General features: G+C 38.2%; 19 protein-coding genes, 4 long non-coding RNA genes and 3 pseudogenes across 66 annotated transcripts; 10 read left to right on the forward strand and 16 right to left on the reverse strand.

Moving 5' to 3' along the window:
- The first annotated feature begins 3,353 nt into the window (after positions 1 to 3,353).
- LOC103434093 (E3 ubiquitin-protein ligase JMJ24) lies at positions 3,354 to 10,088 on the forward strand. Its single transcript, XM_070820026.1, is given in 14 exon segments — positions 3,354 to 3,658; positions 3,660 to 3,888; positions 4,253 to 4,395; positions 4,489 to 4,588; positions 4,669 to 4,955; positions 5,432 to 6,119; positions 6,290 to 6,584; positions 6,587 to 6,618; positions 7,216 to 7,644; positions 7,751 to 7,823; positions 8,467 to 8,537; positions 8,871 to 8,990; positions 9,150 to 9,220; positions 9,807 to 10,088. Coding segments are annotated over 14 exon segments (2,928 nt in total). The 5' UTR covers positions 3,354 to 3,368; the 3' UTR covers positions 9,907 to 10,088.
- Positions 10,089 to 12,024: 1,936 nt separating this feature from the next.
- LOC114824436 (zinc finger protein GAI-ASSOCIATED FACTOR 1) lies at positions 12,025 to 15,672 on the reverse strand. The gene is made up of 3 exons (XM_029101438.2): positions 15,089 to 15,672; positions 13,674 to 14,070; positions 12,025 to 13,125 (listed from the first exon to the last, which is right to left on the reverse strand). Exons 1-3 carry the CDS (start codon positions 15,318 to 15,320, stop codon positions 12,186 to 12,188), a joined length of 1,569 nt encoding a protein of 522 aa, XP_028957271.1. The 5' UTR covers positions 15,321 to 15,672; the 3' UTR covers positions 12,025 to 12,185.
- Positions 15,673 to 19,174: 3,502 nt separating this feature from the next.
- Positions 19,175 to 20,201, reverse strand: LOC114824584 (uncharacterized). Its single transcript, XR_003772868.2, has 3 exons — positions 19,998 to 20,201; positions 19,734 to 19,884; positions 19,175 to 19,595 (listed from the first exon to the last, which is right to left on the reverse strand). It is a non-coding gene; the product is annotated as an uncharacterized lncRNA (long non-coding RNA).
- A 4,695-nt stretch (positions 20,202 to 24,896) lies between these two features.
- On the reverse strand, positions 24,897 to 29,803 carry LOC139195368 (uncharacterized). Its single transcript, XM_070820808.1, has 4 exons — positions 29,622 to 29,803; positions 29,421 to 29,467; positions 27,919 to 28,755; positions 24,897 to 27,334 (listed from the first exon to the last, which is right to left on the reverse strand). The coding sequence occupies exons 2-4, from the start codon at positions 29,424 to 29,426 to the stop codon at positions 25,385 to 25,387; spliced, it is 2,793 nt and encodes a 930-aa protein (XP_070676909.1). The 5' UTR covers positions 29,427 to 29,467; positions 29,622 to 29,803; the 3' UTR covers positions 24,897 to 25,384.
- A 3,146-nt stretch (positions 29,804 to 32,949) lies between these two features.
- On the forward strand, positions 32,950 to 35,600 carry LOC139195369 (probable methyltransferase At1g29790). The gene is made up of 2 exons (XM_070820809.1): positions 32,950 to 33,280; positions 34,006 to 35,600. Exon 2 carries the CDS (start codon positions 34,084 to 34,086, stop codon positions 35,491 to 35,493), a length of 1,410 nt encoding a protein of 469 aa, XP_070676910.1. The 5' UTR covers positions 32,950 to 33,280; positions 34,006 to 34,083; the 3' UTR covers positions 35,494 to 35,600.
- A 6,326-nt stretch (positions 35,601 to 41,926) lies between these two features.
- LOC103433936 (nuclear transcription factor Y subunit B-4) lies at positions 41,927 to 42,546 on the forward strand. The gene is made up of 2 exons (XM_070820285.1): positions 41,927 to 42,332; positions 42,485 to 42,546. The coding sequence occupies exons 1-2, from the start codon at positions 41,927 to 41,929 to the stop codon at positions 42,544 to 42,546; spliced, it is 468 nt and encodes a 155-aa protein (XP_070676386.1).
- Positions 42,547 to 45,060: 2,514 nt separating this feature from the next.
- Positions 45,061 to 51,377, reverse strand: LOC103433937 (cyclin-H1-1-like). Of its 37 annotated transcripts, none has more exons than XM_070820823.1 (16): positions 51,090 to 51,244; positions 50,698 to 50,748; positions 50,246 to 50,332; positions 50,026 to 50,138; positions 49,836 to 49,909; positions 49,626 to 49,721; positions 49,467 to 49,535; positions 49,309 to 49,350; positions 49,078 to 49,145; positions 48,958 to 48,983; positions 48,724 to 48,808; positions 48,435 to 48,523; positions 48,282 to 48,350; positions 46,603 to 46,874; positions 46,335 to 46,398; positions 45,061 to 45,297 (listed from the first exon to the last, which is right to left on the reverse strand). In XM_070820823.1, exons 3-6 carry the CDS (start codon positions 50,295 to 50,297, stop codon positions 49,694 to 49,696), a joined length of 267 nt encoding a protein of 88 aa, XP_070676924.1. In that variant the 5' UTR covers positions 50,298 to 50,332; positions 50,698 to 50,748; positions 51,090 to 51,244; the 3' UTR covers positions 45,061 to 45,297; positions 46,335 to 46,398; positions 46,603 to 46,874; positions 48,282 to 48,350; positions 48,435 to 48,523; positions 48,724 to 48,808; positions 48,958 to 48,983; positions 49,078 to 49,145; positions 49,309 to 49,350; positions 49,467 to 49,535; positions 49,626 to 49,693. The 37 variants fall into 36 exon arrangements, with proteins under 37 accessions (XP_070676912.1, XP_070676930.1, XP_070676916.1 ...); XM_070820811.1 differs by having other exon boundaries at positions 50,698 to 50,764; positions 51,090 to 51,253; XM_070820829.1 differs by having other exon boundaries at positions 49,078 to 49,154; positions 50,698 to 50,764; positions 51,090 to 51,253.
- An 8,570-nt stretch (positions 51,378 to 59,947) lies between these two features.
- Positions 59,948 to 65,897, forward strand: LOC103433939 (sucrose nonfermenting 4-like protein). Of its 2 annotated transcripts, none has more exons than XM_029101445.2 (13): positions 59,948 to 60,850; positions 60,994 to 61,081; positions 62,087 to 62,263; positions 62,347 to 62,454; positions 62,565 to 62,624; positions 62,834 to 62,923; positions 63,670 to 63,804; positions 64,200 to 64,344; positions 64,411 to 64,584; positions 64,725 to 64,788; positions 64,891 to 64,960; positions 65,205 to 65,322; positions 65,423 to 65,897. In XM_029101445.2, exons 1-13 carry the CDS (start codon positions 60,720 to 60,722, stop codon positions 65,512 to 65,514), a joined length of 1,452 nt encoding a protein of 483 aa, XP_028957278.1. In that variant the 5' UTR covers positions 59,948 to 60,719; the 3' UTR covers positions 65,515 to 65,897. The 2 variants fall into 2 exon arrangements, with proteins under 2 accessions (XP_028957278.1, XP_028957279.1); XM_029101446.2 differs by having other exon boundaries at positions 62,087 to 62,260.
- A 978-nt stretch (positions 65,898 to 66,875) lies between these two features.
- Positions 66,876 to 84,732, reverse strand: LOC114824437 (protein ALWAYS EARLY 2). 6 transcript variants are annotated; one of them, XM_029101442.2, is made up of 20 exons: positions 84,327 to 84,732; positions 83,457 to 83,574; positions 83,269 to 83,367; positions 82,945 to 83,007; positions 82,761 to 82,838; positions 82,265 to 82,436; positions 81,368 to 81,627; positions 80,912 to 81,266; positions 80,151 to 80,225; positions 79,542 to 79,825; positions 79,364 to 79,420; positions 78,512 to 78,835; positions 78,251 to 78,429; positions 77,877 to 78,159; positions 69,140 to 69,346; positions 68,828 to 68,992; positions 68,335 to 68,445; positions 67,982 to 68,191; positions 67,480 to 67,767; positions 66,876 to 67,348 (listed from the first exon to the last, which is right to left on the reverse strand). In XM_029101442.2, the coding sequence occupies exons 2-20, from the start codon at positions 83,556 to 83,558 to the stop codon at positions 67,184 to 67,186; spliced, it is 3,477 nt and encodes a 1,158-aa protein (XP_028957275.2). In that variant the 5' UTR covers positions 83,559 to 83,574; positions 84,327 to 84,732; the 3' UTR covers positions 66,876 to 67,183. The 6 variants fall into 6 exon arrangements, with proteins under 6 accessions (XP_028957275.2, XP_028957273.2, XP_070676128.1 ...); XM_029101440.2 differs by having other exon boundaries at positions 68,302 to 68,445; positions 84,327 to 84,632; XM_070820027.1 differs by having other exon boundaries at positions 83,269 to 83,364; positions 84,327 to 84,554.
- Positions 84,733 to 85,748: 1,016 nt separating this feature from the next.
- Positions 85,749 to 90,208, reverse strand: LOC103419441 (uncharacterized; annotated as a pseudogene).
- A 9,656-nt stretch (positions 90,209 to 99,864) lies between these two features.
- LOC139195200 (uncharacterized) lies at positions 99,865 to 100,600 on the forward strand. Its single transcript, XR_011579839.1, has 2 exons — positions 99,865 to 100,356; positions 100,461 to 100,600. It is a non-coding gene; the product is annotated as an uncharacterized lncRNA (long non-coding RNA).
- A 6,969-nt stretch (positions 100,601 to 107,569) lies between these two features.
- LOC103433945 (probable linoleate 9S-lipoxygenase 5) lies at positions 107,570 to 111,059 on the reverse strand. Its single transcript, NM_001294093.1, has 8 exons — positions 110,846 to 111,059; positions 110,281 to 110,570; positions 109,877 to 110,123; positions 109,455 to 109,793; positions 109,280 to 109,365; positions 108,778 to 109,190; positions 108,415 to 108,678; positions 107,570 to 108,323 (listed from the first exon to the last, which is right to left on the reverse strand). Exons 1-8 carry the CDS (start codon positions 111,057 to 111,059, stop codon positions 107,570 to 107,572), a joined length of 2,607 nt encoding a protein of 868 aa, NP_001281022.1.
- Positions 111,060 to 115,502: 4,443 nt separating this feature from the next.
- LOC103433946 (probable linoleate 9S-lipoxygenase 5) lies at positions 115,503 to 119,569 on the reverse strand. Its single transcript, XM_070820846.1, has 8 exons — positions 119,051 to 119,569; positions 118,578 to 118,867; positions 118,141 to 118,381; positions 117,709 to 118,056; positions 117,510 to 117,595; positions 116,965 to 117,377; positions 116,610 to 116,873; positions 115,503 to 116,456 (listed from the first exon to the last, which is right to left on the reverse strand). The coding sequence occupies exons 1-8, from the start codon at positions 119,442 to 119,444 to the stop codon at positions 115,703 to 115,705; spliced, it is 2,790 nt and encodes a 929-aa protein (XP_070676947.1). The 5' UTR covers positions 119,445 to 119,569; the 3' UTR covers positions 115,503 to 115,702.
- A 2,814-nt stretch (positions 119,570 to 122,383) lies between these two features.
- LOC103433947 (probable linoleate 9S-lipoxygenase 5) lies at positions 122,384 to 126,338 on the reverse strand. The gene is given in 9 exon segments (NM_001294097.1): positions 122,384 to 123,137; positions 123,240 to 123,503; positions 123,592 to 123,896; positions 124,030 to 124,137; positions 124,255 to 124,340; positions 124,501 to 124,839; positions 124,921 to 125,170; positions 125,324 to 125,613; positions 125,933 to 126,338. Coding segments are annotated over 9 exon segments (2,802 nt in total).
- A 7,453-nt stretch (positions 126,339 to 133,791) lies between these two features.
- On the forward strand, positions 133,792 to 136,092 carry LOC139195201 (uncharacterized). Its single transcript, XM_070820348.1, has 4 exons — positions 133,792 to 133,929; positions 134,024 to 134,249; positions 135,005 to 135,363; positions 135,461 to 136,092. Exons 2-4 carry the CDS (start codon positions 134,147 to 134,149, stop codon positions 135,995 to 135,997), a joined length of 999 nt encoding a protein of 332 aa, XP_070676449.1. The 5' UTR covers positions 133,792 to 133,929; positions 134,024 to 134,146; the 3' UTR covers positions 135,998 to 136,092.
- A 5,099-nt stretch (positions 136,093 to 141,191) lies between these two features.
- LOC103433949 (probable linoleate 9S-lipoxygenase 5) lies at positions 141,192 to 146,438 on the reverse strand. Its single transcript, NM_001294101.1, has 8 exons — positions 146,237 to 146,438; positions 144,136 to 144,425; positions 143,772 to 144,012; positions 143,249 to 143,587; positions 143,052 to 143,137; positions 142,810 to 142,917; positions 142,118 to 142,686; positions 141,192 to 141,945 (listed from the first exon to the last, which is right to left on the reverse strand). Exons 1-8 carry the CDS (start codon positions 146,436 to 146,438, stop codon positions 141,192 to 141,194), a joined length of 2,589 nt encoding a protein of 862 aa, NP_001281030.1.
- Positions 146,439 to 175,853: 29,415 nt separating this feature from the next.
- On the reverse strand, positions 175,854 to 199,063 carry LOC103433950 (probable linoleate 9S-lipoxygenase 5). The gene is made up of 10 exons (XM_008372255.4): positions 198,692 to 199,063; positions 190,013 to 190,156; positions 181,987 to 182,179; positions 178,980 to 179,269; positions 178,609 to 178,849; positions 178,088 to 178,426; positions 177,893 to 177,978; positions 177,656 to 177,763; positions 176,965 to 177,533; positions 175,854 to 176,790 (listed from the first exon to the last, which is right to left on the reverse strand). The coding sequence occupies exons 1-10, from the start codon at positions 198,857 to 198,859 to the stop codon at positions 176,037 to 176,039; spliced, it is 2,892 nt and encodes a 963-aa protein (XP_008370477.2). The 5' UTR covers positions 198,860 to 199,063; the 3' UTR covers positions 175,854 to 176,036.
- On the reverse strand, positions 188,765 to 188,894 carry LOC139195690 (U4 spliceosomal RNA; annotated as a pseudogene).
- LOC108173166 (uncharacterized) lies at positions 190,655 to 198,933 on the forward strand. 2 transcript variants are annotated; one of them, XR_011580214.1, is made up of 4 exons: positions 190,655 to 190,883; positions 192,260 to 192,329; positions 198,082 to 198,151; positions 198,700 to 198,933. It is a non-coding gene; the product is annotated as an uncharacterized lncRNA (long non-coding RNA). The 2 variants fall into 2 exon arrangements; XR_001789797.3 differs by lacking the exons at positions 198,082 to 198,151; positions 198,700 to 198,933 and adding an exon at positions 195,147 to 195,538.
- A 3,207-nt stretch (positions 199,064 to 202,270) lies between the features above and the next one.
- On the forward strand, positions 202,271 to 206,092 carry LOC114824438 (vacuole membrane protein KMS1-like). The gene is made up of 8 exons (XM_029101448.2): positions 202,271 to 202,553; positions 202,996 to 203,195; positions 203,416 to 203,494; positions 203,729 to 204,028; positions 204,408 to 204,565; positions 204,730 to 204,846; positions 205,124 to 205,303; positions 205,546 to 206,092. Exons 1-8 carry the CDS (start codon positions 202,502 to 202,504, stop codon positions 205,747 to 205,749), a joined length of 1,290 nt encoding a protein of 429 aa, XP_028957281.1. The 5' UTR covers positions 202,271 to 202,501; the 3' UTR covers positions 205,750 to 206,092.
- A 35-nt stretch (positions 206,093 to 206,127) lies between these two features.
- On the reverse strand, positions 206,128 to 207,495 carry LOC114824439 (F-box protein At1g55000-like). The gene is made up of 2 exons (XM_029101449.2): positions 206,916 to 207,495; positions 206,128 to 206,696 (listed from the first exon to the last, which is right to left on the reverse strand). The coding sequence occupies exons 1-2, from the start codon at positions 207,366 to 207,368 to the stop codon at positions 206,313 to 206,315; spliced, it is 837 nt and encodes a 278-aa protein (XP_028957282.2). The 5' UTR covers positions 207,369 to 207,495; the 3' UTR covers positions 206,128 to 206,312.
- A 453-nt stretch (positions 207,496 to 207,948) lies between these two features.
- Positions 207,949 to 210,761, reverse strand: LOC103433952 (protein AUXIN RESPONSE 4). Its single transcript, XM_008372258.4, has 2 exons — positions 209,407 to 210,761; positions 207,949 to 208,515 (listed from the first exon to the last, which is right to left on the reverse strand). Exons 1-2 carry the CDS (start codon positions 210,616 to 210,618, stop codon positions 208,276 to 208,278), a joined length of 1,452 nt encoding a protein of 483 aa, XP_008370480.3. The 5' UTR covers positions 210,619 to 210,761; the 3' UTR covers positions 207,949 to 208,275.
- Positions 210,762 to 211,132: 371 nt separating this feature from the next.
- Positions 211,133 to 217,392, forward strand: LOC103433951 (aminopeptidase P2). Its single transcript, XM_029101450.2, has 13 exons — positions 211,133 to 211,613; positions 212,460 to 212,585; positions 212,779 to 212,898; positions 214,086 to 214,361; positions 214,530 to 214,702; positions 214,836 to 215,081; positions 215,179 to 215,330; positions 215,536 to 215,726; positions 216,002 to 216,110; positions 216,203 to 216,357; positions 216,504 to 216,596; positions 216,876 to 216,956; positions 217,132 to 217,392. The coding sequence occupies exons 1-13, from the start codon at positions 211,290 to 211,292 to the stop codon at positions 217,201 to 217,203; spliced, it is 2,118 nt and encodes a 705-aa protein (XP_028957283.2). The 5' UTR covers positions 211,133 to 211,289; the 3' UTR covers positions 217,204 to 217,392.
- Positions 217,393 to 218,130: 738 nt separating this feature from the next.
- On the reverse strand, positions 218,131 to 221,043 carry LOC114824585 (auxin efflux carrier component 5-like). The gene is made up of 5 exons (XM_029101749.2): positions 220,237 to 221,043; positions 220,013 to 220,098; positions 219,743 to 219,900; positions 218,709 to 218,785; positions 218,131 to 218,550 (listed from the first exon to the last, which is right to left on the reverse strand). Exons 1-5 carry the CDS (start codon positions 220,920 to 220,922, stop codon positions 218,478 to 218,480), a joined length of 1,080 nt encoding a protein of 359 aa, XP_028957582.2. The 5' UTR covers positions 220,923 to 221,043; the 3' UTR covers positions 218,131 to 218,477.
- A 1,671-nt stretch (positions 221,044 to 222,714) lies between these two features.
- LOC114824440 (uncharacterized) lies at positions 222,715 to 226,075 on the forward strand. The gene is made up of 6 exons (XR_011580215.1): positions 222,715 to 222,953; positions 223,143 to 223,196; positions 223,373 to 223,459; positions 223,625 to 224,021; positions 225,384 to 225,499; positions 225,625 to 226,075. It is a non-coding gene; the product is annotated as an uncharacterized lncRNA (long non-coding RNA).
- Positions 226,076 to 239,008: 12,933 nt separating this feature from the next.
- On the reverse strand, positions 239,009 to 241,797 carry LOC139195092 (dihydrolipoyllysine-residue acetyltransferase component 4 of pyruvate dehydrogenase complex, chloroplastic-like; annotated as a pseudogene).
- Positions 241,798 to 251,522: the final 9,725 nt, after the last annotated feature.

The raw sequence follows: 251,522 nt of genomic DNA on the forward strand, positions 1-251,522 counted from the left end.
GTCTAAACTTTGTTAGTGCTGTTTCTTTGCTATTCTTTTACCCTTCTTGGTCAGAGCGATGTAGTGGGAGCTGCAAGCTTCACGTGCTCAACTTTGGCAGAGAACTTTGGCAAAGTTATCTGTGGTACCCATGAGCTATTGTTGCGTGTGGGAAGTGGGTGATTGAACAGTAAGATTCATGTGTTTTCTACTTCCCCAGAAGTCTTCGACAGAATGCCCATAATTTCCGCAAAACTGAGTGTGCGTGTGACAGGTGCTGACAAGGCTGGAAAAGTAGGTGCCTCTTCGATTTCTGAGATCGGCCCTCGTGGTCTCTGGGGAGCCCATCTTTCGAGAAAGCGAGCGCCTCTTCGATTTCTGAGATCGGCCTTCGTGGTCTTTGAGCAGCCCAACTTTTGAGAAAGCAAACGCCTCTTCGATTTTTGAGATCAACCCTCGTGATCTCTAAGCAGCCCAGCTTTTGAGAAAGCAAACGCCTCTTCGATTTCTGAGAAGGCGCCTCTTCGATTTCTGAAGCTCCGTCGAGTGCAGATTTTTATAGGGGCTGGCATTAAGTTCCAAAGCACACTTGAATCTCCACCAGTAGAAGCTTCATTCTTGCACTTCTAAGATCTTGATTTGTCCGACCTCTTATCTCTTCAACACCTTTGAAAATGTCTGGCCCCTCCGACCGTCGTTTTGACTTGAACCTTGTTGAAGAGGCAGCCCCGCCTTCTCCAGACAACATATGGCGCCCATCCTTCGTCTCCCCTACTGGTCCTCTTACCGTTGGGGATTCCGTGATGAAGAATGATATGACCGCTGCGGTGGTGGCCAGGAACCTTCTCACTCCCAAAGATAACAGACTACTTTCCAAACGGTCTGATGAGTTAGCTGTTAAGGATTCGCTGGCTCTCAGTATTCAGTGTGCAGGTTCTGTGTCTAATATGGCCCAACGCCTATTTGCTCGAACCTGCCAAGTTGAATCATTGGCGGCTGAAGTGATGAGTCTCAAACAGGAGATTAGAGGGCTCAAGCATGAGAATAAACAGTTGCACCGGCTCGCACATGACTATGCTACAAACATGAAGAGGAAGCTTGACCAGATGAAGGAAACTGATGGTCAGGTTTTACTTGATCATCAGAGATTTGTGGGTTTGTTCCAAAGGCATTTATTGCCTTCGTCTTCTGGGGCTGTACCGCGTAATGAAGCTCCGAATGATCAACCTCTGATGCCTCCTCCTTCTAGGGTTCTGTCCAGTACTGAGGCTCCAAATGATCCCCCTCCGATGCCTTCTCTTTCTGGGGCTCTACCGACTGCTGAGACTTCTCCTAAGCAACCTTTGTGAAGGCTCCCTCTTGTGTGTTTATTTTGACTCATGTATATGTACATATTTGTAGCTTATCGGGGATATCAATAAATAAGCTTTCCTTCATTTCAACGTATTGTGTTAAATACACCAAAGCCTTCTTCGCTAAGTTCTTTGAATTTTCTTTTGTTGAAGCTTGTATGTTGAAGCTTTCTGAGTGGAGCATGTAGGTTGGGGTAGTGTTCCCTTAATTTCCCGAGTGGGGAAAACTTCTCGGTTGGAGACTTGGAAAATCCAAGTCATTGAGTGGGATCGGCTATATGAATCTTAGAACGCCATTGTGCTCGATCCTGAGTCATGTCCTTCGTTAGATCCAAGTACTCTAAGTCTTTTCTTAGAGTCTCTTCCAAAGTTTTCCTAGGTCTTCCTCTACCCCTTCGGCCCTGAACCTCTGTCCCATAGTCGCATCTTCTAATCGGAGCGTCAGTAGGCCTTCTTTGTACATGTCCAAACCACCGTAACCGATTTTCTCTCATCTTTCCTTCAATTTCGGCTACTCCTACTTTACCCCGGATATCCTCATTCCTAATCTTATCCTTTCTCGTGTGCCCACACATCCAACGAAGCATCCTCATCTCCGCTACACCCATTTTGTGTACGTGTTGATGTTTCACCGCCCAACATTCTGTGCCATACAGCATCGCCGGCCTTATTGCCGTCCTATAAAATTTTCCCTTGAGCTTCAGTGGCATACGGCGGTCACACAACACGCCGGATGCACTCTTCCACTTCATCCATCCAGCTTGTATTCTGTGGTTGAGATCTCCATCTAATTCTCCGTTCTTTTGCAAGATAGATCCTAGGTAACGAAAACGGTCGCTCTTTGGTATTTCTTGATCTCCGATCCTCACCCCTAACTCGTTTTGGCCTCCATTTGCACTGAACTTGCACTCCATATATTCTGTCTTTGATCGGCTTAGGCGAAGACCTTTAGATTCCAACACTTCTCTCCAAAGGTTAAGCTTTGCATTTACCCCTTCCTGAGTTTCATCTATCAACACTATATCGTCTGCGAAAAGCATACACCAAGGAATATCATCTTGAATATGTCCTGTTAACTCATCCATTACCAACGCAAAAAGGTAAGGACTTAAGGATGAGCCTTGATGTAATCCTACAGTTATGGGAAAGCTTTCGGTTTGTCCTTCATGAGTTCTTACGGCAGTCTTTGCTCCTTCATACATATCCTTTATAGCTTGGATATATGCTACTCGTACTCCTTTCTTCTCTAAAATCCTCCAAAGAATGTCTCTTGGGACCCTATCATACGCTTTTTCCAAATCTATAAAGACCATGTGTAAATCCTTTTTCCCATCTCTATATCTTTCCATCAATCTTCGTAAGAGATAGATTGCCTCCATGGTTGAGCGCCCTGGCATGAACCCGAATTGGTTGTCCGAAACCTGTGTCTCTTGCCTCAATCTATGCTCAATGAACAAAAAAAAAAAACCGTCCCAGCTGACACCTCAGGCGCCTAGGTGCGCCTCGACCAAGCCTAGGCGACTTTAAGCCCGCTCCCGCTGGGCAGAGACGTTTTCCTCACCGCCCTGCCTCGAAGGCTGCCTAGGTGCGCCTCAAGGCTCGTTTTTGAAAACATTGATCTGGGTCATTAACTTAGTGAGGGGAAGTGAGATACTGTTGTTTCACTTAATTTCTATGCCCTGGCATCAATGGTGACAATTTTATTGCCAGGCTTTATAACTCCGAACCGATGTACTAGATTGGACAAGACTGTATTAGAATTCACGCAACCTGTTATGCTTTTAGGAGCTTAGTAGAGTAGTTTGTTGCTTTAGAATTTATATAGGTGAAACTTTAATTTTGTCATAGGCACCGTGACTCCACTCGTGCGTTGCTAATATCTATGTGAGTTGACCAACATTGTTGCAAGCTAGCCTATGTCTAATTCTTTGAGACACTCTTTGATGGAATTACATTGATTAAGGGGATTTTTTGTTGGTAGGTCTTGCGAGCATAACACCATAAGTGGTGTAAAAGAACCGTGAAGAGTTCAATGTAATGGATCAATCACGTTTGGAGCTTGGGAATGGCGAGGACAATGTCAGAATTCCGGATGATTTGTGATGCAAGAGGTCAGATGGGAAACAGTGGAGGTGCACTGCCATGTCTATGCCAGATAAAACGGTATGTGAAAAACATTACATCCAGGCAAAGAAAAGGGCAGCTAATTCTGCAATGCGGGCAAATTTGAAAAAAGCCAAGAGGAGGTCGTTAGGTGAAAGTGATATTTTCTTGGAGAGCAAGAGTGATGATCTTGATGTACCACTTGCAAGCGTGAAGTCACAGGAGAGAGTACATGGAGAAGGTATCAAAAAATCATTTTCGTTATTCACTTGAGAGACCACCTGTGAAGGGTTCATCCGTGCGTAATCCTTCAAAATTGATGGAAGATATAGATTTGGAGGAGTATGAAGAAAATTGGAGGTCAAATAGTAACAAGTCACCGCTTGCTTCTGCTTTGGACTCATCCAGGAACAGACCACAGAGGAGTTTTGATGTTAATGCTATGACAGTTTCGGTATGTTCGTTTTACAATGTCTTAGCTGCATCTGTTAGTTTTATAAGTTGATCTTGCTATCTTTTGTTGCTAGTATGGTTTCCATACTGATGCATGACAAAGAGAGCCATACAGGGTAATAATGTTTTGTAAAACAAGTGTGCTTGAGTAGTCAGTTCTACTTGTGGGTACATTTTTATAAGTACATTTCAGTGTCGAGTAGATAGTTAGATTATAGTTCATCAACATATACATTCAAGAGTAAAGACTGAAATGTCCCATTTGCTAGTCTGCTTATCATTAGTGCAGCTGTATGTTTTGATTTGAAATTGGATAATCGCTGCTTTTACGTTTTATAATACTGAGGCAAACCTTTTTCTTGTAGGAAGACTCTGATGGAAGCTCTGAATCCTCTGAAGAAACTGGTGGCCAAACTTGCCATCAGTGTCGGAGGAATGACAGAGACACAGTCATTTGGTGCCTCAAATGTGATAGAAGAGGATACTGTGACAGCTGTATTTTGACATGGTGAGGTTGAGTGTCTTGAAAAGACACAATACACATATGCTTAAGTGATTCAGTTTCATGTCCATATTGTGTATTCATGCTTTAATTTTTTAGGTACTCGGACATCCCATTAGAAGACATTCAGAGGTCCTGTCCTGCATGTCGTGGCACTTGTAATTGCAAAGTGTGCCTACGTAGAGATAATTTGGTAAAGGTAATTCATATAAAGGAGTCTTCAACTAGCTACATGATCAGCTTAGGTGAATGAGTATTTCTGATGTTTCTGTTTTGCAGGTAAGGATAAGAGAGATCCCAGTGCTAGATAAGTTAAAATATCTCCACTGTCTGCTGTCTTCAGTGCTTCCTTTAGTTAAACAAATCCATCAAGTACAGTGCTTTGAAGTTGAACTGGAAAAAAAAGCTTCGTGGTAAGATGCTCTAATGTGTTCATGGCATTTTGAGTTCAGTATCTTTGGATGTCTTTTGTACATTGTTTGACCATTTTGTTTGCATATGTATTTTGCAGGAACAGATATAGATCTTGCCCGGACAAAATTGAATGCAGATGAGCAAATGTGCTGGTAATTCAATTCCTGTACCCCTTTATATTGTAGAATTAAGTTCTTAACAACAAAGTATGTATAATAAACAAGTAAACATTTTAAATTGTGGTAGGGCCCACTCACATGTGGTCCTACAGAGTTCAGCCATGTTTGTCATAAATAAACTGAGCCAAACTCCATATTCTCCTGAATTTGAAGGAACTATGTTTCTGTCATGTTTTTCAAAAAATAAACCGATCCAAAATCCAGATTCCCCTGAAACTGAAAGAGCTTGACGTTGTTGTCATATTTGTTGTAAGGGGATAATAAACTAACCCAAACACCAGTTTCTCCTCAAACTGAAGAAAACGTGATGTTTCTGTAGATAATTAGTTTTTGTTTTAATTAATTTTTGTGGCCGTGTCTGCAATTCTAGGTCTATTTATGGCAGCTGTACTGTCACAAATATTTCTTCCTGTTCTGAAGAACATTTCCTTTTGATTGGTTTTATGCAGCCATTTCTGTAGGATTCCCATCATTGATTATCATTGGCACTGTTCCCGCTGCACATATGATCTATGCCTTAACTGCTGTCAAGATCTTTGAGAAGCATCCATGCCTGGTGTTAAAGGAGAGGTGGTAGAGAATCAGATTGGCGAGGATAGTCGAGAAGAAGAAACCAAGTTGGAGCAGCCAAAATTGTCCAAAGTCAGACTAAATTTAGCAGACATATTTTCCAACTGGAAAGCCAACGGTGATGGAAGTATCCCTTGCCCTCCAAAGGAGTATGGTGGCTGTGGCCATTCATCGTTGAACTTAAGCCGTATCTTTAAGATGAACTGGGTTGCAAAACTAGTAAAAAATGCAGAGGAAATGGTTAGTGGCTGTAGAGTTAATGATGCTGTCAGTCTAGGGAAAACTGGGCTCAATGATCCAAGACTTAGCCAGTATGCTCATAGAGAGGATAGCGATAATTTCTTGTACTGCACTTCATCTGAAGATATCAAATCTGATGGGATTGACAATTTTAAAGGGCATTGGCTTAGGGGTGAGCCCATCGTTATTAAGAAGGTGTTTGATAGCTCTTCAATTTCAAACTGGGATCCAATGATTATATGGAGAGGGATTTGGGAGACAGCAGATGAGAAATTAAAGGATGAGAACAGAAGGGTGAAGGCCATAAATTGCTTTGACTGGTCTGAGGTTCGATCTAACAGCTATTTCTTGTATTTACCTCTATGGCCTTTCTTTCTTATATTATGTATCAGCTGTTTATAACCAACTCTTGTTGTAATGAAATAATCCATTAGTTGATTTGTAATATATAGTGTTATAAACCTAAACTAAACCTCTGTGCTTTGACATGATGGCAGGTTGATATTGAACTTAGTCAATTCATGAAAGGTTACTCCAAGGGAAGAATTAATGAAAATGGTATGCCAGAAATGTTGAAACTCATAGACTGGCCTTCCCCTAGTGCATCTGAAGAGTTCTTATTATATCAGAGACCTGAATTTATCAGCAAACTGCCTTTACTTGAGTATATTCACTCCAAGTTTGGTCTTTTAAATGTTGCTGCAAAACTGCCACACTATTCTTTGCAAAACGAGGTTGGACCTAAGATTTTTATTTCTTATGGGACCTGTGAGGAGCTTGGTAGACACAACTCTGTATCAATCTCCATTTCAACATGCGTGACATGGTTAGTTGTTTCTCCGTTCTTGTTGACTTATCACCATTGATGTTGATAGTTGAGAATCGCTTATTCTAATTTAGTTATTGTTTTTGCTCTGCAAACATGGCTATTAATTTTGTTATTCATTTGTTTGATGTAAGACAATATATATTTAAATAAAGGGCTGACAGTACCACCATGAGCTGTTGATGGAGTTGACCACAGAGTGAAGTAAATGTGATCAACTCTGTCAAGGGGAGAGTAATGCTTTTATGCTGTGCAAGTGAAACGTTCTCTACATGTGTGTGTACATTGTCATTTACACGCGCGCACATAAGACAGGGATAAATTTTCAATGATCATTCAGTGAAAAACATTTTTGGTGCAATGATGTATCCATGTCAGAACTTTTAGCTAATAGTAGGCAATTTTGTGCATAAGTTTTGGTGCAACATTATATTTTAGATATTAAACTTATGACTTTGTTTTTTTTTTTTTGTTTTTTCCAATCTTTGGAGTTGGAATGTTTTGATATGGATGAACATTTGATTTGCATGTTTCATGAACTAAATTTTTATCTGTTTCAAATAAACATATTTTCACCCATTAAGCTGCTAAGCTTAGGTATACCTGCTGGTGCATGCATGTGAGGTAAAGCTAAAAGGTTTGCAGAAGACAAAGATTGAGAAGACACAAAAATCCTTTGAGGAATCTGAGGTTAAAGAATCATCTGGGGATCTACAAATGGTTATGGGAGAGGATACGAGGCCTGATCTCTCACTTCTTGGTCAGAATGTGGAGAATGAGTATGGGGCAAGGTTGGCCTCAGATGAAGATGAGAGTACGGCAGATCATGGGCATGAAACTACTCCTATGATTGAAGAGGACACCGCCAACTGTGAACAGTCAGAGAGAGACGGGGTAGATGTCTCAGAAAAAACTCATCTGGGAGTTCTTTGGGATGTTTTCCGTCGACAGGATGTTCAAAAGCTGACTGAGTATTTGAGAATACATTGGCAAGAAATTGGGAAGCTCAATGAAACAAATATTTTTGTAAGTTTATCTGTGAAGTCTTTGTACCTTTACCTTTCCCCAAATTGATTCAACAGAGTTGGCTTGCATACCATGCTAGTAACAGATCGTACGTTTTGTATATCAGGTAACGTCGCCTTTTTATGATGGGACATTGTTCCTGAATGGGGATCATAAAAGAAAATTGAAGGAAGAATTTGGTAAGGATGACTTAACTATTTCCCTTTTATTTATTTTGTGTAGAGATAACACCCACCCACCCTCCCTCCCCTCGTTTTTTATTTTACATTTCCACCAAGATGATTTAGAGGAAATGTTCTGTTGATTGTTATGCTAGTAGTTTTCGTTTCCTTTCAAAAAAAAAAAAAAAAAAAAGAAGTTATGCTAGTAGCCATCCACTGTACCAATTTCTGGTGTACCATTTTTGGTTTAATTAGCAGAAATCCTGAAAATATCAGGCAAGCTGCAGCTGTCTACTCAGCTGCTGTTTTTTACTGGATATCCTGGCTACTTATCATGACTTCTGTTCAAATTGAAGAATTCACATGTTTTGTAAATGGACACCTGTGTTCTTTGAATTTGCTTTTACAGTTGTAGTCAAATTGACTCTGGCTTGAACTTCATTTGTAAATCCCGTGTTCTGCAAATTACTTTACAGTTTACACACCGCGACCTGCATTTCTAACTGGTTACTGGTCTATACTTTAGTGATAATGTACATCATTTTACTTTTTGTACTGCATGTGACTGTGATCTTGGATATTTGGTATTCTTTGAGATTTTCAGCATTCAGGTTTCAAAAATTCTGAACTTTATTCTTTGTTTTTCTTCCTGTTTTATCAGCAATTGAGCCATGGTCCTTTGAACAACATTTGGGGCAAGCTGTTTTTATCCCCGCTGGATGCCCTTTTCAAGTCAGGAATCTTCAGTTGGTTTTCTTTGTAACTAAATTAATATTTTTGAAGTACCAATTCCGGGTTATTTAATGAAAATATGAAGGGTATAGATTGACTTGACAAGTAATTTATGTAAAGCGTACAATTCTGCTTGCGTCTGTATTAATTTTATTTCTTGGTCTTTCGAGGATGTCACATAGCAAAATAATCCGGCTCTGTTGCTTGAGATTCCGTTTGCACTTTTAAGATTATTATTCCCTTCTCTAGACATTAGACATCCTAAATCTTTAGTGCATTTATTTCTAGCATATAATCTAATAAGTCATAATCTTTATGTTTTTTTTTTTTCAGTCAACTGTTCAGCTTGGTCTTGATTTCTTATCTCCTGAAAGCCTCGGTGAGGCTGTAAGACTAGCTGATGAAATTCGGTGTCTTCTAAATGACCATGAAGCAAAGCTACAAGTGATGGAGGTTGGACAAGGGAAATTTTCCTTAGAAGTATTCCGTGCCTTCTTTTACCTTTTTTGTTTTTTATCAGTTCTGGAAGTGTTGTGCCCAATCTTGTCCAGTGTATCCAGACTTGTTTCTTTTGTTGGTTTTCTCAATTTCCGTGATTGGGTTCTAATGCAGGTAGGAAAGATATCACTTTATACGGCGAGTTCAGCCATTAAAGAGATTCAGAAGTTGGTACTCGATCCAAAGTAAGCAAATCAAACATTATAGGGTGGTGCTATCCACACACCTCTTTTTACCTTCCACGCACTCATCATAATTTCCGGCTGTCGAATTGAAGGAATTGAAGAAGATCAAAGGACAAAAATAGAGGGGGTGTGTGGGAGATAGAAAGGGTGTGTGAATAGCACCACCCACAGTTATTGCTTTTGTTGCTGTTCGATCACTCGTTCTTATCTATTAGGAAACACAAAACCTATAAAAAGATGGCTGCTTGCATTGTGTTCCGCTGTCATCGGGCTGCCTCAAGTGTATGGATTGAGGGCAGTGTAGGGCAGGAGATAATATAACATCTGTAGATTCCAATTTGAACTAGAAAAAGGAATTGGATTTCTCTTCCTTTCCATATACGAACATATAAAGTAGGGGAGCCGAGCGTTGACAATGGGCTAGGCTGATGTTTACCTGGACACTTCCCTCCCTTTCCTTACTCCCTCAATTTATTGACTGCATTATCAACCGACCTTCCAAGCTTGGTTTGTCAATTCCTTTCGTAAACATGGCCTTTTTTCGAGACAAAATATGAAAGGATTTTACTTTATGCTTCTGCTGCAGACTTGGTGCAGAACTTGGATTTGAAGATCCAAATTTGACCGCAGCAGTTTCTGAAAATTTGGAGAAAATGACGAAACGAAGACAGGTAACTTGTGCTTGAATCCGTCTCCATGGTTTAGATGAAGAAAATCTCATTAGAGGGATGGCTAGACGCCTTGATGAGTTTTCGGTGTATAAATTTGCTTATATGCAATATTGTAACTTCTGCACTGATGGTTTTTTATGAACAACGATGTAGCACTTGTGCCATTAGTTAATGAAAAAAGTGATGGTAAATGCCAACACTCGTGCCATTTGTTCAAACTTTTCTTCTGTAACTATGTGATTGACGACCTGAGTACTGCTGGATCCGAACGAGAATGGCTGGTCTGACTTCACCTCCGGCCATGCTGATTCCGGTGCCTGAGCATTGCGTAAATAACCGACCAAAACGAAAGCAACATACAGCGATGTTTTGCTGGTGAAACAAAGGGCTCTCAACTCTGAATTCAAGCTCGTAGCACTTAACGTTACGCACGCTATCCTCTCGATTTTGATTCGATCAAAGTTCCCTTGATATCAGGGCGTTTGCGGGATCCTGTGACGGTCCTGACCACAGCTTCTCCTACCTCTTTTGGTCCTCCAACTGCTTCAATTCCGACCAAAAACAAAAGTCAACAATTAGCTGCATATCGAAATGCCAAGAAACTGCAGAAGCCATAACCTTCTTACACTTGCTTACTTGAAATCAAGAGCAACTGGCGACACAATGACGCTAACATTGAACTCTCCGGTGGTGGCGGGCGGGCCGAATGCGACAACGGGTTCACTGACATTTCGTGGCCATCCATCAGTCCTAGATTTGCATTAAAATTCACAGGAGGAGGATCAAGTGATCTTTCATAAAATAAAAAAATAAAAAATAATTTCTCAGCTGCTCGATACAAAAGTGTTTGATCTCCAACCCAACTTGCTGGGTATATAAATTTTGTCACGTCCAAATTCATTCAAATAAAATTATTTCATCAATTTATCTAAAACCAAAATTAAGGCGATGCCATCCAGACACACAATATTGACAAAATTATATCAAACGTGGTAGGATAAGAGAGAACTGACAATGCACCTACTGTAGCCTCCTATGGGATAACCCAAGAAAATCAGCTTGACTCCTACTACTTTCCGGCGACAACCCGAGAAAGAAACTTGTGACTCCAAGAAAATCAGCACCAAGAACAACCACAGAAGCTCTCCCTAAACCGACAGGAAGCTGCCGCCTAAACCCGGATTGTAGTGAAGCAAATTGGTCCGCAGGGGGCCTTTCTGCCCGGATTATTGTTACCTCTCGCAAACCCTATTTCCGGCAGCCGGAGGACAGTGTGATTATGCATATATCTGGTTGAGGCATATATGTTTGCATGCATGAAAGTAGTATGGCAATGCCGACAATTGTCCAAACGAGTTGTGGCGATGGAATAACTCGTCCGCCCTTCATATCTAACTCAACATCTTCACTGAGCTAACCCTAATTACTTACTCCTCAGTTGTACTTATTTTGTTGAAGGGGTATGGATTTTTGAACAAGCATATATGTTGCATAGTTTAAGTAAAGTTATTAAGTTAAACTGTCCATCGTCATGTTTTTTTTTTCCTTTAATCTTTATCTATTTGATTGACACATAGTATAACTTTAACTGCCACTTATTATTACGGTCTACTCTTAGGTTCGATTCTCGCCAAGGCGAATTTGAACCACATTATTACTAGCCCATTGTGAGCTTTAGCTCACTCTCCCATTCCCTTAGTATAGATAATATCGCTTGTTTAAAAAAAATAAAAAATAAAAAAACTTTAACTAGATGAAATATCACACTTCCATATAACTTATTTTTAAAGGAATAAATTTGAAAACCTAACTCCATAGCGTCATTAAGCTAAGTACTCAATGAGTCATTTCTAAAACGTCTTCTCATGGAAAATTTCTTGTACCACACTCCACACATATGCTACATAAAAAGTTAAATACAAAGAATTCCGAAACTAATAATTTTGGCTCCCTTACAAACGTTAATTACTTTGGCATTTGAAAAAACAGAACGAGACTGGGGAAAAAGAAAGAAGAAGGAAATATTATCAAATAATTGCCCTATTCCTATTTCTAATTCAATAACAAAAGATCTATAGTAACGTCGAAGAACCTTGAAATAAAGTCCTAAAATTAATAGGAGAAAAAAAAATCTTAAAGAAGATCGACCGAAACAGTTCATTTCTGTTTGCTGAAACTAAAAATTGTCACCGGAGATCATAACATGTGAAAACCTAGCTAATGCAGATAGTAAAACTAAAAAACTACACTTAATTAACCACGCTTATCATTCATCCATGACCAACTGATCATGATCATCCAAATCTTTGCATTCTTAGGTGATCATCATGATCATCAATTCCTCCGAACCCCAACTGATCTTGCTGGCCATGTTGTTGTTTCTGCAGATCATGAAAGTTTTCTGGTCTATTATTATTACCCGATCCTCCAAGCCCTAAAAAGTCAACGGTCAACGTATCACCGTTACTCACATTACTAGCACCCCTGAACCCTATTTTATTTGAAGTCCCATTATTTTCATGCTCCATGTTCTTCAACAAACCATTGTTCTGAGCATGATCGAATAACATCCCGCTAAACATCCCCATTTGCGCATAATTAGCGCCAAAAAACTGCGGCGAGGTCTCTAATTGCAGAATGTTATTAGGATCTCTCTGCTGCATGAAGGGGTTCATGTTGTACCCACCAGTAGCTGTACCATAGGTTGAGGGTGCCATGCTTGTTATGGTTGTACCACTAGGGTTAGGGTTGGGACCACCACTCATAGTTGCACCCATTTGAGCCGCTTTTTGTAGCAGTTGCGTGGCGGATAAATGGCCTGATGAGTTGGGGATGAGTGATTGACCGTGCCCGCCGTGGTTTAATCCGAACAGTAGTGACGATGGTGATGTTGATGATGAAGTGTTGTTGCTTAGGGTTCTCGGTAACATGTTTACGGGTTTTGTGGGCATTGGGAAGGGTTGTTGGGGTTCTAGGGTTAAAGGGGCATTTTTGGCATCAAAATTATGATGAAATTGATCAGATGTAGTAGTATCTGATCTTGCTGACGATGGGTTGTCGGTGATTTTGTTGTTCATGGGCGGTGATGCCGGGATGATGAGCTCACTGTTGGAAAGTTGGCCTTGGTTTGGTGCTCCCATAATATTGTTGGACATTGGTACTACTCCTTGGTTTCTGTTGTTCTCTTCAGCTATGGCATCACAAAAAGCTCTGTGGGTGATGAAGCTATCTCTTCTGCACAATGGATATCCAATAGTTCTCGTAAGCTAAACTGTATAAAGTTTATGAGACTCGAATTCAAAAGTATTAAACAAAGTGGAAACTGAGTGCCGTCACAGTAATTATTATTATTATTATAAACCAAAAAATCTTACTGGTTAAGGGGGAAAAAAAAAAAACTAAATATATAAGTCTCTTGATTAGTGGCCGGCGTGTATAGACAGACAAAGTTAAATAAGATTAATGTATTAAGCACCATATACATTTATTCTATTGCATAGAAGGTTTAATAACAAATGTTTGTTAAATAAGAATGATTAGGACTTTCGATAATAAATTTTGGAAAGATTAGTTTCAGTCAAGTTGTCAATATTAAATATATATATATATATGTGTGTGTGTGTGTGTGTATATTAATTTTAAATGTTCATGCATGGACAAGCAGCACAACATATCTATACAAAACATTTGTCAGCGTAGTTGTTCAAATTGTATAATTATATAGACAGTAGTATAAATTTTTTATAATAAACTCATATTTTCTAGAATATTAATTTAATTACCTGGAGAAGATGGTTCCACAGTCACATTTGTATTCTCTAGTACCACAGGTCTTTAGATGAGCTTTCCAGTCCGATTGCACCGCGTATTTCTTGGAGCACTTGTCACATTTCCAGGTTTTCTCGCCGTGCTTCCGGAAAAAGTGCTTTTTGATGCCCGTAAGATCCCCGAGTGCCCGCGATGGATCGTGGTGGACGCAGGAGGATTCGGGGCAGATATAGACTCGCTTAATGATCTCAGTGCTCGTTCTTTGCTTAAGCTTCCATGGCAAGTTGTGACCTCTTCTGTGGAGTTGGAGGTTTTGGTCCCTTTGGAACCCCTTCTTACAAATTTCACATACAAACCGGTTTGTGGCCATCAGGGTCTTTGGTGACAAGGCTATCACTTCAGCAGTTGGGTCTGCATTTACATGGATTTTTCAACAACTAGTACATATGTTTCAATATTAAATAAATTAGTATTTGGAAGTTTAAATTCATTAAGAAATTTGGAGCATTTTATTGTGGATAGTCATTAGAGGAAACGTAAAACTACTATCCAACAACACTTGTCTACTACAATTTGAAAATACTATCTCAAGAGGGTGAGAGAATATGTCGTTTTTTGGCCAGCTGTAAACACTCGATTACAAGACAGATTCTTATCTCGTGTGAGAGAAAGGGAAATAAGATGTTTCATGAACAATTGGAATGGATATATGAAGATCTTTTACTTGAAATAGTTGAGCACACAGAATAAGGAAACAAAGGAAGGAGACCATAGTCAAGGCAAGCCAATAGTATATAATTTACTCCAATAATTGTGAAACATCAAGCCAATAATTGAACCCCTTTTAAACTACTTAGAGATATCAATAATACATATGGTTCATGCTTTCTGACCCCAGCAATATTTTTTTTGTCTGGAAAACAAATAATCCACGGCTCTCCTTCAAGAACTGAATCAAATCTGTTTGAAGCTAGCTAGCTAGCTATCTAAGAACTAAAAATTTGAAACAATTAAATATATGCAAGCATGCATATTTTGACCAAAAGGACACATAGAAAGAAGTTAATTACTCATAGACTAATTCAAGGTAATAATTAGAAGATAAGAAAAACATGAATTGAAAGTTTTTAAATATCTATCAAGCTCAATTAAGCATATATATGTGCACAAAATTTCAATCAAATCTCTCCAACATCAATTTTTTTTTTTTAAATGTATTTCAAAGATAAAATGACTTCAAAATAATGACCATCTCTTTTTGAGGGAAAGAACTTTATAAAGAAAGATTAATTACAACCGAAAGAGAAAAAACTTGATTTGTGTTTATTAGACGAGCCAGACTACACATCAGGTCCGGTCTGCGGCTGACAAGCAGACTAAATTGGTGAACGTCAACAGAAAAGTAAGAAGTTTTGAACTAATGATCTACCTGGAGTTCCTGGTAGGTTTCTTTTCTTCTTAGCTGGTGGAGGTTGCTTTTGTACTTGAGTAGTGGAAATACCATTGCTATTGATATTAGGTGTTGTTGGAAGGAGGGAGTTGGAGCCATGAAAGTTTGCATGGTGATTTAATAGCTCTTGTTGTTGCTGTTGAACTTCTTCTCCACCTGTATTTCCTGAAGAGAAACTCCCAGTAGCAGCACTACCTGTGATAATTGACATTGAAGGAAGATAAAGATAAAAGGAAGATAGATTTTTTTTCTCACTCGTTTGTCTTACTTCCAGACTCTCCTTATTTGTTTCTTTCCCCACTTATCTTGTTCTTGGTGCTCTCTCACTCTCTCTCTCTATAGCTACTACTTCAAAAATTGATTAAATTAATGAGAAATTGAACAGAAAATAAGGGATCTGTTGTAAGTCTATAGGTAGACAAAACCCAGAAAATTCTCCTCCAATTGTGGTGAAGAGAGAGTTTTTGTTGGCATGATATGAACACAAGAACCAGGTCTTCTTTGGCCTTGTATTGTAGTAAATTTATAATATTATATTTTTGGTTCATGACACTGTTATCTTTGATGTAGATTATAGATATGCCCCTTACTTTGTAGGTTTTATTGATATTACCCTTCTATTTTAATATTTCAAGCTAATTATTTTAAGATATATCTTTAGTATATGTTGAAAATAAAACAAAAGTGGCATTTTGACAGAATCAATAGAGCGTTTCATTAATTACAAGACGTGTTAGATGGATATATTTCTTTAGTGATCAATTTTTTAATTTAGAGGTCATTTGCACAAAACACAAATGACTTTAAACTCTTATATAAAGCCCCACACATACCACTAGAACTAGTAAATCCAACACAGATTTATCACAAGAATGATATACGCAACAAACCTAGTAATGGAACCCTCACAAAAAGCTATCGCAAATAATGAGACCACATAAATCAACGTTGTGACACAAACGACATCTAGTGCTTAACCCGCTTTATGCGATATAAACAAAACATAAACTAAACTGAAAATAATAAAATTAGTGCCGATGATGTGTCCATGTAAGAAAGGCGGGTACAGAGTTGACAAATAGTGTGGCTAAGGGGATTCTCAGCCCGAACTACTATCATCGTCGTAGCGCCACCACAAACCCATAAGCCTACACAAGATTTGTTAGCACCAAGAGCCGTCAAAGTTTCCATCGTCCGGCGTGGGTTACAGTTTTAACACAAACAACAGCAACGACATGTGTGGCAAAGAGGTTGCCAGGCTAGAGCCATCGAAGACACTGTCGTAGCCCACCACCACCACTAGGAACCCAAAACTAAGGGTTGAACGACACTTTCCAAAGGCAAACCCTATGAAATTTACAAGACTAGAAAGTTTTTTTTTAATTTTTTTTAAGAAACAATATTTTGAGAGAGTCGAATTTGAGACCTGAGTTCAAGATTGAACGATCTAATCAATTGGAAGCCTCTTGCATAGAACATACTTTACACCGAGGAGCAATACATATCATTATATCTAGCTAATTCGCTAAATTAAATTACAGAATAGTAACTCGTCGTTTTTAAGGAAAGAACCCTAAATAGGCAATTTGGTTATTTTTGGGAAATCGAGGGGTCCCATTTATGTCTAATTATCGTAATAGTTTAACAATTTGGTCTATTTCCATACTATTCTGGCAGTGGCAGACAAGGGCTTCTCGCCAAGACTTTTGTCTGTTTGTGAGGAGATTTATTAACAAAAGAATCTTTTTGTTCCCAAAAAGTCACATTCAATGAGCCAAAACCACAGGATTGCCACTACACAATTAGCCGCCCTAATGAGCGAAATGACCACACTACCCTAACTATCACGGGTGGGCACACTGGCCGTGTTCTACTTGACAAGGACCCGACATGAACCAAAATTCTTATATTTACGGGCACATGGTGTGGATCACAACGAAGGGGTGTTTTTCATATTTCCAAAGCAATTGATGGTCATTTTGGTCATTGAACATGGCCTGCTTCAAAGGTGATAGGATTATGACGTGTCATCAACCTACCATTTCTGATTGGTAGTAAACAAAGTAGATTAGTAGATGCGAAAGCAATAGAATTGACCCGGTCGTAGCAGGAAGCGGAATGTCTGACTGTTGAATCTTTTCAATGGACTTTTAGTTGAGAAATGAGACTCTTGTAAAACCAAAAATAGTTTAACGTTAATTTTTATGTTTATATTATAAAATATTGTGTAAAAAATATGAAGTGATATATAATTTATGGAGAGTCTCGCTTTTGAGTGATGAGTCCCCTTCACATTTATCTTGTTAGTTTAAGATTCAATGATTATAATCACAGTGAATGTTATGGGCTGGTTCATACTAGACAAATTTCAATAAATGCATCGGATAAAACTTGTGTTGAGGCGTTTCACATCATCAGTAGAGAACCTCTCACAAAAAATAAAAAGATAAGACTTTCGGTATTTTCATTTCATATGATGCTGGTTCTCATTTGATATAAGAGTTGCCCGTAGCACAAAACCTCCTGAATATAATACTCTTCTCTCATATATATATAGGATTGCATGGAGATAGAGGTCCATTTCGAATTCAAGAATCATGTATATATACGTGGCTCGAGTTTAAGATTTCAAATATTCAAAATTTAAAAGGTATATTCTCTTACTTTTGATCTTTAAAAGTTTTTGTTTTATAAAAGTTCTTTAAAAAGGTTAAAGGTTACTCAATAGAGTAACCCAGGAGCGAGAAAAGTGTAACAAAACAGATATGAACGCCAAATCTCAACCGTACGTTCTGCAAGTGCTATTTAGCTAAGCTTGCTTTTTGGTCAATTTTCAGCTATGCTTGCGGATGATGGGACTTTTGCATGGGTACGTATTTAGTTAATTATATCTTTATTTGAATTTTCTCCGCATTTTTTTGTTTGTTTTCCTTTTATAAAGTTATACTTAAACTTTGAAATATGAAACTGCAGCCATGCATGCATGTGAGTCTCTTTTTTAATGTGCGTACGATCTGCTAAAGCCAACCCATCACATGATAAAGGACTGTATTTGGCTTGGCTTGTCCATGCGATGATGAGGACTTTCATGGCACGAGTATACTAACGTGCTGTTCAGTGCTAGTGTACGATGAGAAAACTGCATACAATAGACGTTCTTTTTCTGATCCTCGTAAAATGGAGAGACTCATTGGTATGAGACCACCCTTTGGTATTGCTATTCATGCTGATAGACCTCTCGTACCATAATAGTTGTTCTCGATTTATACATGTATATATGTTGTACGTTCCAACCTTTGAGTTTCTGTCTACGTTCAAATCCAATATCTACATGTCGACGTGGGTTGCAGTTAAACAGTTATATGTACGTAGCCAATTATATATGAATATCCATGTCCTACGCAAGAACTAGCCAGAAAAAATAATAATAAAAGAGGATTATACTATATATCTAATGGGGGCGGATCCATTATGTATTTTAACGATCTATGCCATTTATTTTATAGAATATTATTCATAAATATTTTTTTCAAAAAAAATTTGACAAATTCAAAACCATTAAGACATTTATTTGTAGTAAAGAAAATATACAAATGCGATTCTACAAAGAAACTTGAACTCCTCAATGCAAAGATTATATGGTTTCAGATTTGAGTGATTTTTAGTAGACGTGATTTTAGAGAGAAGACTTAAAAGATAAACAGTTTGAATTGTTAAAAACATTACGAAGTGAATTCCACAAAAACGTAGGTCAAAAGTTGTGTAAACTCTATATTCACTAGAAGAAAAAAGCTCATCTATCACGGTGAATGCTCGTGATAAATTGTAATCCACCACGGGCACTATGGCCGTTAGTAATCTGGATGTGATAAAAAATCTTAGTTTCTACCACAGGCTATGCCCGTTGTCAAACATAATGTAACCACGGATTGTGCCCGTGATAGATTGGAATTTAACATCACGTGTTACGACCGTTGTGAATTATTTATTGACCACGGTTAATGCCCGTTATAAAAAAATTTCCACAAATAAAAAAAATATCTATTTAAATATTTATATACTAAATAACCAACAAAATTTCATATTTATTACAATATAATAAATTACAGAATAACCAAAATTGAAAAAGAAATCAATATGATAATTAGGAAAATTTATACTATTTATTAACAGAAGGTTCTTTGTCAACCAAAATTGCAGAAAATTGTGGTAAGAATCACTTCACTTCAATTCAAATAGATTATGATTATGAATAAATATGTAAAACACAAAATAAAATAAATGAAATGTAAAAGGAGGGAAACCGCACGTCTCCCTTCTTCTCCCCCTTTTCTCTCTGCCTTTATCTCCAAATACATAACTGCTCCACGTTTTCCTCATCACAATAATGTCTCTTTCCCCGAACTCACGTATTTTGCAACCCAAACTGCTTCCATACTTTATAATGTTTAATTCCTTTTCGAACTCTACTGAAGTAAGAATTAATCTGCAAGTTTCAGTTTGTAAGACATAAAAAGTCCACCCATTGATGCACTCAAGTGGCTAACATTTCATGTAAAATTTAGATAACCCTATATTTGTTATTTGGTATAACTTATGATATGTTGGATCGATGCATGCATACCGCCATGGTGATCTCTGATTGCAGCACAAGGGAGACACATACCCAGCACAAAGGAGGAGGCAAGCATGCCGCCATGGCGACCTCTGATTGCAGGTCGGCTTCTCCAATCAACAGAGCCTTCCCATTTAGTGATGAGCTGCTGTTCTTGCCCCTACAGTAACCATTACCAAAACTCATGAGGTTTAGGAAAAACCAGGCATGAGAGGAAATAAAGTGTAAGGGATGAAAGAAAAAAAAAGGATAAAGAAAGAAAGAGGAACCCACCATTTTCTCTCTTGTGAGCCCTTTTTTTTTTCCCATTTGGCGATTCAATTTAATTTGGATCGGATCCCTGGTGCCATAGGATTTTGATTAGAAATAAAAAGGAGCGATTGGAGATTTAAAGAGTTTGTGAAATTTTCAAATCTCAAAGATGTTTGAAATTTCCCAAAAATTTGGTGTCCCGCATTTTCTAAATATTTTTCATTATGTGTATGATTATACCACACATTATGTATGTGGTTGATAACAAAAATGCGTTATAGAACTAACAATATTGACCATGAGTATTGTCCGTGGTGGCTTAGTATATTTACAACATGCAACTGTGCGCGTGGTCATTCACTGTTATTTTACAACGGGCTAAGATTTGTCTGTAATGAAAAATTAACTTTTATAACGTGCTTATTATGCCCGTGGTAAAATTTTATTTTTACAACAAGCTCATAAAGTCCGTGGTAAAATTGTCGTGATAGATGTGTTGTTTTCTTGTAGTGATTACTTGCTTAGGGGATATGCATGGCCCAAATTAACAATACTTATTGCCTTAAATCTAATAATCTGATTAATTAGATATCGGTTGGACGTAGCTACCGAACCAAATATTGTATTAGCTAGTACACGCGTGTGATTACAGCTATTTGGCCAAAATACATGTTTAGTGAGCTTTTGTCAATCAATCAACGCTGAAGTCAAATTACATGTTTGTAAACATATACTGAATAGGATTAATTAATTATATGGCTGTAATCTTTAAGTGCAATGTAAACTAGATATGTCCAAACGATCTCACACTAACCCACCTCCAACTGGACAGAATTTTTTAACTGGTATTTTTAATCCGTGCGTTATATACAAGGGGATGAGATAGTTAATATAGTTGATATTTCATTAACATAATATATAATGCAGTTAATGAATATGTTACAACACGAATGAATGATAAAACTACATGCCGGTAGTGTTGTATGGTGATACAGAAAAACCCAAATGAACGCGAAGAAAAGATCTAACCAATAAGAAATAGCAATACAACAACGACAGAAGCGACGATAGACAGACATCGCTGAGGTATAAAATATTGTTCCAGAATTAAATTAATATATTGCAAATACTATACGTATGTCATGCATTTTGTAGTCTTATTGCTGAACAACCTCTACTCTTATATATTTAAACATTGCCGTAAATTATTTGCTCCTGAGGATTCAAAAAGTGATTGGACACCGCCAATTATTATTCGTGACGCAAACCAATCACATAAATAATTAGACTTCTACATATATATATATACACACACATACACACACATATACACTAAAACGAGGGCGAGCACAACGGAAATGTTGCTCCTTATTTACTGAAAGATCACGGATTCGAGTCGTGGAAACAGACTCCTTGCAAAGTAAAAATAAAGCTGCATACAATAGATATTCCCCTCAACTCTTACAAAGCAGTGTTGAATTGAGGTCACCTTTAGATATATGATAAATTAAAATGATTGAAAGTTCTTTTAGAAAAAATATTTTTGAGTTCTAAAAGCATTTGAGTGCTTCTGGCAATAAGCACTAATTATGTGCTTCTTTCAGGAAGTACTTCACATACTTTTTCATAATTTACTTATATTTTTATTAAAAATTAATTTCAAAAATATTTTCATCAAAACTTTTTTAGTCATTTTAAATGTCAAACAAACCTATATATGCATTCACCTCCGTTAAACTTTCCAACGCCCATGTCAATACTGATCCGCAATCATTACGGCAAAAGGTCGATCGATCCATCGAATTGTTAATCATGATTAATTCATGGTTATTGTAGCTAGTAAAAGTAAAAATAATTGAGTAGATTTGTAGCTCTTAGATTTACAATGATTAACGTTCGTACCACTTAGATAAAGTGATTAATTAATCATATTAGTTGTTCACTTAGAAAATCATTTGAAATTGTCACCGCCATTTTAATTTGAATAATTTCCCGATCCCATAAATAATATAAAAGGGCCCAATGTATTAAAAGCTATATTATTATTATTATTATTATTATCATATCTATAAATTGCGTGCTTTGTCAACAATATAATTTAAGCACGTTAATTAATATTTAAATAAGAATTCAATCATCAACAATTCCTCATGTGTTTTACAAAATATAATTTAAATAAATAATTTCTCTAACATTATCCTTTTATTTTCAAAAGCTTCATCAACAAAAAAAACACATTCTTGACATCGTGATGGGATTTTCTTAATTAGGAGCTTCTAATCTAGCTAGTGAATGAAGTTAGCTAGTTGAAAATCGAAGTACGCATAACAAAAGAACAATTATTACGAGACTATGAATATTATTTATAATGAAGAATGGCGAGATGACTACAAATTGAGAACATCTTGATTGACTTACTACTCAAACTAAAGTACAATTATAATTATAGTGACATAAACTTAAGAAACCTAATGCATAAATACCAAAATATACCAATACAAATCAAAATCAAATCTCTAATTAATTTTCTAAATAAACTAATAAATTCCAACACTAAGTAGGAAAAGTTGAAGATTATGAACTGGTTTAAGTAGAGATTGAACCATACACATTTGCTATTTTACAGAAAAATGATTTTTCCACATTTTTGTTTGTTTCTGTATTCGACTCTCTTTTGCCTATCTAAATGTCAAAATATATAGAAGTATGCATAAAGCAAAAAATATTGTCTGGGCAAATTATTTCTCTTTTACATATCTTAATTGCTTATATATTTGACAAAAAAAAAAAATTGCTTACATAGTTTCATGTAAATTGGCCATTGAAAATCCATGAGGTCTTGGAATAACCCTTTCAAAAGCAAAAATAAAATAAAACAATTAATCTAACTTTGTGGCTTTTTTGTTATTGGGATCGAGATAATAGTTGGAAAGCTACTTTCAAAACAGAACCCAAGATTTTGTTGTCTCATAACGCGATGGATTAGAAAGTGGGGTGTCATCATCAAATCATCAAATCATCAAATTATGAATCAAAGGGCCAAAAGGTTTTCATCTACAATGGTAGGTCGAACCGTAGAACTAGAGACTGCTTTGCCCCATGATACTTTACGACGATGATTTAGTCTGGTGGTATTTCGTATTTGTTTTGTTGGTTTAATTGTAGCAATGGTCTTTGAGACTTAAACAACTAACAATCACATATTGAACTACGAAAAAAAAAATCCTATATATTCAATTTTCTTACACAAAAAAAATAATCTAGCTTTTTTTAGGTTTTTTTTCCTTTCTCATTTCTGAAATTAATTTCATAAGTGATGTGGGATGAAATTCTTATTATACCTCTAAATTTAACAGAAAAATAAACGGCCTTAGTGAAAAAGATCAATGGTATAACACATTGTTAAGTTCGAAGACAAAAGAAACTAATATAAGAGTTCATGAGCTAAAATTAAACTAGGGTAAAATTTTGGAACCATTCCTACAATTAAATCTATTTTGTTAGAAGATATTCTAAGTTCAAATTTATAGACGAAAATGATTGAATAAACTAAAAAAATACAAAATTTTCTTGGTGAGCTAGGATATATAAGAAACAAGATACAAGTATATTAGGTGGTGGATAGTGATGTGAAAACTTGGATGACTAACATTGACATATTTGACAAAACAAATATATATATTAACATTAATACGCGTTGTTATCATTTTACAGTAGTAAGGAACATGCATGGGCCCTAAGTACTCAAGTTACTTACGACCATAGTCGACCGACTCGATCCGAGTCTTTCTCTCTTTTCGTCTCCTCCTTGAATTTTTGACGAAATGTCGATATTTAGTTCTTACTTAGAGAGAACGTCAAATTTTTCTTAATTTTAACGTCTCGGAAAAATACTGAATCAAAATTATCGATTTTGATTTAAAAAATTCTCTCTGTGAATTAAGTTGATTATATTTTCTTGATTTCTTGGCGCCAAAGATGTCCATTAGCGCCAAAAGGTGTGGCCAATGATGAAAGATGCATCATTTTTCCTTTTCAAAACCCAACCTTTTAAGAAAAGAAGAAAAACATGTAACATGATAACAGTAAAGTTCCCAGGCAAAAAGGCACGGTCCAACTAAACAAACCAATCTGCAAAATTGCAAATTGGAATTGGGCAGTTGGTTCGAACTAAATATTTTTTTTACGAACGATATTCTATTTTAAACTAAATTGCGAGAAGAGAGCTTTGAACTCGATCAGATGCATAGGAAGAGCATATTCACTTTAGTTAATGTATTATGTAACTATACCCACGTATGGAGAAACCAAATATATTTTTCTGTTCTTTGGTAAGAGTAGGAAAAGGTATAAATTTTGCCGATTAACATGACAAAATTGTGTTTAGCCAAACAGCATATGGTCCAATATCCTAATGGATCGATTGTTGGAAATCTACTCATGCATTCGGATTTGAAACTTCCACTCACTTAAATTAATGTAATAGTTTCAAACATTTCTCCTGTCGTAAATTAATGTATTTAGGATGGTCAATGAAATTACGGTAATGGTCAAATGGGTCAACTAAGAAGTGCATTTCAACCTAAGCAGGCCCATGTTTGGAAGCCCATCTCATATTTGAAGCCCTAACATACAAAAGCCTATTTGTAGCCCTAGACATTTAAGGCCCAAAGACTAACCAATGACAAGTCATAGGTTTTGAAAGCAAATGCATACCCCTACTTTCAATTGATCACGCGAGGCCTACGACACATTAACGGCTGAATCCACCGTCTTGTGCGTGAATGATTGACCTTAGCATTTCATCAGGTGTGCTGGGCAATAGAAACCATAGGGCACAAAATAACAATGAGGTTATGAGATATTCTTTATAGGATATAGAACTAACTTTCTATCAACAAAAAAGAGAGCCTACAAAGCTTTAAAACCCTGCTGAAAATACCATCAAAAAAGTCATCGAAACCAGCCTCGGATCTTTATCCGAATACACGTTTAACTTACAAAGATGATAAGTTCATAAAAGATAACAAGAAAGTAAAATTCTGTTCATCATGTCAGACTATATTATCTATGCAAACCCAACCAACTAAACAGTTTTGGAAGAAACTTGAACGGCAAGTGACCTCTTGAAACAGTCATCCATAGCTCAGGCGAGAACTTTCCTAGTTACCCCGTTACAAAAACCATGAGTAGCCATCAAAAGTGCTGTCAAATTCCCCTAGTTTAATCTCCTATCATTGAACTTTCGACAATTTTTGACAATTTTCTTGTCCATCTGGAAGACTTCACAGTTACAGCTTGGTGCAGTTTTGAAACCACTTTACAAATCAAAAGAGAGATTAGCACCTTACCAGGATTAATTCTCCCAAATATCACAACTTCAAGATGACACGAGTCTTTAAACACTCCTAGCAGCCAGTTGGCCACTTTTCTCCAGTTTGATCAAGAGGTTTGCTATCTGTATCTTTGCTAACATTCAAAGCTTCATTCACCTTGTTTTCTTCTGAAGCCCCAACTTCACTAACAGTATCAGCATGACTTGATGTTACCTTGACTCTCCTCCGGGCCTTACTGGAGGATTTTGAGACTCGCTTTACCCCAGGGACATCTTCTGAGTGCTTTTTTCTCTTTTTAAAGCCTAATAACCCGTCTGCAAGAGCTTCCAATGCTTTAGCTGTTAGCGGTCGGTTTCTTGTGCTTTGCCTCCTAGAGATCATGTTAGAGGCACTCAAGGTGTCTACAACATGTGTTTCACTTAATGGGAGACACGGACTGTCTACATTTATTTCCAGGTTGACCACAACAACGTTTTCACTGTCCATCGAATCACGTAGGTTGAGCCTGGATGATTCCTGGTCTTGATGATTCTCATTCTTCTCATGCGACATGCGCTCACCTGAACAATTCCCACCACGAGTTTCAGAAGTAGTCTCCTTTACTGGACCACCTTCAGCAAGAGAAGCAATTGATGGCTCCCTTTCAAGAGGACCCGCTAGAGAAACAACAAGCTCGCCTACATTTAGAGAACTCAAGGTGCCATGAGGGCCCACTTCTTCTGACTCCAAACCTTGAGAGCAAGTGTTGACGAGGCAACCTGTTTCTCCCTTAGCACAAGCAGCTAATCTTCGCCGTTTGGGGAGAGGACATACAGAATTTGAATGTTTATATTTTTCTTTCCGACTAAATTTATGTAATGTAGTACTCTTCAGCTTCTTGTTATCGGACATGCCAATTTTTTTATCCGGGTGGCCCTCTATTTTTTCTTCAGAATCTTCCTTATTTGGTACTTCCATTTGGTTTGTACCACCAATATCCGATGTATCCCTATGGCAGTTGTCACTGAAGTTATTCACTTCACCATCCAATGAAATATCAGCAGCATCAGGCTTATGCTTGCCCAATAAATCCGCAAAAGAAGTTTCTTCAATTTCTCGTAAAAGACCAGTTGACTTAGAAACACTTTCAAATACAGTTGGTGAGCATCTCAGTTCTGTAACTTTTGATGATTTTCCTCTATGAACTAGACTGGTGTCGACAATCGTGAACCTCTTACGCTTCAGGTGCTTGGCCATATTGGGTTTACTGTTCAACTGCATTTCAGCAGTATCATTCTCATGTTCATTTAATTTATTCTCACGAGAGTCCCCTTCATTTTCTCTTGAACAATTGTTTTTTTCCGGATTACTTTGGATTTCAACTGGTGAGTATCTCAGTTCCACTATGCCTTGTGATTTTCCCCCATGGACCAAACTGGTGTCAACAACAGTGAACTGCATCCGGTTTGGTTTGCTAGTAGCGACCCTAGGTTTGAGGTAGCAATGGCGTTGATGATTAGATAGATCATCTTGGTCTGATGTCGCCTCTGGAACAAATTCTTCTTCACCTTGAAGCTGAATAAGTTCTGGTTCAGATGCCACTTTGTTCAGAACATCACTAACAGAATCAAAATACTGCTGTCCCCTTGTCAATTTTCTTCTTTTGAACTTCTTTATGCCAGGCGTAAGAAAAACCAGAGAATGTGTAGGTTGCTCAGAATGCCATCCATTTTCTAGCAAACGCGGCCAAACAGCCTCCCAAAAGATATCGTTAGACCGCCCTTTGCTCAACCGAACCCCTCCGGTCAAATATTTAATTATTTCACTGAATGTAAGAGAACTAAATGCTTTGCCAGCGGGTAATTTTGGACAAGCTAGAAGCTCTTGGTTGTTCTTTCCAGGTTCCAGGGCAAAGCCTGTGAGATCTTCTTTCCCTTTCCCGATTCCTATAGCTTCCACAAGGACACGAATGCCAACAATGGACTTTAAGAATGAGACATATTCTTCTAGAGACGTTGTCCCCTCTGCAAATAATTTGTAACCCTGCTAACAACAGATCACATGAGAAACGGGGAGTGAGAATCATAACATTTACCTCTCAAATAGATAAAAGTAATTCAAGCTTCAACAGCATGCAGAGAAGCGTTTGTAATCCATTTCTAAATCTGAGCTATATGTTATACAAGAATCAACCTATTCTGAATCATGAAATATTATGCATCTGACTTGTAACAACAGACGTCAACATTATCACACTTATTATTGTCACTATTAACTGAGGAAAACAAACTTCCACCAATAAAATTCAGCAATGCGTGCGTCAAACTCTCGATTCTGAATGAATGATAAAAAAGAAGGGAGAATGGAGTGATGAAGCCATGGGAGTACAAAATGGTATTGACATGCATTAAGTGCGCTGTCAAACAAAATATACTTATTCTGGAATCTATAGCATCATAACAAGGTTTCCTTTTCGACTTCATTGCAAGATGGAAAAATAAATGGTGGTATAATTTCAGTGAGATACAACAAGTGTGTGCACTATTTTAATTACTGATCCTATTAATTTATATTCAAGGACAGAAATATTTCTTACATATATACTTAAACAGTGAATTATGAAGTACCTCTGATAAAGATTTTTGAGATTCTTCTGAGACATGAGGAATTATACGAGATAACAGCTCCCGTTGCCTCCACCCTGTGAAAATTTTCTCCCCAATGATACATTTCTTTCTTCTACTTTTCCGGTACTCTGACCATATGCGGTGTGCATCAGACCTATAAAACTTCCCATAATAAAATGACAGTATTTCTCCCATGGTTTTGTGCTCCATGAATCTCTTCACCTGGTAAAAGCTCTTCCCGAAAATGTATAAGCCCAGAAGAAAACCATCCACTTCAGCATCACTCCATGTGCTTCTTGATGAACCAGGAACTGGATAACAGGACTTGCTTCTAAGTGATCGATTTGCATTCTCTTCCACCAAAATCGGCTCAATATTTTCTGCTTTTGATCCTTCTCCCTCGTCTAACCCAAATAACATGGGTTCAACTTTAAGTTTTGAACTTTTCTTCCTCAGTCTAGTAGGATCCTTTTTTCTCTTTCTAGCTTCCTTAGAACTCTTTCCATTAACCACATTATCAGGGTTAGTTGGAGATTCCAGCCTGTGATCTTCAATGTTATTCCCTTCGTCAGAATATACAATTGGTACAGGCAAACCAACTAGAAAGTAATGGGAACCACTAACAACTTTTGAATGAACGGGATTAGTCAAAAGCTTATACTGCTCAGCGTCCATAGTCATGGAAGGGATTTCCACTTGGTATGCATCACCAATTCGGGGAGCCACCTGCTGCTCTCCGAACATATTGCTTATATCAGGACTACCGGGATCAAATAAATGCTGAACAGATGTCTCTTCGATGCAATTACCAACATCATCTGGCTGATCTGATTCCACCTGCCAAAGTTTATAGAAACATAACAATAAACACTTAGGAACGGAAAAAGGCTTTAAACCTTCACCACGAAACCTTCAGCATACTGCATTGGATATCATTTGTCATATATTATCATCACTCCTCAATCCAACACGGTATATCAATTATAAACTCCGGAGTGCAGATGATAACGAAAAATGAAACCCAGATAAAGATAACTAGAACAAGGAAAAATCGACCCGAATGAAAAAAAAAACACATAAAAACAGATAATTTCAAGATCACAAAACCAAATTCTGATAACCAACCTAGATCTATATCGATATAAGACACAACAAAAATGCTATCAAGCATGTCAGAACAATCGACACAACGCAGCGTCACGAAAACAAAAGCCAAATAAATAACTAAAATCAAACGTGTACAGCACTCTCCGAGACAAAAACACAGAAACTTATGCAATTACAACCAAAATATTACAAATTTACTGCCAAAAGTAAAAGCATTCAAACTAAACTTCCATAGCCAAACCCCGATTCGGATTCTCGTATTAACCCATAAAATTTAGCTCATATAAAACTCCAGAAAATGCAAACAATAACAACAATGCAAAGAGTTGTCTCACAAGCGTTAAAAACAGTATGCAAAAGAGCATTTAGAGAGAGAAAATTCAGTAGTGGCTAACCTCCATGGAAGAGCTTGAATGTCAAGAACCCACGTGAAAAACAAGACCTGCGCAAATGGGTTTTCGAGTTAACTTTTGATTCACATCTATTTTCAACCTTTACTATAATATCAAACACATCGAAAAGAAGTACAGCAAATAAATAACAACCAAACACAGCCTTAAGAGAGAGAAAAAAGAGAGGAGAGAGAGAGAGAGTACCTGGTTCAAAAGAGATGAACTTTCATATGGGTTCAGAGGGATGAATTCACGGGCTCTGAAGGAAAGGACAGAGGAGAGAAGTGAGAACCAGAAAAATCAAAGTGGTGTTTGGTGTTTGCATACAGAGGAAGGAAGGCTTTATAGGCTAGAAGGAAGAGAGAATATGTTTGTCTCGTGTCAACAAAGAGTTTAATACGAGAGAAAAATGGCATCACATAAGAAACTTTTCAAGAAAAAAAATGAAAAAATAAATAAATAAAGACTCCAAAAACACAATTGACAAATCAAAACACTTCACTTTAAGTTGTCGCCAATGAATGTTCAGCATCGTGACGTCAATATTTTTATTGTCGGTTAAAAGGAGATATGAGTATGAATCTCGTGAAAACTTTAAGTTGTCGCCAATGACTGTCTCATTCAGTGGCGTTGATATTTTCATTGCGTAAAATCGGAGATCTGAGTTTAATATTTGTCGTATTAACCTGAAAAAGGAAAAAACCGGATAAGATTTGAGCAAACTAGTGCAAACGAGAAATTACGAAGCTATTCATTTGTGATCTGACCGAAATATTCAAATTGTGAAGCTTTCCTTATAAGATAAAGGAAATTAGGACTTTTTTCGTGTCCTCATAAATATTCAAATCTCGTTAGATATGTTTTATTTGTTATTAGTGAAGAGTGGAGATTTAAATTTGTGTCCTCTTACAAAGTTAAGAAGAAAGACGCCGTTAAAGTAAGGACTAGTTGAACAACCTTAACTCAATCCTCAAATGCTCATTTAACATGTGAAAGAGAGAAATTATAACCAAAATGATATTTGATTCAAATCTCGTAAATTTGTTAAGTTTAAACAAAGAATTTGTTATTAGTGAAGAGTGGAGATTTAAACTTGTGACCTCTTACAAAGTTAAGAAGAAAGACGCTGTTAAAGTAAGGACTAGTTGAACAACCTTAACTTAATCCTCAAATGCTCATTTAACATGTGAAAGAAAGAAATTAGAACCAAAATGATATTTGGATTCAAATCTCGTAAATTTGTTAAGTTTAAACAAACAAAAAAAACATGGATAAACTTCGAACAAACTTGTGTAAATGGGAACTAAGAAATTACGTCATTGTCCATTTGTAATGAATTGAAATACTCAAATTATGACGCTTTCTTTGGAATAAAACAAACTAGAACTTATTCATGTCCTCATATATATTCGACTCTCATAAGAACATGTTTGGTATAAGCATAGTATAAATTATTTTAAACCACCTCAAGTCGATCTTATGGAAATACCCATTTAGCAAGCGGAAGTGAAAAATGGGTGATGGTAGAGAGATTAAAATTTTAAACTATATCCTGCAAACCATATGATGTTAAATTAGAAGTCTAGCCATTAATCGTCACATCATGTAGTCTACAAAAAATAATCTAAAAATTTAGTCTTCTTCGCATTTTTTTGTAGAAAACTAAGACCAAAAGTAATAGAGGTGCTAGAAAAATATCAACAATGTTGGCGAAATAGAAAATATTGTCGTTTATTAATGTTGAAAATTTTGTCATAACCATGAATTTATCGATATTTTGTTATTACGTGAGGGTTTCAAACTTTCTGTTCACTCTTCACTCATTGCCTCACACTTCTCCTCACCACTAAACTAACCCTTCAAGCCATCTTTGTCACTATAATTTTGTATCATTGGAAGTGTTTAAGAAATATTTTTTTTACAATTATTATTATCAAGGGGAGATGGAGAGTTCAAAACTATTACAACAGTAAGGGATAAGAGAGTTTTGAATCCGATATGCATGAGTAGAAACCCAACATTTTATTCATTATGATATTGGACCACATGCGCTTAAAATACATGCTTAAAGGTTGGTGTATAAATAGAGAACTGTTACATGCAAAATGTGTATCATGAAGTGGAAGCATATGATGTGTTGGCAATTACATGATACTTTTTTATGCTGAAGAGTTGACACGTTTGTTTGCCAAGTATGAAGCATGACTACAAACCTATATCATCTGTATGTGATTATGCAAAACCTAAAACCTACCTCATAAATCAATCATGTTCCTTCACTTCAAAACGACATGAAGAATAAGACATGGAGAAGCTTATCGATATGAATAGTTTGGAGATTGGTCATTGAGACTTCAAGTTTTGTCAAATATTTACGTCATGAGTAATATTTGAGAGACGAAATTTATAAATAATTTTATAAATTAAATGACATAAAAGTTGATGATTGAATTATTACATAAGCGTTGATAACGTTCTCATTTCTTACTAGTGACCATCATTTAGTTTGTAAAAAAAATTTGTACAAATTTAGTCTTTCTAACATTACGTTTATGTACCTGAAACACGGAATGATATGCCCTAGGTTATTACACAAGCGGAGTGAAAAAAATTTCTAAATGTCCTTCTACGTGTATAATAGCATATGAAATATGTGTTTGTATTACGAGTACTAAGAAAATCTCTCTAAGTATATAGTCTTTAGCATCACAATTTTCACAATGGATAAACCCTAAATGAAAACATAAATAAATTCAAATTCGAAAAGATCATCCCTAACACGATAACTTCGTTAACCGTTTTACCGTTAGGTCACACGACAGCTACAGTAATATCCCGACCTCAGCAAACGGCAGTGCATGTGACTAAACGACGTCACGTTACTCTCCTCTCGCGCCTTTTTAGGGTTCTTGCCTTCTCCATTTCCATGGAAATTAAACCGGCCCTAATCGGGTTGACCCGGCCCACCGCTATCATCTGGTCAACGCTGTTCTCTGAGCTCCAGATCAGCACATTTGCAAAGTCAGCTCCTTTAGTTTAAGATAATCCTAAGCATATTAATTTTTTATGGTAGTGTTCTTGTTAATTTTTGTCTATTGGTTTTTTTTTTAACTTATTCATTCAATTCGACTTGATAACCAAATTTACATAATGCTCACGTTATCAACGTTTAAGTAATAATTCAATCATCAATAACCATATTTCATTGTTTGTCAATTTTAGTCCAAATAATTGGTTACTGTTTTAATATATTTAAGAGTAATGTTAGGAAAACAAAATTTGTAGACTAAATTTTGTAAACTAAATGATATAGAAGTTGATGATTGAATTATTACTTAAATGTTAATAATCGTGCTCATTTACTATTGATGACACATCATTTAGTTTGCAAATTTAATTTATAAATTTAGTCTTTGCTCTATATTTAAACAACAAGGGGTGCAAAAGATTTAGTATTTAATTATATAAATTTGTTTTCTGTCTGAAATTAATATATTAAACAAATAAGTGTGCAAAAGATATAGTATTTAATGATATAAATTTGTTTATGATCAGCATTTTTCCTCTGGAGATTCGTGCTTCAAAGCCTGTTGAGTAAGAAAAATGCAGCTAAATTAATTAAATAATTCAAAAGAGAATAAAATGTGGGGAATTTTGTGGATTTCGTGAGTTTGGTAAGCTTGAAAAATAAGTAATTTACAGCTCTTACTGCTCAATTGGGAAATGTATTATTTGGAGTAATTTTGAAGTATTACTGCAAGATCCAATCTTTTTATCTTTCAGATTTTGGGTTTATAAGATATGTCAAGTTTGTGCAGAGGAAGATTGATTTGGCTTCAGTTTGGTGGAGATTCTTTATCTGGGTAAGTTTAAATTTGGAATGTTTGTTTAATTTATGGTTAAGTGGGTTGCTTTCAGATTCATTTTCTATGTTTCTCTTGTTAGATGTTGTTTGGATGCTGGGAAAATCTGAGGGAAAAGAAAGGAACTTTTTAAGTCTTTTTAACTTGTGTTTGATGTTTTGGCTTTAGTTTTGATGCATGCTTCTGGAGATTCTGGTGCTGGCTATGTTTAAATTTGGGTTATATATTTCAGTTATGGTTTACGTAGCTTGTTTTCAGCTTCGACTATATCTTTCCTTTGTAAGATGTTGTTTGGATGCTGAGAAAATCTGAGGAAATGAAAGGAATTCTGAGTCTTTTAACATGTGTTTATGTTTTGGTTTTTGAGAATGAAATGGTATATTTAGAACTAATTCACACGGTGGTAACGGCAATTGGCTCCTCTGTGAAGTTTGGGAGAAATTTCATATGTTTATGGTATGCTTCTGTTGATCGCAAGAGAAAATTATCCATTGCTGTAAAATCTGACTCATGTTGCGAGATATACACACAACCGAATCTTGGATTTTCTCCTTGAGCATGATAAATTTGATATGGAGGCTTAGTATTAGTAATCCATTCTCTGTTCCTACATTTTCTTGGTAAAATGATACGTTGTTTTAGATGTGGAAGTTCGATTGTGGCTTGTGCAGAACATTTTACATTCAGATCATTTCGTAATCATTGTGATTTGGTTTTTTGACTAGGTTGGAAATCCGAGACAAGGAAGTACAGAATTAGTGGTTGGTTAGAAGGAAAGTTGGAAGTTTCGTGCTTAATTCAGGATGGCGAGGTTGTGTCATCCGAAATGTAGGCTTGGTAATAAATCAATGGGTTGGCTTCAGTTTCTACTGGGAGGCCTTGTTATAATTTTCAGCATATGCGGTCTCGTCAAGTTCTACTCTGCTGGGTTTTTCTTCCACAATGAAGATATATGCCGACAATTTACTGGCGTCAAGGATGCATACGAAGGGTTTGACATAAAAGCTTTGTCTGATCGAGTAGGGGAAGTTCTAAATAAATTGGAAAGCTTACAAGAAAAGCTCGAGTCAGCTGTCCAGCAAATGGACAAGGACAAAGAGACTTTACGTACAGCTAACATTACAAAATTCGAGTACAAGAAGTATCTGGAGGAGGAAGTAATCAGGCCTCTTTATGCCGCTCACATTTCTCTGAGGCTGATTCGGTTACCTAAAGGTGAAGGTATTCATAACTCAACGATGAAAGAGGAGCCTTTGATTAACACTTTTGTGATTGAAGAGATAAGGAAGTATATAACCCCAAAGGAGAGTAGAACCGGGAAGCTTAATATATATGGAACAGAAAGGATATACAATACAATCGGACATGCTTGTGTGTTATACAAGAAAGAGTTGGAAGAGTACATGAGCTATGACATCGGGTCTTATTGTAACGATGATTGGAACTTGGCTCAGAAGCTGATGCTTAACGGTTGTGATCCTCTGCCTCGGAGGCGGTGCTTGACAAGGGCCTCAATGGTCTACCAGAAGCCTTACCCCATCAATGAGTCTCTTTGGAAACTGCCGGATGACAGAAATGTGCGGTGGAGCAATTATCAGTGCAGGAACTTTAAGTGCTTGATGGGAAATAACACCAAGAGGGGTTATTTCAAGTGTGTCGGGTGTTTCGAAATGGAGAAGGAAGAGCTTAAATGGGTTACAAATAGCTCACTTTCCGTTGATTTTCTGATCAGTGATGTTTTGACCATTAAGCCCGGGGAGATGAGGATTGGTCTCGACTTTGGCATTGGCACTGGAAGTTTCGCTGCAAGGATGAGAGAACATAACATTACAGTAGTCTCTACTGCTCTTAACCTCAAGGCGCCTTTCAACGAGATGATTGCACTGAGAGGTTTGATTCCATTGTTTGTAACATTGAATCAACGCCTACCATTCTTCGACAACACAATGGACATGATACACACCAGTGGATTTCTAGACGGCTGGATTGACCTGCAACTTTTGGATTTTATCCTGTTTGATTGGGATCGAATTCTGAGGCCAGGCGCATTGTTATGGATTGACCGGTTCTTCTGTGTTAGAAAGGATTTGGATGATTTCATGTACATGTTTCTGCAGCTGAGGTACAAGAAACACAAGTGGGCTATTTCTCCTAAATCAAAGGATGAAGTTTACTTTTCTGCACTGTTGGAGAAACCTCCAAGAGCGATATAGTTACATGTTTTGTACCAAGAAAATAGCTTTTCACTTAATGTGATCGTCTTTGTTTTCGTAATCGACATTTTGGCTAATAACATGAGTTATGAATTCATTAGTGACAACTGAGCTAGCTCTGCTGCGTAGAGTGTTTCTCTCCAGCAAAGGTTTTCATTTCGAGTTCAACAATTTACATGAAACCATGAGGCTTTTAGTCTCCTAAACTCCATTGTTATCACACAAAAGATTGTAAAATACAGTTTGAAATGAAATACATAAATATGGTGCCTAAATCCCTTCTTTTTCCTAAGACCCCAAGCTAAATGAGGCCCAAAGACAATGGTACAAACCAGGCTAGAAAAGCACAGCTGAGACTCTCAGCTCCTGGACTTATCTGCCTAAATCCCTTCTTTTTCCTAAGACCCCAAGCTAAATGAGGCCCAAAGACAATGGTACAAACCAGGCTAGAAAAGCACAGCTGAGACTCTCAGCTCCTGGACTTATCAGTGCAGGCTTCAAACCAAGCCGCAACCCATTTTATCCCTAAACAAATTTGCAACCCATGTTTAACTTCGTTTTGGGCTTGTTGATAACAAACCAAATCCCACATTCGAGCACAATATGTTCAAGAGGAGAATTTCGGAGTGCGACTGCAACTGAACTACGTGTCCATGCAGATCAAAACACAAAATACATCCCCTATCCCACTCCCATGAGTTGTCGTGCTAACCATGATCTACTGTTGGTTCCATCCTGTGCCACAACCCCCCTAATCCGACACACGTACAGAAGACCTTCTCGTTGAAGAGTACACAAAGTCCTACATCAAAGATTTGACACAACAACAACAACAACAACAAAGACTTTTTTTACTAAGTAGGGTTGGCTGTATGAATTTTAGAACGTCATTGCGTTCGGTTATGTGCCATATCTTCTGTAGATCCAAGTACTCCAAGTTTTTTCTTAGAGTCTCTTCCAAAGTCTTCTTGGGTCATCTACCCCTTCGACTTTGAACCTCTGTCATGTAATCGCATCTTCTAACCGGAGCGTCTGTAAGCCTTCATTTCACATACCCAAACCACCGTAACCGATCTTCTCTCACCATTCCTTCAATTTCGGCTATTCCTACTTTACCTCAGATATCTTCATTCCTAATCTTATCATTTCTCGTGTGCCCACATATCCAACGAAGCATTCTCATCTCCATTACATTCATTTTATGTACGTGTTGATATTTCACCGTTCAACATTTCATGCCATAAAGTATAATTTATACTGAATGGTTTATACTAAGTATAATTTTCACTGTCCAACATTCCATGCCATAAAGATTTGACACAATAAAGTATAATATATACTTAGTGGTTTTATTTCTAATCTTATCCAAGTCTTTTGTGCTAATTTCACACTCGTTGGTCTATTAAACGGTTGAATTGAAGACAATATCGGTGCTTGAACTATTAGAAGGGGACTTCTGACTTTCTATCTGGAGTTTTACTGCAACAAAGTGTAATTACAATCAAGAGAATTAAATGAATCATGTAAAAAAGATAAAAACCTCCAATTGCGAATTATTATTTTCTGGAGTATCGAGTAGAAAGTTACACCTATGAAATTAAGCCTCCTTCAGTACCAATAAATTTTTTTGTCGAGCTATATACGTACTTAAAAAGGAAAAAAACGTCCAATTGTGAATTATTATTTTCGTAAATCATATTAGTTTAGAAAGAATGTGTATCTATATGTCATCTTGTTAAAAGAACAGTAGAACATTATCACAAAAGTATGTCATAAAAATATCCCTTGTTGGCTGGAATATTTGATCTAGCTAGAATATATAGTACACATATCTACGTCTATTTTTTGTTAGCTAGGTAGGAATCAAGATTCTCTCGGGATTTTTAAGTTCGAAGTCATCATACTCAAACATTTGGGCCGTTCATAGAGGAGAGAAAGGGATTTGTGTGAAGTAAGACAATGAGATAGAAAGAAAAAAAATGTAAAATTTAAAATAAGTAATCCGAATATCTGAGTCCACCGATCCGAACTCAGTAACATAGAAAGGATGTCAATTTGCTATGTCGTAGCTAAGTGCACAATATTTGTTCTTGATGGACATCAAGGAATAATATTTCGCTCTAAAGCAATGTCCATCACTTTCCATACAAGTACTCCTTCATTTCCTGCCTATGAGAATTTTTATTTGGTCAGATGCCGCCCATCAATAGTAAGGTAAAAAAGAATATAATGAAAAGAATCAAAACAAGTTGGATTTTTTTTTTTTTTTGAAACTAACAAAGTTGGATTATGCCCTACAAAAAGAGGGAAGGTACACAAAGTGTTTTATTCTTCTAACTCGCTCAGCGCAATTTGTTAAGAGCATTTTTGTTGCATTAGAAGTTTTGAATTGAAAAATGTTAGGGTTTTATCATCAAATTAATTAGTAATATGAGAAATAGTTCAATTACTTATAAACACATGCAAGGTCCTCTATTCCACCAATGTGAAATTCATTTTTAACACATCTCATCATGTGTGACGGATTTTCAAATCTAATATATGGATAACACAGCGGGATGACGTGGAACACGTGTAGCCGTTAAGCTTCATATGTTGGATAACCTGATTTGATATAATAAAGAAAGTTAGGGATTTTACCATAAAACTAATTGACAATATGAAAAATAGTCGAATTACTCACATACAAAAGTTTCTTCTTCCATCAAAGTGGAATTTATTCCCAATACGAATTCGTATCTTTCTTTTCAAATATCTCTTGTATAAAATATGAAAATAAAATTTTCTCAAAAGACTTCCAAGTATTTATGGGTTTTATTTTATGTTTCATGTGTTGTGCCCACTCATCCCCATTTGTTTATTACTAAATCGTTCGTGCACTAGGATTAGTAACCTAATAATTAATTTTTCAAAGCCTAGATATGTTTAATGGAAATTAAAGAACCTTTATGCAACTTGGTTCATATTTAATTCAAAGCATATATGCTTTATACGCATAGAGTAATGTTAGAGAAACTAAATTTGGAAACTAAATGATGTATCATCAATAAAAATAAGCACATTTATCAACGTTTAAGTAATCAACAAATCATCAACTTCCCTGTTCTTTAGTTTTCAAAATTTTGTCTTCAAATTTAATCTTTATAGCATTACCCATACGCATAATCCCATCTCATTTGATAAGGAAAGATTGAGTTTTCTATTAACCAGTCTAATGAAGATCGGATATCTCGATTGCTGAATAAACAATGGAATTATGGAACGGTTTAACTTCTAATTTGGGTATGCATTAGTGATAATGTGGATGGTCGTGCAATGTAAAAAGTAATTAAGCATGTTTGTGGATGGTTTAACAAATTAAAATGTTTATTTATACTTACCTCACTTTGCTTAACTAGCTAGTTATATCTTACAAAAAGTTCTTCCAAAATGCAACCTAAAGTAGCAATATTATATATGTTTGAAACAAGATCATATACTTCTTAAAACATGCATATGGAATTGGATAATGTAAGAAGTTATAATGATTTAAGGCAAGGTGCGATGGTTTAGAGTTATGGTTACTTTAGGGTTTTGGTTATTGTGATCTTACGCACTATCTCTTGACTCTTTCCTTGAATGTGGTGATGTGGGTGATTTATCCCTTTTGGATTTATTACTTTTACTTTTATTGTTAATGTTTTTTTAAATAGAAAAACTAAAAGTTCAAAATTTTAATTAAGAAAAAACAAATAAAGGTGTAGTGAATAGTATTAGAGAAAAGTAAAAATGTGGTTTTTCATTAAAAATAACCAGTATCTGAAGTGTTTCGTTAAAACTTTATTTTTTATTTTATTTTTTGTAGACACCTTAGTGTATGGTTGAAGTTTTATCTCACGAAATATGGTATCTAATTAATAGTAATCCAAATTAGATTAGTAAATAAGGCGTAGTTAGGTTACCAATTAGGTCTTACATGATCTTACCTTATCCATAAGCAATTGAGTTGGAGGATGGACTTGACCAAAACCTAATACTTGCATGATTCACATATGAAATTAAGGAAATGCATTGCCAGTTTGTCACCAAATAGAGTGACAAACTCATAACTAAACCTAATGGATGAGCTAATCAAACACTAATTAAGGTTAGTAATCAGTTCTTTTTAGGTAGTGTTTGGTTGGATCCATCCCTAAACATGAAACGTGCACAAACGTCATCCACTAATCTGAGATATGTACGAACTACAAGAACACTTTAGGATTTATTAATCGTAGATTAGTAAGAGAGCGTTAGAGGTTTTGTGGGGACCCTTGTACTATAAATCTTTTTAGGAAACTTTAACGAAAAGCTCTCGGTACTGTTCACTTTAACGAAAAACCACATTTTTACATTAAAAAGTCAATCCTGGTACTATTCACTTTACCCTTTATTTTGTCCTTATCATTAAAATTCAAAGTTTTCAAGCCATTTTTCATTAGTTTTCTAAGATAGTTGGACTATATATCTTTGATTGGCTTAATAAACGTACTGTTTACATTTGTTTAAAACCACGTCCTTTTCAAAATACGGCTCCAAAGTTCAGATGCTACTAGAATATTGTAGAAATAGTGTAAAGAATTAATTGCTCTTTCTTGCTAATTAGATCAATTGATTTACTTTAGAGCAATTCCACGGAGGAGGACAAGGGCAAGGGCATGTAACTGTTCTCCTGAAAAGTAATTAATTGCCTTTGTACAAGTTCACTTGTTAGGCGAGGGTAAGGGTGATGACTATATACAAATATATTTGTTTTTACTTTTTATGCCTTGTAAGTGTGCTTAAGTGTGAACTTTGTAAGTTTGTTTGAAATTAAAACTTCTTGTTTAACTCCATTAAATTAATTTCAAATACAAAGCAAAGCATAGCATTATTACCTAGTACGATACTGAAACAATATTATTCTTGGTAGCCTACAAGCTATGGCATCCAATGCATGGTGCTAGGGCATCCAACGTATGACACAATTTTGTTTTTCAGAGTATACTTCATGACGTTCCAACATTCGTGCTTTGTGAATGATTTATTATTGTTCCGAAGATTGAACCACATGTGTTCTTGTAGTTGCTGAATAAAGAATTCTTAAACAACATAACAAATTACATAATCAAATGATTACTTTTAATTACCAAAATGTCCGAATACTAATTACTTACATTTGAAATTTCTTAATAATAATATGTTATTACCTCATTGGCTAGACTATGCCACTTTGATAAATTGCTTCTGCTTTTTTTAGGGCTTCTCGCCAAGATTTCAATGTTTTATGTAGATATTTGTACCTACTCGACAAAGATTGCTCGGTCTAGGATGTGCCTTGAATCTGCTCGACAAATTGTACATGAATCTTTTTCCACATTTGTTACATTGTCATCAATGACTAGGTCATGAGTAACACGCACCCAATACTCAAGCAAATCAACGTCTTCTTTGATCGACCAATTTGTCTTCTCATTTATTTATTTATTTATTTATTTTTGGGAAAAAAAAGGATTTAGAAAGTGGAAAACAAATATAGGAGATTTGAGTAAAAATAAATATTGAGTTGTGGTGTGGGGAATGAAGAAGATAGTTGGGTATTTATAGAATAAAAAAAAAATCTTATTTTTTCTCTATTTTTTTTCTAATTTAAAACCGTTGGATTAATCCTGGCAGTTGATTTCTCTACTCATTTGTAATCAGATGCATCAGAACATGCCACGAGGCACACTAGTAACTTTTTTGAATTTTTTCCAACGGTCTAGATCATCAAGCCGTTGAAATCCAACGACTCTCATCGCGACACGTCATAGAGTCGTTTGGCTCTTTTGTTGGAGCTACTGCAGTGAGGCCTACAATAACATATAATGTCGGCCACTCTTCTTCCTTACACGTGTAATACACGCGTCAGACACTAAAAAAAGAGATACGTGGCTGACGTTAAATTGCATGGGCAATTGGGTGGGTTTAGCGTAGCCCACCAATTGCCCTCCTTTTTGCCCACTAGAGGTGGTTTTTGAGGTAAAGGGCAATTAATTGGGAAGCCCTTGCTTTTGCCCTTTGAATTGGTGGAATTGCTCTAAAAGTCATCTTAAGCTTTAGTTTGACCATCATGATATTTGGACAAGTTGGAATTTGTTAGTAACAATTCACTTAAATTTCAAAATTTTGATTAGTAGTTAAAACAAATGAATATTTTTATTTTATAAAATAGCTAGGGTATGTATCATCAAATACTAAAAGATTTACAGAGTTAATTAATACTTGTAGCATGACTTGTGACATCGACACATACGTACATACACATACACATACATATAGGTAAACATCTATATATAAAAATACAAGTGTGCGTTTTGATACAGAGCAACGTGTCTGTGTCAGAAAAGATCAGTCAACTCCTCCAAAATCTAATTGTATGGATCAATCAATCAACATGGTTGATCAGGAACAAGATGGGATGCTCCCAATTGCAAACGTGGGTCGAATCATGAAGCAAATTCTTCCCCCAAGAGCCAAAATTTCCAAGGAGGCGAAACAAACAATGCAAGAATGTGCAACTGAGTTCCTAAGTTTTGTGACTGGCGAGGCTTCTGACAAGTGTCACAAGGAGAATCGCAAGACCGTCAATGGAGACGACATCTGTTGGGCTCTGAGTGCTCTAGGGTTTGATAACTATGCCCAGGCTGCTATGAGGTACTTGCATAAATATAGGGAAACTGAAAGAGACAAAGCTGCTGCTAACAACAACCAAAACACGGCAAATATTACAAGTCATGGAGGCCTGCAAGTAAGGGAGCAAACTCAGACTTCAAATCTGGAGTTTCGGGTGCTTGAGAAAGGTGACAACTCCCTTATTACCAAGCCATGACCTTGATCAAGAATGCATTAACGATGGGATCTGGAACCAAATAAATTTTCATCTGAAACTTAAAAGCTTCCAGATGATCTTTTAGGTCAGATTTTTCATCATACCTCTCTCTATGTTTGACAGTTTTGAGTTTGGCCGGCATTAGATATGCCTGCACTTCTGCTGTCAGTGGACTATCAGGTTAGGTATCAACTGACTTAATTTACTTGCTAGTCTGAGGTAAATTAAGTTAACGTTATGTAACTTTCTACTCAAATATTCATGCTTTCATCTATTCGATCTCTTCAATCTTGTGTTTTCCGTTTTAGTTTCTTTCCTTCTTTTTTTTTTTCTTAGTTAAGGAGAGAGTGGGTTTTGGATAATGAGAAAAAATATAACGGAGCTGCGTTTAACTATGTATTAAGGGTTTCAGAAGAAGTAATCAGATGATGAAACTGTGTCAAACCATAAGGATACTGAAAAAAAAAATCCTATTCGATTTTCTCTTCATTAAATCTGACCTGTTTATCAATCTGAAAAAGAAAAAACAAATACCTGAGCCATACGTACGTACGTATATGATTGGGATTAAGAATTTCTGTTCTTTCTTTTAATTCATTTGTTAGTGCTAATTTGGACAAAATGACTTCAGATCTAAGGATTTAGACAGCATTATGAGGTAAAATTGTTTGTTTATACTCTTACAATTCATAGATTTTGACAGAAGAAAGAACGGTAAAAACAAAGAAATAAAGTAGATTTCAATTGATTTAAAATCTATTTCAAATGTTTGTTACATCTAGTTATGTATTTTCAAATTTAATTTAATATTTTCTCTAGTTTTTGTATCAAATTATCTTCATGTCATCCAAATTCTTTCTTTGGAATTATCCAATCCAAATGGAGTCTTGTAAATTTCCTCCATAACTATATATATTTTATAAACTGAACTAATCTCATGCCCTTATCTATCTTATAAATTTCCTCCTAAACCATATATAGGTGTTCTTGGAGATTTGCAATTACAGTATACTTGTCTGTAAACAATGCCAAATATTTACAAGCTGATTATGCATGATTTGATGATATAAAGAACTTGAACTGATGATATAAAGAACTTGAACTGAATAACTAGCATGTCCACAACCAAACATATCCACGAAACCAAAGGTCTATTTGATAACCATTTTGTTTTTTGTTTTTTATTTTCACTTTTGGAAATACATAAAACTAAACGATGAAGAAGGAGGATGAAGAATGATGAGAGAGATGTAGAAGAACAGATAAGGAATGGGATACAAAATGAAAACAAAACCCCAAAAACCAAAAACTATTGTAAGTTGTTTTCACTTTCTTATCTATTTCTTCTCTTCTCTCTCATCACTCTTCCTTATCTCATTTTCACCATGTATGTATACTTTCCTTATATCTCAGACACAAAAAATGAAAACTCAAAAACCAAAAACGAAATGGTACAAAACCTAAATAATATCAAAGTGAAGCTTTTTTCGTATATACACAATAGCAGATTAGTCATTAAGAATCGAATACAAGTATACTGAATTTACAATGCAGCTATGCATTACTAGGTATAGGGTTTGCTCTTAACCCTAGATTAGGACCACTAATCTTTTGTGGCTTTAGATAACATGAGTTACCGTGAAATTAAAGTGGTCCAATAGAATCTCAAGCATGCTTAATATAATTTACTAAATGCTTCTGGAATTATGGATTAGGGTAAACTTCCAGTAAAAGATTAGAAGCTGTCAGAGTTAGGGCTCAACATGCTCCCTAGGGTTTCTAGTTATGAGGTCATATGGCTAGGGGACCACTCATCAACCATCACAAACTCTCTCTCATTTGTCTCACCATATCATTAAAGAAGTTCATATATGAACTCTTTTGGTAAATTAAAGGAATAAGAATCCCAGTAACAACGTACTATGCCATGGTTTTACTCGTAAACCTTCTAATTAAATTACAATATCAGATGACATATTGGCGACAATGAATTTTCATTGAAGTTTGATGCCCAATCAATTCTAAAAGGATCAGTTCTCAATGCATTTGTTGTCATTTCACAATTGCATGAATTTGTGGACTCAAGTTACCTTGTTCAAGGCTCATATAGCCGCTGAATGAGTTTTGGGTCAATTCTTAGTTTGTCTTCTTTCCTCTTTGATGTACACCAACTCTGAGATTGTCTGGAAGTGCAAAGCGAGAGGAGGGCCGTGTGTAATAAGGGTTTAGGGGTTATCCATGTGAGTTGCAGCTGCTCAATTTTACGTAAGAAAAAGGTGACCAAATTAGAGTTAACGTGCAGTCTCCTAAAAAAGAGACAGTTCCAAAGCTGAATATCTTGTTAGGATTAATAACCGCAATGGTCCATTGTTTGCCTACTAATGAATGATCCATAAAACATTGTTAATTCACTCCAAAAATGCAATGTCAAGTTTTGAGAAACAGCATAACAACATCAGAGACTACGTTTCTGAGGCAGCAGCCTACACCAGCTTCCCGCACGATTCCGGCCAATGTTTGCTCTTATGTACCTTGCTGGTTTTTGAGCCTCACATATCAAAATTGAACAGATTTTACGCGTTTTCATCGACATTTTGGCCGTTGTTAACACCGACATTTTGGCCGTTGTTAACACGTAAGAACTGTTTTTTGAATGAATCAGTGAAATATCCCAGAAAACATGGCGAGAGAACATGGAATAGCGAAAAGTACTCAAGTGATTGGATTAACAAAAGCTTCCACATAGCCCCAACCATCATCAATATCAGGTCCAACCCAAAAACCAAATATGATCGTGTGGCTACGAGAGTGTACATTCCTATAACAAGACATAATTTCAAAAAGAAGTTTTGAGGGTGTCCGAAGATGATCTTGACAACTCCGATTCGAAGTTGACATGGCTTTATTTGTACTGCTGGAGGCGGAAGGCTTTGCAGCTGCAAAGGTAATTCATACAGTTAGCTTAAACAGAGCGAGGAACAATAATGTATGAGGGTTCAATGAAAATGCCCTAACGCTTAACATCTTGATAGGCTTGACAGTTTAGCATGAACAAAATAGAATGCCATTCAAGTATCGAAGAAGAAACCTTTTTTGTTTTTTTTTTTTTCCGCATTTTCTCTCCTTTTAAAAAAAAAAAAATTTCTTTTCTTTCCTAATCTGTTATATTAAGTTAACATACTATCGAACGAAACACTAACTTCCTGAAAACACAGCATACTCATGTACAATTTGAACATAATGATGAATGCAGATGAAGATCATCGTATTTCATCGTCCTCTAGAAAATAGGCCATTATATCCTCAAGGAAGAAATAGATTCAATAGAATATCAAGTTTCAGACTCTCTAGAATGCAGGAAACAGTTTGATGAATATCAGGTTTCTTGCCTTGCAAAAACCTTGGTTTGTAAATGTCTACGAGTGAATTATATATTTTGGGTTTTTTGTTCCGTCCATCTCTTTCTATCATCTTTTTCTTCTCTCCACCCTCTGAAGCAACATAAAAACTCAAGGTTGTACAATTACTTCCGCTAAAGATGCCACATTAAGTTTCTTCTTTTGATATTTATAAGACAACAAATACTGTGGACACGCCGAGTGACCAGAATCCAACATTAGAATTGATTGATTCATTCCACTATGAAAAAACTCATTCAAATCATACGGATTGGGTTTAGTACAACAACTACAAGGTAGCCCTGCTTTCAGCTATTAGCAAACCAAATTTCTGGACGAGGTAAAGATCAAGCAGGGTATAAGTTTCATACATCACTAGCACGAATCAGTGATCGAGCGTAATTAGATACGAAAAGACAGGTTGAACATTTTAACGCGATTTTAAGCAAATTTCTTTGGACAACCATGAGTTCTTCTGAATGAAATCCAACTCAAAGCGGATTTCGAATATGACTGAAAATTAAACAGGATAATAACATAACTGGAAATTGAGAGAGGAGATTGAAGAATAAAACCTGTTTCTGAAATTGGTTGGTTTGAAAGTCTGACCACCAGTGATAATCTTCTTGGAGCTATTCCCTGTTTGGTTGCAATAACAAATAAAAAAGCATTAATAAGTACCGCATTCTACATTTTACAGTAATGAAAAATGCATGAGAGATCTTACTTCCTGTTTGGTTTCCGAGAAAATGAAGACAGGATTTTTTGGTGGTTTCAGAGAAAATTGAAGAACAAAAGCTAGGGTTTTTATGTAGAAGGAGAGCTGGGTGATTGAGGACTTACCTTTTCAAAGCTATGGGAAGCAGAGAGAGGGAGAGAGAGGGTCGTCGAGACAAGGCACGCCATTGAAGCTTTCGACTTTTGAATCCCCTTCTTTCTGCTTCTCAGGGTGTAGCAGAGGGCAGTAACAAGGAGATGAAACGTTGGACGGCGTCGTTTCTACTTGTCGGGGTCGTCGTGTCTGTCTCAGGAGCAACAATGTCTTCCACCTACCCAAACCCGACCCGACCCGACCCAATTCAATGCTGGACCCGGTTCAATTGGGTTGGTGATGCCTGGAGACCCATACTAAACTGTGAGCCCAAAATACAAACTCCGATACAACACGTGTACGTATTCATTCTCAATGGTACGTCTACTATAACTCTTAAATCTCGTACTTTCAATCCTAAACCCGTTTGATAACAATTTTGTTTTCAATTCCTTTTTTTTTTCAATTTAAAAAAAAAAATTACTTCTTTAGTAACTACTTTCCTCTTTTCAACTAAAGCTACGTTTTTTATTTTTCAAATTTTGGTTTTTCAATTTTTACTTTCCATTTTTTTGAAAACTAAAAGAAACTACCAAAAAAGTTCACAGATTTAAAAAAAAAATGAAAACAAAAAACTGAAAGCAAAATGACTATCAAACGGCCGTTAGTCTAGCCGCACGTAATCGAGGAGTAGTTTGTGAATTCATTAGTCCCAAGGGCCGTTACCAAAAATTGCAACCTTTACTGAAAACATGAATTTTGTCCAATATAATGGAAGATGGTTTCTGCTGTAAAATAATGATGGTCTCTCAGATAAACTCTTCATCCCATTCAAACTCCAAGCCACAAATTAGATTGATTTGACAATGGAGTACAAACAAAAATATCAAAAAAATGAAAAGATTACCGTATCGTTTGGATGTGTTTTTAAAATGATTGAAAACGTTTTTAGAGAAAATATTTTTGGATTTCAAAAGCTCTTTAAATGCTTTTCACAAGAAGCACCAATTCTGTGCTTCTTTCATGAAGCACTTTATGTGTTTTTCCAGGATTTACTAACATTTTTATTTAGGATTGCTTTTAAAAATATTTTCACTAAAAACGCTTTTAATGATTTTAAAATCGAGGTAATTAACCTGAAACCAGACAAAGGGTGAGCACAATGAGAAAATATATTTGGGTATCTCCATCTGTTTAAACTCCAACAGCAGTGTATCATACTACGTGTGTGTCACAAACCCTAAGGTATTGTTTGGTATGCAGACGGAACGGAATGGGACGAGACAAAACAGGACGAGACGGAACAGAGAATGAGCAAAGATGCCCTCGGATGGAAACAAGAAGGAAGAAGAAGGAGACGGAGATGTTATAATTTTGTGTTCCACAGATGTGGAACGAGTCGTTTCAGGAGGTGAGGCGGAATGAAAATTCATCTAAAATTCGTCCCGTGGAACAACACATTCCACCCGTTTTAGGCGCACCAAACGTAGAACGGAACATCTCGTCCCACTCCGTTCCGTCCCGTCCCATGTACCAAACGGTACCTAAGGGACGGACAAGAACAAGAAATTACCCAGAAAACCGAGATAAAATCAAATTTCATGATGCAGCAAATGGAATAACTGCTGGTCTTACAAAACTAAGCCACCAAACCGTAGCCAAACCCGCAATAGAACTTCAGTTGAAACAACAGTATAGAAAAGGGGCATACTTTTAAGTTTGTGCTTCATTTGAACTCCTTTTCGACTTGTGCTTTGATTTCTTATCCCGCTTCTTGCTCCTGAAAAGCAGTCAATGTATGGCATTGATACAAAAGGAAAAGGGCAACAGATTAAACGTGATTTTTTCTAGATGTGGAGCATACTCGTCATGCGTACTAAGACCCCAACAAGACTTCAGGTTCCGATTGATGTGCTTGAGATCCTTGTCCGAAGGAAACTTGTATCTTTTTGCCTACATTAGCCATGAAGAAAATTAGACTGGAAAATGAAACCGAAAAGAAGCGTTCCTATGTAATATCAGATTAAATTCTTAAAAATCTGAACTTAATAACATAGCTATATGATATACAATTTTCACAAACGTTTGTGCCGCTATCAAAGAGGCTATGGAGTTTGCAACACACATATATGCTGATTGCAATGAATTTATACCCAAGAATCGATTGCGTTAAGGAATTTGACTAGCTCTGAAATAGTATGCGCAGAACTCTGCCGAGAGAGAATGCTACTCAGGTATCTGAAAACGAGCATACATGAAAGAAGATTTATTAGTGTAGTACAACAACAAACCCAATACAGAAGGTGTGGGGGAGGCATATGTAGAACCATACAGGAACCAAAAAAACTTAACAAAAACGTCAGGAAACCTAAAGTTCAAATGATAACCTCTCAAAGTCGGCAACTCTGCAAACCTGTTGCATCAAATTAAGGGGGTACGTTTCATGATTAATGACAAAATTCTGAGCTTGAACAGCAAGAAGTTTGACTGACAAATCATATTCATACCTGCCCAGGAGGGAAAGGGAGTGGTGCATCTGTGAGCATGATTTTATCAACTTCCGTCTTTGCTGCCCCTGCAATTTCTACAAAACATCCATCAATATATCTGTTGCTGGTTAAGAAACATAAATGATTGCAGCATCTCAACAATGAAAGACTTTTAAAGATTCAGTCTGTGCATATACAGTTACTCAACACGATATTTAGCCATATATACAAAATAAAGCCAACAATTACCTTCAGATATTGGAGCTGGTTATCCTCTAATCTGCAGAATTCCTAGAAATCAACACTAATTGTCACCAATTGCATGGAAGGAACTTGAAAACTTAAAAGTGCATTATGAAAATCCAATATATTAAAGTTGCACTAGAGAAAACCATAAGAAACTTTACTTCAATATCATTGACAAATCCTTCAATTGAGAGGTATGGTGCATAAACAATAAGATCAAATTCCAAAGTCTGCAAAATAAAGATATCATATTTAACAAAGAAAACAGAAAAATTAAAATTAAAATTAAAACAACAAAGAAATGTGCGGCACAACCATGCCTGATAAATTATTATCTCATTACTGAGTATCATTTGATGATCCTGTGAGATTCCCTTACCAAGCTCCTCTACTGATACGTGGTTATACAGGTTAACCTGTGCACATGTCTCAACATCTTAGTGAACTTCTACCTAGAAGAACCAAAATTTCACACAATCACATATGCTGACAATTGACGGAGATACTTAATGGAGATAAGGCATCCTTACATTATAGTTTTTGGATGATGTTGCATCACCGACCACTGTAGATAAAACCTCTTGAAATATATGAGAGCCGTTGCCTGCAAATGAAACCAATTAGACATGGATAGTGCTAAAATTGATAAATTCTTCTAGTTTCAAGCTTCCTAAATTAGTATTACTATTTTTTCTTCTGTCAACAGGGGAGACCGCATACCTGAACTTTATGCGGAAAGTGAAAGTTGGTACAAACTTCTTGAACTTTGTTCTCATAAAATACTCGCATAAATTGCTCCTCTTCAATGCTAATGGGTTTTGGACGGGAATCGGCTGTATTTAAAGACATCAAAAAAGTAAAGCCATTGAAACCCACCTCTATGTGTGTGTAAAAGGCGGGGGGAGGGGAGGGACGGAGGGGGTCCTTGAAAGAACATTACCATTAACTTGGGGTTTCGGGTATGACAATGTTCCATCAACGTCTACTTCCATTAGTCAAGCCAATTTGCAGAAAAATAACTCTTTTCCTATGGGACAAAATGTGAACATCTTGGACAAGAAATACTACAAATGACATACAAAAACACATGCATTGGTAGAAAGGTATAATGATATCCTTAAACCAATAATTTGAGACATTGCCCTAATTTCAATCAACACATCCTCCGCCAGTCACCTGAGCTAGTAAACATCTCCTTAAACTATCTAATAAGGTACACTCGATGCATTAGTACATACGCTCTCATACCAGCAAATAAGTTAAACAAACAGCTATAAACCACATTCGCATGAAGAATATTAATGACACGCTTCGATTAAACTAAACCTCACTTGCAACGACTTATACCGGTCTATAAACACACTCCCAACGAAAGCAAGACTCCATACGTACCTTCTCCAATGCTTGCATTGCTCTTTGATTAGCAGCCTTGTATTTACCAGCCTATAAAATTGAAAATCTAAAGCAAATCAAATCAAAAAAAGCATACGACATTTCGATTCAACTTCAACCCTTGCAAATATTGAAATCCCAACTCAAACAAGTTTCTCCATTTAAATTCATCTACGTTGCTCCATTTTATAAGTTGGGCACCAATTCAACAGCACGAAACTAAAAGCAACAGTTCACCTTCAGGAACAATCGAAACCAAGAGCAACGGTGGCAATAATTAACCTAGAAGTTAGAAACTCAATTTTCCTTCATTTTCTCGGCAGCCAAACAGGCCCTCGCTGAATACAAAAATCAGAAGTGCAAAGAAGAATGATAATACGGAGACGAATTACCAGTTCTTCGGGAGTGAAGATCCACCTGGCTCGGTGAGTCGAGCTCTGGAAATCGGCCATGGCAACTCGGAAACCCTGGCTCAGTTGATTGCAGAAAGTTACATCGAGGAAAGAGATACAGAGAAAAGGGTGTTCTGTTGGGAAACGAATCCAGCGAGGATCCGGATATGAGCCTTCATCGTATATCGGTTTAAAATTTAAAATTTAAAATTAAATATAAATAATAACGAAAATTGATTGGACGATATACTATAAACGATCACGATCACAGAATTTCCGGGATTGCAGAAAAAAGAAAGTATAAGGCAATGATCCTTATCTTGTTCGGAATATACGAACGACATGTCGTTCATTTCGGACTTGTACAAACGGAGCTTCACTCTTTCCCGCCTATATTTTGTGCGGATTTGTTTTTTTTAAGGCCTCAACTTCTTCAACGAAGCCCGTGGCCCAACATGACTTTAAGGCATAAGCCCATTCAAAAGAACAAAAGCCCAATATGACTTGAAGGCAAATACCCCGACAAATCCACTTGTCATACTCTGATTGATTATTAGTTATGAATTTTCTTCAATGTTACACAATAAGTTGGATTTTCTTGTAATATATTGAGTTTGAAGTGTTTTCCTATAGGTGTAATATTACAAAGGAATTGCATGTAAAAGCAAAAAAAATATCTATAGGGAAGCCCATATGACAGGGATGCTAAGGTGGCTATATAACTGAGGAGTTAAGTTGGCGGAATTTCAAACTTAGCATTGAATGTCATGTGAAGAAGATAAGACACTTGACCAAGTCTTATAAGCTTAGAATATACCCTTATCTTAGTATCATGATTGCATGTAAATTTTGTTGACGCCAAACAAACTTTTCAATTTTCTTTCTACTTTTGTGATGCAACCGATATTGAAAAAGAATGATTCGAAGACACAACCCCTTGACTGTACGTATAAAACTTTTAACCGCACAAGCTACAAGTCCTTTTGCACTCACCATATGATGTTGAATTAATTAAGCCTAATCATGCCCCTAAGTAAACGCTGTTGATAAAATGCGACTAAAACGGACAATTAACTTCACTAATTACTTCCGATGCGACATTAACCTGAGAAAGTAAAAGCATCTTCGTAGAGTAGGAATCTCTTGATATGGAAAGAGGGGGTCTCTCTTGTCTGTCTACCCACCAAACCAAATCACTTGAAGAAAAAAACAGACCAATATGAGGCAGCACGCAATCAAGTCCTTGCACTGCGTTTGGTAAAAGTTAAAAGTTAAAAGTTGAGAGGGAGCTTTTAACTTTTATCCTTATTTCTCTCAATGCACAGAGCTCCAACAGTGTCGCCGTGCTGGTTTGATTCCATGTTTCTGCTTAACCAATTTAGCTTATGGGTTACGGGGAAGCACCATGCTTTGTGCAGCGCTTATGACTTTGTCCAACGGCTAGCTTTGACAAGTTCCAACCATTGAAAGTTGGTTTGGATTAGGGAGTGCAATATACTTGTCGAAAGCATCTCTAAAGGGTAGAAATTGTTCGGTTCGGGTGATGAAACAACATGGTCGTCTGGTAGAAGACACATTTAATAGGGCATAAGAGGGAGGTTGGGTGTTGTTGTGTCTTAGGTGGGAAGGTCGTGTGATCTGGTCATCTGAACACGATATTCTTATATTCTTCATTTGGACTTCACTGATAAGTCATTCATATAAAAAATTTGGCACCTTCTAGTTAATAAACGAGTTGTGTGTTGTGTTAACGCATGATTCTTTTAGACCTTAAAATAATACAAACATGGAGAAGGCCTAAAAAAGAAAAAGAAGACCAAGGCGTTGGGCTTATAAGCCAGCCCAATAGAGCCAAAGGAAGGAGGCATGACCTCTATGGACGATAGTTTACCGATCTGGATTAACTATCAGCAAAGAAGCCGAGCACCAATCAAGAAAGTACTTTTCGAACGCTTGAGGCAAGTTGGCAAATTGACAACTTTATGGCATGAAGTCCCAGAGACAAGCCTATTCAAACACCAACCCAAGCCACGTGTTGGTCATCAACCAGGACAGAGGCATACGATGAGATATAAAAAAGTTGTTAGACCAAGTGCTTGGGATGGTATTTCTTTGACCCGTCAAGGCCGAACATAGTACATGTTGGATCAACAAACTTTTCAACTAGACCTGAGCAAATGTCACTTCATCTCCACGTGTTGACTGAATGACAAAAGGGTAGATGGAAAGTTTTGTCTACGTGATTAGTTCTTTTGATGTTAGAGCAGTGAAGTACTTAAGAGCCCAAGACATTTGGGGCTCATTGAAGATGTATATAAGATGGACGAGCACATTGTATAAGGGGTTAGACACATAAAAGAAAAGAAAAGATAGGTTACACAATTACATAGCCCTTTTTTGTATTCCATATCAATATATATAAAGCACTATAGTGGAGGGAGCCCATTTTCTAGGGGGAACCACTTAAACCTTGTTGTCAATTACGTAAGGCCTTTATCCCTAGCCCATCAAGGGTAGACCATGTTAGTCTTTGTTGACCTCCGAATTTTAAGTGTTAACACGTTGAAAGTGTGGATTGTCTTGTCGACATTGTAAAAAACGACGGGAAACACATGCTTTTATGGTTAGAAGTAAAGCTTTTGGCAATTTCTAGTTGATAAACGAGTTTTGCATTGAAATGTTGGATTGTCTATTGACATTATAAAAAACAACGGGACACAAATGCATTTAATGGTTAGAAATAAAGTTTTTGGCCCTTTTTAGTCGAAAAACGAATTGTGCCTAGAAAATGCAAATTTCTATTGAAATTATCAAAAAACGACGGGACGTAGATGCCGTTACTATTAGAAATAAAGTTTTTTTATAAATGAGTTTGCGCATTGAAAGCGTGGATTGTCTGTTGCTATTATAAAAAACCGACGGTTAGAAATAAAGTTTTTGACACTTTCTAATCAATAAACGAGTTGGGCGTTGAAAATATGAACTTTATTGCCATATCAAGCCAATATGACGCACATACATCTACGAATATAAAGCAAACACGGCCACCGACCGTTAAAAATCTCTACATTCAAATCCGAATTACCACTATAAAATGTCCCTTTATGAGTATGTCAAGATATGATGAGATTGAACCAATATTTGTTTTGATCCAAACTTACTTAACTTTTACATTTTTTTCAAGTTGGAGTTCGATTATTCTTCATTCTCTCTTTTCCAAACTGACTAATTATCACATTTGTGTCGATGAATTTAACTAAAAACAATCTAAAATTCATACAAAGGCGAAGAAAAATAAAGCACATATTAGTGGAAGTATTTCTCATAAAGTATAAAATTTATTGAAAAAATATTGGTTATCCATGCACTTATTTTATTTTTCGCACACTGTTCTTAATTTTTAGTCATCAATCAAATAAATAAATACAAAATAAAACGACAAAAATTAATAAACAAATAAATGAAAAATAAAAATTAGTGCATGGATAGCAGTCCAAAAAAAATAGATGAAAATGTGTAACAAGCCCATTGGTAACTTGCGTAAGGGATGTTATTTACCCAGGAGGATTCTTGTCGGATCCTCGTTATGAGGATCCTGGGAATCCTCCAATCACATATGTTCATCGTACATTATACAATAAAAAATCATTGTAAATTTTTTTATTTAAAATTGAATATAAACAATACTTAATAAAAACTGACCGTATGATATAAGATGAACATATATGATTAGTGAATCAGGAATCCTTACTCGTTATTTACTGAGGTAAATAGTAGTAAAACTCTCTCTCTCTTCCCATGGTGGCGGAAGTTGACTGGGACTCATGGGCAGTTGTGGGCCCAACATTGATGTGATGTGATTCCGTGGGGTCCAATTAACACAGCAAATCATGATCGTCAAATTCTGTTAATCTAATACCCAGCCCATCAAACTTTTTCTTTTTTCGGTCGGTCCTTGCTCTTTTGTCCTTTTTTTTTCTTCTGGGGGTAAATTTTTTGTTTTCTTTTACATTACTTTTTAAAAAATAATAATTACACGCATCTTTTTCTTTCAGCTCACATTTATGTTTAATTATGTTCTGGTTATTGTTTGATTTATTTAAATCGATGATCAAATATATAAAAACGTGTAATAGAAGAAGAAATAACACCGTTCTATTAATTTTCTTTTATTATTATGAGGACGAAAATAAAAGAGCAATTGACAAGCCAAAGATTCTTTGGTGCCCACCGTCCCATTTTTTTATGTTACTTTCACTCTATTAATAGGAGTGTGCTATCCACATATTATTTTTTACTTCTCATACACCTTTTGTTAATTTGTGTCATTTAATCTTTTTCAACTCATCCGATCGATGAAAAAAAATTAAAAAGATATGTGAGAAGTAAAAAGGGGTATGTGGATAGCACATCCCTTTATTAAATATGTGAACTAGCAAGTATAATTTTAGCCGTTTTTGTGCAAATTTATATATGTTTTTTTTAAAGAAATTTAATGTGTGGTTTGTCATTTATTGGCATACTAAAAACATCTTCAAGCACTTGGCAAGGTGCAATTTTGAGGGAATTTTAATTTTTTTTACAATTTAATATATTTTTTTGATTCAAGCTTTACTATTTATCATTTAAGAAAACAAGATACTTAGTATGAAAGCAGATTCTTAAAAAAAAAAAAATTAATTACTGAAAAGGTGATTCAAACTTGGCATATTTTTCATTTAAAAAAAGTGTAAATATGAGTTTAACCAAATTAGCTTAAGTAGCGTGTAACATTTCACCTTTTACAATTAAGTTTGAATTTCTTTTTTCGTATTTAAGTGAATTTAGGGTAATTATCATAACAATCATTTAAAAATAATTTTTAAAAGCTTAAATGTCAAATGGTTCATATGTTTCACCCTATCGGTCAATTTGGTCATCATGTTCTCATATTGACTGAATTAGTCCATATGTTTACCTCTATTAGCCAATCTTAGATAATTCATTAAAGAACCGTTAAAATTGAGACAAAAATGTAATTATGTTGTAAACCCATCAAATGCACGCGAGATCAAATCAATGACGCTTCAAAATATTTTCGCGCCAAATAGTCTTGTGGACATTTGATTTGCAATCTAGAAGCTAGATGTCCGAGTCTTCTGGCGTGAAAATAGTTTGAGGAGTCGCCATCGATCATTTGATCTCACGTGCATTTAATGAGTTTACAGCGGAATTACATTCTTGTCTCAAATTTAACGGTTATTTAACGAATTGTCTAAAATGGACTAACAAAGGTAAACATGAGAATTAATTTGGCCAAATTGTATACACGAAGACAAAACTGACCGATAAGTTAAAACGCATGAACTATTTTGACATTTAAGCCTTATTTAAAAGCAAAAATTTAAAATAAAATCGTTAAACACTAACTGGTTTAAAGGATAAATTTCGAGGAATCTTACCATAAATAGCAAAACAATTTTTTGCATGCCAGTCGACATGTATGCTCATTCTTTTCTCTTGTAAGCCTTTAAACTTTAGTACTTTACATCAGTCCATCACACTTTTTACTTAAAATGTAAAAGAAAATAAACCGAAAAATCATCACCGTATTAACAAACAATTCGATACGAAAAATTATTTTCAAACACTTTTATTTTTTCGTTACACACAGTTATATTTTATGCCGTGAGATTGAACAAACCAAATAAAATCTATGAACAAATTTAAGTAATGATGTGTTGAAGAATAGAAAAGGTGAATGGAAACCATTTATCTTGAATACATATACTACTATTTCAGGTATGCTTGCAACCTTCTTAATTTTTTTTAATGAACCGTCTATGTTTTAGATCACTTTTTATAGATTATCTATGCAAAGAAAATAAGAAATCATAAACCGTTTAATACATTTGATTAATTTTATCATAAATTAAGTGTTTAACTAAAAATATGGTCTGTTTTAGATGGAATTTAATTCTTTTTTGCAAAGACAATATTTAACGGCCTAGGAACTAATCATTAAAAAAATACATGTGAAGTTTGAAAAAGCACTTGAAGTGCTTCCTACAATAAACTAATGACGGATTGTCACAGCCCGTCCTGGGATTTTATTTATCAAGGACGGGAAATGACGGGATTGCCTTTAGCGGTTGCTAAGGTATGTGTGTGTGTGACATATTATTTGGACTAAATACACATACTCCATAAACTTTTGGAAAATTATTTAAGTTGGATTCAAATTTGGGTTGTAAAATTGTGTGGTTAGGGAATGAAGTTGTGACTTGTTTTTGGGTGGACCACACAACACACACACGGGACAACCCTCTCCCTTCCCCCGTGCTCTCTCTCTCTCTCCCTCTCGAAATTGTACGGACAAAGGGCCAAGCCCTTGAACTTTCACGGATCGACGCCAAAAAGGTAAGGTTCTTCATCCTTTTGACCTCCTGAGTTGAATGGTACTAGTTTTAGATCGGGAAACCTTAGAAATCACGTTGAAAACCCGATGTCCGATTTGAGTACTGTTCATGCATTCGTGATGTGTTGATTTTCAGGGAATTCTAAGCTTATAGTGAGCTTAGTGAGGTCCTAAGGAAGCTCGGAGTACTTAGTTTGAAGGTTTTGGATGTCGAGATTGTTGAGTTCGAAGTTGGCCGGTTTTCTTGGAATTTCTCCGGTGAGATTTCGTAGTTTTTAGAGCCTTAAAGTAGTGTAACGTGATTCTACATGCTTATGGCTTCATTTTGATATAAAATACATGAAAAATGGTTGAGAAATGACGGAGAACAAGGAGATTGAAAAATCTCCAGTTTTCCGGCCACCGGAAAAACCAGTACGGCGAGCCCAAGGTAGGAGACGCGCGTGGGGGCGCGTGGACCCGTGCCTGTCCCGGCGCGTGGGGGCGCGTGACAAGCCCAAAAATTATTTTAAAAATATGTCGACGTCCGTGACGTCGAGTAGGTCACTGTGGTATATTCATATACCCAAATTGAGTATCGTATGAGAAGTTATTACGAATTGTCGGTTATGTGCTTTAAATAACGTTGTTTTAGTTGTTTCGCATATAGGTGATACCTATCCCGAGGACGAGCGCATCCAGGAACGTCACGGGGGTTACAACTCTTCGACTTATCAGTGAGTGGGCAGTTACTTTCTGTATTTACCTATATACTATTGATTGTTCCCATAAATTGAATCTATATGAAAGTATGTTTTAAAATGCCATGCATGCCTATTGTGAATTATATGAATTGATAATTGATGCATATATATATGTGAATTAGTGCTGTGGACGCACATGTGAGTTTTATGTTGTTCATGTGAATCATTGATGATGTGAATTGTGTTGAGAGCTCATAACATGCACTCCTGGTGTTAATGCTTATAGTATTCACCGCACCGCACGCTCACCTTGGATCCAAGTAGGTGCATGTCGTACAGACCATGAGAGGGTTCCGACATGCTAGTCGTATATATCACTAGAGGTGGTTCCGACTGGTAGGTGACCTTAGATTATGCGCGCAGATGATTGATGAGAGAAGCACTAGAGCGTATTATTTCACCCTTCTCGTTGTACAGACTACTTCAGGTAGTTCTGACTTATGTGCAGAGTAGCGCCGTACAGGTCACCGTGGTGACTCCGGCTGGGTTGGATATTGAGCTATAGAATTAACCGTACAGGACCAACTGCAGGGTCTCCGGTTGATTTCTTATTTCACCTGTTATATTGATGCATCCATATTTTGTCATTGACATTTATAGCATGGCATACTTGCCGGATTTTGATAAAGATTAATGTTTTGAGAGATTTGAACAAATATTATGCTATTATGTTATTTTCTGGGAAAGTATACAGGTTTTACAGTGAGGGGTTAGAAATGTTTTGGAAAACTTTGGTTTTACTGACCCATTCAATTTTGTTTTGCGCCCCTCCAGGTTCTAGTTAGCAGTTGGTGGCTCACGAGGTTTTCTTCGGCGTTCTGACAGACTTCCTGCATGTATGACTCACATGCGGGTGTTGTAATTTAATTATAGTCCTACTTGACTGCACCTAGTATTTATGCTCTGAAATTGTGTACTGCACACTTAAACTCACTCTAGCATGCTAGTTGGATATTATTGCTAGTAGTTGGTTTTTATTCCTTTGTATTTCTCATATCTTTTGCTTCCGCATCGCACTTTTGGTTACGTCACGCTCACGTGACGGCCGGCACGCCTTGATTATAGGATTGGGGTGTGTCACAGATGCTTCTTCTGGAAAGCACTTCAAGTGCTTTTAGAACCCAAATTTTTTGTCTCTAAAAACACTTTTAATTATTTTAAAAATATTTCCAAACAAATATCAAGCAACTTAATAAGATTGTAAAACAAAAATAAGAAAGTTGTTACCATTCCTCCAGAATTTCGGTAAAAGTCATTTTCTCTTGGATAAAAAAAAAATCTTATTCTTTTGTCTCCTTTTCTGAAAAGATAAACAAAGGTAAAGTGGAAACTTAAAATAACCACTACCCTTTAAATAATGATTTTAGTTGTGGAAATTTGCCATTACTTTCATAAAAAATAAAAAAGAAAAGTAATTGACTAATATAGTAATTGAACTTTTTTGGCGCTGGTGAATCACATAATAGTGATCAGGAGAGGTTGAAATGTGTCTGTGAGTCTTTCTAATCTCTGGCAAGAGGATTGCAGTGGTGAAGCTACCATCTGGTCCTTTAAAAAAAATATACATATATATATATTGTAATTGAACTTAATTTGGAATTTTTGTATAATTGGGGCGTTATAGTACAGGTGATTAGCGAGATTGATGTCTTACTTTTACGGTAAGTTAATAAACTAAACACACATGTTATAATTAAAGTGAAATTATTACGCGATGTGCCCGCGTTTTGATATACCGAAAAGTTAGTCTAACTATTTTAATTCTTTTCTTTTACACTTTTAATTTCTATTGGGGCGTGTTTGGATGTTTTCCATTAGATTCTTCACTTTAGAGGACACACAGCTTTTGAAGATCCAAACCATACACAACGCCACATACCCCCATACTCAGCTCTCTCTCTCTCTCTCTCTCTTCAATGTTAGGGTTTTCTTCCTGTACCTTGCTGTTGTCACCCCAAAATATGCACTAAATTACAACACAACCACTATAAAAGTCGAATTCCTCCTTCTAGCTTCAGAGACACAGAGGTCTGGGATTGGATTTGGTGGGAAAGTCTCTGACTTGGGGTAGATCACAGATCAAATTGTGGAAAATACCCCGGCTTTTTGCTGGGTTTTGTGGGTTTTCATCCTGCCCGTCTGATTTGTTGACTTTTTGGATTGAGAATTTGATCAGAGGGTGGTGAGATTGAAACATATCAAATTTTGTGTTTTGGGTTTTGATTTGGTGGCACTGCATGTGCAAGCATTGAGGGTCCTCTGCTCAGTTGTGGAGGATCCCCATTACCAAGCAAGAACAAAGAGGAAAAAAAAGAGAGTGTGGTTTTCTTGAAGTGTGATTTGATAAACGGGTTCTTAAATTCTGGGGAAAATAGTTTACTGGGTTGGTGGGATTGGGGTTTTTGTGGCAAATAATCAACTGGGAAGGTGTTGAATTTTCCAGTCTGGGATTTTTCTGTAAGTTTATCTAATTACCAAATTTGGTGGGAAATGTTAGGGTCTGGTTCGGGTGCTGCACCTGCACATCAAAGCAGTAGACTTTCCGTACCAGTTTTAATTCCGTATCGGTTTGTCTGGCCTTATGGAGGAAGGAGTGTGTTTCTCAGTGGTTCTTTCACAAGGTGTGCCATGACTGATCAAATTCCAATAGTAGTTCTTGTTATTTGAGTGATAGTTGTTTTTCGTGTTTCGATGCTCAATGTATCATTGAAGATGTGATATGGATTTATATTTGATTTTTTTTTTTTTTTTTTTGTATGTACAGGTGGTTAGAACCTATACCTATGGCTCCAATGGAGGGGTGTCCAACTGTATTTCAAGTTGTTTGGAATTTGACGCCTGGATATCATCAGGTTTATTTCTCACACTAATGACTTATCAACACTGTTATACTCGGTTCAACTTGCTGAAGTTTTAAATCTTACTTATTGCCCTCATTTCAAGTTCTGTAATCATTGGTATTGCTATGAATATATTGTCATGTGATACTGTTCAGTTGAGTTTGCTTGCATAAAGGATAAGCAATGTAATATTAGGAAACAGGATTCATGAATGCTGTAACATAGTTTGTTGCGTTCTTATGTTCCGTCTAATTCTCAGAAAAAGTAAGAAATTGGCATTTCTCATTTGTTAAAGGAAGAAAATTGTTTATGTAGGAAACTCTGATTGGTTCAGCATGCACCGGTATCAGGGTTTTATTGTACAGTATGGTACTGGCTATAGATATCACCCTCGTAATCAGGGGCAGAGTGTGAACAGAACCATAAGGGTTGACTTTTTACCACAACTTAGATCGCTGAATGAAGCGAAGAAGTATATTTCTGTTAAATAAATGAAACTCAAGTGGATACTTCAAAGCTTGTCCTGCATCATTAAAATACAAGGAAAACTAATGAAAAGGGCTTGAAAACTTTGAGTTTTAACGATAAGGACAAAATAAAGGGTAAAGTGAATACTACCAGGATTGACTTTTTAGTGTAAAAATGTGGTTTTTCGTTAAAGTGAACAGTACCGGGAGCTTTTCGTTAAAGTTCCCTAAAATATATAACCTCTGAACCCCTACAAATCTGAGCTAAGATTTTGTTAATTTTTTTACCGCCCCTATATCCTTTAATGTATGTAAAGGAAAGATAATAATAACATTTCCGACATGCTTGTGGTGGTGGTAGATGTAATCTGTTCAGCTCCTAATATGTTGATACCATCTTGTGTTGCTCTCTCTCTGTGGCTGCCATAAGATATTCTCACCCAAGGTGTACATATGTTCGCTCACTGGTACATCATACAATATGTATGTGTCATACTGACATTAGATGTATGTGTCATGCTGACATTAGATGTGTTGTTTCCAATTGCAGTACAAATTTTTTGTTGATGGCCAATGGCGACATAATGAGCATCAGCCTTTTGTTAATGCGAATGGTGGAACAGTGAATACCATCTTTCTAGCTGGAGAAGATATGGTTCCTACGAGTTTTAGTCCTGAGACTTCTGGTGGGTCCAACATGGACGTAGATATGATTCCTACAAATGTAGTAAGTTTTTCACTCGTATAAGTCAAGGATTTGAGTTGTCTTGCAGTACAGAATAGGTCATGTTGTAAGGTGGTCTATTGCAGGAAACAGTTCTTAGGTTCTCACAGGCTGATCTCGATATCTCTCGACATCGTATATCAATGTTCTTGTCCAGACATACGGCTTATGAGTTGCTTCCAGAGTCAGGCAAGGTTTGAATGCTTACCCTTATGTTGGTGCCGCTATAGTAGGTAGTTTATTGGAGCTGACCACCGTGATCTGGTAAATTATCATTCGTATTTCAATTGTGTTGACATCACAGGTCATTGCCTTGGATAATAGATTACCTGTGAAGCAAGCATTCCATATCCTACATGAACAGGTGAATGTCTTTTCCACAAACACATAAACGCTTTCAAAACAAAAAGTGGGAGGGAGCTTGAATTCCCCAACTTACATAAATTGATTGTCTCTGCTCAATTTACATCAATCCCTAGGACATTTATTCCATTTAAACAGTTTCTGCTGTGGTAATAATTTGTATTTTGTACCTATCTATATCTTTGGTTACTAATTTAAGTTCCTTTTAAGGGAGTACCTGTGGCTCCTCTGTGGGATTTTGAGAAGGGCCAGTTTGTTGGAGTCCTTAGTGCGATGGACTTCATCCTAATCTTGAGAGAGGTGTGTCCCGTGTAAACCTTTTGTCATTCCTTATTGTTAATATATGCTTGTTCTAGTTCTCTATGAAACACAGTAGCATACATATACAAATAACAATCAATATATATATATATTATAGATAAACTAAGAGGCACGCATGTAACTAAGAGGTTTCTGAGCTTCAATTGTGCTACAAGGTGCATACTAATGGTTGTTCTCGTGAAGTTTCCGTTTCTGAACATTCATAATATAACGACACGTATCATCTTTCCTGCCATCATACCTAATGTTGCATCTATTTTCAAAACCTTGCTGGAGTCAATTTATGGTGCATGTGGGAGTCTGGCAACGGGTAATACAACACTTGTTACAATTTCTGGGTACACACAAACAGTCTTTGAACTGTTTAGTCTTTTTCCTTTTTCCCCATTCCATCCATACTGTTTCCTCTATTACAAACTTCTTGTTTCAAAATAACCTTCCTCACCCTGAAATTGTTTTACGCAGATCATGAATATTCATGGTGCCAATCTCAGATTGTGGTTCTTATTAAAACTTTATTCTGAAAGTGAAATGCTAAATTAAATTTATCTTATTAGCCGTTTTTCCTTGCTTGGACTGCATGCTTGATCCTTATTCCTTGAAATTTATCTTGCTCCGTGGATGCTTCTGTCCTTGGCATTTGCTTTGTTTTTTTAATTCACACACAGAGAATGCACTTCGTAGTTCCATTTTCAGTTTATTAAAATGCATGGCTCTTATGAAAGCTTGGGAATCATGGATCCAACTTGACCGAGGAAGAGCTTGAGACTCATACTGTAGCAGCATGGAAAGAGGGAAAAATAAATCTTAACAGACAACTTGATGGCAATGGGAGATACTATCCACCCCATCTTGTCTCTGTAAGTTCCTCATGAGATGTTAATTTGTATTCTTTTTTGAAGTGAAGTGTTACCCTCAGCAATTATATAATTCAGAAATTTTTACACCTTTCTAAGCCTATTGGCTAAGATCAAGTGGAGAAGATTTCATACTTTATTTAAATGTTGTCGTTTGAATAATTTTGGAAATGTGACTTAATTTGTATGCAAAGTAACTACCAATGTGCTCATGAAAATTTTCGTAATGTACAAAAATTGGAATTATGGAATATGCATGAACTGAGGGTAGTTAGATTCTGCATATTCTTTTGTGTGGGTTTTGGGGCTGAATTAAGATAAATCTTGGATTCACTGTAGGCCAAATTCATGATTTCAAATCATGTTAATGCTTATATTTGTGCTGTTTTGACATACAGGCCGGCCCTTACGATTCTCTCAAAGAAGTAGCTTTGAAAATTTTGCAAAACAAGGTGGCTACAGTTCCAATTGTCCATTCAACTTCGCAGGATGGTTTATTTCCACAACTATTGCACCTTGCTTCCCTCTGCGGAATACTAAAATGTATGTATTTCTCTAGTATATCGTTAAGCTTGCACATTTAGTTACTAATCTGTAATAAAACTTCAGGCATATGCAGGCATTTTAGACATTCTTCTAGCTCCTTGCCCATACTCCAATGTCCTATATCTGAGTTTCGTTTAGGCACATGGGTTCCAAATATTGGAGAGTCAAATGGACGGCCATTGGCAATGTTAAGACCAAATTCATCTCTTGCTGATGTCTTCTCTCTGTTGATACAAGGTTATATTTCTTCTCTTTTCTAGCTATCTGCTTCACATCTTACCTTGTTTTTATTACATTTTGTCTCCAAAATTAGCCAGATGGTTTTATTTACGTCAGTCCTGACTCATGCTTCTGTGTGGCTATATTTTCTTTCGCAGCTGACGTTAGTTCAATACCTATAGTGGATGGTAATGATTCATTGCTGGATATTTATTCACGAAGGTGAACTAATGAATTTCATTTATATTTGCATCAAGTTTTACGTAGAGCTAGTTGCTTTGTTCCATGACCAATTGTTGAATGTGCTTGTTGTATCTTCCTCAGTGATATCACTGCTTTGGCCAGAGATAAAGCTTATACACAGATTCACCTTGATGAATTGAGCATCCATCAGGTAATTGCTAAAAGTCTCGGTGTGCAACAAAAGGTTTATGTGATTACGTGAGTCCACAACTCTTGGAGTTTCAGTTGACACAAAAGCATAATGCAACCCAACCTATTAGTAGCGGAGACAAAATCACAAAATCCAAAGACAAAATGAGCTATGCAAAAATTTCTCTAGTGCAAATTTTCAGATTTGAAATGTTTGGTAATGCACACCCCTCTGAGAACTGAATGTGCCTGTCTGCATTTTGTAGGCGTTGCTACTGGGACAAGATGCGAATTCTCCTTACGGCTTCCTCAGCGGGCAGAGATGTCAGATGTGTTTGCGGTCAGATTCTTTGCATAAAGTGATGGAGCGCTTGGCTAATCCTGGTGAGTTGCTTCACCATCAAGTAATTAGCTTTCTTTGCTGTGTTTTGTTTGTGTTAGTAACAAGTTTTCTCACAAGTCACTTCCTTTGCTAATCTTTTAGGGGTCAGGAGACTTGTGATCGTGGAGGCTGGCAGCAAGCGTGTAGAAGGGATTATTTCGTTGAGCGATGTATTCAGGTTCTTGCTAGGCTAGCTTTAAACATATCGGGTACTATATACCATGACTTGGCTTTTGATGGTGGCATTGGGGGTGATTTTCCTTTTGGCGCTTTTTCGTCTTTAGTTTACACAGGCTGAATGGGTTCATTTAATCACTCAAAAGTATTTTACGAGTACGTCGTGTTTCTGAGCCTGGCCTTGTTTTAGAATAGAAATTTGAAAGAGAAAAAAATCTGTAAATTGTGAGGAGGATTCATTTTTTCCCCCTTTCTTTGGCATAAACCTTAATTACCAACTCCACCTTGCCTTCCATCTTTTTATGTTAAAGGCTTAAAGCTAATAGAATGACTTGAAAGAGAACTGTGTAAAGTGTATATGGCATGATTGGAATCCATGGTTCTTGTACTGCATTTAAAATTGGGTTTCAATGTTTAGTTTTGGTGCACATTTTTGCAATGCCCTTGTGGTGCCTTCCATCGCAAGAAACGAAACACTAGGTATTGTTCTTTGGGTTTTATTTTCTGTAATTGTATTGGATGGCATTGTAATATTGATGTGTTCTTAAATGGTCGTAGCACTGGTTTATTGAAGCATTGGCTCCTGCTGGCCATGCCCGCTGAGGTGCTGGCGAGCATGGCCAATTAGGGCCTTGTCCGCACAAGTGTCAATGGAAAGAATGGAAATGAAATGTTACAAATTTACAAGCACAAAATTTCATCTCAAATTGGGATTTTATTTTATTTTGTATGTTTTTTTTAGCAAAATCGTATCCCATTCTCTCTTAATATTTTGGAGAGATGGCCAGCAACAAGACAATTTATCTCTTAATAATTTAATATTTAACTAGTTAGGTAATAAGTTTGTTTCTGCTTTTGCAAGAGCTAAAACCTAAAAGTGCTTTTGCCTAGTTCTGGCAAAAAGTAATATAAAATGCTTCTAAAGTCAGTAACAATGGTTTTTAGATTTCTAGAAAAAAGCACTTCCAAATTTCAAGGGTTTTTTTTTTAATTTTTTAATTTTTATTTTTATGTAACATTTTATGAACTTGTTTGGAAGGGATGAGGATCCCCTCCAGATCCAAATAGTGGAGATCCTAGGGATTTTCATATCCTAGCCGTTTATCGTATATCGTGCGATCAGTTTTCGTTATGTACTATTTATGTTTAATTTTAAATAATAAAATTCAAATGATTTCTGACCGCACGATATACGATGAACGACTAGGATGTGAGGATCCCTAGGATCCCCACCATTTGGATCTAGATGGGATCTTCGTTCATTTGGAAGTACTTTTAAAACAATTGAAAACGCTTTTAGAAAATGTTTTTGACTCTCAAAAACATCTGAAGTGCTTTTATGTAAAAAGTACAAGAAGCACAACTAGTCGCTCAAACATGTCGAAAGCCATAACTTATTCAAAAACCAGAAACATAGCTGATATGCAGCTACTGGCACGAGTCTGATTGATAATCTGTTAACCAGAAACATGTACTCGTTTTTCTTTTGGCCAACGGGGCAACATCGGAGAAAAGTAGGACGGAAAACCAAGCCTTTATCGACGTATATATACACGGAACAGCTTCTAATTTACAGGCTTAAGAACCAAGAAACTCGATCTGACACGCAATTGGCAGTCAGTAAGTCTGGTCCAGAATAACTGTAGAAATCAAAACAATTCCAGGGACTGGAAGGAAGCGTCGGACTCAAGTTGGTACGAGTGCTAATATCTGAGTCTTGATTCTGCCCATGCACATTTGAATTTCTCTGTAAACTCCGACATTCTGGGGACAGCGCGGATGCAGGCTTGTCACTGCGTAATCTAATACTTGAGCAACAACGGCAGGAGGGAACTGTCGTTCTGTGCACGTCTGCACGCGGACAAGTGAAAAATGTTCAGCATAATGCAGTTAGGAATCCAGTTACAGGTAAGAAACCACCAAGGGAAAGTGAACACTAGCATTTTTCTCTACTGACCTAACTCGACACTAGCTCGGTTTACCTGTATCATGTGTACAGCCATCACGCATGCAGAGATGAGCTCCGAAAGAATCTGTGCCTCATTTTTGTCAGCGTCATGCAGCTTCGGTGCAGATGAATCACTGGTCAAGTTGGGATCTGATGTGCCAGAACTTATTTGATTGCGATGGCCCAAACTGCCATTTACTTGCTCTTGAGACCTGTTTACAGGTAATCTAGAGTCTGATGTGAAATGCTGGTTATCGATGGAATCTAGAGCCTCTCTTATTGTAACGTAGGCATCTTCCCCGCACTTCCTTGACGCCATTGCCTGTAATGATAGTGTCATTGTGTTACCGCACTAACTGCCTTCAATTTCAATACCGAAGAAAATGAAGAAAGAAAAAAGAGCAACGGCTTGGATTTTCCTCGGCAAAAAATAAAGAATACTAGTGTTTGGATTTTCAGCCATTTGATAAGATACGGCCCAAATGTAGAAGACCAATATCCTACAAACCCAAAATTACAGCACATCCAGTTCATACCTGAATAGCAGCATTAACCATCATATGTGCTTTCGATTTTGAAACTTCAACAATGTCAGCAACACTAGATCCTGACTCTTGAGAAATAGAGCTGTCGAAGGAACTCGGGCCACCATAGATGGTGGAATTGGCTGGCTGTTTCATCCAAGGAGGCAAGGAATTTGCTGGGTAAGTATTACGTTGCCTCAAATTAACCAAAGCTGAAGAAACCTGCACGTGGAAGTGAATTTTTTAGGGCCGCTACAAGGTTAAAGCAGAATATGGTGCACCAAAAACAGATGTAAAGCATGACATGATATAAATTCACGGAAGCCACATGCCTGGCCACTGGCTTCCTTTAGCTGTACAAGTACCGTGGCGTAATGCTTCTTAAAAGGCTCGCTATCTTTTAAAGAGCATTCTCCACTGTTCTGGTTTTCCAAGATGTTATTATTTGTGTTCCTAAGCTCCACCAACAATGCCTCCTAAAATTCGAAAAACAAAATCAACCCTTTCTGAGCATCGTTACAAATTCAAGGAAGATTACCAAAGAAGCTTGATGCTGAAAGATTTGCAGGGATGGATAAAGACAACACCAAGACAATTGACCAAAGTGGGAAAGGGCACCAACGACCATATTGAGGAAATTCTAGAAGACCTAAGGAGTTCAGGAGGAAGTGGCTTAAAGGTTGAAAACAGAAACAAAAGATTTACATACAGAAGACAGCTTTCAAGCCAACTAAATTTATGATAAGACACCTAAATGCATGCGAAATGCGGCATCAGAATGTTCCCATTTTGGCAATAAATTGAAATAAATTATATACATCTATTAATCAGCTTCAAGGGTAAAACAAAAGTATAAACCTTCTTATCAAGAGCCCGATTCAACTCAGAAAGAGCTCGTATATCAGCTTCCCTTGCTTGATTATGTGCGACCACCATACCAGGTTGACTATATGCTGTCTGTTGTGCCCTACCAATATCAGCCGATGCTGTTTTTGGTTGTGCTGTTGTATGAATTGCATCCTCCTGTACAAAATTTTAAGAAAATTAGTTGATTATACATGAAAACTACCATCCATACTTTCCAGAATACAAGATAAGCAGTGGATTTTATGAACTGCGAAGAGTTTTAACATAAACAAATCCACAATTTTGCTTAGTAGAAATGCTGACCTTCCCCTGCTTTATGGAGGCATTCACGGGGCTAGTTGCTTTCACCAAATGCCCACTTGAAGGAAACATCATAGGCCCTCCAAAATTTAGATTTCCATTCTTATTTGACTCCTTGGATGTAAGAAAGGATTTGTCAAAAGCAATATTCTGTCTCCTAAGAGCTTCTGGCATATTATCCAATGGGTTCAAAGGCATACAATCAACATCCTGCAAAGAAATTTTCTCATGTCATATCTCAAAATAAACAGATGGATTTTATTGATGTAGCGTTCTGATTCACTAGCTCTTGATAGCACATGAGAAATGGGAACCAAAAGAATAAAATATTAAATTATCAAGCTGCTTAGCAAACAGCAGCGTCATCTGAAATCTTCTGGGTTCATCTTCCTTCGGTTAGTATATAATTAGTACGTAATCTTTGAATGCATAACCTAAAGTTTTTGTGGTCCGTAGTCTTTATTTGAATCAACAGCCACAATTTTACTTTGAATTTCTGATAGATAAAACAATGAGCTAAACAGAAAACAAGAACATAACTCCCTAAAAGTAATAACTTGAGTGATATATCTGGTAGAACCCAATATTTAAATTACTAAAATACGGTCAAGTATCTCAATCCAAGAATCATGCACACAAATAAATCCTCAGATAGGATGGTCAAACAGTTTATCTAGCATTTGTAACTATTGACTCACTAAAGATCAAATAAGCTAGTATTTGGTGTGTGAAGATGGGTGCAAGAGTGTCAATATGTACTTTGACGAAGATGAGACTCACAAAAATATTTCCACACTGACAATAACAACAACAAACAAACAACAACAAAGCCTTTTCCCACTAAATGGGGTCGGCTATATGAATCCTAGAACGCCATTGCGCTTGGTTTTGTGTCATGTCCTCCGTTAGATCCAAGTACTCAAGTCTTTTCTTAGGGTCTCTTCCAAAGTTTTCCTAGGTCTTCCTCTACCCCTTCGGCCCTGAACCTCTGTCCCGTAGTCACATTTTCGAACCGGAGCGTCAGTAGGCCTTCTTTGCACATGTCCAAACCACCGGAACCGATTTTCTCTCATATTTCCTTCAATTTTGGCTACTCCTACTTTACCTCGGATAACCTCATTCCCAATCTTATCCTTTCTCGTGTGCCCATACATCCCACGAAGCATCCTCATCTCCGCTACACCCATTTTGTGTACGTTGATACTTCACTGCCCAACATTCTGTGCCATACATCGCTGGCCTTATTGCCGTCCTATAAAATTTTCCCTTGAACTTCAGTGGCCTACGACGGTCACACAACACGCCGGATGCACTCTTACACTTCATCCATCCAGCTTGTATTCTATGGTTGAGATCTCCATCTAATTCTCCGTTCTCTTGCAAGATAGATCCTAGGTAGCGAAAACGGTCACTTTTTGTGATCTTCGCTAGATTGCTCCGGTCATTAGTGTGAATAAGTATATAAATGGATAGAGATAGGAAAGCAAACACAAGATGTACGTGGTTCACCCAGATTGGCTACGTCCACGGAATAGAGGAGTTCTCATTAATTGTGAAGGGTTTACACAAAAGCAAACACAAGATGTACGTGGTTCACCCAGATTGGCTACGTCCACGGAATAGAGGAGTTCTCATTAATTGTGAAGGGTTTACACAAGTACATAGGTTCAAGCTCTCCTTTAATGAGTACAAGTGAATGATTTAGTACAAATGACATTAGGAAATATTGTGGGAGAATGATATCGTAGCCACGAAACTTCTAAGTACCGGAGTGTGGTATCGTCTTGACTTGCCTTATCTGTCTCATAGGTAGATGTGGCATCTTCTCTGGAAGTACTCTTCCTCCATCCAGGGGTGGTATCTGTAACTGGTGGAGATGCACAAGGTAATGTATCAATTTCACTTGAAGCTTACTTGTAGTTTCATGCTTGGTCAAGCGCGATACAAACCATGTAGTAGGAGTCCCCCAAGTCGCCGAGCTAGGGGATCTGCTGAAAGAGGTGACAGACAAGGTAAGCAATCAGAGCTCCGGCTGATTGTTCACATTCTCCCTATCTTGCAGGCAGCATGAAGGATAAAGAGAAGAAAAATGAGGAGAGATGATATGGGATACTTTTGCTTTTGAAGAAGTAACTTTCCACAGGCTTATTCTTGAACTGGGCTGGAGGGTCTTCTGGTTTCCTCCAGAGTATAAGGCCGACTGAAGAATTTGAGGGTCAAAATAAGTTCATCAAATCTAGAATACGTTCGACCCTGCTGATATGGGATACTTTTGCTTTTGACAGAGTAGTGGATGTATCGGATGTATCGGCACGTGTGCTGTTACGCTTGTCTCCACATGCTTCCTTGTATCCTTCTCACTTGCCCTATTTGTTCCTCAGGCAGATGCGGTATCTTCCCTGGAAGCATAAGATTTTGAAGATGAGTACTCGAGAGCAATGCCAGGTAAGTAATCAGGTAAGGGGTTCCAGGCAGTCAGTTCCTGGCTGGAAGCTTGATTCCAAGTGCTGACTGATTGCTCTCTTTCTCCTTGTCTTGCAGGTAAGAACAAGGCCAAAGGAAAAGACAGGGAAAAAGCATGATATGGGATACTCTTGCTTTTAACCCTGATGATATGAGATATTCTTGCTCTAGTATAGCTTGTTTACAGAGGTATTATCGAGGGGAAAGAAAGCTGAATATTTCGAAAGGCTTCGTTGGGAGTGCCCTCTCAGATAAGAGAAAGGGTTGAGCATTTTTGCAGGTCTGCCTGTCCGTTAGGGATGGAGGTCGACATATATAGGAGTCTCCCTAACATCAAGTAATAATGCTATTCCTTTACCCTGCTTGGTTATAGCACGGTAGTGGGAGCTGCCAACTTCACATGTTTTAACCCTGTCAGAGCACTTTGAAAAAGTGGTCTGTGGTATCTGGAAAGCTGATGTTGCGTGTGAAGATTACAGACAAGCTTTATCCAAGGAGATCCAGCTCTTGAAGTTGGGAAAGTGGTGCCTCTTCGATTTTCGAACAAGCAATCCTGTCGGGGATCTGGCTCTCGAGATTCGGAGAACGATGCCTCTTCGATTTTTGAGAAAGCAATCCTGCTGGGGGTCTGGCTCTCGAGATTCGGAGAGCGGTGTCTCTTCGATTTTTGAGAAAGTAATCATGTTGGGAGTCTGGCTCTCGAGATTCGGAGGGCGGTGCCTCTTCGATTTTGGAGCAAGCAATCTTGTTGGGAGTGTTTTCTCGAATGTGAGTAAAGGTTGGACGTGTTTACTAGTCTACCTTGCCACGAAGCACAGAGGTTGACACACAGGGACTTTCCAATTATCCAGCAGTGGTACTGTTCCTTTACCCTCTCTTCGATTTTTGAGAAAGGAATCATGTTGGGAGTCTGGCTCTCAAGATTCGGAAGGCGGTGCCTCTTCGATTTTGGAGCAAGCAATCTTGTTGGGAGTGTTTTCTCGAATGTGAGTAAAGGTTGGGCATGTTTGCTAGTCTACCTTGCCACGAAACACAAAGGTTGACACACAGGGACTTTCCAATTATCCAGCAGTGGTACTGTTCCTTTACCCTCTCTTCGATTTTTGAGAAAGTAATCATGTTGGGAGTCTGGCTCTCGAGATTCGGAGGACGGTGCCTCTTCGATTTTGGAGCAAGCAATCTTGTTGGGAGTGTTTTCTCGAATGTGAGTACAGGTTGGGCATGTTTGCTAGTCTACCTTGCCACGAAGCACAGAGGTTGACACACCGAGACTTTCCAATTATCCAGCAGTGGTACTGTTCCTTTACCCTTGTGGGTAATAATATGGTAGCTAGACCTTCAAAATTTATGTGTTTAAACTTTGTTAGTGTTGTTTCTTTGCAATTCTTTTACCCTTCTTGGTCAGAGCGATGTAGTGGGAGCTGCAAGCTTCACGTGTCTCAACTTTGTCAGAGAACTTTGGCAAAGTTATATGTGGTACCCATGAGCTACTGTTGCGTGTGGGAAGTGGGTGATTGAACAGTACGATTCATGTGCTTTCTACTTCGTCAGAAATTTTCGACAGAATGCCCATAGTTTCCGCAAAGCTGAGTGTGCGTGTGACAGGTGCTGACAAGGCTGGAAAAGTAGGTGCCTCTTCGATTTTTGAGATCGGCCCTCGTGGTCTCTGAGCATCCCAGCTTTTGAGAAAGCAAGCCTCTTCGATTTCTGAGATCGGCCTTCGTGGTCTTTGAGCAGCCCAGCTTTTGAGAAAGCAAACGCCTCTTCGATTTCTGAGATCGACCCTCGTGGTCTCTGAGCAGCCCAGCTTTTGAGAAAGCAAACGCCTCTTCGATTTCTGAGCAGGCGCCTCTTCGATTTCTGAAGCTTCGTCGAGTGCAGATTTTAATAGGGGCTGACATTAAGTTCCAAAGCACACTTGAATATCCACCAGTAGAAGCTCCATTCTTGCACTTCTAAGATCTTGATTTGTCCGACCTCTTCTCTCTTCAACACCTTTGAAAATGTCTGGCCTCTCCGACCGTCGTTTTGACTTGAACCTTTTTGAAGAGGCAGCCCCGCCTTCTCCAGACAACATATGGCGCCCATCCTTCGTCTCCCCTACTGGTCCTCTTACCGTTGGGGATTCCGTGATGAAGAATGATATGACCGCTGCGGTAGTGGCCAGGAACCTTCTCACTCCCAAAGATAACAGACTACTTTCCAAACGGTCTAATGAGTTGGCTGTTAAGGATTCTCTGGCTCTCAGTGTTCAGTGTGCAGGTTCTGTGTCTAATATGGCTCAACGCCTATTTGCTCGAACCCGCCAAGTTGAATCATTGGCGGCTGAAGTGATGAGTCTCAAACAGGAGATTAGAGGGCTCAAGCATGAGAATAAACAGTTGCACCGGCTCGCACATGACTATGCTACAAACATGAAGAGGAAGCTTGACCAGATGAAGGAATCTGATGGTCAGGTTTTACTTGATCATCAGAGATTTGTGGGTTTGTTCCAAAGGCATTTATTGCCTTCGTCTTCTGGGGCTGTACCGCGTAATGAAGCTCCAAATGATCAACCTCTGATGCCTCCTCCTTCTAGGGTTTTGTCCAGTACTGAGGCTCCGAATGATCCTCCTCCGGTGCCTTCTCTTTCTGGGGCTCTACCGCCTGCTGAGACTTCTCCTAAGCAACCTTTGTGAAGGCTCCCTCTTGTTTGTTTATTTTGACTCAAGTATATGTACATATTTGTAACTTATCGGGGATATCAATAAATAAGCTTTCCTTCATTTCAACGTATTGTGTTAAATACACCAAAGCCTTCTTCGCTAAGTTCTTTGAATTTTCTTTTGTTGAAGCTTGTATGTTGAAGCTTTGTGAGTGGAGCATATAGGTTGAGGTAGTGTTCCCTTAATTTCCCGAGTGAGGAAAACTTCTTGGTTGGAGACTTGGAAAATCCAAGTCACTGAGTGGGATCGGCTATATGAATCTTAGAACGCCATTGTGTTCTGTCCTGTGTCATGTCCTCCGTTAGATCCAAGTACTCTAAGTCTTTTCTTAGGGTCTCTTCCAAAGTTTTCCTAGGTCTTCCTCTGCCCCTTCGGCCCTGAACCTCTGTCCCATAGTCGCATCTTCTAATCGGAGCGTCAGTAGGCCTTCTTTGCACATGTCCAAACCACCGTAACCGATTTTCTCTCATCTTTCCTTCAATTTCGGCTACTCCTACTTTACCCCGGATATCCTCATTCCTAATCTTATCCTTTCTCGTGTGCCCACACATCCAACGAAGCATCCTCATCTCCGCTACACCCATTTTGTGTACGTGTTGATGCTTCACCGCCCAACATTCTGTGCCATACAGCATCGCCGGCCTTATTGCCGTCCTATAAAATTTTCCCTTGAGCTTCAGTGGCATACGGCGGTCACACAACACGCCGGATGCACTCTTCCACTTCATCCATCCAGCTTGTATTCTATGGTTGAGATCTCCATCTAATTCTCCGTTCTTTTGCAAGATAGATCCTAGGTAACGAAAACGGTCGCTCTTTGGTATTTCTTGATCTTCGATCCTCACCCCTAACTCGTTTTGGCCTCCATTTGCACTGAACTTGCACTCCATATATTCTGTCTTTGATCGGCTTAGGCGAAGACCTTTAGATTCCAACACTTCTCTCCAAAGGTTAAGCTTTGCATTTACCCCTTCCTGAGTTTCATCTATCAACACTATATCGTCTGCGAAAAGCATACACCAAGGAATATCACCTTGAATATGTCCTGTTAACTCATCCATTACCAACACAAAAAGGTAAGGACTTAAGGATGAGCCTTGATGTAATCCTACAGTTATGGGAAAGCTTTCGATTTGTCCTTCATGAGTTCTTACGGCAGTCTTTGCTCCTTCATACATATCCTGTATAGCTTGGATATATGCTACTCGTACTCCTTTCTTCTCTAAAATCCTCCAAAGAATGTCTCTTGGGACCCTATCATACGCTTTTTCCAAATCTATAAAGACCATGTGTAAATCCTTTTTCCCATCTCTATATCTTTCCATCAATCTTCGTAAGAGATAGATTGCCTCCATGGTTGAGCGCCCTGGCATGAACCCGAATTGGTTGTCCGAAACCCGTGTCTCTTGCCTCAATCTATGCTCAATGACTCTCTCCCAGAGCTTCATTGTATGACTCATTAGCTTAATACCCCTATAGTTCATGCAATTTTGTACATCGCCCTTATTCTTGTAGATAGGCACCAAAGTGCTCATTTGCCACTCATTCGGCATCTTCTTCGTTTTCAAAATCCTATTGAAAAGGTTAGTGAGCCATGTTATACCTGTCTCTCCCAAAACTTTCCACACTTCGATTGGTATATCGTCTGGGCCTACTGCTTTTCTATGCTTCATCTTCTTCAAAGCTACACCCACTTCTTCCTTCCGGATTCTACGATAAAAAGAGTAGTTTCTACACTCTTCTGAGTTACTCAACTCCCCTAAAGAAGCACTCATTTCATGTCCTTCATTGAAAAGATTATGAAAATAACCTTTCCATCTGTCTTTAACCGCGTTCTCTGTAGCAAGAACCTTTCCATCCTCATCCTTGATGCACCTCACTTGGTTTAGGTCCCTTGTCTTCTTGTCCCTTGCTCTAGCTAGTTTATAGATATCCAACTCTCCTTCTTTGGTATCTAGTCGCTTATACATATCGTCATAAGCCGCTAACTTAGCTTCTCTCACAGCTTTCTTCGCCTCTTGCTTCGCTTTTCTATACCTTTCACCATTTTCATCGGTCCTATCCTTGTATAAGGCTTTACAACATTCCTTCTTAGCCTTCACCTTTGCTTGTACCTCCTCATTCCACCACCAAGATTCCTTTTGGTGTGGGGCAAAGCCCTTGGACTCTCCTAATACCTCTTTTGCTACTTTTCGGATACAACTAGCCATGGAATCCCACATTTGGTTAGCTTCCCCCTCTCTATCCCACACACACTGGGTGATTACTTTCTCTTTGAAAATGGCTTGTTTTTCTTCTTTTAGATTCCACCATCTAGTCCTTGGGCACTTTCAAGTCTTGTTCTTTTTTCTCACTCTTTTAATATGTACATCCATCACCAACAAGCGATGTTGATTAGCCACGCTCTCTCCTGGTATAACTTTGCAATCCTTACAAGTTATACGATCCCCTTTCCTCATTAGAAGAAAATCTATTTGTGTTTTTGACGACCCACTCTTGTAGGTGATCACATGTTCTTCTCTCTTCTTAAAGAAGGTGTTGGCTAAGAAGAGATCATATGCCATTGCAAAATCCAAGATAGCTTCCCCATCCTCGTTTCTCTCCCCAAAACCATGGCCACCATGAAAACCTCCATAGTTGCCTGTCTCCCTGCCCACGTGTCCATTTAAATCTCCTCCTATAAATAACTTCTCTGTCTGAGCAATTCCTTGCACCAAGTCTCCAAGGTCTTCCCAAAATTTCTCCTTCGAACTCGTATCCAACCCTACTTGAGGTGCGTACGCACTAATCACATTGATAAGTTCTTGTCCTATTACAATCTTGATTGCCATGATTCTATCTCCTACCCTCTTGACATCTACAACATCTTGTGTCAAGGTCTTGTCCACGATGATGCCAACACCGTTTCTCGTTCTATTTGTGCCCGAATACCATAGTTTAAACCCTGAGTTTTCTAGATCCTTTGCCTTACGACCAACCCACTTAGTTTCTTGTAGGCACATAATATTTATCCTTCTCCTCACCATAACTTCTACTACTTCCATAGATTTTCCCGTCAAGGTTCCTATATTCCACGTTCCTAAACGCATTTTGCTCTCTTGAACTCTACCCTTCTGTCCTAGCTTCTTCACCCTTCCCCGTCTAATAGGATCAAAGTACTTCTTTTGTGTGTCCCGTGTAAAGTTGATAGGAGCATATGCTCCCAAACAACTTTGAGTGGAGTCGTTCGAAAAGAAGTTTCTATAGCCCCCTTGCTCATTTAACACTGCATCCGGGTGCCGATGGAGATACAGCGACCCTTGCTCACTTATCACTGTGCTCAGGCCACACAGCGCGCCACTTACGGGTGACGCCCTAGCTTTAGCGCGATTTCGTTCTGGATTCATTTTCATAAGGATTCGACGTGATCATGGAGTGCCGGCTGTCGACTACCTGACACCCTCCCCCTCCTCCTTTATCCGGGCTTGGGACCGGCAATGTAAGATAAACTTACACGGCGGAGTTTTCCACACTGACAATACGCATACAAAATGGAAAGAATGACATGTAGACAAGTTAAAAGAATCCCCTACCATGACAAATTCAACTCCTATATCTGGACGGTCAAACTGAACCCTGCACTTATCATGATCAACAGTGAGCACACTTCCATCATGAACTTCTCTTGTTTTAGGATGTAGAGCAATTACTCGTTGCCCAACTGATAAAGGTCTTGCTAAATCTGTTGGGAGTCCTTCCCTAACACCAGTACGAAGCTCAGCATAATGTTTCCTCACAGATTCCCGATATTGTTTAAGTTTCTCCCTTTCTTCATGTAGAAAGTGCTCAGAAAACCTTCGAGGTTTGCCAAGGGAACTGCAATGTAGAGAAAGCAATGAAACAATCTTCAGTTAATATTTTCACAATTCACATACCATATTCTATCTAAACTAGTTGAAATATGTACCTTCTAATGACACCCCATTCAACACGAGTTAGTCTCGGAATGTGTCCCAGTCCAACATGATTTAAGTACTCCTCAAACTCCCTTTTGGCAAACCAAGGGTAGTCAAGTGCGCTATAAAACCACTCAAAAGTGCACCATCTATGTACTAAATGTGATGACAAGCAACAAGAGATCTTTTCCTGCAAATTGGTTATATGAGAAAAGAATACTTTGGTTTTAAACATGGAAAAATTTACAGAAAAATAGGGAGCATGACTTTACCTTTAGATGGAGTGCTCTGTCCGGCACTGAGTTTGAGCGTGTGATAAGTTGATTTTTCAATTTTTTCTCACAAGACTTCTCTTTGGGGTGCAACGTTCTGGGAATATACATTTTACGTCTACTTGTTCGTTTCGTTGGCAAATTAACTTGGCTTGAAGTGGGAGCTTGTGCGGTCGATCCTGTTAAATCAGTCACTGTACGCCTATGATCGCTATTCAAAGATCCTTCCAATGATCTGGCTGATTTCCATTGTTTTGAAGGAGTAGAGATTTGATTGGTGCGTTTTCCTTTAGTCACTGGTTTATTTTCTTCTTCACCACAGCCCTACAACATATAGCATGGGAAATGAAGTAAGACATAACTCAAACAAAATGACAGGTAAACAATCATTTACTTTCATTCAATATAACGTCCAGCTCAAAAGATCCACAATTTGAAGCTATACTGTATGTGTATATATTGTCCTGATGGAAATGGACTGTTACTACGTTTGGTGCAGAAAAAGGACCATAAATGCAAGTGAAAACTAAAAACATACTAAAATTTATCATGTTGAAAATGATACTTCTTATTGGATAACACAAATATATAATTATATATTTCAAAATATCCAACAAACTTACTACCATTTTATACAATGGTACAAATATAATACATTTATATAATGGTCATATCCTATTCTTTCAAGAATTGCTATATTGTTATATTATTATCATATGGCTATCCATGCTTCATATATAGGCCCATAGCTACAAGACTTCGAATCCAAAAAGTAACCACAAAATATTGGCTCTCAACAGAAGACAGGAGAAAACATGTGCAAATGTGAAGAAAGATTATCAGCATACATACCTCAGTCTTTGAAGATTCATTCATATCAGAATCCATATGAGCATCAGCATTTGATATCTGAACGTGAACAAGAATTGTCGTTCGTCACCAAATAAACAAAAAGTTTATGAAAAAAATTAAGGTAAGAGAGATTCTAAGAAAATTTAAATTGATAATCAACCTTCATTGGTATGTTTACCTTTGGTATCGAAGACTTCCGTTTCCTTTTCAATATTTTAGTGGTAGACAGAAGCTGTTGTTCCGATTCAGAGACAGTATTCATATCAACTGCCGGATCCCTCCCAAGTTTGGATTTTTTGGAATTGGTACCCTCAACTCCAGAAATTGTGTAAGGCACTCTATGTTTTGCGCTGGGGATTTTATTTTTGTTTCTGAATTGGATTGTAGATGTGGCTTCGGGGACACTAAATTTATCTTCCGCATCAACATTTGCTCCTTCATCTTTCAACTGGACAGATGATCCTATATCCAACAAATAAGGATAACATCATACTTTACAAGAAAACATTTGATCATTTAACCATGCATAATAGATGTGCAAAATTAACTATTGCACCCAGATAAAAACATGAATCCCGAGAACAAAGTGCAGTTTAAAACGCTGCACTAAACTATTATTTCATGAATTCATTTAAGTCATTTTTCTTCAAATTTATCCATCCTCTAAATGCAAATGGACGTCCCAATAAAGTTATAAGTTGATACCTGTTGTCTATTCTCCCTATATATAGATAAAATGTCTCACTAACACCCATCCAGGAAATTTCCTAAGCAACAATCTACATACCAGATTCCTTTGAGTCCGGCATCATCAGAGACAAATCAGCTAAAGTTTGCAGAGCATCCAAGCATGAGCTTTCATCTGCGAGAAGAAGAATTGCAATATCAATACATCGTTAAAAGACATAAACAGCAAACCTCAATACATATAGCAGGTTGTAAACCTCAAGCTGCAGAAGTAAGGATATATAGTACATGGTACTAAAAATTAAAAAAAAAAATGCAATTGCTGGAATTCAAAATTAAAATGGTTATTAAAGGTGCCTGTGCAATTAGGTATGTCTATGCCCCTGATTGTCATATTAACATATTGTATGCATAAATAATATGCACAAATAATACGTAAATGTACAAAAATATGGTTGGATTCAGTGTTTGTCCTCTAGGTTTTAAAATCATATCTGAAATCAGCACAAATAATATGTAAATGTAAAACAATGTGACTGAATTGTACTTCAACAACCACTACTTCTCATAATTTTAAGAAACAAGCACTTGCATTCCTTTCCAGTTCCTGTATATGGCAGTGTCTCCTAACAAGTTAAGTTCGTTACAGACTTCAAACAGAAAAGGACAAACAAAACTCCAAAACAAAGAAAAACCATATTCTGGAAGATAAAGATTAACATCATGCCATTTATTTCAACTTTCAATTGCATGAAAAGAAAAAGAAGAAGAAAGTAACAATTAAATAGTCATCATTCTCCAAAGATATATGAAAGACTTTAGAACAGGAAAACAATATATAATGTGCGTAAGCAAAATTACCTCCAAAATAAAGTTTCTTGCTCTCCTTCCTTTGACCTTGTGGAGAAGGTCGTTCCCCTTTTATATTTGAAACTTCACTATCATCTATCGCCCTAGAACTTACATTAAGTCCTTCAGTGCCACTGCATGCTTCCCCACCATCATCAAACTGATGATTCCCACTGTGTTTAACTTTCTCTCTCTTTTTATACAACTTGTTCACCTTCGAAGGCATTTCTACTGTACCTACACCTTCTAACAAATCTCCGGCATCGTCTCCAGTTTCAGCGCCCCCACTTCCTGAACTACCTTCCAACCAGTCTTCATCCACTGAAGCACGATGAAGATTGGCACGAGCTTTTCCTGGTGGTGGATGCTATATTACAAAAACAAAAGAGAATCAAATCATTCAGTTCAAAATCTCTATGAATAAGGCAACAAATGTAGGGCCAGAACAAGTGAAGCCATATTATGTACCATTCTTCCTGAGCTCTGGACAGAAGAAGATTTTATATGCACAGGTCTTCCGTATGGCGTTTGAGAAACTTGGGGAGAGCCTCCTCTTTGCGAAGCCTCAGTCAATAATGCTGCCACATGTGCAATATCATCATCATTGTCTCCCTCTGACTTCCGACCCCTTTTAATTGGAGAAACATAAGCTTCCCTATCATCTTTCTTATGTGGATATGAAATTGGGACTCGAGGCGTCCTCTTTCCAACTGCACGAGGCTGGTCACCTGATAAAAATTTGCGTCAAAAGAACAGAAGGCAAGCTTCAGATGATAATCATTTTTCTATTATGTACATCATCAGAAAAAATATTCAAGACAGTTCCCATGATCATATACTGACACCAAACAAAAATATGAACTAGCAAGTAAACATTTTCCAATTGTTTTTAATTTCTGTGGATTCTCATGAGCACTAAGAAAACATCTCCTTCCAAAGAATAAAATAATTTACTACTACACTGAAATTTAGGTTTCAAACATGGAAAAGAAATTCTAAACAAATATGACTACATTAGTCACAGTCAAAATCAATCAATCAATCACTGAAACCATTTGAGCATCATTGGGTAGCAATAAAATTATCGCAGAAGACCTTCCAACCTATCAAAAGAAGCCCCAACCCTCACTCTCCCCCACCAAAACAAGGAAAAAAGTTCTTCCACCTTCTATGGTATCACATATTCAACAAACCAAACTTTTTATGTTACTTTTCTTATTCCCTATCAGGTTTAACTCTGTAATCAGCATATTAATCTTCAGCCTTGCAAAAGAAAAGGATATGAGGTAAAAGAACAATTAGTACACAGATATAAATATAGTTGATTAAGCACCAGTATGATGTTCATCACATAAGGTATCATACCATCAAGCTTTCTCCTTTTTAGTAATGATAGGCATCCTTCAAGCGATGCACTTGGATGAGTGTGTAAAACATCTTTTGAGACACTAGGCTGATCTTTCCCAAGCTTGCGTTTTTGCGGTTTTCGAGAAAATCCTAAATCATCATTGCTCTCTCTTTCACTATCACTGCCTTCCTGTCAATTCAGAGGTACGAAATTGGGTTACAAAGAGACCCCTGATGAGTAGAAATATCCAAGTTCATACTAATATAGCACATACAAGACTACATAATGTGAAAAAGAAAGGAGAGCTTTAACGACACTCATTGTTTCATGTGCACTGTGACATTGTTAGTAAACTTAAGAGCCCTTGATGTGCATAAAATCATATCAACAATAACCCTAACAAGTAGTAGTTTTGGAAATTGGAATATCATCTTCAAGTATAAACCCAACATTCCAAATAATGTATAAAATCCAAAACCAGGGGACAAACTTGAAAGAGTGATCCAGTCTCACCATAACATTATAGTGATCTGTCATCATCGCTTTAAGGCCAACTACAGAAGCTGTTCCCTCTGGCAATGACAAATACGCCTGAAATCAGAAGCATAAACAATTCATATTGTCAGAAATGGTAAAAGACCACCTTATAATGAAAGTTTAATAACAAGGTTGAGGTAGTATCATGGACCACACATACTCGGTTCATATTGTAAAGAGCCTCCACCATCTCAATGCTTCTGTTGCGCACTGCAGCAGCCACCTAGAAATCCACAGAAATCAAATATCTAAAAGATAAGGGAGTAAATAAAACAGAAAGTGCATAAAAGAACAATTCATTTTAGTATAAACAACTATTAGTCAGACATTAAGGGACGCAAAATGAAATTTGCTTACAATATGATTCACCAAGTACAATGCGATTAGCCTAAAGCTGATATATGGCAATAGCACCAGCAATCAGCTTTAGTTGTCTACAAATTTCCAAAGGCAAACTGAATCAGGAAATCAAATACAAGCATACCTTCCGCCAATCTTTTCCATATTTTCTGTATGCATCATAAAAACGCTGAAGCTCTCCATTGCTCCACTGCAGTCCCAACTTATCAGACAACTTTCTCTTCTATGCAAAAATTTTGAACAAAGAAAATATCAGTTGATTTATGTAATCAGTCTTCACAAGTGCTGAAATGAAAAATAAATAGGTGTTACCCGTTGCTTCTTTTTGTTTGACCCTCCACCATATTTCTCCGGAGATGCCTCATTTACAGTTGCATACCGCTTTACACCTTTGGCTTTTCTTGTTGGGGCCATGGCAAAGTTCGCGTATCTGAAGCACATAACACAAATCAGAGAACTGCATGTGTGCCGCTGATTTAAAACATCTCCTACCCAGTGACACCAACTACAGTTCGACAACCAAATAATCGCAACAATACCTCAATCAAAAAACTAAAACAGTATGTTTTCTCTTCAAGAACAAGCCAAAACAAAAACCTCTTTTCTCTAAAACAAATTCTCCGCCCTTCTCAATATTCCAATAAGATCTATAGCATCAAACAACAAGGTACAACCACTTCAAAAAATTAATTTTTTTTGTTATCGTTGTTTTCTCATCGAAAACCAAACAGTCTGCGAAATTCAAATTCAACCTCAGCACAACGCGCACACCCGAATGAGCATCAAACAAGGTACAACCACTTCAAAAAATTTAAAAATTTCTTATCATTATTTCCTCATTGCAAACTAAATTTTCCTAAACCAAACTGTCTGCGAAATTCAAATTCAACCTCAGCACAACGCACACACCAAATTCGGATTCGGAAAAACCCTCAATTGCCCAAAATCCCACCACATTTTGAGATCGACTCCCGAAATTCAAAAACCCAATCCACATGCAATCACTGACGCCGATTAAACTGGTTCAAAAGAGCCGCTTCCCACAACCACTTCGAAAATCAGCAGAAACGAAACAAAAAAATTCAGAGCTATTTCTCAAAACCTTAACTCCCAAAATTTCAAATTATTCCGAGCCGACAACCCTTTTCAAAGCCCTAAAAGTTACAGATCGGAGGCACTTACTCGTCGTAGGGTTTATGCAGACCCGAATTGAACCATCAGGGAGATGGCAGCGGCGAGGGAGCTCTAGAGAGAGAACGTGGTTCGGAGGAGGAGAGAGAGAGAGGGACTTTTAGAGAGACAATGAGATAGAGAGGAGGCGTTGCCGCGAAACTTGAATATAAAGGTGAGAGGGCAGAGCCAGTGAAAACCTTTTTTTTTTATTTTATTTTTTTTTTGAATTTGTTTTCCATTGGAGTTTTCACAGGAGACGAGCGTAAAGGAGGGAGAGTACGGAGTTTGTATTTGTGGGGGTGATGGGATCCGTACACGTGGAGACGGTGAGGGATCTGGACGGTTTGGGTTCGGTGTTGGTGTTTGGTTTCCGTACGACTGAGTACAGGGGATTGGATTTGAAAATATTCTGGATGTGTGGTTTATCAAATTTAGTGCAATTTAAATATCAGGTAGATTCCTTTCTTATGGGTTTGGGCCAGGCTCAACTTTTGGAATACTTGGCCCAATGTCACAGGCCTTGTAATACAACTTGCGACGGGTTTTCTTTGGGTTCAAATTTCAAATTGTGCATGGTTTATTATTGGGTGTTTTAACGAAAAGTTCACCGTACAGTTCATTTTAACGAAAAATCATATTTTTACACTAAAAAGTCAAATTTCATACTGTTTATTTTACTCTTTATTTTGTTCTTATCGTTAAAACTCAAAATTTTCAAACCATTTTTATTAGTTTTCCTTTTATTGAATTTCAAATTTTGATAAAGAGGAAACAAGATTGGATTCAATCGGATCCAATTACGTCTCTATGGCCTCCGATAATCCATTCGAAGCCTTGTCGCTAGACGCGTACGACTGTCATTCACGTTGCTAGTTATCCACCGTCAAGGTCGTTTGTCCCAAGAAGGAAAATTCAATCCGGCAAATCGTTGAACAGATGAAAATTGGATTGGATGATTTGGATCACTAACTTTGGGGTGAGCCGGGTGACTGAAATAGATCTTGAAACCCTACTAGTAATTCTTATATTTTTAGTAGAAAACCAACGGCACGCAAAACTTGCCATGGTAAGATGCAGAGGTTACCATTAAAATTTACAAAATCGAAAACTAAGGGGGGTGTATTCAATTAAGATTTTGAGATATTTTAATTCTTTTAATGAATATAAGGGTATTCAATCGGAATTTTAAGTGATTCTCTAAAATTTAGTGTGTATTCAATCAGGATTTTAAGATAGTTTATTAAAATCCTTAGAAATCTGAGCGTATTCAATTAGAATTTCAAAGAAGTTTATAACATTCAAAGTGTATTCAATTAGAATTTGATTTTAAAGAATTTGAAAAAGTTAAGGAATTAGAGGGAATTAGAGAGATTTTGTAGTGTAGTTTAAGCATCTACAAATCTCACCTCTTCCCATAAGATTTCGAGAGAATTAAATTAAAATTTTACATGGAATTTCTACAAATCAATTAAACTCTATAAAAATCCATTGAAATCTCTCAAATTTCTCAAATTCCTAATTGAATACACCCCCTAAAATCGGAAGAACTTGCATTGAAGTAATGTTGATTCAGTATGCGAGACAACGCTAGTGCCAGAGCAGCTCAACCTGGAAGCCTGCTCCAGAAACCGGACTAGTTACAGATTGCAACCGCACGGATCCTGCATTACAATGGAACTGGAATTATGATTTGATGAAAATTCCTTCTGATACATGGAGAAGTTGAAACCGGTAAAAGAAAGGTGCATCTGATCCGGTATGTGCTGCCAGTAAATTGTAAACTGACCCGATTTCCACCTTGGATCGCTGGCACTCCATTCCATCTGTATGAGCTGCAACCGTTGCCTCATGAACCAACTATGAAGCCTCGCCAAAGCGTACCAACCACTGCCATTTCTATCATGGAACATGGATCTATCTTTCAATAACGCGTCTGCTGTTTCTAAATTCTTCAGGTCCCCTGTCCTTGTCCCTCCCATATTCATTAACCCTTCCACTCTGCTGCTTTCCAAATCCTTCTCTCCTAGGTCCCTTGAATTTATGTGCATCGTCCCCTCTGTTACTCATTCTTTGCCCATCAAAATCGTTCCCTCGATATCCTTTGTTATTACTGCGAGATCCTCGTGCTGATCTATCAAAATCACCATTGAACGAGTTCCTCCCACGACCATTTCCAAATCCTTCTCTTCTAGGACTGTTGAAACTCCGAGTATCACTACCTCTGTTACTCATTCTCGGCCCATCAAAATCATTCCCTCGAAGCCCTCTATTATTACCACGAGACCCTCGTGTTGATCCATCAAAATCATCGTTGGAAGAGTTCCTCCTTCCACCCTTCATTCCATTGGATTCAAATTGTGTCTCTCTGGTAAAGTTAGGGCCGCCACGGCCTTTGAAATTGTTTTCTTTATTCCTTCTAGGCCTATTTTTATGAGATTGAAAACCATTGTCTGATTCTGAACCAGAAACTGAATCATCTTCCATATCGAAGTTTCCTCTCCTCTGAAAACCTTTTCTCTTAGAATCCAAATTATTTGATCTACCTCGCCTGGCTCCAAAGTTTTGATCTAGATCATCATCCGACAGCCCAAGTTCATCATCAGAACCGAAGCTAAATCTCTTGGATGGACCAGGTGTAGTTCTACCCCTACCTCTTGATCTAGAATCAGCAACATGACTAGATTTCCAGTTGGGATGGACTGAAAGCTCTTTGTCAAAATCTACATCAAGTTCATCATCATCCGAGACAGAGAATGCTGCCCTTTGACGTGTAGGCTTAAATGGCTTATTGTATGAAGACGACTTTGTTCTTCGACGACCTTGTAAGCTATTGTCAGAGTTTTCAATGTCTTCAGATTCGGACCCTTCAAACTCAGAAAAATCAATTGAAGCATCCTGTGCTGAAGTTTTATTGTGAGTGTCTAACTCGTAATTGTCAATATCATCATCTTCATCATCGAAATCATCAAACCCTCTCCCTGGCCTAATAGTATCAGCATCGAAGTATTCTTCATTGTTGCCCCTTGGTACTCTGCTATCTTTACTCAAATTGTTTTCACGGTGTCCAAAATCTTGTCCTTGAGCCTGGTTACCAAGAGAATTTTCATCCCTCACTGAAGAATCTGCATACTCAAAAGCAGCAACATCTGCTCCATCTGACTCATTGTCATCAAAATTAAAATTCCAGGCATTAGCGTCCCCATGAAGAACTGCCGTCTTCCCCATTCTTGTCCTAGGGCCACGCTGCACTTCTTGCACTTTGTTCTCCAGGTATTCATCCGGTGGGCGCTTGCAATCACAATGAAAACATGCCATATTTCTCCTATAATTTAAGAAATTGCACCTGCCATATAACAAGACATAAGGAAATCAATAATCTCATAAACTAAAACTAAAATAATTATGTATTTGAGGATGAGATATAAAAGATCATGGGAAAGCCAACAGCCGAAAAATGCCAGGTTTCGAAAAGATGACAGCCGAGTAATTAATTAAGATCAATTCAAATCTATTAAGAGCACTGCACATAAATTTTAAAAGTACTAGAATGATGTCTTACCCAGGGCACTCCCATTCTCCTGGAAGCAGTTGTCTCTTTGGACGTTTGGCATCACATTGGAGGCAGATGTTGTTCTTGGCAAAATTCATGAAATCGCACCTGATACCAGCATTCAAGATCGTGAGCAAATTCTAGAAATCACAACTTTCATTACAACAAAACTTCCGAGAACATATTAGCTAATTCAATTCAACCATGCTTCTTAACAAAAAAATTATCAATGAGCTAAGTCAATGGAAAGCCATTTATGGGATATAAACAACATAACTATTAACTATTCCTCAAAGAAAGTCCCATTATTCTGGTCCAAAGAACTTCTAATGATGCCTAAAAGCTTGGTTCGTAAAATATTAGACCTGGCAGAGAAATTTTCCCAAGGAAAGTGTCATATAAAACGTACATGTATTTTCCAAAAAATCACCACCAAAGTATTAATTGTACAAAACAAATAAATTTGGCCACAATCCAGAAGAATAAAACTAAAAATTAGAAGAAACATACTTCGAGCACAGCCAGTCCCCTTTTTTCATCTCAATGTCATCCCGTCCAACTCGTCTTCTTGGAGGGGGAGGAGGCTGCTTTACTTTTGGTGGTGGCTTTTTGATTACTGGAGGTGGAAGATTAGGATCTATTGGAACTGCACTCAGCTTGACAACCTGATGAAGCAACTTACGGACCAGTCTTGACAGATTTTTGTTTCACAAGTGACTTATTGACCAATGATCCATTAACAGGATCAAATCCATAAGTCAATAAAACACGCATTATATCAATAGTTCGTGCCTCATCCTCTTTGTTAGTAATCAGAGATGCTCTTTCACAAGAATTCCTTAAACTGCAGGAACTGCAAACCTGGCATATGAATGAATACTTATTACTTGAAAATGCTAATTAAGCAATCATATCTATGTGACAAATAAATACGAGGGTGAGGCCAAATAAAATACCTTTCAGATGTTACATTTTCCAATATAGGGCATGGCACAATATCAACAAATGTGAAGAGAAATTCTCAAACGATCTCTCTTTACTTGATAGTCAATGGAAAATCATTTATAATATGCCAATAGCAACCATCCTATTTACTTACTCAGACCTCAAATGGTAAAGCCATACTTATGACATAAGAGATTAGACTCCAGAGTCAGAGCTACGCAAATGATCTCAGCAGTTAGATGTAAGTTTTATAAGCTTGCAATACAAGGAATTATTTTAAGTAATGCTCACATCTCCTTCATCAAGATGGGCATGCTTCCTTAATAGTTTTGATGAGAAAACCACCTTCTTGTCCGTACTCGGGCATCCAAAACCCACCAAAACCTGAATATCCTGTCTCGACAAGGACCTGAAATTACTCTACTGTCTCAGAACTTCTCAACCATAGTCGCATTAAACGCACCATACGAAGACCAACACATGCTTAAGCAACAGCTACTTATACAGAAGAGAGCAAATTGAGCACTTATAGGATCATTCCATCAATTAATCGAAAAGAAACAGACTTTTAATCATAACACTACTCCATTCACTCAAATTGTGCACTTTTATAAGCTTGCAGTCATGATTTGTTTTGCATACAACCAAACTAAAACACCATTTTCTTTAGCATTACCTTATGATATCGAATCGGTCCTTCCCGAAATTAAGACACGCTGTGTGGACAGCCTTGAAATCCTTGAAATCAATACCTCGGGCATCTTCCTCCGCTGGAAAAACAGCTTCAGAGGGATCAAAGCCGATATCTTGGACCATTCTGTCCTCGTCCACCCTCCTATGATCAAAGTAGTTCTGCTGCACCAGCCTCTCCATCAGTTCAATCCACTCCGGCCACGGGTGCACCACCTCCACCACCTGCTTCTCCACCCTCTCCGGCCCGGTTGAAACCGATACAGAATCGACCAAATGAGCATCATTTCCACTCTGATTGCCAACTCCCATCCCTAATTCCGGGTCAATTTGGGACTTTTTTGATTCACGCCAAGCTCTGATTTTCTGGAGGGTCTGATCCTTCTCGGAGCTTTCTTTCTCGATGGCGTCGATTTGGTCGAAGACGAAGCTCAGGCGAGCGGAGAGGGAGGAGGGTTTTGGGTCCGCGGAGGAGATTGGGGTTGGGGAGGTGGAGAAGGGTTTAAGGAGAGACAGGAGAACCGGAGGGGGTTTTGGGTTTTGGGAACAGCGAGATAGGCGTTTGAGGAGGAGCAGGGAATATGGAGTCTGTGCCATTCTTAGAGAGAGAGAGAGAGCTCAAATCCTTAAACCCTCCATGGACGACGAGTGGGAGGGAGAGCAAGGAGAGGACGAAGGTAAGCTTAAACCCTACAATGGACTATATTTTTGGACAACCTACAGTGGGCTTTTTTTGGAATAAGAAAATGACTGATTTGGGCTTGATTTGTAATTAAGGTTAAAACTTGTATACAGGGAGATTCAAGATTTGACGAGACGTTCAAAATATTAAATTCTTTGAGTGGTGATATTCCTATCCCGATGTCTTATTTCCTCACTCACCATTTAATGAAAATGTTAATAACATATTTATCCTTTTAAAAGAAGACTCTTAAACCCCTATTTCATTCAGTACTAAAATAATAAATAAATAATGGTGGGTGGGATGTGATATCTTTGGTGGAAAGAGGTTGGGAAAGATTTGGGTTAGAATCGATGGAAATGTTGGAGGAAGGAATGGGCGTGTGCTAGATGAAGGCGAGAAACTTCAATAGAGAAAAAATAGAATTGGGTGTGAGATCTGCGGTTTTGACAAAAAAAAGGAGGAAGAAGAGTGGTTTGGGGATTCCGGGTTTTTGCGTCATTAGGTGTGAAGGAGATGATGAATGTCTAGGTCTTAGGTCTTGCATTTTCTTTCATTTTTTATATATTTATTTATAATATTATTTAAAGATATATCAGAGTTATTTAAAAAATTATATATTATGGTTATTTTGGGAATAATGGTGGGTGGGGAAATAACATTTTACTTTTTTAATTTTATATGGTGGGTGGGATTATCATGTGGGTGGGAAAATAGGACACTGGGGTGGGTTTAGTAGCACTTAATTTTTTTTGTACTATTGAATAATTCGACTTTTTATATATTAAAATAGTGCATTTGTATTTGTCTTCAATAGTTCGCACCCAGAGTTCTAAAAATCGGCCAAGGCATTAGGCGGTGAAGGCCCGTCCCAATTTTGGGCAAATCGTTTCGAAAAATCAGTCTGGAGCTAGGCCGGCTTGACAGTCCTAGGCGAAGGGCTAGGCGGTCATAGGCCATTTTTTTTAAATATTTTTTTTATTTTTTAATTAATTGTGTGCTTTTTTTCTTTTTTTGGTTTCATGGTGGTATACTTATGGAAATGGTGTACCTAATTTACAAATGATGGATTTACTACAAGTTCATCCAATAGTGAAACGAATTGGAGCACTTTTGAAGGTATACATACAAAGAAAAGAAATAAACTAGATACAATAAGGTTAAATAATTTAGTCTATGTCCAATTCAATGCAAGGATCATGAACAAGAATAATTTAGTCTATCATCCAAATCCTCCTCATTATGATTATATGCTTACTGTTTTTTAAATATTGAACTTTTTGGATGTATATAATTTGTGTATTATTCTACTTTTATTTTTGCATTTTATCAATCTACAAGTATAGTTTTTTTTTAGGTGTAAATAGGCACTTATTTACAAGATATATAATCAATTTACATAAATCCGTCTAGGCGCTAGGTCCTTCCCCGCCGTCCGACTAGCGTCTAGTGATTTTTAGAACCTTGTTCGAACCTAGTGTTTGATTAGCGGTAGCGAAAGTTTAATATCCCGGGATAAGATTGGGATATTATTAAAATTAATATATGATTAGATATTTGATTATAGTCATTTGACTAGATATTCACGTTCGTAAATAGGCAAAAGATAAATAGGAAAACTAATGAAAATGACTTGAAAACTTTGAGTTTTAATGATAAGGACAAAATAAAGGGTAAAGTGAATAGTACCAGGATTGACTTTTTAGTGTAAAAATGTGGTTTTTCGTTAAAGTGAACAGTACCGGGTGCTTTTCGTTAAAATTCCCAAAATAAATAGAATGAATGAGATATAGAAAAGACGCGAAGACAGAGTAGAGTGGAGGTGGAGGAAAGTGTTTTCACGTGTTCAAAAAGGTTTTCGTCGACATAAATAAAGTAAAATTCAGAAATTGTTTTATGATTTAATTCTATTGATCTCAGTTATATTAAGTGATTTTCACGCATCATTTTTACCTTCTTGCACAATCTTCTTTCTTTTTAGTCATTGAACTGAATAAATTGAACAAAATAACGATAATTAAACAAAAGTGCATAAAAATATGTATGTTTATCATTTAACTTTTCATCCAATAACTAACCCCAAAGACAAGCATTGCCAAGTGCTTATAGTAATAATTGTATATTAACCCGGATATGCAATGGGATCACAAGGATCGTTTTATAATTGAAACTTAAACATCGAAGACGAGTTAACTGACTTAGAATTTACTTAATTTTTTCATTTTGCTCCATAAGATTTGTATGTAAAACAAGAAGAAGAAAATTTTTAGTATGATGGGAATACGACGTGTTGTATTAAGTATCATAATACAAATAATTAGATACTTGAAAATAAATTCAAATAATTATATTCTGACATTTAATATGCCGAACCGTGTTTCTATTGTATTTAAAATTTCTCGACAACAAAAACGGTTGCCGTACGTAGGCCTTGGAGTCATGCACGAGTCAAGCCATGCAGTCCTCCAAGTCTTCCTTGCTACTGGGACTGTTGGATGTATTGGGCAGTGTGACACTGATACACGTTGGACTGGTCACGTCCATTGTTAATTAATACAATGTCAATTTTCCATGAGTATTTTTCGCGTAATATCTGTCCCATGCAACAAGCCCCTCTCCCTCTTATTAATAACCACCCAAGAAGCTTTCTTACGACTAATGCGCCAAGTTGATGACATTACTCGTTTATTATGCGCTAAGTTGATGGTCTTATTCGTTGAATAAACAAACTTAGAAAGTAATTCACCTGTCTAATACATGCTTAATAGACATAGCATTATACATTAAATAAACATTAGTTGTGTATTTAAAAAGTGATTCACTTCTCTAAAAATGCTTGTAACATAATAAATTAGTGACAAGAGAACAACTCTCCCATCTCTCTCTCTCTCACACTCTCTCTCTCTCTCTCTCTCTCTCTCTCTCTCTCTCTCTCTCTATTTTTGGTTTTTTCTAAAAGATATTTGAAGTATACCAAGAGAACAACTCTCCCATCTCTCTATCTCTCTCTCTCTATTTTTGGTTTTTTCTAAAAGATATTTGAAGTATACCAAATTTGGTTTCATTTGCTTATGACAATTTGATTGTGAAACACTGTAATTTTACTAGAAGCAAACTATTTTTTCCACCATGAAGCCATCCATGATCCACGAAGAACTGTTAGGCATGTACGTGCCGTATATTTACTTGGAATAATGACTGCAGTTTTCTGCAACACACCCACCACCCTGTTGGCAATTTAAAATTTAAAAGTGGAGATGCTATATATCTTTTCCATACGAACAACCTCTTCGAAATCATCAAACAGCAAAGACCCATCCACTATTGAATTAAGGTAAAAGTTTATATAATTTCCACCAAACATAGATATTGGAACAAACCTTATAGGGGGTGTTTGTTTGCCCTTATTAAGTGGGACTGAACTAGACTGGACCAACTGTTAGTTTAATACCCTGTTTGTTCCGTGCTGGGATTAACATTAATGAGACTAAAGGGGACTCGCATGGACAAAATCCTTCACTAAGAGGTCTTAGCAAGACCCCCCAATAACCATGGGACTGCTAAGACCTCTCTCTGCTACTGCTTGCGTTGCTAGCTTTCTGTCCTCACTCCGAAATCACACCACCAGACCACCACACTTTCTCCCTCTCTCCTCATCCTGCTAGACTACGGGAACCCAGTCACCAACGTCTCGCGAACCCAGTCACCAAAATTTTGCCTTCACGCCGACAAACCCACAACCCAACTCCCTACTTACTTCTCGACGAACCCATAACCCATATTTCCTCTATTTGCTTCAAGAAGGAACAATTGATTCAATATGCGGAATTGGGTTCTCCATTTTTGTCAATTGAACTCGAACCAGACCCAGAGAACAAAGATAACGATCTCAACCTCAAGGACTTAGAATCTGAAAACAATCTCCACAATTTCAGATCCATCCGCTATACCGTAGCTCCCGCGCCAAGCTGTTTCAGGTGAAACAAAATAAATACAAAGTTTCATAATTTGAAGAAAAAGAAGAAGGCTAAAGTAATTTGAAGTCAGTCGGGAAAAAAATGGGTAGGAGTAAGTGATTGGAGGTGAAACGGGACAGAAAAGAGAAAGAGGAAAGAGACAGTGGTACAGAAAAGGGTAGAGAAAGGGGGGGGGGGATGCAGTGGCTGGAGAAAAAAATTGAGAAGGAAGATGATTGAGAATTTGCCCAGAATAAAAAGATGGAAAATGATTCTAGAAATGAAAAAGATAATTTAATAATAAAATATTAATATATATAGATTAAATGAATAATAAAATATTGTAAATATAGATTAAATGAATAATTTAATATAATATATGAGTCCTGTTTTTTAGTCCGATACAGCACCCAACGTTTCACTAAATCAGTCCAAGATAGTCCTTGAAGTTAGTCCAGTCCAAGATAGTCCGATGTAATAAACGTACCGTTAAGATCTGGGACAGTTTGAATTAGAACTATTTGAAAATGGATGAGAGCAAGTGACGAACGGAACAAAGAATTCAGTCACTTATATTTGTTTTGAAAAAAAAGTCACAAAAATTAAAGTATGCAATATTCTATACTTCACTGTCACGAACACGAAGTGATGAAGTGAAAATGACACTGTGGAATATGGATGATGTTGCTCTCGAGGATTGGGAAAACTGAGGCGCATGCAGCGATTTTTTGCTTTTGATTTGAGTTGCCTAAGGTCTTAATAATTATTAGGCTAAATCGCCAAAATGGTCTCTGAGATTTGCATAACTCATCACTTTAGTCCCTGAGATTCCAAATCGATAAAAGTGGTCCCTGAGATTGTCCACCATCCATCATTTTGGTCTTTCCGTTAAAAACTGCGTTAAGTGTCCCAGAACTATTGGCCGGAAGTTTGAGCAATTTTCAAAGCTTCGTAACTCAATCGTTTCTTAACCATATTCGACCTATAATATATTAAAATGAAGATAGGAAAGTGTAGAATAAAATTATACCTATTTCGAAGCCCAATGGTTGCCGGAGATGATCGTAAAACAGCCTTAAATTTGATTGGTCCGAGTGAAAACTTGAAAACTCGCCGGAAACTGGGTAAACTTAAACATTCATAACTTCTTCAATACTAAACGAAATCAAGTGATTCAAAAACGAAAATCATACTTCTCGATGAGATGAAGAGAATGATACCTTTTTCCACTGCTAACTCGCCGTGGTTTGGCCGGAAAACGGCTCGAAAGTGGTTGTCTTAGTCTCGAGTTAGCCACTTTCAAGCCATTTTCCGGCCACAACACGACGATCTAGCAATAGAAAAATGTACCATTCTCTTTGTCTCATCGAGAAGTATTATTTTCATTTTTGAATCACTTGATTTCGTTGAGTATTGAAGAAGTTATGAACGTTTAAAGTTTACCCAGTTTCTGGCGAGTTTTCAAGTTTTCGCTCGGACCAGTCAACTTTGAGGCTATTTTTGGCCATCTCCGGCAACCATTGGACTTCGAAATAGGTATAATCTTATTCTACACTTTCCTATCTTCATTTTAATATATTATGGGTCGAATGTGGTTAAGAAACGATTGAGTTATGAAGCTTTGAAAATTGCCCAAACTTCTGGTCAAGAGCTCCGGGATACTTAACGGAGTTTTTAACGGAATGACCAAAATGATAGATGGTGGACAATCTCAGGGACCACTTTTATCGATTTGGAATCTCAAGGATCAAAGTGATGAGCTATGCAAATCTCATGAATCATTTTGGCGATTTACCCTAATTATTATTTCTTTTCTCTAATAAATTAATTAGAGACAAGGAAGCAAACACAATATGTACGTGGTTCACTCAGATTGGCTATGTACACGGAGTAGAGGAGTTCTCATTAATTGTGAAGGGTTTACACAAGTACATAGGTTTAAGCTCTCCTTTAGTGAGTACTAGTTAATGATTTAGTACAAATGACATTAGGAAATATTGTGAGAGAATGATCTCTATTTATAGGGGATAGTTTCTAGTTTCATTCTGACATTGACACGTGTCGTGTTGTGATTGGCTTCTGATGTTGACATGTGTCGCGCTATGATTGGTAAATCTCATTCGGCAAATCTCCTAGCTCGGCGACTTGAGTTAAAACATGCTTAAAATCATTACAATAATAAATCGAAAATCTAACCATGAGCTTGTGGCCCAACGGTAAAGGATGGATTGGATTGCGAGAGTTTTTTCAAATTAAAAAATGGAGATCTTGGGTTCAAAACCCGCTGCTGGTGTGGAAACCAAACTTGTGGACATGGGGAGGTTGAAATACCTTTGTGAGTTTTCCCGACCCTCGGTAGGGGTGGATAACCGTGGCTTGCTACTAGTTGTTCCCCTTAAAAAACAATCAAAAATCAAAAATAAAAAAAACTCCGAGGCCCATTCCTTTTGTAATGATTTTGTTGCGGGTATGATGGGTTTAGGGTTTATTATTAGCATGAAAAATATGCACACATATGTACCAAAAACTCTAAACTCTAAACCTTGGCCGCAAAGTGAGCATTTTGGTTTATTTGAATTTTTCATTGAATCTTTCCATCTAGGCGTGGCTTTGTCTATTGTTTGATCGTCTCATTAAACTTTCGTTCACAATTTTGTCTCATTAAATTTATGTTAATCCAATGCTTATTGAAACGACATTATACTTATTATTATTTTACTTGAAACGATATTGTGCACTTGCAATTATCACATAAGTTAAGGCTCCTTGTAACTCAAATATAGCTTAGCCATGATCTCATGATCTATATGTGATTCCATACTATAATTTTAGAAAAATGATTTTTCCACACTATTTTTAGCCTCTTATACATCATTATTTAATTTTGATTGGGTAAATTACATGAAATTACCTCAACTATTGGGTCATTAACAATTTCATATCTCATCATTAAAAAGTTTCAATGTCATACCTTATATTCGAATTTGTTGCAATGTCATACATTTCGTCAGTTGTCTGTCAATTCCTCTGTTAAATACTGACGTGTCATGAGGCGGGACCCACTTTCTATTAAAAAAATTAATTAAAAAAAATAGTAACTAAATATTAAAAAAAAAAACAAAACAAAAAACAAAATCCAAACCCAAATCCCATCCCTCCTCCCCCCTTTCCCATCTTCCCCATCCGTCCCCCACCCCACTTCCAAACCCATAACCCCACCCCCTCCTCCCTCACAACCCCCCCTTTCTCCCTCCCTCTCCTCCACTCTCTTCACCACCCCTCATATTCAAAACTTTAAAAAAAAAAAAAAAAAAAAAAAAAAAAAAAAAACCAGTTGAGGTGGTCTAACTTTGACGGGAAGGAAGGGTTCGGTGGGGTGTGACGATCTGGGTTTAGATTTGTTTCTGATTTTTTTTTTTTTTTTGAATGGGAGGGGAAGGTGAAGAGAGTGGAGGAGAGAGAGGTGGTTGGGAGGCTCGGGAGGGAGAAAAGGGGGGTTGCGGGGGAGGTGGGGGTGGGGTTCTGGGTTTGGAAGGGGGGATAGATGGGGAAGATGGGAAGGGGTGATGGGTTTTCACGGGGTTGGGGGGGGGGATGGGTTTTCGCCCTGGGGAATGGGTTTGGGTTTTTTTTTTTTTCTTTATTTAATTTTTTAATTTTTTATTAATTTTTTTAATAGAAAGTGGATCCCATCAACAAATTCGAAGATAAGGTATGACATTAAAACTAAGGGGGGATAGATGGGGAAGATGGGAAGGGGTGATGGGTTTTCACGGGGTTGGGGGGCGGGGGATGGGTTTTCGCCCGGGGGAATGGGTTTGGGTTTTTTTTTAAATTTTTTATTTAATTTTTTAATTTTTTATTAATTTTTTTAATAAAAAGTGGATTCCGTCAACAAATTCGAAGATAAGGTATGACGTTAAAACTTTTTAAAGACGAAGTATGATACTATTAATGATCCAACATTAAGATAGTTTTATGTAATTTACTTATTTTGATTTATTTATTTTAATTACTACGTAAAAAAAGTATATGAAAAGTTGGAATATGTGTGCGTGTCAAAGTCACTCCCTACTGTTATTCCTAGCAGTAACCAAAGAGGCAAGTTACTGGCATATTTTTTACCTCTGCGTATATTGATGATACCTAGGTAATCAGAAGAGTGCATATCTTGACCGTCCAATACGATTAGTACAAAGTTGTTCAAATCCAACGGTTGGGATGATGATATACATGCAGACGAGTACTGATGCAGAACTGTTCCTGGCATTAACTGTTTGGATCATTGGTTGTCTTTTGCTTTCAGCAGAATAAGTTCTTTGCATCTTGGCTCTAGGCATGCGTCAAATCTTTGCAGCACGGTTACGATCTCCTCCAAAGATTTCATACAACTAAAGAAAGCTTTACTGTTCTTCCCGTCCGAAGAGAGAAAGAAAGTTTTTGATAGCTCTATTTTTATTTATATATTTATCTTTCATTGACATGACCGATGAAATGACACTCATAAATAAAGATTGTTCGTACGTTCACGAAAAAATGAAGATCGCGAGAAATCTAACTTATGATAATGTAAAGGAGAATGATTCTTTTCTCTTTATATTTCGCATTCCCTCATGCTCTTATTTGAATGGTATGTTGACTTTTATATAGAAGTAGAAAGTTGAAAGTGAGAAAGGAGAAGAGAGGAGGAAAAAGGATTTGAGGAGAAGAAAATCTTATTCCGGGTTTAAAACCAATCCATGAATATATGATTCCTACATATAACCATTAATTGTTGGACTAAAATCCTTAAATGACAAGGATTAGCTTTATTATTATTATATTTTAATTACATTAGGATTATTTCCACATCAGAGGGTTATTAAATCCTATATATATGGTAATCTTTACCCACAATTAGTCCAACGAGTTAATAATCTACACTAATCATGTTTTCTATAAAGCTGGTCATCTATACGGTGTCCTATTAACCCGTTTTCTATGAACTGGTCTTACACACACACACACACACACATCAATGTTACAATGATCTTATACCTTTTTTTTATTTTTTATGATTTATAAGTATTTGTAAGTATGTAGTCAATACTCATACATGTTAAACTTAAAAATTCACTCTACGTGACGAGACTTGTTGAGAGTTAAAAAACTCCTTAAGTTAAGATTTAAAAGACAGGTTGAAAGTATGAAAATTTATCATACATAAAAAGACATGTTGAAAGTATACATCTTACGTCGAAAAAACTGTATATATATTTATAAATAATTAGAATACTCTTCCATATTACTTACTAACTAATTTATGATGGGACCTCACTATCTTAGCATATAATTAATCTAACTTAGATGCGTACAACGTGTGTCCTTGCTCTACTACGTGTCCTCGCTATGTTATAACTAATGTATCATAATTTGAATTTGCCCTACTTAAACATGTGCTCCACTATATAAGGAAGCAAGAAGGGGAAGGATTGAAGCAGCCCTTCACGGAAGGTAGAGCTAGATACTGATGGAGGACGGAGCTCCTTTTAGTCCAATTCGGAGGGCTGAGGAGTGGCAAGAGCTGCCATCTCATGCATTTGGCTACCCCCTTAACATCTTATTTTTCCAACCCTAGCCCTCTGCACGAATGTTAAGGGTTTGGCCTGGTGCATGGCGTGGGAGCAACTCCTTCCGCTCGCTTTGCCCACCCATTGGACTGAAGGGAGCTCCCCACCAGCGTCGGTTTCATCTCATCACATTTAATTTCAAGATTTTCTTTTCTATGTTGTTTTATGTTGATTTTTGTTCATAGTCTTAAACTTCTATCTGTTGCCTCATCACCCGACGATTCGTCTCACAAACCGGAACTCATGTACTTAAATCGTCATATATCTTATCTACGAAATTTTTTGGTGGGATACCGAATTTTTAACGTTAGTTCTTCGTCATTGTATCTTTAACAAAGATTTAATGGTTAAAAACTTAAGAGTTTAGAAGGCCAAGGAGTATACTAAGTTTTTATTAACTAACGTATTTATGAATCAACTAAAAGGAACTTTAGGTTGTTCAAGTTATACATCTGTTGTTAGTTTGATCCTTTCCTTTGTAATTATACTTATAGTTGCAACTTGACTTGTGTGCGAATAGGGGTGCTAGTAAGGAGAAATTGCCACATGAGTAGTTCTTTGGTTCAAACACTGTTGGCACGAACCTCAGCTCTCGATGGTGTATGCGGTAGTTCAATCATCTATGCTCCTCGAGTTATCGTTGTATACTTACACTTCCTTTATTTTCCTTTATTGACATTTTTGCTGTTTTTTGTTATTAAAACGGTGCAGGTACCGATGGCATAGTGGATGCCGTGTATGCGAAGAGTTATTTAGTACGTTGTCGTAGGTTTCGCCTGTATTTTGTATATATGGGATGGTAATAGTATGGATTGTGTAAAGTATTTATGAATGCGGTTTCTTTGAATCTAGTGACTCTTTCTATTTACGAATGAGGAGAGGTGATTCGAACTGAACAATTGGAATTCTCCCTTTTGCAGTTGAATCTAGCGTTTTTTCTTCTTGTTTATGAATGGGGAGAGGCGATTCAATCTTTGTACCTCCTGTAATATTGAAAAAGAAGTATTACTGGACTAACAAATATTTGGTAGAAATAAAATGCTAACGGGAATTACAAGCTCTTTGCAATCGAATCTCGAGCTTCATTGCACCATATTTTACCAACCATGGTCGGCGATCATCTGAATTGCAGTTCAGTCGGGTGCGTAGTGTTTCAACCAAAATATGCAAATGGACTCAACTAACAACTCAACGTTTTTGCATGAGTAGAACCTGGGGACAATCATCTGCGTGTTATAAGTTTAAGGAAATTAATTAGAACAGTCGTTGGATTTGGTTGGAGTACTCTAACTCCTTCTGACTTTGGATTTTTGGATTGATCCCTCCCATCTAAAGGTCAAGTACCTCCAACATAGCCCACTACAACCTTGACTCACTCGGACTCATAGATTTCGCAAAGTTGTTGATGATTCATTAACACCACACGAAATTGCATGAATAAAATTGCATGTAAAAGTTTCCTCTCCAAGAAACAAAAATGCATGTCACAGTTGGACCTTGATTCTTAGCATTGGACTTCTGCTAACTGAGCAATTACCCTCGGTGTTTAATTCAAACGTTAAAGGCCAGCTCATTGGACGGTATGGACACCATGGTAGTTCCATCCGTCGAGAGTAACTCGGAGGTTGACGACACACCAGCAGGAACGGCCTCGAAAGAGATCTTTATTGGCATAGCCTCACCTGGCCGCACGAGTTAAAATAGTTGTCCGAGTAGTGAACAGGAACGATTCGTGTGTCTTCTCCTTCCTTATGATCTTTCTTCACTCTGTTGTGCTAGGATAGCACTAAACCCGTTGGAACCAACTCAAGCTAACCCACAGGAAATTTATCAAATGAAAATGCAAGAATAAAATATAAAAGACATCAAGATTTTAACGAGGTTCCTCAACAGTCAGTGTAACTGGAGTACGTCCTCGGAGCAGTAGGAACTCACCCAATAATCCACTATCAACCAAATGGAAGTTTACAAAGTGTTGGCAAACTCACAACCCAAAACCCCAATACAACCAATAGCTCTCACACACCAAAGAAACAAATAGAGAGAAATATAATGATTAATTTCTTCTCTATACAAAACTCAAAGCTATTACAACAACAACTACCTTGGTGGATGATTACTAACAAAAAAGATGAGCACTTTCTTCTTCTCTTCAAAGAGGGGTTGCTCCACTTCTATTTTTTCTTCTCTGTTTTTCTGATGCACAATTCTCTTCTCTCTCTCTAATTGCTCCAAAGGCAACAACACAATGTTAAAAACCAAAACTCACGGGTGTTATGGCCAAAACAATTCACCTTAGACAAGGTGCCATGTTTTCCTCCCCAAAACATGGAAGGGACATAATTATTTTGTCTTTTTTCCTTTTGATTTGTTTAATAGCCACTTGGCCACTATTCAACAATCTCCATCTTGGCCAAGTTCCGAAAAACGTCATGATAAGCCAACCAACACAATTAACACAGAACATCACTCCCAAACACTAGCAAGAGAACAACTCATGCCGAGCCAAATGCTCCAAAACTCCTACTGCTCAACGCCTTCATTATATAGGCATAATGTGAGCCAAGTTCAAACAGTGAACAAACTTGGCTACACCAACAACCTTAGTCAACATATCAGCAGGGTTGTCTTTAGTTGGAATCTTCTGGAGAATGATTTCCCCTTCACCAACAATTTCACGAACAAAGTGATAACGCACATCTATGTGCTTGGTCCTCGCATGATGAACCTGATACTTAGCCAAATAAATGGCACTCTGACTATCACAATGTACCTCCACCTGCATCTGATCAACCCCCAAATCTCTAATCAGCCCATGTATCCAAATGACCTCCTTTATAGCTTCAGCAACTGCCATATATTCAGCCTCTGTAGTAGACAAGGCAACAGACGACTGCAAAATGGACCTCCAACAAACTGGCCCTTTAGCCATAGTAAACACATAGCCTGTAGTAGACTTCTTTCCATCTAGATCACCTGCATAATCTGAATCAACATAACCAACTGCAAAATGACCAATACCAGAGTCATCTCTCTCAAAGCATAAACCAACATCTCGAGTACCATGGAGATACCTCAATATCCACTTAGCTGCTTGCCAATGCTCTTTACCTGGATTATGCATATATCGACTCACCATGCCAACTGCATGAGCAATATCCGGTCTAGAGCATACCATCGCATACATCAAACTACCAACCAAATTTGCATATGGTATATTTTTCATTTGCAGCTTCTCTTTATCAGTTTTAGGACACTGTAGAGAACTCAATTTAAAATGAGGAGCCAAAGGGGTACTAACCGGTTTAGTTGAATCATGAACTCCAAACTTCCGAATCAACTTCTCAAAGTATTGTTTTTTATTCAAATTGACCAAACCCTTCTCTCTATCTCTAGTGATCTCCATGCCAAGGATCTTCTTCGCTTCACCAAGATCTTTCATCTCAAACTCATTCTTCATTTGCTTCTTCAATTTCTCAATCTCTTCGACATTTTTTGAGGCAATCAACATATCATCAACATATATCAACAAATAAATGAAAGACCCATCTTGCAACTTCTTGAAGTATACACAATGATCGTATTGACTTCTAGAATAATTTTGGCATCTCATAAATTTATCAAACCTCAAATACCATTGTCTTGGAGATTGCTTCAAGCCATATAGTGATTTCTTCAATTTGCAAAACAAGTTCTCATTCCCTTTCACTATATACCCATCCGGTTGACACATATAAATCTCTTCATTCAAATCACCATGTAGGAAAGCCGTCTTCACATCAAGTTGCACAAGCTCAAGATCATATTGTGCAACAAGAGCTAATATAATACGAATTGAGGAGTGCTTCACAACCGGAGAAAATATTTCATTGTAGTCAATGCCCTCCTTTTGTGCATACCCTTTAGCAACTAATCTTGATTTGAATCTCACATTGCTTTTCTCATCAGCATCTTCCTTCTTGGCATACACCCATTTGCAACCGATAGCTTTCTTGCCATTAGGCAATTTAGCTAACTCCCAAGTCTTGTTCTTCAAGAGAGAATGCATTTCATCACCCATGGCATTACACCACCTCTTCTTCTCCTCACTCTCAATAGCTTCCTCAAAATTGAATGGAATCTCTTCAGTGATAATAGGAAGAGCAAAAGCAACATAGTCACTATACCGAGCTGGCTTGGTAATTTGTCTCTTTCCTCTGTTCTTGGCAATAGACTCTTGAGGTGAAACTTCCTCTTCAACTTGAATGGAATCTTCTAGTTCAACTTCTTCAACATCCTCATGGTCTCCAACTTCTTTACTTGTAGTGGCATCGACATCAGCGGAAATAGGATTTGAAGTACCAGAGGCAACTTTCTCAAGCTCCACCTATTGGACATCTTTCACATTCTTCTCAGAGTCCTTGAACATACTTTCTTCATCAAATGTCACATCTCTGCTGATTACAAGTTTTTTCATCTCTGGGCACCACAACCTGTAACCTTTGACACCACTACTAAAACCAAGAAAGATAGCCTTTTTGGCTCTAGGATCAAGTTTATTTTCAGTCACATGAAAATAAGCAGGTGAACCAAAAATACGGATATAGTCATAATCAGAAGAAGGTTTTCCAGTCCATACCTCCATTGGTGTCTTACCCTGAACAGCAGCTGAGGGTAACCGGTTGATGATGTGACATGCATAATTAACTGCTTCTGCCCAAAATGACTTGCTTAAACCCGACTGAGACAACATACATCTAACCTTCTTAAGCAAGGTTCGATTCAATCCTTCTGCAACTCCATTTTGTTGTGGAGTTCCCCGAACACTGAAATGTCTCACAATTCCTTCCTCTTTGCAAACTTTAAAGAAAGGGTCGGATGTGTATTCACCACCATTACCCGATCTCAAAATCTTAATCTTTCTCCCAGTCTGGTTCTCAACCATTTTCTTCCAACCCAAGAAAATGCTCAACACCTCACTCTTGTGCTTCATAGTGTAGACCCAAAACCTTCTTGAATAATCATCAACAAAGGTCACGAACCAATGTCTACCACTCAAAGAGGGAGTCTTTGTAGGACCCCAAACATCCGAATGCACATAATCAAGAATGCTCTTCGTCTGATGTACTGCAGTACCAAACTTCACTCTAGTTTGCTTTCCCAAGACACAATGCTCGCAGAAATCAAGCTTACAAGTCGTGGCACCTTTTAGAAGGCATTGTTTCACAAGCCCTTGTAGAGCTTTCTCACTGGCATGGCCTAATCTCATATGCCACAATCTAGTAGTATCTGAATCAGATGTGCCTATATTTTCAGAGACTACAGATGCTTCACCTGTCACATTGCTTCCCTGCAATAAATACAAATGGCCACATCTAGGAGCTTTCATCACAACAAGTGCACCATAAGTAACTTTCAATGTCTGTCCATCTGAATGAAACCTGAAACCCTTGGATTCCAAAGTACCCAAAGAAATAAGATTTTTCTTCAAATTCGGTACATACCGAACACCTGTCAACTCTTTAACCATGCCATCATGCAACTTCAAACGAACTGTACCAATCCCTTTTGTTGTGCAAGGATTGTCATCTCCCATGAACATAACGCCACCATCAAACTCTTTCAAGCTTGAAAACCAATCCTTGTGAGGAGTCATATGATGAGTACAACCCGTATCCAACACCCACTTAGTAGCACAATCAAATGATGAGGAAGTGGTTAAAGCAAAATCAGAAAAATCTGTTTCAACCTCAGCAACATTAGCTTCAGAACTTTCTTTGCCTTTGGTCTTCAATTTAGGACAATCTTTCTTCCAATGGCCCTTATTACGACAAAAGGCACATTCATCCATTTCCAAAGGTTTTCTACCTTTAGAGTTTCTTCTAGGTCGAGACTGTGATTTTTTCCTGCTAGAAGATGATCTCCTCTCCGATGATCTACCTCTAACAAATAAAGCTTTAGAGGTACTATCATGATTTTTATCTCTATGCCTTATTTCATAATTCATCAAGGCATTTGACACATCTTCAAATTTCACAGTTTCTTTACCATGCATAATAGTGGTAACAAAATGCTCATAAGAGTCCGGCAAGGAATTCAACAATATGAAGGCCTTATCTTCATCCTTAATATCCTCATCTAAATTTAACAAGTCGGCAATCAACTTATTAAAAGCATCAAGGTGTCTAATCAATTTTGTACCTTCTTTGTATTGAAAGCGGTAGAGCTTTTTCTTCAAGTGTAGCCGATTCTCTGCACTCTTCGTCATATACTTGTCTTCCAATTTTTGCCACAACACACTTGCTACCGTCTCCCGCATCACAAAATACTTCTGAGTTTTTGCAAGGCACAACCGAATTGAAGAGCAAGCCCACAAATTTAATTTCTCCCACTCCGGCTTTGACATAGCTTCCGGCTTCTCTCCCAAAGCGGCAAGTAGATCTTGTTGAGCCAACACATCTTTGACCTCGCATTGCCACATCCCGAAGTTGTTTGTGCCATCAAACTTTTCAACTTCGAACTTTGCATTTTGCACCGTAGTTCTTGCAAACCCGGAGCTGCTTCCAAAAGGATTCTCATCTTGCTCGTCTGACATCTTTGGCAATTAGACAGTACCCAAGAGCAACCAGTGCTCTGATACCAATTGTTGTGCTAGGATAGCACCAAACCCGTTGGAACCAACTCAAGCTAACCCACAGGAAATTTATCAAATGAAAATGCAAGAACAAAATATAAAAGACACCAAGATTTTAACGAGGTTCCTCAACAGTCAGTGTAACTGGAGTACGTCCTCGGAGCAGTAGGAGCTCACCCAATAATCCACTATCAACCAAATGGAAGTTTACAAAGTGTTGGCAAGCTCACAACCCAAAACCCCAATACAACCAATAGCTCTCACACACCAAAGAAACAAATAGAAAGAAATATAATGATTAATTTCTTCTCTATACAAAGCTCAAAGTTATTACAACAACAACTACCTTGGTGGATGATTACTAACAAAAAAGATGAGCACTTTCTTCTTCTCTTCAAAGAGGGGCTGCTCCACTTCTATTTTTTCTTCTCTGTTTTTCTGATGCACAATTCTCTTCTCTCTCTCTAATTGCTCCAAAGGCAACAACACAATGTTAAAAACCAAAACTCACGGGTGTTATGGCCAAAACAATTCACCTTATACAAGGTGCCATGTTTTCCTCCCCAAAACATGGAAGGGACATAATTATTTTGTCTTTTTTCCTTTTGATTTGTTTAATAGCCACTTGGCCACTATTCAACACACTCGATGAACAGAAAGGTGAAGGAAGAAAGCAACACGGCGCCGTTGATTCAGCAACCCTCAAACCATCAGTCTCCTTTGAAGGTGTGTATATTTCCGGCAACCAACCAACTTCAACTTTTTTCTCTGCACCATGATGTGTAAATTCTGCCGAAAACAACTAACTTCAAGTACTACTCCTAATTCCCACCACAACTGTTTTTGTTTCTTTCCTCATTCCCGCCAACATTTCTTCATTTTATAATTGGAACCGTCCATTCTAGGAAAATTCATTTGATTTAGAGACGTTTAAGAGTAAAGAATCAATCTTCGAATTTCATTCAAGACAAAGTTATGTCTGGTTCTCCTATTTCTTAATAATATCGCGGTCCTTTCCAAATCTGAGCTTACAATTTCAACGGAGAAATGAGCTTTGAGCATATGCAATGTAAAAATGCATACAAATTTATTCATCGGTAAAATGTTCACAAAACTACATGATTAATTTCCAAATTTATTCTTACAAACAAAAATAATTACATATAACACGAGTGAAATACAATGTAGACAAAGAAACAGAAATGATTTAGATGTTGATACTGGTGGGAACTCCCTTGTTAGTAAGTCCAGGCTCACTAGAAGGATACAGCAAAGTGTAAGGGATCTTGGCCGGTCCGAACCGGTTTTTCAATCTCTCATCCTTGTTCATCTTTTCAATTTTGGCCTCAATCGCTTCCAAATTCTTTTTAAAATCCTCAGAAGCCTGCAGTATGTCTGCATCCGTTGTCCACTCCGCGGTGTCACGCTGTCCGAGATAGAGCTCATCAGTGGGGTGCCTTGACAAGATTTCTACCGTGGCCATTCCAAGAAGTGTCGGCAGCTGAGGAGCAAACGTTTTCAAGAATGCCTTGTCAGGGTTTGTCCTGAGCTCCTCATACTCTGGAGTGCCTTCTTCAGGCATGAACCGCCGGCTTAGGGTTGGGCGGTTTGGGACGAATCCACCAATCGAGTACTGACCGTAGTTGATTGCTGCATGATGGGCTGAAGCAATATATATGATAGTTGTGCATGATTCTATCAGCTCATCACAAGTCTGCATTTTAGGCCACCAGGGTTCTTCTTTCTTGTCGCTGTGGCCTACCCCGCGCAGTTCCTTCCACCAGGATTGGAGTTCCGAATCATTTTGAACCATTTGATCATTTTTGTAGTAGAAGGAGCAATAGTCTTTAACCCATGTTTTAATTGCAGTCCATAATTCAAGCCCGTCTGCAGCATATGGATAGTCCTCTATCAGTAGACGCACGCCGTGTGATGCACTTGAATCTTCAACCGCCACTCCTCTGAACATAGAAAAAGGGAAGATGCTTTCAATTTACCATCGATTGTAGATGAAAAAAGTACTTAAAAAATGCTACTAACGCAAGATATTACCTTTTGATCAGATCCGCAGGGAGCGCTTGATCAGGAAAAGTCCAGTCCTTGTACATTGCTGATGACCATTCCATCGAAAACTTGGAAGCAAATATTATTTCCTCTATTACTCCACCTGCGTTTGTGAGAACCTGTCGTGCGGATGCGTTTGCATTCATCGTCCCACGAAAATGAGGATGCAGAAGTTTGTGAATCGGGTGAAGCACGCTCAACTGCCTATTTGCCGCTATCACAAATGGCTCAGTCACTGCATGAGCTCTCAACCTGCAACAAACAAGAACAGAAATATAAAATTTATGAATTTATGTTGCTATCGCAAATGCTACCATTTGTTTTGCTGATATTTCTTTGACAGGGATATACCAGTGGCTGAAAAGCTGATGACAGCCGGAGTCATTTACAAGTGCATAACCTTTAGCAAATTGCCAAATGGAACTCTCGACGCCTTGGCTAGACGGAGTATAGACTTTGCTAATGCAACCAAATTGATCTCCATCCGGATGTGGCAAGCTGAGTTCAATAGCTATTGGCTTCAAAGTCCCATCATTGTTCAAGAAAAGGAGTGTTCTGCTTGCGTAAGCTTTTGTGGAAGTTGTGTTTATCCGCCTCAGGTACGGCATCCATGCATCGTGGTGGTTTAATATGAATAGCTTGTTGTTCATGATTGCCTCATCTATGGTGAGTCCATTTAAGTTATGTTCTATGTGTTCTTTGGTTATTTGACTTGTTTGATCCCCATATACTTCTCGATCTAGCTCGCTAGATGGTGGAAATTCCTGTAGTTTATGCAGAAATTACTGCGATTAGGGATGAACAATTGAGAAAATATCATTCAAATATAATAGATCTCAAAAGCTAAGATTACTTGGAGACGACGTATAGTGACAGGATTTACTCCAGCCAGCAGTTCTCTTGCAAATTCTTCGTCAGTTCTCCATGCCGACTTATCCTCTAGTAAAAATCAATTAAAATACCAAAATGAGTTAAAAAGAAAAGCAGTATATGAAATTGAAGGCACATATAACGTTATACTATATTACCTTTGATCACTTGAGGCACTGGAAATTTTAGGAACTTTTCGCCATCAGTTCGAAAAAGCTCCTTGAAAATCTCCCCAGGTGTGCTATCACTAATGTATTTTAGTATCCCATCAGGCAACTCTAATCCTCCTTCATAGAGTTTAAGTACTTCTTCCATGCTTTCGAACTCGTCTTTGTTACCAACGAGTAGATCTCTTATCTCAGGTTTAAGGACCTGAGGGATGGATTTCAGGACATAAGCAAGCAAGTCTGACATCTTTATGGGTCCAAATCGTTCGTCTCTTGGAACGTATACATTTAAGATCTGGATAAGCTTCAGCCTGCTCTCGGTGTTAGGATCTATCAAGACAAGAAGTATAAACGTCTTAGAGACTTCCGAGTTTGAGTAGTGACGGCACGAGAAATGAATTTTATTTACAGACCTGTTTTTGTTGCTGGTCTTCCTGTTTTTCCGCGGCGAGGATATGGGTACTCAATAGATCCTCCAAGAACTGGACGTGCATATTCGGGACCCTTATCTGGATTCCCCAAATCGTTGTAGTATGCATAGTCATAGACCCTGTCCCATTCTTGAAGCTCTCCTCTTTCTTCATCGTCTCCTCGCAGGTTTACTAGCTCTTCTTCTCTAAATTTCTGTAGTGGCTTTGGTGTATCACTTGAAAGATAAGTCTGTACAAACACATAAACAATCTGTTAATTACCGAGGACTTATGCGCGATTGTAACAACCATGTTAGCGAAGAAAACAGCCCTTTTGTCCAAATATACGAATCAATCTATTGATTTGGTGGGGGACTTTTGCGCATTGAAATGACCATTTTCGGTACCTTGTTAGAGAAGAAAACACGGTCTTTTTTGTACTTGTCAGCAGGATACACCCATGAGTTGCAAACAAAGTGGACTCGACCTTCGCCAGGAACATCTTCGAGCGTGAGAGTCTTCAAGTAGAATTCACTGTGATGCTCATTTCTAACTACGAAAGCTCCCGGGACGCCAATTTCCTTTTCCCAATCAAAAGTAACATCAAATGCAGCCTCCCCTGCTGTTAAGGGGGCGATTGTGGTCACCCAGTTCTCCAAGTATGCTGGCTTTCCAACTTTTCCTTTCAACTCATTTTCTACAAAAAGAACATATCAAATTCAAAAATCCAAAAAAATGTCAGATTATAAGTCCTCTAAATAGTGATTCTTTTGGAGTCTACGTTAAGATGTTCCGTTTTCTCTTTGGGGTTTATTTCTTTCAATAAGAAGATTATGCGAGATTAACTCTTTAGTAACAAAGCAGCATCGTCTAACAGATTACGTACTCATTCAACAATAGAACTAACAAGTACTAGTGATTAACTTGGAACCATGAACTTCAAAGACAAAATACTATATATTCATTTCTCACCAGGGTCACCATTAACCGAACTAATGAGCCTTAGAGAAACTGCTTTGCCTAACAGCTCGTCAACACGATCAAGAATCGAAGCTTTAAGGTCGTTCACATCGAGAACAACCTTCTTCATCAACACCACTCTCCCCTTGATCTTCTTGCCCTCATTTTTGTGTTGCGTATCAACGGTGGTATCCTGGGACGATGTGGGATACTTGGAATGCAGCATCTTTATCTTAATTGAAAACGGAAAATGTTAACAGAAGGAGAAAGGTTTGAAGATCTCTGAATTGTTATGGGAGAAACGTGTGTGGTATTTAAAGGTAGTTCAATAGTGTTCAATTTAATCCTGCCATTATTTTTTACTTTTATAAAGACTTTTGGGCTACATGCCATGGCTGCATGTGAACTTGAAGGTGATCAATACGTAACCAACTTATCCAGCTACTTTGCCTTCAATGTCTACGATTTGATTTAAGACCAAGTCATGATTTTGCATTGTACATGATTCAATGAACTTCTAACCTTTTTTTCTTCTTTTTTTTGGCGTCAGACGTTGGCTAGAGTTGATGCACTTCCTCTTTATATGCACATACATTCAGATCCCCTCATGATTTATATTAGTTGAAAAAGTTATCCATATATTTGAATTTTGCCCAAGTCATGATTTTGGATTGTTTATGATTCAATGAACTACAAGCTCGCTTTGTTTTTGTTTTTGGGTGCAACAACTCCAAAATCTCTAAACCAAACCCAAAAAATAGAGACAAATTTTAGCAATATTAATATTCTTTAATATGATACGTGGTTTTTTTCTTTCGAACCACTTTTATTGTCATTTTGCATTGTTTATACTTTGAAAAACTTCATCAATTGTCTAGACACACATAAGCGGATCCACATTTGCTAGAATGAATACACTTCGTCCCTATTCACCACATTCAAATCCCCTTAAGATTAGTTTACAATAAAATTAGGGGTGTGCTATCCATACACCTCAAATTACTTCTCGCACACCTTTGTTAATTTCTATCCGTTGATCTTCTTTAATTCATCCGATCTGACGGCCGAAAATTACAATGGTGTGTGAGAAGTAAAATGGGGTGTGTGGATATCACATCCCTAAAATTATATAACTTTAGCAACATTAGATTTTCTTATGGCACTTTTTTTCTCTCTTAGTTATTGTACAAATTATCTGTTTTATATCTTTTGTGTTTTATATTGGCCATGTGTGATTTGGCAAAGGATGTTTCACTTTCAAGTGCCTAATCAACCGTCGCCATCTTAACATCTTTTAGGCTATCTACCAAACCAACAAATATTAGACAAATGTTAGCAAAATTAGATTATTTAATGACACATTTTGGGGAAACTCATGGTCCTCTATTATTCGGCGGAAAGCAATCAAATATTTTGAAAATTCTCGGTTCTTTGCTACTAAATTGTTACACACTTTTTTAGCGCTTTCTACTAAATACTAGAATTTGTAGTAAGTTAACAACCTCAATAATTATTTCATGTTAGAGCAAACAAATTTTTTTCATATTGCATCTAGTGCAACATCCTAATGAATTAGGTGTTGGGCATCTAACCATGAGTTTCGGTTCGAAACTCCACCATCCTTTAAATTATTGTAGTAGCTTTGAACTGTTTTCCATCCCTTAATAATAATAAATAATAAAAAATCTTTCATATTAAATATACAGAGGGTGCTTTTGACGTGCTTTTGACAGATTGGAGGTTGCCAACGGCCGTTTTCAAGTTTCAGAGTATCTCCAACGGTTGTTAAATTTTTGGTGAACATTGTTGAAAAACAAACTTTAGTCATTCTCTTTAACTTTTTATCTTGATCAATACTTTATTTAAACAAACTTTGAATATTATATTATCAATCATTTTGAAAAGAAAAAACTCAACCTACTCATTTTTTAAAATCGTCTTATTTCTTTTCTTTTCAGCTCACGAGTTAGTCTTGAGTTATATCAATTTTTAAGTATTTAACTTATGAACAGTTGATCTATAAATTTAAAGAGTAACTGTTCATTTTAATAGCAGAGACTCTTTTATAGTCTACTAGAGATGATTTTTTTTAAGATTTAGCTCTTTAAAATAGAGTTTTAGTGCTTTTAGCATGTTAACTAGTTGGCATTCTCTAATGAAACTGCAGTGTAACGCTGGTGCAACAACTGAGTTCAACCAAGCTCGAAACAAACAACTTGAATTGAAGGAAGATTGGAAGAACGTAGATCTTTTCTACTGAAGACAAAAGTAGTGCAACAACTCGAGTGTGAGAGATGAGAATCATAGCGGGCGGGTAAACGTGTTGTATAAGACAGTCTCCAATTGGAAGATATAACACAAAATAATATATAATTTATACGTGAAAGTTACATTACTAATATTATCGAGGATTTTTTATTTTTATATAAATATGTGATTTAGTTTAGAATAATATCGGTGATATTAATAGTATGTTGACCTAAAAATTTTATGACAGCAGCAGTTATCAACCATAGCTATTAAGATATGTATGTAGTATACTTGTTGAATAATTATAACCCTTAAAGAACGGATAACAGTATCCAAAACAGGTCCCGAAACCGCGTACTTATCTGCCTGTAGGCTGTAACCAACCATCACCATTAAAGAATCAGTTATTTTGCCCATCCCTACACCACATGAGGCATAAGGGTCAACCAGTTCATATTGTTCAATAGAAATAGTCTCCATTTTAAATAAAAATACGTATTTGCTACTTGCCCAGCATGTGAAGGTGTTTCCAGACGTGAGCAACTTAATCCACTTCTTATTTTCTATTTCTGGTGGTTGACATTAAGACCTAGTCATTTTGCATTGTTTATGATTCAAGCAATGTCGACCATGTTTTTTAGCAGACTTGCATGTGTGTATCCACATTCGCTGGAGTGAATATCTTTTCGAAGCTGTTTGCATTTTGGAGGGCTTAATTTTCTAGAGCATTCACTGGAAATTAGGAATTGTTCATTGCCGAAATGAACACAACAAAACAAACTACGGTATGTTTGAAAGGGTGTTGTGTGATTATAATTGTCCGAGTTTACACAAATGGTAGAGCAGTTCAAGACATCGTATTCACTAATTAGCTGAGTAATATGACAATAATTCACTATGGAAGGTTCAAAGCCAAAATCTACATATCCCGATGCGGTACTTTTCCTACTAAATCTCTCTAGTGCTGCATTGTCCTTTGCATAGTGTTTAGTCAATTTCCATTCATGTGCTAGAATGTTGAAAGTTTTAATATTATTTTATAATATTAAATTTATTAGTTGAATGAAAACTAGAAGAGGTGTCTTCTGGTGAAAAAAATGTATCTATCATAATATGAAATTCAAATGAATAGCTGTAACTTTTGATTTTTTATGAATTGTCACATGTTTTCTAAAAAGACATTTCAACTTTTATAAATTGGGAAGCCTCATACAGTCACTAAAAAACTTTTCATTGTTTACGTAATCATACAAAGAGAGCACTAAATATTAGAGAGTCTCATTGAGTCCATATGAGAGAGTTTTCAACACATTTGTGGTTCATTGGAGCCTTGTGATTTTTATTACAAGGGAGTGGTCGTTATATCTTGGAGACAAGCGCCGATTAATCATGAGCACCAGGCATAAACTTGTCTAAAGGACAGAGTACTATCTAACATTTGCCTCAACCTATTTTTAAGTTTTTCTAATCATTATGCCATGTTCATTTAACATTTGGTTGATCATGTGTATACTTTAAATTATTTATTTACTTGCATAACGGTGTGGGTTCAAACCCCGTCGGTAATTAACCTAACAAAATTTATTATTTGGTAAAAGAAAATAAAAATAATACAACAATTAGACTCTAATTTTCCAACACCTGTAACCATTACCATAAAAAAAATCTGTTATTTTGCCCATCTCAACACCAAACGAGGCCTAAGGGCCAGGCAGTTCATTATTATTCAATGTATATTATAAATAGTCTCCATTTAAAAAAAAAACGAAAAGAAAAAGACCTAGTTGCTACTTGCCCTGCATGTGAAGATGCTCTGAGACGTAATCAACTTAATCCACTTATTGTTTTCTATTTCTGGGATTGACATTTTTGCATTGTTTATGATTCAAGCAACGTCAACCATTTTTTTAGCAGACGTGTATTCACGTTAATTGGAGTGGATATCTTTTCAAACCTACGCGTTTGCGTTCGAATTCTTTCGTGATTTAGATTAGTTTATAGTAAAATTTTATACAAGCTTTAGCAGTATTAGACTTTCGAATGACATTTTAGCAAATATTAGATTCTCTAGTGACACTTTTTTTGCCTCTTATTAGTTGTCCAAATCCTTTGTTTATGTCTTCTGATTTATATTGGCCATGTGTGATTCGTTGATAGATATTTCACTTTACCTAATAACCACCGTCATCTTAATATACTTGTGTAAACATGTATGGACAAAATTTTAACATTTAGATTGTCTAATATGACACCTTTTAGGATCTTCGGTTGCTTGCTACAAAACTGTTACACAATTTTCTGTCCATCGCTATTAAACAGTTGGATTCATTACGACCTCAATAATTATTTCATGTTAGAGCAAACAAGTGTTTTCATAGTAAAAATTTTCACTACATCAACATTGAACAATTTTCTGGAATTATTCGGACAAAAAATATTTAGATATAGCAAGCAAAGAATATGATGAGTGAAATACATAATAGAGACTATTTTTTGGATACAAGCAATATACTTGAAATTTATTTAAACTGCGGGAAAGGGATTTGAATTTGAGGCATAAGTGGGAGCACATCTACTCTATCCAATGTGACTACACCTGCATCTGCAATTAGAGAAGCTTTAGATTGACACACTGTTGGGAATTCCCTTGCCAGTGAGTCCAGCCTCACTGGAAGGATACATTAAAGTGTATGGGATCTTCGCCGGCCCAATGCGGTTTTTTAGTTTCTCATCATTGTTCATATTTCTAATTTTTTCCTCAATTTCTTCCAGCTTCTTTCTAAACTTCTCAGAAGCTTGCAGTATGTATGTGTCCGTTGTCCATGCCGCGGTTTCTCTCCTCCCGAGATAAACCTCATCAGCCGGGTGCCTTGATAAGACTTCGATCAAGGCCATGCCAAGAAGTGTCTGCAGGTGAGGTGCAAACGTTTCCAAGAATACTTTGTTAGGGTTTTTCTTGAGCTTCTCATACTCCGGAGTGCCTTCTTTTGGCATGAAACGCCGGCTTATGCTTGGTCGGTTCAGGAAGTATCCACCATAAGGATACTGGCCGTAGTTAACTGCTGCATGAAGAGCTGAAGCAATCCATATGATAGTGGTGCATGATTCTATCAACTCATCACGCGTCTGCATTTTAGGCCACCATGGCTCATCTTTCTTGTCGCCATGACCTTCCTCGCGGAGTTCCTTCCACCAGGACTTGAGTTCAGTGTCCATTTGAACTGCCTTGTCAGTTTTATAGTAGAAGGAGCAATAGTCTTTAACCCATGTTTTTATTGCAGACCATACCTCAAGACCATCTGCAGCATATGGATAGTCTTCAACCAGTAACCGCACGCCGTGTGGAGAGCTTGGATCTTCAACTGCCATCCCTCTGAACAAAGCAAAGGGTAGAAACTTAATTACCATCAATGCTTTCAACATTCTTGTTAATTTTTACCTATGACATTGTCTCTTAGCTCTTACTTCCTGTAACTTTGTCCCAAAATTCATTGAACTATAGATGCTACTATTCATTAGATTTTACCTTTTGATCAGATCCACAGGAAGCGCTTGTTCGGGAAAAATCCAGTTCTTATATATCGCAGATGACCATTCCATTGAAAATTTTTCAGGAAAGACTGTTTTCTCTAGGAGTCCACCGGCATTAACAAGAATCTGTCTAGCGACTGCATTTACGTACATTGTGTCGTGAAAGTGAGGATGCAGAAGTTTGTGAATTGGGTGAAGCACGCTCAACTGCCTATTTGTTGCTATGACAAATGGCTCAATCACTGCATGAGTTCTCAACCTGCAACAAAACAAGAACATACTCAAGATGCATTCAGAAGAAAAAAAATGTTACGAAATTGTTTGCTAGGATTTCTATGACAGTGTTATACCAGTGGCTGACGAGGTTATGAAAACCGGAGTCATTTACAGCGACATAAGTTTTAGCAAGTTGCCAAATGGAACTCTCGACGCCTTGGCTAGAGGGAGTATAGACTTCGCTTTCGCAGCCAAATTGATCTCCGTCGTCATGCGGCCAGCTTAATTCAATAGCTAATGGCTTCAAAGTCCCATCATCTTGTAAGAAGAGGAGGGTCCTGCTTGCATATATTTTGGTGGAAGTTTCATTTATACGCCTCAGGTACGGCATCAATGTATCATGGTGGTCTAATATGAATAGCTTGTTGTTCTTGATTGCCTCATCTATGCTGAGTCCATTTAAGTTATGTTCTATGTGTTCTCTGTTTATCTTACTAGTTTGATCCCCATATAGTTTTCGGTCAAGGTTGCTAACAGGTGGAAATTCCTGCAGTTTATTCAGAATTAGTAACGATTCACGCTGACAAGTGAGAGTGGATAATTCATGTTAATGTAACTTGTCTAGTGTTCAATTTTCTCTATGAAAAACGTAGACATTATCATTAAAGCTTAAGATTACCTCGAGACGACGTATGGCTACAGGATTTACTCCAGCCAGCATTTCTCTTGCGAATTCTTCGTCGGTTCTCCATGCTAAATCATCCTCTAATACAAATCATTTAGAGACCCCAGTCAGGTAAAAGAAAGCAGCCGGCGTGTGAAGGCACATAAAATGGAAAGATTTTAGATGAAACCACTATATGCTACATTCTATATACCTTTGATCACTTGAGGCATTGGGAATTTGGGGAATTTTTCGCCATCAGTTCGAAAAAGTTCCTTGACCATCTCTGCAGGTATCCTATCCCTAATAAATTTAATCAAACCATCAGGCAACTCTATTCCTCCTTTATAGAGTTTAAGTACGTCTTGAAAGTTGTCGAACTCCTTCTTCCCACCAAGTTGAGAAGCTAGCCAAGAATGTAGCCCAGGTTTAAGGAACTGAGCTACAGATTTCAGGGTGTAAGCAAGCAAATCTGACATCTTTATGGAACCGAATTGTTCATCTCTTGGAACATATACATACATGCTCATAAAAAAGTTTAGCCGGCTCTCAGTGTCGCAATCTATAAAGACAACATCCGTGAATGACAGAAAATAAGAAAACGAAGTTGAGCAGTGACTGGAAAACTGAACTCTTATTGACTAACCTTTTTTTGTTGGTCGTCTTCCTGTTCTTCCCCTGCGAGGATAAGGATTAATAGGCCCTCCAAGAACTGGACGCGCATACTCCTGACTCTTGTCTGGATTCCCCAAATTATTGTAGTACGCATAGCCATAGACCCTGTCCCATTCCTTGAGCTCTCTTATTTCATTATCTCCTCTCAAGTTTTCTAGCTCTTCTTCTCTAAATTTCTTTAATGTCCCAGGTGTATCACCTGAAAGATATGTCTGCACAAAATACACAAGTCAATCTGTTACTTTTTGCACACATTACCCCAAACTGGCGCGCAATTGAAATGACGGTTTTCAGTATTTTTAGCATGAGATACAACTAAATGACTATGTTGTCGCACAGAAATATACACTGATTCTTAAATTGGATTTGAAGTTAGAACTGCATGCTTTCATCCCATAATTTGTTTACCTTGTTAGCAAAGAAAACACGGTCTTTTTGGTACTTTTTAGCTGGGTAGACCCATGAATTGCAAACAAAGTGGACACGATCTTCGCCAGGAACATCTTCAAGTGTGACAGACTTCAAGTAGAACTCACTGTGATGCTCGTTTCTAATTATGAGTGCTCCTGGGACTCCAATCTTCTTATCCCAATCGAAACTAACGTCAAATGTAATCTCCTCTGCTGTTAAAGGTGTGATTGTGTTAACCCAATTTTCCAAATACGCCGCCTTTCCAACTTCTCCTTGCAATTCAGTTCCTACAAAAACAGATCGAATTCAAAAACTCAAAAAGTTCGGCCATAAGACCTCCAAACTGTGCTTTTTTCGTTGTTTAAAATCGAGAAGTTCTGTTTTCTCTTTTCAGGGTCTTCTGGTATGAAAATGTAATGCAACTTTCTTTAATGAAGAAGTAAACTAAAAGAACAAAGTTGTATTCTCACCAGAACTAATGAGCCGCAGCGAAACCCCTTTGCGAAACAGCTCGTGCACACGATCCAGAACCGACGCTTTAAGGTCATTAAAACCGAGAAAATTCTTCTTCATCAACACCACTCTTCCTTTGATCTTCTTGCCCTCGCGACCGGCCTCAGTTTTGGTTTTCTCTTTCTCCATTTCTCTGAGGCGTGGATCATCAACGGTAGTGGTGTTCTGGGATGCCTTGGCAGCTGCCGAAGCTGAAGTCAACGTTCGAGGAGATCTCGTGACATCGGTCATCGACCAGAAACCAGGCAATTTCATAGCACTCATAGGCAACAGAACTGGTGTGTTGGATGTTGCTGCAACAAGTGTGTTCACCTTGAAGCTCAAAGGATTGAGATGCTTGCAATGCAGCATCTTTGTCTGCTTCAAGAACTAAAAATTATAAGTTGAAAATATGTAGAAGGTCTGAACTTTTCACTCAGTGAGAAGAATGTGAGAGAAGGATGTGTGATTGTGGTACATTTATAGGATTTATGAGTTCACTGTTCAATGTATGTATGCGTGTGTATATATATGTATATATTCTTGTTAAAAAGATGACCAGCTGGTGGCTTTGCTACATCAGTTCACTTTTCTGGGGTCTTGAAACACTTAGAGACATTTTAGTCTTTTCCTGGCCACCATTGTGCAATTCACTAATGCCGGAAATCAAACTCAGATCGTGCCATGTAGAATACGAATATGAAATTCATCTCTAATCACTGAATCATCCCATGATGATTATATATATATATGTACATATATGCGTGTAGTGTACAATATAGTCGTCCAGTACTCATAAAAAATAGACTTGGGTGTCCAGGTCAGTCTTTAGGCCTCATGTGGTGGTCTTCTTTGTTTACACTTCACCAACTTATTCTATCCAAAATTTATTTCTTTTTCCAGGGGTTGACTCAACTACAGTATACTTAAACATCCAGTCTTTTTCTAATATTAAGAATTAGGGTCTATTCAATTTGAGATTTTGAAAGATCTTAAAAAAGTTATAAATTCGTGAAATTTGATGGTGTTTTATAGATTGTGAATTCATTCAAAATTAGGAGGGAGATGTCTGATTTTTAAAGTCTTAAATACACAATAAAAGGATTTGAGAAAATTTTAGCAATGATTCCTCAATTTTGACTCAATTGGAGCAATAATCGTTCAAATAAAAATTTGTGACCATTGGTTCCTTAACTCATCAAAACATGCATCTATGGTCATTTTTGTCAACTCCGTTAGAACTTCAGTCAAAATGAGTCATGTTAGAAGAACCATTGCTACAATTGGATTAGAGTTAAAAGATCATTGCTCTAATTAGGTTAAAGTTGAGAGACCATTTCTTCAATTGGGTTAAAGTTGAGGGACCATTGCTCCAATTTTCTTGCCCCTTGATTCAGCCTCATGTGCCACGCATGTGACTCATTTTGACGGAAATTCTAACAGAGTTGATGAAAATGACCATAGTTGCATGTTTTAATGATTTAAGAGACCAATGGTCACATTTTTAGTTAAGGAACCATTACTCCAATTAAGTTAAAATTGAGGGACCATTGGTAGAATTTCCTCAAATGCTTTTTTTTTTGTTTTGAGTACACCGATATTTTTACACTATGGGGAGGGGGAGTTTGGTTAAACCACATAATGAGCATCCTAATTTCCTCAAACCCTTTTAAATCCATCAAAATCATTAATTTTTTATAAGTTTAAAATCAATTCCTAATTAAATAGACATGGAGTATTATGAACTACTTTACAATCCTGATTGAATACATCCAAATTTCTATCGAGTTTTATGAACTCTTTTAAAATTTTGATTTAATACCCATGAACTTCCATGAATTCTTTTAAAATCTTGATTCAATACCCTTGAATTTGTAAACTCTCTTAAAATCTTTTAAATACCTAATTGAATTAGTTTTGCCTCTTTAGACTTCTTGGTTTGATTTCTCTTTTGAATTTGGTGCTTAGGCATCTTGGTCGTACGGCTGAGGTTTTGTTTTCTGTTTCCTGGTCGTACATAGGAAGGTTCTCCTGTAACTAAAATATTAAGATATACAAATTCCAAAGTAAGTGGTCAAAATTTTCAATGGGAATGCGAAGAGAGTTTACATGTAATAGGTATGAACATGCATATTAAGAATGCAGAAGAGCAACTCCAGCGTTGAAAAGGTTCCTTAGGACAATTCATTATTGAACTCCTCCGGTGAACAATAATTGCTTTTTGCATTCTCACCTCTAAACTGAATAGTCATGATAATAGATAATAAAATATTAGTATTTTTTATTCTATAAAATAATAAAAAATAATTTTATTTCAAATTTCGGATATAATTTTTAATCGATCTTGTTGTACCATGTTTCATTAAATAAGAAATTACAACCCAAAGTATTTGAGAAAATATAAAATTATGGTGTAAGGTGGAAGATAATGATAAGATATTTATAGAAAAATTAAATTTTTTTTTTAATTTTTAAATTTTTTTTCGGATTTTTTATTAATTTTTTACATATATTTTTTAATTTTTACAATATTTATTTATTTTTTACATTACTTATTGCTTTTTTTTAATATTTTTTAATAATTTTATAATATAACTGACGTCATTACATCACGTGGCATCAGGCTCTCAGGCCACCAATTCGAGCCGGGCCTCTCACTTGGGCTTCCCTAGAGGATTTGGATCTTCTCCTGAGCTAATGGAGAGGATCCTCCTAATTAATCATCATGGACCGTTGAATTTTTATCCAATGGCTATAATTATTATCGTTGGATAAAAATCCAACAGCCTAAGATGATTGGTCAGGAGGATCCTCTCCATTAGCTCATGAGAGGATCCAAATCCTTCCCCAGATCCCCATTGCTCGCATGGGCTGGAGCAGATTGCTGGGGCTACTATTGGGTCATTTCTGTCGCCGGTCCATTGGGCTCTAGCTTCCGCTGGAGTTGCTCTAAGTCTTGCCAGTTGTGTCTCCCACTTGCCTGAGAGAAGCATTTCGATTTGTCGGTAGCCTGATCATTCCTAAACATCGGGGAAAATGGGCCATTTTTTAATCTATGGTCTGAGCATCCCATGTGTTGAAGAAGACGGAGGAGGACGGCGGCGATGAAGAAGCCACCCTGCTTGTTGCTGAGAGCTGGATTCCAGGTTGAAATTTGTACATTGATCGCTCTCCGGTGAAATTTAAATATGGAGGAAGACAAGGCGAACAAAAGCGAATTGATGACCATTTAATTCATTGTCTGCAGAGTAATTACATGGACAAGTTTGGTTTTATTCTGACAAAGGACTCGGATACAAAAAAGAGAAGCATTAGATCGAGACACTGTTGGGAATTCCCTTGCCAGTAAGTCCGGCCTCACTGGAAGGATAGAGCAAAGTGTATGGCATCTTTGCCGGTCCAGCGCGGTTCTTCAGCTTCTCATCCTTGTTCTTTCTCTTCATGCTTTCCTCAGCTTCTTTCAGTTTCTTTCTAAAATTTTCAGAAGCTTGCAGTATGTCTGCGTCCGTTGTCCATTCTGCGGAGTCTCTCTGCCCCAGATAAACCTCATCAGCCGAGTGCCTTGACAGGATTTCAATTGAGGCCATGCCAAGAAGGGTCTGCAGCTCAGGTGTCATTGTTTTCAAAAATTCCTTTTCGGGGTCTGTCTTGAGCTCCTCGTATTCAGGAGCGCCTTCTTCAGGCATGAACCGTCGGCTTATGCTTGGCCGGTTTGGGGGGTATCCACCATAAGGGTACTGCCCAAAATTGATTGCTGCATGATGGGCTGAAGCAATCCATATGATGATGGTGCACGATTCTATCAGCTCTTCGCGAGTCTGCATTTTAGGCCACCAGGGCTCATCTTTCTTGTCACCGTGACCTTCCTCGCGGAGTTCCTTCCACCAGGACTGGAGTTCCGAGTCCTTTTGGACGGTTTCGTCAGTTTTATAGTAGAAGGAGCAGTAGTCTTTAACCCATGTTTTGATTGCCGACCATATCTCAAGCCCATCTGCAGCAAATGGATAGTCTTCTATCAGTAAACGCACGCCGTGCGAGGAGCTTGAATCTTCAACTGCCATTCCTCTGAACAAAGCAAAGGGTAGATACTTAGTTACCTTAAGCGCTATCATCTTTGTTTCTAAATGGCAATGCACATATGATTAATATTACTGTCATAAGATTTACCTTTTGATCAGATCTACGGGGAGCGCTTGTTCAGGAAAAACCCAATTCTTATACATTGCAGACGACCATTCCATTGAAAACTTTGCAGGAAAGAGTGTTGCCTCTAGTATTCCACCAGCGTTAATGAGAACTTGTCGAGCGAGTGCATTTACATTCATATTGTCACGAAAGTGAGGATGAAGGAGTTTATGAATCGGGTGAAGCACGCTCAACTGCCTATTTGTTGCTATAATAAATGGCTCCATCGCTGCATGAGTTGTCAACCTGCGACAAAAAAGAGCACATTTAAAGTTTCATTTGGAAAAAAAATAATTTTTGAACTTATTTGCTAGGCTTTTTTCGAGTGCTATACCAGTGACTGATGAGCTGATGATAACCAGAGTCAACCACAGCCACGTAAGCTTTAGCAAGTTGCCAAATGGAACTCTCGACACCTTGGCTAGAGGGAGTATAGACGTTGCTAGTGCAACCAAATTGATCTCCATCGGGGTGCGGCAAGCTTAATTCAATAGCTAATGGCTTCAAAGTCCCGTCATCTTGTAAGAAGAGGAGTGTCCTGCTTGCATATGTTTTCGTTGAAGTTGCGTTTATCCTCCTCAGGTACGGCATTATTGAATCATGGTGGTCTAATATGAATAATTTGTTGTTATCGATTGCCTGTTGCAGAAAGTAATTTTCAGTAATTATTTCAAATATGATATAACGAGCTAAAAGGTTGCAAACTTGCAAAGCAACCTCAGGACTACTTGGTTCAAACTCAATTTCGAAACAAACTAGTCAATAGAATTACCTCATCTATGCTGAGTCCTTTCAAGTTATGAGCTATTTGTTCTTTGGTTATTCGACTAGTTTGATCCCCATATGCTTTTCGATCTAGCTTGCTAGCAGGCGGAAACTCCTGCAGTTTATTCAGTAAATAATAATGATCAGGGATGAAAAGTCGAAGTTAATATAGTCCAAACGTAAAATCTCTGGTGTCTCATATTCTTCAAAACAAATGTAGACAACAGCTTACTTGGAGACGGCGAATTGACACAGGATTTATGCCTGCCAGCATTTCTCTTGCAAATTCTTCATCAGTTCTCCATGCTGATTTATCCTCTAATACAAATCATTCAAAGACCAGTCAGGCAAAAGAAAGACGTTACATCGAAAGTAAGGTCTTACATGGAAGCTAATAAAAATTTCCCAAAGAGAACGAAAATTGTCATTAAACTCATATTAACAAAAGAAAGTGGCTGCATCATATACTTAGTTATACCTTTGATCACTTGAGGCACGGGAAACTTCAGGAATTTTTCACCATCAGTTCGAAAAAGTTCCTTGATTGTCTCTACAGGGATGTTATTCCTAACAGATTTCAGTAAACCTTTGGGCAACTCTATCCCTCCTTCGTAGAGTTTAAGTACATCTTTCAAGCTTCCAAACTCGTTTTGGGTGGCAACTAGAGTTGCTAGCTCATCAGGCTTAACGAGCTGAGATAGCGATTTCACGGCATAAGCAATCGCGTCTGACATCTTTAAGTGACCAAATCTTTCGTCTCTTGGAACGTATACAAATATGCTCATGATAAGCATCATGGGGCTCTCACTCTTAGGATCTGTTAAGATTATAGCAAATTAGTCATATCAAATACGTTTTTTTCATTTGACTGACTGAGAGATAGGGAAAATTGACTGACCTTTTTCAGTTGCCTGTCTTCCGGTTCTTCCCCTGCGAGGATAAGGAAACTCACTAGACCCTCCGAGAATTGGACGCGCATATTCTGGTCCCTTATCTGGTTTCCCCAAATCATTGTAGTAGGCATAGCCATAAACCCTGTCCCATTCCTCAAGCTCTCTTTTTTCATCATCGTCGTCTCCTCTCAAGTTTTCGAGCTCTTCTTCTCTGAACTTCTGTAATGGCACTGGTGTATCACTTGAAAGATACGTCTGCGCAAATTTATAGTTCAATTGGTTACTTCAGCATACAATTCGTAAACCCTACGTGTAGCTGTACCGGAGACTATTGAGCAATTGAAACGAACCTTCTCATTATTTCTAGCATAACAAAGCAGTCTATCAGCTAAAACATAATTTGTTTACCTTGTTAGCAAAGAAAACACGGTCCTTTTTGTACTTTTTAGCAGGGTACACCCACGAGTTGCAAACAAAGTGGACTCGACCTTCGCCAGGAACATCTTCGAGTGTGAGAGACTTCAAGTAGAACTCACTGTGATGCTCATTTCTAATTATAAATGCTCCCGGGACTCCAATCTCCTCGTCCCAATCGAAAGTAATGTCAAATGCATTCTCCTCAGCTGTTAAAGGAGTGATTTTGGTAATCCAATCTTCCAAATATGCTGCCTTTCCAACCTTTCCTTGCAACCCATTTTCTACAATAACATATCAAGTTAAAAGCCGAAAATTTTGGATTATAATTCCTCCAAATTTGTTTTCTTAACACAAAAAACCGGAGCAACTAAGGCGATGAGTATCAGTAGGCTAGAGATTCAGGGTTTGAAACCTCCTTTGTAACAAAAAAATAAATAAAAAATCTGAACCATTACTAATAATTTACCTACTTGGCACCATAATATCAAATATTTGTGAACTGAAGCTAATAAACTAATTAAATAAAAAGTAAACCATAAAACTAAAAATGCACGTAATATGTGAACTTAAAAATAAGTAAATTAGTAATAAAATTCTTACCAGGGTCGCAATTAACAGAACTAATGAGCTGCAGTGAAACTTTTTTACCCCGCAGCTCATGGAAACGATCAAGAAATGAAGCTTTGAGGTCGTTGAGCTCCAAAACATTCTTCTTCATCAACACCACCGTCCCTTTGATCTTCTTGTCGTCATCTTTTGGGTGATGATCAACGGTGATGTTCTGGGATGGCTTGGCAGTTGATGAAACCACAGTTAACGGCTGAGATTTTGCCACATCAGTCATGCACAAGAAACCGGCGGGGAGTAGTTTCATTGGACCAGTCGTTTGGAGCAACCCTGGTCTGCCATTGACTGACGTGGCACGATCTGGATTGGTGGTTTTTGCTGCTGCTGCAACAACTGAGTTCAAGGGACTGAGATGCTTAAGATGAGCACGAAGCATCATTGCCTGCTTCAAGATATGAAAAAGTAATATTTGAAAAAGGGCTTGAGGATCTCACTTCGCTGATAAGTGTGAAGAATGTGAGAGGGGTTGGTGGGATTTATAGCGAAGTGGAAGCTCACTGTTCAATGCGTTTTAGACAAACCCTCCAAATTTTTTAATGAAAACTAATGAAAAGTGTTTGAAACTTTGAGTTTTAATGATAAGGACAAAATAAAGGGTAAAGTGAATAGTATCAGGATTGACTTTTTAGTGTAAAAATGTGGTATTGACTTTAAAGTGAACAGTACCGAATGCTTTTCGTTAAAGCTTCCATTTTTTAATGCGTCTTTCAGTATTTTTTGAAGTTGAGACTAACTTGCATAATTGTAGTGTATTTTGTCAATAATATAACTCTATATGGTAAAAAGTTTACATTTAATATTATATAATTGACACAAAACAATATGGTACTATTGTAACGTTTTTTGTCAATAATATAATTTTATACTGTAAAAATTTTATTACGTAACATTGTATAATTGTCACAAATCACTACGGAGTATTTCTCTTGGAATCTGTCCTAGAAATCTTGATTTACGTCTTTTGGCCTTGAGTGGGAGAAAGTGGAAGTCTTTTAACTTCACCAAGTTATTCTGTGTTCTTCCATTTCTAAGGTTGACTTATAGTTTACCAGTCATTTCGAAGAAACTTCAACTCTACCTACCAAGGAACATCTTTAATCGGACTACTTGATCACATGAATGATTCGATTAATTTTATAAAAAAATATGATCTTTTGTATTTTAATCTCACTAAGTATTAAAAGTGTTAAAGACAATTCGTTTTGAATTAGATGCTCAAATTAACATCGTTAATTCTGAGAGAATTGCCCTATGCGATTAGCCTAAATTCCCTCATGTTCCACACCGACAAATATAGACAGATTTCAATAAAGATTCTCTTAAAAACAGCCATTTATGGGCCAGTCGTCATCTTTTCCACTTTCTTCTTTCAAGACTTCGTATAAAGTGGCTTGCAAAAGCTAAAAAGCCTAAAACACATCACTTAGTTATTAAAATAGGAAGATGATCCTCTCCTGAGCTTAGGATAGAGATTCTTTTGATTAGCTCATCTAGGCCGTTCAAATTTAATCCAACAGTTACAATTATTATAACTTTTAGAGTGCTTGCCTGTTTGGAGCCGTTAGATTAATTTTGAACGGTCTAGATGCGTTGGTCAAGAGAATCCCCATCCTGAGCTCAAGAGAGGATCCTCTTCCATTAAAATACACCACAAATTCAACCGTCGGTGACATTATATAATTCGGTTTTCAACATGGTATATCTAGAAATAAATTACGAGTACATGCTATATCTTAGTAATCCACTTATCAAAGTATTATAATATGTGATGATGACATGATTAATATTTTTATCACACGAAAAATTTTCTCGTACATTTAATCAATTTAAAGATTCTTAAATAGAAACTTTTTTGACACGTTAGTCATCCATAAAAAACACATAAGAAGGGCCAATGTGGGTGACAATACGATTACTACAGTAATTCACTTCTTAATTCTCCTAGTTATATTGTTCCTTGGTATGTGTGTGTTGATTGGAGCAATTGCGTATGCATATTAGCCATATGCGTGTTTTTTTTTCTCACATATTTCGTGAGGTTATGTGGCCGATGCGCAAATCATGATGCATATTAGTCCAATGTTCCTTCATGTGCAGTTTCTACTTATATTGATGATGATGGTGATGACTCACAATTGTTTAGGACCCGTTTGTTTGACCGGATTAGGGAGGACTGGACTGGACTGGACTGTAGTCCTTTGTTTGGTCTGCACCAGGATTAGGTTTAATGGGATTAGGTCTGACTCGCTGGGATTAAACCCCTCACTACGAGTTCTAAGCGAAGCACCCCGATCACCCCCGGACTCGTAAGACCTCTTGCGCTCATGCGCTCCTGCGAGAGAGAACCTCGCTTAACCTCGATCCTCGCCGTGCTCCCTCCTTGCCCTGCTCCCTCATCTTCGTCCTCCTCATCCTCATCTCTGCGTCCTGCTCGCCCTCAACTCCATCCTGCTCGCCCTCATCTGGTAAACTTCGAATCCGACATTATTTCTTCGATTTTTTTTTGCAGATCGTGATATTACTGGGCTTTATTTGATTTAGGTGTTTTGGGTTTGATAAATTTTCAATTATAGACATCTGCACTTGAACAAATTAGGGTTTTGATTTTTAGGGTCAAATTGAGATTAGAATTTTCAATCATAGCTTGCCGTTGCTCTGGGCTTCGATTGATGGTTGATACATGCTTTTTAAGTTTGTATATCTTTTGATTCTGGTTTTCTAGGGTCTGTAGCTTTTAGATTTTAATTTCTTAACCAGTCAATTGTTGATTTGGATTATAAGTTACAAAACATTGTTGAGTTATTTGATTTAGGTGTGTGTGCAGTGTGTGTGTGTGCAGTGTGTGTGTGAATGAGTGTGTATGCAGTGTGTGTGTGTGTGCAGTGTGTGTGTGAATGAGTGTGTATGCAGTGTGTGTGTGTGTGTGCAGTGTGTGTGTGAATGAGTGTGTATGCAGTGTGTGTGTGAATGAGTGTGTATGCAGTGTGTGTGTGAATGAGTGTGTATGCAGTGTGTGTGTGTGTATGTAGTGTGTGTGTGCAGTGTGTGTGTGTGTGTGTGTGTGTGTGTGAGGGTAAGAGTGTGTTGCACTCTGTCCCCGTGTGTGTGTGTGTGTGTGACTGTGTTTGTGTGTGAGTGTGAGTGTAAGTGTAAGTGTGAGTGTGAGTGAGTGTGAGTGTGAGTGTGTGTGCAGTGTGTGTGTGTATGCAGTGTGTGTGTGTGTTAGTGTGTTGCATTCTGTCCCCGTGTGTGTGTGTGACTGTGTTTGTGGGTGAGTGTGAGTGTAAGTGTGAGTGTGAGTGTGAGTGTGTGTGAGTGTGAGTGTGTGTGCAGTGTGTGTATATGCAGTGTGTGTGTGTGAATGAGTGTGTATGCAGTGTGTGTGAATGAGTGTGTATGCAGTGTGTGTGTGTATGCAGTATGTGTGTGCATTGTGTGTGTGTGCAGTGTGTGTGTGTGCAGTGTGTGTGTGAGTGTGTATGCAGTGTGTGTGTATGTATGCAGTATGTATGCAGTGTGTGTGTGTGTGTATGCAGTGTGTGTGTGTGTGCAGTGTGTGTGTGAGTGTGTATGCAGTGTGTGTGTGTGTGTGCAGTGTGTGTATGCAGTGTGTGTGTGAATGAGTGTGTATGCAGTGTGTGTGTGAATGAGTGTGTATGCAGTGTGTGTGTGTGTGTATGCAGTGTGTGTGTGTGTGCAGTGTGTGTGTGAGAGTGTGTATGCAGTGTGTGTGTGTATGTATGCAGTATGTATGCAGTGTGTGTGTATGTATGCAGTGTGTGTGTGTGTGCAGTGTGTGTGTGTGCAGTGTGTGTGTGTGAGTGTGTATGCAGTGTGTGTGTGTGTGTGTGAGTGTGTATGCAGTGTGTGTGTGTGTGTGCAGTGTGTGTATGCAGTGTGTGTGTGTGTGTGAATGAGTGTGTATGCAGTGTGTGTGTGAATGAGTGTGTATGCAGTATGTGTGTGCAGTGTGTGTGTGAGTGTGTATGCAATGTGTGTGTGTGTATGTATGCAGTATGTATGCAGTGTGTATGTATGTATGCAGTGTGTGTGTGTATGGAGTGTGTGTGTGTGTGCAGTGTGTGTGAGTGTGTATGCAGTGTGTGTGTGTGTGCAGTGTGTGTGAGTGTGTATGCAGTGTGTGTGTGTATGCAGTGTGTGTGTGTGTGCAGTGTGTGTGTGTATGCAGTGTGTGTGTGTGTGTGTGTGAGTATAAAAACAAAGTGTGTGTGTGAGGGTAAGAGTGTGTTGCACTCTGTCCCCGTGTGTGTGTGTCTGTGACTGTGTTTGTGTGTGAGTGTGAGTGTAAGTGTGAGTGTGTGTGTGTGAGTGTGAGTGTGAGTGTGTGTGCAGTGTGTGTGTGTATGCAGTGTGTGTATGTGTGTGTATGTATGCAGTATGTGTGCAGTGTGTGTGTATGTGTGAGTGTGAGTGTGAGTGTGAGTGAGTGTGAGTGTGAATGTGTGTGCAGTGTGTGTGTGTGTGTATGCAGTGTGTGTGTGTTAGTGTGTTGCATTATGTCCCCGTGTGTGCGTGTGTGTGACTGTGTTTGTGGGTGAGTGTGAGTGTAAGTGTGAGTGTGAGTGTGTGTGTGTGTGAGTGTGAGTGTGTGTGCAGTGTGTGTATATGCAGTGAGTGTGTGTGTGTGTGTGTGTGAGTATAAAAAAAGAGTATAAAAACACAGTATGTATGCAGTGTGTGTGTATGTATGGTGTGTGTGTGTGTGTATGTATGCAGTATGTATGCAGTGTGTGTGTGTGCAGTGTGTGTGTGTGTGTGAGTATAAAAACAGAGTGTGTGTGTGAGGGTAAGAGTGTGTTGCACTCTGTCCCCGTGTGTGTGTGTGTGTGACTGTGTTTGTGTGTGAGTGTGAATGTAAGTGTGAGTGTGTGTGTGTGTGTGAGTGTGAGTGTGAGTGTGTGTGCAGTGTGTGTGTGTATGCAGTGTGTGTGTGTGTGTGTGTATGCAGTATGTGTGCAGTGTGTGTGTATGTGTGAGTGTGAGTGAGTGTGAGTGTGAGTGTGTATGCAGTGTGTGTGTGTGTGTGTATGTATGCAGTGTGTGTGTGAATGAGTGTGTATGCAGTGTGTGTGTGAATGAGTGTGTATGCAGTGTGTGTGTGTATGCAGTATGTGTGTGCAGTGTGTGTGTGCGCAGTGTGTGTGTGTGAGTGTGTATGCAGTGTGTGTGTGTATGTATGCAGTATGTATGCAGTGTGTGTGTGTGTGTGTATGCAGTGTGTGTGTGTGTGCAGTGTGTGTGTGTGTGAGTGTGTATGCAGTGTGTGTGTGTGCAGTGTGTGAATGAGTGTGTATGCAGTGTGTGTGTATGAGTGTATATGCAGTGTGTGTGTGTGTATGCAGTATGTGTGTGCAGTGTGTGTGTGTGCAGTGTGTGTGTGTGAGTGTGTATGCAGTGTGTGTGTGTATGTATGCAGTATGTATGCAGTGTGTGTGTATATATGCAGTGTGTGTGTGTGCAGTGTGTGTGTGAGTGTGTATGCAGTGTGTGTGTTTGTGTGCAGTGTGTGTATGCAGTGTGTGTGTGAATGAGTGTGTATGCAGTGTGTGTGTGTGTGAATGAGTGTGTATGCAGTGTGTGTGTGTATGCAGTATGTATGTGCAGTATGTGTGTGTGCAGTGTGTATGTGTGAGTGTGTATGCAATGTGTGTGTGTGTATGTATGCAGTGTGTATGTATGTATGCAGTGTGTGTGTGTGTGCAGTGTGTGTGTATGCAGTGTGTGTGTGTGCAGTGTGTGTGTATGCAGTGTGTGTGTGTGTGTGTGCAGTGTGTGTGAGTGTGTATGCAGTGTGTGTGTGTGTGTGCAGTGTGTGTGAGTGTGTATGCAGTGTGTGTGTGTGTGCAGTGTGTGTGTGTATGCAGTGTGTGTGTGTGTGTGAGTATAAAAACAAAGTGTGTGTGTGAGGGTAAGAGTGTGTTGCACTCTGTCCCCGTGTGTGTGTGTGTGTGACTGTGTTTGTGTGTGAGTGTGAGTGTAAGTGTGTGTGAGTGTGAGTGTGAGTGTGTGTGCAGTGTGTGTGTGTATGCAGTGTGTGTGTGTGTGTATGTATGCAGTATGTGTGCAGTGTGTGTGTATGTGTGAGTGTGAGTGAGTGTGAGTGTGAGTGTGTGTGCAGTGTGTGTGTGTGTATGCAGTGTGTGTGTGTTAGTGTGTTGCATTCTGTCCCCGTGTGTGTGTGTGTGTGACTGTGTTTGTGGGTGAGTGTGAGTGTAAGTGTGAGTGTGAGTGTGTGTGAGTGTGAGTGTCTGTGCAGTGTGTGTGTGTGTGTGTGAGTATAAAAACAGAGTATAAAAACACAGTATGTATGCAGTGTGTGTGTATGTATGCAGTGTGTTTGTGTGTGTATGTATGCAGTATGTATGCAGTGTGTGTGTGTGCAGTGTGTGTGTGTGTGTGTGTGTGTGAGTATAAAAACAGAGTGTGTGTGTGAGGGTAAGAGTGTGTTGCACTCTGTCCCCGTGTGTGTGTGTGTGTGAGACTGTGTTTGTGTGTGAGTGTGAATGTAAGTATGAGTGTGTGTGTGTGTGTGAGTGTGAGTGTGAGTGTGTGTGCAGTGTGTGTGTGTATGCAATGTGTGTGTGTGTATGTATGCAGTATGTGTGCAGTGTGTGTGTATGTGTGAGTGTGAGTGAGTGTGAGTGTGAGTGTGTGTGCAGTGTGTGTGTGTGTATGCAGTGTGTGTGTGTTAGTGTGTTGCATTCTGTCCCCGTGTGTGTGTGTGTGTGACTGTGTTTGTGGGTGAGTGTGAGTGTAAGTGTGAGTGTGAGTGTGTGTGAGTGTGAGTGTGTGTGTGTATGCAGTGAGTGTGTGTGTGAGTATAAAAATAGAGTATAAAAACACAGTATGTATGCAATGTGTGTGTATGTATGCAGTGTGTGTGTGTATGTATGTATGCAGTATGTATGCAGTGTGTGTGTATGTAAGCAGTGTGTGTGTGTGTGTATGCAGTGTGTGTGTGTGTGCAGTGTGTGTGTGAGTGTGTATGCAGTGTGTGTGTGTGTGTGTGCAGTGTGTGTGTGTGTGTATGTATGTATGCAGGGTGTGTGTGAGTCTTTGTCAGTGTGTGAGAGTGTGTATGTCCGTGTGTGTGTTAGTGTGAGTGTGAGTGTGAGTATGTATGTGTTTTTTGCACATTTGTCCATGAGTGTGTGTGTATGTACTTGGTTTATAACCATGATATTACAATGTGAATGTTTTGTATTGTGTGGGGTTGATGCTGAATTGCAATTTTTTGTGGTTGTTGGTTGCAGAGAAGAGGAGCATAAACAGAAGGCTAAGGCTAAGGCTACTGCATTACAGGTGTCCTTTAATTTCCCTCTTCACATGCAATGCCTAGCAATGATAGCAATCCTCATACTAGTGTTCTTAGACACATGTTTATGGATGTTTATAGATGTCCTTAATTTGTTTTTTGTTTTTTTTTTGTTTGGATAGATATGGATCGAATGAAGCTTTTATTGATCTTATTGTTAGAGATGTCTTATTTGGAGACAATTTGTATTTGTACGATTCTTGTGGTGATGATGCTACGTGGCAAACAGAGACATGTTGAACGACCCACATTGACTAACCGTTCACTTATTAGACGAGAGATTAGTTTGTGTTATCTGAATGGTATAATAGGGAATACTGATACTGAATGTGTCAACGAATTGAGAATGGATAGAAGGACTTTTGGCATATTATGCGACTTACTTCGTCAAGATGGGAGGGTAAAAACTGATGGTTTGGTGTCTGTAAAGGAACAGGTGTGTATGACTTTACAAATATTAGCACATCATACTAAGAATCGTAGTGTTGGAGGTAGATTTTATAGGTCGGGAGAGACTATAAGTAGGTATTTCAATAGCGTATTGCAAGGAATTTTGCGATTACAAGGTATCCTACTAAAAGTCCCCCAGCCTGTGCCTATTGATTCTACAGATCCTAGGTGGCGATGTTTTAAGGTATGATGAGAATTTTTTTTCATTTTCCCTAAGCTTTAACTCTTCATTCCCTTTGTATAAATTAACAACAACTTTTTTATTTTTTATTTTTAAGAATTGCTTGGGAGCATTGGATGGAACACACATTGATGTGCATGTACCTGAAATTGACAAACCAAGATACCGAACAAGAAAGGGTCGAGTCGTAACTAATGTGTTAGGTGTGTGTTCAGGAGATATGCAGTTCATATATGTGTTTCCGGGGTGGGAGGGTTCCGCATCAGACTCTAGAGTGCTACATGATGCAATTAGTAGGCCTAATGGTTTTAAGGTACCAGCGGGTAAGACTATTACTTAGTCTCAACTTTGTAAGTTAGGTTTAGTTCTGTTTGTCAACTACAAAACACTAATAAGGTCTGTTTTTTTTTTTTTTTCATTAGGTTATTATTACCTTGTAGATAGTGGTTATACAAATGGTGAAGGATTCCTTGCACCCTATAGAGGAATACCTTATCATTTATCTGAATGGGAGGGACGAACACCTTCTAATAAGGAAGAATATTTTAACATGAAGCATTCTAAGGCAAGGAATGTAATTGAACGCTGTTTTGGCTTGCTAAAAGGAAGGTGGTCGATACTAAGGAGTCCATCTTTTTATCCGATAAGGACACAAGGTCGAATAATTACCACTTGTTGCCTACTACACAATCTTATTAGGCAAGAGATGTCTGTAGATCCAATGGAGAATTTGCCAATAATAGAAGATGGACAAAATACAGAAGAAGGTGAATATGTTGGTAGTGTTCAAACATCGGACCAGTGGACTGCAATGAGGAATGATATGGCTCAGGAAATGTATAATGAGTGGAGAGCAATTAGGAACCAGCAACCGAACTAGCTATATGTGTTAATGATAACATTTTATTTTAGTATTCCTTTTTATCATGCATTTGTTAGATATTAGCACAATGATTGGATGTTATGCAAATTAATTGGATATTATGCAAGTTGATTGGATATTATGCAAGTTGATTGGATATTATGCAAATTGATTATTTGTATGGTATTTTCCTTCATTAAAATATTTTTTGTTTAGGTATGGATAACGAAAATTTTTTGAATGCTACTCAAGAGCCAAAAGGAAGAAGGCGTAAATGGGAAGCATTTGAGGAAGAAGTATTACTAGGAGTTCTTGAGGATTTCGTTGCTCGGAAGCAACGGTGTGACACCGGTGCTTTCAAACAAGGTACTTTGGTTGAAATAGCAAAAGCTGTCAATGTTTTATGTCCTCATTCAAATATAAAGGCAAATCCACATATTGAGTCCAAGTTGAAGAAATGGAAAAAAACATATAGTATGGTCGTTGACATGATAAACACAAGTGGATTTGCATGGAATGATGTCAAAAAGTGCGTTGAAGTTGACAGTGATGACGCATGGCAAACTTATGTGCAGGTTCATATCCTATTTTATTTATGCATTAGTTATATTCTTGCTGCTATATTTGTTACGCATGCTAAATTTTAGTTTTGCTATGTTGATATAATCTTAGAGAAATAAAGAAGCCGATGGATGGAGAAGCAAACCTTTTCCACTGTTTGATAGATTTGCATATATATTTGGAAAAGATCGGGCTACAGGTAATGTAGCCGAAACCCCTGCTCAAATGGTGGAGGAACAAAGTCATGATCATGTTGGTGAAAGTGATATTGGAGGTGAAAATTTTGTTTCTTCAATGAACCAACAAAGCCAACAAAGCACCCCATCTGAAAATAGCCAAAGAAAGAGGAAAAGAGCTGTGGGAAGTTCAAGTGATGGAACCGAGGCAATTATCAGTGGACTGAAAGATTTTTATGTTGAAAGTGGGAAGATGATGCAAATGGTAACTGAAGCTTTAGTTCAAGGTACTGCAGATCATACTGACATAGCTAATGAACTTGAAGCAATGGGTCTCTCTCCTATGGATCAAATTGATGCATTGTCTCTTATTTTGGATAAACCAAAAAATGTAGGAGTGTTCAGGGCAATCAAACCGGAACTCAAGAAAGTGTTCGTCCAAAGGCTTTTAAGCGACAACGCAAGCGGATGAGGATTTTGGCTAATGTTAACATGGATGTATTTTATTAACGTTAACATGGATGTATTTTATTAATCATACAATCTTATGTTATGACTTATAACTTAGCTTTGCACTAGGATTTTCTAAATTATGGAGATCTTATGTACTTGTATTTGTTGAAGTTGCATGTATTGGCCACTATTATGTACTTGTATATGCTCCAATTAACCCATATCATGATATTTGTAGCATTACTCTATTACACAATGGCAAAAATTTGTAGTCCTAGTCTAAGCAAACACAAATCTGGTGAACAATACTGTTTTTCTTATCCTGCTTCTTAGTCCGAGACTGCACCAAACGCTTCACTAAGTTAGTCCAGCTTAGTCCAGTCTAAGCCAGTCCAGCTTAGTCCCGGCAGCTAGTCCAGTCCGAGACAGTCCAGCGCAACAAACGCACCCTTATAGTTATGTGTCAATTTTGGCATTTGAATCAGAAAATGATGATTCAATTTCAAGGTAACTTCAAACTATTTTACCAAACCAACAAATATTGACTCAGCAATAGCAAAATTCTCTAAGCAGACAATAATAGTAAAGTCTTCTTTCTTTCATGATTTTGTATGAAAAGTTGCAAAGGCGGCTAAACTTTATCTGCTTTAGTTTGTTCATTCTATTTATGTAGTGATTAAAATACACCACAAACACATAATATGGTGAAATTCTATAATCCAAATTTCCAATATCTAAAAGAATACCTGCGGGATCCAGTCACACCATCCATCATGCAAGCGTTGTTACTAATTCAAATGTTATAAACTATAACATAAGTTTAGGTTTTCAATATGGTATATCTAAAAATAAAGTACGAGAATATGCTACATCGTAGTAATCCACTAATCAAAATGTTGTAATATGTGTTGACGATATGATTAATATTTTTGTCACACAAAAAGTTTTCTCGTACATCTAGTCAATTTAAAGGTTCTTAAATAGAAACTTCTATGACATGTTAGTCATACGTCAAAGACACATGAGAAGGACCAACGTAGGTGACTATATGATTACTACGGTGATTCACTACTTAATTCTCCTAGTTATATTATTCCTTTGTATTTGTGTGTTGATGGGAGCAATTGCCTATGCATTTGGCGTGTTTTTGTTTCTCACGTATTTCGTGAGGGCAATTGTGTGGCCGATGCCTTAACTAACTTTGGTGCAGATCATCATGCATATTACTAGTGGTCCAACATTCCTTCATGTGCAACTTCTGCTTATATTCATGATCCTTCTACTTCTATCAACTATCATTTTAAATGATTTTTATAATATGTTTTCTTTGTAATTGGGTTTGATTTTTGATTCCCAGCTGTATTATTTCCTATGTTTTTTCCTCAACGAGGTTTGGTTTTTTGTTTACCTAATTTGTATTTCTCTTTTTACTTTAATAAGATTATGGGGATGATCGGTGATTACCCCATCCTTAAAGAAAAAAAAAACATAAGAAGGCCATGCATTCAAATTCCCCGCAGACCCAATTTTAATAGAGTCAATGAAGAAATCCCAACAAAGTAACGTGAGGTCTTTGAATTCACCAACTTTAAAGACCCACCCTTTGCTTTTTGGTGATCATATCATAAGAGTCTAAACTTTCAATGATGATGATTGATCACTCACAATTGTTTACAGTTCTGTGTCAAATTTGGCATTTGAATCAGAAAATGATGGTTCAATTGCAAGGCACCTTCAACCCATTTTACCAAACCAACAAATATTGACTCAGCAATAGCAAAATTCTCTAAGCAGACGATAACAGGAAAGTCTTCTTTCTTTCATGATTGTATGAAAAGACTAGCAAAGGCTAAACTTTATCTGCCTTAGTTTGCTAATTCTATTTCTCTAGTGATTAAAATACACCACAAACACATAATATGGTTAAACTTTTTAACCCAAATTTCCAACCTCTACAAAACCTTTTCACGTAAGCACATACTAATTCAAGTGTTATAAATTAGAAATAATCTTAATACACATAATTGATACTCCATGGCCCCCACATTCGAAAATTTCTGATAAATCTATTCAACCCAATCATGCTAATCCACAAATTCATTCTGGTTCTTTATTTCATTGTCAGACTCAACATCATGGATTCATATTTTGTCCCGTTTAAGGGTTCAAATGTGATCCTCCACCCACCATAAAATCTTCTGTGTAAAAATATTGTATTGATAAACAAATTCAACTAATCTGTCATATATATACAGTATTTTCAAATCTCATATGGGTTTTTTTTATTCTTAGAAAGAATCAAGTGTCTCTGTGAGTGATGCATGCCTTCACCACAAAACGATATCTGAATCAAAGATTAAAATGCTTAAGAGTCCACAAAGGTAGGTTTTTATTTTTTATTTGTTTTTATTTTAGAAAACCTCGGCGGCACATAGATAGGTTCTTCTTCTGCATTAGAATATAGCAGAAAATATAGAGATTTTTAGAAGTGATCAAAATGTCAAATGGGAAAACTAGAAGTTTACATGCAAGAGGGATGAACTAGTTGCAGAAAATATAGATATTTTAAGTTGTGTTCCCACTTGTATCAATGATTAAATTAAATTTTACTGATTAAATTAATTTATGAAGCTGCAGAAAAAAGCTTTTCTGAAACAAATTAATTTACTGATTAAATTAAATTTTAATAATGATAATCATAGCTTTCACATTATGAGCTCGTTCAGAAGTGTTTTAAAAATAGCTGAAAGCGCTTTGGTAAAAGTGTTTTTGGAATTAATCCTTAGTAAAAATGAAGGTAAATTATGGAAAAGCACTTAAATGTTTCCTGGAAGAATCACGTAATTGGTGTTTCTTGTAAAAAACACTTAAAATGTTTTTAGAACAAAAAATTATTTTATCTAGAAACACTTTCAATTATTTTAAAAGTATTTTCAAACAAGTTTTATATTAAAATTTATAGTCAAGCCACATGGTATAAGACGACTCGACCAAGTCAAGTAAAAGTGTAAAACGAGTTCATGGACTTGTTAAGGTTTCCACCTACCTAATAATAATTAACCAATAACCAGTAGATATATGTTATTATCTTTGAAGTCTTGCAACTCGACTGTAGTCACATAATCCAATATAACAAGACAAATGTTTGTGTTGGACTCTCGCAAGAAGGTGTAGGACTCCCATTATCTTATGGTATGGAGTGAGATTAAAGAATGGTGAGAGTTTGAGACAAATTTACACCAATATTATATTGGCAGTTGACAACTCAATATTATAGTGTTTGTGTTTTTGCAATTGGTTTTCTCTCTTGTGAAAGGTTTTTGTTTTGTTTTTGAAACAGATGAGATAGGAGCATTCAGCGAATGATAACGCTTGGGTATCAGATTTCTGTCATGCAAGGCAGCTGAGAGTGAGGTGGTTCTTTTAGTAACGTATAAGGGTCCAAAAACTAGCTACAAGAGCTACTATAAAAACTGAGCTTTAGGTTGATTACTTTGATGGATGATTACAAATTCTAGCATATTTACGTGGGATAATTTTCTTAGAGTCACAAAATACTTTTAACATTACTAAGTCATTAACGTTTTGCGCTTATAAGGAGAGCTCAACAATGACCTTTTTTTTTAATTAAGAGGTATTGACCTTAATTGGAGAGAAAAATTTGTTTGAATTGACTTCAGTTGAGAAAAATTGTTTCTGACCTTTTATTAACTTTGTTTGAGAGTAAAATGTTCATCAAAATATGACAAAATATGAAATTATTTATCAACGTAAATCGAAAAGACCTATACAATATGTTGTTTCCTCTCAAAGAAATTTATTAGAATAAGGTCTGTCATTTACTTGGGGTAAAAACATATCACTTCGATTCGATTTTTGCGGTAAATAGCATTGTTATAGTTTTTTTTTCAACTCTCAACAGTACGAATGAAATTTTATTAATAACGAAAAAGGAAGTTAAAAAAACATTATTACGGTTGTCCATAATTATTATGCTGATATTGTATGCCTTACTGAATCTATATAGAGAGAACAAATTATGTAATTGTCACATCCCGACCCGGGGTCCACCATATCCCGGGCCCGCTCCACCACCGTAGCACGATATTGTCCGCTTTGGGCCCCGACTACGCCCTCACGGTTTTGTTTCTGGGAACTCAGACGAGAACTTCCTAGTGGGTCACCCATCATAGGATTGCTCTCACGCGTTATTCGCTTAACTTCGGAGTTCCGATAGAACCTGAAGTCAGTGAGCTCCCAAAAGGCTTCATGCTAGGTAGGGATGAGAATATACATATAAGGATCACTCCCCTGGGCAATGTGAGATCTTACAATCCACCCTCCTTAAGAGACCCGAAGACCTTGTCAGCATACCACGGTCAGGGTTAGGCTCTGATACCAATCTGACACATCCCGGCCCGGGCGGGACCACTTCCCGGGCTCGATTTCACCATAGCACGATATTGTCCGCTTTGGGTCCCAACCACGCCCCTCATGGTTTTGTTTTTGGAAACTCACATGAGAACTTCCCAGTGGGTCACCCATCCTGGGAATGCTCTCGTGCGCTACTCGCTTAACTTCTGAGTTCCAACGGAACCCGAAGCCAGTGAGCTCCCAAAAGACCTCGTGCTAGGTAGAGATAGGAATATACATATAAGGATCACTCCCCTAGGCGATGTGGGATCTTGCAATCCACCCCCCCTTAGGGACTCGAAGTCCTCGTTGGCACACTTCCGGCCAGGAATTGACTATGATATCAAATTGTCACGTCCCGACCCAGGGTCCACCACATCCCGGGCCTGCTCCACCATCGTAGCACGATATTGTCCGCTTTGGGCCCCGACTACGCCCTCACGTTTTGTTTCTGGAAACTCAGACGAGAACTTCCCAGTAGGTCACCCATTATAGGATTGCTCTCACGCGCTACTCGCTTAACTTCGGAGTTCCGATGGAACCCGAAGCTAGTGAGCTCCCAAAAGGCCTCATGCTAGGTAGGGATGAGAATATACATATAAGGATCACTTCCCTGGGCGATGTGAGATCTTACAGTAATACATTATAAATATATGTTGAACAGTTAGCCAATGTATTTACATGGCTTTTATTCCACCCACAATTTTTAGGTCGTACTTCTAGCATATCACACAAAGAAAGAATCATATTTAACCTTTGCTTAGTATACTAATTAACTAATAATTAATACTACAGAAGCTTTAAATTGAGACACTGTTGGGAATTCCCTTGCCAGTAAGTCCCCCTCCGCTAGTAGGAAACAGCAAAGTGTAAGGCACCTTCACCGGTCCAACGCGGTTTTTCAACTTCTCGCCATTGTTCATACTTGTAATCCTCTCCTCAATCTCCTCCAGTTTCTTTCCAAACTTGTCGAATGCTTCCAATGGCGCAGTGTCTGCTGTCCACTCGGGCGTGTCTCGCTGCCCCAAGTACACTTCGTCAGTAGAATGCCTTGACAGAATTTCAATGAGGGAAATGCCAAGCAGTGTCTGCAGCTGAGCAGTGATTGTTTTCAAGAACACTTTGTCGGGGTTGGACTTGAGCTCTTCGTATTCAGCAGTTCCCTTTACGGGCATGAATTTTCGGCTTATAGTAGGGCGGTTGGGAAGGTATCCGGCGTAAGGGTACTGCCCGAAGTTGACAGCTGCATGGAGGGCAGAAGCAGTCCATATGATAGTTGTGCAGATTTCAACTAGCACTTCGAGAGTCTGCAATTTTGGCCACCAGGGCTCGTCTTTTTTGTCACCGTGGCCTTCTTCTACTAGCTCCTTCCACCAGGATTGGAGCTCGGCGTCTTTCTGGATTATATCGTCGGTCTTGTAGTAGAAAGAGCAGTAGTCTGCAACCCATGTTCTTATTGCAAACCAGATTTCAATCCCATCAACAGCATACGGGTAGTCCTCAATCAGTAGGCGAAGGCCGTGTGGAGAATTTTTATCCTTAACTGCCACTCCTCTGTTTTGATCAAAGCCAAGGCAATGTGATTAGAACAAGAAATGAATATTATTACAAAGGTAAATAATTTCCGCTCCCCATTTTCTCCTTGTACACCACTATTTATTTATGCACCTTGATTCTCTCTTGATTTATTCAATTCAAAGTCTGAAAGTATAGATTTTTTGTTTACCTTTTGATGAGATCTGCAGGGAGAGCTTGCTCAGTGAAATTCCAATCCTTGTACACAACTGATGACAGCTCCATGGCATACCTAGCTGGGAAAACTGTCGTCTCAAGAATACCGCCAGCATTGATGAGGATTTGCCTCGCAAATGCATTGATGTTCATCGTGTCACGGAAGTGAGGATGCAGAAGTTTGTAAATCGGGTGAACCACGCTTAGTTGCCTGTTTGTGGCAATTACAACTGGCTCACTCACTGCATGAGTGTTCAACCAGTGGCTGATGAGTTGATGGACTCCGGAGTCATTGACAGCCACATAAGCTTTAGCCAGTTGCCATATGGAACCTTCCACACCTTGTTCAGCTGGTGTGTAGACATTACTAATGCAACCAAATTGATCTCCGTCAGGATGAGGCAAGCTCAACTCGATCACCAATGGTTTCAAAGTTCCATCATTTTGCAAGAACAGCAGAGTTCTACTACCGTAGATCTTGTTCGAAGTTGAGTTTATCCGCCTCAGGTACGGCATCAGTGAATCATGATGGTCTAGTATGAATAACTTGTTTTCCTTGAGTGCCTGTTCAACCAAATTCATTTTCACCATTACAATTTGATAAAGAACCAACATAATCTAATTGCAAAGTAACAGCATACTGTCAGTTTTTTTTTTCTTTCAACGAATCCGAATAAAATATTTTACCTCATCCACTGTTAGTCCATCCAAGTTGTTCTTTATATGTTCTTCGGTTATTGTACTGTTTTGATCACCGTAAACTTTTGGATCTAGCTTGCTTGCTGGCGGAAATTCCTGAAATTCAATAAGATGCATGATTAGAGATGGAGCGAAAATAAACTAGACATTTAGAACGTTTTGTTGGAGTCTTGTGTCCATTTATTTCAATATCATTACAGAAAATCTACGAAAGATAATGCGAAGATTACTTGGAGACGAGCAATGTTGACAGGGTTCACTCCAGCCAGCATTTCCCTTGCAAATTCTTCATCGGTCCTCCAAGCAGACTTATCCTCTTCGCCAAATCAAAACATCACAGTTAGAACTTAGACTAAAGAAAATAGTGCAATATTTCGTAGCCTATTGTTAGTATTGTAAGCCTCTAAATTCAAAATGTTTTCGTTACCTTTGATCACTTGAGGCGTTGGGAATTTGAGCAATTGTGCACCATCAGTTCGGAAAATTTCCTTCAGCATCTCCGCAGGGATGTTGTCTCCAATATCCTTCAATAAACCTTCAGGCAACGGAATGCCTCCTTCGTAGAGCTTAAACACATCTTCAAAGCTGTCAAACTCGCTAGGAGTTTGGTCAAACAAGGATTCTAGCTCCGGTTTAATGAACTGAGCTATGGATTTCAGGGCATAAATAAGGAAGTCTGACAGCTTCAAGTGTCCAAATCTTTCATCCCTTGGAACGTAGATGTTTAAGCTCTGAATAAGCGGCAGACTACTCTCGCTGTTAGGATCTGTTACAATAAGATCAGAAAACTCTTAGTGATTATAACATCATCAGTTCATTAAATTCCATATTAGAATATCAAATTTACACTTCTTAATAAAGATTAACTCTAAAGATACCGAAAACTAGATTAACTTTGGATTCTCATTAGTAACTCCAAAAAAATAGAGAAAATATTGCAGATGGCTAACCTGTCTTAGTTGGTGGTCGGCCAGTTCTTCCACGGCGAGGGTAAGGGTACTCACTAGACCCTCCAAGAATAGGACGGACGTATTTGGCACCCTTATCAGGTTTCCCCAAATCATTGTAGTAAGCATAGTCATAAACCCTTTCCCATTCTTGGAGCTCTCCTTTTCCATCTCCCCTCAAGTGTACTAGCTCTTCTTCTATGTATTTTCGCAATGGCAATGGTGTCTCGCTTGGAAGATAAGTCTGCACAAACATACAGCAGGCATGAACTTTTAGTCTTTAGCTTAGGATACCATATATTTTCAACCTCACCAAAAAAAAAAAAAATTACAGCAGATACTATGAAACGTGCAAATCATTCATTACCTTGTTGACGAAGAAAACACGGTCTTTGGTGTATTTTTCAGTAGGGTACACCCAAGAGTTGCAAACGAAGTGTACACGGCCCTCACCGGGAACATTTTCGAGTGTGACGGTCTTGAGGAAGAACTCACTGTGGTGGTTGTTTTTTATTAAGAAAGCTCCTGGAACTCCTACTTCCTCTTCATAGTCAAATGTAACCTTGAATGCAGACTCTCCTGCTGTTAAAGGTGTGATTGTGGTAATCCAGTCTTCCAAATAAGCTGGTTGTCCAAGCTTCCCCTTCAATCCATTTTCTACAAAATTCATATATCAATTAGTCAAAAATTAATTTATCATTCAAGAAAATATACCAAGTTCATATGCTCGAGTTCTTTTTTCATCTTTTACTTATACTACTTTGATTTACAGAGAATGGAATTTGAACTTGACCGCAAGGGGATTAACACACTATCATGTACAACTGACCTACCTAACTCACATATTCTTGTGCTCAAATTTTATTAGGAACAACTCTGTAGTTGTTTTATTAGAATATTCAAGGGAAAAGAAAAAAGGAATTGGATCTGGTAAAAAGTTAAAAACCATAGTAACAAAAAGGGTTAAAAGCCATGTCCAGTTGCACGGTGCTTCATTTTCAGGTTAAACTGGTGGCTTAGACTGGTAGGTCTTTTTTTATTTTTTTTTATTTTTAATTTTTTTGTAAAAAATGATCGAAAAAATTCAAAGAAGTATTTTAGTTTCTCCCATACACCATCATGTGATTAACCAAGTTTAGACTGATAGTTGGCTTTCAAAGGTAAGATTAACGTACATGTCTAATCAGTTAATGACATGGCCACTATGAAAAAACAACAAATGGAATGACTAATAACCATGATTTAAAAAACATTATCTTATTTTTCACAAGCTTAATTATGTCACTTTTTGAACTAAACCAACACCAATTTTCTAACCAACTATTTCGAATTCCTATCAAGCAGTCATGACATAATTACAACTAGACTAATTATTCCAAATGGTAGATACCCCAAATAGGAAAATGTCAGGGTCTTGAAAATTTTGGATCATCTTTTATCAAACAGATAATGTCGCGGTTAGTAGTTGAATTTATTTTTTAATGATTTAAAGGAGTCCAACCATTAACCAGCATACATCATGTAGTTTACAAAAGATGATCTCTTTAACATCACTGACCAATTAATATAGTTCCTTATGTTGTGCACCATTAATATTTTAATTCTGATTCTTAACATACGATCTTATTTCATGATCCAAATATATGACTTGGTCCCCGGTCCGGTCCATGCCGGACCATAGAGGGCTAAACAGTGTAACGCAATGAAAAGTAAAATAGAATAAAAGCCTCAGGAATGGAAGCAAACACTGTTATCTTTTTACTCAGACTTTAGACCACAAAAGTTAAAAAGGAAAAAAATAGACCGACTTATTGTGATCGAGGTCGTTTCTTTGAAGATATGTCATAAAGCTGTTTCCATTCTCAGCCGTATAAAAGGGGCGGAATTAAAAAAAAAAAAAAAAAAAAAAAAAAACAAGAAAAAGCAACCCCAAACCAGTTCTTCACTTTGCGAGGATCGAAGAAACTCTCTCAAAGCAAATGAAAACCGTTGATATCAGAATTTCATCTCATTTTCAATCTCAATGATATATTTTTGACACATAAAGTTGATCGCGACACATTGCCTATCAAATGTAAGTTTTATCATTAGATGTTGCCTAATTGGATTAGAGAGTAAGCAATTTAATCAATTTTGCGTATTTAAACAAATTAAATAGCATTTACTCCATCAATTATTGGGAAAAAAAGAAGAAGAAAAGTTCATGTCAGAATTAATAACGCAACCAATCCACCAAAGAAAGAGGGAGAGTGAGTAAACAATCTTAATCTTATCATAAATAATGCATCAAAGAAAAAGAACCAGAAGAAAAATGAAACGATGATCGAGAGCAAAGACTAAAATCTTAAATCAATCTAAAACAAACCTCAAATGATCTCTAGGATTGATGAAAACTCTATCAATTATTCGATTTTCTCCCTAACCATGCACAGAAACTGTATAATCCTGCAATGAAAAGATAAACTCACCGGAATCATCAGCATGAACGGCACTGATGAGCTGCAGAGAAACCCTTTGGCCGACCAACTCATGCACGCGATCGAGAACAGAAGCGTTGAAGTCGTTGAAGTCCAAAACATTCTTCTTCATCAGCACCACAGTCCCATTGATCTTTCCATGATTCTCATTTTGCTGGTGGCCTGTGAGCTTCTCAACGATATTCTGCAGCATTTTGTTCTTCTGCTTTGCTTTACACGAATTAAGCAAAGAATATATGCTATTGTGATCTACAAATCCAAAAGAATATATATGTTTTGTGTTTTATGAAAAAAGGTGGGTGGTGAGGTGAATCGAAAGTTGAAAGCTGGTATGGTCGAGTGCAGCAGGGCGTTGTGGTATTTATAGGGAACAAAGAAAAGTGGAGCAGTACGTTCGTTCTATCACTTTATTTTTTTTAATTCGTGCCAAGTCATCGGTATTTTCTTGGAACAAGTCTACACCACTTACCAAAATTGCGATTTGGCTAGTCAAAATAACAAGGCCAAAAAGGTTTAGGTTTCTAATTGATGTTTTGGGAAAGATAAAAGGAACGTGCACAGATTATTTTTCATAAGAATTGAGAAATAGGTTTTTTTTTCTTCATAATCCGAACAAATTTAAGATTAGGAGATAAGCTAGTTTTCCCTACTCTAAAAGGATTTAGGAATCTTATACTATACTTGTAAGACATGTAACTATCGATCTATGTATTTAAAGAGGTTTGTTGGAGGTTGATTATTCACACGAACAATGTAGAGAATACAAGGGTAAGGGTAGAAAGCCAAGAGTGATAGAGAGTTCTAAAGCAAGGTTTTGGGGTTTAGCATAAGGGTTTCTAATAAGTTCTTGTAACCGAGTTTTTATTCTCCGTAGTGCAGGTGAGTACTCAAGAGGAATCACACAATAAGTAGGTAAAGTTCGTTAAACCTCGCTAAATTTTTTGTGTTTATGTGTGACGTGTATACTTTATTCACATAGTATCACCTCATAGGTTTGCTTAACATCGAAGACTATCAATAAACAAAATCAACTAAGGGAAATTAAAATCAACTAAAATTACTTGTAGGAATGGCTAAGTGATGGAGACTAAAAAGAAGCAGTGTAAATTTGACCTATACTCGTTTTTCAAGACTAGAAAAAATAACATCCCATCAGAAATTTAACAAAAATATTACAAGTGGCCCATACATTGTACTTGGTACACACACATAAAATATGCAACACATTACTAAAATTGTGAATTTAATAAATTTATTATTTCATTGTTACACCCCTCGTGTTGTTATTAAAAACATATTTCAAGATGAATGACAACATAATTAATAGTTCTTAATGTTAAACTTGAATTTCAATCATATCGAATCGGAATCATTGGGTTCCAAATTCTAATCCAATATTTTTAATTTTTTTTTTCGCCGGTAAGATACATTCCGATTCTGCTTCTAATCTTTTCGGAATTTTGGATGTCATCATATTTGATTTCGGTTTTCCAAAATCAAATACCATTGGATCAGAATTGGAATTTCAACCCAACTTTGTAGCCTTAATTATTTTAAAGATGATAAACTAGATACACGTTCATGGACTTAAGTAAGTGACCGTCGTTCCTAAATGATTTGGCCAAATTTGGTTGCATCGTTGACAATTTCGGAAGCCTAAAACGAAAGTTGAATACGCGTTTATACCCTTATTTTCTTTTGTTTTTTACCCGAAAGACAACTTGGAACCGCAGCTTTGGCTTTATCAGAACTGGGAAACAATTCCATAAGAGCCGTTGGATCTCCAATTTCAGCCTCTTGGTTAAGCTGCCTCAATGGACTTATTCTCTGCAATAATATTACACCTTTCTTTAAAATATTACACAAAATATTATTCCTTATGTTTCCTCGCTTTTTCACACGGGTCTCTTCAATTGGGAATTTCTTTCATTTGGTTCAAGATTACATTTTCAAAAAATTTTGTTTTTGGGTTTGTGGGTAATAGTTTAATGAGAGTTTTAACAAAATATTTTCGGTATTGCTCACTTTTAACGAAAATGATATTTTTATTCTAAAAAGTCATTTCTGGTACTATTCAGTTACAACACATTTTTGTCATTTTGATTAAAATTCAAAGTTTTAAAACAATTTTCATTAGTTTTCCTTAGTTTAATCAGTTGAAAAGAATACATACACGACTAGTAATTTTTAAGGTTTTGATCACGAATGTTCTTTGAAATTGACCATTACCATTAAAATGGTCATTGAAATTGAAAATCAAATCCCTAAAAATAGGTGTCGCAAATCAATGTGGTCATTTCGTCACAATTCTGTTAAGTGTTGATGTGGCACATAAATGGACCCCACAAGATTTACGGGTTTTTATCACAAATGGTCATTGAAATTGACTCACACCATCATGATGGTCCTTGAAATTGACCCACATCATCAAGTTGGTCCCTAAAATTGAAAATCGATAAATGTAGTCCTTGAAAATAGGTGTTGCAAATAAATATAAACCTTTCGCCACAATTCTGTAAAAATTTTGTTATGTGCTGATGTAGGTATAATAATTAATTAAAAAAGTTGTCTAAATACCTTATTGCACAATAGAATTTTTTTCTTATAGTAGGACCTACTCCGAAGAGAGATCCCTTCCATAAATTCTCAAGGGCACAAGGCTTAACCAAGACCTAAGAGGGAGTTTGGAAATAGTTTTCAACTAACCATAGACGCACCTCGGTTATAACCTCATTATCTCAAGGCAGACCTCGCCGTTCTTTGAATCACTAGACCACCAGAAAGCGTCGAACAAGCTTTCCAAGATTAAAGTTGTGAGGATGTTGATTGCCTAAATGTTAACGATGATGTCCCAGAAGCTGTTGCCAATCAGCCAAGCCGTCACCAAAGGTGATGTCGATCTAGGTTCAATACGGTGAAGGGTGTTGAAGTGTGTAAAGTTGGATGCAATGAGATTTTTTTAGAGAATAGATAGCGAAGGAGGTAGAGGAATGTGGACTAAGATTGGAGGTGATTATATACTGGGTTTTTGGGTTCATAATTTTTTATTAACAATTAAATTATTAAACCTATTTGTAATTTTTTAAATTTAATTGGGCTTGTGTGATCCATTTATGTATCACATCAGCACATAACATAATTTTGACAGAATTGTGATGGAATGACTACATTGATTTGAGACGCTTATTATGGAAGGACCATTTTGATGGAACATGTCAATTTCAAGGACCATTTGTGAGAAAATAGGACTTATGAGACCCATTTATGTGCCATATCAGCACTTAACGGAATTTTAACAGAATTGTTACGGAATGACTACATTGATTTGAGACACTTATTTGCAAGACTACATTGATCGATTTTCAATTTCATGGACCATTTTGATGCTACATGTCAATTTTAGGGACCATTTTGATGTTGCAGGTCAATTTTAAGGACCATTTGTGAGAAAATAGGACTTATGAGACCCATTTATGTGCCACATCAACACTTAACGAAATTTTAACAAAATTGTTATGGAAGGACCATATTGATTTGCGACACCTATTTTTAGGGACTACATTGACTGATTTTCAATTTTAGGGACCATCTTGATGGTGAGAGTCAATTTCAAGAATTATTTCTGATAAAAACCCAATTTTTAATTGCATGAAACACGTATTGATTACTAATTTAATCATATTATACATGCATAATGGTGCATAAGTACAAATGTTCCAAGTACTCAATCCTTGGTATAATGTGTATGACATGCTTGATTTTGATGTAATCTTTATGTCAAACATGTCCCGCGCTTACGGTCTAAATTAATCATGAGATGACTGAGAACTAAGCATATTTTCATTTAAAATGTGACATTTAGTTTAGATATAAAGCACACTGCTACTAATTCAATTTTTTCTTATGAATAATAATGCTTCGCGAACCAAATTTTATCATCAGGTGTACATAATGGTGTGTTTATCTCTATATATCATTTGTTGAAACCTAGACTCACACTATAAGGTTAGAATACGGAGACACGCATTTTTGATACACGTTTTTGTAGAGTCTAATTCGTTATGTATTTCAACGATTCAATTATCTATATTTTATGTCTTACCTCAACGATCATGTCTACAAAAAATCATCCAAATCCGAAACAATATGCCCGTTGATAAATTTAGTGTTTTTTGTATAACAGTATTCATCCATTTTCTTCATTACAAATGAATGTCTTAATAGATTTGGAATTATTTAATTTTTTTTTTACAGATGATCTATGAATGATGTACTAAAATATAGATGGTTTGGATTGTTAAAAAACATTACGAAGTGAGCCGGCTCTACAAAATAAATGTCAACATGTGTGTCAAAAATGTGTAACCCTGAATTCTAACTCATATATGTATATAATCTTTAACAGTCGGTGCGTCTAATACTATTAAACTTTGCCTAGAAAAATTGAAAAAAATAGTGTGATCTTATCTTCGAAACTGGCATGAACCATAGGGCTTTTCTAATCAACTGCCATTACGTAATATTCCACCGCATTTTCGTCTCGTGGTATTTGGATTCAGTCTAGTAATTATTTCACAAGATAATTGATCTTAAACTGAATGGATTAGGTATAACATGCCGTGGTTTATCTTAATTGATCAAATATATACAATTACCAACTGTGAAAGCAACAAGTGAATTGGTTTTTGTCTATGCTACGCGCTATATTTATGGGAATACAGAAAAAATCAAACCACTTCAACTTCACGTGTGGTTTTGAAATTTGAAGAAACCCTAATCAAGGAAAGGAAATTTCCCTGCATGGCAGAGTTCGAAACAAGAAAGTAGAGAAACAGGAAACCTAGAAATTTGGTTCAGTACCCAAAACAAGAAGACGTGCATGCATGGGGTTACAATTTGAATTTACTTCAAAGTCAAACTTTCATTAGGGCCATTAACTTTGTATCATTCCTCTCACGTTTTAGTATTTCGCTTTGAACAAATTGTAGATAACCTAACGGTTAATTCATGCCTAACTATAGTACCAATAATTAATTTGGGATCTCTTATGTTAATTGGTATATATCAGAATTTGAAAGTTATATGTTGGTTAATTTTGTATGGAACTAAAAATGTTGCATGCATGTATCAGATTAATAATGCAGCGTGCTTGCCTCTTGAACCCAAATTTATCACTTTCTCGTAAAGTAAAGTAGTTTAGAATATCGTCTTGTGATATGTATCATAAGATTAGTTTTAGTGTTTATAAATCAAGTAGCTAGCTTGTCCCAAATGCTTGTAGAACGAAAAAGTTGGATAGACATGCTCAAATTATGAAGAGAATAACCAACACTAGAATTTGATACCATGTTGATAAGTAATCAACAAATAATTACACTCGGCCCTTTAAATCTTAAATTATTGGAGGTAGAGAACAACTTTGACACTAAGGATTCATATATGTTGTATTTTATTTATTTATTTATTTTATTTATAATTATTAACAAAAGGTGGAGTTTCAAACTCAAAGTGCATGAGTTAAAACCCAACACCCAATTCATTAGGATATTGGACCTCATGCAAATTTTCATATTATGTGAATTTTTGGGATCGGGTTATCAACAAGGGGGTGTTGTGTGCGTAGATTATACATCAATTGAGGATACCAGCCTCCAAACCCACAACCTTGCACACTTAACCACAGTGGTAGGAACAAGGACCAGATTAAAATAAATGACGATCAGAAGTAAGCTAATGAAGCAAAGACTGATGAGAGAAGAAGAAAGAAAATTCATATATTTGTTGCGCTTAATTATATACACGCCCGACGACTACATACAAATAATTGTGGGGGCACATATGTCGTCTGACGTGTATATATTCAAGCTTCGAATGGTTGCAATTGTAGTATGCCTTTCAATTTACATTGTTATTACTCTCTTAAATGGTATCGGAAGAATCACGAACACTAGATAACTTAGATTAGTGTTGTTAATTTGTTGTGAATTGTAAATTACCAGTAAAAGGTTATCAAATTATACAGGTGTGACAAAGTCTATAGCCCATGCTAGTCATTAACTTGATCTAAAATTCGAAATGGAACAAGAGAGGCTGCGGAGTTGTTGGCTTCACTTTTTTATTTTTTAAATTTTTTTATAAAGATGATGATGATGAAGTAATCACCGCGATAAAGAAACTCCAATTAATTAAAATATGATGGTGGTGAAGTAATCACTGTGAAATTTCGTAACTGAAAATGATATTTAACGAATCAAGTGGTCCGAAAAAGAAAGGGATTCTTTCCGGATCTCTTTCATCAAATCCACCCCATTAATTAGTTCGGGTTCTTGAAATTTGATCCAATGACTAAAATTATTATAACTTTTAAAATGATCTCTTGTTTTTAACATTTGAATCAAATTTCAAGGGTTTGGATTGATTGATAAGGTAGATTTGATAGAAAAGATCAGAAGAAGATTCATTTCCGTCGGAAATGAGCTTAAAGGTCGATAGAGAATGGTAGATTGACTTGACTGATAAGATCATGTGACCAGTAGTTGTATCATTGAATTGAATTGACAATTTGATATTCCAAAAAATAAAAAGAGAAAAATAATTGAATTGATTTGGTGTTGTCATACATACGTATGGACCAGGTCTAAGACATGGGTAGACATGGGTAGAAATAGACAATGAGATACTTGTCCTTCTCATTCACTTTTGACTTCGACAATCATATGCCATGATAGCATATGGGGCACATATAACTCGATACAAAATAGGATAAAATATTCTTTAGTCAAAAATAGGGTCCGACTCCTGTTTCAACCCGTATATTTGTTTTCTTATAATTATTAGATTTTTATTTTCAATTTTAGTCATTCATATTTCGCATTACTCAATGTTATATACAATTGAATAAAAATTATAAAAAATAAACATAAACACAATTTTTATATTGTTATTTATACAGCACAGTTTGGTTTGTGCATACCAAATCGTACAAGCAAAATCGTTAATTAACCAAAGTTTGCAAGTCGGAAACGTTGTTGAAAAATTAAGGTTTGCCTACTCTTATGAGGAGGACTTGCAATGATAAGTCGTTTGACATGTCAGATCGTCATGGCTTGTAGTGATCCTCATTTATTCTATTCAATGAGTATGTCTAGCAATTATTTTATTTCTTTTTAGGTGAACATTTGTCCGGTAAATGGAACTTTCAATGAAACAAGATAAAAGAGTCATCAATAGCATGTCTTTACAGCAGCCTGCTAAAATCTTTTCAAAGAAAATTACGTGGAACAAAACTTTAAAGTAAAATCAAAGGCAATTAACATGAGACTTTAGGACGATCATCTCGAAACGAAAGGTCCCGATCCGGGAGACTAAAATGCACAACTAATTCTGGGAACAACTCCATCCACACTTTGAGTTTTTAGTACTCTCTTATTCAAAACTAGATGCAACAACACGAGTACAATGAAGTTAAACAAATAGAGCAAACAACATGAAAAACAAGAAAAAAACATTATCTCATTAATGAAGTCGGCTGTATTAATACTTAAACAACATTGTACGTGATTTTGCGTCATGTTTTCAAGTTAAACAAATAGTGAACACCATTATTTTTTTTTACCACGCCACACCTACAACGGAATGGCCTTTGATTTTACTGCAACCCTTGAGATCTGCAACAGCAATTCCCTACATGGATGTTGAAAGTCTAGGGATCTGGTAATTATACGACAATCAATTCTACTGGATTGAGTAATTACAATTTGTATGCTAATCCTTTTCGTCAGAACGTTTTCTTGGTAGGGAATAGTTTCAACAATAAAGAATTAGACGATATTACGGAAGAGGATGTAGAATGCATTAGAAACCCTAGAGGAGGACGGCTAAGGAGACATGGTGGTCTTGGGGCTAGAGAGTGTTGAAATCTATTTGTCCCACATCGGATAGAGGGAAGGAGAAAGAGGCATTTAAATAGAATTACTCCACTCTAACTAACATGGAGGACTTTTGTGATAAAATCTCACACCTGACGGATTGGGTAGGTGGTAAAGTGGGGACAATATCGGTGTTGTTGGAGTGGGCTCTCGGCCCGTCGACCTGAAAAATTCTACATGGTTTCAGAGTAGGAATAACCTGTCTCCATGTCTCTGTGATACTTGTTGCTCTGTTCTTCAAGTCTGTGTCTCTGTGATACTTGTTGCTTTGTTCTTCAAGCATTCACCCTAGCCTCGGAGTCTGTGTCTCTGTGATACTTGTTGCTTTTGTTTGTACCATACTTGACCAATCCCGAAACTACCGAGCACCGGCCAACGCTATACTGTCAAGGACCCAGAAGAGTTCCCCTCCGACCAGGAGGCCAATCACTACTCGACACGTGTCAAGATTAGAAGCCAATCAGAGCGCAGCACGTGTCGACATCAAGAACCAATCATAACATGACACATGTCAATGTGACAAAGCTACAAGTTTTTCTATAAATAGGGGTCATTCCCCCACAATATTGCCGAATGCCATTTTGTGTTAAATCATTCACAAGAACTCACTAAATTGAGAGCTTGATCCTTTGTACTTGTGTAAGCCCTTCACTACTAATAAGAACTCCTCTACTCCGTGGACGTAGCCAATCTGGGTGAACCACGTACATCCTGTGTTTGCTTCTCTGTCTCTATTCATTTACGTACTTATCCTCACTAGTGACGGAAGCAACCAAGCGAAGGTCACAAAACCTGACACTTTCTGTTGTACCAAAGTCTTCGCTGATTTTGTGCATCAACATTTGGCGCCGTCTGTGGGAAACGACACTTATTCCTACTCTCTTCAGCTGTGTCAAGCTGGTTTCTATCATTCGTACACTTTCTTTTGATCAGGCATCCCTCTCCAGCATGGGAAGCGAAGGAAGCCACAACACACAGAATGACACCCCCCTTGCACATAGTGCGAAACAACGAAAGAAGGAAGGAAAACGAGTTCTTCTTCAAGCTAAAGTCGATGAGTTGGAAGCTCAGAACAACAAGATAGCAATGAGGAATGAGGTCCTCCAGGAGCAATATGAGAAGCTCTTCGAGACACTTCACGAAGCTAGGCAAGCTCAGACACGCGAGCTTGTTGCCCCCGTGGAAGTCAACCATCAACTGGGTGCCCTCCAACATGGAGGGTCACATGCATTCGACATAGATATCCCTGATAGGGAACAAATTACCCCTCGATTTGATAATCAACATGAGGCTTCTCTTAACCCAGTTGCTTCGACCCGAACCATGAGAAGCGGAGGGAGACACCTCTTTGCTGAAGGGGCAGAAGGATCGAAAGCCGTCTTTCGCGATTGTCGGGATTTCCTGAAGCAACGTCGAGAGAATTCCATCCATATAAGCTCAAAGATCAATGACCCAAGGATTTCTGAGAGACTCGGTCCCCTGCCACGGCCCGAGCCGGCCACCAACTTGGGGAAGGTGCAACAAGTCCTAGAGAGACATGAGGGTACAGGGGACTCAGAGGTGTTCCGACAGACATACCCTGGAAGCCAGTACAGCGAGTCCAGGGAAAAATCACATGCCCTTGATCAAACCTTCCTAATTCCAAGAGGAGATGGAGATTTACGAAAGAAAGCTCCAGTGGCACATAACTCCGCTCAGGACCCCCTTGTCCTACAACTTCTTGAGGAAATAAACAAGTTGAAGGCTGAACGTCAGGCTGAAATACCTGACTGGAACCAACCCAGGCCTGGCCCTCTTACAAGGAGGATCCTCAACACCCCCCTTCAAGCAAAGACAAAGCAAAAGCTTGGCTTGCAACTTTATACTGGAAAAGAGGACCCGATTGAGCACCTTAACCTCTTTGAGTCCACCATGGCATACCGGATGCACACCGACGACGAGCGATGTCTTCTCTTCCCCTCCACCCTCTCTGGTGGAGCTCTAAATTGGTATTGTCGTCTTACACCTGAGACGGTAGACTCATTTGAGGAATTGAGGAAACTATTTGTTTCCCAACACATTTTCCAAACCGATCGCTTGCACTCTGCAGATGACTTGTACACTATCCGCCAGAAGCCAGACGAGTCATTACGTATGTATGCTGGCCGCTTCAGCCATGAATACTCCCGGTGTGCCGAGGCAGACGACAAGATTGCCCTCAAAGCCTTCACGGCAGGCCTACGTGATTGTTTCTTTAAATACATGATCAATGCCAATACTTGGAAGACTTACTCTGAGGTAATGGCGCAGGCTTATAACCATGCCTCCGCCGAGGCAAAGACATATCAGGAGAAACCCCCTACAACCATCCTTTATCAACAAGTGGGAGGTGGAAGCCAGACTCACCTAAATGAGAAGACCTCGACTTCCCAAACAGCAGTGGCACCTCCCCATGCCTTGCATAATGCTTCACCGAATCAACAGACATATCAATTTCAAGGCAAGAGGAAGGATTTCCATCCTCACCACTCTCCTTTCAGTAAAAAGAGTAAGGGACACTATCCCGATAACCAAGGGTATCGCCACAATAACGCTCGCCCCCAGGCAGTCAATGCAGTGGGTCAAACCCGCGTCAAGATACCCCCTACCTCAAGGTATGAGACATACACGCCCTTGAATGCCACATGCGCGGCCATTTACCCCAGCATAGCTCACCTGATACCAAAGCCAAAGCCGAGGCACCCAGATTACACGCCCCCGAATAACGCGAGCATGTTTTGTTGCTACCATGAGCATAACGGCCATGATAGCGAGAAATGTATCATCCTCCGTGATCGTATAAAAGCTTTGGCACGAGAAGGAAAAATTGATCAATTCCTTCTTCACCCTCAAAGGGATAACCGTAACCAACGCCAGGTGAATGTCATATATTCCATAAGCGGCGGCACACCCATATCTGAATCTTCCAATAGGGCCATGAAAAGCAGTGAACGAACTTTGAGACCTGGCCATCAAGTGTTTCACGTGGAAGACATCAGAGGAGGCAAGTATCAAAAGCCTAACTGGGATCCAATATGTTTCTACCCTGAGGAAGAAAGAGGTATAATCTACCCTCACAATGACCCGCTGATCGTGGAAGCTCACATAGCAAATTTTGATGTGAAACGAATCCTGATAGACACAGGTGCTTCAGTCAATATCATGTTTGCTGAAGCTTTCAAGGCACTTAATGTAGCTGAACACTTGCTAGATCGCTCGATTTCTCCTCTGATAAGCTTCTCTGGCGATATCGTGCAACCTTTAGGGAGTATACACTTACCCTTCACCATTGGTACAGGCCCCTACACAGCTACTATTACCACTAACTTCTTAGTGGTCAATTGCCCGACGACATACAATGTCATCTTTGGGCGCACAGGCATCAATGATCTCAAGGCTATGGTATCCACGCATATGCTGTTGATGAAATTTCCAACCCCCCATGGCAACGGCTACATCAGAGGAGATCAGCTTAGTGCACGATCATGTTACAACACTTCAGTCAAACAACAACACCTGTCTGTCCCCAAGGAGACTCTCTCTATACATAACCAAGTCGTAAAGACCAGCCTAGATGAAGCGAACTTGGATCTTCCTGATAGCAACAGTCAACCCGACGACCCTCGAGATGACTCCTTCACCCAGCAAGCACAACCCGCTGAAGAGTTAGAGAATGTCTCTATCTCCAAAGACCATCCAGACCGCATGGTGAAGATTGGCACTACTTTGTCACCACCCCTTCGGTTGTCGTTGATCTCCTTTTTGCAAGAGAACGCCGAGGTCTTCGCTTGGTCATATAAAGATATGCCGGGCATCTCTCCCGATATCATCTGTCACCACTTGAGTATTGATCCCAAGACCAAACCAGTAAAACAGAGGCGAAGATCTTATGATGTTGAGCGATACGAGGCGATGAAAGCAGAAGTTGATAAACTCAAGGACATAGGCTTCGTCCGTGAAGTCAATTACCCAACATGGGTAGCAAATGTTGTCCTTGTTAAGAAAAATCCGACCAAGGAAAGTCTCCTGCTTCAAAAGGTCTTGTGGAGAATGTGTGTCGACTACACCGACCTAAACAAAGGATGCCCGAAGGATAGTTTCCCTCTTCCTCTCATTGATAGACTTATAGACTCTACGGCAGGGTGTGAGCTCTTGAGCTTCATGGACGCTTATTCAGGATACAACCAAATCCTCATGAACCCCTCAGACCAAGAACATACGGCTTTCACTACTGACAGGGGACTGTATTGCTATAAGGTCATGCCTTTCGGCCTAAAGAATGCAGGAGCAACTTATCAGAGACTGGTCAATTCAATGTTCGCCGAACAGATTGGGAAGAGCATGGAAGTTTACGTTGATGATATGCTAGTCAAGAGCAAACATGCTGACCAACACATCACCAACCTATCTGAAACTTTCACCATTCTAAAGAGGTATCGAATGAGGTTGAACCCCAACAAATGTGCCTTCGGCGTGGGCTCTGGCAAATTCTTAGGCTTCATGATTAGCCAACGAGGCATTGAAGCTAACCCTGAAAAGATCAAAGCAATCCTCGACATGAAAGAGCCAATAACTTCAAAAGACATCCAAAGCCTTACTGGCAAGGTGGCAGCCTTAACCAGATTCATCTCTAAGGCCACAGACAGATGTGCTCCTTTCTTCAAAGCACTCAAGGGAAATAAGAAGTACATTACATGGACGGAGGAATGTGCCAAGGCATTCAGGAATCTCAAAGAGTACATGAGTAAAGCCCCTCTGCTCTCCAAACCAGAAGTTGGTGACACTCTCATCATCTATCTATCGGTTTCGGCTTCAGCAGTCAGTTCTGTTCTTATTCGAATGGACAGTGGTGTCGAACGGCCCGTCTACTACGCTAGCAAGGCCCTACAAGATGCGGAGACACGATACTCCAACATTGAGAAATTAGCTCTAGCATTGGTCATGTCTGCTCGGAAACTTCGCCCTTATTTCCAAGCACACGCCATCATCGTGCTTACCAATCACCCTCTTCGACAGATACTCCAGAGTCCTGACACATCTGGACGAATGATCAAATGGGCGATAGCATTGGGTGAGTTTGACATCTCCTACCAACCAAAACCAGCCGAAAAAGGTCAAGCAGTAGCAGATTTCATAGCCGACTTCACATATCCTGTTGACATTGCTTCTACACCTGAAGCAGTAGCTTCATTACCATCGGAAGCTCAGAAAGTAGAATCAACGACCTCAGCATGGAGTCTGTATGTTGATGGCTCATCTAACCAACAGGGCTGTGGAGCGGGACTAGTCTTGACTACGCCCGACAAAGTAGCAATGGAGTATGCTCTTCGTTTCAAATTCAAGGCATCAAATAATGAGGCCGAGTATGAAGCCCTTCTAGCAGGATTACGTTTGGCCAAACACCTCGGGGTTAAACAAATTGATATTTTCAGTGACTCCCAATTAGTGGTCAACCAGGTTACCAACAACTTTGATGCTAAGGACAGCTCCATGGCAGCATATCTTGCGCAAACACAACTTTTGCTCAAGCACTTCCACTACCAGATCACCCAAGTTCCTCGAGCGGCAAACAGTCATGCAGACGCCCTGGCTCGCCTCGCCTCAGCTGTGGAAGACAAGATTGGAAGAAAAATTCATGTCGAACTGTTGGCAACACCAAGCACCATGGCCGCAGAAGTATGCAACTTACAACAGGGGGATAGTTGGATCACCCAAATCTATAATTTCCTTGTTCATGGCACCCTCCCAAATGATAAAGTCCAGGCTAAGCAAATTCGATACAAGTCTACCCGCTACCTGATCATCAATGATCAACTCTATAAGCGAGGTTTTAGCCTGCCATACTTAAGGTGTCTTACGCCTGCCGAGGCGGAAATCGTCCTTCGGGAAATACATGAGGGAGTCTGTGGAGATCATGCTGGATCTCGGTCCCTAGCACACAAGACTTTTCGCCAAGGATATTACTGGCCAACACTCCACCAGGATGCCATCAAAGTATCCCGCTCATGTGACAAATGTCAACGATATGCAACTATTCCTCATTCCCCTCCAGAGCCTCTTACTCCTATGATCAGCCCTTGGCCCTTCGCCCAGTGGGGACTTGATTTGATCGGCCCAATGCCGGCATGGAAGGGCAAAGTCTGTTACGCAGTTGTTGCAGTGGACTACTTCACAAAGTGGGCCGAAGTAGAACCCTTGGCAACCATTACTGAGGCAAAGATAGAAGACTTCGTGTGGAAGAACATCCTTTGTAGATTCGGCATTCCCAATGCGATAGTCACTGACAATGGGCGACAGTTTGACAACAAGAAGTTCAGGTTGTTCTGCTCTAAGTTCAACATCAACTTATGCTTTGCCTCTCCAGCTCATCCCCAGTCTAATGGACAAGTTGAGGCCATCAACAAAATAATCAAGCGCACTTTGAAAACCAGCTTGGACAAAGCTAAAGGCTGTTGGCCAGAATTTGTACCCCAAGTTCTTTGGTCATATCGCACTTCATATCGGACTTCAACAGGAGAAACTCCATTCTCACTTGCCTTTGGCACAGAGGCGGTTGTCCCTGTTGAGCTCGAGCAAGCAACATTCCGAGTCCAGAACTACATTCAAAGTGAAAATGACAAACAACTCACCCTCAACTTGGATTTAGTCGAGGAACACAGAAACCAAGCTCACTTGAGGAATGTCGCCTACAAGCAGCGCATCTCCAACTATTATGACTCTAGGGTCAAGCCTCGTTCTTTCAAAATAGGAGACTGGGTCTTAAAGAAAAGATTACTCTGCGACAGAGTCCCGAGTGAAGGCACACTTAGTCCAAACTGGGATGGACCGTATGAAGTCATTGGCATCAGTTGCCCTGGCTCTTACACACTTAGAAGCTCCGATGGCAAGACCCTTGGCCATCCATGGAACGCTGATCACTTGAAGTACTACTACAAATAGACTCACGATGTACAAGTGTTGAGCTATAGCCGTTCGGCATCCTATGTAATGAAGGCCATTTGGCAATGAATTCAATAAAGAGGTAATTTAGCCAACTCAGCCCTCACTCTTTTACATTCCTAGCAATGGAACACTCAAGTGTTGAAACCTCAAAGTAGATATATCCAACACGAAACAAAATCTAAGTATGTGTCGACAAGACTATACAAAGAAAGGAACAACCAAACAAGGGCTTATATCCAAACAATAGATCTATTCATACATAGCCAAACATGCATTAATAATAGTGCAAACACTCATAAACACCTAAAATCCAAAACTCTCAAGCTTATAACATGGGCACATGTTATACACACATCAGACTACTACATCCAGAATACATGCAGATAGTAAAGACACTGCTATTCATTCTCATCTGAAGCCGAACCCCTGGCAGTATCACTCCGCGTCCTACCATCATCCTCTGCATCCCCAAGACCCTCTTCACCATGCTGAGTCTGTGCATCAGCACTACCTTCATTATCAGACTTATCTTCGCTGCTAGGATCAACAGCAAGGACAAATGTCTCGCCCTTTCGATGATGCTCATCTATATCTTTGTGGTATTTTCGAAGAATGCTCCCATCATCATAACGATCAAGGACGGCCATCCATTTCCTTTTTTCAAAGCGAGCTTCTTGAGCACAGTGGGGTTTAATAGCAAGATGAAAGGTCGAAGAACTTAAGTATTCTTGCACAACAGCCTCCCTTTCAGTTGGAATGCTCTTCTCCAGTTCAGAAATCTCAACTAAGGCACCATCCATTTCTCCCCTAACCTTGGATACCTCCAAGGTAGCCACCTCCAACTGTTTTTTAGTTGCCTCAAACAATTTCTTAAGCCTTAGGTTCTCACCATTTCGCCTTTTCAAGCTCTCCATGGTTTCGTCCTTCAGTTGGAGAGCCTGAGTCAAAAGTCCCTTATTCCTTCGGGCCTCGTCCACAAGCTGCTTATTCTCCTTCAGTTTTGCCTTGTACCGCTCAACCTCTTGCAGTCTGTCGTGATACTCAGCCATGACCTGCATGGCAAGACGATCATCACTACCTAAATAATGATAATAAAGAGGAAAAAGTAAGGAAATGACAAAGTAACACTCACATATGAAGACAGCTTCAACATCCGGTCACAATCCGATTCATCCTTAGCTAAGGGCTCTCCGAGCTCATCGAAGGCGAATCGACGCCCTGCCAAGCAATTGTTGATATCCCCAAAATCCTTTGGCCGCGTGGCAACCCTCAAGTCCTTCCACGGGACACTGCCAGCTCTTTCCTTGCCTTTCCCCTCATGGCGGGAACCAGGATCACTTTCCTGGACAGTGTGCTCCATAGTAAGAGGATGAGGCAACAGTCGGCTCCCTTCTCCTGCAACTACGGCAGCAGCATTTTCAACGGCCTCGACTCCAGTCTTCCTAAAGGCAGGCCCCTTAAGGACCCCATCTTGGGACTTAGGTCTAACGGATGGTTCCCCTCGGAACTTATGAATTTTCTTATGCGGTAGGATGTCTTCCGAAGGAACTAACACTGGTGCTTTCCTTTTATGGGTGCTAGTCCCTGTTTTCTTGCTTACCTTCTCCACTGCATAAGGAAAATCAAAATAAGAAATACAACTTTCCAAATAAAGTAAGGAAAAGAGCAAAGTTTACATGAAGGATACAACTTACTCGATCGTCCCTGGCTCTCGGAAACTAAGGGTTGGAAACCGTACCGACGAAATAAGGGTCGTAGCTTGCTTAAGTGTCTATCCTCTTTGGGCACCCTCAACACCTTCTCTATGTCAGATAGCTCCTGCCCAAACAGTTTGATGGTGCCCCGCGTCACTACATGAAGCAAAGTGTTAGAAGCAAGAAAAGACCACAACAAATAGCAAATAGTACGAACGGTTGATACGTTACAACCTACAGTCTGGAAGTGAGTAAGCACACGTCGCTCAGGCGTGACACCCTTATCATACTCCCAATCATTATACAGAAAGCACCAACGGTTTTTCCATGTGTAGTATGCCTTTTTCTTACCATACACAATACGCTCTCTCTCACTCCGACATGCACACTCGGCATAACCAGTGCATGATTTTGCTGGGCGCATCTTGTAACAGTAACGCCACTGATGGAAGGAAGGCTCACACAACCCACACTCCATCCAAATGATATAAAATCCAATCAAAGTATCCCAGAAACCAGGATTGAGTTGCCCAGGTGCATATCCGATCAAAGATAACATCTTTTGCAACCACGGATGTAAAGGTAGTCTCACCCCTAAAGTCAGTAATATCTGGGTGTAGAACATAACATGACCCTGGGGAGGCTCAGAAGGCCATTCTTCATCATGTACCAAACGTATCCCTACACTACGAGGGATATTACATGACTGCCTTAGCGCCTCAACCTGCTTCTCATTATCTAACAAGTTATTCTTTAGATGGTCTGCTGTGAACTCAGAGCGAACTATGGGTATGGCATAAAAAACAACCCCCTCACCCAACGCCATGGAGGAAGAACTAGCAATGGCTAAAGTTTGACGGTTGGGAAGATCATCCAATGTTTCTCTAGTACCGGACTCTAACAAAGACCCTGAAGACTCCGACATTGCAGACTCAGACTTAGAGCTAAAGCTAGAAGAGCCCTCATCACTAGAACTTCCAGGCTCTGACATCTACAATAAGAAGAAACAAATTCTATCACTACATGCATGATCAAAACATAAGGAAGTTCCTATATTACCCACATGAAGATGGTGCAAAGCGAGGCCGGAACCCTTCTCAATCAGAAAGCAATCCGTCTTCCACAGTCACTACAAAACAAGCAAATGAAGACCGTGTCAAGCGCCAAAAAAAAAAAAAAAAAAAAAAAAAAAAAAAAAAAAAACAGCTTCATCCAAAAAGCTTCACCCGAAAAGCTTCACCCGAAAAGCTTCACCTCCAAAGCTTCACCCACAAAGCTTCACCCAAACAAAAATTCACCCGAAAAGCTTCACTTAAAAAAAAAAAAAAGCTTCACTTACAAAGCTTCACCTCCAAAGCTTCACTCACAAAGCTTCACCCAAACAAAAATTCACCCGAAAAGCTTCACCTACAAAGCTTCACCTCCAAAGCTTCACCCACAAAGCTTCACCTAAAAAGCTTCACCCACAAAGCTTCACCCAAAAAACTTCACCCGAAAAGCTTCACTTAAAAAAGCTTCACCTACAAAGCTTCACCTAAAAAAGCTTCACCTAGAAAGCTCCCTCTACATACTTTCACCTACAAAGCTTCACCATCAAAGCTTCACCTAGGAAGCTTCATCTACAAAGCTTCATCTACAAAGCTTCACCATCAACGCTTCACCTAGAAAGCTTCAACACAAAACCTTGCTCCAAATAAACAAATTTTGTTCACAAAACCCAAGATGCCCTTGAACTTGTACAAAAACACTTGGGTAAACATAAACATTTTTTGTTTTACACCCACAAGGGCCCAAAATCTTCTTTCTTATTTATTCACTTATATATGTTCCCAAACATATTATAATAGATCAAATAATAATTCAAAGTCCAAAATTTAGTTATGGACAAAAATACAAGCAATTCACCAGTACTGAAGTTGCTACAAAAACTGGAATCTTCCCCAGCCTAGAAATCCAACAAAGCTTCGCCTCCTTTTCTCTATCAAATTTTTGCAGCTGCTGCTTTTCTCCAATGGAGCTGAATTTTGGACACCCTCTAGTTCTTGAGCAGATGAACAACTTTCATGAAGACAACTTTGTGATTCGAGCTACAGATGCTGGTTTTATATTGAAAACCAATTCAGGGTGTTAGGGGAAATGAAAAACAATTCCACCAAAGAAACATCATTATGATGTTTCATCATTATGGTGTTTTCATCATTATGATGCTTTCATCATGGTGATGCTTCCATCATTGTGATGCTTCCATTATGATTGTAATGCACCAACGGTTACACCCTCTATCATAGCAGTATGTGTGTGTATCTCCCTATAGTCATCATGTGCAAGACTATCGTAGTCAGATGGCTTTCCATAAAACAGCTACCAACCGTTACACCTTCTGCAATTCCACTTATTCGGGCCTAGCAACCTTCATAAACAAAATATATGAAGAAAAAGTCCGGGGCTACCACTTAGAAAACAAAAGAATGAAGTTTTGGTACTTACGACATGGACTATTAGCAAGACACCTCATTCGTCAACTCCCTCGACTAGAGACTTGGGGGACTCCCACCATATGCTACTACGCCTTGGTACTCAAAAGTTCGTGACTACTCAGTGACTTGGATTTTTCAAGTCTCCAACCGAGAAGTTTTCCTCACTCGGGAAATTAAGGGAACACTACCTCAAACTACATGCTTCACTCACAAAGCTTCAACAATACAGGTTTCAACAAAAGCAAAAATTCAAAGAACTTTATGAAGAAGGCTTTGGTGTATTTAACACAATATGTTGAAATGAAGCAAAGCTTATTTATTAATATTTTCGATAAGCCACAAATATGTACATATACATGAGTCAAAATAAACAAACAAAAGGGAGCCTTCACAAAGGTTGCTTAGGGGAAGTCTCAGCAGTCGGTAGAGCCCCAGAAAGAGAAAGCACCGGAGGGTGGTTATCCGGAGCCTCAGTACTTGACAAAACCCCAGAAGGAGGAGGCATTGGAGGTTCATCATTTGAAGCTTCATTACCAGGTACAGCCCCAGAGGACGAAGGCAATAAATGCCTTTGGAACAAACCCACAAACCGCTGATGATCAAGTAAAACCTTACCATCAGATTCCTTCATCTGGTCAAGCTTCCTCTTCATGTTTGTAGCATAGTCATGGGCGAGCCGGTGCAACTGCTTATTCTCATGCTTGAGCCCTCTAATCTCCTGTTTGAGACTCATCACTTCAGCAGCCAATGATTCAACTTGGCGGGTTCTAGCAAATAGGCGTTGGGCCATATTAGACACAGAACCTGCACACTGAACACTAAGAGCCAGAGAGTCCTTAACAGCCAACTCATCATACCGTTTGGAAAGTAGTCTGTTATCTTTGGGAGTGAGAAGGTTCCTGGCCACCACTGCAGCGGTCATATCATTCTTCATCACAGAATCCCCAACGGTAAGAGGACCAGTAGGGGATATGAAGGATGGACGCCATATGTTGTCTGGAGAAGGCGTGGCTGTCTCTTCTCCAAGGTTCAAGTCAAAACGACGGTCGGAGGGTCCAGACATTTTCAAATGTGTTGAAGAGGGAAGAGGTCAGACAAATCAAGATCTTAGAAGTGCAAGAAATGAGCTTCTACTGGTAGAGATTCAAGTGTGCTGTGGAACTTAATGCCAGCCTCTATAAAAATCTGCACTCGACGGAGCTTCAGAAATCGAAGAGGCGTTTGCTTTCTCAAAAGCTGGGCTGCTCAGAGACCACGAGGGCCGATCTCAGAAATCGAAGAAGCACCTGCTTTTTCAGCCTCGTCAGCACCTGTCACATGCACACTCAGCTTTGCGGAAATTACGGGCAATCTGTCGAAGATTTCTGGTGAAGTAGAAAGCACGTGAATCTTACTGTTCAATCACCGCTCTCCATATGCACCATCAACTCCTCGGGTACCACATATAACTTTATCAAAGATCTCTGACAAAGTTTAGGCACGAGAATTTCGAAGTTCCAGCTACCCTACTATTACCCATAAGGGTAAAGGAACAGCACCACTTCTTGACAACTGGAAAGTCCCTATGTGTGTCGACCTCCGTGTTTTGCGGCAAGACAGGTTGGCAAGAACGTCCAACCTTTACTCACATTCGAGAAAAGACTCCCAACATAATTACTTTCTCAAAAACCGGAGTAGCACCGCTTTCCGAATCTCGAGAGTCAGATCCTCGACGGGATTGCTTGTTCGAAAACCGAAGAGGCACAACTCTCAGAACTTCGAGAGCCAGATTTCCTTAGATAAAGCTTGTCTGTAATCTTCACACGTAATATCGGCTTTCCAGATACCACATACCACTTTTTCAAAGTGCTCTGACAAAATTAAAACACGTGAAGCTGGCAGCTCCCACTACATTGCTGTGACCAAGAAGGGTAAAGGAATATCATTACTACTTGTTATTGGGAAATCCCTATATACATTGACCTCCCTCCTCAACGGACAGGCAAACCTGCAAAAATGCTCAACCCTTTCTCGCATTCGAAAAGGCACCCTCAACATAACCTCTCGAAATACTCAGCTTTATTTCCCCCCGATAATACCTCAGCAAATAAGCCACACCAAGAACAAGAGTATCTCATATCATCAGGGTCGAAAGCAAGAGTATCCCATATCATGCTTTCTCCCTATCTTTGTCTTTGTCCTTGTCCACACCTGCAGGACAAGGAGAAAGAGAGCAGTCAGTCGGAACCTGAAATCAAACCTCCAATTTGGAACTGACTGCCTGGAGCCTTTGCCTGGTTGCTTACTTAGCATTGCTCTCGAGTACTCATCCTCAACTGCTGTCAAGGTCACGAATTCCACCGGCAAATACCTCATGACAGTTGATCAGATATTGGCTCTTTACACTGAAGCTGCCAAGCATGGATGAGTCACTATGAAGGAATGTTCTGAATGACCATTTAAATGCAAAGGTTGCACACCACTTCTGCCATGCAAAAGATTGAAGCAGAAGGTTCAACGGTGAGCTGAAACAGATCACTACAGCACGACACCTTTCCATACCACATTCATTATTCCGTCAACAGCAAAAGTATCCCATATCATCAAGGTCGAACGTACTCTAGATTTGATGGACTTGTTTTGACCCTCAAATTTTTGAGTCGGCCTTATACTCTGAAGGGCACCAGAAAACCCTCCAGCACAGTTCAAGAATAAGCATGTGGAAAGTTACTTCTTCAAAAGCAAAAGTATCTCATATCATCTCTTATCCATTTGCTTCTCCTTATCCTGGCAGTTGAATGAGAGACAAGGAGAAGGAGAACAATCAACCGGAAGCCGAAGTCAAACCTCTGATCCTGGGTTGCTTACTTGGAAGTTTGACTGCTTACCTTGTCTGTCACCTCTTTCGGCAGATCTCCTAGCTCGGCGACTTGGGGGACTCCTACTATAGGGTTTGTATCACACTTGACTAAGCCCGAAACTACAACTAAGCTTCAAGTGAAATTGATACATTACCTTGTGCGTCAACATCAGCTAAATACACCATTCCCGGATGGAGGAAAGGTACTTCCAGAGAAGGGCAGATGAAGATCAGACCACACTTCGGTACTTAGAAGTTTCGTGATTACTCAAGGGATTGGATCTTGCAAGTCCCCAACCGAGGAGTTTCCCTCACTCGGGAACTTAGGGGAGCACTGTTTGTACCATACTTGACCAATCCCGAAACTACCGAGCACCGGCCAACGCTATACTGTCAAGGACCCAGAAGAGTTCCCCTCCGACCAGGAGGCCAATCACTACTCGACACGTGTCAAGATTAGAAGCCAATCAGAGCGCAGCACGTGTCGACATCAAGAACCAATCATAACATGACACATGTCAATGTGACAAAGCTACAAGTTTTTCTATAAATAGGGGTCATTCCCCCACAATATTGCCGAATGCCATTTTGTGTTAAATCATTCACAAGAACTCACTAAATTGAGAGCTTGATCCTTTGTACTTGTGTAAGCCCTTCACTACTAATAAGAACTCCTCTACTCCGTGGACGTAGCCAATCTGGGTGAACCACGTACATCCTGTGTTTGCTTCTCTGTCTCTATTCATTTACGTACTTATCCTCACTAGTGACGGAAGCAACCAAGCGAAGGTCACAAAACCTGACACTTTCTGTTGTACCAAAGTCTTCGCTGATTTTGTGCATCAACAGCTTTGTTCTTCAAGCATTCACCCTATCCTCGAGTCCGAGGCTGATAGCTCACTTTGAGCTGGTCACCAAAATCAACCGGAGATCGATGTAAATCTAAATCAAAGTTTGAGTTCTGTGCTTCTAAATGAGTTCAACTACTTACCATGGTCAAGGGTAGTTTCACTTGCCTTAGGAGGAAGATCAAAGCTAGGGAGCATTCACCCTTGATCTTCCTCCTATCCTCGAGTCCGAGGCTGATAGCTCACTTGGAGCTGGTCACCAAAATCAACCGGAGATCGATGTAAATCTAAATCAAAGGTTGAGTTATGTGCTTCTAAATGAGTTCAACTACTTACCATGGTCAAGGGTAGTTTCACTTGCCTTAGGAGGAAGATCAAAGCTAGGGTTCATAAATGGAAGTATTAAAGCTCCTGATGCTTCCTCTCCCACTTATGAATCTTGGCTCAACAAAGATCAGTTGGTCATGTCTTGGCTCCTTAACTCCATGGAGCGGAAGATAGTTGAGATATTCAGCTACTCTTAGTCATCTTTCTAGCTATGAAAGTTCGTGCAAGAGATGTGTGGAAATCGAATAATGCAGCCAGTGTGTTTCAGCTTAAACGTTTTGTTTAGCTTCTTGGAAGTCTGAAAGGTATGTGGAACGAGTTGGAGATATATCGTCCACATATAACTGACTAAAACCTACTTCTTAAAAGGGATGAATAAGACAAAATCTTCCAGCTTCTCTCTAGTATGGGTTGTGAATATGAGGATCTATGTAGCCACATTCTCATGAATCTAGAGCTTCCTACCTTTGCAAATGTTTGTGCAACAATTCAAAGGGAAGAAGTGAGGAAAAAGGTTATGAGCGTTAGTACCATGACGACTGCCTTGGAAGTTAGGGCTTACTTTTCCAGTGATAAGAAGTACAAAGGAAGAATATTCATCTCAAATGCAAACATTGTGATTCCACTAGACACGTGATGGATTATTGCTGGATTCTTCACCTTGAGCTCAAACCAGACTTCATGAAAAATGAAAGGTTTATTCAGAAGAAGCCCCAGTTCCCCAGTTACAAAGTTAATCATGCCTTATCCCTGTCAACTAAAGGCTCATAGGATCTTTTGAAATTTACCTCTAATCCCACCACACTTATAAATGAGTTTGCTGCGTACCTTCAAATGAAAAAGGAAGTCCGTGGGAGTGATGAAGCTGTTACCTCTGGAAATGGCAACTCAACTGCTTTGCTGGGAAAGTTTGCAGGTTTTCTGGCTGACTCGAAAAAGCTCACTCAGGACAACATGCAAGGTATATTGACAGCTTTCAAAACTGCTCTAAATATAAATCAACTGCATGATTTGTGGGTCATAGATTTCGGTGCCACATACCACATGACAAATCAATTTTACAAGTTGCATGATTTTAAAAAATTTCCTACACCTTCACATGTTTCAGTTGTTAATGAGGAGGGAGCTAAAATGTTAGGAATGAGAAAAATACATCTAGTGTTTGATAATATAAAGTCTAAAGCCTTGTACATTCTTTCATTTCCTTTTCAACTTCCCTCAGTTGGAAAAATCACACATGCCTTAAACTGTTCAGTTACTTTCTCCCCTTACTATATCACCAAGAAGAAGATTGGTGACGGTTTTTTCTTAGATGGTCTCTATTACCTATCCAAGGAGACTTCATTTCTCAAGGGATTTCAAGTCAAGTTTAACTTAAGTCAAGACCAAAACATGTGGCATCAAAGATTAGCTCATCCATCCGAGCCCATTTTGTCAAGATCGTTTCCAAATCTGTGTAAAGAAGTGATCCAGTGTGATTCTTGTCACTTTTGTAAAGCTATTAGATTACCCTTTGGTTCATCTTCAAATAAGACCAAACAAGTTTTTGAACTTGTACATTTAGATGTATGGGGACCATTTTTTGAATCTTTTGATGGGTATAAGTATTTTGTAACTTTCATAGATGATTTCTCGAGAGTTACTTGGTTATACCTTTTGAAATCTAAGAGTGAAGTTGTTGAAGCATTCATAGATTTTCATAATCTTGTCAAAAATCATTTCAATTCCCAAATCCAAACGTTGAGATCTGATAATGGTTCGAAATATATGTCACACATCATGAAACAATTTTTAAGCAGTAATGGAATTTTGCATCAAACCAGTTATGTTGGTACTCCACAACAAAACGGCATAGCCAAGAGAAAGAACCGTGATCTACTTGAAAAAACAAGAGCTCTAATGTTGCACATGAAAGTACCAAAAAGATTTTGGTCCCAATGGGTCATGACAGGTGCATATATCATAAACAGATTACCAAGTTGAGTCTTGGAGTTCAAATCTCCAATGGAAGTGTTAAAAGGAAGGGGTGTTAATCTATCACATCTTAAAGTCTTTGGGTGCACATGCTATGTTCATATTCAATCTCAGCATAGGGATAAACTGGACCCTAGGGCTAACAAATGCATGTTTCTTGGTTACTTATCTACTAAAAAAGGTTACAAGTGCCATAGTCCTATGTTAAAGAGAGTTGTAGTTTCAAGGGATGTACAATTTGATGAAACTAAGTCATTTTACAATAAGCTGTATGATGATCAGTCACAAAGGGAGTCATGTTTTGAGTGTTTTTTTCCATTACCAAGGGCTGAGGAACTATCTTTCGAGATACAACCTTTTAATGCTCCTGCTTCAATTGATGAAACTCAAGGTAGCGATCACAACCCTGAGCAACAGATGCACAATAAAGAATCTCCTATTGAAGAGCCAGAAATCTCGACAGAAGAAACACAACAGGTCTAAGGTAAAAGAAATCCAGTGCTATACACCTTCCTACAAAGCTTCAAGATTATGTGACTTATTTAGCCAGGCATCCAATAAGTGGTTGCATGTCCTACCAGAAAGTTTCAAAATCTTATGCTATCTATTTGAACACCATCACCAGTCACTGTGAGCCTCAAACCTTTCCAGAAGCAAGCTGCCAAGAAGTGTGGAGAAATGCCATGAAGGAAGAGCTTCATGCTCTCACCAATCACAACACCTGGAGTGTAGTTAGACTTCCTCTAGAAAAAAAAGGCAGTTGGTAGTAAGTGGATCTACAAGATCAAATTCCACTCAAATGGATAGATTGAAAGACACAAAGCTAGGTTGGTGGCTAGAGGAGTCACTCAAACATATGTCGTTGACTACAAGGAAACATTCGCTCTAGTTGCCAAGATGAACATTGTGAGGGTGTTATTGTCTGCTATTATGAATAAATGATGGTCTCTATACCAAATGGATGTGAAGAATGCATTCTTACATGGCGACCTTGAAGATGAGGTCTACATGAAGCTACCACCGGGACATCCTCAATACAATGAGCCTGGCATGGTGTGTAGGTTGTACAAATCCATTTATGGATTAAAACAATCCTCAAGAGCCTGGTATGCCAAGCTCAGTTCGGTTATTGAAGAACCTGGTTTTCAAAGAAGTCATGCAGACTCATCCATGTTTGTTCGAACATGAGTGGTTGGCAAACTCGTAGTGTTGATCTATGATGATGACTTAATAATCACAGGGGACAATGCTGATGAAATCACAAACCTTAAGGTCCCTCTACAACAGAAGTTCTCCATCAAAGATCTTGGAAGGTTAAAATATTTTTCTGGGGATAGAAATGGCCTCATCAAGTAAATGGCTATTTCTTAACCAAAGGAAATATATCTTCAATCTTCTCACGGAATCAAATATGAATAATGCCAAGCGAGTTCAAACTCATCTCAACAGCAAGCTCAAGCTTAGCTTGGAAGGCAAACCTCTGCCTAATATTGGTTACTATTAACGGCTCGTTGGTAAGTTAATTTATTTAACTATCACAAGACCAAATATTACATATGCAGTGAGCTTAGCTAGTCAATTCATGCATGCATCTACAATAGAACACTTCAACCTCGTTAAGAGAATACTTCGTTATCTCAAATGATTGATTGGAAGAGGAATTCTCATGAAAAAGAATGATAACACTCAAGTTATTGGTTACTATGATGCTGACTGGGCAGGAAACCAAATATATCGAAAGTCTACCACATGTTATTGCACGTTTGTAGGAGGAAATCTGGTAACATGGAAGAGTAAGAAGCAAAGTGTCATTGCAAGATCTAGTGCAGAAGCTAAGTATAGATTGATGGCATCCACATCATGTGAATTAATATGGCTTAAAGGTCTTTTGAGTGATTTGGGGTTCCAAACAAAGCAACCTATGTCAATGTATTGTGATAATCAAGCTGCAATGCACATAGTATCCAATCCAGTGTTCCACGAATGAACAAAACATATTGAGGTTGATTGCCACTATGTCCGTGCTCATGTGCAAACTCAAGTGATTTAAACTCTCTACACAAGGAATGCTGATCAGTTCGCTGACATTTTCACCAAACCATTACCTCCAAATTAGTTTAAGCGTCTTCTATCCAAGCTCGGTTCCATCAACATTCTGGACCTAACTTGAAGGGGAGTATTGAAAGTCAAGAGTGGGTTTTTCGAACTATTGGTTAGGTTGATTATTAGGGTGTAGTTGTCACCTTACTTCTAGTTATATCTTGTAAAGATCTTGTATCTCATTTCCTATATTTCAAGGGTGGTTATATCTTTTTAGCTTTTTCCCTTACCTCACTTTATGCTCCTTGTTTTATGAAGCTGCTGTTTAGGAGTGATTCAAGGGTGATCAGTATGTTGATCACTCCTTGCTCTATACATCTTGTATCCTTGTGTTGTTATTTCCTCATAAATTATAATACAAACAAACACTTAAAACTCAACATGGTATCAGAGCCAAAGGACGGGCTCGTACTGCCATGTGATTAGGTGGGTCCTCTTTGGCCCCACACAATGGGTGAGTCTCGACATGGCTGGATGTAAGCCAAAGATGCCACGTGATTGGATGGGTCTCTGTTTGGCCCCGTGCGATGGATGAGCCCCGACTTGGCTCCACGTGGTTGCTGGTGTCTAGATCTCTAAGTGTGACAAAATGGGGTCTCATGTGCGAAGGAGTGTTGAAACCCATTTGTCCCACATCGGACAGAGGGAAGGAGAAAGAGGCATTTAAATAGAATTACCCCACTCTAACTAACACTAAGGCTTTTTGTTATAAAACCCCACACCTAACAGATTGGGCATGTGGTAAAGTGTGGACAGTATCGGTGTTGTTAGAGTGGGCCCTTGACCCGTCCACCTGAAAAATTCTACAGAGAGGGTGAAGATGGGTAAACCTAGATAACCAAGGAGGAGAAAGATGGTGGCAGCAATGACAGAGGCGGGTCATTGGTTGCCCTTGACCCTAACAACTTAAAAAATCCATGTATATATGTTTGTGTTTTGTATTTGACCCCTTTAAACAGCTAAGACTTACAACCTCCTCCTACTACTCATTCTATTTTCTCCTATCATATTTATCTTCTTTTCGTCTCTTATTATGTGTGATTCTATTTGACCCCTTTAAATAGCTAAGACTTACAACTTCCTCCTCCTACTTATTCTATTTCTTCTATCATATTTGTCTTCTTTTCCTCTCTTATTGTGTGCAACTCTATTGGGCTCACCATGTGCTTAATGAAATACCTTAGTTGACAAGCCTGTGCATTCTTCACCATTACTCTACAATATCATGCATCTACCCTCGACAAGCCTCTACAAAAATGGTTGTTGACATATGTTGGCATAAGCTTTCAACATTTGTTGACAAAAATTGACATGTGCTTACTAGGTGCTTGACGAAATAACCCAACAATGTTTTTTTGGTTGATATTATGACCCTATTATTTGAAGATTCTGGCTCTGTCACTAGGTGGTAGTGTGGGAGGTGGCGATGGCAGCAGTGGTTGAGGTGCCAGTTGTGATAGACATAGTAAGATAGCTTACATGATTTTTTTTTTATTATTAAAAGCTCTAACTTTATGTTATACGTACATTATGTTTTTATTATTTTAGACTATGTTCTTGGGAAACATAAAACATCAATTTGTTGTCACACTAAAAACTTAGGCTAAATCTTGTATTTTGTGTTTTTTGTTTCCCGAGTTTGATTTTCACCATCATATAAAAATGTGATATCTGAGATCACACTAGCCATCCTGTGGCAAGCCTCACTCCACACTTCGAGGCAATATTTAGTCTCTACTCGTTCAAGAATAGTGAGTTCTGGCAGCCATTGGGGGCTGAGGCAACGCCTTCAACTCTATATTGCTGAGAAAAACTAATCGAAGACTGCGAATGCCCTCTCCAGGCTCCATATCAAATTTCTTACAAGTAAACTATCTAGGGTAGTTAAGAAATTCATATTATCTGGAAAGTTGTAATAATTGGTATTGTTCATCTTGCTCTTATGAAAACACGTTTTTTTGAGAAACCTGGTTGATCTAACGGTTACGAATAGAGAGCCCATTTAAAAGTTATAATAAATGTAGTCGTTAGATCAAATTTCAACGGTACGCATTACTAAGTCATTAACGTTTTGCGCTTATAAGGAGAGCTCAACAATGACGTTTTTTTTAATTAAGAGGTATTGGCCTTAATTGGAGAGAAAAATTTGTTTGGATTGACTTCGGTTGAGAAAAATTGTTTCTGGCCTTTTGTTAACTTTAAATATGAAATTATTTATTAATGTAAATCGAAAAGACCTATACAATATGTTGTTTCCTCTCAACGAAATTTATTAGAATAAGATTTGTTATTTACTTGGGGTAAAAACATATTACTTCGACTCGATTTTTGTGGTAAATGGCATTGTTATGGTTTTTTTTTCAACTCTCAATGGTACGAAAGGAATTTTATTAATAACAGAAAAGAAAGTTAAAAAAACATTATTATGGTTGTCCATAATTATTTTGCTGATATTGTACGCTTTACTAAGAACAAATTATGTAATACATTATAAATATATGTTGAACAGTTAGCCAATATATTTACATGGCATTTATTCCACCTACAATTTTTAGGTCATACTTCTAGCATATCACACAAACAAAGAATCACATTTAACCTTTGCTTAGTTTACTATTTAACTATAATTAGTACTACAGAAGCTTTAAATTGAGACACTGTTGGGAATTCCCTTGCCAGTAAGTCCACCTCCACTAGTAGGAAACAGCAAAGTGTAAGGCACCTTCACAAGTCCAACGCGGTTTTTCAACTTCTCGTCATTGTTCATACTTATAATCCTCTCCTCAATCTCCTCCAGTTTCTTTCCAAACTTGTTGAATGCTTCCAATGGCGCAGCATCTGCTGTCCACTCGGGCGTGTCTCGCTTACCCAAGTACACTTCATCAGTAGAATGCCTTGACAAAATTTCAATGAGGGAAATGCCAAGCAGTGTCTGCAGCTGAGCAGTGACTGTTTTCAAGAACACTTTGTCGGGGTTGGACTTGAGCTCTTCGTATTCAGCAGTTCCCTTTACGGGCATGAATTTTCGGCTTATAGTAGGGCGGTTGGGAAGGTATCCGGCGTAAGGGTACTGTCCGAAGTTGACAGCTGCATGGAGGGCAGAAGCAGTCCATATGATAATTGTGCAGATTTCAACTAGCTCTTCGAAAGTCTGCAATTTTGGCCACCAGGGCTCGTCTTTTTTGTCACCGTGGCCTTCCTCTACTAGCTCCTTCCACCAGGATTGGAGCTCGGCGTCTTTCTGGATTATATCATCGGTCTTGTAGTAGAAAGAGCAGTAGTCTGCAACCCATGTTCTTATTGCAAACCAGATTTCAATCCCATCGACAGCATACGGGTAGTCCTCGATCAGTAGGCAAAGACCGTGTGGATAATTTTTATCCTTCACTACCACTCCTCTGTTTTGATCAAAGCCAAGGCAACGTGATTAGAACAAGAAATGAATATTATCACTAAGGTAAATAATTTCCGCTCCCCATTTTCTACTTTTGCACACCACTATTTATTTATGCACCTTGATTCTCTCTTGATTTATTCAATTCAAAGTCCGAAAGTATAAATTTTTTGTTTACCTTTTGATGAGATCGGCAGGGAGAGCTTGCTCATTGAAATTCCAATCCTTGTACACAACTGATGACATCTCCATGGCATACCTAGCTGGGAAAACTGTCGTCTCAAGAATACCGCCAGCATTGATGAGGATTTGCCTCGCAAATGCATTGATGTTCATCGTGTCACGGAAGTGAGGATGCAGAAGTTTGTAAATCGGGTGAACCACGCTTAGTTGCCTGTTTGTGGCAATTACAACTGGCTCACTCACTGCATGAGTGTTCAACCAGTGGCTGATGAGTTGATGGACTCCGGAGTCATTGACAGCCACATAAGCTTTAGCCAGTTGCCATATGGAACCTTCCACACCTTGTTCAGCTGGTGTGTAGACATTACTAATGCAACCAAATTGATCTCCTTCGGGATGAGGCAAGCTCAACTCGATCACCAATGGTTTCAAAGTTCCATCATTTTGCAAGAACAACAGAGTTCTGCTACCGTAGATCTTGTTCGAAGTTGAGTTTATCCGCCTCAGGTACGGCATCAGTGAATCATGATGGTCTAGTATGAATAACTTGTTTTTCTTGAGTGCCTGTTCAACCAAATTCATTTTCACCATTACAATTTGATACAGAACCAACATAATCTAATTGCAAAGTAACAGCATATTGTAAGTTTTTTTTTTCTTTCAACGAAACGAATAAAATATTTTACCTCATCCACTGTTAGTCCATCCAAGTTGTTCTTTATATGTTCTTTGGTTATTGTACTGTTTTGATCACCGTAAACTTTTGGATCTAGCTTGCTTGCTGGCGGAAATTCCTGCAATTCAATAAGATGCATGATTAGAGATGAAGCGAAAAATAACATTTAGAAAGTTTTGTTGGTCTCTTGTGTCCATTTATTTCATTATCATTGCAGAAAATCCACGAAAGGTTATGCGAAGATTACTTGGAGACGAGCAATGTTGACAGGGTTTACTCCAGCCAGCATTTCCCTCGCAAATTCTTCATCGGTCCTCCAAGCAGATTTATCCTCTTTACCCAATCAAAATATCAGTCAGAACTTAGACGAAAGAAAATAGTGCATTATTTCGTAGGCTATTGCTTGTGTTGTAAGGCTCTAAATTCAAAATGTTTTCGTTACCTTTGATCACTTGAGGCTTTGGGAATTTGAGCAATTGTGCACCATCAGTTCGGAAAATTTCCTTCAGCATCTCCGCAGGGATCTTGTCTCCAATATCCTTCAATAAACCTTCAGGCAACGGAATGCCTCCTTCGTAGAGCTTAAGCACATCTTCAAAGCTGTCAAACTCGCTAGGAGTTTGGTCGAACAAGGATTCTAGCTCCGGTGTAATGAACTGAGCTGTGGATTTCAGGGCATAAACAAGGAAGTCTGACAGCTTCAAGTGTCCAAATCTTTCATCCCTTGGAACGTAGATGTTTAAGCTCTGAATAAGCGGCAGATTACTCTCGCTGTTAGGATCTGTCAATAAGATCAGAAAAATCTTAGTGATCATAACATCATCAGTTCATTAAATTCCATATTAGTATATCAAGTTTACACTTTTTAATAAACATTAACTCTAAAGATACCGAAAACTAGATTAACTTTGGATTCTCATTAGTAACTCTAAAAAAATAGAGAAAATATTGCAGATCGCTAACCTGTCCTAGTTGGTGGTCGGCCAGTTCTTCCACGACGAGGGTAAGGGTACTCACTAGACCCTCCGAGAACAGGACGGACGTATTTGGCACCTTCATCAGGTTTCCCCAAATCATTGTAGTAAGCATAGTCATAAACCCTGTCCCATTCTTGGAGCTCTCCTTTTCCATTACCCCTCAAGTGTACTAGCTCCTCTTCTCTGTATTTTCGCAACGGCAATGGTGTCTCACTTGGAAGATAAGTCTGCACAAACATATAGCAGGCATGAACTTTAGTCTTTAGCTTAGGATACCATATATTCTCAATCTCACCAAAAAAAAAAAAAAAAAAAAATTAAAGCAGGTACTGATGATACGTGCAAATCATTCGTTACCTTGTTGACGAAGAAAACACGGTCTGTGGTGTATTTTTCAGTAGGGTACACCCAAGAGTTGCAAACGATGTGTACACGGCCCTCACCGGGAACATTTTCGAGTGTGACGGTCTTGAGGAAGAACTCACTGTGGTGGTTGTTTTTGATTAAGAATGCTCCTGGAACTCCTACTTCCTCTTCATAGTCAAATGTAACCTTGAATGCAGACTCTCCTGTTGTTAAAGGTGTGATTGTGGTAATCCAGTCTTCCAAATAAGCTGGCTGTCCAAGCTTCCCCTTCCATCCATTTTCTACAAAATTGATATATCAATTAGTCATAAATTAATTTATCAATCAAGAAAATATAGAGAGTTCATATGCTCGAGTTTTTTTTTTTTCATCTTTTACAATATGATATTATATACTGCTTAATTGATTTACAGAGAATGGAATTTGAACTTGACCGCAAGGGAATTAGCACATTATCATGTATAACTGACCTAACTCACATATTCTTGTGCTCAAATTTTATTAGGAACAACTCTGAAGAAGTTTTATTAGAATATTCAAGGGAAAAGAACAAAGGAATTGGATCTGGCAAAAAAGTTAAAAAGCATAGTAACAAAAAGGGTTAAAAGCCACGTCCAGTTGCATGGTGCTTCATTTTCAGGTTAAACTGGTAGGTTTTTCTTTTGTAAGAAGTTACCAGTTGGTGGCCAAATTATGGCAGTCCACCTTTTTTAGAGAACGAAAAGACTCAAAGAAGCATTTCAACATCTCTTAGTTACTATCATGTGATTGGTCTAGTTTAGACTTATAGTTGGCTTTCAAAGGTAAGATTAATGTACCTGTGTAATCAGTTAATGACATGGCCATTATGAAAAAACAACAAATGGAATGACTAATAACCATGATTTAAAAATCATTATCTTATTTTTCACAAGATTAATTATGTCACTTTTTGCACAAACCAACACCAATTTTCTAACCTACTATTTCGAATTCCCATCAAGCTATCATGACGACATAATCACAACTGGACTAATTATTCCAAATGGTAGAGAACCCAAATAGGAAAATGCCAGTGTTGGAATTTTTGGTTCATCTTTTATCGAACACATAATGTGAAGGTTGATAGTTGAACTTATTTTTTAATGATTTAAAGGAGTTTAACTATTAACCATCACACATCATGTAGTCTACAAAAGATGATCTCTCTAACATCACCGACCAATTAATATAATTCCTCATGTTGTGCACCATTAATATTTTAATTCTGATTCTCAGCATACGATCTTATTTCATGATCCAAATATATGGGTCCGGTCCATGCCGGACCATAGAGGGCTAACAGTGTAACGCAATGAAAATAAAAATAGAATAAAAGCCTCAGGACTGGAAGCAAACACGGTTATCTTTTTACACAGGTTTTAGACCCCAAAAGTTAAATGGAAAAAAATAGACCGACTTTTGTGATCGAGGTCGTTTATTTGAAGATATGTCGTAAAGCTGTTTCCATTCTCAGCCGTAGAAAAGGACGGAAAATTAAAAAAGAAACAAAAACAAGGGTACTCACGTAAAGTTGATCGCGACACATTGTCTATTAGAAGTAAGTTTTATCATTAGTTGTTGCCTACTTGGATTAGAGAGTAAGTAATTTAATCAATTTTGCATATTTAACAAAAATAGCATTTACTCCATCAATTATTGTGAAAAAAAAAAAGAAAAAGAAAAAGAAAAATTATTACCATGTTTTTATACTATATTTATATATCATTTTATGTGGTATCTGATGTGGACAACTACATCATTTAAATTAATCAAATTTTAATTTAAATTAAAAACATTTAATACACCTCCGCCTGCCAACCATTCTCACTTAACTTGTAATTGCATGGCAGTGAGCTTCTTGAGGTACGAGGTATCCGACCTCTGTCTAGCCAAGCCGGCCCTGAGGTCCCTCTCTGTCTCCGCCACCATTGTTGATGCCTTGGAGACCCTAAAGACCTTCGACGACAACTTCATCAGCGTCTGGGACTGCAACCACTCTAAACCCAAGTCCCTAGACGGCGTTGGTGGAAGTGGTGGCTGCCAGCTCTGCCGCTGCGTTGGCAAGGTCTGCATGGTTGATGTCATCTGCCATCTCAGCAAAGATGACAGCTTGAAAGAAGAAACGGGAGAAGAAGAAGGATTGAATGGGGAATGAAGGAGAAGACTCCTCGTATTCCACAATCATTATTTAATTTTAGTTTTTTTTTTAATTATTGGTTTATTAAATATTTTTAATTTAAATTAAATTCCGATTAATTTAAATGATATGGCTGTCTAGATGCCACATAAGATGGTATATAAATATGGTATAAAAACATGATGAGAATCAGTAATGCTATTCTAAGGATAACATATGACATCAACCATGCAGACCTTGCCAATGCAGCGGCAGAGCTGGCCGCCGCCACCACCACCACCAACGCCGTCTAGGGACTTGGGTTTAGAGTGGTTGCAGTCCTAGATGCTGATGTCATCTACTATCTCAGCAAAGATGACAGCTTGAAAGAAGAATCGAGAGAAGAAGCAGGATTGAACAGGGAAGGAAGGAGAAGACTTCTTGTATTCCACAATCATCATTAATTTTAGTTTTTTTTTATTTTTAAATTATTGGTTTATTAAATCTTTTTAATTTAAATTAAATTCTGATTAATTTAAATGATGTGACTGTCCACATCAGATGTTATATAAGATGATATATAAATGTGGTATAAAAACATGGTAAGAATAACATTACTGGTAAGAATAGCATTACTGCAGAATTAAGAACGCAACCAATCCACCAGAGAAAGAGGAAGAGTGAGTTTAACAATCTTAATCTTATCATAAATAATGCATCAAAGAAAAAGAACCAGAATCTTAAACCAATCTAAAACAAAACTAATGATCTCTAGGCTTGATGAAAACTCTATCAATTATTGATTTTCTCCCTAATCATGCACAGAAACCGTATAATCTTGCACTGAAAAGATGAACTCACTGGAATCATCAGCATGAACGGCACTGATGAGCTGCAGAGAAACCCCTTGGCCGACCAACTCGTACACGCCATCGAGAACCGAAGCGTTGAGATCGTTGAAGTCCAAAACATTCTTCTTCATCAGCACCACAGTCCCATTGATCTTTCCATGATTCCCATTTTGCTGGTGGCCTGTGAGCTTCTCAACTATATTCTGCAGTATTTTGTTCTTCTGCTTAATTTGCTTTACACAAATTAAGCTAAGAATATATGCTATTGTGATCTACAAACCCAAAAGAATATATATGTTTTGTGTTTTGTGAAAAAAGGTGGGTGGTGAGGTGAATCGAAAGTTGAAAGCTGGTATGGACGAGTGCAGCAGGACGTTGTGGTATTTATGGGGAACAAAGAAAAGTGAGCCCTAGGTTCGATCTATCACTTTATTTTTTTAGTTCTTGCTAAGTCATCGGTATTTTCTTGGAAAAAAGTCTCCACCACTTACCAAAATTGTGATTTGGCTAGTCAAAATAACAAGGCCAAATAGGTTCGGGTTTCTAATTGATGTTTTGGGAAAGATAAAAGGAATGTGCACAGGTTATTTTTCATAAAAATTGAGAAATAGGTTTTTTTATTTTTATAATCCCAATAAATTTAAGATTAGGAAATAAGCTAGTTTTTCCTGTTCTAAAAGGATTTAGGAATCTTATATTATACTTGTAAGACATGTAACTATCGATCTATGTATTATAAAGAGGCTTGTTGGAGGTTGATTATTCACACGAACAACATAGAGAATACAAGGGTAAAAAACCAAGAGTGATAGAGAGTTCTAAAGCAAGGTTTTGGGGTTTAGCATAAGGATTTCCAATAAGTTATTGTAACCGAGTTTTTATTCTCTATAGTGCAGGTGATTACTCAAGAGGAATCACACGATAAATTGGTAAAGTTTGTCAAACCTCGCTAAATTCTTTATATTTGTGTGTAGCGTGTATACTTTACTTGCATAACATCACTTTATAGGTTTCCATAACGTGAAGACTATCAATAAACAAAATCAACTAAGGGAACTTAAAATTTGTAACTAAGGGAACTTAAAATCAACAAATATTACTGGTAGGGATCGCTAAGTGATGGTGCCCATATTATCGGTTTTTCACGGTACCGATATTTTAATAGGTATCCAACGGGTTTTCGTCAAAATATCGCGATATTATCGATAATATTGATAATATCAAGATATTTCCGAAACTATCGCGATATTTTGGAATTGTGCTACTCGGAGAAGAAAGCCGGAGCTTCTACAGCTCCGGCCAACTCTAAGAGAGGACCCTAGACTCTGATCTAGGTATCAAAATGAAATAGAAGACGAGATGAATATTTTTATATATTCTGTTTGCCGTGAAACAGTCGGAGGTGTTCGGAAAGTTCGTTGACACCCACGGCCTCGCCGCAGATGGGTGTACCTATTCCTAAGCCGATTTCGTCCCAAAACCTTGGAAAAACACGAAATAGAACTTAAAATTCACATCTAAGCTTCAATCTAGAACAGAAAGAGGTAAACCTGAAGCTTACCTAACCGGACAAATTCAAGAAACTCGCCGGAGGGTTTCTGCGTTCGCCGAGTTGCAAAGACGAGAAGGAGAGGGAGAAAGGCGAGGTTAGATGTCAGTTGAAAGATTTATGGAGACCATTTTCATATTTAGAGAGAGGTGGGCACTATATTGATGTCATGCTGTTATGGAGGATTGGCTCTGGTTCTCTCTTGCAGAGCATGGAGGAAGAAGAGAGATGGATGAGTGAAATGAAGAGTCTTTTGTCTGTTCTAGAGAAATGCGAGGGCTCTCGAATTTCTATACTGCATTTAGAAATGAGAGAGAGATCTGACCTTTCATTTGGAATCCTAAGGAACAAATGCATGGATGCGCAACACGTGTTCTAAGCTGACATTTTTCTATGGGTGTTTCGAAATAATTATTTATTTTGACATAAAGTGAGAGAGCTTTGTCAGAAAATACTAACAGAGAGCTGTTGGCTCCGGCACAAGAAAAAAAAAAGAGCTGGTGGCTCTTGGCTCAAGGAGATGTGCAGACAAGGAACAAGGAATCCAATCTTCAATATAAATTTTAAATAAAACCCTCACAATCATATAATTCTTAAATAAAAAAAATAAAGGGTAATAAGTCAGTCATGTATCTTACCGTGCAATGTATAAAGTATAAAATATTGTACTAATTCATTATATATAAATGATTATGGTGTGTTTAAACTTCTTTCATTAATTACTACATATTTTCTATACTCACAATGTTTGCCAGCTCGCTGTATAATCAACTTAAATCAGTTAAATCCATCATGCAATGCATTTCCTTCTAATTTTTTGTGATAAACTAATAAATAATTGACTAAATAAACATCCTACAAAGTTTCAATAAAAATTTCCAAGTTTTTCTTACAATTTCCGTGGTTTCCATATTATTTTTATCGATATCGATAATATCCCGATATTTCCATCGATATTTCCGTGTTTTTGGACTACTGATATTTCCAATATCATCGATATTTTATACTTTGATGGCGACCAAGAAGTAGTGTAACTTTGACCTATACTCGTTTTTCAAGACTAGAAAAAATAACAATCCATTAGAAAATTAACAAAAATATTACAAGCGGCCCATGCCTTGTACTCGTACCACACACATAAAATATGCAACACGTTACTAAAATTGTGAATTTAATAAGTTTATAATTGTTACAGTCCTATTGGAATATGAATGTGATTGTGTAAATCATAACATATCTAGAGATATCTTTTATATTCCCTTTAGTAGTTAATATCCTATTAGAGTTGTAATTCTAAAAGGGTAAGGAAGTAACCTTCCCTACTACTATAAATAAAAGCATAATGGGGTGAAATAGAACACACCTACCATTACACATCTCTTTCTTCTCTCTACTATTGCCGCACCTTACTCTCTTTATGGCTTCCATAATCGTTTAGTAAATTATGTCTACAACACGTTATCAGCACGCTCTTGACTCTACGTTAAAGAGAGCTTATTATTCAATCAGGGGAGTATTACATTTTAATCATTCCTTTTATGATTAATTTATTATTTTATTGAATTGATCTACATGTTATTGATTCAATTTAATTTTTCTGTATTGAACGTGATACAACACATTGGAGATGCAATTCCAGATTTCTGAGACGAATCTTCTACAAATTCAAAGGCTTTTGTGTTTTCTGCAACTCCGGTACGCTTAAAATAAAGTAAGATATTTGAAATGACCTTGATTCGAAAATATATGTTCATGCATACGCAATTATATAATCGCTATGTGGAATTTGTGAGTCAAAGAATCGAAATTAATTTAGAAGCAATTAGGGTTTTTCAACCCTAGACTCGAAAAAAAAAACAAAATTGGGTAATTTCTTGCGGCACCATCGTGTGACAGACCTTGGGACGTTGATTTGGACTTTGCGCAGCCCTCTGGGCTTGTTGCCTTCCCTCAGAATTCGACCAGGCCTCGACCTAGGATGACAATCATACTGGCTTACAACGCAAGACCAAACTTGACTCAACCCGTATGCCAGAAGCATGCTAGACCTTGTCACTGACATGGGCTTGAAGCCTTGGCCCATCTACAACATTTTTTCTGCTTATTGGACTAGTCCCCAACCACGGCCCGCAACACCACAAACCAATCTTGAAGATTAGGCTTGTCCCTACGACCCAAAAATCAAAACCCAGCCTCAACTAGGGTTTCCTCGCAACACCCGTAAGCCAACCTTTGGGTTGGGCTTGCTCCTGCATTGATCTAGGCCCAAAATGCCAACAGAGCTACTGTTGGGCTTTTTTCCCTCAGCCTGTGGCCTGTTGCCATGCATTGGGCTACTCTTAGCAGCCAACCCAAGCCCAATAAACCCGATAGAGCCTTGCATACTCATGGCTCTCATGCCCATCGTGTTTGGGCTATGATTTTTCAAACCCAATGCTAATTTTTGGCATTCTAAATAATTTTAACCCGAATATTATAATTATTTTTGCTTCTACGATTGACCCCAAATGGTCTCGATCTATTGAATTAATTAAAAGTTACCTGCAGTCCATTAATTTAATAATTAATCCAAAATTATTGGCCTGAAGCCCACTTTTAGACATTAACGATTCAATAAATTATTTCATTTCTTTGAACCGTTGACTCACTTTCGTAGTCTTAAAGCACTCACACTTGAGTTCCTGAAGCAACTCAAATCCATTACACTTAGTTATATATTGTCTTCTGTGTTCTTGCAAGAACCTCTCCTTTATGAACTAAACATTCATAAACTAAATTGAACATGTAGTTTCAAATTTAGTGCCTTTGAAACCCAAAGTTTTTCATAAAACAATACAGCCATGAAAACCATGTCTTAGAACTCGAATGTTCTAACTTTAATGCTTATGGATGATTCATTCCTATAGCACCAATCACAATATTGTTCCCTCCAAATTCAGTGGATTGTCGAACCGTCACAAGTTTGATTTTCCTGATTTGGACGTTTATAATAGAAACCACTTTATGTGGGGTATAAGACGTGAATCTCCACTTGACTATTAAGAAGCTGAAACACCATTGAAGCCAACAATGGTAAGGAAAAGTTGAATAAGCCTCCGCCATAATCGTCATTTGAAGACTTATGCTAAGCAGGTTTGGAGTTATGCCACTGATAAGTCTTTATCAAATTTTGATATCAACCTCAAGATAAGTGATTGGCTTGTGACCCTCTCTCACAAAAATTCAAATGCTGTAAGCAATTTAAGCAAAGCTAGTTCTATTTGTTGGCAGATTTGGAATAATATAAATGGAAACATTTTCAGGAATGAAAAGCCTATCCATAGCAGAGCTTTTCTTCGAGCTATGGCTATGGTTAATGACTATTTTAAGGAGCTGTCCATTGCACCTATATGTTAAAATAAATTTCGACGGTTTGGTGTCAAACTCCGTGACGGCAGGAGGTTTCATTATCAGGAACTGGAGCAGTAAGCCTATTCTCGCTAGTGCTATGAGTTTGGGGTCCTCCACCATCAATATTGCTAAGGCCATGGCGTTACGTGAGGCCCTAATATGGGCTAGGAGGATAAACCTGACACATGTGTGTGTGGAGGGTGACTCTAAGCTTATCATTGATGTTGTTCATGGGGCTTGCGAAGCGCCGTGGCACTTGAGTTCTATCATTGAAGATATTAGGTGGCGTGCCTCTTTCTTCTAGGATATCAGTGGGGCCATGTTTTCAAGGAGGCAAATTTTGATGCAGACACTATGTTGTCGATTGGGCTGAAAATGGATAATCTTTGTATATGGGATGGTTGTCTTCCTTTTGAAGCAAACTTAGCCCTGTTATTTGATTGTAATGGCTCCGGCTGTGTGAGGGGCTTCTATCTTTAATGAAATTTTCTTTCCCCATAAAAAAAAACAACATAGTGGATAGTTCTTAATGTTAAGCTTGAATATCAATCATATCGAATTGGAATCGTTGGGTTCCAAATTCTAATCCTTTTTTTGTTAATTTTTTTTTCGACGGTAAGATACATTCTGATTTTGCTCCTAATCTTTTCGGAATTTTGGATGTCATCATATTTGATTTCGGTTTTCCAAAATCAAATACCATTGGATCAGAATTGGAATTTCAACCCAACTTTGTAGCCTTAATTATTTTAATGGTGATAAACTAGATACACACGTTCACGGACTTAAGTGACCGTCGTTCCTAAAAGATTTGGCCAAATTTGGTTGCATCGTTGACAATTTCGGAAGCCTAAAGCGAAAGTTGAATACGCGTTTATACCCTTATGTTCTTTTGTTTTTAACCCGAAAGACAACTTGGAACCGCAGCTTTGGCTTTATCAGAACTGGGAAACAATTCCATAAGAGCCGTCGGACCTCCAGTTTCGGCCTCTTGGTTAAGCTGCCTCAATGGACTTATTATCTGCAGTAATATTTTACCTTTCTTTAAAATATTACACAAAATATTATTCCTTATGTTTCCTCGCTTTTCACACGGGTCTTTCAATTGGGAATTTCTTTGATTTGATTCAAGATTACACTTCCAAAAGATCTTGTTTTTGGGTTTGTGGGTAATAGTTTAATCAGTTGAAAAGAAGGCATACGGAAAGGGATTCCACTAAATCTACCAAATCAACAAATCTGTGCCTTTGAAATTTGATTCAACGGCTAAAAACATGAGGCTTTCGCCGTTGGATCAAATTCCAAAGGCCGGATTTGTTGATTTGGTGAATTTGGTGAAAGGAATCTAGAGATGATCCATTTCCAAGGCATACATACACGACTGGTAATTTTTAAGGATTTTAATCACAAATGGTTCCTTAAATTGACCCTCACCATCAAGATGGTCACCGAAATTGAAAATTAATCAATGTAGTTCCTAAATATATGTGTTGCAAATCAATGTGATCTTTCATTCACAATTCTATTAAAAATTATGTTAAGTGCTGATGTGGCACATAAATGGGCCTCACAAGATTGATGAGTTTTTATCACAAATGGTTCATGAAATAGACTAGCACCATCAAGATGATCCTTGAAATTGACTCACATCATCAAGATGGTTCCTAAAATTGAAAATCGATAGATGTAGTCCTAGAAAATAGGTGTTGCAAATCAATATGATCATTCCGCAACAATTCTGTAAAAATTTTATTATGTGCTGACGTGGGTATAATAATTAATTTAATAAGTTATCTAAATACCTTTTTGCACAATAGAATTTTTTTTTTCTCATAGTAGGACCTATTCCGAAGAGAGCTCCCTTCCATAAATTCTCAAAGGCACAAGGTTTAACCAATGCCTAGGAGAGAGTTTGGAAATAGTTTTCAACCAACAATAGATGCACCTCGATTATAACCTCATTATCTCAAGGCAAACATCGTCGTTCTTTGAGTCACCAAACTACCAGGGAAGCACCAAACAAGCTCTCCAAGATTAAAGTTGTGAGGATGTTGATCGCCTAAATGTTAACGGTGATGTTCAAGAAGTCGTTGCCAATCAATCAAGCCATCCCCAAAGGTGATCTTGATCCAGGTTCAATATGGTGAAGGATGTCGAAGTGTGTAAAGTTGTATGTATTAAGATTTTTTGTTTTTTTGTTTTTTGTTTTTTTTTTGAAAAGGAGGTAGAGGAATGTGGATTGGGTTTTTGGGTTCACAATTTTTTATTATTAAATTATTAAACCTATTTGTAATTTTTTAAATTTAATTAGGCTTATGTAATCTATTTATATGTCACATCAGCACATAACAAAATTTTGATTGAAGGACTACATTGATTTAGGACACTTATTTGCAGAACTACATTGATCGATTTTTAATTTAAGGGACCACTTTGATGTCATATGCCAATTTTAAGGACCATTTTGATGCACTTAACGAATTTTTTAACAGAATTGTGACGGAATGACCACATTGATTTGCGACACCTATTTTCAGGGACTACATTGATTGATTTTCAATTTGAGGAATCAAGAACCATCTGGATGGTGAAGATTAATTTCAGGGACCAATTGTGATAAAAACCCAATTATTAATTGCAAGAAACAGTATTGATTACTAATTTAATCATATTATACATGCATAATGGTGCATAAGTACAAATGTTCCTAGTACTCAATCCTTGGTATATTGTGTATGACATGCTTGATTTTGATGAAAGCTTTATGTCAAACATATCCCGCACTTACGGTCTAAATTAATCATGAGATGACTGAGAACTAAGCGTATTTTCATTTAAAATGTGACATTTAGTTTAGATATATAGCACACTACGACTAATTCAATTTTTTTTCTTATGAATATAATAATGCTCCGGGAACCAAATTTTATTATCATGTATACATAATGGTGTGTTTATCTCTATATATCATTCGTTGAAACTTAGACCCACACTCCATAGGTTGGAATACAGAGACATGCGCTTTTGATACATATTTTTGTGGAGTCTACTTTGTTATGTATTTTAATGATTTAACTGTCTGTATTTCATGTCTTACCTCAATAACCCTGAGAAGTGGGCTGACTGCCGTCCTGTAGGCTAGGAGGTTGGACAAGTACCAAGCAATCAAGGGGCTTGATGTCACTGGAGTCTCCAAGCTTCCAATGAAACCGTTGATGGGTTGAACCACTTGGAAATTTTGCTGCAACATTGATTCAATCATCATACCATACAATTAGAAACTTGTTAAACTTAGGAAACTATTATTAACACTAGTATTTGCGCTAAATCATACAATAGGTCATAATTAAATATTGTAACTATTTACGAGAGTCGAACTTAAAATCTTACTACTTACAAGTGTACTACTAAACTTAATGCTAGTGACTTTATATCAAAAATCCCCTTTAAAATGTAGAGTAACATGCCAATTTGTCCCATGAATTATCACTTAACCTTCGATTTCATCCCTAAACTTTTTAATTGGAAAATTAAGGACTTGGAGGGCATATTGGTAATTTCATGTTTAGAGATATTTTGTGTTGTTTTGTGAGCCATGTGGAGCTCACACCCCACTCATGCCCTATCTTGTATCCCATCATCCCAGAAATCTGGGTCTCCATCTCTTTACTCACCCAATCTCCTGTTGCCACCTCACCTTACCTCACTACTCAACTCTCTCTCTTCACTTATCTCTCTCAGAACCCTCTACCTCTCCCCGTCTCTTTGAGCTGCACCGAGATGGTGCAATGGCAAACACCAAGCCCGATGACGCACCCACCAAACCACCTTCATCCTTTTGGTTCATCTCAAACACTCTCTCGGCTTGATATTGTGCTTAATGCACAGATGTAGCAATGACACCATCGTCATACTTCCTGACGAGATTTCATGATTTTCCCGCTGAACCTTCGTCGTTCACAAACTTGGTAAGCCTCAGGACTCTCTAAACCCTTTCCTTTTTATCCTCATAGTTATTATTGATCGTGGGGACGTGTGTTTTGGACGGGGGAATTTCACAGAGATGACGTGGGGACTTGTCCCCAGATTCCCGCGAGTCCGCAAGTTTGCAGACTTTTTTCCGGCCATTTTCCGGCCATGGTTGGAACCAAGATGGTATAATTTGAATCCTTACCCTCCTAGCTTCATGTTTGTATTTTAATGGCGAATTTTGGTGGAGTTTTGAAGCTAAAAGAAGCCGAAGAATTTCCTGGCAAAAAATTTTGATGTTCTCCTTCATTGAGTTTGGCGGGTGCAACACGTGAACCCACCGAGTTAACCCAACCTGGTTTGAAAAAAAGGCCTAAGCCTAAACCTGGCCTAAACAATTGGGCCACTGTTCCAGCTTGGCACAGTTCTAAAATGGGCTCAAAATATTTTCTGGAATATTGTTTGTGTTGATTTTTTTTTTAATTTCTTGGAAACCCTTCTAGGCTAATTTCGACATTCTGAGTTCATTTTTGGACTCCATTTTGTGAGATTCCGAAGTTTTAACATAGTTGACCACCGAGGTGTCTTGATTGACTTTTAGAGTTGACAATTGACTTTTTTGTTGACTTTTACAAAATTTGCCCGGGACCTTCCTTAGTGTATTTCGACTTCTTGATTCCAAATCCGCACTCCGTTTCCCCAAATTTAATTATCTTAGTAGAGTTTTACAAATGGATCATAATATTATGCTTAGGTACAATTACTATCACAGACTCCAGCTATCCTAGTTCGACCGGTTGCGACCTCGCAAGTAGTCAAAATTCAATTTACCATTGCATGATGATATTTGCATTATCTGCTCATCGTTATTGCACTGGTGTTAGTACACGCCTGGACCAGGGCCAGCCTTTCACGTGTATGTTCACATTGCACCGTACGTTCACTTTGGATCTATTATAGGTGCCAATTTTGTCCTAGATTGTTATTGGCAATTAGGACTCGTATATGATGCGCGTAGTGCTAGTCTTCATGTGATTGTAGTACTAGAGCGTAAATCATTATTACACCCAGTCCTGTTCATGTCAGAATACCTCTGCATGAACTCATGTGTCAGCATATGTCGATGAGCACTCGATGTGATATATTTATTTCTGCAAGATATTTTGATTACTTGAAGTTATACGCCTATTTACGAATTTTGTGACATATTGAATCCTTAAGATATTGCAGGGTACGGTAAGTTTTTTTATACTATATGTAGTATGTATATTTTGGAAACTATACTTGTTTTAAGGTGATGGGTTATACTGTTTTCAAAAAGGTTTTATAAAACTTTATTTTTAGGCCCACTCACTCTTGTTTTTCGCCATTCCAGGTTTTAGTGCTGAGTTTTCGTGTCAACTAGGATTCTTGGCAAATCTTGATATAGGTGTTTACCTTCGATGGTATGATTCTCACCTTACCTTACTATAATTTACTTATGCTCTGACATCACTGGTGAAATGGGTTCATTCCCGCTCACAAGTGCACTCTTCCATTTAGGCACTTTTTAGTTTAAATAATTAACATTTTCCACATCACTACACTTATGGCTTCGTCACCCTTATGGTGTTGGCCAACACAGCTCGATTTGGAGTCTAGGTAGACATTTCGGGTCGATGTGTGTCAGTTTGGTATCAGAGCATAAGTTTGGGTAGAATTGCGTTCATCACACGCATGATGTAAGCATGATTGGTTCTCAAACCTAAGTGTCTAATCTTGCCACCTCCTCGAATACAAAAAACATGTTAGCTTTTCCTAAGTTATGGGTTACTTAGATGACTTATTGACATGTTAGAAGAACATTTCGGCGACCACCTCTAGACTTTGAACAAAGAACCATCCTGCCAAGGAAAATCCCAATTTGGAGATGAGTTTGTGGCCCTAAAACAGGACTATTGTGTCGGTAACTGTGTACCATCGAGGACTTTACTCATTAATTCCACTACTATTATCTTGTCATCTTTACCAACTCTTTCGAGTTAGGAAACCAAGAATAGTTTTGATTCCTTGGTAGCATCCGTTAGTATACCATCTATTAGAATTCCTACAAAGTTTACTTCGTCAAGATTCTAGAAATGTCTTGAGCGACAACCTGGTGCTAAAGTGGTAGCACTTGACAGAAGAACACCTGGGTGACAACCACTTTGGTCCTCGATATCACTAATATTTTCAAATGCACTAGTGATCATTTCGGATCTTCAGGAGGAAGACCGACTTCTGTTTAAGTCCATCCTAAAGTAAATTACTAGTAAATTCCTTTTTCGATTTTAAGACATTCTAACCAATACTAGTTTCCAGAATTTCTTTTGGTGATGTACTCGTCATTTCGATAAGTATAGGCATAGGAGTACGAGTTATTATACTCACAGTTAGTAGAAATCCCCGTCTAGCAAGTATTTTCCCTAGAATTAATGAAACCACCCCAACTGGAACAGTTTCTTACCAATCGTCTGAAACTATCCACCCGAGTGGCCCTACCAATTGACTATATTATCCAATATCTAGGAACTATCAACCAGCATTCAGGCGGTATGATTTATGATACTGGACATATGTTAGTATCTAGGAGTGATACCCTTATGCCATAATGTTGGTTCACAGTTTTTGGTTAACGAACAATATAAAAATTATCAAAAGTATCATATATGCGTTAATTAGTGGCGCGACAGATAGATTGATTAACAGTGACCACTTGAGCTGAAGAAACTAAATCTTGGAAACTTAGGAGTAAACTTTATTGGAGAACAATAAACTTGTAGTTGTTTTAACCATATTTTCCACTTAGGTAACCAAAACCACTTCGACCAGCCATCTTTCTTATCACTTCCACAAGTAAATATTAGTTTGAAGCACGAGTTATTTTCTCGCCGTAAGAGCGAAATGAGCATTGAGAAAATTGTGAAAACCTGGTAGCACGTGGTGTATTGAAAGGAAGTAGTATGATAGGTTTTGAGGACGTATATCTCTGGCATCATTTCTTAAAATTTTACCTGGGATATCACCAAATGGTGAAGTGAAGTACATCATCGATCCACTTTCTAGTACTACACCAGTTTTCCTTGCATCTTTTCGATGAAGTCCTACATCATTGAGAGAACTTAGTTACTTAAGCTTACCGATTAGGAATTTACCCAACCAAACACTTGATCAAGAAAACCTCAAACCTATATGCAAAGGTGAAAGACTGAACCTTAGGATCGTACCTAAATTTTAGCAACTCAGTCTGGTGATGATTAAAAACAGTTAACCCCTACTTCAAGTTGATGATCACTCCGACAAACTTTTGAAACTCAAGTTTTCTCCCGTAGCTGAATTCATAGTAGTCTTACCCATGGCTTTCTCACTTACCCTAGCAACGAGAGCAAATTCTCTAAACACTGGTAGTCAACTTTATACCAAATTTCTGAAATGTTACCTTTGTTTAGATTGGTACTTTTCTTGGAATACGTGATCTCATTCTTGAATTTATCAAATTTTCTGACGTTTCATTCGATATTTACTCTTGATTATGATTCCACATTCACCCTCTATGCCGGAAGGCATTCCAGTCAACCTTGAGTACATGTCTACCCTACTAGACTTCGTATTGCTTCTGAAGCAAACAAATCATTTAGGAATATTGCTCAGACATCTAATTTTTAGTTTTGACCATTAATGCTTCAATCACCCAACAAATACCATTGGTGATTGAATCTTTTGGAAGCTACCATTGTAGCGAGATGTCATGCATTCACTCCAGTTACCTTGTATATTAGATTTGATGGACTTGTTTTGACCCTCAAATTCTTAAGTGTTTCTTTAGCCTTCTTGACATAGTTCTTGCTAAATCTGAGAGAAATTTGCTATGAATCTGCTTGCTAAGGTGTTGTGAACTACATTGTCCGGGTACATGGTGTGCGTACTGCTATTGTATCTATTTGTAATGTGCGTTTACTTCCAAATCTTTGGTAGTCTTCTTGAAGACCATGTGTACTAAGTTTTTGCCAGTACCCCATTTCACCCTCAAACTAACGGTTAGACTGACGAACTACTCAGACCTTAGTGTACATGTTGTGTTTTGTTCGTTTTGTAAACTTGGTATGGTTGTAACAAACATTTATTTTTTATTAAAGTTGCAAGTAATTACGGTTACTATTTTGTTTACGTGTATGGCACCATTTGATATATGGCATAGAGATTCTATACACAGTACATGATTGACAGAAGAATTTTGCGAATAGGTGCATTGAAGGATCGAGATTACAATGTAGCAAATTTGTGTGCTATTGACGACGTCACCCAAGAGGGTAGTACAGGAGCTTGGTCGAGGTGCTAATTAGACGATTTATATGTATTTCCCAATGAGGGGCAAGATGGTAATATTGCACCCTCAGAAATTTTTTACGTGCTTACAGAGACAATGGTGAGCTGTCGATATCGCAGACTGCAGACCGTAATATCAATAACTTATTCGTTGTGTTTGTTAAACAAGTGGACAAGTAGGGTTTTTTATGTTAGCATTTTTAGTTATTTATTGTTTGGGCATGACCCAAAGATATCACACATTTATCTTCAGAGTACGTGACGCTACGAGTGCGTAATTTCTATGTTACGTGACGCTACGAGTGCGTAATTTCTATGTTCAGTTTTAATTTCAGTACAATTATTTTAACTTTACGTTATTATATATATATATATATGTATGTATGTATTTTGACGTGATGTTATTTACATATATATATATATATATATAATAGTTTCGACTTTATGCTTTTATAAAAAGTATTATATTATAGTATTGTACTGAAGGAGAAGGAAAGTATGAGTTTGGAAGCATGAAAGAGGAATCATTGCACTCTGATCGCGACGGAATGACATTCTCTTTCATGCAACCGCTCTAACTTGATATCTTCTTTACATATTTATTTTTCTGCGGTCTTTTCACTATTTTTGTATAACAAATGATTTCAAATTTCAAGGACAAAATTTCCTTTTTAAGGTGGATAGATTGTGACAACCCGTCCCTAATTCTACGATTTTATAAATTTTAAAAGTGTGAATTGATGAAAATGCCCTTAGAGGCAAAGATTTTGATTTCCGTTGACCATTGTTTAGAGAAACGTATGACTTATTCTTTTAGTGTATCCTCGTCGAGCTCATCACTACAAACGTGTAGGCGTAAACAAAATCGAAATCAAAGCTACGGGTAAAATTTTACGAAACTACGAACTTGGAGGGCATATTGGTAATTTCATATTTAGAGATATTTTGTTTTGTTTTGTGAGCCATATGGGGCCCATACCCCACTCATGTCCTATACCGTATCCCATCCTCCCAGAAATCTAGGTCTCCCTCTCTTTACTCACCCAATCACTTGTTGCCACCTCATGTCACCTCACCACTTAACTCTCTCTCTCTCTCTTCACTTATCTCTCTCAGAACCCTTTACCTTTCCCCGTCTCTTTGGGCTGCACCGAGATGGTGCAGCGGCGAACACCAAGCTCAATGACACACCCACCAAACCACCTTCATCTTTCTTGCTCCTCTCAAACACTCTATCAAATTTGATAATGTGCTCGATGCACAGTAGCATCAATGGTACCATCACCATACTTCCCGACGAGATTTCATGACTTTCCCAATGAATCATCGCCATTCGTGTTGGTAAGCCTTGGGACTCTAAACTTTTTCCTTTTTATCCTCATAGTTATTATTGATCGTGGGGATGCGTTTTGGACGGGGGAATTTCAAAGAGAAGACGTGGGGACTTCTCCCCAGATGTCAGCGAGTACGCAAATTTGCAGACCCTTTTTTGGCCATTTTTCGGCCACGACTGAGGACCAAGATGATATAATTCGAATCCTTACCGCAAAAAATTCCAATGTTCTCATTCATTGGGTTTGGCGAGTGCAACCCGTAAGCCCACCGGGTTGACCTAACCCGGTTTAAAAAAAAAGACCTAAGCCCAAACCCAGCCCAAACAATTGGGCCACTGTTCCAGCTCGATCCAATTCTGAAATGGGCTCTCTAGAATATTCTAAGAATATTCTTTGGAATATTCTTTGTGTTAGACTTTTTCATAAATTTCTCGAAAACCCTTCTAGGCTAATTTAGACGTCCTGAGTCCATTTTTGACATCCATTTAGTAAGATTCCAAAGTTTTAACATAGTTGACCACCAGGGCGTCTCAGTTGACTTTTAGGGTTGATCGTTGACTTTTACAAAATTTACTCGGGACTCTCCTTAGAGTATTTCGACGCCTTGATTCCAAATTCGCACTCCATTTCTCCAAATTTAATTGTCTTAGTGGAGTTTTACTAATGGGTCATAATATTATGCTTAGGTGCAATTACTATCAAAAACTCCGACTATCCTAGTTCGAACGGCTGCGACCTCGCAAGTATTTGTGAGTAGGTCTTTTTTTTATATAGTGTATATATATTTGTTAGTTTCCATTTATATATTTGATAAAGAATTTTCTACGTTACATCTAGGTTAGGGTAATGTATACATAAAATTACCATATTGACGGAATTCATGCAATTATACTACGTCCTATGGGATACATAGGTATGTGTACTAGTATGAATGCCTTAGTGGTATTTACGGTTATGAATAATATTTCATTGACTTGGGTTATTGAATTATCGAATTATTGATTTCCCATTGCATGATGATATTTGCATTATCTGCTCATCGTTGTTGCACCGGTGTTAGTACTCACCCGGACCAGGGTCAGTCTTTCACGTGTATGTGCACATCGCACCATACACTCACTTTGGATCCCTTGTAGGTGACAATCCTGTCCTAGATTGCTATAGGCAATTAGGACTCGTATATGATGCGCATAGTGCCAGTCTTCACATGACAGTCATGTTCATGTCAGAATACCTCTGCATGAACTTGTGTGTCAGCATATGTCGATGAGCACTCGATGTGATAGATTTAATTATGCGAGATATTGTGATTACTAGAAGTTATATGCCTATTTACGAATTTTGTGACATATTGAATCCTTAAAATATTGCAAGTTACAATAATTATTTTTATATTATACATAGTATGTATATTTTGGAAACTATACTTGTTTTACTGGGAGGGCTTATACTGTTTTCAAAAAGGTTTTATAAAACTTTATTTTTAGGCCCACTCACCCTTGATTTTCGCCCCCCCCAGGTTTTAGTGCTGAGCTTTCGTGTTGACGAGGATTCTTGGCAAATCTTGATATAGGTGGTTACATTCGATGGTATGATTCTCACACTACCTTACTATACTTTACTTATGCTCTGACATCACATATGAAATTGGTTCATTCCTGCTCATAAGCGCACTCTTCCATTTAGGCACTTTTAGGTTTAAATTTATTCACATTTTCCACATCACTACACGTATGGCTCCATCACCATTTTGGAGTCGGCCAGCACAACTCGATTCGAAGTCCAGGTGGACATTCCAGATCTAGGTGTGTCAGATGAAATCTATGAAAAACTAACAGTAGGGGGAAATCGGCCAAAAATATTAGTTTAAATCCTTAATTTTCCAATTAAAATGTTTTGGTGGGAAATCGAAAGTTAAGTAATACTTGAGAGGGCAAATTGGCAGTTTACTCTAAAATGTATAAGAAGTATATTCATATTCAATATTCTCTATACAAAACACCGCTTAAAATGACAAACACACCATTAACAAGATATCAATATTATATCAGTACGTTTTGTTAGCGATAGTCAGTGACACTAATACTTACATAGATGAAGTGAAAATGTATGATGAGAAGTAAAAGTACCTTGTCAGATTGGACAGCCTTGATGGGGAAGGAAGAGAGTCTCTTGGAAGGGAAGAGCCAGAATGGGGAGGTAGAGAGGCCTTTGGGAGAAAGCAAGGAAGGTCTGGTGGTGATTGGAGAGGTGAAGCTGGATTTAAGCTGGCTGGCCATTGGAGAAGCTGAGGCCATCACTTTGCTTTTGCATCAATTGCAGAAGATACACGATTGTAATCAAAGAATGGCGGGGTAGAGGAGCAGAGAGTGAGACTGCAGAGTGAAGTGAACAGGTCAGATATCGGGCAGAGACCCCTCTGATTTCATTGGACGAGGTGTCGCCATAACCTTATTCCTTATCCAACATTTACCCCTTTATTTATTTTTTGTTCCACATGCGAATATATTGTATGTTGCCAAAACCTTATCCGTTATCCCTAATCAACTCCTGCAAACCACAAAGAATGAGAAATGTTTTTGTAAGCAGCATCAGGATAACATATTTGTACGTTGATATTGATTGATCGATATCTAGACGATGATAAAACAAAATAAACAAGCAAACACTAAGAAATAATTAACCAAACAGAAATTTATCGAAGTATACCTTGCCCTCCCTCTTCTAAAACTAATTTGATCCATGCTGTAATGTTATCCTTGTCATCAGTAAAGAAGAAGAAGAACAAGGAGAATTACTTCTCAGTCGTCACAGCGAAAAGAGTGCGATCGCATATGGCATCGTAAGAACAACTTCTGGGACACCAACTCGGATTCTGAAGAGCCTCATAGTGTGGACTGATTGTCACAACTTTACTAATCATGCTTTTTAACTTTAGATTGGGAGATAGTTGTGAGAGACATTCATTGTTTCCGTCCTTTTATACACGATCTCTGCTCCTCAGGAGATAACTGGTAATATTAAGGGTTGATGCATGAATGATGTTATGCAACTCGTTCTAGTAACATCGCCATAGTCACCAAGCAGTTTAATTAGTGTAAATGGGGACTGGACGATTAGCGTTTCACCACCAAACGATGCTCGAGTCAGCCTCGGAGTTTGTTGATTGCTGTTTATCTTTTAACCAGAGCCATAAAACAGAACGTATGAACGTATGAGCCAATCGACGACTAAACAATTTTCATGATGAACCTTTCATTTGTTTTATACATATGGATGACTAAACGATCTCCAAATTGAATGATTTTTGCAAGTATGATCTACATATAAAGAGAATGTACGGTTTCAATTATGATATTTGGACGGTAAAAATTTGTTAATGTTAAGTAAGGAGACTTGTCCCACATAAAAAGAACACAAGCATTATACTTGCTTACATATTTTTAATTGGACCAAAAAAATAAATAAGGGTTGGTGGTTACACAAACTTAACTTTATTTCCTCTACGATTCCGTAATTTATACGCTTGCAATCATTCATATATTATACGCCCCTAAAATTATTAAGTAATACTAATAAACCAAATTGATCTTCCGAGCCATCAACATTGTTTGAGAGAAAATTACATAAAACGAAGACCCTAATGTGACAGCGTCTCAAATTTATTATGCATTGTAAAGTGTTTTAACTTTCTCACATGATATCGCATAAATGATTTAAGACACTGTCGCCTTAAGTTTCTCAGGTGATATCGCATGAATGATTTAAGACATTATCCCCTTAGCGTTGTTTTTATGCAACTCCTCCTCCGATTATAAAAAAGATCCCTTGGTATGCACCACATGAAGCTAGAGTCCAAATTAAAAACTTAGGCTAAATTTTGTGTTTTTTGTTTACTGAGTTCGATTTTCACCATCATATAAAAATGTGACATCTGAGATCACATTAGCCATCCCGCGGCAAGCCTCGCTCCACGCTTCGAGGCAATATTTAGTCTCTACTCGTTCAAGAATAGTGAGTTATGGCAGCCATTTCGAAAGTATCACTAGCTGCAAACAATGAAACACTAAGAAAAACAGTGAGTTTTGGCAGCCACTGGGGGTTGGGGCAACGCCTTCAACTCTATATTGCTAAGAAAAACTGATCGAAGAAGGCTCCATATCAAATTTCTTACAAGTAAATCTCTAGTGCAGTTAAGAAATTCATATTATCCGAAAAGTTGCAATAATTGGTATTGTTCAACTGTTCCTATAAAAACGCGTTATTTGAGAAATTTGATTGAAGACGTTTTTGCTTTATACTGTTTTAGACTTATAGTTATAAAAAAATAATAATCCATTTTACAAATACAATTTTAGACCCAACATTTTTAAGAAACTGCTTTAAAAAAATTAAGCAATTCCAAACTAGTCTATAAGAATCATGTTTCTTCTTCATATCAAATTGGGGAAGAGATCCCATCCGGATCACTCCCACCAAATCCTAGGGATTTGGAGATCTGGGCCCTTGAAATTTGATCCAACAGTTACAAATAAGGGATCCCTCTAAAAGTTATAATAATTGTAGTCGTTATATCAAATTTTAAGGGTCCGGATCCCTAGAACTTGGTGGGAGAGATCCGGATGGGATCTCTTCCCAAAATGGGGATCAATTAACATATAATCAAATGATGTACATGTCACGACTAGGGATGGGCAAATACCCATCGGTTACCCGCCCATTTAAATTTCACGGTTACAATTATGGGTAACCGTTTACATAAATAAACGGTTATGGATATAACCGTTTACTCGTGAAATTTAAATGGATTGTTATGGGTATTAACGGCGGTTATAAACGGGTAACTATTTATCCGTTTATTTTATATATGTAAAATTAATACAAAACATATTCCCTGTCGGACAAAACTTAGAAAAGTGAAAAAGAAAATTATGACAAATTTTTCTTTTTTAATTTTCAAATTGTAACTTTCTCTTAATATATGAAAAAGGAGTAAATGGTTTATTTTATATGAAAAAATTATGACAAATTATGACAGCTATATTCCATATTCTGTATGCACACTGTAAAAATTTGTCACATACACACACGATCACATATATTCCAGATTCTGGAATTACAAACTGTAAAAATTTGACACAAATTTTGTATACAGAAGATATGCAACTTGTGACATATACACACGATTGAATCTGTAAAAATTTGAATATGTAAAAGTTTGGAATTACAATTTTAGGACAAACTTTTTAAGTGTGTATATGTGACAAATTAATTTCTCTCACGTTGCATACATACGATTCAAATCATTCAAATTGTTTATTTTATATATTGTCAGAAAAAGAAAATTATGACAAATTTTTCTTTTTTAATTTTTAAGTTGTTAAAAAAACACGTTGACAGATGAAAACAAAGTAAATGGTAAAAAAGAAAGGATAAACAGGTTAAAAAATGATAAATGTGTAAACGGGTACTAAACGATTACGATTAAATGAGTACGTGGTTATGAATATGGGTATAACCGTTTAGGTAATTACCCAACAGATAAAAGATTATGCCGGTATGAGAATAAACGGTTATGGATAAATAAACACGGTTACCCGTCGGTCATAATCGTTACTCATCCCTAATCATTACTGTCCTAGTCAGCATAACGGAAGAAACTGAATTTCTACCCGTCAGAACTACACCATACGTGGCACTTTCTAGGAGCTGTTCAGAACGATTCCACATGCTCTCCGCCGCACCAAATTATTCCAAGTCTCCAACAACCCAGCTTCTTGGACGAGTTTTGCCACGCAAAACCGTGCTCTCTCTCTCTCTCCGTCCCCTGCACCTGCATTCCAACTTTCTTGTTATTCGGATTCTCTCCCTACGAATCCCTAATTTCCAATCCAAATATCTCAAATCGCACGTCCCGATTCAGTTTTTAGGGCTTCTGAATGGATCCCACAGACGCAGCCTCGTCGAATTCCACGGATTCCACCATCTCCGGTGAGTTAATTCGCAAGCTTCATCAAATTTTCTCTGCAATTACACAATCACATTGTGGGTGTGTGCAATTTTAAATTTTCGGAAGCAAAAATGATATGAATAAACTAATTTTTTTTTTAATAATTTTGTTTGATTTTTTTAGTTATAAGATGGGGGAGCTATTCAGCTGAGCTAATTACGAAAGGGGAAATCAAATGGAAACAGAAAGTTTCAATCTTTTTATTTTTTTAAATAAAAAGGGAAATTAAACATTTATGGTAGGTAAATGAAAACAAAAAGCTTCAAACTTTTAAAATGTTTAATAAATCCAATAGAGGAAAATAGTTCAATTTGTTTTCTATTTTCAGATTGCATATTTGAAGGTTGTCTGTAATAATAACTTAGCAGAGCTTTGATTAATTATGAATTCCAATGCATGTGCTCTGATCTTTTAATTTCGCAGGACTCCGTTTGAAGCATCACCGGGAACTAGAAAGGTTAACACTTACAATGCAGCCGCTAAAGACGTTAAAGTATTTCAATTTGGCTGTTGGCCAATATGTTCGGCGGTTCATGGCGAAAGGTGGTTGGTTTGTGCTTCTAATTATGTTAGCAGGAGGTATAGGAGTGATTACTATGACAATTGGTGGACTGCAACAAGAGGTATTAACTTCGTGGGAGACAATTTTGTGTTGGTGCATTTTGGTTTTTAGTTAGAGTAACCGATATTTTGTTGATTTGGATTACCTAATTTGGTTTGTCTAAGTTGTTGAGATAAAGATTTCCCGTGAGTGTTGCTTGTATTTTCATAATTGGGCATGTTTTTTTTCGTAATGTTGATTACTTTTGGATTTTATTTATTTTATGATTGATTGCAATGCAGCATGTTTGGGAGCTTATTCGTTATCTCCAATTTGGTCTCTGGTGGCTGGCTCTTGGTGTAGCATCATCAATTGGTCTTGGTAAGTATGAGTTATATTCTGAATAGCATGAAACTGTGAATTTCTGGTTGATGGATTTGACCTGGTTCCAAATTCTAAAAAAAAATCTTACTTGCTTTACAAACTAAACCAAAATGCATAAGTAACAATTCAGAATGATACAAGCAAATCATTTTCTTCTAAAATTATGTTGGGGGAAGAACGCACCTCTGAACACAACTCTGAATGTTTTTGTTATATCACTATTCTATGCAGGATCTGGTTTGCACACGTTTGTGCTGTATTTGGGGCCTCATATAGCTCTTTTTACCATGAAAGCCGTGGACTGTGGCAGAGTTGACATAAAAGGTGCCCCCTATGACACCATTCAATGGAGAAGTGGTCCTTCATGGGTGGACAGAGAATGCTCTGAATATGGCGCCCCACTATTCTTATCACAGCACGGTTCAAGGGTTCCTCTTAGCAGCATTTTGCCTCAGGTTCAGCTAGAGGCTATTCTATGGGGAGTCGGAACTGCACTGGGAGAGCTTCCTCCGTATTTCATATCAAGAGCCGGTAAGTACAGACAACAATCTATGTTCTTACACACTATTTAGGTATGTTCTCGATCAGCTCTGTAACCTTTGTTAAGTTGTAGTAAACAGTTTTCTAGTCAGGAACAACCTGTTCGAAAAACCTCATCTAGTCTAGCTTTATCGACACAATAATCTATATGCTTATTTTACATCTATGCATATCAAGAAGATATAGTTACTAGTCACCTTTAGAAAAAAAATTTGGTACTTCTTTCTTGGCCCTTTATAAGTCCGGATCATTTTCCTGATTGTTTAACATGATTACATACTGTAAGGGTGAGTGAGTTGGATAGTTTAGAAGTTTCAAATCACTAATTTTTCCCTGAACAAAATTTTGAATCTCTCTTTCTTAAGTGCAGCTAGTATATCTGGTCAAAAGTTGGAAGTCATGAAAGAGTTGGATTCTTCCTCAACTGAAGATAATGGAATGATAGCTAACCGCCTCAACCGGATGAAATCATGGCTTCTTTCGCATACACAATATCTGAACTTTTTAACTATATTAGTTCTTGCTTCGGTAATTTTTCTTTCTTAATGCTAATTATACCCGTGGTGTTGCAACATTCTTTGAACACATGTTGCATTTAATTCCCTTTTGCAGTGCACTAGACTTCTCTTTTTTATTTTTTCTTAAAATCAGTTTTAAGACATCTTAAGGTGCTTCTCCAAAATAATTTTCAGGTGCCCAACCCTCTATTTGACCTTGCTGGTATATTGTGTGGACAATTTGGCATTCGGTTTTGGACATTCTTTCTAGCAACATTGATTGGAAAGGCATTTATTAAAACTCACATACAGGTTTGCTAACTTGTAAACTCATACTGGCACAGATTTTCTCTTGTTATTTTGAGGTGTTTTGCTTCATTTATAGTGAGTTCTAAGAACTGTTTATAAGAAATCCGCGCATCACGGATTGGATCCTGCTCCATCCAATCAGATGTTTAAACACGGTTTTGATTTTATTTCTCCAGAACATGCTTACCGAGGTTCCTAGTTTACTATTTTAAAGTTCCTTGCATTGAACAATGCACTAGTTTACATATTTTGAAGTGGTTATGTTGCCCTGTAATTGCAGACAGTTTTCATCATCTCAGTTTGCAACAATCAGCTTCTAGACTTGGTAGAAAATAAATTGATTTGGTTGTTTGGCTTTTTCCCTGGATTTGGTTTGGTTGTGCCCGACCTCATCAGCAAACTACATACTGTGAAAGACAAGTATGTACATGCCTCACCTCCAGCCCCCTCAAACAGCAAGGTAGTGTTTTCTGAATTTTGGCTTTTGCATCCATATGCTGTGTATAAAGTTCATTTCCGACAAAAAGGGTTTGGGTATATTTTGGACCGAAAGTGGGGAAACATAATCCATTAGCTAGTTGGTAAATTGAATTCTGCATACATGTTACTGAACCTGAGGATTTTTGTACTTCTGTTTCGAGTACTTAAGAAATGACTATGCTTGTCCTTTAACATATGTTTTTCCCCATTTTCTGCTTTCAGGATAAAAAGTGGGACTTATCATTTAGTTCGATTTGGAACACAGTTGTGTGGCTCATGCTTATGAACTTCTTCCTCAAGATTGTGACGGCAAGTGCACAAAGCGTTCTCAAGGAAGAACATGAAAGGGAGTTGACTGCATTGTCCAACAATCTGCATTCATCCAACCATAAAAGTAGTGCCGGTTGCAGCCAAGCCTCTGATTGAATTTTCCGAAAGCTGTTCCGGTTTGATTATTTTTTTTTTCTTTCCCTTTTCTGGTATTCACATCATCGGAGTTTAGCGCAGAAATTTTTGTATCTGCCATGATTACTTCTCCCGTAGCTTCCACCCGTTTATCTCTGTTTCAGTTTGTACATATAAAACATGAAGTGAAACATAGGTAAACCCGTAGAAGTATCTACATGTAGTATAGTTTATAGGGGGAAGTTTATCTGTGCATTTATCGGCGATCTCGATCTGCCTTTGTATTGAGAAATCTGCCCATTCTGGGAAATGCAATGGAATAAAGTCTAGTCTCCACTTTGTTGGAGGAGATTCTGAGTTCAAATTTCATGAACGATAGTTGTTAATCAAAAAACGAAATGATGAACAAGATTCTCTATTTAAATCCAAAGGCTTTGTGCCACTATTACAATTACAAATCACAGGACTTGCATACATTTGAATTTGATTCATTGGCTGATAGAACAAGCATTACAAGTTGAAACTCACTGGGCAAAAGCGCTACTGGCAGAAGCGCTTATGACAGAAGCAGTCCTGGATGAGCCCTAAGCAAAGCCGAGGTGAGTGTGGGTCTCCCACCTAAGGTCCTGGGAGAACTGAGAGATTGCAGCTCTTGGATCACCGCCGGCAATGGACAAGTAGTAGTTTACAGTTGCATCATCTACTTGCAGACTTCTCCTCAGCGATTCAACCACTCTTTTCTTGGTCTGCAAGACAGAGCATGAAGAGCTGCTGCCGCCGATGGTTTTCGGGTCGGGGCCGCCTTCCAAATACAACACAGCCACTTCTCTCTTTGCATAACTATCCACTTCTACATAGCAGGTTGCATCCGAAAGCATCTCCGCGTTGCTTATCGGAATCAGCAATCTCTCCCGAGAGTATATTCCGTGCTCGCTCATCATGTTGTTCAATCGTTTTATGTCCATCACCTGAAAGAAATCGAATTAATACTACGTTTGGGCTTACAAGCACTTCCAGTTGCTTTTCCAAGAAGCATTTTCAACAAATATTTCGACTTTTTTTTTTCTTTAATAAAAGCACTTCTAAGTATGCTTCGTACAGAAGCAGTCCCAAACTGGCCTAAAAGTGTTTTGCATTTTCATTTTCTCGGCAATCAAACAGATGATAAGAACCAAAAGCATGCGTACCTGAACGGAATACTTGACGGCGAGGCTAGCGACGCTGTCGCCCCGGACAATCCGGTGCGAGATGGCGAATTTTCCGATCGAATTGTCCCTCCAGAAGCTTAAAGACGAGGGCTTTCCAATCACCTCCTTCAGATTCCAAGGGGACTTGAAGGCTTTATCGACGATCTCCTGATCGGAGGCCACGGAATTCCAGACCCGGCAGACGCAGCTGGAGCGAGCGAGGTCGGGAATCGGGAGCTTCTCGAAGATGAGGCGGAGGGTGTCGCGGCAAGTCAAGGCCGAGAAGTGAGAGTTCATCGGGGATATGGTGGTGGTAGAGTCGGAGTATTCGCCGAGGGTCTGGGTGGAGGTGGTGTCGGCGCCGGCGTTGAGAGGATTGTGGATGTCGTCGTCGTTTTCTTCGTCTCCGCAGCAACCCATTGTCGTTTGGGAGGAGAGTTCAGATTCTGTCATATTTATTATTTATATTTTTAACTGATGAAATTTTATGGCTTGTTTTTTATTTTATTAAATTTTCTTTGTTTATTATTGTTGTCTGAAATCTATTTTACAAAGAGTCTGCTATCCACACATCTGTTTTTACTTTTCACATAATTCTTATTAATTTATGTCCGTTGATTTTTTTCAATTCATCTAATCCGATGGCCGAAAACCAAAAAGATGTGGGAGAAGTAAAAAGAGGTATGTGGATATCACATCCCTTTCCAAAGTATTAAATTTACTAACCACCCACAATCAAGTTATAAAAATTAATTTCTAAGCGTTTGAAAATCAAGAAATTAATTTTTAAGCATTTTAAAATTAAGAAATGACTCTTATCTTAGGTCTAACACTCATCTAAGGTCCGTGGTTGTGAATTTTCTTTGTAATATTGTGTTTTAAAATTTGTTTTGTTTTTAATTTTTTTTTAAAGTGACCCTTCAACCAGATTACAAGGACCAAAAATCTTATACTTTGCTCATTATATAAAGTGGAGGAAAATCTAAATGGGAAAAGAAGGAATGGCAAACGAAAATTATATGGGAGAGAGGAATCAGTAAAAGACAGTAAGACACTATAAACCTGCGTAACTAGAACGTCATTGCGCTCAGTTCTGTGAAATGAGGTCTTACTACATAGTACATACCTAAAAATCATATATCAACCAGCTTCCTTTCTTAAATTTAGAATACAAAATACAATGCATCACAGCTTCAAAGATTCAGCAGAACAAACATCTTCATCGACGAATCTTGTACGGCAGATAAAAATTTCTTAGCGTTGATGGCAGAGCAAAAGGATTAGTCCAGTGGCGTAAAATCGAATTTCTACCTCAACTGCATGCTAACTTGGGAAAAAGTTGAAAACAAAATAAAACTCATCAACTTGCCCATCCATGACCGTGGCCAAGACCGTACGCATCAGGATAACTAGCTCCGTGACTGTGATGGTGCTCATGCCCATCGCCATGGTGATGATGATGATGATCACTACTTTTTGCTTCATCAAGCATCTTCTGAATATGCTCGGGGATCGGCTCTTCCTCAACCTTTCTGACAGTAGCAGGCAGTGAGGACACGAAATAAGCAATCTTTTCAGCTACCTCGTCAGCTGCGTCCTCCTACATCAGCCAAAGAAATACAACAGCTTAATGGAACTTCCACAACCGATGAGTGAGAAGACTTTGCAACAGAGGAATTTCTTGAACTACTTGCCATGTTGTTCAACACAATTCAAAGTTGACCCACAAAAATGGAAATTAAAATCAAACTCTTTAGCTTTAAAGTAGGAAACATCATTTGGTATTTTGAGTGCATTAAAAGCATCATACTGAATGTTAATCCAAATACACTGCGTATCGTTGAGATGAAATTTTTCAACATTCTTTTTAATCATACATTTGCAGTTAAGTCCAAACAATGTTACTACATTGAATTCAGTCTAATCCTGAATTTTCAAAATAATTGCTAGCTTGATAAGTTGTAGCTATAGTACATATTCTGTATAGTCAATGCTGTAGATTCAAGACTTAGAAGCAGAAGCATTTTAACGTTGCCATAAACAAACCGCCAGCTTCTTGACTTACAAACCACTTCAGGTATTCTACATTTTCAAGTAGGAATATCTGGTTACACTGATTTTAAATCAAGGCTAGCCATCCAAAACCTAGCCTCGTCCACCCAGCAACTGCTGCTCTTCCCTGAATATACCATTAGATACTAATCTTCTATCGCAATTTGAAGTCGTATAATTCTACTTACATGCAGTATATAATTCTACTTACATGCAGTACAAAGACAAGTTCAGAATACAACAGAGACATTGTCTAGTGTTCACCAGACACAAGTTTAATTGCTATACGAATTTCATATTTTTCTACCATTTAGAACTTGTAAAAGTATAATTGTAAGGAAACCAAGACCTAGCCAAATTTATCCTAAATATTGAGATTTTCGGTCTTATCACATACAAGAAAATCAAGCGGTAGTTCATAAATATATCGAATCCTCACCTGAGGCCACCGCCCACCTGAATGCGTGACAAAATTTGCCTGTGGAAGTGCACTTGCAACACGGCTTCCCTCTTCACTCCATTCCTTGGACCAACTGCTAGACCAAAGCACCTGCATTGGCACACCTTTCAATCCATCCGAAATGCCCCATTCTGCTATATCAAAGCTATGATTCAACTTCTTTCCCATTCCAAAGATGGCTCTTGTCCCATCCCTACCCTTCAAAAGAAGTCTATGTGCATCGACATCCAAAACATCAATCCCCCTACAGCAACTCAACCTAATCAACCAAGTATAAGCATGTGAAAACCTCAGCACAAACTCCCTAATCATTGGCACTCCAAAAACCCACAAAGGCAAAGCACCTGTCGATCTGGGTGAGGTATCAATGAGCGTTACACTCCTCACCGATCCCGCATTTTCCAAAACCCAATTTGCAACCATCCCCAAAGCTGAATCATGCAACACCAAATGCACAGGGGCCAAACCCGTCGTCTCAATTACCTGCCCCAACACCTTACCAATCTCATCAGGACCCATTTCAATTGGCCTCACAACCTTCTGCTTAGAAACCCGAGCTTCGATTTCTTCATACGGAATCTGCCCTGTTTCAATTATCTGATCAAATGCCCAAAACAAACCCTTTTCCTGAATTTCACCATACACATTCCAAAATCTCCCTAAAATCCCACTTTCCCCCTCTCCAACCTCCACCAACGATTTGCCCGAAAACCCGTTTCCGGGCAAATCAAACGCAACCGCACGAGCCACTTTGGACCTCAAAGATTCAACAACTTTTCGAAACGAGTAAGAACTAAGCCCCAGGCCATGAACAATAACTACATTTTCCGATCCTACAGAACCTTTCTCAGTATAAAAAACTTCAAACGGGTTTTGATTCGGATGAGTTTGTACCTTTATGGTGCGACCCTTCGAGTAGTGCTGACGGAGAGCGGCGGGAAGGCTCAAAAACCAAGACTTTGGGTCCTGTGGAGAGAGAGAGGAGAGAGAAATGAAGAAGACGGTGACGAGAGAGACTATGAGAGTGAAGTAGAACCAAAAAACAAATGGATTTTGGGCGTTTTGCGGTGGTTTTGGCGTCGGCGATGTGGGTTTTGGTGGTGGAGTTGACTTGATCTCTTCTGGCGACGACCGCTTCGGTTTCCGGGTTCGACGGTGTTGGTCTTCGTCTTCCTCTGTGATGGTCACCATTGAAGAAAAATGGAAGCTTTTCGGGTTGGTTTTTGATCTGCGGAGTAGAACTCAAAAGTAAATCGAGAGAGCACGCTAGTTGAAAAAAAAAAAGAAAATTGTAGAATTTTTCCCATAATTTTAACTCAATTGATCAATAATTTTATAATTAAAAATTCATGACTATTGATCTCTTAAAACATTAAAACATGTAATTATAGTCATTTTTGTTACTTCAGTATAATTATATTAAAGTTGAGAAATTATTATTTTAATTAAGTTAAAGGTAAAAGACCATTTCTCTAATGGGTTAAAATTAAGAGACCATTGTTATTTTTCTTATTTAATTTTTTATATTTATCCCTTAATTCAGTCTCACGTGACTTATTCTAAGGAAATTCTAATGAAATTGACGAAAAATATCATAAGTACACGTTTTAATAAATTAAAAGAATAATAATTATATATATATATTTTTGTTAAGAGACCACCATTCGAATTAGATTGAAATTAAGCAATCATTATTACAATTTCTTTTAGAAATAAAATGAGACAAGGAGAGAAAGGGGAGGCAAGAAACGACAAGTCGTTGTTAATCGCATCTTCTTCCCTCTCCGTGTGGTGACTGATAAGATAACTGACGCTGTTCTTTCAACAACTCTTTCCTTCTCGCTCTACTGAGTTTTGCTACGATGCACTCACTGTCATCACAGGCAGTGCGCCCTCTCTCCTTTCCCTCCGCCCGCTCTCACTACTTCCGCCGCTTCCTCCCCCTCTCGCTCCCCATTTTCCACAATTCCAAGTCCCACCCCAAAATTTTCACTATTTCTCCAAAAGCTCCGGTCTTGATGATCCGAAATTGCACCTCCATCTCCGCAAAGCCTTCGTCGGAGCTCCGAAACAAGCGATCCAGTTCGGATTCTTCCGATGAGAAGCTACGCGCCCTCCGCCAGCTCTTCTCGAAGCCCGGCGTCGGCATCGACGCCTATATCATTCCTTCTCAGGATGCTCACCAGGTTAAATTTTGTTGCTTTTTGGGTTTAATTTGAGGTTTTACTGTTCATGGGGAATTTAATGGCTGTAGAATTTTGTTTTGCTTTGTTTGGCTTGAGCTATTATACTACGAATTACGAGCTTTTTTATTTCTGAATTTTGGATTTTAGATTGTGTGTTGTATGTAGAATTTAACTGGGTTTTGATTATTTTGGAGCTAATATCTTGCATATTGTTGTTTTGTTTCAATTTTATAGTTTTCGGCCATTGAGTTTTGGATTTTTTTTTTCTTGGATTGTGTGTTTTATGTGGAATTTAACTGGGTTTTGATTTTTGTGGAGCTAATATTTGCAAGTTTGTTGCTTTTTGTTTCAATTTACAGTTTTGTTTTATTGACTAGCTTCCTTTTTTCCGTTTTTATGGTCCGGGATGGTGTGGTGGTTGTCAAATTCACTTGGGATTGTCAGTTTAAGCTTTTGTTTCCGAAATTTCGAGATTTGATTTTACTTGTACATTTATTTTCTGTACAATTGTAGTTTTATTGGTATGGTGTGCTTTGTGTTGTGTGAACTATTCAAGTGGGTTTTTACTGATTGAAGCATTTCGATTGTAAGATTAAAATTTCGTTGAAGTTTTTCTTTTGTTTGCTATATTGGGAGTTATGAGTAAAACAGAAAGAAAATGCTTTAGTTCTTTTCGCCTGTAGGCGTATCTAAGAGCTTCGACATTATTTATTGCTTTGTTTCACTCCCTAGTTCCTATGTATTACAAGAACCAAACAGTCTTAGTTGCTGGATCTTATGTTCATTTGGCATATAGCTAGAGTGGCTTTGAGTTCTTATATACTATGTTACCTGTTTTGTCTGCAGAGTGAGTTCATTGCTGAATGTTATATGAGGAGGACCTTTATATCGGGGTTCACAGGAAGTGCTGGAACTGCTGTCGTCACAAAGGATAAAGCTGCTCTTTGGACAGATGGGCGCTACTTTCTTCAGGTCTGTAAACATCATTTTGATGCTTCTTGTTATGATGGTCTCTTGTGTTACTATATCTTTTCTATCTGCACATCATATAACTCAATTCTTTAGAGTTTTGTTTTTGGAATGCTGTTGGGAGAGTGGTGTCTCTTTGTGTATCATCTGGGCCATGGTGTGATTCCTGACAGATTTTACCCTTTCCTACTATTAGGCTGAAAAGCAGCTGAGCTCTAGTTGGATTCTCATGCGGGCAGGTTCTCTAGGAGTTCCTACGACTATTGAATGGTTGAATAATGTTTTGGCTCCTGGTGGGAGAGTTGGCATCGATCCTGTGAGCAATACTTATCCTCTTAAATTGGATCTTCAACATGTCTTTTCATAAGTTTCTATCTCTAAGACCATCTCCAACCGTTGGGCTAAAAGCCAAATTTTTTAGCCTGGACAATTTAGCTTTTAGCCCAGAAACAGTTTTTTTGCTCCAATCCTTCTGGCCTAAAATTTTAGCCCGGAATTATTAAAGAATGAACTTAGGCTAATTTTTTTCTTAAATTTACTTTAAAAAAAAAATCATGTAGACTATCGTAAATTAATTCTATGAACATTTTAATCTAAAAATATTTAAATTCTGATAAATATTGAAAAATCACTAAATCCATATATGAAACTCATGAAACACTATGGAAGAATATGAAAATCATGATAGAGATGTATAAACACAAAATTTGGAAATGGTAGGAAGAAAATTTTGAATAATTGTAGGAGAAAAGTGAGTTTTGTGTGGATGTTTGAACAAATACATAGGTATTTATAGAGTTTTTTGTTAAATTTTGAGTTAAATTTTTTTTTAATTATTTTAGTCGTTGGATTTAAATTGGGCCGTTAGATCTTTTTTTTTACCATCAGATTTGATTATATTCGATTTCCGTCGTTGGATTCAATAAATATATAAATATAAAAACAAAAAAAATATAAATTTGAATCTAGGCCATTGGATCAACCAACGGCCTGTTGATCGCGACCGTCGGATCAAAGTAGTCGTTGGGGTTCCTGGGAAAGGTGGCCGATAGGCCCACGTGGGTGGGGCCTTGTCTGTCTGAAGGGTCGTGAGTCGTGCGCGTCAGGCGAGTGGGTGGGGGGGATTGGGGCACAGATGCCGGGTTTCACTCATTTCGGTGAGGCCCACACCGAATCTTGGGCTAAATTTTGGGGGGAATTTGGCTTGGGTTTGGCTTTTAGCTTTTAGCCCAAAGATTTGGCTTGGGTTTTTGGGGGGGGGGGGGGAATAGGGGGGAGAAATTTGGCATTTAGCCCATGGTTGGAGATGGTCTAACAAACACTACTGTTTTTTTTACTTGTTGAACTACTTATTTTTGAAATGTGGAATTTAACTACCTCTCTGATATTCATTTTTATCCTCCGAATTACAATTACCATCATTAATTATTAATTTTATTTTCCATTTATCATACTTGCTTTATTTATGATGCCACCTTCTCCATCATATTGTGAAGGGAGCAGTTTCTGTTTTCTTCCGAGGCTGCAGAAGAATTGAAACAAGGTATTGCAAAGAAGAACCATGAGTTGGTTTTCCTGTATGATAAAAATCTGGTGGACGAAGTATGGAATGAATCAAGACCAAAGCCTTCAAACAAACCAGTGAGAATACATGATCTCAAGTATGCTGGTGTAGATGTAGCATCAAAGTTGTTGTCTTTGAGGTCGGAACTTGCTGATGCTGGTTCATCTGCAATAATTATATCTATGCTCGATGAAGTTGCCTGGCTGTTGAACTTGGTAATACCTCTTAACATCTCTGTGAGATTTTTTGGCAGAGACGTGCTGTTGTCAGCTATTGTCTGGATTCCTTGGACCACTATCAAAATATGATTTGAATTTATCCATAAATTCCTGCTTTTGTGTTTAATTTATTAATACAAATGATGTGCTAAATTTCTTTTGCAGAGAGGAAGTGATGTTCCACATTCACCCGTTATGTATGCATATCTGATTGTAGAGATTGATAAAGCAAAATTATTTATAGATACTTCTAAAGTGAGCACAGAGGTGATGGATCACTTGAAGAAGGCAGGCATTGAAGTGTTGCCATATGACTCCATTCTTTCTGAAGTAGAAGGGTGAGGTCTCTGATTTGTAGGCTGTACTAGTCCGGCTATTTGTGATATTGTTTAATTTGAAATTTGTATTATGTTAACATCTCAGTTTTCTCAGACCTTCGTCGATAATAGCAAACCTACTTTTCATTTTCAGTCTGGCAGCAAAAGGGGCTAAAGTTTGGATGGATATATCTTCTCTTAATGCTGCTATTGTCAACACCTTTAACTCTGCTTGTGAAAGATATTATGAGAGCCTTAAAAGTAAAAGAAAAAGTAAGAGTGACGACTCAAATGGTTGGTCTGGAGGACCGACTGGAATTTATAGAGTGTCCCCTGTATCTTTGGCAAAGGCAGTTAAAAATGATTCTGAGTTGGAAGGCATGCAGAGTTGTCATTTAAGGTAATTTTTTCTTCCCTCCGAACTTGACTTTGTGCTGATAATCATATTCTTCTGCTTTGCATATCATGGTTTGGTTCCCTTCTTTTCTGATGTGCAGAGATGCTGCTGCTCTAGTGCAGTTTTGGGTTTGGATGGAGGAGAAAATTAACGAGAACATGAAATTGACTGAGGTAGAGGTTGCAGAAAAACTTCTTGAATTTCGTTCGGCGCAGTCTGGTTTCCTAGATACAAGCTTTGACACCATAAGCGGTACATGCCACTTCCTTATTTTTTGTTACCTTTTTTTATACTATAGTTCTTTGAGTTTTTTACCTTCATTGCCATAGATAAGCATGCTCTTATATCCTAGGCTTACTACTTGGATATTTTATTCCACTTCTCTTTCTTCTTTTGAAGTTAGTAGTTCTTTTTTTGGTTTCTTCAACGCCTTACAATGTAAATTATAATATTCCAGGTTCTGGTGCAAATGGTGCTATCATACATTACAGAGCAGAACCAGATAGTTGTAGTGTTGTGGATGACAAGAAACTCTTCCTATTGGATAGCGGAGGTCAATATGTTGATGGAACAACTGACATAACTAGGACTGTACATTTTGGTGAACCTACCACACGACAAAAAGAATGCTTTACCCGAGTTTTGCAGGTATATAATTAATGTACTTTAGTATTCTACTCCTAGGAGGTCGCACTTGGTGCGATGGCAAGTGCCTTCGCCCATGAGCGGTAGGTCTCGGGTTCGAGACTTGGGAGCAGCCTCTCCATAAATGGGGGTAAGGCTAGCCGACATTGACCTCTCCCAGACCCTGCGTAAAGCGGGAGCCTTATGCACTGGGTACGACCTTAGTATTCTACTCCTAACACTGACTAATTTGATGCCCTGATTGTCTCTGAGTTTTCTGATAGAGTTTGCAATTGCAGGGTCATATAGCTCTTGATGAGGCAGTATTCCCTGAAAACATGCCCGGTTTTGTGTTAGATGCATTTGCTCGATCCTCCCTTTGGAAGATAGGACTGGATTATCGACATGGTATTTTCCTTGAATTTCTGTAAAATTATCATAATTTTTTTCCTTTCTGAAATGAGCTCAGTTATTTTTACTTTTGCCTTTAATGGTGGTAGGAACTGGGCATGGTGTGGGAGCTGCATTAAATGTTCATGAGGGGCCTCAAGGTATTAGCTTTCGATTTGGAAATATGACTCCGTTACAGAAGGGCATGATTGTTAGCAATGAACCTGGCTATTATGAAGACCATGCCTTTGGCATTCGGATTGAGGTACCCCCACCCTCCCTTCTCTCTCTGCACATTGTATTTGTAATATTGATGCTAATTTTCCTTGTTGCTCTACAATCAGAACGATTTTATGCTCATTTATCTTCCACTCTTGTTCCATACTATTCCACATATTCATCTCCATACAGAATCTCCTTGTTGTGAAAGAAGTCAACACACCAAATCGTTTTGGAGGAATTAGCTACCTGGGATTTGAAAAACTCACATTTGTCCCGATTCAGGTATGCATTTGGTTACCTAGTAGTCCAATTGGTTATGACTTACGAGCATGACCTTTTTCAGTGAGTGCCTAACCAATACATTAGTGCTCGAAACCTTTTAGTTTGGCTTGACTAAGAAAACCAAATTTGAAGTCAAACAATCCCCCTATTCACACTGGCTTTTACTTTTAGCATGGCTTTGGTGTTGGAACGACCCTTAACAAGTTCATATTAGTGATTTATTGTTAAAAGAAGGGATGGTTTCTATGGTTTTCTTTTGATATGGTTTTTACCATGCAGGCTAAAATGATCGACTTATCTTTGCTTTCCGCTGCGGAGTTTGATTGGCTTAATGATTACCATTCACAAGTTTGGGCGAAGGTTAGTACAGATCAAGAAAACCATATTTTCTTTCGAGGGTTGTGTCTATATTGAATAAAAAGCTCATGTTGGGTGTGCGTGTTTGTGGGTATAGAGTTAAATTTATCTTGGTAATATCATTAAGTCGTTCTGGATTCGGTTTTAGATGTTAGAACTAACTTCTAAGGTTACGCAGGTCTCCCCTCTTGTGGAGGGTTCTGCTCGTCAATGGCTTTGGGACAACACAAGGCCGCTCGTGAAGCAGTGATTCGTATTTCTATCCATCAGTCTCTCTTCTCCCATGTTGTACCCTTTTATACACACGAATAGTAGCTAGCCCCAACGATAAGACGATCAAATATATAACCTTGTACATAATTTGCTCCGGAGGCGGTGATACTTCTCAAGATTATTAAACTGTTCAATTGAATTTAGTAGTGTGCTTTTGTTATTGGCATTTCAAAATCGTCCGACGTGTTTCATTTATGAAAACGAAAAGAACATATACATGGAGGAGTACATGCAGGATGGCTTTTTTGGAGTAACAACGAAAACCTCATTTTGTTTTACAAAAGTACTCACCAAGATCACTTGTTTTTTTCACACCCTACTCAACATGCTTTGCCTCTGTAATTTTCCATAGCATTGGTAGCGAATTCGAATGCCACTTCTTTCGTGATCCATCAACGTCAACATCGTCGTACTTGGATACGTTCAATAACATATGGAAAACACAACGAAAAACGACACATGTAACGCAGTGCTTGGAAGAAGCTAAAATAGTGTATAAATTTATCTTTTTCTTACGTGTTTTAACAACTATGAATTAATGTGCTCCATGATGTTTTAACAACTGTTAATTAATTTACAAGTCATAATGGACTCATTCTTTAGTTAGGCTCGCTCTTTTTGCACTTTACATTCGGTTTTGGGACGTCAAATTTGGGTTTTGAATGAAGCTACAGACGAACAAACAATGCTTCACAAAATGGTCAGAAGTTGTTATTATCACTTATAAGTCACATCATGCAGTCCTCTCTAACGAGAAATTAAACATAAGCAAGGAAACCCCATGACGACGGATTTGAAGTGCTAATAATAACTCCTACTGACAAAACCGTATCAAGATAGTCCATGATCAAATATGAAATCACCAAATCAAACTTGGGAACTGGCATTGATGCTACATCCTCACTTGAGAATAAGTATAAAGCCCTTCTTGATCGAGATTAAGGTGATACAAAATTCAAAAGATTCGGAAAGTACAAGATCACTCTAATTTGTCGTAAAACCACAAGGCTGAACCCTAATTATTAAAACCTCTTTAAATTAGGATGCATAATAATGTTAATTATTAGATTACAAGTTTTGGCAATTTTAAGACTAATTTAATATTAGTCCCCACAGTTTTAGACCATGATATGGAAAATCAAATTAAAGCAACAAAAAACAAAGGAGAGAGGAGCAGCAAGGCAGCAATCCTTTCCCCTCTAAACATTCATTGAAACGTATATCTATATCTATATAGCTGAGAGAGAGTCGTCAATGCACAAATCCTAGAACTGCATAGTAAGCGATCAACACTGGAAGGGAGACCAACATGCCAAATATTACCCTGCATGCAACACAAAATATAAAAGTTAGAAGAATATATATTTGAAATTTATTTGAAATATTATTGCTGCGAATTATCCAAGTAATCTCGTTGATATTTTTCATATTTAAAGTATGCATAAATTTGAGATTTGTAAATATAAAGAGGTGCATACGTACGCTGTACTGAGCACTTCTGCATGGAGTCCATACTGTTCGGCAAATATGAAGGACGTAATGGACTGTGGCACTGCTGCCTGAAATATTGTATATAAATGATGATAAGTCATCTAATTAAACATTTATCATTTGATCCAAAAATAATAATTAAAAACATTTATCATCTGAAAAATAAAATCATCACGTAGAAAAAGATAAATTTTTTTATGAATGCCGCAAACACAAGTAATGTGGTAAACTATTATCGAAGTGTAACATTTACCATCTGAAAGATAAAGTCATCATGCAAAAATATGTATTGTTGCTTGCGCAAGTTGTTAAAGGGAGATATCGGACATTCTTATTTCAAAATTCATTTAAAGTTTAAGATTAGTGAGCTAACCTTCAGTGCGGTACTAATTAAAGTTCCTCAAAAAGTTAATACCATTAGTGAATACCATTAGTGAAAAGAACCGTGTGGTGTTGAGAGCTGGTCAGATCTGACCAAGCATCAATGTTCCTCAAATTTAAATAAAATGGCTTCACTAAAAAAACTTGATTAATACACAATATACATGAATACATGCATGAGAAGGTTTCTGTTGTTGTCCAATCTGTTTTAGAGACGGAATATTATAGGAAATGAAAATACATATCATTTTTCTCCTCATACGTACACATTTATATTTAATCTTATTTGTTATTTGCATTTAATTAATTCAATCTGATAGTTAAAATTAAAAATAGTGTATGGAAAAAGAAAATATATGGTTAACATTTCCCAACATAATTCCTTAAAACGGATCCTCATTTTTCTCAAAATTTGTTATGTAAGTAAAAGAGAATATTAGGGTAGGATGTGTCTTAGTGGAGAAGAAATTGGCCACTTATTTTGCTGGGCAGCTCATTGGAACAACCTCTATGTTATTCCACGTACGATATATATATGACATGCAACCACTATTATATATACATATATACTATAATTTTATAGGCCATGCATGCTTGATTCATCATTTAACTTTCTAAGATATATAAATTGGCAAGTAAACTACCTGAATGATAGCAACACGTAAAACATCACCATGCAGACCCACAGCAATAGAGCCAATCGCCATGGCTGCCGGTCCTGCAATAAACCTCAGAACCATCCCAATTATTGTTAAGCTCGTCCCACAGGCTACAAATTTTTCCTGCAGTGCCATGAAGATACCTGCACGTTGCATACATGATATATAGTTAAAACGTTACCGTACAGATATATTCATTAGCATTAGCATTAATTAATTAGCATATATATATATGGTTAATTAGTGATCACTCACCCATGCTAAACATAGCAGTGCCTGTACCAGCTTTTGACATGATTAAAACAGATCCTTCCATGATGCTTGGCAACTCAATATGCCACCTGCAGCACCCATAAATTTATTTATTAATTTACAGAGACATATATGAAAAAACGTAAGATATTTAGTTAATCAATACTCAAATATAATTAATAAATATTTTCTTGCATATTATATAGATAGATGCATATATTTAGTACCTTTTTGCTATAAAAGCCCAAGCAATACCAATAAAAACTGCATAGGAGTTGGGATTCATTCCAAGTTTCACCCACACAGCCTTCATCAAATACCAAAAGGAAGGCCTAGTACTTATTGTTATCTCCTCCATGGCTTCTATGTCCTCCCCTTGTGGATCAACCGAGTGAACTCGAGTGTCGACATTAGTACGACTTGAAACTATGCCTATCGACCCCGTACGTCGAAATTCCAAGACAAACAAAAGAATGGTGAGCCATACGATGGCCTGCACGACCGATGATTGAACAACAAGATCAACGGATGACGAACCATACATGGCTCTAATCAAGGGCACACCAACCACTAGGGAATTAGTTAACGTGCACAAAGAGAAGCTTGTAATGGACCAACTGTAGCTTCCTTTGCTGCTGCACTTGGCCCAAAGTGCTAGCACCACCACGATTATGAGCTTAGAGATGAAGTCGGCGCCGATGAAGCGGTAGTTCCATTTGTAAGGATCCACATGTGCAGTGAATTCGAACGTGAAGAGTGGGAGAGTAAAGAAACAAACGAAGCGGTTGATCGCGCCACACTGCTCGGGAGTGAATATGTGCCACCACCTTACTGAGCCGTACCCTAAAATTAGGGCAACATAGAGTGGAACCATGGCTACCACCACCTTGTAAACATCTTCCCACCCAATCATCTTAGTGTGTTAATTAAATATATTTGGGCAACCTAGCACAATAGCTTGTAGCACTACTGGCAAGAATGGAAGAAATGAAGAATATGATGTAGTGCTACTGTGAATGGTTAATTAGCTTGACAATATTCATGAACTTGATTGTATTGTATATATGCATGCAGGGAAAGCCGACTTTGTTCCCTTTTTTTTTTTTTTCTTTTTTATTCCTTTTATCTTTTAAGAGTACGTGAAGACCCGTGAAGACCGGGGAAGAGAATGGTGCTGTGCTGATGAGTACGTGAAGACCGGTGAAGACCGTGGAAGAGAATAGTGCTGTGCTGATGACTACGTGACGACCGGGGAAGAGAATGGTGCTGTGCTTATGACCATGGCCTTCGGTTGGGTGGGGCTTGAATTTGGGAGTTAATAATTTGGCGAGGCTCTCAGCCTCCGCGTGACCTAGGGTGGTTTTCTCAAGTTACACAGTGAAGCCAGCAGCAAAGGTTACAGTGCCCACGAGTGTCCACACTAGCAGGTTGGGGTGGAGCCACGAGTTTCCACACTAGAATAGTCCCGGGCCTACCTGATATTTTTTTCAAAAAGCTAGAGTTATCACTTTGATTTTCAATAATTATGAATATGCAATAATTCACATATTTGTAAAAATCATCATCGTCATTGGGCAAACAAACGTCAGAATCAGACCAAAAATCTAGAGTAGCAAATTAAGTAATGGTTGTGACGATGACCGGACAATGAATGAGATGATGGTTGAGAGATGGATTCGCATGCGAGTGTGTTGCGTCATTATTGCATCATTTTGTTTACATTTGTGAGAGGCCCTCCTATTGCAACATTTTGTAGTTGACTTGAGTTTTGAGTGATGATCTTTATAGAAATTAGGAAGAAAATCATTCAAGGGCGAATTAACACCTTTTATACATTACATTTGGAAATAATTTTAAAATGCACTACTAAAATTTGAGAAATGCTAACAACCTTCTCATTTATTTTCTCATTTCAACTCTCTCATTTCTTTTAATGTCACGTGTGCTCTATTAGCACTCAAAGCTATAATTTTAATTTTTTTCTTCCTTTGTTGGTATAATTAAAAGTCGATCTTCCTAGTATTACTCTTCGCAATTAGTTCTACTGGTAAACGACGTGAATGTTGCACCCTTTGAAACGGACGACGTGAAACTAAGCGTCGTTTTGCCTTCTCACCGACTGGGCCTATTGGGCCATTTCAAAGTGGTCCAACGAGAAAACATTTTATAGCCGTTAGAAAGAAAGAGCTCCCTTACATTTAAACCGACGGCTCAGATTCACTCAGTTCAAACATCAATGCAATCAAAACACTCCCCTCGCAAATCCCTCCGGTTCTATAAACTAAGGGGGCGTTTGTTGCGCCGGACTATCTCGGACTGGACTAGCTTCAAGGACTAAGCTGGACTAGCTTATACTAGACTAAGCTGGACTAATTTAGTGAAGCGTTTGATGCAGTGTTAGACTACAAAACTGGATAATAACAAATTCTAATATTATATTATTTAATATATAAATTATTAATATTTTATTATGATCTAGGTGACCGGAGATGACGAGGAGTCTATTGGGAGTGGTTGTTGAGCATGACGAGGACGAGAGAGGATAGTCTTAGCTAGTCCCATGGTTATTGGGGGGTCTCACTAAGACCTCTTAGTGAAGGGTTTTGTCCATGCTAGTCCCCTTTAGTCTCATTAATGTTAGTCCCAGCATGGAACAAACACAATATTGGACTAACAGTAGTCCAGTCCAGTTCAGTCCCACAAACGCCTAACGGTCTCTTTCTCTCTCTAGCTCTCTGAGATTTTCGTCTAACCCTCTCTCTAGAACTCGCATTCTTGCTGTGATCCTAATCCACGGACGGTACTCTCCTCTCTCTCTCTCTCTCTCTCTCTCTCCAGTTATTTCTTGTTAAATGGTCGAGCGAGCACCTGGAGATGTTTCCCCAAAACTGCAAAGACGTCGTTCCAAATCACGACTCCAAGCCCTCTCCGACCTCTGACGCAGGTTCGTGCCTTTGTTTTATTTTATTCAATTCGCCCCCTTTTTAATTTTTTTTGAATTACTAGAAAATGTTGAATTTGAGGTTCGGATTCGATTAGTACTGCTTCTTATATTTTTAATTTTATTTTCGAGCCCTAGAAAATGTAGAATTGGGAAATTTTCTGATTCGAATCCACCCCTCTTTTTCTTCAGTTAAAACCCTAGAGAAGATTACAACCCAGTTGGACAGTGACGTGAGCGACAAAGGTGGGTAATTTCTGCAATTCTTGGTTTTTTAATCTTTAATTTTCTAAAAGAAATTAGGATTTTTTTTTTTCAACCAAACTGTTACACTGAATTGAAATTGAGTAGTTGAGTTGTATGAAAATGGAAAATTTTTGGGGTTCGTTGAAGTCAGGCTCTGATTGTATCATTATTTTCAGAATGTAGTCCAGATATTGCTTCCAAACCCGTCGAGTGAGATTCTGATTTGATTGGTGAGAGTAGCAAGTCGAACGGAACTCAAGAAGGTTCTCCATGTCAGATGGTCCTTCCAGTTTTGCAGAAGATCACTGATTTGTTAATGTCGCTTCGAGGAAAGCTTAGAAAGTCATTGGAAGCATTTGTATATTCTTTCTGTTTTGAATCTTTGGACAAATTCACTAAACGTTTTTGCTTTTGTTCTTATGCTTTAGGACTTGAAGAGAGAGAGCATACTGCCTTGTCTGATGAAGTCAAGCTCACTACGAATTCCTCGAGTGAACGTTTTGTTTTAATCACTCACAATTATTTTCTAACTTTCCTTCCTCTCTTTGACTGTAATTGTTTGTTTCGGGATATTTAGGTATTGGAAAGAAGTACCTGATGAGTTGTCTGAGCAAAAGAGACTTTACAATGAAGTGATTGAGCTTAAAGGCAACATCCGAGTTTTCTGCAGATTTAGACCTTTGAATCAAACTGAAATTTCAAGCGGATCAGGTTCCGTTGTTGGATTGGAATCCTCCCTAGACAGTGGGTTGCAGGTCATTTGTTCTGACTCCTCTAAAAAGCAGTTCAAGTTTGACCATGTCTTCGGACCTGAGGGCAACCAAGGTAGCTGAGAACTCATACTGATTTTGTAATTGCACTGTCTAATACTCAGCAGTTGATTTTGTTTAAGATGAATAACTTTTAGCTAGAACTTTGTATTGTTCATGCTGAGCTTTTCAAATGTGCAGAGGCTGTTTTTGTTAGGAATGTCGGTACTATAAGATAGAGAATGCACAAGGTAAAGTAGAAAATGGACACCAAGAATTTATGTGGTTCGGCAATTTATGCCTACGTCCACCAAATAAGGATCAATCTTCACTATATGAAAAAGATGGGTACAACAAGAGTAGTCTTACCAAGCCAAAGACAAGGCTTGATGGATACAAGAGAGTATAACAACACTTTCTCTCACACTAAACTTCACTCACACTATGTGTAGTGGAACACACTCACTCTCACTCTTGGAGTGGAACTATAGCTTTGGACTTGATCCTTTGCTACTCACCCTTAGTTCTTAATTGGTTACATCACACCCATATTTATAGGTGAGGGCTTGGCATTCTACTAGTTTCTAGTTCCTTCTTCAAACCTCTAGTATAAAAAAAATCTAGACTAACCACACACTTGTAGCTTCTAGATCTTTCCATTTGCAACCAAGGAAGCTAGTACTCTCTAGCTTCTTCCATCAACTTAATAACATGCTAGAATTCTCTAGCAAGCTCTAGCCTCCTCTCTTGCTTACTAGAATAATCTAGAACATTGATCATGGGCTGGACCATATACCAACAGTTTTCGCTCAAACGAAACCTATTGTGAGTTCGGTGTTGGATGGCTACAATGTCTGTATTTTTGCCTATGGAAACTGGAACTGGCAAGACCTTTACGATGGAGGGTACTCCTAAAAACAGAGGTGTTAACTTCAGGAGATATGAGTTATGCGTTAGTATGCTAGAAGTCAATAATGAGAAGATAAGGGACCTCTTGGTCGATAACTCCAATCAACCGACAAAGAAATGAGTTTTCTTCTGCTTAGATGTTAATTGAGTAGACTTTGCAACCTTGCATGTAGAAAATTGTTTATTTGAATCAAGTATCAACATCACTATTGTCCAAGACTTCCAATAAGCTGCTGTTAGCTTTCCTAAAGCCACTCATTATGGCATAAATTAAGTAAGGAGGGATAGCCTCCTTATATTTGGCTGTAGAGTTGCGTTGCAGATAAGAAAAAGAAATACAAAAACAATCTTTGAAAAGCAACAATCACATAGTTTTAGGCTCTTAAGATGTTGAACCAAATTGCACTCTGACTGAAGATTGACATCCGTACTTAGGAATTAGCATAGAAAATTGGACAAATAGGTTATATGTTTTCAAATGCTTTATAAGTTTTCAAATGTCTGACATTTTCTATTTTTTATCTTTTAGCAATCTTAAGAATCAAATTGCACTCTGACTGATGAGATCAGGTTCCGTTGTTGGATTGGAATCCTCTAAAAAGCAGTTCAAGTTTGATCATGTCTTCGGACCTGAGGGCAACCAAGGTAGCTGAGAACTCATGCTGATTTTGTAATTGCACTGTCTAATACTCAGCAGTTGAGTTTGTTTAAGATGAATAACTTTTAGCTAGAACTTTGTATTGTTCATGCTGAGCTTTTCAAATGTGCAGAGGCTGTTTTCGCTCAAACAAAACCTATTGTGAGTTCGGTGTTGGATGGCTACAATGTCTGCATTTTTGCCTATGGACAAACTGGAACTGGCAAGACCTTTACGATGGAGGGTACCCCTAAAAACAGAGGTGCTAACTTCAGGAGATATGAGTTATGCGTTAGTATGCTAGAAGTCAATAATGAGAAGACAAGGGACATCTTGGTCGATAACACCAATCAACCGACAAAGAAATGAGTTTTCTTCTGCTTAGATGTCAAATTGTCAATTGAGTAGACTTTGCAACCTTGCATATAGAAAATTGTTTATTTGAATCAAGTATCAACATCACATAGTTTTAGGCTCTTAAGATGTTGAACCAAATTGCACTCTGACTGAATATTGACATCCTTACTTAGGAATTAGCATAGAAAATTGGACAAATAGGTTATATAACTGCTGCTTCATTGGAATTACGCTGGTATGCTTTCTGAAAACTTACTTTATAATTGTTGCTTGCTGTGACTGTGCTTAGAAACATGCATAAGAGTTAACTACTAGATAAACTGACACGCCCTGATCTCGATGTCCAGAGGACAACTGGATGGCCATGTGCTGGCCGACACCCTAGGGTGACGCAAACCATTTAATGAATGCATATGCCGAGAACATGTAATGACACAAACCATTTCGCGCAAACTACACAATGTAATATTCATATACAAACCTTACCAAAATAATATAATAATATTCCGCCGTCAATAAAATGATAGTGATAATGCATGATGACATGTTCAGAGTAGACATCTTAAGGCTTTGGTATCCAACACATATGTTGTTGATAAAATTTCCAACACCTTCTGGCAATGGTTACATCAAATGAGATCACCTTAGTGCACGATCATGCCACAATAATTCGTGATGGCAACGGTCAACCAGATGATCCACGAGATGACTCTTTTACCTAGCAAACATAACCTGCTGAAAAATTGGTGAAGGTCTCTATCTCAAAAGATTATCCGAATCACATAGTGAAGATTGGCACCACCTTGTCACCACCCATTTGGTTGGCATTGATCTCCTTTTTGTAAGAGAACACCGAGGTCTTCGCTTGGTCATATGAAGACATGCTAGACATCTCTCTCAATATCATCTATCATCGCTTGAGTATTGATCGCAAGACTAAGCCAATAAGACAGAAGCAAAGATCTTGTGACGTTGAACGATATGAGGCAATGAAGGCAGAAGTTGAAAAACTCAAAGACATAGGCTTCATCCATTAAGTCAATTATCCAACATGGGTAGCAAATGTTGTCCTTGTTAAGAAAAATCCAACCACGGAAAATCTCATGCTTCAAAAGATCTTATGGAGAATGAGTGTCGACTACACTGACCTAACCAAATGATGCCCGAATGATAGCTTTTCCCTTCCTCTCATTGATAGACTTATCAACTCAACGACAGGATGTGAGCTCTTGAGCTTCATGGATGCTTACTCAGGGTAAAACCAAATCCTCATGAACCATCCCGATTAAGAACACACAACCTTCACTACTGACAAAGGATTATATTGTTATAAAGTCATGCCCTATGGCTTAAAGAATGCAGGGGCGACTTATCAGAGACTAGTCAATTCAATGTTCACCGAACAAATTGGGAAGAGCATGGAAGTTTATGTTGATGATATGCTAGTCAAGAGCAAACATGTTGACCAACACATCACCAACCTGTCTGAAAACTTCACCATCCTGAAGAAGTATCAAATTAGGTTGAACCCCAACAAATGTGTCTTCGACATTGACTCTGGTAATTTCTTGGGCTTTATGATTAGCCAACAAGGCATTGAAGCTAACCCCGAGAAGATCAAAGCAATCTTTGACATGAAAGAAAGAACCAGTAACTTCAAAAGACGTCCAAAGCCTTACTGGCAAGATGGCAGCCTTGACCAGGTTCATCTCTTAGGCCACAGACATATGTGCCCCTTTCTTCAAAGCACTTAAAGGAAGTAAGAAGTGCATTACATGGATTGATGAATGTGTCGAGGCATTCAAGAACCTCAAGGAATACATGAGTAAAGAACCCCATATTCTTCAAACCTGAAGTTGGTGACATTTTCATTATCTATCTATCTGTTTCGGCTTCAGCAGTCAGTTCCATTCTCATTCGAATAGATGATGGTGTCTAACGGCCAATCTATTACGTTAGCAAGGCCTTACAAGATGCAAAGACACAATACTCTAACATTGAGAAATTCGCTCTAGCATTGGTCATGTTTGCTCGAAAACTTCGTTCTTACTTCCAAGCACACTCTATCATCGTGCTTACCAATTATCCCATTCGACAGATACTCCAAAGTCTTGACACTTCAGGACGAATGATCAAGTGGGCAATAACGTTGGGTGAGTTTGACATCTCCTACCAACCAAAGCCAGCTGAGAAGGGCTAAGCAGTTGCAGATTTCATCATCGAATTCACATATCCTATTGACATTTCTCCTACACCTAAATCATTGGCTTCATTACCCTCGAAAGCTCGAAAAGTAGAACCAACATTCCCTGGATGGACTATATATGTTGATGGCTCATCCAACCAACAAGGTTGTGGAGCAGAACTAGTCTTTACTACGCCAGATAAAATGGCGATGGAGTATACTCTTCATTTCAAATTCAAGACATCAAATAATTAGGCCAAGTATGAAGCCCTTATGGTAGGCTTATATTTGGCCAAACACCTTGGAGTTAAACAAATTGATATCTTAAGTGACTCTCAATTGGTGGTTAACCAAGTCATGAACAACTTTGATGTTAAGGATAGCTTCATGGTAGCATATCTTGTGCAAACACAACTTTTTCTTAAGCACTTCCACTACCAGATCACCCAAGTTCCTCGAGCGGCAAACAGTCATGCAGACGCCTTAGCTTGCCTCACCTCAGCAGTGGAAGACAAGATTGGAAAAAAAATTCATGTCGGATTGTTGGCAGCATCAAGCACTATGGCCGTGGAAGTATGCACCTTACAACGGGGGGATTTATAAATTTCTTGCTTATGGCACACTCCCAAATAAGTCCAAGCTAAGCAAATTCGATACAAGTCTACCCGCTACCTAATCATTAATGACCAACTCTACATGTGAGGTTTTAACCTGCCATACTTAAGGTGTCTTACGCCTGCTGAGGCGGAAATTATACTTCAAGAGATGCATGAAGGAGTTTGTGGAAATCATGCTAGATCTCAGTCTCTAGCATATAAGGCTTTTCACCAAGGGTATTATTGGCCAACACTCCATCAAGATGCCATCAAAATGTCCCGCTCATGTGACAAGCGTCAATGCTATGCAATTATTCCTCACTCTCCTCACTCTCCTCTCACTCCTATGATCAACCCTTAGCCCTTCGCCTAGCAAGGACTTGATTTGATAGGCCCAATGCCTGCGGGGAATGGCAAGGTGTGTTATGCAATCGTTGCAGTTGACTATTTCACAAAGTATGCCGAAGTAGAACCTTTGGCAACCATTACTGAGGCAAAAATAGAAGACTTCATATGGAAGAACATCCTTTGCAGATTCAGCATTCCCAATGCAATAATCATTGACAATGGGCGACAGTTTAACAACAAGAAGTTCAGGATTTTATGCTCTAAGTTCAACATCAACTTATGTTTCGCCTCCCTAGCTCATCCTCAGACTAATGGACAAGTTGATGCCATCAACAAAATAGTAAAGCGCACTTTAAAGACCAGCTTGGACAAGTTTAAAGGCTGTTGGCCAGAACTTATACCCCAAGTTCTTTGGTGATATTGCACTTCGTATCAGACTTCAACATGAGAAACTCCACTCTCACTTACCTTTGGTACAGAGGCAGTTATCCCAATTGAGCTTGAGCAAGCAAAAGATAGGCAAAATGAAACTGACAAACAACTCACCCTTAACTTGGATATAGTTGAGGAACACAAAGCCCAGGCTCACTTGCGGAACGTCGCTTACAAGCAGCGCATCTCCAACTACTATGACTCTAGGGTCAAACCTCGCTAATTCAAAGTGGGGGGACTGGGTATTGAAGAAAATACTACTTTGCGACAAAGTCTCAAGCAAAGGCACACTCAATCCAAATTGGGATAGACCACTTGAAGTTGTTGCCATCAGTCGTCCTGGCTCCTACAAACTTAGAAACTCCGATGGAAAGACCCTTGGCCATCCATGGAACGCTTATCACTTGAAGTACTATTATAAGAGACTCACATTGTACAAGTGTTGAGCTATAGCCATTTGGTATCCTATGTAATGAAGGTCATCTGACATGACCTCAATAAAGAGTTGATTCAGACAACTTGCTCCTAACTCTTTTACATTCATAGTAAGGAAACACTTGGTCTCACCTTGACCTAATAAAAGCCTAACTCAAAACCTCAACTTAAATGACACCGCATACTCGGGTTTGAAGCTTCAACATGAATGCTTCCAACATGAAATAAAGTCTAAATATTTGTCAACAAGACTATACAAAAAAAACGTACAACTTCACTGTGTATTCATTCAATCATACCCAAGTTATGGCTTATATCCAAACAAGGGATCTATTCAAACATGGACAAGCATTCATAATTGATAGTGCAAATACTTGGCAATTAACATCAAAGTAAACGGTGCAATGTCATAATCATCCATAAACAAAAAGCCATCAGGCTCATAACTTAATGCATGCCATATAAACAACAAACTAGTGCATGCAGAAAATGAAGGCACTACGAGTCATCCTCATCTGAGTTCGAACCTCTGACAATATCACTTTGCATCTCACCCTCATCTCCATCACCACCACCCTCGGCATCTCCAGGATCATCTTCACCCTGCTGAGTCTGCTCATCAATATTGGCCTTATCTTCAGACTCCTCTTCACTACTAGGATCGAATGGGAGGGCAAAGGTTTCACCCTTTTATCGATACTCCTCAATCTCCTTACGGTACTTATTGATGATGCTTCCATCATCATAGCGCTCAAGGATAGCCATTCATTTTCTTTGCTCAAGCTGAACCTCCCAAGTGCAGTGAGGTCTAATGGTATAGCGAAAGGCCTGGGAACCTAAAAACTCATACACGAAAATTTCTCTCTCAGTTGGGATACTCTCATTCATCTCAAAAACCTCAGCCAAGGCACTATCCAACCCTCATTTGACCTTGGATGCCTCGAGGATAGTCGTCTCCAACTGTTTCTTGAGCCTTAAGTTCTCATCATTCCGCCTCGTCAACCTCTTAAAGGTTTGGTCCTTAAGTTGGACAGCATCAGTCAAAGCTTTGCTCTTCTTCCTGGCATCATCCACAAGCTGCTTGTTCTATTTAAACTTCGCCTTATACCGCTCAACCTCTCGTAGTCTGTCGTTGTACTCAGTCATGACCTACATGACAAGATGATCATCACTACCAAAAAAAAAAAAAAAAGGAGAAAGTAATGAAATGACAAAGTAACACTTACATAAGAAGATAGACTCATCATTCGGTCACGATCCGATTCGTTCTCAGCTAGTGGCTCGCCGAGCTCGTCAACAGTGAATCGGCACACTGCCAGGCAATTATTGACATACCTAAAGCTATTTAGCTGCATGGCAACCTTCAAGTCCTTTCAAGGGATACTGTCAACCTCTTCCTTGTACTTACACTTGCGACTGGAGTTAGGGTCACCTTTCTGGCCAGTGGACTCTATGGCTGGAGGAAAGATGGGATCGATGTAGAAAGAGAAAGCAACAGTCGCTTCTCCTCCCCTCAAACTATGGCAGCAGCACATCCGATGGCCTCAGCTTCAGCCTGCTTCGAGGCAGCAATCTTGAAGACCTTCTCTTGAGACTTAGGTCTATGGACTGGTTTCACCTGGTGCTTGCGAGCTCCCTTATGAAACAGAATGTCATCTACGAGAACTAACATGGGTGGTTTCCCTTTCTTGGTGTTAGTCTCCCCTTTCTTGCTCACCTTCTCAACTGAACAAGGAAAATCAAAGTAAGGAATACAACTTTATAAAATAAAATAAAAGAGGGGGCTAAATGAAGGATACGACTTACTCGCTCGTCTCTGGCACTCGAACACTAAAGGCTGGAAACCGTACTTTCGAAACAAAGGTCGTAGCTTGCCCAAATGTCTATTCTCTTTTGGCACCCTCAACACCTTCTCCATATCGGTCAGCTCTCGTTCGGACAGTTTGATGGTGCCTCGTGTCACTGCATGAAGTAAAATGTTAGAAGCAAGTAGAAATCACAACAAATAGCAAACAATGCGAACAATGGATATATTACAACCTACAGTCTAGAAGTGAGTAGAAACAGGTCGCTCAGGTGTGACACCCCTAGCGTGCTCCCAATCCTTATAAAGAAAGCAGCAACAGTTTTTCCAAGTACAATACTCATTTTTCTTACTAAAGACAATACACTCCCTTTCGCTTTTACAGGCACACTCGGCATAACCAGTGTATGACTTCACCAGACGCATCTTCCATCAGTGGCGCTATTGGTATAAGATGCATTTGGTGAAGTCATGCACTAGTTATGCTGGTGTGCATGTCGAAGCGAGAGAAAGCGTATTGTCTTTAGTAAGAAAAAAACGTATTGTACTTAGAAAAACCATTGGTGCTTTCTTTATAAAGATTAGGAGCACACTAAGGGTGTTACACCTGAGCGACGTGTTCCTACGCACTTCCAGACCGTAGATTGTGTAATATATCCATTGTTCGCATTGTTTGCTATTTGTTGTGATTTCTACTTGCTTCTAACATTTTACTTCATGCAGTGACACGAGCACCATCAAGCTGTCCGGATGAGAGTTGGCCAATGTGGAGAAGGTGTTGAGGGTGTCAAAAGAGAATAGACATTTGGGCAAGCTACGACCTTTGTTTCGAAAGTACGGTTTCTAACCCCTAGTGTCTGAGTGCTAGAGACGAGCGAGTAAGTCGTATCCTTCATTTGGCCCTTTTTTTTATATAAAGTTGTATTCCTTATTTTGATTTTCCTTGTTCAGTTGAGAAGGTGAGCAAGAAAGAGGAGACTAGCACCAAGAAAGGGAAATAACCTATATTAGTTCCCGTAGACGACATTCTGTTTCACAATAGAGCTCACAAGAGGAGGTCATCATGATTGCTGCCTCAAAGAAGGCTGAAGCTGAGGCTATCGGATGTGCTGCTACCATAGTTGCAGGGGAGGAAAGGCGATTGTTGCCTCCTCTTCCCACATCGATCTCATCTTTCCTCCAGCCATAGAGTCCATTAGCCAGGAAGGTGACCCTAGCTCCAACCATAAGAAGAAGTACAAGGAAGAGGTTGGCAGTATCATTTGGAATGACTTGAAGGTTGCCATGCAGCCAAATAGCTTTAGGTATGTCAATAATTGCCTGGTAAGGCGCCGATCCACTGTTGACGAGCTCGGTGAGCCACTAGCTAAGAACGAATCGAATTGTGACCAGATGATGATGCTATCTTTTTATGTAAGTGTTACTTTGTCATTTCCTTACTTTCTCCTCTTTTTGTTTTTTGGAAGTGACGATCATCTAGTCATGTAGGTCATGACTGAGTACAACGAAAGACTACGAGAGGTCGAACGGTATACGGCGAAGTTTAAAGAGAACAAGCAGTTTGTGGATGACACCAGGAAGAAGAGCAAAGCTTTGACTGAGGCTGTCCAAACCTTTGAGAGGTTGACGAGGCGGAATTGTGAGAACTTAAGACTCAAAAAACAGTTAGAGGTGACTATCCTCGAGGCATCCAAGGTCAAATGGGGGTTGGATAGTGCCTTGGCTGAGGTTTCTGAGCTAAATTAGAATATCCCAACTAAAAGGGAAATTGTCATGCAAGAGTTTTTAGGTTCCCAGGCCTTTCGTTATACCATTAGACATCACTGCACCTGAGAGGTTTAACTTGAGAAAAGAAAATTGATGGTTATCCTTGAGCGCTATAATGATGGAAGCATCATCAATAAGTACCGTGAAAAGATGGAGAAATATCAACAAAAGGGAACCTTTGCCCTTCCACTCAATCCTAATAGTGAAGAGGAGTCTGAGGATAAGGCCAGTGTTGATGCTGACTCAGCAGGGTGAAGATGATCCTAAAGATGCCGAGGATGATGGTGATGGCGATGAGGGTGAGACGCATAGTGATATTGTCAGGGGTTCGAACTCAGATGAGGATAACTCGTAGTGCTTTCATTTTCTGCATGCACTAGTTTGTTGTTTGTATGGCATATGTTAAGTCATGCCTGAGGGCTTTTTGTTTATGGATGTTTATAACATTGCACCGTTTACTTTGATGTTAATTGACAAGTTTTTGCACTATCATTTATGAATGTTTGGCCATGTTTGAATAGATCCCTTGTTTGGAAATAAGCCATAACTTGGGTATAATTGAACGAATACATTGTAAAATTGTTCGTTTATTTGTATAGTCTTGTTGATAGATATTTAGACTTTATTTCATGTTGAAGCTTCAAACCCAAGTATGCAGTGTCATTTAAGTTGAGGTTTTGAGTTAGGCTTTTATTAGGTCAAGGTGAGACCAAGTGTTTCGTTACTATGAATGTAAAAGAGTTAGGACCAAGTTTTCCGAATCAACTATTTATTGAGATCATGCCAAATAACCTTCATTACATAGGATGTCGAACGGCTATAACTCAACACTTGTACAATGTGCGGCTACTTGTAATAGTACTTCAAGTGATCAGCATTCCATTGATGGCTAAGGGTCTTGCCATTAGAGCTTTTGAGTTTGTAAGAGCCAGGGCAACTGATGCCAATAACTTCAAGTTGTCCATTCCAGTTTGGACTGAGTATGCCTTTGCTCAAGACTATGTCGCATAGTAGTCTTTTCTTCAATACCCAATCCCTTACTTTGAAAGAGCAATGTTTGACCCTCGAGTGATAGTAGTTAGAGATGAGCTGGTTGTAAGCCACATTCCTCAAGTGAGCGTGGTTTCTGTATTCCTTGACTAGATCCAAGTTAAGGGTGAGTTGTTTGTTATATTAACTTTGCATGTAGTTCTTGACTCGGTATGTTGCTTGATCAAGCTCAATTGGGACAACTACCTCTGTACCAAAGGTAAGTAAGAATGGAGTTTTTCATGTTGAAGTTCGATAAGAAGTGCAGCATGACCAAAGAACTTGGGGGTATAAGTTATGGCCAACAACCTTTCCAAGCTGGTCTTCAAAGTGCACTTGATTATTTTGTTGATGGCCTCAACTTGTCTTTTAGCCTGAGGATGAGCTGGGGAGGCAAAACATAAGTTGATGTTGAACTTAGAGCAGAAAATCCTGAACTTCTTATTGTCAAACTGTCACCAATTGTCAGTGACTATTACATTGGGAATGCTGAATCTGCAAAAGATGTTTTCCATAAGAAGTCTTCTATCTTTGCCTTAGTAATGGTTGCCAATGGTTCTACTTCAGCCACTTTGTGAAGTAGTCAACTGCAATGATTACATAACAAACTTTGCCATTCCTCGTAGGTATTGGGCCGATCAAATTAAGTGCACACTAGGTGAAGAGCCAAGGGCTGATTATAAGAGTGAGATGCTCAAGATGGGAGTGAGGAATAGTTGCATAGCGTTGGCATTTGTCACATGAGCGGGATATTTTGATGGCATCTTGGTGGAGTGTTGACCAGTAATACCCTTGGTGAAAAGCCTTGTGTGCTAGAGATCGAGATCCAGCATGATTTCCACAAACTCCCTCATGTATCTCTCAAAGGACAATTTTTACCTTAGCATGCCTAACACACGTTAAGTATGGCAGGTTAAATCCTCGCTTGTAGAGTTGGTCACTAATGATCAGGTAGCAGGTAGACTTGTATCGAATCTGCTTAGCTTGGACTTTATCATTTGGGAGGGTGCCATGAGCAAGGAATTTATAAATCGGGGTGATCCAACTATCCCCCTGTTGTAAGGTGCACACTTCCACGGTCATGGTGCTTGGTGCTACTAATAATTCAACATGAATTTTTCTTCCAATCTTGTCTTCCACTGCTGGGGCGAGGCAAACCAAGGCGTCTATATGACTGTTTACCGCTCGATAAACTTGGGTGTTCTGGTAGTGGAAGTGCTTGAGCAAAAGTTGTGTTTGCGCAAGATATGCTGCCATTGAGCTATCCTTAGCATCAAAGTTGTGTTAACCACCCATTGAGAGTCATTGAAGATGTCAATTTGTTTAACTCCAAGGTGTTAGGCAAAACATAAGCCTGCTAGAAGGGCTTTGTACTCGGCCTTATAGTTTAACGCCTTGAATTTGAAACGAAGAGCATACTCTATCGCCACTTTGTCGGGCATAGTAAGGACTAGTCCTGTTCCACAACCCTGTCAGTTGGATGAGCCATCAACATATAGAGTCCATACTAGGAATGTTGGTTCTACTTTCCAAGCTTTCGAGGGTAACGAAGCCATTGTTTTAAGTATAGGAGAAATGTCAATAGGATATGTGAATTCGATGATGAAATCTGCAACTGCTTGGCCCTTTTCAGCTAGCTTTGGTTGGTAGGAGATGTCAAACTCACCCAACGCTATCGCCCACTTGACCATTCATCCTGAAGTGCTAGGACTCTGGAGTATCTGTCGAAGTGGATGATTGGTAAGCATGATGATAGAGTATGCTTGGAAGTAGGGGCGAAGTTTTCGAGCAAACATGACCAATGCTAAAGGTAATTTCTCAATGTTGGAGTATCGTGTCTTTGCATCTTGTAATGCCTTACTAGCATAGTATACAGGTTGTTCGACACTACCATCCATTCGAATGAGAACGAAAATGATTGCTGAAGCCAAAACAGATAGATAGATAATGAGAATGTCACCAACTTCAGGTTTGAAAAGTAGGGGGCTTTACTCATGTATTCGTTGAGGTTCTTGAATGCCTCGTCACATTCATCAGTCCATGTAATGCAGTTCTTACTTCCCTTAAGTGTTTTGAAGAAATAGGCACATATATCTGTAACCTTAGAGATGAACCTGGTCAAGGCTATTACCGTGCCAGTAAGGCTTTAGATGTCTTTTGAAGTTATTGGTTCTTTCATGTCAAGGATTGTTTTGATCTTCTTGGGGTTAGTTTCAATGCCTCGTTGGCTAATCATGAAGCCCAAGAATTTGCCAGAGCCCACGTCGAAGGCACATTTGTTGGGGTTCAACCTCATTTGATACCTTTTTAGGATGGTGAAGGTTTCAAACAGGTTGGTGATGTATGGGTCAGCATGTTTGCTCTTGACTAGCATATCGTCAACATAAACTTCCATGCTCTTCCCAATCTGTTCGCCGAACATTAAATTGACTAGTTTCTGATAAGTCGCCCCTACATTCTTTAGGCCGAAGGGCATGACTTTATATAAATATAGTCCCCTGTCAGTAGTGAATGCTGTGTGTTGAACATCCACCTCATCGAACCGTTTGAAGAGTATCATGTTATCCCTGGGAGTGAGAAGATTTTTAGCCACCACCGTAGCAGTTATGTCATTCTTCATCACAAAGTCCCCAATGGTAAGATGACCATTAGGGGATAAAAAAGATGGGTGTCATATGTTGTCTTGAGGAGACATGTTTGCATCTTCCACAACATTCAAGTCAAAACAACAGTCAGGTGTGTTGATGCACAAAACCGGAGGTCTTGGAACAACGTAAATCCGACCGTGAATCTGCATGAAATCTAAATAACACAAGATGTATCGTGGTTCACCCCAAGGTTTGGGCTACGTTCACACTGATTGTATTGTATTTCTCTAAGAAGCAAGGGAGAGAGTGTGAGAGGGCCTAGGAATTGGCCTCCCCTAATTATGAGGGTGATGGGTCCTTTTATAGAATAAGAACTCTTCACTTATTACATATTTTCCCCTTCCTTTATCACATAATTACATTTAAGTCCCCCGAGTATTTGTACGAGATCTAAATATGAGGCCCTAAATATGGTATAAACAGTAGTCCCCCAAGTCTTCAGTCAAGAGAGTCTTTTGGCTGGAGACTTGAAATTCAGTCCATGTGTGGGCCAAAGTAACTAGATATTGTCTTGAACTGATGCTCGATACGAGGCAGTGCTCAATCTGAAATGACGCTCAACTAGAAGTAGCACACGCTGCGAGGCTGCTCGGCTTGTGGCTTATGTTGCCTTGGTTGGCTCGGCTTGCGGCATTTTGAAGGTGAGGGAGTCCCTTTTATAGAATAAGGGCTCGCTCCTCAATACATGAATGATGGGTTAGAGTTGATGTTCGCGGCGAGGCGGTTGCTCAGTAGGCGGCGATACTCTCTAATGGTGGTGAGGGAGTCCCTTTTATAGAATAAGGGCTCGTTCCTCAATACATAAGTGATGGGTTAGGAGTGATGCTTGCTACGAGGCGGTTGCTTAGCTGGTGGCGTTGCTCTCTAATGATGGTGAAGGAGTCCCTCTTATAAAATAAGGGTTCGTTCCTCAGTACATGAATAATGGGTGCTTTCTAATGAAAGTGAGGGAGTCCCTTTTATAGAATAAGAGCTCGCTCCCAATACATAAGTAATGGACTAAGTCCCCCAAGTATTTTGTATTTTTCATGAGGCCCAGTTGAGGCCCAATATATGGTACATAATGTAGTCCCCAAAGTCTTCGATCAATAGAGTCTGTTGGCTGGAGACTTCAAATTGAATCCATGTATGGGCCGAAGTGGCGGTTGTTCAGAGGCGGTATTTGTATACCCTGCACTGAAGCTTTGTAGGTGAAGCTTTGCAAGTGAAGCTTTGAAGCTAGAGCTCTGTAAATGAAGCTTTCGAATCTGGAGCTTTTGTAAATGAAGCTTTTGAAGCTGATTGACATGAGTGATGCTCATGGATGTTGTCATGAGTGATGCTCATGAATGTTTATGTATAAATGACATGAGTAATGCTCATATATAATTTGGAGTACTGGGCGTATTTTTGATCACTTGGTTGGTGGCATGAAGGAGAGTACGGGTTGTACATTTCATCACCTAGTTGGTGGCATGAATGGCTAGTTACCAAATGATATTAGAGTACAGGTTGTACATTTCATCACCTGGTTGGTGGTAATAACGGCAGGTTGCCGAATAATTTTTGGAGTATTGGGTGTACTTTTGATCACCTGGTTGGTGATAATAGCGGCGGGTTGCCGAATAATTTTGGAAGTACTGGGCGTACTTTTGATCACCTGGTTGGTGCTATTTTGGGCTTATGGGTCTTCGCCCTCCACACAACATGCCAGCCCATTTATTTTGTGCTTTGCCTTTTTTTTTTTTTTTTTTTTTACCCTCTGATGGGGTTTATACAGATGTCTTCGAAAGATAATAAAAATAAATTACATCATACAAAACAAGAAAAGTAAATCACATCATTTTGGTGGGGTGTTTATTCCTTGCTGGCCCATCATCATCATGGTTGTGGACCCCACTATGCATCCCATTAATAGTATCTGTTTTTACTTTATCTCAGTGGTAGCCATGCTTTCTGTTTTCCTTGTCGTAAGCATCCGCCAGGTAAACCACCGCCTCCACCTTGGCATAGTAATCTTTCCATTTCTGGGATAGCAAATACAAATCCAACTTATCAGCATCCTGCAAAATAAGGGTTATGAGTCCTTCAATGATTGCCACAGCAACAACAATGTTTATGCTATTGTTATACGAAAAGCTCTTCCCGTCTTTGCAGCTCGCATTCACAACCGGGTGCTGAGCAAACGCCATAACAACTGCCTTGGCCAACAATGCAGTCATTGTCACACCATTTGGTTTCACCTTCTCATAAAGGGCGTCGATGGCGTCACTATTAATCGGGTAGCCGACCCGGAAAGTTGGCACCGAGAGACTTCGATCATGTTATTCGAAATAGCAGCCTGCATCGTGGTAAATGGCACCACGGTTGAGCCGGGAAGCAGAGGCGGGGCTGCAGCAGAAGGCTTGGGTGGAGCAGTGGCCACTGAAGTGGGCTCGACGGCGACGGGTTTAATAGGCTTGACAATTCCAGCGGCTGCCTTCACGTCAGCAGCGTAATTCGGCCAAAAAAGGCCGATGCCCACCACGGAGGCAATTTCAACCTTGTGCTGCTTAGCTAGCTTCTTAGCAAAATGAATGGCCACACCCTTTTTGGCAGTGTAAGTAGAAGTAGAAGATGGAGCAGGCTGGGTAATTGCAGGGGTGGGAGTGGCAGTAGCAGGAGGAGGCGTGGGCGTAACAGTTGGGGATGAAGAAGACGATATGGATTTGGCTGTTTCCCTAGCCTCGGCGACTTCCTCTTCAATCTCAGCGAAAAGCCCGATAGCGGCGACGATAGGGGCGATCTCAGAGAGAGATCTGGCCCTTGATGTTTACAGAGGACCAAAACTGAGTGATGAGAGAGAGATGAGTGATTTTGAGATCTGGATCTTTTCTGTTTCTGGGTTTTTGCAAATTTTTGCAGATTCACGACGGAGATGAAAAAATGAAAGAGAACCGACACAACTTTTCGTATCGATTCCCATAGACGGCGCCAAATGTTGATGCACAAAACCGGAGGTCTTGGAACAACGTAAATCCGACTGTGAATCTGCATGAAATCTAAATAACACAAGACGTATCGTGGTTCACCCCAAGGTTTAGGCTACGTCCACACTGATTGTATTGTATTTCTCTGAGAAGCAAGGGAAAGAGTATGAGAGGGCCTAGGAATTGGCATCCCCTAATTATAAGGATGATGGGTCCTTTTATAGAATAAGGACTCTTCACTTATTACATATTTTCCCCTTCCTTTATCACATAATTACATTTAAGTCCCCCGAGTATTTGTATGAGATCTAAATACGAGGCCCTAAATATGGTATAAACAGTAGTCCCCCAAGTCTTTAGTCAAGAGAGTCTTTTGGCTGGAGACTTGAAATTCAATCTATGTGTGGGCCGAAGTAACTAGATGCTGTCTTGAACTGATGCTCGATACGAGGTAGTGCTCAATCTAAAATGACGCTCAACTAGAAGTAGTACACGCTGCGAGGCTGCTCGGCTCGTGGCTTATGTTGCCTTGGTTGGCTCGGCTTGCGGCGTTTTGAAGGTGAGGGAGTCCCTTTTATAGAATAAGGGCTCGCTTCTCAATACATGAATGATGGGCTAGAGTTGATGCTCGCGGCGAGGCGGTTGCTCAGTGGGCGGCGATGCTCTCTAATGGTGGTGAGGGAGTCCTTTTTATAGAATAAGAGCTCGTTCCTCAATACATAAGTGATGGGTTAGGAGTGATGCTTGCGACGAGGCGGTTGCTTTGCTGGTGGCGTTGCTCTCTGAGAAACGAGGGAGAGAGTGTGAGAGGGCCTAGGAATTGGCCTCCCCTAATTGTGAAGGTGAGGGGTCCTTTTATAGAATAAGGACTCTTCACTTATTACATATTTGCCCCTTTCTTTATCACATAATTACATTTAAGTCCCCCGAGTATTTGTACGAGATCTAAATACGAGGCCCTAAATATGGTATAAACAAGGTGGGCAAGCCATTTTTAGAAATGATGAAGGAAAAATGAGGTCCAATAAATCTCAAAAGTACAAAAATCAAGGGGAAATTTCTACAAGCAGTAACTTTCTGAGCGTACTTCTTGAACATAATTTCTGAGCGTACTTTCTGAGCGTACCTCAGCAAGAAAACTGTTCTTCAAGAGCAAAAGTATATCATATCATCAGGGTCAAAAGCAAGAGTATCTCATATCATGATTTTTCCCTGTCTTTTCCTTTGCCCTTGCTCCTACCTGCAAGATAAGGAGAAAGAAAGCAATCAATCAAAACCTGAAATCAAACTTCCGATTTGGAACTGATTGCCCGAAACCTTTGCCTGGCTGCTTACCTAGCATTGCTCTCGAGTACTCATCTTCAACTATTGTCATGTCTCGAATTTCATCGACAAATACCTGAGAACAGTTGATGCGATATTGGCTCTGTACACTGAAGCTGCCAAGCATGGATGAGTCGCTAAGAAATGATGTTCTGAAATACCATTCAAATGCAAAGGTTGCGCACCACTTCTGCTATGCAAAAGATTGAACCAGAATGATCAATGATAAGCTGAAACATGTCACTATAACACAACGTCCTTCCTGCATAACCGCATAATCTAGACGAATGAGTCTAAGTCAACCTTCCTCGCTCGGAGACTTGGGGGACTCCTCCTATATGGTTTATATCGCACTTGACCAAGCTCGAAACTACAAGTAAGGCAAGTGAAAATGATACATCACCTTGGGGGAAAACATCAGGTAAAGATACCATTCTTGGATAGAGGACAAATACTTCCAGAGAAGATGACACACCTGTTTGGGGGAAAACTAAAGAACATACCATTTCTACTAAGGGACAGATAAGGCAAGTGAAAATGATACCACACTTCAGTACTTAGAAGTTTTGTGATTACTCAGTGGTTTGGATTTTGCAAGTCCCCAACACAGTGATGCATCCTTGTCGGGATTAGGTTGTGTTCTGATGCAGCACAGGAAAGTCATCGCCTATGCTTCCAGGCAGCTCAAAACTCAATAGTGGGTAGAAGACGGGTATGTATTTTTTTTATTTTATGTTTTTGTAATTTTAATTTTTTTTTAATTTGTTAATATTCAAGTGGGTCCATATTGACATGTGGCGCCCAGTTATTGTCCACGTGGGCGCCACATCATCAGTTAACAAAAGTTCTAACGGAAAACTTAACAGATGTATGAAAATGCCCCAAAATTATAACTTTAGGTACCGTACTGGGACGAAAAAAACTTCATGTACCAAATGTTGAAAACCAAGAAATTTCAGGGTAGTAAACTGATATTAACCCTAATTTATGATAAGATGTTTGAACTATTGAGCTCCGATGAGATATATTTTGGAAAGATTATGTTCAGGATTTTTTGTGCTTACTTATTGGATATTCATACTTATGTGCCTTATGAAAGTGTCCCTGAATTATAACTTTAGGTACCAAACTGGGACGAAAAAAACTTGTTGTACCAAAGTTGAAAACGAAGAAATTTCAGGGTAGTAAACTGAGATTAACCCTAATTTATGATATGATGTTTGAGCTATTGAGCTCCAATGAGATATCTTTTGGAAAGATTATGTTCATGATTTTCTATGCTTACTTAGTGGATATTCATACATATGTGCCTTCAGGCGGGCGATGTAGTGCCTTTGAGCGAATGATATATGTGCCTTCAGGCGGACGATGTAGTGCCTTTAGGCGGAAGATATATCTATGCATTTGGGCGGGCGATGTAGTGCCTTCGAGCGATTGTGATACCACTACTAAGCACACTATATACGATATATATTTTATGAAGGTTTTATGGCATGCTAGGGTTTTTGAAAAACCTATTACTTATTATGCTATATGAGTTTTCTAAAACTGGGGGTTAGTACGTTGAAGAATAACTGTTTTAGTATTACATATATATAAACTTGGTCCACTCATGTTTTGTTTGCGCTCCCTTCAGGACCTAAAATGAGGCATACAATCCGAGCTACGAGGCATTCCCATATCAGTGAATTTGTGTCCTCTCTACATAGGACATCTCCTGTAATCGCACTTTCCAATATTCCTTCTGCTTGTTTTTCGTATTGGTAGTATGCTCTGAACATGTCATGCATTATCACTTTTAAATTATTGGCAGTTGATTGTTATATTTTGTTTTGTTAAGGTTTTTACTTGAATACTATTTTGCGTGGTTACGTGCGAAAATTATATGCATGTTTCACATGTTCTTAGCATATGCATTCATTAAATGGCTTGTCATCCTCGGGTGTCGGCCAACACGTGACCATCTCGTTGTCCTTCGGACAGCGGGATCAGGGCGTGTCAAGTGGAGGCGTCGACTGCTAGTCTTTTAGGAATCGAGGCTTCTGGATCACTTCCAGCCAGGCGTTTGCCCAAGGATCCATTCCTGCTAGAGCTTGAAAGAGTGCTCCACACCGACCGAGAAGGAGGACCGTGACGGCTGAGCTGAGCGCCTGACCTACAATTGTCGACCTAGTCTTTTTCCCTATAGCTCGGCAGACAATTTGATTGACAAAGTACGAAAGAGTTAGAAATGAACAAGTAGAAGTGAGTTCGTTCAGATCAGGGACAAGTATTGAAAGACCATGCAATTTAATTTTTAGAAGGTCGACTGCTCGTAAATAGGAATCGATTAGGATAACAATAATGGAAATTTCTCTAGAAGACAAAGAAGTGATGACCACTAACTGAAGCTCATCTTTCTCGGAGATGGGGATCTACCTAGACCAGTCAACTATAAAGGAAAAAAAAGGGAATTGTATTTAAGTTAGAAAACTCATAACAGACCACGAGACACGTCGGATAAGGGCAAGGCGAGGGTCGACTTTGAAAAATCGGCGTGGGTTATGACACGATGAAGGAAAGGTTGCAAGGGCAACCGAACGCCAGATTTGAAAAACTCAGCAGAAAATGGCACCCAACCGTGTGGCGATTGGCTAGGTTTTTCCCCTACAATCGAGGCTCGGAAGATGACATTAAAAGGGATTATACCAATGTCTCAACTCTTCTAACCAGGCACCTGCGACCAAACCTGGGGGACTTGTAATGCGCAACGCTCGGATGCGATTGACATAGCACTCCAAGTCTTCTTCGCGATAACCGGAGGTAGACCCTTCCATAGGAACAGACGTAGTAATTCGTCAAGTCCACTATTGACGGTTGGGTTTATGGCCGATGAGGAGGAATAAATGACGACCCGATCAGAGGCTCATCGAGTGTCTCTGAAAAGCTGACAAAATCGTTAGAGTTAGCCGTGTCGTTGCTAGCTGACTGTTCATAGTCATTGTCGACTTTGACAATTAAATCTTCAATTATGCCCCTATGACTTGCAACAGAACGATCAGAAAGATAATCGATGTAGGATTTAGTTCTCATTGACCCAATCACTGAAAAAAAAAATAAGGCATTAAATTAATACTAGCACCGAGATCACTTAAAGCACGTTTAAATCATAATTCTCAACATGCAAGAGATAGTGGCAGCTTACTGCACTGCATTGTTCCGTTAGAATCATTTTCTCGAAGTCCACATGTTTCTTCTTGTTTGTAGCAACGCATCATTCAAAAATGGTAGGTTGATTTGAACATTCGTCAATGTTTGCATGAAGTCCTTCAATTACTGATCTTTGACCTTCTATTTAACCTCCCGGGGTATAGAAGCGAGGGATGATAAACACGATCAAGCACTGGTTTTGGTGCTACTTTTTGTTTGATAACTCATTCTTATTGAGCCTTTCAATATTATAAGCCCAGCAGTCCATTTGAATGCCATGTGAGAGCAGCAGACAGAAAGGAAAATGAAGGTTGTTGCTTTGTTCTCCATTTGTGCAATCATTCATCCATTACAGCACATCATCAACCTTTCTTTCCTTGTATCTTGGGCTCCGATTCTGCTTCAACCTGCTCCATAATCTCCCTTATCAGCTTCCCCTCAGAAGCGTACTTCAGAAGTTGGGTGCTGTCTGATTTGTTCTCCAAGTGATTATGCAACACTCTAACCTGGCAGCCGAGCATGGATATACCACTGGTAAGAATATAAAGAAACTCTGGTCCGTGGGAAGGGAAGTTGTCTTTCGCAAATTCCCTGAAGTCATCATCTTCCATATAAAAAGAAAGGAGACTTCTCATTCTCAGTCATTCCACCGTTGCCACAAAAAAATGTCCCGTTTCAGGAAATTTGCGAAAGACAACTTCCCTTCCCTCGTACCGGAGTTTCTTTATATTCTTTCCGGCGGTATATCCATGCTCGGCAGCCAAGTTTTTGAGCTGGTAGAGCATTGCGGAGATCACTTGGAGAACAAATATGTCAGTGCTCAACTTTTGGAGTACGCTTCTGAAGAGAAAAAAATTCGGGAGATTATGGAGCGGGCTAAAGCAGAGTCAAAGCCCAAGGTAAGAATATAGAGAAAGGATGATGTGAAACGAATCCGGTGGTTTCTTATTTTTAATTAAGTAATGCTACTGGTTCATTAAACATATTTATTATACTTTTTTAAGTCGGCTGAATGTTATAGACGCAGTTTTGCTCTCTTGATTTTTTTTCTTCGTTTAGTACATTTTCAAAATATATAGCAGCGTACATTTTCTTTAAAATTTACACGTTTAATATGATTTTAAAACCCGTAATAATGCGCGAGCACCTATACTAGTATCAATTATTTTTAATAAAATGTCCCACACGAACATATGCACATGTCCCATACAAACATATGCACATTTTTAATAAGATATCCTACAATTTGTGGTGACCCTTGCCTAATAGAGACTATGTTATGGGTAAAAAGAGTAGTTTTTTCTTCTACAAGTCAAATTGTGTTTTCTCTACAAATCAAATCGCTGCAAAAAGAATGGGGCGTGACCCTTTCACACACATAAAATCGCAATTTGTCCGCAAAGTAACGCCTTACATCTAACCTGTGCGTTGAAAATAAGGTGACGACTGAACCCAAGTGTCTTTTTACCCTTATTTCACCAAACCAGTGTGTTGCTACAATTTGTTCCAAATTTTTATGTGTTTGCCGATTTCTTTTTAATTGTTTTCATTAAAACGTTTTTCTTATTTTAAATTACAAATTCAATCTTTTGTGTGATTTTAACTCATTTTGCGCAGGTGGTAAAATCCTATGAAGATATTGGCGCCATTACCGGGGATTGTTTTTAAATAATCTGTGTTTTATCATATTCTTGGTTAATTATTTTCGTAAGTAGCTTTTTATTAAATCATTATTCTTATTTTCTTATCGCAGTGAGCAGAATTTAGATGGTTAACACTCATTCACAGGAGATAGCACTTGAACCGTTTGATGCAAAACCTGAACGGACACTTAGGTAGAGATGCAAGGACAGTAATTTGGCGTGGCAACCTTCCCTCCAGAGGACTTTCCTAAACTATTTGTATGCTGATTTTTCGGAGGAAACAATGGCGACCACTCAGAGAATCATTGGAAGCCAATGCAAAAGATGTCCCGAGCTGTATTGTGTATCCGGAACATGAGAAAGGCGATGTTTTCGAGATCAAGCATCATATTCTCGATATTACTTTTCATGGGCTGTAGAACGAGGATGCAATTATGCACATCACAGAACTTTATGTGGGATGCAAGAATATTTTGATCAGGGGTTTTCGGTTGAAACTATCAAGCTTCGTCTTTTTTTTGTTCACTCTAAAGGAGACCGGAGGTTCTTCGTCTTCTAAGTCAGCTAAGGAGGCGTTTGAATTATTTGACATGATGGCTAATGAATCTTAACAATGGGCAACAAAGAATTAACAAGAAAAAGGGTATTTTCGAGATGTCAGTGGGATCTCCACACATGTCTGCACAAATTGAGAAGATGGAAAAGAAATTTGATGCAAATTTCGACTTGATTATGTAGCAAATTTTTGCACCTACATAGCAGCGACCACCTGCGACAGCAGCTTGTATAATTTTGAGAAATTTTTCATTGTGACCGGAACACGGAGGAAATATCATGTGTTTTTATATAGTAGTGGAAAATTTTATTTTTTAAGTTATTAACTTTTTAACATACATATCATATCATTTGTATAGTGACACATGATGTACCATCATGTGTACCGGTCATATTGAAAAATGGGACACTTTGGATGCGGTCATTAGCTATCAATATTCTTTGATTGAAACCTTGTTAGTTTTTAGTTTTTGATTGAGGTCTCTAACATTAATGTAATAATGTAAGTTACTATATTTTTTAATTAAAAATTAAAAATTGAAATTTGTAATTGTTTATATTAATGAGATTTTAAATAAAACTCATAATTTATGGGATTAAAAATAATAAAATATAAATTATACTCTCTATTATATTGTGTGTGTGTGTATATATATACATATATGTATGGGTACATTAACCAAAATTAACAAAAAAAGTTATTGTACTAAAACATGGATACATTCTCAAATCAACGAAAAAGAATGTACCCATATAAGTTTAAACATGGATTAAAAAAATTGAATGGATTTTATATTAAAAAAAGGGTACATTTTATATATAACAAATTGATATATTTGAGAATGGGCACATTTAAGATTAAAAAAAATTGAAAAATTATATGAATGGGTACATTTAAGATTAAAAAATTCAGAATCTTTTTATATATAAAAAAAACTAATAGGTACAAACTTAATTTAATTTAATTTTTTATTATTTTGGAAATGTTTGATTTGAAAATTAATTAGAAGTTTAATAGAGGTGTGAGTATTAAACCCTAAATTAATTACTAATTTTTATATTAAAAAATTATATAATAAACATGTAAATTCATTATCACATTAATGCTAGGGACTTGAATCAAAATTTAAGAACTAATAAAATCTTAGTCAATGAACAGTAAAAATTAGGGACCGGATACTAATTTTTCCTTGAAAAATTTCCCTATAATCTGCAGCATGCGCACTCACACTCATGATATACTGGGTTGCGCACATAAGGATGCTTATCTCGAGCTTGTGGAGGAACATGTTAACATGCTAAATAATTATGGGATGCCCTAGAATGACCTTGATGCAAACCATTACAATCTGGGATGGAGGGATCATCCTAATTTAAGTGGGTTGGAAACCAACAAGTTAAACCATTTCAGCAGTCCTAAAAACCTGCTGCGCCACCCAAACAGACCTTAGAAGACCAACTCGCTATTAGCATGTTAACGTGCCTAATCTAGAGAAGCAATTTAGGCAATTAGCGAGTCGGATTTCTGAAAGGTAAAAAGGCAAACTTCCCAGCCAAACCGTGCCTAATCCAGGGAATCAGCAGAATACAGCGCAATGAGGTCTTTACGTTGTTGAAAAAGTTATGACAACCGTGAAGATGACCAAACCGATGAGAAGACAAAGAGACAGCACAACCAGCTGCACAACAGCCAATTGTCGAGCCCATTACCACCAAAACCAGTGCCTGAGCGTGTTTATGATCCCCCGCTTCTATACCCCAAGAAGTTAAAATCGAAGGTCAAAGATCAGCAATTGAAGGACTTCATGCAAACATTAACAAATGTTCAAACCAATCTACCATTGTTGGATGCTATAAACATGATTACTTCATATGAAAGTTTTTTTTTTAAGGACATGTTACAAACAAGAAGAAACTTGTGAACTTCGTGAAAGTGATTCTAACGCAACAATGCAGTGTAGTTTTTTACTCCACCTAATGCTATCGAAAAAGAAAAATCCAGAGAGTTTCACTATCTTTTGCATATTGGGTATTTCTAATTTTAAACATGTTTTAAGTGATCTAGGTGCTAATATTAATGTAATGCCTTATTCTGTTTTTAGTAGGGGTGGGCGCGGTGCGGTTTCGAATGAAACCACAACCGAAACCGAAACATTTTGCGGTGCGGTGCGGTGCGGTTTTGAAGCCAAAACCGAAATGAAACCAAACCGTTCGGTTCGGTGCGGTGCGGTTTCAAACGGTTTCAGTTTGGTTTTTGAGAAAAAAAATGTACAATTTAAAATATACACCTATTTATGCATAAGACGGTTTTATTTTCCTCGTATATTAACTAATGAATATGCAGTAAAATTGAAGCAAAACTGCATAAAAACAGCAGCAAAAACTGCACAAAACTGCACCAAAACTGCACAAAATTGCACCCAAAAATAATGCAGCAAAACTGCATAAAAAAACAGCACCAAAAAACTACACAAAATCGAACAAAAAATCTGCACCAAAAGTGCAGCTAACTTGTACCAAACTTGTACCAAAACTGCAACAAATGACAACTACTAAAATTGAGACAACATCCAATGCATCAAAGGATTTAAACTTTAAATCCTTATGCATGACATCTACTAAAATTGAACTTGATCACCAATCACAATACTTTACAATCCAATTGAAAGGTTAAGTTTGCCATAATGCAAACCTATAAGTTATAACCTAGTTGAAAAGTTTAAAATATAAGTTATATAACATTTATTTATTATATGGTGCGGTTTCGGTGCGGTTTTGAAAACCCAAAACCGAAACCAAACCTTTTTGTGTGCCGCAGTTCGGTTTTGAAACCGAAACCGTTTCAAAACCGCAAAACCAAACCGTTTGGTGCGGTTTGATTCGATTCGTGTTTCGGTTTCGGTTTTCGGTTCTAAGTGCCCACCCCTAGTTTTTAGTGATTGGGTTTGTTCTTGAGGAAGGGTCTACCTCTAACTATCGCGAAGAAGACTTTGAGCACCATGCCAACCCGGTAACCCTCAACAAAATAGGAGATGTAGGCTTGCCTAACGCATTCGAGGGGTTCGCATTAGAAGTCCCCAGGTTCGGTCGCAGGTGCCTGGTACTTAAAAGAGTTTAGAGATTGCATAGCATCGTTATTAATGTCATCCTCCGAGCCCCGTTCTCAGGGAAGACACCTAGCCGATAGCCACATGGTTGGCTACCCTTTTTTGATGTGCCTTTCAAATCTGACGTTCGGTTCCTTCCACCATCGTGTCATAACCCACGTCGATTTTTCAAAGTCGACACTCGCCTTGCCCTTATCCGACACTACGATAAACTATGGAACAGTCCTAACCAGGATAGATTATGCCACGTGCTCAGCTCTTGCCTACTATTTGTAAACAGCTCCAAAATCTCCTGAATACAAATTGGTCGCCGATAAATTTGTTCTCCAAGTGATCTCTGTGACACTCTATCAGTACCAGCTCAATAACTCGACAACCGAGCATGGATATACCACCAGTAAAAATATTAAGAAACTCCGGTCCATACGAAAGGAAGTTGTCCTCTCACAAATTTTTTGAAAGAAACATTATTATTATTATTATTTTTTTTTTTTTTTTTTGTGACGATGGTGGAATGAATGAGAGTGAGAAGTATCCCTTCTTTTTATATGGAACTTATTCTCATTCACTATCATTCTATTGTCGTCACAAAAAATTTCTGATTTAGAAAATTTACGAAAAACAACTTCCTTTTCCACGGACCGGAGTTTTCTTTATATTTGTATTGGTGGTCTATCCATGGACATAGGGAGGTAAGGCCTAGTATGGGCACATGCCCCCTCTCATCCTTTTTTTTTCATTACAAATTATTCAATTAATCATTCCCATTTTTTTTGCTTTGCAGATTATTCAATTAATCATATTAAAATAGTGAAAATCATCTTTTAGTTTTTAAATGCCCCTCTGTCTTGTATATTTTTCTCACGCACTAATGTCTAAATCTTGTTGAGTTGCATGTATTTGGTTAATTAGTACAACTGAGCATTAGATTGTCAACAATTAAAGACAAAATTAGACAATAGAGTAATAAAATTAGGTATTTTATAATTAACTTTTTCAACATTTGTACAATGTGATGACCCATCCCAATTTATTATATAATTTTCTCCTCGAGCGTGTAAAGTGATGAATATGCCCTCGTTGGCTAAGTGACGTGGATGTGTCTATGCAGTTTTAAATTATTATTTTCGTTGTTGTAATTAAATCGTACTCGACATCGTGAGTGCGTTGAAGCGAGTTAGAACCGAATTAGAGCCGTAACGAAAAAGTTACGATTATTTAGGTGCGTAAATGGGCAAATCGTGGACCAATTATATGGGCTCCTATTTCTTTTAGCCCAATCAGATAATTTGTTTTTCTTCTTTTGGGCCAATTAAAATTAGCTCTCTCTCTTAGCCAATCAGAACACACACACACACACACACACACACACACTCTTCCTTCTCTCTCTCCTTCTCGAGACTTCCTCTTCCTTCTTCTTCTTGCACCCTAGGCACCCCCAGCTCACTTACACCTTGAATCAACACGGATCGAACTGGAAATCACCACCATCACTATCCTTTCTACTTCAGGAACCTAGTGATACCGTCAATTTTCAAGTTGGTAAGTTGTAACTCGTTAACTCGCAAGATCCGACGAGCATCAAAGTTTCTCCAATGTGATCCCAGTAAGATTAAAAGGTTTTAGGACTTGGAAAGGCTCCCGCGCAACTTCCCTAGCACTCTA

This window comes from Malus domestica, chromosome 04 (assembly GCF_042453785.1).
Source record: "Malus domestica chromosome 04, GDT2T_hap1".
NCBI lineage: Eukaryota > Viridiplantae > Streptophyta > Magnoliopsida > Rosales > Rosaceae > Malus > Malus domestica.

Excerpts from the sequence above, each read along its gene's own strand:
- LOC114824436 (XM_029101438.2), bottom strand. The coding sequence starts at position 15,320 with ATGTCAATTATCACAGGTAGTGCTGCTACTGGGAGTTTCTCTTCAGGA. Across the intron at positions 14,071-15,088 it reads AAACCTACCAGGAACTCCAG|ACCCAACTGCTGAAGTGATA; the intron begins GTAGATCATTAG and ends ATGTAAATGCAG. Across the intron at positions 13,126-13,673 it reads TGTGGAACCATCTTCTCCAG|AAGAGATAGCTTCATCACCC; the intron begins GTAATTAAATTA and ends TCCATTGTGCAG.
- LOC139195368 (XM_070820808.1), bottom strand. Across the intron at positions 27,335-27,918 it reads CTCAAAAATCTTTATCAGAG|GGTTACAAATTATTTGCAGA; the intron begins GTACTTCATAAT and ends TGTTGTTAGCAG.
- LOC139195369 (XM_070820809.1), top strand. The coding sequence starts at position 34,084 with ATGGCGAGGTTGTGTCATCCGAAATGTAGGCTTGGTAATAAATCAATG.
- LOC103433936 (XM_070820285.1), top strand. The coding sequence starts at position 41,927 with ATGGTTGATCAGGAACAAGATGGGATGCTCCCAATTGCAAACGTGGGT. Across the intron at positions 42,333-42,484 it reads GTTTCGGGTGCTTGAGAAAG|TTTTGAGTTTGGCCGGCATT; the intron begins GTGACAACTCCC and ends TATGTTTGACAG.
- LOC103433937 (XM_070820818.1), bottom strand. The coding sequence starts at position 49,116 with ATGCTCACAGATGCACCACTCCCTTTCCCTCCTGGGCAG. Across the intron at positions 48,809-48,957 it reads AGAGTTGCCGACTTTGAGAG|ATACCTGAGTAGCATTCTCT; the intron begins GTTATCATTTGA and ends GCTCGTTTTCAG. Across the intron at positions 48,351-48,434 it reads GGTCTTAGTACGCATGACGA|GAGCAAGAAGCGGGATAAGA; the intron begins GTATGCTCCACA and ends ACTGCTTTTCAG.
- LOC103433939 (XM_029101445.2), top strand. The coding sequence starts at position 60,720 with ATGTTAGGGTCTGGTTCGGGTGCTGCACCTGCACATCAAAGCAGTAGA. Across the intron at positions 60,851-60,993 it reads CTCAGTGGTTCTTTCACAAG|GTGGTTAGAACCTATACCTA; the intron begins GTGTGCCATGAC and ends TTGTATGTACAG. Across the intron at positions 64,585-64,724 it reads CTTCTCTCTGTTGATACAAG|CTGACGTTAGTTCAATACCT; the intron begins GTTATATTTCTT and ends TTTCTTTCGCAG.
- LOC114824437 (XM_029101440.2), bottom strand. The coding sequence starts at position 83,558 with ATGGCCCCAACAAGAAAAGCCAAAGGTGTAAAGCGGTATGCAACTGTA. Across the intron at positions 78,836-79,363 it reads ATGAATCTTCAAAGACTGAG|GGCTGTGGTGAAGAAGAAAA; the intron begins GTATGTATGCTG and ends TATATGTTGTAG. Across the intron at positions 68,993-69,139 it reads CCTCCATAAAGCAGGGGAAG|GAGGATGCAATTCATACAAC; the intron begins GTCAGCATTTCT and ends AATTTTGTACAG.
- LOC103433945 (NM_001294093.1), bottom strand. The coding sequence starts at position 111,059 with ATGCTGCATTCCAAGTATCCCACATCGTCCCAGGATACCACCGTTGAT. Across the intron at positions 110,124-110,280 it reads GTGTTTTCTTCTCTAACAAG|ACTTATCTTTCAAGTGATAC; the intron begins GTACCGAAAATG and ends GTGTTTGTACAG. Across the intron at positions 108,324-108,414 it reads CCTGCGGATCTGATCAAAAG|AGGAGTGGCGGTTGAAGATT; the intron begins GTAATATCTTGC and ends TTCTATGTTCAG.
- LOC103433946 (XM_070820846.1), bottom strand. The coding sequence starts at position 119,444 with ATGCTGCATTGCAAGCATCTCAATCCTTTGAGCTTCAAGGTGAACACA. Across the intron at positions 118,382-118,577 it reads GTGTTTTCTTTGCTAACAAG|ACATATCTTTCAGGTGATAC; the intron begins GTAAACAAATTA and ends TATTTTGTGCAG. Across the intron at positions 118,057-118,140 it reads AAGACGACCAACAAAAAAAG|ATTGCGACACTGAGAGCCGG; the intron begins GTTAGTCAATAA and ends TTGTCTTTATAG.
- LOC139195201 (XM_070820348.1), top strand. The coding sequence starts at position 134,147 with ATGCAGTTCATATATGTGTTTCCGGGGTGGGAGGGTTCCGCATCAGAC. Across the intron at positions 134,250-135,004 it reads TGGTTTTAAGGTACCAGCGG|GTATGGATAACGAAAATTTT; the intron begins GTAAGACTATTA and ends TTTTTTGTTTAG. Across the intron at positions 135,364-135,460 it reads CATGGCAAACTTATGTGCAG|AGAAATAAAGAAGCCGATGG; the intron begins GTTCATATCCTA and ends ATATAATCTTAG.
- LOC103433949 (NM_001294101.1), bottom strand. The coding sequence starts at position 146,438 with ATGCTGCAGAATATCGTTGAGAAGCTCACAGGCCACCAGCAAAATGAG. Across the intron at positions 144,426-146,236 it reads CGTTCATGCTGATGATTCCG|AAAATGGATTGAAGGGGAAG; the intron begins GTGAGTTTATCT and ends TGAATTTTGTAG. Across the intron at positions 141,946-142,117 it reads CCTGCAGATCTCATCAAAAG|AGGAGTGGCAGTTAAGGATA; the intron begins GTAAACAAAAAA and ends TGATCAAAACAG.
- LOC103433950 (XM_008372255.4), bottom strand. The coding sequence starts at position 198,859 with ATGGCCTCAGCTTCTCCAATGGCCAGCCAGCTTAAATCCAGCTTCACC. Across the intron at positions 179,270-181,986 it reads CGTTCATGCTGATGATTCCA|AAAATGGATGGAAGGGGAAG; the intron begins GTGAGTTCATCT and ends TCAATTTTGTAG. Across the intron at positions 176,791-176,964 it reads CCTGCCGATCTCATCAAAAG|AGGAGTGGTAGTGAAGGATA; the intron begins GTAAACAAAAAA and ends TGATCAAAACAG.
- LOC114824438 (XM_029101448.2), top strand. The coding sequence starts at position 202,502 with ATGGATCCCACAGACGCAGCCTCGTCGAATTCCACGGATTCCACCATC. Across the intron at positions 203,196-203,415 it reads TTGGTGGACTGCAACAAGAG|CATGTTTGGGAGCTTATTCG; the intron begins GTATTAACTTCG and ends ATTGCAATGCAG. Across the intron at positions 204,029-204,407 it reads GTATTTCATATCAAGAGCCG|CTAGTATATCTGGTCAAAAG; the intron begins GTAAGTACAGAC and ends TCTTAAGTGCAG.
- LOC114824439 (XM_029101449.2), bottom strand. The coding sequence starts at position 207,368 with ATGACAGAATCTGAACTCTCCTCCCAAACGACAATGGGTTGCTGCGGA. Across the intron at positions 206,697-206,915 it reads CCGTCAAGTATTCCGTTCAG|GTGATGGACATAAAACGATT; the intron begins GTACGCATGCTT and ends GATTTCTTTCAG.
- LOC103433952 (XM_008372258.4), bottom strand. The coding sequence starts at position 210,618 with ATGGTGACCATCACAGAGGAAGACGAAGACCAACACCGTCGAACCCGG. Across the intron at positions 208,516-209,406 it reads CAGGTGGGCGGTGGCCTCAG|GAGGACGCAGCTGACGAGGT; the intron begins GTGAGGATTCGA and ends TGGCTGATGTAG.
- LOC103433951 (XM_029101450.2), top strand. The coding sequence starts at position 211,290 with ATGCACTCACTGTCATCACAGGCAGTGCGCCCTCTCTCCTTTCCCTCC. Across the intron at positions 212,586-212,778 it reads ATGGGCGCTACTTTCTTCAG|GCTGAAAAGCAGCTGAGCTC; the intron begins GTCTGTAAACAT and ends TCCTACTATTAG. Across the intron at positions 212,899-214,085 it reads GGAGAGTTGGCATCGATCCT|TTTCTGTTTTCTTCCGAGGC; the intron begins GTGAGCAATACT and ends TGAAGGGAGCAG.
- LOC114824585 (XM_029101749.2), bottom strand. The coding sequence starts at position 220,922 with ATGATTGGGTGGGAAGATGTTTACAAGGTGGTGGTAGCCATGGTTCCA. Across the intron at positions 220,099-220,236 it reads TGGGCTTTTATAGCAAAAAG|GTGGCATATTGAGTTGCCAA; the intron begins GTACTAAATATA and ends TGGGTGCTGCAG. Across the intron at positions 218,786-219,742 it reads TACGTGTTGCTATCATTCAG|GCAGCAGTGCCACAGTCCAT; the intron begins GTAGTTTACTTG and ends ACAATATTTCAG.